The sequence below is a fragment of the Acipenser ruthenus genome, chromosome 9 (genome assembly GCF_902713425.1).
Source record: "Acipenser ruthenus chromosome 9, fAciRut3.2 maternal haplotype, whole genome shotgun sequence".
Taxonomy (NCBI): Eukaryota; Metazoa; Chordata; class Actinopteri; order Acipenseriformes; family Acipenseridae; genus Acipenser; species Acipenser ruthenus.
The window spans coordinates 11,016,544-11,304,901 of record NC_081197.1 but is presented as its reverse complement, the minus strand read 5'-3'; the positions used below and the strand labels follow the sequence as shown (position 1 = coordinate 11,304,901).

The following is a 288,358-nucleotide window of genomic DNA, read 5'->3' as shown; positions in this document are numbered from 1 at the left end:
TCTTGATATATCTATATATATTTACAAGAGCATAGCCGATTTAGAGCAGATAGACTATCTTGCTTTCAAAGTGTGCTGAATACAAGCATACATTGGCATAGCTATATTCAATGGAAGTACAAATTAAGCATTCTTAAGGGAGCAGCGAAGATACCTACTTGTCGACCGGCATATCAGTGGCATATCACGGGTCACTCCCCATTTAAGAGGTTCCAGTGTAGGTGTCAAAGAAGTACTGTGTAATATAATAATTACAACATTGAATATTGTTAATATTTATTCAATACCCCTCATTGTGTGGCTTATGAAGGATAGTCCTAGTGGAAAGGATTGCAGCTGCAAAATCCAAATTGCCTAGTGGCCAGGCAATTAATTTGCACTGCGGCCTATGTAATGCAAATTACTCAACATGCATAAATAATGAACTGCAATCATGATAATGAAGCTCGCAATGAGTACTGCCTGTGCATCATGCTATTTAGTAGCTACACTTACAGCCCAGAGGTGAGGTTAGGAGTACAGAGAGCAGTAGGTGCTGTATGAGATTTGTGGAGCATGAAAATCAAACCAAACCAAAAATATGTTAAAGGAAGTGCAGCAAAGTCCTCTTGGAGCATGGAAAGGAAAACAAAAGTTTTTTGAGGAGCTGAGAGTCCTTACGGCTGAGGTCACTCAGCATGAAATTTAGTTATTTGTAAAAGTCTCCAATATCAGTTATGCTACCAAAGAAGACATATGGTCCTCTATAGTTAAGAAAGTTAATGCCGTCAGTGTTACCAGGAGGACAGTCAACCATGTGATGAAAAGGTAAAATTCATCTATTAGGTCTAGGATGACCTGCGACGATAACGCCTTACCATTGCATCCTCTGGCATCCCAAACAAAGTGACCCTGGGTTTGAATATCTGGGTCTTCTCCGTCTTGCCCTTCGCCTTCTTCCTGCCTGTCCTCAACAAGTGTCGCCGCATCAGGAAGTGTACCACAGCAGCAACCCTGAGGCCAGTGACAGGTCTCTGAAGGTGTGTGGTTTTATACAGCTCTTAATTACTCGCTTCTACAATGGTTTTCACCTTGTCAGAGGAGGTGCAAAGTTTTTGGAGGGTCAGCAATTGCTCAAGTGCAAGGCAAAATCCTTACATCTCATTATAATGTTTGTACCCGCTTAGTATTCCAGATCCCTGCCCAATTCCATGCTCTTGTCTTCATTTGAATACATTTCAATTTCATTTAAATGTATTAATGATGGCAAAGTGCTAATTTGATAGAGGGTGCGGAACGGCAGGTGAAAAACATTCTTTACATACACCGCATTTTTAGTGGCTGCAATATGGGTGTTTTGCAGCTGCAACTCACTTTGCACATATCCTCAGCCCTTATATGCGCAATATTGCATACTGTTCTGTTAAACAATTACATGTGTTCAGCAATTGCATATACAGTAAAACACTGCATCAAACAAATTATCCACTGAACTTTTAGATGCAAAGGTATTTAAAATAAATGTAAAAAGATTGTAACTTCTGTCAGAAAACCGATATTAAAATCTCTATCTAATGATAAATATATTTGAAAAAATAAATGTTCTTACACTGTAGTCATATACACTTAGTAAGTTTTACACGTATTATAAAATAATTTTAATACTCCAGTCACTGACTTCAATAATAAGATAAATTTCAATCCAAGTACTACCTGGGATCACTGTGTAACTCACTGTGTAATTCATTAATGCATTTAGTAAACTGAAACTATATTTCAGATGCTTTTACTGACTTAAAAGGGACTTTAAAATACCTTTCCTATGGATATTTAACATGACATAAAGGTAAAAGATTGTTGATGCTTTCTGGTACCTACTGTACTCCCTGTGCTATGAAGGTCAGTTTACTTCAAAGGTCAAAACAAAATCAGACCATATGTAACCTACAGAAAAGGGAAGTCATTATGCACTTATGTAACAGGAAGCAGCAGTGTAATTTTCTTTTAGATGGAACTGGAATGACACCAGCAGATCTCATTTCAGGCCTGCTTCAGCCAACAAAGACTGGATATGAAGGAGCCTAATCCCATCATGGAGGAAACACAGTGCTCTGATGCCTCCAATAACAGTGTACATATACAGCGCACCACTATATTGTCGACTGAATATAATCTGCATACATTTTCCCTTTCTGTTTGAAGATCAATGATTACAGTAGATTTGAAACTAAGCATTGCCAAAAACCAAAAAAAAAAGCTGCTTCCAAATGCTTTGGGAGTTAGCATCCATACCTAAATATGATGTACTTCCTTTGGTCCTCATATTACAAACTAAATTATTTAAAGAACAGTGCTAGAAATTACATTCCTTTCTTTTTCTTGGATATTAATTATTGAACAGGAAATTTCATACATATTACATAGAGATTTAAACTTGGCATCGCAGATGCAAGATCAACTTGAATCCTTCAATTTGACACAGTCATAAACTAGCATTCCAGACCATTTTGGCTGTAATATGATTTAAAACAGATACTTATGGCAATGCAATAGATTGCATTTGATATAATAATGCCACCATTTACTCCTAACAGCATCTCAGACTGAATCAATTAATTCCTTGTCTGCTAAGAGCTGATTTTAGGTTTAAATGTGTATGTGCTATCCTCTTAAATATCCCATTCATTTCAGTAGCATCAATAATATTACTTCCATTCCTCTCCCAATCACTGTGTCGTTTAATAAAAATAAAAATGTCTGTAGCATCTTTTATATCAAACATGTCCCAAAGCATTTGCAGTAAAGCAAATAAATAAATAAATGCACACACACACACACACACACACAGAGTGTCCTCATACTTGTGTTATAATTGCACAGCACCTGACAGATTATAAATATTTGTATTTATTTTTTTGAATAAAGACCTGTGACAGAGAGCGAATGAATCTGAGTCAACAATCTCCCTCCCGACCTGTGAGAGCTCTGTGTAACAGGAACAGTGTGCCCCGGACTGGATGGTTTGACAGTTCATTCCAGGGTCAGTCAGAAGTCGGCCATCCAAAAAAGGGGCGAAGTCAGTGTCTTACTGAGGTAGGCGATGTGTCAGTCATCAGTTGGAGGAGACGTGATTGCACTCGCTACCAAGGGGAGTGTGACTGAAGGTATATCAGGATGTGTGGCCGAGCGATCTGTGCCTTTGTTATGGTTGCGAAACGGGGCGCTGAAAGAACCATAAAACGAAACAGCGGGTGTTTGTATTTGTTTTGTTAATCACTGCTTATTTGTATTTACTAGACGGCTAACAACCAGGAGCTGTTGCTGTTCCAGCCAGCATTTGCAGTCTATTTATTCAGTGCGTCTCAGGCGCGTTAGATCCAATTTATTTTCACACTCACAGTTTATTTGAGATGAGCTGTTTAAAGGTATTTTTCACAGTAAAACAGGTTTAAAAGGCACTGCATATCAACAAGACACTCAGTACTGCATCCCACCCCTTGTTCGCTATATTTTTCACATACCTCTTAATAATAGCACATAACGATAAATCATCTCCTGATCACTCGTTTTATCACCAAACTCCGCAATAATGCGATCCAAGTCATTATTTTATTACTATAACATCTAAAAAAGCTCTGCAAATGTCTGTGGTATTCTTTGAGCGCTGGATGCAGAAGCAGCTATCTTGTTTGTTTATGTCCGTGTTATCTATGTGGTGTCGGGGCTATCTGTATTCATGTGATACGCCCCTTTTTTTTTTGGCTTCTCTCAGGTCCTATCGGTCTCACTCGGCCATCGAATGGTTTTCTCAGCTTTTTCCGGATAAAAAAACAACTAGAGACCTGTTTTTTATTTTTGATGATGTCGGACCAGGTCCGACATAGGACCGCAAAGGGTTAAAACCCGGATTCCAAATACTGCACAAATCACAAAATGTGTGTTCACCACCAGCACTGGAGCACTGCGAGAAAGGATGCGGAGCCATGCCTGTATTCTTGTATTATTATTTCAAGACTGAAACCCTGTTTTGCTTAGTTGTGCATCTACACATTGCTATGAAGTTGCCAGCATTAGTATTTAACGGTGCCAAACTGTAAAAACAATTAAAGAACTGTTTGGACCGTGAACACTGTTTGTTGTTTGAGCACTGCATCACCTCTACACCTGCGCACTGCAAGCCACTTTGCCACAGGACCCTAATGAAAAGATGAAAATATAATATGGTAACTAAATAGATAAATACAACTCCATATCCAAATACCTTGTACAATTTGACACTTTCAACTCAGCCCTTTGTGCAAGCGTTTTTACTCTTCTGGGCATGGGAAGTTTCTTTATTTTCCATATCTGATAGGGATCCTGCTCAAGTACGGAAGTACTTTCATTTAGATAGGGAGGACATATGGACGTTTTACAACTCCCTTTTATTTCAAGTCGAATACCTCCAGGAGACACAGGCAATAAACACTACCATCCAGTTTAAACACATTCAGAACTCCTTGGCATTGTGCCAATATGTTCTTCATGGTATATTAAACATCAAAAGACAACTGCTGTTTTTTTATTCTGAAGTAGCTATTACTATTTTTTGTTTTGTTTTTTGGGAGATTTTTTTTTTTTTTTTTTTAAATCAGTTAAATGTAGTGCAGTTATACTGTCATCATTGAGAGGCAGCAGGTGTAGCTGGATAATGATGGGAAAAAGTGATGGATACACCTAGGAAGTCTAAGAGTAGCAGACTACTTGAAAGTAAGGCATTTAAACTGAGAGCTTTCCTTAACCTACTATGGTACTAAATATCTTTAAAAAAATTAAAAAGTCATGGTTTCTCAAAATAACACAAGCAAGACCTGGATAGTGAAATAATTTATAAATACGGTATATTATTCTTTAATACATTGTCTTTTTTTCAAGAGGAATCCCTAAAGAAACTGTGTCTACAAACCACACACATACACAAACCCATTTTCTATCAGTGGGAACAGTATAGACGCTTATATTAAAACTTGTGTGGTAAAGGGTGTAAGGGCTTTCTTTATCAGAATCATGAGATTGAATTGAACCCGCTATGAGGTTCATAGCTGCCCCTCATCAGTAGTGGCAAAGACAGGAAATTACTACAGATCATTCACTGTCAGCCTTGTGAGTCTACAGATTAGAAGTGATGGACACTTCAGACTGGTACCACTGCTCCAGCCATACCTGTGCCCTTAGGCTTCCCAATAGATAAGATAAAGTGAAAACCTCATTAAAGAAATTGGGAACATTTCTTATAAAATGTGCTACAATTTTTTTTCTGCAGTTTGCACTGAAGTAAATTTGGACACATCATGGCAGTTTGCATGGCTTCCAGGCTTTCAATTTAGTACAAACATACAATCTTTGTAAAATTCATACATCATAACAAATTAGCACAATGTAATAGAGTTTAAATATACATTTGAAAGCAAAAAATATTTTGCTATCTGACTTTCCCAGAATTAAGGAATTCAAGTTCATTACATGAGGCACAGTCTGGCTGCTATTGTGACATCCACCCACTGGGTGGCTCCATATAGCCTTCTCACCTTGACCTGATGAAGTCATACGAGAAAAGTGAAGCCTACAAAATAATTACATTACTTTCATTTAAAAAAAAAAAAAAAAACTGAAATGTAACTTTGTTGTTAATAACAAATATCTATTGACTATTTTTTCATAATTCAGGATTTTCAAGAAAAACATTTTTGAGGAACAAAGAGTGATATTATTTTATTTATAGTTGAAATCAATAGGAGTCCCTGCTGCAACACTAGAGTGCACCAATCTCCCTGGGAGTTCTGGCTGTGGCAGAACTCCGGCCTAGCGAATGTGTTGTATACAGTACATTGTCTAATTGGCAGTCATTTAAGATAGCAAATTAATGGACATGGTAAAATAATATTTCAAAAGACTGTTAGCAGTTAGAGGATTCTCTAGAGCATGCCACAGTCTGTAAGGGATAAGATTAAGACCTGGGGTCCAGAGTTGTTTAGTTGAAATAAACACATACCATAAGTACAAATAACCAATATTTGTTCAGACTTTATTTTATCTCTTACACTGTAAGACTTAGTCTTGGTTATGTACACATAACTGCTGAAAGCCAACACCTTAATCACTGATATCTCCGAACAGTAGACTAACCTTGGATGTCATGTCTATTCCTCCGCTTCAAAATAAATTATCTATTGCTGTCTCCTGTCTCCGCTTGCATGGGAAATCTGCACTGTAATTTTACAGTATTCCACGCTTTTATCATGCTTAGGCCTATAGTATGAATTTACTTTGCTTTTCTTTACAATGGTTAACAATATATATATTTTAAATGGTTGCCTGTACTTCATTATGTTTGAACTATGCTTTTAGTACACGCCTTTAACTATGTATATGCCAGTAATGGGATTAGTAAAAGTGTTCTGATTGGCCAAACCCATGTGCAAGTGGTTTGATTTATATCATTATGATATACTGCAACTGCATTTTATTGTTAAGCATACTGTGTATCATTTAAAACAAACTGTTTATAAAACATTGATATTCACAAAATATCAAATATTTAAAGATGTAATCAATGTAAATTTGGACGTATATGAGTATATTTTATTAGAGGAACTTCAAAAGGACTTTACAAAACACGGCGTCTGAAGAATGCACTTTTTACATCCAGCTCTCCTGTCTGAAAGGAGAAGCTCCCCGCTACCTACTTCTGACTGCCTGGTAAAAAGTAATAGTTTATCACTTTACTGTGTAAATGTCAGAAATTCAAAGTCCTTTAATGACTGGTTAAACCATATGGATTGGTAGTTTGTTATCATGAGAGTTAAATGTATTTGAAACGTTTCATGAGTTTACAGCAAATAAAAAAAAAAAAAAAAAAAAGAAAAAGATGATTCTCTACCGAGAAGGGAAACTAAAGCAAAAAGAAACCTTGAACATACAGTATGTGTCCTGAAAGAGTACAGCACTTCCACTGCAGTAATATTAACTTTTATTTAAATGAACTGAGACTCTGAAATGAATCATACATCCTAAAGTGAGACATTACCAATGCCATTTTCTCCTCAGTTAATCAAACGTACCAAGAGGGTCATATCCCTGACTTGTGTCTTCTAATTCTTTTACCATCAGCTGTTCAAATCATGATTTCAATCAAAGAAATAAAATGTTTAAACAAAAGCCTTTTACAGAACTGTCTTATCACAATATATGTTAAAAAAAGGATTCTGAGTTGGTTAATATTGATCTGCATGAACTGCTTGAATCGTCAAATGTTAAATAAACTTAGACAAATGATTACAAACACACAATATAAAGTACCTGGAGAAAAATATGATTGGCAATCATTGTCTGTGGGCCACATCAGATCAGGAATCACGAATGTTTATGCATTTTAAAAAAGCACTTACCCTACATAGCCATTCAGGCCTATTAGAATCTTTATGGCCCTTATAAAAAAAATAACTCATGATAAAAACATAACAAATTGTACTAAAGCAAAACAAATGCTTGTAAGCTTATGTCAAAGCATGGTTAAACAACAAATCTCATTACTGAATAGTATAACCGTATTAACTAGTAAACCACAACATATACTGGGCATGTTTACTGTGGTAAGGGCCTGTGAGGACATTTGAGGAGTCTTATGTTATAAAAACCCTCATGAAGTGTTTGACAACCAGGGCACATTCTCCAGGAACTAAGGCGGGACCGTTTCAAGCCATGGTCTGAATGACAAAAAGGGAATCACTTAACTGCTATGTAGCATTAGTCTCAGTGGAATGTCATTGAAAGCGTCTGCATTTAGTGTTAAAAGACTAAACTATCTTGTTTCCATCTTATTGACGAATTGCTCGATGTATTACAAGCTGAGTCATTAAACGCAGAGACAAGTTTATTTATTCCTGTTTTGCTGGTAATGCATGCAATGTTGGTTGTTTAACTGTGGCCTATTGTTACTATCATTTTTCATTGCTGCTTTTCCCTCATAAGGCACATCTGGGAGACCAAGGGGCATACTACACAGTGCTGTATTTATAATCTACTGCCTTTCTTTAAAGCAGTTATTGAATTACCACGTGTGTAGAAGGTCAAATAAATCTGACAAGAGTTAAATAAAGAAAATACTGACATCCAGTTGATAATACAATACCACAAGTAAATTACAGAAGTTGAATACATTTCTATTAGGAATGTCTGTATTAGACGACAGAACAAGCTTGATTATGTTCCCATACTCCCTATATTTTCAGATGCACAGCCATACCAATTTGATCTGGCAAGGCCTTGGAAGCTAAGTAAAGAACAGTAGGGTCTCTACTTGGATGAGAGACCTCTCTAGAGAACCAGGTGATGTGGTTTATTAAGCATTGATGGCTCTGTAGGGGGCATTCTTACCTATTGGACAAAACTCCCAAAGCATTGTGTTTGTCACTGTACTGTAAGAGGTATCTCTATTCAAGTGAGATGTTAAAATCTATATTGCTTTAGCAGAACATATTAGAATTGGTTTTTCCATTTGTTAATTATTCTACTGGTTTTCTTTATTTAGTTTGGTAAATTTCATATTATGGAAAGAAAATATATATTTTCAATAAGTAAAAGCTTTTCTTTAAACATGTTTGAAATGTAATTTATAAAACAGATGTATATCATGATGGAAAAGAAAATTGCATGCTTAATAAAATAGTGCCAGTGAATATTATTTATGTTTTAACCTACAAAACATGAAGACCATTGGGAATTATATTGACTTTTATTTGATTTAAAATATGACACCGCTATTGTCCTTTATTAAATTGTCCTCACCTCTGGTACCTCCTGTCATATTTTATTCATATGAATAATGATTTGAGGTGATGAAAGAGTTGCTAGATACCCTCCTAGCTGGATCAAGTCCCAAAGGAGACGGGACTCAGTAAAATTGTCAGTTTCTGATGAAATATTAATAAATTGTCAGGTGGCAGTTCATGGGTTGCCTTGGTGGTTCTCAGAAGATTAATTTCTTTAAAAAAAAGGAAAGAACATGGCTGAAGGGCATTACATGTGATTGTAGCAAACTGCCCAGTAAAAAGGGATTGCTGTACCACAGTATACAGTAGATTTGTCATGGTCTAGAAAAGTGTGTCCGGGTCTATGGGGAGGACCTGTGAACTTGCCTTTAACACAGAAAGTGATAACATACTCTAGCAGGAAGCGTTGGTTTACATTTTCTAAAGACAACAATAAAGGGAAGTGTTAATGTTGCAAACTCTAAGATAATTGGAAGCACTGACAACAGTATGGAACTGCTGTTTATAGACCATTCTAAACTGTTTTCCATAGCAAAGTCTGTACGTTTATGCTGAACATTGTAATTCTGAAGTATTGTAAACAATTTACTGCTATTTTGTCTGTAAAAAGGCATTCTTATTTTTTATAGTGCTACCCCATTTATTGAAAGTATCCTCTTTAGACACAATAATTACAGGTGAAACACTTCACACAGAAAAGCTTGAAAGAAGCATTTCAATGACATGCTACTAGTTCATTGTAGGAGCCTGGCGCAGAACTCTGCAGAGCTAAGGGGTTATGGGTAGTATGTTATGAAGCTTTAGACTTCTGACAGGTGAATTCCAATCCTGATCATTTATGTCAGTGCTAACACTTTATATATTGTTGTATCGGTGCAGAAGTCTCACCAGTCTCAAAGGGACTCATCATTGACAAAAGAGGGTGGCTGCCATCTGAAGACATCTATTAAACGAACTGTCCTTGCCTACAATCAAAAGCAAACATCTCTACCTGCTCTAAGATGCTCTAAAGGATCAATTATGTGTGACATTGATGGGCCAGAATCTTTGAAACTATCACAAAAACATGCCTGTATGAATGTAAATCTGTTGCTGGCTGTTGAATGGCTGTTGCATTTTCCAACAGCAGTTACTGCACATTGATCTGTTTGAGATGCTGCATTGCATGACAAGAGCTGTATAAATGTGAAGATTATTATTACTAACACATATCAAAAAGTGTTGCTACCCGCAACCTTGTTAATACAGGCAGCAGGTGTGACACTTTTGCATAGCTACACAATAGCACACCAATTCCACAGTATCATTCCAATAGAAAACATATATTCTCTTTAGCTGGAATTCTGAGCAAATGCCTACAGCACTAGAGTATCTTGGAACCTGGGTTATTTGATACATCGATGTGTGGCCTGGGACTACACTGTACTTAACATTTATGCTTAATAAAGTGACTGGGAAGTGTTTATTAATGATGTGTATTTCTAATAAGCTAATAACAGATAACAGATAGCAGCTTGGTAATGCAATCAAAGAACTTAAATTACTTGCAATGTTTCAATTAGCCCAAAACAATAATAGATCCTTAACCTTATGAGTCAATTTAATCAATGTATTTCTTGCCTGTGATAGGCCTGGCCTGCTTTAATAAGCCAGTTTATATAAAATGATACCACCAGGCAGATAATAACTACTGGATGGCAAACTCAGCTACCCTTTCTCAACCCTCTAATTAACACAGACTACTACTAAGGTACTAAACCTAGTAGCAGTAATCTGAAATGACAAAGACATTGTTTGAAATTAAATTAGGTACATTACTACCAATATGCTATCTATTCCGCATTCATATTTATTATTAACATACAATCTAATTACTGTTTCTAATGATCTTCAGTTCCAGGTAAACCATGTAGACCACAATAATGGGAGACATTCCATGGGTTCAAGGCATCAAGGCATCAAGCTGTCAGATTCCTCTGTAATCGGATCCCACGCAATCAGAACAGGAAATCCTTACATTTCTTGGGGTCGGGGATGGCCTGGCAATTTGTTTTTAACAATGAGGAAGTTTTAAGGATAGGGAGTATATCCCCATTGAAAGAATAGCACAACCATTATTTGTTTCCATCTGGTTTAGCTTGTCAGTTCAATATGTTTCATGTGCAGAACTCAGAGCAACATATGTAGAAGATAATCCCGAAAAACTGGCTATCGGACAAACTTCCCTCTGAACAAGAATGGCTGCATTAATTACCTGAAATTTGAAAGATTGATGTTTAAGGGATAAAAACAAAGAAAATCAATTTTGGGCTATTGGGTCTCATTAGAAGAATATTTATCAAATCGGGGGGTTAAGACTAAGGATGCTAAATAAACGTATTTCTCTTTTGCTGTTTTGTTTTTATTTGACAATTGTAATGGATTCTTTATTTTTATTTTTTTATTTCTCTCGAAATGTATTGGTAACATGTATAATATAAAACACAGATCACCAAATCACGTCAAATGATTCATCGCATAAAGGAGTGGTGGTGGAAAGGGTGCGTGGCTCACTGCTAAGATACATATAAAAAAATAAGCCACTTTCAGTTACTTGTGGTTATTGGAGGAGATGCAGTATGCCTGAGTGAATAAAAGTGTTCTTCAGCTATGCAGGATTACTTGTACTGTGTTATCCTTTATAATAAATACATTTTTATAGGGCATCATTAATCTATTCAGTCAGTTGTCTATTCAACTATTATTTCTCCTTTTACACATTTTATATTTATTGAATGCTACAATGTTGTTTCCAATATCTTTTATACTGATTTGTTCTTCATTGTATAATCCCCCAAAACCATGCATTTTATTTTAATAATCTAATAAAAGACTGTATAATTGTGGAAAAATTTACTTTTTTCATGTGGCCTTAAGAAGTAACAAGAATAAGATCACACGCATACACAGGACAATAAGTGACTATACTCAACTTTCAATGGATTTGTGAAATCTCCTGCAAGCAGCAGTCTGCTTATCTGAAATTAACAATTTCCCACTGTCCCTGAAGGCTTGGCACTTGTCCATTCCTGAGTAGGACATTTAATGCAGCTACAATGATACTGGAGGGGGGCTTCTGCAAAATGGACGTCATGTACGATGAGGCAATGCAAAACATAGAAAGAAACAGAGGTCTGGTAATTAAAACAGCCTAATAACCTTTCAGTAAAATGAAACACAACCCCATTGTTACGATTCCTTTACCATGCAGGCAAGGAGGTCTGGTCTACTAAAAAAAAAAAACACTGAAGGAATCCACCAGTTGTAAAAACACAGTATAGCTGCGTCTTTCTATTCACATTCAAACTTATACTGTAGTGCTGTCCCTGTACAAATACTACCCATTTGCACATGTTACAAGAAGGAGTTTTTGACATCCAGCCACCAGAGCATGGGTGGCCTTCTAATTGTTATTTTATTAGACAGGGCAGTTGTAGCTTAGGTTTTTTTTGTTTGTTTGTTTGTTTTGTTTCGTGTTGTTTTGTTTTTGTGAAACCCCCAATTCGAATACCCCAATTATACTTTCATATAATCTGGTTGTGCTTAAACAGCAATAGTGGCTATTCGTATTTTGAAAGCACTGTAGTGTAGTTGTTTGGAATGGTGAGGGATGCAGGTAAAAGCTTACTGTAATATACAACTTGCCAATATTTTAAAAGTATGGTAACCATTCTGTTCCCCTAATGTAATAACTGGGACTTACCTTATTTAATCTGTAGAGAAGTTTCCATTCTCCTTCTCCCTGTCTTTCCACCTATACATATAGCAAATTATCCAAGGGATTCCTTTAAATATGTTATGCTCTCTGTGAACAGTTGACACCATTAAAATATGCAGACATTTTTTAAGCAGTATTGCACCCAAGGAAGTTAAAAGGAGATCCTTTATGGCTTCCTAATCAAAGTGCTAATTGGGCTTTGGTTAACTTCCACAGCCTGATCATTTGCCAACAGGTCACTGACATCTGGAAGTGTCTGCATGCTTCACACAGAACCCAGTGACTCTGCTGCGCAGGTGGCCCCGTCTGGCCTTTTCCTTGCTGTTCTCCTACAATTAGGAGGCTCAGCTGCCTTCTTCTTTGTGGCTCATCATGGGTCCATCTTTATTTCCTCCTTCCCCATGAGCCTTTTCAGAGAGAAAAAAAAAGAATTAAACAGTATAGAACACATAGGCCTACATGGCATTTTGGTGGTGTCACTAGACCCAACACCTAAAAACAGACACAAAAACTCCCCTGTAATATTTCTGAATTGCTATCTCTGCAGTATGCACACACAACATACCCCAATTTGGTTATTTTTGGATAACTCAGCATTACATATAAAGCTGTTCAAACTATGTCTGTGTTACCTGGAGAACTGCTGAATGAACTGATCCTGTAAGTGGTTATGTACTTTCTTTGAACTACTTCGACTGACCTATGGAACTTCAACAAAGTAGCATATTTAGCCCAACTTTTGGGAAAGTAGACAATATGGGCCTACTTTTTAAGTCACTTACTTTGTAGAAAGAATTTGATTAAATTCACCAATGGCTTCCATAATAGGATATTCAGGATATTACCAATGCATGAAAATGTGATGCAAACAATACTATTAACATAATTAAAAAATAAAACAATTTGCATATATTTTGTTTAATGGTTTTAGTTTGCAAACAATTAGCACTATATTTCACTATTTACAGTATATTTATATATATATATATTATTTTTTATTAAAACTAGGTTTTGAGATATTAAGCGATAGTGTCTCAATCACAGGTTTAATTAAAAAGACAGAAGATTGCTGAAGGGTACTTAAAGCAGCTGCTAAATCTCAAGTGTAAAACATAATCTGTGGGATGACACCAGAGGTTAAAGGAGAACAAAAAGAACAACCGACTATGTTGAATGGTAATCACGGGGCTCTTTGATAAATGGCATTTCAAAATGGATTTGTTTGTTGTAGCTGCTTTTAATCTGCTAGGGAGCCAGAATAATTGGGTCACTGCCACTATATACAGTATATCAGCACTTAAATAAACAAAAATAAATAAATAAATAAGAATGTAGTTTGTAGCCTGCTTTCGGTCACCTTGTAATAAGGTAAGGTGACATGGTTTAGAAGGATGGGATTTGTTTCAGATCCCTGCTTTTTCTCTTGCCACGTTTAATGAAACAGCACATTAATCAACAATTAAAATACCTCTCCCAATTCATTGTGGTCTAACTAAATTATTTAGCAGAAACCTGGAAATAATCAGTTTTCCCTAGTTAAACTTATCTAAATTAGATGCAAATAGGTATTTTAATCATTTCTAATTGTCCCCAGATGGCTAGAAATATACTTCTGTTTTAACAGTGCCTGGGACAGATGAATCAGATTATTTCTTTTTCTAATGACCCTTTCTCATTTTTTTAATAAGACTAAATGGCCTGCCTTTTATAATTTATGATGGAGAGAGTGTAGGGCTCGTTAACACTAGAGGTGGAACGACTAATCAATTAAACAACTGGCCAACCTTTCTCCAACAAACACAAGTGTTTATCGAGTACCATACCCAGTAATATTCACATATGTGAACATCCCTGTACCAGTAACTCTAACATGCCAGGACAAAGGCTATCTGTTGAGTGAGTGTAAAATTTTGTGATTTAACAGCAATGGCAACAGTGCAATTTCTACAGCCATCGTTAGTAACTCATGGTGTCAGTACTGGAGGTTAATAATACTTCTCAGTATGTTTTTGTATTTTAAGACATGTTTTGTTTTATTGAGATTTGGCTTCATCCTCGTGCTGCTGTCCCAAGTCTGATGTCATCTTGCTTAGAAAACAGTTTCTTTGTCTTTGAAGGAACTGTGGCAATGGCAAATTTTTTCCGTAAGTAGTTTGTTCACACTACTTAATTTAAACCACATTCTTTAAAAATACGATTAACCTTTTGATACTAAAATCTTGATGTAATTAATTTGTTTTCCCTTAAAGTCTTTGCTGTTTTATCAGGGGTGTCAATTCTGGGGGGTAAAGCTGTGTTAACATTGAACATTTTTTTTCCAAAATAGCATCATGAATGAGAAGAAACAGTAACTGGGCCTGTTTACAACAAGATAGCATGCTGCGCTTTGTCAACGTCGTTCTTGTTCTTATAATAAATTATACTTATATTTTATTTCTAGAAGGCACAGGTGTTGTTGTTCATCCATCAACAGTCCAACGCACCTTTGACATTGTTTCATAGTCCAATTTCTGTGTTCTTGTGCATATTTAGCCTTTTAGTCTTGTTCCCCTTTCTTAACAGAGGTATTCTTACTGCAACACATGCTTTAAGTCCTGATTTCAAGAGTGACCTTCATACTGTTGATTTGATGGACAACGACAGCTGTGCCTTCTGCCAGTTCTGTTGTCAATTCAACGCTTGTCTTCTTTCTATTCCTTAAGGATATTATCTTCAAGTTTTGCTCATCCTTGTTAGACAGCTTTTTGGGTCTTCCTGTCCTGGATTTGTCAATTACAGGTGATGTTTCTCTGTACTTGTTGATTATGCTTTGGATACCACACCTTGAAAATTGAGTGATGCACGCTATTTCACTCAATGTGTTTCCTTCTTTATGCAAGTCAAGGTTGTTGTAATAGTAGAAAACAGTAGTGGAGGCTTTGAGTAAATTGTTGATGCTCATAATGCATCAGAGTAGAAAAATGCAACATGTCTAAGACTTTTACACAGCAGTATATATATATATATATATATATATATATATATATATATATATATATATATATATATATATATATATATATATATATATGGCGCCCATCAAGAATGTTATCAAAATCTGACAGAAAATTACCTGCACATGTCCTGGAGGGCAACCCATTATTTTGATGTAATAATCTGCAGCTTTATACTGTTGTTCTACCATAGCAGTTCTCTGTACACAAAGAGTTAGCTCAAGAGCTCAGCACAATATGGCTGTAAGTAATAAGTACCTGTATCTAAACCAAGACCAAATCCCTACAAAGTCATCAAGTAACATCCTTATTGTGCTTATTCTTACTTCAAATTGCCAAATATTAGAAGCATTTATCAGCATTTAGCAAGACATGGCTTTGGGGTACAGACACCCATTATCTTTCACAGTAGCATAGCAAATTGAGTTGATAACGGGCAAAGACTTTACAAGAAGAAGGGCTACAAAGGACATACACTTGTGTTTATATATATATATATATATATATATATATATATATATATATATATATATATATATATATATATAAAATAACTCAGATTACTTATATATACTGTTATAGGGTTGATTTGGCAGGTGGCCTTTTTGCTATGACACCAGCTCTGAGCTGACTGGGAGGTCCAGACTGACCTTTGTGGGTGCGTTCATTTTCTGAAGAAGAGTATTGGCACTAATATTAAGATGGAAATGGTACTAACGCCAACAGAAACATTCTGTCACTCAGGCCCTTTATCCTAGCTCAGTTTCTAATATTCTTTACACCTCTCCATTGCTAAATATTGAACCAACGAGTTAGTTAGAATACCTCATTTACATGCCTAAGAGGCATACTGACTTGTAAAAAAATATTTCCAGAAACTATTTCCTATCCCAGTGAGGTGAAGTTCACAACAAGCAACACATGCAAACATAAATCATTAAAAAAGTAAGGCATTTGTCTCAGAAAATATAACCAAGTGTAAGCACATTTAAGGCGAGATTTACCAGTAGCCATGGAGACAGTCTCATACGCTATTTACCAGAATAGGAAACTCAAGAAAGACGGAAGCTTCCAGCTCTGCTCCATTATGACAATTTCAAAACAGCCAGAAGCACCTTACTCAGGCTATACAAAAATATTAACAAAACATATTACTTATGAAAAAGGCCGACTGCCTCAGAATGAGTGCAAACATAAAACATAAGAGGATAGAAATAAAACTGGTAATGCTACTCGCTTTTTAAATAATGTGATACTGTAGGTAAAAGGTCAACTTGTATCTGACATAAAAAGAGAACAATGGGGTTGAAAGGTTTGCCAACAAAAATCTGCAAAGATAACAAAATAACCACCAACATTTTTCACAGCAGAAAATCAAACTATAATTGATCTGCTGCATTTTTTTGCCTTTATGTAGAAACAGCTTCCTCAAAGGCGCTGGTAGTCCTCACTGACACTTGAGCGCTATAGAGCCGCTTCCTGGCTGAACGCCAACAGCTTCGTTATCAGGGGAGCTTGAGAGGAAAGTGTAATTGAAGCAGATATCACAGCTCATATCAGTTTGCTTGCCCTGAAGTCACAAAAAAAGTCTGGGAAAGTATTTCAAGACAGCAATAAAAAGTTTAGCGATAACTGTATTAAAAGTTTTAAAAAAACCCACAAATTTACTCCATGTTTTTTTTTTTTTTTTATTTATTTATTGGGAAAGATGATTCATGGGGAAACATTTTGAAACACAAAAGAAGAAATATGAAAAGTCAGTATCTTCTGGTGATAAGGAAAAGAAAGATTAGTTGAAAATTATTTTAGTACAGAAATACCCATATATTTTATATTATTATTTATTTCTTAGCAGACACCCTTATCCAGGGTGACTTACAATTGTTATAAGATATCACATTATTTTTACAAACAATTACATAATTTTTTTGTTTTACACATTATTTTTACATACAATTACCCATTTATACAGATGTTTTTTTATTGGAGCAATCTAGGTAAAGTACCTTGCTCAAGGGTACAGCAGCAGTGTCCCCCACGTGGGATTGAACCCACACCCCTCTGGTCAAGTCCAGAGCCCTAACCACTACTTCACACTGCTGCCCGCATACCTATATACTTACAATATATAACTGACAGAATACAATGATGATTCAAAGTGACATTCATTTAAAGGAAATCCACCCGTTACCAAATATTAAAAGTACACTCACTTGTCAAAGAAAACGCTTGTGTGTGTTCTGATTGAGTACAAAATAATATTTAGGTAAACACACGTTTTATGTTAGATTGTTGTGTAGTTTTTAAAATTGTATGATACAATTTTAGAGATATTGATTCTTCTTTGTCTATTCATCTTTAATGAAAGCAGGATGATCTGATTTAGTGTAACTACTCCGTCAACAAAATACGAGTCAGACCTCTACAGTGACACCTGTTGGTGAAATGATGAATTTTCTTTAAATGTGCAAGGCATGCAATGACTGGTTTATGAACACCACAACACTCTAAACTCAGCTGTGACACTGTTTGTAATCCATGATTAATCGATATGAGGGAGATGAATATGGTTGCCTTTCACAAAAAACCTCGTGATAAATGCAATATAAAATTATGTTGAGCTGAAGCAATTGTACATTATTGATTATTATTATTTATTCCTTAGCAGACACCCTTATCCAGGGCGACTTACAATTGTTACAAGATATCACATTATTTTTACATACAATTACCCATTTATACAGATGTTTTTTTACTGGAGCAATCTAGGTAAAGTACCTTGCTCAAGGGTACAGCAGCAATGTCCCCACGACCCTCCGGTCAAGAGTCCAGAGCCCTAACCACTACTCAACACTCTGATTTGTATTTATAACTATCCGTAACTAACACCCAATCAAAACATACTGCATGTAGGAATAGTAAAAGAAACATAGAATTGCTTGACAAGCATTTCACTCAAAAGGCAATTGAAAATATTGATATAATAAACATCAATAATTGGACTTATTTATTTTACATTTCTACATTTTATATTTCTACCTTTGCACAGCTGTTTTCCAAAACTAGGACGATTCTGTTTGAAAGTGAGGCCTGTATTTGTAAAGAAAATATCCTGTATAATAAGTTTGAATATAACAGTAACAATCTATTTTCTCAAATTTTCCACGGAATATACATGTTAGGAATAACAAAAATGCATCAAAAACCAAAACATACAATTATATCTAATAACTGAACATAAGATCCTAAAATGGACACAGTACTGTACATAGTTCACCAAAATAGTTATTATCTGAACATATGTCATTGAAAATACTCTTTTTCACAGTTCATTGACGACTGAATTTCTTTAATAAGTGCAAAACATAAGCTAATTCTATGTCATTTTGTATTACCACTGCTCTGTCCAGGCCAAATACAAATGTGTAATATTTTGCATGTTGTGACTTAATTCTATATCTTGTCCAAGTTTTCTGCAGTAAATGTTGGCATTAAATAATGTAAGCAAACTATTCAGATTCATAACATGGGGAAATGCTTCATTGCATCGTTTATGAAATGTTCTATCCCATTTCATCAAAGGTTGGAGGTTGTACACCACTGGAAATTGCCTTTTTATGTTCAAGAGTTACTTCGGACATCATATAATTGCCCTTGACCCATAGTGTTAGATGATTGAAAATTGCCTACAACAGAACAAATCAGATTGTTATGTAAGTCATTTAAATGGAAAGGAAAGTGTGACCCAGGGGAATGTAGTTGACAAATGACACACAGGATTGACAATGAAATAAGTCACTGGGTCCCAATCAGTCCTAGTTTTGTGTCTGGTTGAACTAAACCTTTTTAGCAATGTCATATTGTATGTGCTGTATAACGTGCCATGGAAAGCAATGGAACCTTACTTAAAACATGATGACTAACACAAGAGACTGTTTAATAACAATAGTATTTCAACTAAAAACTTAAATGTAAATTTACAAAAGAAACCAGCAAGGCCAGGATATGCGACATACAGAAACACACAACTTGCAAATATTCAACATGATAATCCAAATCAGCAACCTTGGAGCAGCTTGTTTTGGCAGTTTTAAAATAAATAAAAAGAATCCACTGGAGACACTGGTATCAAACATTGCAGAACAGCAAAGCCTTCAGAAGTTCAGGCATCTGTAACACATGAAGTCCCATACACAGCCAGCTATCCAAGATGGCATACTTGACAGAAGTTACTGGTATAACAAGCAAGGGCAACTCGGGCTAGAAAAACAAAAAATAAATGCAGTCAAAGTGTCAAAGAGGTTAACAAAGGTCAGACAAAACTAAGAGTATTGTCAAGTATATTCACAAAGGTATCTCATAAAATTCCAGGTCAATCCAGTAGACAAAAGTAGAAAAAATCAGTAGACATTGTATTTATTTATGTATGTATTTATTTAAAATTAAAAACACATAAATAGGTCAGATTCTTAGAATTCATGAGCCGAATGATGTCCATTAAAATGTCTACAACTTTCCTGTCAGCAGCCAGTTTCCATCTCAGCTTTTACACTCATTCAAATAGAACTCAGCAATAAATCAGACTGTGGCAATCTCGTTCAAACGTTCTTTCAGCAGCTTCTTCTTATAACATTGCCAGACTGCCTGGGAAAGGGGCTTAGCGAGGAAAAGGGTTTTAGGAAAATAGAAAATAAATTTTGTTTGTCAATCAAATACGATTGGCTCCACATCTGCTTTGTTATTGGATGAATTAATATTCTCCTAAAATACTTTTTCTCCAGCTAAAAGATAATTTAATTGAGCCATCTGTTGCCTTGGATTCCCACAGGTTTCCTCTATATGAATTATTGAAATAATGTGTTTTTATTTTCTGTCCTCTTTGTTACTAGGTCATATTACACACAGCGGTGGCTATTATCTTCCCCTTTCAATGCACTATTTTCTTTCATTTTCTGCATCAGTTATAATTCTATGGTTTCTGATCGTATACTTATTTGAGTTGCTGGGTCTTTAACTTTCCCCATCTTCTTGCCCCCTTCCAGCCATGGTCCCTGGGCTCTAAGTGAAGACTGCCCAACTGATTCCCTTCTCCATCCTCTTTCCGTCAGAATGGGGCTCTGGGTCAATCACAACTCAATTTCTTCCAGGAATTTGGAACGATAATGTTAAGCTGTTTGCGACCAGCCATTCCTTTCTTAGTTTGTAACCTTCAGTTCTAAAAGTTATATTCTGTTACTTATTACAAAGCATATGGAAAAAATTACTCTTTGTTCCCTGCTGTCTCCAGCTGTTTGTGTTGGTGATAGTAGGCGAATTACTGAGAGGAAAGCAGGCTCTGAAGGGTGTAATGAATTGGCATCTCAGCCCATTGAATTGAATGAAAAGGCAAACTGAAAACCATGCGGTTCAAAGAAGAACGGATTTCCATTCAACTAAAGAGCAAGCTCAGCAGAGGCAAGTATGTGTCTGATGAGTGTAAACACAAGTGTGCATCCACCTACGCTCAAGAAGTTTCAACCACAGGTGTCAGCATTGTTTCCTATAGGGAGCCATTATATCGCCTCAGCATCGCAGCCTTTTGATTACAAATTTCTAAAAAAAAAAAAAAAAAAAAAAGGTAAGGGGTGGATGTGAACCACAAACCATATGGTTCAAAGGCAAATGTTTTACCATTCAACTAAAGAGCAAGCTCTGTAGTCTTTCTTTTTTACTTCTTTCAGTAATATTATTTTGGTCATTACTCCTTCAAATTTATTTTGATGTTGGGGATTACTTTTGAACATGTTATTCAGTAATGACGGTTGATTCCAAATGGGTTTTATATTTTATTTTATTTTATGGGCAGCAGTGTGGAGTAGTGGTTAGGGCTCTGGACTCTTGACCGGAGGGTTGTGGGTTCAATCCCTAGTGGGGACACTGCTGCTGTACCCTTGAGCAAGGTACTTTACCTAGATTGCTCCAGTAAAAACCCAACTGTAAAATGGGTAATTGTATGTAAAAATAATGTGATATCTTGTAAAAATAATGTGATACCTTGTAACAATTGTAAGTCGCCCTGGATAAGGGTGTCTGCTAAGAAATAAATAAATAATAATTGAACAAATTATTTTTATCTGTATGTGTTTACTAAAACTAACATTAGAATCAATTGTTATATACACCATACAAAAAAGAGGTTTTCACTGTTTTGGCAAAACACAATACATTTAAAGCTATGTCCCAGGGCTGATTTGGAAACACTGTATATTGGGTAAATAACCATATCTTACAAGCATATCTTTTTTTTTTTTAAATAGAATCTTATTCTGACTGAATTTTGGATGAGCTGTTTCTAAAATAAATTATTTCATTTGATCTTGGCCCTGTGTGTGTTGTTTCTTCCAAGCAGCAGTGCATCTGATATCACAGAGCTACACAGAATGACAGCTCTAGTGGAAGGATCTCTGGAAGAAAAGTTGAATTACAAAGTTGACAGAAAGATGTCAGGATACACAAAGGACCAGGCACAGCAGTTCTCATATGATTACTGACAGCGCTATGCTGTGTGTACTAAGGTTTAAAATAATTAAAATTGCATCTGGTACTGTGGGAAAAAAAACTGCCAGCAGATTAAATCTACTCCTTGTTCTTCTGTGTATTTTGTAGTTCATAGTTCTAAATATTACTGCAAACACAGAGCACACCCGCAAAGAATTAGCATGTCAGGAAACGTATTGAAATCCTATACAATGCTTTATTTGATGAATTTGGTCCCAGTGTCCTGAATTGCATCTTGAAAAAAGGGAGTCAGTGTCCACTTCATAGAGTGAGAGACAGAGGGATTTGGGTTGCAAATGCTGGCACAGACACCCAGGTTTTATTTATTTACAAAACATGCAGTGCAATACCATGTGCCACCACTAATCTACCCACAGTGGTATGACTTTAGGTGGTGTTGCTTCTCTAGCTTGGTCATTGTTATACAGCAAGACAGCCCAGTAAATGACAAAAAATGCACAACAAAAATGTGGCTGCGTGCACTACTGCTATATGTGAAGGTCCTGAACCCTGAACCTGCTAATCTAAAATACTGCATTTGTGTTTTCATACTGTAATTCCCGGACTGTAATTCCCGCTGTAATTGTGTGCCCCTCCTCTGTATTTTCCACCTCTGCTTTGTTTACCTCTTGTCTGTGTCAGCCTGCGTATGCGTGTTCTCTGTCTCCCCTGTGATTGGTCCTGTTCGTCTGTGTCAGCCTGTTTGTGTGTTCTGTGTCTCTCCCGTGATTGGTTGTTATCTGTCTGTCCCCATTGGCTGTTGTTTGTCTGTGCCCATTGGTCCTAGTGTGCAGCTGAGGGCCAATGGGATATGTGTAAGCTCTGCACCCTGATTTGCATACAGGGGCGGGGCCAAGGGTATAAAAAGGGGCTGTGCCTGGTATTACGTGTTGTTGGTTGCCATTCCGAGTGTATCCTGGGTTGCTGTTCAGAGCTGTGGACTCTGTGTGGGTGTTGAGAGAGCGTCAAAAATAAAGAAAAGGATTATGAACAAGAACAAGTGTCTCACCACTTTCTGCATCTTGTGCGGAATGCTACAATACGTTAACTAAACTTTATTTATTTTAATTTTACTGCAGGCATTTCTGGTCTTCCTTTGAACTTTTGTGGACGGCATTGAGTAGCACTCCTGATTGTGCATCTTCTGAAAATAGACAGGAACTGAAGTTCTGCCGAGTTACAATTTTAATGCTTCCCTCCCACAAGAAACTCCTGACAGTTACTTGAGCAGAAAAACGAAAATCTTTATTACTGCTGAATACTTTGAGAAACTGACAAGCAACTGAATCATTACACTGAGGTGCAATGAAAAGCTGCACAATAAAAATGTTATACTGTCCTGAAATGTATACATCATTTATAGAGAGAGAGACGCAGTAGATTAGGTCCATCTATGGATGACCAGGCAGGCGGTAATACCACTGGCTCGAAACAAGTTTAGTCTAGACAAAAGTGCAGTTCTAAAATAGAGTTTATTAATTGGCCACTAGGGGTCGATACAACAGGAATTAACAGAACAAGGGTCTTCAGCAATATATGTGTCCAATATTTACAGGCACAGAAAAAAAGAACAGAAAAACAAAAGGTTGCTTTAGAGGGTCTTTAAATAGAATAATAGTGATTATTCAATTGAACAAGCAGATAAACATTCCGGCAGTCCCACAGAGCTGTGCTCTTGCTGTTGGCCAAAGGCCAACTGCTTCCCAGCTCCAGACTAATCCTTTAAAATCCCATTGCCCCACCATTTGGTTAAGGCCAATGCGCTTCTGTGGTCCAGTGGTTAAAGAAAAGGGCTTGCAACCAGGAGGTTCCTGGTTCAAATCCCACCTCAGCCACTGACTCATTGTGTGACCCTGAGCAAGTTACTTCACCTCCTTGTGCTCTGTCTTTTGGGTAAGATGTAATTGTAAGTGACTCTGCAGCTGATGCATAGTTCACACACCCTAATCTCTGTAAGTCACCTTGGGTAAAGGCATCTGCTAAATAAACAAATAATAATAAGCTGCCTCAACCAACATGGCTGACCCAGGGAGACAGCTCCAGGAAAGGAGTCGGGCGTGCCTTTCCCAAGATGGCCGCTAAACAGAATTAACACCTTTTCTGCCTAATGTCGGGAAGGAGCAGGCCTGGCAGTCAATTCTAGTGCCTCCTGTGTCAGGAGTATGAACCACGGATGGGGCTTCTTCACTCTGCCATTCCATCTTTAGCCCTTAGAACGATGGCAATAGAACTGAGGGCAATACAGATAAAGGAAGCTGGGTGATGTACTGTATTGCAGTATAAAAGCAGTGCAGTGAGATAGGTCTCTAGAGGCAATGAGAGGAAACCTGTATATGTCTTAGACAGTCCCACTGCAGATTCATGACTTTTGAGGTGCTTGGGATGTTTCTGGTGATATATCATAGCTTCAGATGCCATTATTAAAGACCTGTTGGAACAATATTATTATGTTTGTGATCATTATGTATGAATCCAAAGTCTGTTGCTCCAATATTAAGATTTGTATCATTTTAGAACACAAAGCGGGAAGGGACCTTTTTGACCACACTCCAAATTACCACACTTAATAATGCATTAATTTCCATTAACCTTTTAACTATTAACACCTGTCTCCTCTAATCAAGATCTATCTATTTCTAATACAGCATGCTGGACCCTATAAAAACACTGTTAATAATTCAAATTCTGATTAACTTGTATAAACAGTGATGCAGGATGGATTTCTGAAGTTGGTTCTGAATAGAAAACTGTGAGATTCGTGACTACGTTCACTGTATTTTCACTATTTATATACAGTATATCCACCTAGTAAGGACCTGTCTACCTGACTGGATTTTGCATTGCCCTTGTGTGTGGCATGTTATCTGGTCTTCCATTGTTCCATTGATTACTCTTGAACGCCAAACAGATCAAGTTCATCCAACAATGTTACACTTGTACACTGATGGTGATGGCTACTTTCAAAGCAATAATGCACACATCTACTTTGCCAGAATTGTGTGTGAATGGTTAGAGGAGCATAACAGAGATTTCCATGGCCACCACAATCCCCATATCTCAATCCAGCCGAACATGTTATGGGTGAACTTGAGCAATCCATTCATCATCATGATCCTTTGCCTACTGAATGCATGAAATATTAATGAACGAATAGATTAACATCCCTCAAGACACCATTCAGCACCTTGCCATGTCATGTCAAGGCTGTGGCTCTAGGGTACAGGTCATAATGAATTGGCCAGACAATGATAGTCTGGCCAATTACAGACAAATGCGCAATATCATAAATGAACATCAAGTACTGACACCCTTTGGTCTCAGATACTCCATCATTTAGCTGACTGAATGCACTGTTGCTAGTTTAAATTAATGGTTGCATACTATAACACTGACAGCAGTACTGTACTGCCTTAATACAGTAGAATAGAAGAATACACATTTATAAGTTCACTCATTTTAAAAGAACTCCCTAGTATACATTTTCTAATTGAAACCCTCTTATTTTATTATACAGTAGATGTTTCAGTTGCTATAGGCCTAAACTTTGATGTTCACATCTCAACCCCTTTGCACAATGAACCCTGTGAACTATAGAATCAAAATCCGACACATGAGCTAGGCAATGTCAGTATATTGTTTAAAGTATCAGAGCCAGGGATATGTGTACATCCAGAGGGTAAGGGTATAATGCCTGGATGAGTTAGACAGGATTGACGTTTATTTATTCCAGTCTTTCATGTGGTCTTCAAAGTGACAGACCTGGCAAAGGTGCACATTGGATCTTGGTACAGTATGTCACTCAAGTCTATAAAGGTAATTCTCACTATTTACAATCTTACCTCAAGCCATGCAATATAGCATACCTGCTGCTTTGTGGCCATTACATGTTTAGATTCTGATTAAGGAGATAATCTATGTATGCCAAATTATGAGTCAACTGATAAATACAATTAGCATGTATAGTTTACAATATATAACTTATTTTCTTCCTGGATAGTTAACTAAAAAAACATGGCACTGTCTGAATATGATCCCCTGTCTTATTGACACAAACCTTAGTTCGAATAAATAAGCCATCAAAGTACATTCATACTCCTTTATAATGACTTCAAAGGGACAAAAAGAGTTCATTATTAAAAATAAGCCTGTTATGCTGTGGAACTCAAAATATAGTAGGTACTGCATTGATTAAAATAGTGTTCTTTAATACAAAATATATTTTCAACACCAGGCTGTACATGTACAACACATTATATTAATCTGAAACCTAAGAAAGTTTTAAACATAGTTTTAAACATACATATTGCAGTGTTCTGTATACTATATTTTGCTCTTGAAACATTTCAATACTATACGGCAATGTACTTACATGTAAACCTTCTAAAACTATGCTTTTATTTTCCAAAGTGATATAAAGTGGGGTGGAAATCAGAATGATTGATACATGTAAATTTGATTAAGCAGAGAGTCAGCAGTGATATCAAGCGAGAGATATATTTTAATTGCTAATTTTCCCCCTTTTTTTAAAACAAAATGGGGGTCTGGACCAATTGATCCATCTTTAGGGGTTCTGTTTCCTGGTTCAGCTTTAATCGTAAGAAAGGGGTCAGCTTCACACAGCTTAAACTCAGGAGTTGTTTAAAGACTGGTTTCAGTCACTTAGTTATTGTTTGGTATGCAGTTTCTAGTGTTTTGTTAAAGAAGCCTGCAGCACTCAAGCACTGTCTCAATAGTATCTTACTTTATTTAATTCATCCAAACTGACTTAAAATATGATTACAAGTTTTATGAATAGGCCTATTGCCTCCTTCCAGAAATAAGCAGCTTAAAATATTATTTTAAAGGACCTGTTATACTTTAGGTGCTTGCATGAGCATACTCTTCTGTTCCCTTTTAGTAGAGCACAAATGTAATAATCTCTGTAAGAGTACTCTGCCATCAGACAAGCACTGTCATATTAGCATACAACTATGAACAATTACAGTTTTCCAGGCAGCATCTGATGTTTTAAAGAGTAGCCCTCATTTGCATTCTTTCTGAGAAGCAGCTTTCAGATTAGATCTGATCACAGACGAGCCTCAGAAAACCAGCTGAATTCGAATGCATATAAAAATAATTTCTGTTATTATTTCAGATATGGGGTAGCATATTGGAAAATGGATAACCGCTCAATCATGGGGGCATTATGCCTTTAAACGATGCAAGGCTGATATTTGTAATAGAAAAAAAAATCAGTGAATGGGATCTGCAGAAACGTTGTGAAGCAGCAAAAATATTTTACAGATTCATCGCCCAAGCAGGATGCAACAAAGGCTTATGCCACCATCCATCCAAGCTGCAGGGTCATGATAAAGTTGTAATTTTACAGTGCAATTGATTTCTTGATTTCTATCCCAGCATCAGTCAGCATGGCATACATAAGCATAGCAGGGAATGAATCAAGTGATGTATATAAGAACAATTTGGTGAAGGCTATATTGCCCTTTAAATTACTGTTAGGGCCAGGCTGAAACCAGGTTCAATCTCTGCCAGAATTTGTATTGCTTTAGGATCTGATATATAGAGAGAAATGGGAATATATATATATAGATAGATAGATAGATAGATAGATAGATAGATAGATAGATAGATAGATAGATAGATGGTAGATAGATAGATAGATAACATCAAAAAGAAAAAGATAAGATAATGTAGATAATGTGAATAATTGATTTAAAAACAAGTCCTTCTTCAGCTGAAATGTCCAGATATTTATTTTTTTCAATCAATTATTCATTTTTTTGTGTACCTACATTACCTTTTTCTATTTGATTTTGCATGTTTTAGTACACAGCATTTCAAATTGTCTATCTATCTATCTATCTATCTATCTATCTATCTATCTATCTATCTATCTATCTATCTATCTATCTATCTATCTATATTGTAACGTTGCTGGGTTCCAGGATGAATGGAGTCAGGCAAGGTAGGTGTTTTAAAGGCTTGAGCCCGTATTTATTTAAACAACAAAATAAATATAAGCAAGGGGAGGGGACTGGGAGCAAACACAAAGTAAAGTATTGATTCAATATTTCTTTCTTTTCATTCTACCTTTCCTTTTCCTCGTTACTCTTATGTCTCACTTTCCTCACTCTTATTTTCTATCTTGTCACTTACCGTTCGCACCAAAAATACGGGGGTCGAGGGCAATGCACCCCCTATTATGCCCTCGCTCGACCCCTTTTCCCCTCCAATCACTCGCATCCCTTCCTCCCTACACCCCGCCTCCCACTCATAGCATACACTCAAGTCAGTCACCCCCAGCCACTCTTCCCCTACCCCTCAACCACTCACCCCCTCACACAAGTTAACCCCTGAGGGACCCCCACCCTCCCAGGGATCATCAAAATATATATATTTTGATGACAGTACATATATATAGTTATTATACAAACAGAAGGAATGGCAGAATTGTTGTTTATCAAGCCTCTGAAGTTGTTATGCTAGCACTAAAATGATGAGGAAGCTTATTTTTAATTATGGATTTAATATACAAACAGAACCATGAGACAGATGGTTTATATTGCCTGTGTTTAAAGAGAACTCACTGGAGGAAAGGGAATAAAATGGGTCTGATTTTCATATTAACATCAAACCATCTCATAAGTTAAACACTGCTTAAGCACGGATCATGAATGAATGAGAAGACATTCGTAAATACTGTATGAAAACATAAAAAAAGAGAAAAACAGGTGTTATATATCTTTAAAAAACATGGCAAATTCACAAAAATGTGGCAGAGTGGGAATCGATATACAAATGTGCATTATGTCTTTGTTCTGTGGCTACAGTCAATCAAGTGTCCCAGAGACAAGAAAATCAAAAACCTGCCACTTCTGTTGAAATGTGCTGTCCCTTACATCCCTGATTCCTGACATTTATTCTGTAATATATAGCAGCTGCATTCTCCATATCCAAGATTGCACAAGTCACCGATATCTCAGTCAGAACAGCTCTAAAAAGAGATGTTTAAAAACTAAATAAACCCAGTGGACAGCATGTATTACATCATTTAAATTTGCTTGCTTTTGGCACTGTGCCTGCTGGGGAAGGATGATATCAACTGAAACACACACTGCAAAGACAGGCAGGTTTTAAATTTTCCTGGAAAGGATATTATTGGTAGGTGACCTTGAAGGAGTTAAGGGAGTTGGGGAGTGAACTCTCTAGTCCAATCTGCCTCTCTTGAGGGGGGATGCAAAGAGTTACCTGGCAATCACGTGATCACATTGGCAGGTGTATTTTAAAGAGTTTCCTGCTTGAACTTTCACACAGCTTTACATTTACAAGCATCACTCTTTAAAGTGAAATACTTTATGTAGAACAGGCTTTGCTCTCTCAGAGTAATTGCATGTGCTTTCTGTCAGGAACCTATCAAGCATTTACAAGCGTAATTAAAACAGAAACAGCTGCCGTGTCAAGGTAAGAATCTGCATTAGAAGCACATCTCCCCTAGCTGGCAAAGTTTTAGGAACAATGTTTTTATGCACCACCATATGACAAATAATAGCCTTTATTGAACAGAAAGAGCAAGACAGAATTACTTCATCATCTTGAATAAAGACTTTTTTAAAAATGGTGATAATCAAACACAGTCTTTAAAGCTAGTCCCAGTAACTGCATAACTGTATAACCATGAGACATAAAGTCAATGCGATGGACTGCGATGTGAATTACCACAAATGAACTGTTCTTGCTTCAAGCTTGTATGTGAACTAAGGATCTTGTAGTGACACTGACAGCAATAAACAAGTTGACGGAACTGCTGAGATGAAGTATAATTGTCTTGCAGTGAAACCATTTATCATTGCACTTGAGAACTTGGGACTGTCAGACTCGATAAATGAACTGTCCAGTGGACTGAACTCCAGTCACTGAAGCATGGTCACAATGTATAAAGCCCAATTAAGGCCTACAAGATTAACTTATTTGTATGTTTAACAGTTCATACTGAGTCAGTTAAAAAAAAGGTATATAAATCACCAAATATAATACAGTTCAATATGATTTCATTTTTCTTTCTTTTTTTACAATTTAGTGATTACACACAGTAAAGTGACACCAGAAAGTATGCATCCAGTACCTGAAACACAAAGAGACAGCAACCCACAGGATGCCGCACTACTAGAGGTATCTTCACAAAACAAATTTTAATGTCTGCATTTCAGAATGAGGCAAACAACAGAGATAATTACCCAGTGAATCCAAAATCTGCAGCCACGGCTGCTTTTAATTGTACTTTTTTTTACCTCTGAGATTGCATTCTCTTACTGAATGATAAGACATGACACCGTCATAAAGGAATACATAATTGTGTTTTTAATTTGCAGTTGTGGAATAAAAAAAACATTGAAGGCTGTCAGAACATCATTGTAATCCTGAAACAAGAAAATACTTGTGCTCTGTCTGCAGCTACTTCTTTGGTTTTAACTTATCAAGTAATATAAATGAATTTCAAAATGTACATTACTAGTACCTGCAACATGACAGAAAACTTCAAATAAACATCTATTTATATTTTTAGTAGACAAATGCATGTATGCTGTCCAAAGCCAGACTTTAGGTACTTGCATGTATTATACCAGCATGTATACTGCATACTGATTATAGATTACAAATAAATAAATAAATAAATAAATAAATAAATACACAAACTATTTGCTTTTTTATTAAAAGATTATGGTGTATTCAATTTTACACACAATTAAAGTCAAATGGAATAAACCGGAATGTAGATAAAATATAGTAATGACAAATACTAAAACATTTTTATTTTCAAGTGGGAGATACATGTGTGTGTGTGTGTGTGTGTGTGTCAATAACCCCCCCCCGGTATTTTAGATCTATTTTATTAACTGCTGATTATTCATCTAAATGGTGCTAGCATTGGTGGTAACTCAGGCGTCCTGTAGGAAGTCTACAATGACAAAGCCTATTTCTTCATGTGTACATACTGTATATTAACTTGTTATACAAGCAGCATCCCTGGCATGTGTACCTTCCTTGCTAATGTTAATATTACATTCAATGTTCACCCATTGTTACTGCAACAGATAGTGAGTACAGTGTCAGGTAAAACACTGCTGTCATGGATCATGCTGACCTCTTGAATGAAACAATATAAGCACTATTAATTACCTGTGCAAACCACTCTGCTGCTAGCTTGGGGTTCATGCCCAGTCTCTGCCAGTTACACATGTACCACTTCATATTCATGGCATTTGCTGAACATACATAATAAAATAGAAGAGGATGTGGGCTCTTTTGCTGTGACAGATTATCTGTAGAACCTGAAAACTTTGTAATCATGTAAACATTTAAGGGTTTTCAAATTCCAGACATTCAAAGGCCTGAAGTGTAAATGAGCAGGGATGTTCAAATAATTTAAAAACCAAGACTTGGGACTTTCTAATTTAGGTAGTGATTTGCAGTGCTGCGTGAAACAGCACTTACAGTAAATCACATCCTGACTTTCCTCCTGTTGTTATTTCTACTAAATTACACCCTTTCCATAGAGATGACATTTATGCTAATATTGTAATTTGTCTTTGGAAAGTATATGTTGAAAAGAATAACGTACTCTACAGATGCTATGAAAAACCAGTTACTGACAAGAGACTGTCTCAAGCTTTTGTAAATGCTGTCTGGAAAACTGAGCTACGGTGCATCACACTAATAAGTACCTGAATGTCTTAGTTTTGTCAGCTCAAGCTTCATTTCATCTAAATTGCGGTGGATCTGAAACTGAAAAGCGAACATCTACCAGTGCATGTAGGGCTCTGTAGGGCATTGCTCTATGTAAAAATGATTTAAAATGCCACAGGGTGACCTGTTTAGTGATTTATATAAAAGTGGTGTCTACTGGACATGTTATGCAAACAAATTAGCAGAAAAGGCAAATTAAAATAAAAAAAAGTGAAAAATGTGAAAAAATATACATTAATATATATATATATATATATATATATATATATATATATATATATATATGGTATAATTGAAGAAATGTAATTAAAAGCCACTGTTCAGTCTTTTACTTAAATAGTATTTTCTAATGGATAGCTTGACTGTGACATCTCATTACACAATAACAGCATGGTTCCAACAATAATTTAAAGTGACACAGATTTCGAAATTGATCATTTAAATTTGCCATTCTACATGTGATAATTCAGACGTTGCCCTCTATGCTGAAATAATCTTGAATTGTTTTTAACTATAAGGGTAATCACACCACTTTATGATATGACGACAGTGAGCTGACTGACAGAATATGCTTTCTATTATGAAACAGAAAACAATAGAATTGAAAAATATCGATGAATATACTTGAATCTACAGCTATGGCCAAATGTTTTGCATCACCCTATAGAATTAACTCATTTTGCTTCATAAAGTCGAATGAAACCTGCTGAGTAACATATTTAATTACATGCCGCTTTGTAGATTTCCATATACTTCACGAAAAACTGCCATAAATAATGAAAAATGTGATATTTCAAAATCTAACATGAAATACTGTACTAATATAATGGCTTCCAGTAGACTTTTGCAATATCATTTTGTAGTTTATTTAATTACAGTATGTTAAATAAAAGATCTAAATATGTTCATATAGTTGTTTTTTTTTTAAGTCTCAATCCTAAAATTCTAGATGATGCAAAACATTTGGCCATAGCTGTATTTTGCAAATTTTTGAACTGTGATGAGCATTATGAGCACAAATACAAACAAACTGTTCTTAGTGAAAAGCTGTTGACACTGGTAAAGGAGTCTCTTTCATTCCATTGTTCTAAAGCATAAAAGCAAGACACTGTAATTGATCAATCTAAAACATAGTACGCTAGCTCTTTCTTTTATCAACACGTTAAAGTCAATTCAAAGGCTAAGGGTGAAAATTACATAGCAAGCAGCTTCTCTGACATGAAAAGAACACGACTTCTGGAATGTTTTTAGACTACCGTTTTATTCAAACTAATTGTTATTTGTTTATATTTCATGCAGATTTTGTACCTCTAATAGTCAGGTCTTATCATTACTATTGTCATTTCCTTGAAGAGATGGTGTTCATGTTTTTTTGTGGAGTGTTCCATTTTAAGATTGGTGACAGCCATTTTAATACTTACTGACATGAATAGGTCAGGTTAACACAACAGGCAGCACTAAAAGCTAATTGCAATGAACAAACCTGATTAGATGAGACATATGAGAACTAATGGAGTTTGAAGTTCTTCGTAACACTTTCATTTACTAAGTCGTTCCACTAAATCTTGAAGACATCTAAATCTAACATTTGTACTGGCATGTCAAATAATTGAGACAGAATGGTTGAACAGGTACAGGCGATGAAAATGATGAAAATTTCATAAGTACCAGTTAATTAGTTCACTTTTTTATATACTATACTTTGTGTTTTGTTTTTCGAAACAGATTAGTGCCTCTATAAGAAAATGCAATTAAATACAAATGTAGCTCACTACAAATTCTAAAAGCATGCTCAAACTAAAATTGCTTTAAAGATGTATTAAAACAGGAGCCAGAAAGCCATGTATGAACCAATATATTTCATTCTGATCACACAGATTAAACCAAATAGAATAATCAACCTGAAAGAGGGAAGTAACATAGCAGCATTTAGAACCAGATTAGATTAGGGAGAAATGCAAAAGTATAGAAAGCATCTTTGGCCTGTTTCCAAATTCCCAGGAGCATTTATGGCTGATTAGCTGACCTTTAAGTTTCAGAATGACAGGTTTGCAATGCTCTTTGGAGTTTTACATGGCTTTGAACTGTTAAGCTAATAAAGTGTGACTTGAACAGTGCTAAGGAAACTGCAGGTGCTATATAACGAAGAACTGTATTAAAAAGTTTTGAATAGCAAAATATGTTGTGTACTTTAGACTATTTATGCCCATATTTAAACTGCTGTCCTGTAAGAAAATTAAATGTAATTGTTTATTTAATGATATGGATTAAAAGGAATGTTGATATTTAGTTTTATAATTGGTATTAGTTTTGAAGGACTTTTTACTCATCCACATTTTAGTGTTTTGTAATTTATGTTTGAGTTTTGTAAGATTGTAAATATATAAACCAAGAAGCCACTGTTAATATATAAATGTTCATTCATTTAATTTAATGGTGTTTTATTACCAGTTGACAGCTGGAAAGACAACACTTGGGTGGCTACACTTCAGCAACACAGCTGTCTGTAAATGAATCTGGTATTAGAAACAAGAGAGCATTTCCCCATTTAAGGGGGACGACGGACCAAACCAGACAGATGAAGTTGTAATGAACACTGAAAATGGTACAAAGAAACAATGATGAGGAAATGCATGCGAACAGTGGAGCGGGTTGACACCAAGTTAAAAAGGCATAAGTGAGTGAGTGGTGGCAGGAAGGTTGCACATGGAAACCTGGTAACCTGGCAACCTGGCATTTGGACCAGGAAGTGCAAAACAGTAGCCAAGACCTAATTGTACAAGAAGAATTTACCCCATTGTGGAACCCAAGAGATCATCGGAACTAGAACCTGACCCAGGACACCCATCTCGATGAAGGCTGTAAGAAAGGTGGGAAACATCCTGTATTGAAATGAGCAACAAAGCACTGGAGCATGTCAAGGAAAGCCTCCATATGTATGGCTAAAGGTATGGCTACCTAAGTCATCTAATAAAGAAGCATGAAGGAAGCTGAACTTTGAGATGGTCCTGAACCTTTAGGAATAGACTCAAGAAAAAGCAGATGCAATGTAAACATTAATAGTAAGTTTGATACATAAGCATCAGTGGAAAACACAAGTACAATGCAAACATCCTACAAGCAATTTAGGAAAGAGAAGCTAGTATTGAATAGGAAGATGCTAGAGGGAAACAATACAGCTCATGAAAGATAAGAAGGGCAGAGAGACTGAAAGGAAAGGACAGATAAAGAAAATGCTTCTGCTGAACCTGTACAAGGGAAAGGACAAACACAGAGCTGTGACCTAGGAAACACCAGCAAGGTTAGGCCACCTAAAAGAAGTGATTAAGGACTTTTGCCATTTAATGGTATACAAAGACCAGGCAGATCAGTGACAAATTAACTTACAAAATACCTTTTTTGTGGCAAATTAAATATTAAATCAGAGGTAAGAGTATGGAAATATACTCAAAATGTAAAGTTCAAGGGCTATACGCATAACGGTATAGTGGAGTTTGGTGACATCTTAACACTAATATTTTGTTTTTAAGTTATTTGTAATGTATAAACCTGCCCTGGCCTTAAAAAAGGTTTTTCCACTGCTTGCCACATCAGCCCTTGGCTGGCTGCAGATGCTTTTTCGCCACCTGGTTTGCTATACCTTACCAGGTCTGGCCACTCAGGAACTACGTCATCCCGTACTGTAGCAGGGAGGCATGTGCTGGATAAGAAGCCGACAGGGGAAGAGAGCTACACATTACAAACTTTTTTTCACTACTGCAATGGCTATCGAGAACAGTTTGGCCAAAAAAGATAATTGTGGTGGCATGTGGGAGAAAGAAGAAACTTATTATTTCAACAATCTGGGCTGACTCTGGAATCCAGAAACGTTTAATGGGAGCTGTTTGAGGAAAGATCTGAATACATTGATAAATCAATACAAAAAGCAAGGGCTCCCAGTCACTGTATATAGCCTTATTGGGGAACCAATTCACTAAGCCAAAAAGGTTAAGACCAACTTGAATTTGACCTAGCGAATGTCTATGATTCCATGGCATGCTAGCTGCTGTTAGCATTTACCACTTCTGCATACCTGAGGGCATGAAACACGATTTCAAGATGAAATCCTACTGAGGTATTTGAGTTAAGTCAGTTATTTGATCCTGTTGTATAAGTAAGATCTTTTTTAACTTGTATTATTTTACAAAACAACAAATAATACTTCTTAGGATAGCATATTTCATTTTGAAGAGCAGCTCATTTAATTTCAAGCCTATATTTATGTATTTCATTTATTGCAGTATAGAACTTTTAATTCCCTTCGAAAGCTTATAAGACAACAGTGACGTGTTAATGTAACTGGCCTCTGATTCTGAACCTAATGTTCAGCTTTGCAACACTGCTCCCTTGATGTGTCATGTAATTTTTTTGATAAATTTGGAATCGCCAATTGGTTTTTTTTACCCTATTTTCTCCCCAATTTGCAATGCCCGATTTTAAGCCTGGCTCACCGCTGCAACCCCCGCGCTAACTCGGGAGGGACGAAGATGAGCACACGCATCCTCCAAAACGTGTGCTGTCAGCCATCCACTTCTTTTCACTCTGCAGGTCCACCATGCCGCTACCTACCTCGGGCAGCGCTTGGGAACTCCCGTCCACGGCCGGCAGTGGAATAGCCTGAATCCGAATCGGTGATCACCAGGCTATAGGGCGCATCCTGCACTCCACGCGGAGTGCCTTTACTGGATGCGCCACTCGGGGGCCCCGTCTTCTACATTTTTATGCACTGTTAGTTGAGCCATACCAGCTGTGTTCTGTAGTATACATCTTGGTCATTAATTGCAAAATACTGCAAAACATTCATACACTACATATTGTCCCACAGTCTGTGACATGTAAACTGTTGTATATCATTGAGTAAACTGCCTTTATAATGCCTTTGAAGAATACTGTAGAATGTTTACAAGCTCAAAAACTTTAAAGCTGCCCCCTTTATCATCATTTTGCACTCAAACAAAAAAAAATGAAAGTACAGCAAATACCATAAATAATTACTTGACAGTGTCTATGTTGGTAAATCTCATACTGATGACTGTAGCATTTTCTAATCAATAAAATCGCATGTGTCTGATTCCAGAATTTATTGACTTTACTTTCTCTTGCATTTTCCCCTTCTTATTCAAAGAATTGCTTCTCTTAAATTGTATTTCTAAACCGAGATATTTGGATAGATTTTTTTAAAAACTAATTTTAAACAAAATCAATGAACCACAAAAATGTTATATTTTGGAGGTTTTTGTATTTCAATCTCTCTAAGTCAGATAAACCCCCCTGATGTGCCAAATATATAAATGTGAGAAAACCAGTGATGGGTATGCTGCAAGCCATGCATTATATAAAAAGCATCAATAAGAAATCCAGGGTTACTCATGAGAGGTGTTTTGGAAAAGAGGGGAATTTGTATCTGTCTTTCTCTTGATATTTTCACATTTATGTCTAACTCATATATGTCTAAAAGACAGTGGCTTTTAGGATAGGCATTTCTACACACAAAAACCCCAATAAACTAAAATAGTATTAACCTATTACAGCACATCACACTAATGTATGCTCGCAAAATAATTATGCTCATGCTATTTAGCAGATACATTTTTGGGGTGTTTTGGGGGAATGGTTTGACTGAGCCTATTACATATCCCCAACCTTATAAAGCCATATACACTGGTATTCTATCTTCTTGGATAACACAAAGTGCTGTCTGAAGTGAGGTGACAGTCTGCTTTAACACCCACCCCCAGTAACTGAAAGTTAATGCAGAGAAATAGATATCAACCATAAACCAAATACATGTGGAGTGCTGCCTGCAATGTGTGTATATAAAAAAAGGATATTAACATTTACATTCTTGTTCAAACCAGATGAACAAATTCTTCCATAGCAAGACCATATTTAAAATATCCAGAAAGATGACAGCTATTGTCCTCAGAGTAGCCGACAAACCTTTCAGTAGTTAACACAACACATTTCAAAAACTCAAAACTGCTGTAAAGCAGTATTTTGCACATCACGCTTCCTTGCATTTCATCTGTTGCTATGGTGATAATTATGTGAAAGATGGTTGCAAATATGATAATGTGGCAAACTTTCAAATATCAGATTATTTTTAGACCGCTTGATACTGCACACTGAAATCTATTGTCATCCAGTGGGGCTAAAATAAATGAGATTCTTAAAATCTACACAAGCATTTAAAAACATTACAAATACTGTAGATGTGTTGTTCACTTTGAATCCCATATTAATGTTATATTTCTTTTTAAATATACTTCTTTAAAATTAATAATAGTAGAGGTTCATGAACCTGACCAAAACAGCTTTAGCAGACTCCAAATTGAATTACAATTTGAAAACCCTTAAAAAAATGAATAATAATAAACTAAATTAAAAAAAAAACTGAAAGAAGTATAAAGCTACTTTGTATTCTGCAGCTACACATGAACACTATGCAAAGCTCCATCAGTAAATGATGCAAATAATGAAAGAAAAGTGGAGGCAGTAATTACCAACCCTAATTAAACAATATTGATTACACTGTGCAGCAAACACAGACGGTGTATATGATAAATTGTGTACCTAATACATTGCAAACAGCCTGCTATAGGTCAGGTTCAAACCAGGAGAAAAAAAATGTTCATTTTATGACCTTCAGTAAATTACAGATAAATATCTAAACAAATCCATTACCAGTATTTTATTGGCAGGCAGTTAAAAAAACATCCATAGGGTTGCTGTTTTTTGAAGGTTGAAAAGACATATCTTTGTCAGAAATAGTTCAATAACCATCACAGACCAGTTTCTATGACAGTCGGAGTAAAGATTTTAATTGGGCTTCAATGAGTTAAACTAACATAACAGATTGCAAATTTAGATTTAAAAACCAAACATCTGCTCAGTGTTGGTTTAAAGCTGTGCAGAATGCTTTATTTTCGCTTTATAATAAACGTATTACTTGCATTACTGCCTTTTTGTGGCCTATGTTATCTCTGTAATTTTGTTGTAAAACAGAACAGTGTTAGGTGATATATTTCTAGGATGATTCCGTTTCTATGAGACATAGCATATTATGTACTTTAGTTGTTTTGTGTTCTCAATATAACAATAAACATACAAACATAAACATATATAATTGCATACCTATATAGGGCAGCTGTGTGGAGTAGTGGTTAGGGTTCTGGACTCTTGACCGGAGGGTTGTGGGTTCAATCCCCAGTGGGGGACACTGCTGTTGTACCCTTGAGCAAGGTACTTTACCTAGATTGCTCTAGTAAAAAACCCAACTGTATAAATGGGTAATTGTATGTAAAATAATGTGATATCTGTATAATGTGATATCTTGTAACAATTGTAAGTCGCCCTGGATAAGGGTGTCTGCTAAGAAATAAATAATAATATATATATATATATATATAAACATGATACATGGCATTTTACTAAATGTAATATAAATAACAGTGAACCTAGATTGTTTGCCACTGGTTATTTTATCATTTTAATTGGTGATGTTTCATTCTTTGGGATCTATTTAATTGATCCCAACATTGGTCATTCTGCCATCCTTTAAATCATTAAATAGGACACTCTCTGGCATTTTACACCTTTTACAGACACTAAAAAGGGCTAACATGCACTGTTAGACTTTAGATTAGTCACTGTTTAAATCAATTGACCCCTGTATATACAATAAAATAGGTCTTTGTATTTCTCTCTCACAGTTTTGTGAAGATAAAAAGTGACATTCATTTGTAAGTTAAAACTTGTAAGCAATGAATGAGAAACCGTTTGTAATCAATACCGGATATTTGTTCCAGCCGGTTGTCTGTGTAGCAGACTCTTTTAATGTTTGAATACACTATATGCAAAGAAATTATTTCACTTATTGTACTCTACTGTACTGCACAAGAACACAAGCCACCCATCCACCCGTCCCCCCCAAGGAAGAATCTAGAACTGTACAGTACTGTACCGTCTGACACCACAAGCAGTGTGTGCTTCTGTACATCTACAGGTTAAGACTCTCCCTATCAGCAGTCTCATTATAGGCTCGGGCCTACTAAAAGAGTTTCACATCGTGTCTGTTGCAGTGCATAACCTTGTTAGTGTTGCCTGCACTTGAGCATAGAGCAAACCTGGAACCCATTCATCTTGCTCTCGGCATTCAGAGCAACACGCTGGCACGTTGTAGAGAGACATGCCAGCTGTAACTGGTTTTGATTTGTGATGCTCATCTGGTGTCTTCTCTCTATCAAAAGAAGCTGGCTGATTTGAAGGAAGCAGAAATGGCTGTATTATTTCCGGCTGATTTCTCAAGGTGATAGACTGAACTAAAGGATTCCTTACTCAGATAACTCACTCTTAAAGGCAACCCTTTCAAATTGATTTGCTGCCAGAATTGAGGGCTTTCCTAAAAGCAATCAGCTGTCTCCGTGGTTAATGCTGACTTTCCATCAAGGGTACAAACTTTCACAAGAACATGTAACAGTCCAATTCCCAATAACATGCTCAACTACAGACTGAGGGGTGTTCAAGGATATTGTTTTTGTCCTACATAAATTCAAAGGGAGGTACATATGGCATGACTATAACTGGAAGGTCGTTATTTTACCTGCTATGAATGGATTCAATCAAACTGCAGTGTTATTCAACCTGTGTTAGCAAAAATGACAAGCGTGTTTGTTAACATTCAACAAACCTTTAAGGCCCCTAGTTGAAACACATACCATACAATATTCTTCCTCTTTGTTGAATGTTGCAATATTGGTGTTGCCGTGTATGTAAGGGGTAACTAATATAACTTATTACAATTAATAAAATACAACATCAGTGATAGGTAATGGTAAAAGAATTGCTTTATGTAACTTATAGTTTGATGCATCATCTTTATGTTACACTCTACTGCATTATTGTGTACAGAACCAATATTGCTCTTTTTAGTTTGTTTTATATTTATAAACACAAAGACATGAAAATTTAAATGGAAAATAGTAAATATTATAAAGAAATAAAGCATGTTTTTAAAGCTGTAATTCTAATTAAAACTTGTGCTTTGTCTCAATGGAATTGAACAGCATAATAATACACTTTCTTCCGTCTATTTGAATCTGTATAATGGCCTGTCACAAAGACGGCCGGAGTGGGTGGCGTCAGACCAGAGCCAGGAAATAAACAACAGAGACTTGAGGTTTTGGCGAGGCTGAGCGCGTGATCGCGCTCAGCATTTAATAAACAGAACAGAAAATAAAAGGTTTTAAACACAAAAACACGCGACTACACGACAAAATAAAAAGACAAACAAAACGTACTAAACACTTAACAAACGGTGCACGGAGAGACAAACAAACACGGTGAGTACAAACACTTATAGATTACTATTATTTTCTCTCTCTCTCTCTCTCTCTCTCTCTCTCTCTCTCTCTCTCTCTCTCTCTCTCTCTCTCTCTCTCTCTCTCTCTCGAACACCCAACCCCGACAATTATATTTGTCCTGTCATTGAAAGTGTTACAAACTAATCAAATTGTTAAATATTTGTTTGTATCCTGACATACACAGAATGAATATTACCTGACGTTTCTGTGAGCACTGGAGAGTAATGCAGATTTATTATAAATATTTAGACTGAGATCAGACTGAGAATTGGAGCTTATATTGACATAACAAGTGATAAAAATAATCATTTAGATTGCTGATGAAAAATTTCCATAAGTTGTTTTTTGCTGCAAAATTTGACAAGTACTAATATAACATGGCAAATAAGAACTGCTGACTGTGAGTTATGGGGCTTTGCTGCTGTAGAAAGCTATTCTCTAACCTGCCTAAAGGAGGATGATTTAATATTAATACACAATAAACGGCATTGCCCCATTTTATAACAACAGTCAGACAGACTGTCTATACAGAGTTATTGAATTACAGCAGATAATACTGGGCTCTGACGAAGGCAGTGATTTCTTGTAGTATTGTTCAAACTTAGCAGATTCATTACCGGTTGCCGCAGGATCCTGGTGTTAAGTTTCAGTGTTTGTTCAGAACAATAGTCATCTCTTGTAAACAATCTACTTCTCTGCACCCTTTTGTCGATTCAACATATCTGTTGCTTTGTTATAGAAAAATAGTCAACTGAGTGCTATTTAGCTACTTGTTAAAAAACAGACAAGAAAAAGTTGAAAGACAAGAATGGAGAGGAATGTTTTTGTTTAGTTTTTTAGGTGAGTAGCTACACATCTGTAACAGTAAGTAACTTCATATCCAAACACAGAGGGTCAATTGCAGCGTACCAGGGATTTAAAATGAAGGCTAGAAAATCCTGCAAATCTGTACTCATTTATTAATCCTGATTGCAGCTCATTAATCCTGATTGGACTGTTACATAACAGTAGTACAGTATTTAGTGTTAGGATTTCAAAATGTCACATCTTTCAATTTGTCAGTTTTTTGTTAAGTATATGGAAAACTACAAAGCGGTATATAATTTAATATATTAACGTAACATTATTTAGCAGGCTTCATTCCACTTTATGAAGTAACATTTGTTAATTCTATAGGGTGATGCAAAACTTTTGGCCAGAGCTGTAGGTTAGTCCCCATTATTGGTGTAACTTGTTCCACTTGTTCTGATCAGTTACACCAATTACCAGGATCATCTGTTTGGTACACTGCAATCAGGATTAAGTTAGTACAGATTCGCAGGATTTAGTCCACTTGATGTGGACTAAATCACTGGTATGCTGCAACTGAACCAGAGTTTTTTTTTTTGGTTTGTCTGTTTTTTTAAAATATTTGTTTGTACTTTTTCCTTAACCGGCCAGAGATTTAGTGAATCTCTTCATGCATATATTCACTTTATGAGTATGCAAAGAAATTCTTCATGTCACAGATCTGTGCCACAGAACAATTTAGTGAACAAAACGTTATTTATCATAAAAGCAAATAAACAAACCAAAAGAAAAGTCTTAGCTTAAAATTAGGTCACATGTTCAAGTGGTGTGAATGTGGGACCTTTCTTGTGTCATTTTTAAAAGCCAGCAAAAGTGCACATATATGTATAGACTGCATGTATGGTCCGGTTTATTTTTTCTTATTAATAAGCCAATTTTTATGCAATTTGCATAATCGGAAAGAAAATGTCCCTGTGCAAGCCACGACTACTGGTACTGTGTAAAATGATGATTTCAGGCGTGACGTGCACAATACTCATTAAGTGTTTTCCTCTTGCACCCCATTTTCAAATCAAACTAGTAATTGTCATCGTATATACCTATAATGCAAAAGCTTTAACCCGCTAATTTCAAAGAAGGCTCTTGAATGACAGGCGCTGTAGCTGGCACATGAAAGTGCACAGTCGGTCTTATTGACTGACAGTCATTTATGAACGAATGAGAGCATTCTAGCGCTGCTTCAAACAACAAGACCTGTCAGAACAGGATGAAATAAGTGACGGTGAAAAAACTACACTAGCCTATTAGGGGACCACTGAGTTGACTGACAGCGACCCCTAGCCATTCAGAGCGGAACAGAGATGGGACAGACAGCAAATATAAAAACTACACAGACTAGAGATGATTTCTAAATTATTATTTTTGGTAAGAAAAAAAATAGTGAGTGGTTTTACCAACATTTATCCTATATAAATTTATTTCAGTCAATATATGTTTTGGGAATTCGAGCTTTACCGATTAAAATCGAAACATAGCAAGCCTAATAACAATGAATAAATGTAGGAGGTCTATATTTGAATTTAGTCATGGTAGATAATGTAATATGCACATCCCACGTCCTTTACTGTGCACATTTTGAGAATGGCTAACCTTTATCCCTTGTGCATTAGGTAGCTTGTGCAAAGAACACTTTTGTATGCAGGTCTCTCGTTCTCTTGAGTTCAAAACAGCTAAGCTATTACACTAGGAGAATACTAATTCAGAAATGAGCCACACAATAATAAAGAATAGCATTTACTGTATTAAAGTTTACTGCCACTAACATGAAATATTCTATTTACTTTGGTTAAACGTTTCAGTTTGATCCATGGTCCACAGATAGCTGATCTGTGATCATGATACCAGTAAGTACAATAATAATAAGAGTCAAACAAATCATTTGTTATAGAAGAGTCAATTCCAAAGATGATGCCCTTTCCTGTTTTCAGTCATGTTCGCATGTTGTATTATTCTTGGTGAGACCTAATTGAGCCTTGTTACAGAAGAAGGCGAATACCATTATTGGAACAGCAATTAAAAAGTAGTCTCCAGGATTTTCAGACATCTGTTTCTTGCAATGCCAGGAGTATCTAAACACAAACTTAATATCACAAAGTGTTGTATTATTGATGTAGGCCTCCAAACGGCCTAGCAGGTAGCATCCTGGGCTTTGCACCTGGATGGGAAATATATTGTTTTGTTTTGTTTTGTTTTAAAAAAAAAAAAAGCTTGACTAGGGTTACTGCACTCTGATAAACATCAGGGCTGAAGAACTTGATTTATTATAGGTTTTAAGAAAGTGTCACAGGTACGGCTAGTTTTATTAGTAATTAATAAAGTTAAGGAAATATTTAAACACAAGATATTCCAGAAGCATCCTGTACATTTGTAACCATTATTTTCCATGAACATCAATAGAAAAGATTTCTTACTTTCATCATTTCTTAATGTATAGAAGCGCAGTACATGTGTTCATTTTGTCTGTAGATACTCCTGGAGCAGTGGATGTTCCCAGAGCTTTTTCCAGTGGAAAAATCGATAGCCTGCCCGCTACTGTAGCATACAATCATGCTGATACAGCAGTTAATGACAGTACTAAAGAGAATCTTTGTAATTCATTGAGACAGAGTACTTCTACCTTATAACTGTATATAATTAAAATATAAAGACATGTCAGAACTGTTTGGTATCGCTGAGTTTCTTTTTAGCACAATTTTATATTCCATGATTGAGTGTTTAAATGTATGAGATTCCAATACCTCGTCAGTCACACACCCACGCTGTACACACATAAGTGATAAAGCCTTACACCTACGCATGTGGTAACTACACTGCCAGAAGAGCATAGGAAATAACAAGGGAAACGTTGTTGTTCCATCTTCTTTCAGGGAAAGATAAAGATGAAACCAGATAAGTGCTGGCTACAGAACACTGTGGAATGCTGCATATATGACCCTATTGACTTCTTTAGTGTGTTACCACTGGGACAGGGAGTTAAATTTAGCCTGGGATACAGGGAAGAACTAATTGCATTCACGGGTGTTTCAAGCAAAGTGATCTCAAGAAGGTTCAGGGTGTAGTGTTACAGGGATGAAAGGGTTTGAGTCTGATTTAAAATTCAGCAGAAGTACAACAAAAAGAGACAAATCTGAAAACAAACTGAAAATGTTATAGGCCTTAAAGTTTAAAGACAAAGATAATGAAGCGATGAAAACAGCAAACATGCTCTATTCCTAGGGTGGGGCTTTTTAGTAGATGTTTGGGTTGCAAAAATGCATTGCCTATATTAAAATGTATTAAAATGTGCAACTGCTCCCTTACCTGAGGCTACTTGTATGTTATGGCAAATTAGAGGTAACAAAATTACTTTTTATTACTGTACATTTTATTTTCTGCACTCACACATGTTTTCAACAGAAGTGATTAAATATGAACATTTCTCATAAATGCTACAACATTATCATATAATTACAGTAGCTTATGTTTTGCAGCAAAGAATGCGGCACATGTGTCATTTTTTGATGGGGTCAGGGACATAACCCCCTGTTGATTAGACTAAAAGAATAAACAATTACATATATTTGAGGCTAGTTCCTCAAAGCTATTTTCTCAAAACTGTGATTAGAATGAATTATCGGAAAACATACTCACCAAAAAAGAAATAAATAACATTTAATTTAAGATTCTATGTACATACTGGATGCATTAAGTAAAACGCTTTGAGAACCCCAAGTGTTATCTGATTCTTTCAATGTTTATCCATGTGCTAATACTGTATAAGCAGGGTGAACCCAACTAATTCAAAAACAACAAGCTGATATCTTATAGATAATTTTCATACAGTATTTTAGTAAAATGTTTTGAAATTTCAGTTGATCAATCTGTTACCAAAATGTATTTAGTTTTTCATCAACAGTATTTCCTGAACGACAGACATATGAAGGCATTGGCCAGTAACCTTTTACCTAATAATTGCATGCTTGAATTTATGGATGAACAGCTTAATGATTCTGACAAATTACCTGATATATGTTAAAACTTACCCTTGATGAAGGGAAAGTTGTAAAACAGTAATTTGTTTAATAAATCAGTTATACTGCACAAGTGAATCGTGCTGTATAGAGTCTATAACAACTGACTTTGTAAGTACAGGTTGACTGCATGTTTACAAATTGAAAGAGCAATGCAGTATATTTGATTTGAAAAGTGTTACAATTTCCCCCCAGACTTTCCTACTAAGTACTATAGTTCTCTTAAGAAGATATGACGCTTTTAGGCATAAGGACAATCCAATAGGTCCTTGACCAATAATGGGAAGTACATTACAGTACTGTGTGTACATTTCTGTACGGATCATTTTTCAAAAGAAACAAAGACAATGTTTTGTTAGTGCCCCCCTTCCGCCCCTCCCTTTAAAACTTTCCCCTAAGGAAACGTTCTTTACAGAATACATTCGAAGAATACCACTGGACAGGATTCAAACATTTCACCAACCACTTTTGTTCACTTTCCTCTAATTGCACATCTGTTGGATATATTCGTTGACGATTGAAATAGGGGGGAGGCATTTGAATACAGAGGCAAGGTATCATGTTCAGCAAACTTGTCTCATGTGTTTTGTCTAAATGTGGTTGCCGAGTGGTCTCAAGAGGCTTTGTGTATACCACTTCTTTTAAAACCTAAACCATATATGAATCTTCCTTGACAATTCACATTCACAGTACAAGGCTTTCAGAGCTTGGAATCAAGTTGCATAGCTTTGTTGGAGACTGTGGAAACAGAGCAGACTGCAGACTGCTCTCACACAAATAGTGTTGAGCCATGGAGCTCTGCGGCAGCCAGGAAGCACAATCAAAGGCATGAAAGGATGAAGCAGCTGGGCCCTAGCAATGTCAAGCCTGGCATACTAGTCAGTAGGCAGGACTGAGAGCCAGGGCCCCTCTCGAAAACATTACGAGGGATCAGTGTCAACGCAGTCTCTCCGGGAGAGTAATACAGGCCAGCTGTTATTGCTCATCAGGGCCCCAGGAAAAAAAAAATCAAGACACTAGTGCTGCACAGCACACAGTTCAACCCTGAAAAAAAATAGGGGATTAAGAAGATTAGACAAGGCTTCAGGCAAAAATAAATGTAGACAAAACCTGGGAAATGTAACCCACGTCAATATCTCACTATCACCAGTCTTTTTTTTTTTTTTTACCTTTTAATTTTTAAATCCCACAGGAAAAAGATATATTGAAATATGCTGATCACACTTTAAATTACATAACAAAGGCAAGGCACGTTGGTAATGCTGAGGAAAGTATTAAAGCTATTATAAATCAACACATTGTTTTTAAACTGGAATACATTAGGTTCCCACCATTGCAGTGAGATTTTCTAGGCACAAAATAGTGGTCCTAACCTTCCTGTTACAAAAGCTGCTGCAGTTATGTAGGTTACAAATGCATCAGATCCATGGTTTGTGGGGGTTGTGAACTAGATATACAGTAACAGGAAGCATATAGTTTACCTGGAGATAGCAGTGGTCCCTTCCTAGTTTCACAGCCACATGTCTAAAGCACTGTTAGGAAGCATCTACTGTAGTGGCAGACGATGCACAATATTTATAAAGTGTTTGTAGCTGATTAAGTAATGTCTATTAAAGGTTTAATAAGACCACATTTAGAATGTGTCATGGGATATGAAGTCACTATGTATTCAATAGTAAATTGTGCACCAGTAATCTAAATGACTGAATTTTTTCCCTTGAGGTATTTTTGCTTTCTCGGGTCCCATTGACAATGTTGGTTATAGAGTGTGGTTGGCTTATTCTTCATATATAGATGTTCTGTTTCAGTACAGATAGCCCCATGCCTTCTTGATGCCAGCATGCTTAAGCAGCTCCAGCCCATACAGGCAGTCCTGTACTTTGACAAAAATCTTTACTTGGTCATCGAACAGCAAAAAAAAAAAAGCTTTCTCCTGTTTAAGGGCTGTGGACCACAATGCAAGGCATGGGGTTATGCATGTCCACCTGTCTGTGCACTGCATGTGGGTGGAAGAATAAACGCTCAGTGAGCTCAGTGCTGGGTTCATAGAGCGTGTGAATGAGGATCCATGCTTGTGACAGTCAGCTGCTTCTTCTTCGACAGGTGATGATGAGCTTCTCATGAATATTCATCTGCTCTCTTCAAAACTCCACATCATTATTATTATTAGATGGCAGCTTGAGTGCTTTAAAAATGAAAGGCAGCTATGTTATTGTAATGTTGTCTATGAAGAAGCCCACCGAAAACCATTTATTGTCAGGGCAAATCCATGTAAAATACAACAACTGGGCACAGTGAAGAATAATTTGAACAGGTGCACATGTCAGGTCTCATAATGGGGGGAAAAATACAAAAAGAGCCTATAGCGTATAATTAGAGGTGTACTTGTCAGATATTGTCTGACGTTTCCTAACAGCTACTGGAAGTTTAGTGAAATAAGATAATACTGAGTTCAACTTCCAATACAAGATGTGTCTGAATCATTGATAGGAGCTCTGTGACACACATTATTTTTACATACAATTACATTATTTTTTACACATTATTTTTACATACAATTACCCATTTATACAGTTGGGTTTTTACTGGAGCAATTGAGGTAAAGTACCTTGCTCAAGGGTACAGCAGCAATGTCCCCCACCTGGGATTGAACCCACAACTCTCCGGTCAAGAATCCAGAGCCCTAACCACTACTCCACACTGCTGCCCGTATTTGTTGTGATGGAATAGTCCCTTACACCTCATTATTCCTTGGCTGTGAAGCTCTATTGCAGGAGCATTGTTAGCATAGTCCATTTTACTGGAGATACCAACAAATCTGATATGGTCTCAAAACAACCATCTGAAATATATTTTTAAAACATATTTTTAAAACCATAGTGAGGACTGCACCTTTACTGATCAATATACTTTTGATTAACATAACTGATTTAAGTCTTATTATAATATAAGGGTGGTTAATATAGAGGCGGTGTTGAAAACTGTTACATTTCTGACAACAGCATGCTGACAAAAAAAATGTGTACAGGTTTAACATCCAAAACAGTTTGTTAATATTAGCCTTGACTTTTTATAATTTGACCCAGCGACAGAAGAGGGAGTCATTGGGAAGTACATATTTCCCCCCACTGGGCACTCCACAGTCTATTTCAGATAGGGATCTTGCTGCTTGTGAGCTAATAGTAACCTTGATCAGCTGCGGTGTCTTCTGGCTGCAGTCTGTACTGGCACAGCAGGGGGTACTCAGTGAGGAGCTGGATGATGGAAAACTACTCAGCGGATTGGAAACAGAGTTTAAATTACAAAATTCTACTGGAATATGCTTGTGTGTGTATTTGTGTAAGCTGATCTATTGCAAATTGAAAATGACAATAGTAAGGTAGATATCAACTAACCCATTATTTTAAGCCTGCTCTGAATTTTAAAAGATAACATTCTCATGATTTAGAGAAAAAGTTTTCAATTTTTAACAAGCCTTGTGTCTGCATTCCAAGTGTAGTACCTTTTTAAAATATTTGACCAAGGGAATGGATTATATGTATGTTTTCCTAATAAGAATATGAATTAATACATATATTATTGGCAGATGTGATTTAATTGCTGAATATATGGAGGATTACAAGATTTGTGTCACTGGGTTGACCACACAATGTATTACATTTATCAACCAGTTATCTCCCTAGTGTAGTAAGCAATACCGTGCTAACAGATTACACCATGACAACCTGTCTAACCAATCAGATTACACCATAACAATCTGTTTGACCAATCAGATTACATCATGGAGTCTCCACAGAAGAGACCAAGGTAAATAGTACTGATAAACAAAACGTGTGCACCAACGACTGAAGAGAGCTGGTCAGGCAGGATGGACCTGAGCCAGGGCCTAGAGGTAATGACATGTATCCTAGGCAAAGACTCTGAGTGTGCTGCTGCTTGGCAAACATTAGCATGACAGTCTTGTTCAGTTTACTTTAAGTATCAGATAATAGAGGGATTAAGAGGATACAAATGGCATGGAGTTCAAAGATTAAAGTGAGAAAGAACGAAGATGAGGAGTAACTGGGGATTGTGTTAAAGAGAAGCTGAAGGAAGATGTATTATCAAGGTCATTTATATTGAAATAGCTTTTAAAATGGATACAGAATGGCTTCAAGAAGTAGCGTGTACTGACTATGATGAAGGCAGGGTGGTTGAAATATACAAAGAAACACGGTCTAGAAAGGAACACAACAAGTACAGCATTATTTTGTCATTCTTTCTTGGAACTACTTGATAAAGTTGCAACATTAACAGAGCCATGGTTAGTCAATAGCATAGTAACTTGCATTTTGGGGTTTTCATTGTAAACTTTGAGGGGTATATTTACAATATGGCTAAAGCTCCCAGAACACATAATCAGACACTTGTGTGTGTTGTGTGTGTTAGCATGATTCACAAACAACACATTACTTACCCATAGCGATTTACCATACTATATTGGCCAAGATTGCGATTAATTTGTAAAAGGCTTGCAGCTACTAACAACCTGTTCTTCATTTGCCCCGGCAGCCTGATTTCTTATCACTCAGACAAGAAAATGACCACCACCCCCGAGGATGTTGAGAATGTACTTGTGTGTTAATACCCATCAACCCTGCCATGGTGACCTTGATAGTGATCCCTTTGTCAGAAGTGATCTTTATGGGTGCTTGATAGACTATCAGAGCTCATTTGTTCTGGTTTGCAGTGATGTCAAAGCCTTTTGGAGGGAAAAGAGATTAAAGTTCAAGCTTTTTTACATGTGTTAATTATAGTAAAATGACAGCTATGAAAAAGAAAGGGGTCATACATTGACCTTACAGAACTCATTTTACAAATAAGTACTGAGGTAGCTTACATAGATACATGTTTAAACAAGGCTGTTTTTACTGTGGGGCTAAGGGATCCAAAGACAACTCAGCAGTAAAATGCTGACCCCCTAAAACATTTCGATTAAATGTGGCCCCACAAAAAAGTACATTTTATAATTTTATACAGTTTATAACTTGCTCTATAATCTCTAATAATAGCATATACTAATAACATATATTGCAGCTATTATTATTATTATTATTATTATTATTATTATTATTATATGAATAAGAAAATAAAAAAATACATTTAAAGCTACTTTTAGAAGTATTTCAAATTTTTGAGTGTATTGTGATTGGCTTGTAGTTTGTTACCCCACATTATATAAATACAAGCAACACCACACAATTCAAAACACTCAAATGAAAAAGGAAAAGTGGGAGGGTGGGCTTAAACACTGACTTTGAACTGAGAAAACTTTTTACATGAAAGTAAAAAAGAAAACGGACCAAATCATTTGCAACGGTGGCAAAAAAAAATGAGTAGAGGAGTTTTGAGATCTATGAAACGTAAAGATGTAAATGTGCACTAAATATTTATAGTCGGCACGTATAATGAGAAGGTACTAAAGAATGCAACGACATCACAGTGGGTGTCAATTAAAGAGAAAAGAAGAGGAGCGGTGCATGAAGTCAGAGAATCTTCTAATAGGAAGCCTTGGAAAGAAATACGGACTGAAAATGACACAGAGCTTGTCAGGAGAATTAATGTGGACTGAGTACTGGTGCATGGCAAAGCATTAGAAAGGTCACAGTCAGAAACTCATTAGCAGTTTATCACTGGTAACAATCTGAAAAATGTACTGGAATCTATTTTTTTCATTTTTCTATCTTTCTTTAAATTATGTCTGTTTCTAATTCACAGCAGCTTTGCTCTGTGGCTTTGCAGAGATTGTTAAAGCTTCAAATGCCATGTTAGTTTTTTTACATTTCTCTTGCTATTTTATGGCGTTTTCCAAACATTCTGAGTGGTTCTGGGTCCTGTTGGTTATTACCACTTAGATACTGTAGGGAATTGGGGCACCTGATACTGCCCCCTCGCTAGCATTAAATAGTAAGTAGCGGGGTTCTGAAAAATACAGTGCTATACGAACCCACATGTTGCTGCAACTGTTTAAATAATGTACCTGTAATTTTTATTTTCATTTCTGACAACTTTTTACTCTTACAACTTTCAAAGCTCTTTTCACAATGGCCGCTCTAGTGCACTGGGGTTTGAGATCTGTCCTTCAAATCACTGCAGGAAGACCGATAAAAGAAAACATAATAGCAAATGCTCTGGCTTTTCTGTTCCGTACCACACCATGGATCTTTATGGCTGTGTTTCCTGTTTGACAATGTGGGCAATAATCCTAACTATCAGTGCACTAGAGCGGCCATTTTGAAAAGAGCTTTGAAATAGAGTTTACAGTTATAAATCTAAAACGTTTTTAGGATTTTAACAATGAAAAGACAAATAACAGGCACGTTATTTAAACAGTTGTAACAACACAGCCAAGTAATATTTTTTGAGATCAGGTATCGATAGTTCGTTGAGAGTCAATCTTTCTTTATCGTGGACTGAGAACCCTTCCCAAGAAAAACACAGATTTGTTTTATTCAACCTAATGCTTATTTCTGATTTGGAGATGTTGACAGGAATGATGTTAAATAGGTAAATCAATCAGTGTAGAACTATTGATTTAAGAAGTGCTATTCAAACCAGCAGCATATCCTGTAAATGCAATTGATGAATATAAAATTGTCTTGGTCCAATAGTATTTCCCAAATTGTGTTAAAATCCTTGGAACAAAGCCTAAACCTGGATTTGCCAAGGCAGGAAAGCATATTTACAAGTTGCCCTTTCCCATAGTACCAGTCAGCCTGAGATTCTTGTTGAGACATGCTGTAGTAAACCTCCAGATCTTGATTCGACAAGGCAGGGAAGCCCCTATCATTAATAATGGAAAGTCTCAAGGGCACAGTGACAAGTTTACTGGTAGCGCACAGCTCCTTCACTCCAATTGTCATTCAAAATCTATTTTCCCTGCGTTATACCATATTGAGTGCCTGGTCAAGTGTGAAATAACCAAATAAAAATCTCTCTCCCTGACATATATCAAAATATGTTCTGAAAGTACCCCCCCGGAATTAAATAAAATATGATGAACCATCTTTGTGTTTGGAATAATGTGTTTAACTTGTGTTTATTTGTATTCACCATCAGTTTTCTCATTGAATGTAACTTTTTAAAAGCCTTGTTACTTGGTTTTGTGAAGTTGCTATAGATTGTAAATTACATTTCCACTCAGAGTAAAAACAACTCCATGAAATATGAATGAATTCAACCCTTCACAGACTTTAAAAGCTTTTAAATACACCAGCAGAAGGAGAACAAGCCACAACTTCCTTAAGTTCTCTATTTTTCTCCATGTTCTTTGGCAAGCCTACATGGTAGGAAGAGTTAAAAAAAAAGTCTGAAAATTGTTTGTAATTATTATCTTCCACCACGTGTTTTGTTGAAGGTTAACATACACCTCTTGTATACTCCTCATGTAAAAAGAAACAAGAAATAAGAAACAAGGGGTCACAAATGGAGATTAGATAAAGGGGCATTCAGAACAGAAAATAGGAGGCACTTTTTTTACACAGAGAATCGTGGGACTCTGGAAACAACTCTCCAATAATGTTGTTGAAGCTGACACCCTGGGATCCTTCAAGAAGTTGCTTGACAACCAAACGAGCAAGATGGGCCAAATGGCCTCCTCTCATTTGTAAACTTTATGTTCTTATGTTCTAATATAATGTGGTAATTCTAGTGTTATGTACAGGACCTGTATGATAGACATTACGGTACATTATTGTTTTTTTTTCTTCAGAAACCTAATACTGCTCTGTATTTGCTGATATAATTCTGTCTGTAAGTCACTTTGCTGAACTATGGATTTTGTAACATTAAGCCGCTCTGTTTGTCCTTTCTTCCCTGTCAAATCCCTGGGCACAACACAGAGTTTCCTGTCGTGAAATGAATAGCATGAAATGAAGAGGGCAGAATTTGAAGGTTGAAAAAATGAAATGCACATACTTGTGTGCGGTTGTATACAGCTCTGAATTACTCGCTTCTACAATGGTTTGCACCTTGTAAGAGGAGGTGCAAAGTTTTTGGAGGATCAGCAATTGCTCAAGTGCAAGGCAAAATCCTTACATCTCATTATAATGTTTGTGCCCGCTTAGTATTCCAGATCCCTGCCCAATTCCATGCACTTAAATACATTAATGATGACAAAGTGCTAATTTGATAGCGGGAGCAGAACGCCAGGTGAAAACCATTCTTTACATACAGCACATTTTTGTTGGCCGCTAAAGTCCCACTTTACGGCTGCTAAACACAGTTTGCGTGTGCAAAGCACTGATTTTGGCTGCAATATGGGTGTTTTGCACTAATGTATATTGAAATGTTAGAAGACAATGCATCCCAAATAGAATAAGCCAATGTTTATGAAGCTTCATACATTAAATGATAAGGGACATAACTATGTGAGTTTCCCATCAAACATCCATCAGTGCACCTCAATCCTAATTTGAACAACGTGGTTTTATGATGTGAACTGTTGTCCACTAAGGGCTAAATTGAAGTCTGAAGTTCAAGACCCAGTCACAATATTCAGATATCCCTGGATAATATGTTTGGCAGCATCCTTCATGTTCAACAGCCAATCATATTAGTGCTTAAATAACTGTGTTCATGTTTGTCTCATTTTCATCCTCACCATATTATCACAAGACGCTTTTTTCCCCAATAGACAATATTAATTTTAATGCATTCTAATTCTGATAAAAAACACCACATGGAAAAGACCACTTAAGAAGAAATAAATATTATTGATGAAAGATATTTACATATGTGTGTTTCTCTATTACAACATACTCAATGGGTAAAAATAACAAGCATTAAAAATGCCTGGTTTCACAGACTGATTAACACTAAGGCTGCACTGTCTTACAAGATCAGTGTTATCAGGGTCTGAGAAACTGCAGAAATATATCTGCAAAGAAATGCATCTTCAAAGATGATTTTGGGGTTAAAAAAGATGTAACAAGTCTGACTGAGAGTGGCAAAGAAAATGGCTGGGAGCGTGATAGGACAATGAACCATACTGTAGCTTTTGGAATCGTTTTTTTTTTTTTTTTGGAACCAATTAATAGCCTGGACTTCAGCTGACAGACAGGTTGAACTTTGCTGGGGACAGGTTACCAGACAGACCCAGAACACAAATTAAAATGTTCCTATCTCAGATAAAGCATGGACTAGAAGGTGAAAGTTAAGTCAGTATATCACTTTTAATGAAGGGCTTAGGGTAATAAAATATGAACTGTTAAATTACAGTCTATAGAATTGCTTCTACAATTAAATTAAATGCATGTACTGTTACCTTTAAATCTTAGGTGTAGAGTAATTAACATTTGGCTTCAGATTTTATATAACAGTGGTTATACAGTCACCTTTAGCATTTTTTGAATTCTTCAAAAAAATTGCTGAAATAAATAATTGTAACATTTTTCCCTCATCCACAAAAGCAAAACTTTTCCTAAAATCCTTTGTTTTTGAGAAATTTCTAGAAATTATACATTTCCATTGGGGTATGTAAACTTTTGACTACAGCTGTATATTGTCACAGTATAATATAATTTAGACACATCTGTTATAAACAGTGTCCTAATCTTTTTGTGAGGTTTCTAAGCAACCAGTTTTGGTTGTGTTTACATTTTTTGTTTCCATTTGGTTTCAGAATTGATGTTAATGGTAACTACCTTTTATACCCCAGAACCTCTTGTTTGTTATAAATGTAAATTTTAACCATCTATTCTTGGTAATAACACAAAATAAACCAAGCAACAAAGATGAATGCTGTCATTTAGATTTTACCAATTAATAAAGTACAGCTTGCTCAATCTATAATTGTTAAACAACATTTAGCTGTCTATTTGCTTTATTTTCTGCCATTAAATCTTCTGCAACCATACACATAAATACACATCCATACATTTGCATTTATTATAGTCATGAGAAAACAATTTACATGCATTTGCATCTGTCAGAAACTGTGAAATTGCTAATTATAAATTAACTTCACACCTGCTGTCTTTGCCTTAAAGTATAAGTTATGGGAAATAAAGCCATCCACAGTTATGTCTGGTGCATACAAACCAGAACACAAGTTAATACCAGAGTATTGTTTGTAAAGTGCAGGCACAGATGGATTACCGTTCAGATCCAACAGTCTCAATATCATTAGAGACAGAAATGGCTGGCTCCCAGGTGGTAAAGAAACTAATACTTCAGAAATGGAAAACAATAATGCCTCTACATCTTTTGAATGGAAAAGAGCAATGCAGTATATTCTTATAAAGTGGAAAGAATAGAAAGGAGACAAGATTTATTAGAGCAAGCATCTAAAGGTTATACACAAATGTAATTTCTTACTTGTTCTCAAGATTAGCAGCTCTTTTAACCTTACAGAAAACAGGTGTTACAAAAAATAATGACATTTTTATGATAAAACATATATTGTAGAACGGTTCTGTGTTAAATGATTGATCAGATTTTATTTGCATAATTTAGTTTTTAGCAGTTTAGAATGCTTAGTTCTTAATATATAAAGCTAGCCCAATTAGTAAATATGGAATATGCTGTTTACTGAATATTTGAAATGAAACATACAACATTTCTTGCAACAATCACCAGGTGATGTAATGCACCTTAATAAAATAAATAAATAAATAAATAAATAAATAAATAAATAAATAAAACAGTAATTTTAAAGGAAATGTAATGCATTGTTGAGGTGGTTTTAAAGTACTGCCGCAATAAGGTCTTCATTTGTTAGTCTTAATATATTCTAATGTTTGCTGCAATGTTATTTACCTCCAAAGGTGTTGTTTTGTGTCTAGTAAGTTGTTCTGAAAATAAAAAATCTTATAAAATATTGACAGGTCCTCATTCTTTTAAGCATCTTATTAAGGCATTTCAAAAGAAAAAAATCTGAGTTGTCAGAAAGCACAACTGTTTTTTCTATTATACCTAAAATAGTAGCCTACTATATTTTTTTGGCATATCTGAAGACATTTTATACATATATTCTTAATAACTACTGTATATACTGTACACACTCCTCCTATTCCTGCATCATTTCAAAAGTATCATAGATACAATTGTTTTTTTAAAAAGGCTTACATTTTTGACAGATTCGACTGAAACCTCAACTAGCATGAAGTAAGTTAGTTAAGTTTTTGTTGTGTTTCCTAATTAGTGAATGGTGTAGGAATAGTGTAAAAAAATGTTCTTGTTGTACAAGAAAAACAAAACCTAAACTTACAGCCTGCTGCCAAAAGAAAAGGTTGCGATTGTATTCATGTAAAGGTCATTACTGAAGAGCAACACTACGGCCAAAACTGAGATCTTGTGATCCAATATGGTCCAATATGTCATGATAATGTTTGTTCACTTTCTCAACAAAAGAACATCTCAAAACTTGGATCTGCTGTATTTAATTACTGATTAATTCAGCTGAAGAATCACCAGTAGTGTCAGTGTGCAGCAGTCAAAAACTAACCCCAAATAATAATAATAATAATAATAATAATAATAATAATTTGTATTGTGATATTTTGTTACAGCTGTAAATTGCCCTGGATAAGGGTGTCTGCTAAGAAGAAATAAGAAAATTCTAAAGCATACTTGTGGGCTGAATGTTGACAAACTTCTCCAGGCAAACTGCGATTGTCAAAGTTTCACTATCAGGTGACTTTTCTCACTGGCTCAAAGAAGGTGGGGCAGCAGGAGCAAGCACAAAGCAGTTAAGATCTTATACTTGCATGTTTTAGATGTACATGTATGCATCATGTATTGTTGAATTCATCAATGATATAAAATCCATGGCCATTATCAAATATTTATCAGTTACGAATTAAACTGAGCATATATGGTCGTTGATGCTGCAATGATACCCTTGAATAGTCACTTATTTTTTTTAAGTGACTTTCCCTACTCCGGGCTGAAACCGATGAGTCTACCTGCCTAAAGAATATTATCTTTCCAGCTCTGAATTTATTACAAGCAGGAAATGCCATTGAGATAGGCTTCCATTGCATATCATCATTTTAATAATCAGGCTCCTGAGTTATGCGTCAAGCCTGTGCAGCCCAGTTTATTGGTGAATCCTTCACTCTGCTGCTGTTGTTTCTTCTAAATATCATCTTGTATGGGTGAAAAGCAAGACAATAAACATTTCACAAAAGAAATACTGTTTCAAACCTGCGCCATTGTGTCGGCACACATAAATTAAAGTAATTCTTCTCTGCAATCTCTTGGTATTTATTGTTGCGTTCATAGGGAGTTGTTGAGCCAAACAAGGAATCTAAATGCAAATGAAATTTAAATTATTTATTTTTCCTTTCATGATGGAGCAAGTAGGGGAATATTGCTAAGCGGTCTTCAAGAAAATTAGAGAATTATCTTCAAACTCACATTGCAGTCCTTTGAGTCCTTTAAGTAATTTAGTGTCAAACTCTATTATGGCTCATGTGAAAGCTTTCAGCTCTGTTTATATATGTGTCTATCTTTCTGCATTTTATGTTTGTTTCAAAGTTGGAGCAAGCATAAGAAAAGTTCTCCCTAGTTACAAGACGGCCCCTTGTAACTAGGGAGAACAGTGTGGAGTAGTGGGGCAGCAGTGTGGAGTAGTGGTTAGGGCTCTGGACTCTTGACCGGAGGGTTGTGGGTTCAATCCCCAGTGGGGGACACTGCTGTTGTACCCTTGAGCAAGGTACTTTACCTAGATTGCTCCAGTAAAAACCCAACTGTATAAATGGGTAATTGTATGTAAAAATAATGTGATATCTGTATAATGTGAAATAATGTATAATGTGATATCTTGTAACAATTGTAAGTCGCCCTGGATAAGGGTGTCTGCTAAGAAATAAATAATAATAATAATAATAATAATAATAATAATAATAATAATAATAATAATAATAATAATAATAATAATAATAATGCATAATAAAGCATTCCAGTACCACTTGCATTCTCGTTATAAGGTAGAATACAAACTGAACAGTCTCATAAAGGGGGAGAACTGTATATGTAAATGGTAATTGGCAACATGAACTACATTGGATGCTGTACCAAATGTCTACCAGTACTATTAAGCTTGCTGTTCAATATGGCAATCTCTTACCCTCTGGAATGAATTGAGCCCTCAAATATAATTTATTATGACATAAGTACAAAGATGAGGAACAAAACAGTTTTAATTGAATATAACTGGCAAGAAACACCTGTTCTGAGTATAGTGTTTTGATCTTGTTAAAATTATGTAAATCCTTCCTTAAAAAATACCTTTGCACTTGTTTCAAACGAGGGCCATTGGTCACAAAAGAGTGTAATTGTTGAAATAAACAAAACAATCTAAATGGTATATTTATTGATATACAGCACTATGGTATATGTTTAACAGTTGAGTGTTATAAAACATGTGGACATGGATATGTTGCAACTGGGTCTTGCACTACATTGAACATTGTAAGCTATTGTTTGACCTCCACTGAATAAAATACTTTATTGGCACCGTGCCTTGTTCTCCACTCCCATTTCCTGGATCCTCCCTGGCAGTTTGTCAGTCTCTCTATCCATTTTATGTTCAAATGGAAGCAACCGTTCTGTCACTAGTCATGTCCATCTGTTACCCATTCCTCCGGACAGATGCTCTGCCCAAATCAACACTTTTTCTTGTGGTTTTCATTAGTCTCTGTGGCAGTGTGAATTCTGATGTAATCATCTGTTTGATGGTTTGTGATAGCAATGCCAGACATGCATCTTTTAGAGGTGGCTTCTATTAAAAATCAGCACTGTTTAATGACCAGTGTTATTTCTGTTCTATTCAATCAAACTTCCAGACTGAGCACATGTCTTGAATATGTGTTGTATTTTTTTATTGGTCTGTCTACACTGGTATCAAAAAGCAGTTACACAGCTTCAATTAATACTTCAAAATATATATTTTTTCAATGTATACTTTTTCAGCAGTGGTACCATAACAGTCAACAAGTCTGGGTGTGGAAAAAAAAAATATTCAGTGGTGTGGATGTAGTTGAAAATGACATGTTAATAAAATGTCACACTTTTGAGGTCAACTGATTTTGCACGGAAACACAAAATTGTTGAAGATTTTAAGTGGTTGATTTAATTGGACATGTTCCCCTTTATTTCAAATATTTTTTTCTTCTTGCGAATAAAGTAATCATGAAAACTCCTTAGAGCACCTATCATTGCAATACAGTACTGTTCCAGCTGACTTTTCAAATATGTGAACTTCTTTTACAACTGTGAACGAACAGGAATGCTCAGAGGCTCAGAAACAATCTTGGTCTGAGCAACTTTATTTCAATGTGACTGTAATCATATATATATATATATATATATATATATATATATATATATATATATATATATATATATATATATATATCTTTACCTGCTGGAATAGGAAAAAGATGTAATGAAACAACACTTTAATACAATAAATATCAAATGTTCCATTTACAATATAAGATTTATAGACCTAATTTGATATCATCAATCCTGGTATTCTTAAAATATTATCCATTCATTTCAAAAGGACTTAATTACTTTCCAATATTTACATAGTTCAGTATCCACATTAATCATTGCAAGACCATGCTTATTTATTTTAAAGGCTAAACAAAATGTTCTGCTCTGATCTGCCTATGTGATTACTGCTGAATCCTGTCTACTTTAATAGTGACACCGGGGACAGTGTTGGGAGTGTGAGGACTCAAGGGTCACTTACATATTATAGAGAACTCATATTTGAAAAACAATCAGCAATAATTTGGATGACAAGCTCATTGGAACCTTCTCCAATGTCAACACACAGAAGTAATGACACTGTTCATGATCTGGCATCTGCACTCATAGAGGAAAAGTCTTTGAACCAGTTGTGGGCTTGTATGAAGAAAAGCTATAGAAACAGTTATACAATAATAATACTATGCATTCAATAAAAATGGTAACTGGTCGGAAAAGATCACCTTCATAGAACTAGACAGGCATTAATCCACACTGGGAGGACGGAAGTGAAATGTGTTTTATTGACACCACACTTATGACATCCCGTTCCCTGGAGTAGCTAAGAATCAAAGAAGCACTTTCTCTGTTCAGCTTGACACAACAACATTACTGGGCTGGGTTTCATATACATCTACATTGAATAATCTGATGTAAATGAAATGGCTGCTGTTATTGGCGGTTATATTTCAGTTCACTACGCTGTAAACTGTGAAGGTAATTAAAAAGTTTAAGGTTATGTGAGCATGTATTATGCATGACTGAGACTGGGAATAAAGAAAGATTCGATTCATGTTGGCGATCAAGCATTGGAAACTGTGTTGTAGGCAGTCTTGTTTGGTATACAAGGAAGACACTGAAGGCAAACCTTTGGAAGAGGGTCACTCAATTAGGATAAGAATCATTAATGCGGTCACTTGAACAGCAAAAGCGAGAATACAGCAACTAAAATCTTTTCCCCTTTCAAATCCATAGCTTTTTTTTTTTAGAATACTAATATTATATAGACTCTATAGTCTAACTGACATCCGTCACATTAGCAGATTAATAATACAAGTGCCTGTACAATAATAGTATTAGATGGGTTGAAAAAAATACAGGAGTTCTCAGAAATATGAAAAGGGTACATTGTGTTAAAACATGAAAACCAGATCTGGAGATTCTACTTAATATTTTCTCATAAGCTTATCTCACCTCGTCTACCACTTATAATAGTGAAGTTACCTTTATAAATACTTCTTTGAATTAATAATAAACAAAAATGCATTGCCAGTTTCTGAGTGTCCCTGTCACTCCACTTTGAACATTAATAATAAACACTTTTAACCTAGAATATAATGTGAAGTGTTTATATACAGTACATAGTGGTGTTCTCAGAATTATGACGGATTTACAGTACAAAAAGAACACTTTCGTAGCTTCTTGTTCAGATACATCTGCCATTGTCTTATTTTTTTAAAGTCCTGAATAAATACCATTCAAAGTCACTTTACTTGACACAGCTACTGTTAAGTATTCATGTGGATTAAATCTTAGCTCTTAATTAGACATATTAAATGTCAAAGACGACAGAAGTGGTGTTTCATGGCCAAATACAAGTGTACAGAAGGAGTGAAAATACCACATACAGTCAACAGAAATGAATGATCTCATACAATGACATAATACCTCATGCGCAGCAGTCTTGTTAAACCAATAGGATACCACTTACTCAGAGTGCACCACTAGAACACCTCAGACAGTGTTTTTACAATGGGACCAGTAGATTTAATAGAAAATGAATACTAAAGCAATACAAATCTTGGAAACACACACTGGGACATGTTAAAACAGTAAGAAGAGGGGTCTGTTTTCCAAATGTTATTTTTCTTATAATTGCAGCCTTATACAAGCAGCATCTATCCAGCCAATACAATCGCATTAAATATTTAAAATATATATTTTTTAACACTATGCAGGTGCAACACCTTTAACCTCATAGACATACGGTTCAGTTTGTGCAATATATATTATGGCACAACAGTGGTATCATCCTGCATTAACTATTTGGCAGTACATTAGTTCAGCAGGCATACCCAGGGCAGCCAACAAAATGGAGTTCTTGTCTTTAATGTGTGTGTAGTATTTGCATCTAAGACATACTGTAAGTAGATCACTGCATTTGTACTGAGGGCAATTCATTGTCTATGGTTTGAGAAATATAAAATTGTTCGAACATTTATTGGGAAAAGAGAAATCGTGTTTTAAAATGTTCTATCTGTTTAATATTCTTTTCATTTGTGAGGAAAGCTTACATTTCTGAAATGCTGTTGTCACTGTTAAAATGTATGTTTACAGGACAGCTACCATACTTTAATAGTGAATACTTTGAACTGATTTGTATAAATATAAAAAAAATAAATTAAGCCAGATTTTGCTAACATAATATGAAGTAACACTTTACATGAAGTGCCTTTAATTACTGTTTAATTACATAGTAGTTACTTAGTAAATGCACATGTACTTACACATACGTGCAATGTTATTATGCAGTTACAATGTACTTAATGTGTAAACCCTAAACTTTTTCTAATACAATTCTGTACTTACATATATAGTGCAAAAAGATTGAAAAGTTCTTTCTTATGTTCTTATATTCTTATATTCCCTTCAGTATTCCCACAATGCACCTGGTCACTCCTGAATTAACCCTTTTATTGCCAAACTGTATAGTTGTGGGTTTCTATAGCTTAAGCCAGACTGAGCAATTGAAAATAATTACTCTTACAGATTTAAACAATTTAAAATAGCAATATAAAAAGAAAATAGGTTTTGTTTCTAAAGTGAATTTTTGGGGAATTCCACATTTACAGCTCATTACATGTGCAGAAAGTTGGCAGGACCTGGGCTTCTCATATGAAGAACAACACATATTGAACAGTGACCCATGATGGGGCGGTTCACTGCCCCCTGAGCACCAACAGCACTTATTGCAGCACCACATGTTCTCTTTCCCTTCTGACCAGCTTAGCTGATAAGATTTAAGTTTCCTTTAATATGTTTTAGATAAATCCACAAGCAATCAATCAAGTGATTTATAAATATGTCTGTTTTTTATTAAGTACTTCACACAGTTTTCAGATAAATGTCTAGGGTAAAGGCAATTGTTATAGTCAAAGTTCTCATCACATTATGATATTTTTGTTCTAAAGTAAAAAAACAAAACATAGTATTGGGTGGCATTTGTGAAATAGCTTTATATCTGCTTACAGTTAATTGCACATGTGGACCTCAACAGCACCCTCTATGGACATTTTTGTTATTGCGTCATTGTGTTCCATATGGCTTATTCTGATCCAGTACCAGATGTCAGTATCCCCAAGCCAAGACACCCTGCATTTTTGTGAGGCTTGGGCACATATAGAATTTCATTTTTTCTGCTTTTCACTTTTTAGGTGTTGCTATTTTATGTGGAATAAAGTGCCAAGGAACATTAGGAACCTTTCCACAAGCTAACCCCAAATACCCTGCCATTTGATGATTTCTATAGGAAAACCTTTTTTCTTACTTGATGCCAACAACAAATTATGAATCACATGTTGCAGGATGTATATTTTTGTGCATAATATTGGCTCATAGTGTCTAGTTTATTTCCTTATGAAGTTGTCAGACTGTATTTATTATTCATTGTCTTCCGAGACAATGTGATTGACTGCTATTTGAAACGATGGCTGTGGAAATGCAAGCTCGTTCTTGTTTTTGTTATGGAAATATGAATTAGATCAGTATTGCATTCAATCATCCGAGTTGTCTTGGATGGTCTCTGTTTTTCCCTTTCCTTTTTAGAGACGTTTGATCTGTTTTGGTCAAGTAATTGAAGTTGACATCTTACACTAAACCTGGAAGCCTGCTTCACATATATAGTTGCACATTGATTAAAATGCAGAACTTTATAGGAAAAAGAAATATTATAACCAAAGTTAGAATGCCATTCTTCAATAATAATGAAAACAGTACTCCATTGGGTTTTTCATGAGTAATGTAAAAAAAACTATAGAAATTGTTACAACAAATCAGGATACTGAAGATAAACTTTCTTGACAATGTGACAAAGAAAAGATGATCTAATTCATCATGCTGCATATGCATTTTTTTCATTTTTACAGGTAACCAGTAGTCCATACTGAAATTAATAATTCCCAGGGCAGTATACAGTACAGGCTTTCTTTACAGGAATACAGTATACAAATTACATGTTCTGAATTTCCTACCCGTTTTTTTGTTATGTGTGTAGTATTGCTCTCTGTTGTTGTTTCAGCTAAGATCAGTATTGACAAGGCTTACTAACTCCTGTTTTTTTTGCTCCCAACAAAATCTCCATACAGAATCAGTCACAGAGGGGACAGAAATTACAGCTGCAATATGGGCTCGTTTATAGACCACTTGACTTCGGAAATGCAGTCTTTTTAGAAGCAGAACCAGGGGTGGAAAAGGCACGCTGGAATGATTAGTATGTGTGGTAAAAAAGTTCATTCTAGGGCTCTAGTCATTGGCACTGAAAACATTAATATACACTTCTTTGCTTCTCCAGGGCCTGAGGTGTTGGAGATGTTAATAATTAACATAGCTTTTTCCACATAGCTTTGCTCTCCAAGGGGAAAACTAGATGTTTCTGTCCCTTAGGAAAAGTTAAAATATACGATTTATAGTTAAAATCATTCTCATTATTTCTGTATGATTTCATATGTATTTTATTTGAATAAATGTCTTTCCCGCTTTTTTTCCTTTGGGAAACTACGTGAATTTTGAACTGAGGAAAACGAGGTACCCCTCAAGATACTGGAATACATATTTTGAATGTTCTTAGTGCATTTTATTTTTGCCGCATTTTACATTACAGTGCTTTGTCAAATGGATTAAGCTAAGGAACTTGTGCTTCTGAGTGTGGGTAATCACTTGTGAGAATAACTTAGTCAATGGCAAATGTAAATAACATTTAAAGATATTTTCTGTTATGGAAAATATCCTGCAAATTAGGATTGAAGCAAATGGATGTGCCTTTTGGCTGGCACGCAAAACATAACAAGCCAACACATTACCCTAGTAGACATAATTAGAAAAATACAACTTAAAGGGGCTGAATTTAAGCATTCTTATACTAAATCTAATATGTAACCTTATAAGTACTGAACTCATAACAACCTTTGTATGACCTTCACTTGAAGCTTATCACAATCTGCCCTGTTATTCTAGTCTTGTTTTATACCCTTTATAATTATACAAAATAAGCAATTACACATTTTAAATGTACACTTCAGTTACACTTTTTGTTCTTTAATTAAAGGTTGTTAGGGTTAGTGTTTAGAGGTTTGCTTAATTCTCATACCCCTTTACTCAAATAAAGTCTATTTTATCAGACACATTTTATTTTGTGTTGACTATATTCTACTGACAAACTGTTAAGCAGACATTGTTTTATGTCCCACTGTATTTTTAACATATGCTTCTGTGAAATTGTGGCTTGAATTATTTATCCTATGTTTATCAGCCTTTCACTGTCATTAATGGCAGATATCAAGGCTTTCCCTACATTTCACCTCTGTCTCTTTCTGCCTGACATAATTCCCTGGCTATATATATATATATATATATATATATATATATATATATATTTATCTCACTGGTTCAGTTCTTGATAAAGAAGACAGATTTTGATTTGAACATTTTCCAATATCAATCAGTTTAAACAGAGAAATTTATATTTTGACAACCTGCCAATCAACCCTTGCAGCTTACCAACTATATATTGAATTGAAATGATTATATAAGAATAGTCCTACCGTAATTTATAGATGATAAATGCTCACATTTTGGTGCTTATTATAAGAGGTGTTCCCAAGGAAGCTCAGTCATGCTGGTTATACATAGACGTGAGTTATACACAGGGCGCAGGTAATATTAAAAACAAATTATGGAAGTTTAATATTAAACATAACTGGTCAATTTGATTTCATAGATGACTTTGACGTAGCCTGCAATGACATTCATTTTTGAGAAACTTTAAATACTGTTATTTTAAGCAAATGGGTAATAATAATAATAATAATAATAATAATAATAATAATAATAATAATAATAATAATAATAATAATAATAATAATATTGACTCACTTTCTTCACCCATTCAAGGTCAGGTTGAACAGCAAACCCACTCATGGTGAAGGCAATTGTAGGTAGTTGCTCTCCACTCTCTTGGAGTGGATATCAGATTGTTTTGCACAGTACCCAATACTATATTGTACTGTTTAAAGGTATAAATGTCGAAGTACTATACCTTATTGCATGCCTAATTGTCCACTTGTGTCTTTAAGAATTAGGCAGAAATGTGTTAGTTGATATGCACAATAATTCATAAATATATGCCGGATAGCAGTTATGCAGATAGGAGTTTCACTGTGGGTATGGCCCCTTTTGTTAGGGCTACACAACCTGTATTGACTGTGATTTCAAGGCAAAGCTACTGTGTTAGTAGGCTGAATTGATTCCCAGTGTGTTATATGGCTGATTCACAAATAAAACAAAGTAATCCTGATTTCCCATGTGACTTGAGTTTGGGGTTTTCAACTCAACGGCAAATCAATTGCTGCTTTACTGTGACTGTCAGAGGACATGGTGCTTCTGGCTAGATTAGCATCCAATAAAAGATGCTCTGAGTGCATTTCTGGACAAGTGAATTCAATCAACTGTGCATTTATCATCAACATAGTTTTCCCCAGCCAACCAGAAAGCATCAGCATACACCTGAAGCTTTGAAAAGAACTTTGGATCAGACCAAGCATTCAATTTGCAGGGAAGGAATTAGGACCAAAAACCATTAATAGCTGGGCCATGATGTCGGTAATTAAGGGATAGAGATAAGAGAGAGTAAATGACAGAGCCAAGCAGGAGTTAGTAAGACTGTAATGGAGAAGGCTGTGAGGAGGAGCTAATGTAGTGGCATAAAAAAATGATACTATCCAGATCTGGAGCTTCGGTGCTTGTATTTCTTTCTGCTGCTGTGTCTTGCTCTCCACCGCAGAGGAATTTGTTACAAGCCTTTTATGTCTCCTCATTCGTGTGTGTGTTATAGTGTTTATTTCTCTGCACTAAAGGGGTAACACCCACCTCCGTTACATGACAATAATAATGAACAGTGTCAGTCTTCATTTAACTGATAACAAAAGTAATGTTATGAAAACCAACATGATGTATTCAATCGACATACGCATGTCAGATCTTCATACCGCCGCCACTGAAATCAATCAAAAATGAGTCTTGAATGACAACTAACAACTCTAACTGTGCATGTGGGCTTATTTAGTGAGCTAATTTCCATTAACACCTGTGAAAACTGTGTGTATTTTGTTCATTGATTTGAATGGCAGTGTTTTTAAAATCCACTCCACTGTTTAGATCAATTGATTGGACCCTAACATCTCTTACAGTGTATGTGAGTCCCTTTTTTGGCTGTGAACCCATGAAGAAACCCTTTTAGAAACAATTGGAAATCAAATATTTTAATTTATTGAGTCCCAAGGCAGCAATATTCTGAGTAGAACTAATTTGGTATCTATTTTTGTTCTTAGTCTACAAAGCTTTGTTGCATTTATGAGTCAGTTTCTTTCTTCAGTGTATGGTTTGTAATTATTTTTTTCTCTCGCACTAATAGACACATTTTTGTCCTTAATGAGAACACCAGTCAAAGTTACGAGTTCTTACCTGTAGTCTGGCCGGGCGCCTGCGGGCTTGCCTGTAAGCTGCCCAGAGCTGCGTTGTCCTCCGACGCTGTAGCTCTGGGTGGCTGCATGGTGAGTCTGCAGTTTGAAAGAAAAGTGGTCGGCTGACGGCACACACTTCGGAGGACAGTGCGTGCTCATCTTCGCCGCTCCTGAGTCAGCGCGGGGGTGGTAGCGGTGAACTACCACAAAAATAATTGGACACTATTAAATTGGGGAGAAAAACAAAAAAAAAAAACAATTGGCGACTACTAAATTAAAAAAAAAAAAAATATTTAAAAAGCTCTTCAACCTAAAAGCAATAGTGGGTGCTTTATACTTGCCAGCATTTGGAGTACCTTGCTCAAGGGTACAGCAGCAGTGTCCCCCCACCTAGGATTGAACCCACGACCCGCCAGTCAAGAGTCCAGAGCCCTAATCACTACTCCACACTGCTGCTGAAATCATCTGCTGAAGCATATAAAGCTATGAAACAGATCAATGCTTAATGCTTTTGCATATAACTGTTGCACGGGTTGAGAACTACTGCTACTCACAAAGGCAAGTTGTGCATTGATGTATTAACACTTAATGACTTTAACAGCTGTAAACCGTATGGTACTTGAGGGCATGCCCATTTGAAAAACAATACTGCACTACGAAAAGGCCTTGCTATACAGGGTGATGATGAAGTCACTTGGCCACTGCAAAGCAATTAACTTATATAGTTTTCACATTTGTCCATAATACTTGGCACGCAATGGGGGTTGAGTGTAAAAATAAAATAAAAATACTGTGTTGGGACCAAAAAGCTACAATGACATAACACATTTGTCTCAAGACGGTTAAATACATTGATCTTGATATTGTTGATTAAACTTGATTTTCTGACCTCTAAAACTTCTGTAAGTAGCTATTTCAAACGGGAACCCTGCTACATGTAAGGCGTTATGGGCCACTACGAAAAAGTCAACAGCATATGAATAAGAAACTATTTACAGACGTCTGGAACCCAATGGTAATCATTTAGGCCAGTGGTGCACAACTTGGTCCTGGAGGGCCGGTGTCCCTGCAGGTTTTTATTCCAGCTGCACCCTAAACTACTTATTAGAAGCTTAATTGGTCCAATTAACTAATTTAGGGTATGGTTAGAACAAAAACCAGGAGGGCTATAACACAAAAAAGAAGCACTGTTTATTTTATGACACCCTTTATTCATAATATCAACCATATATATATAATATATACAGTATATATGCTCGTACTGAGATGTACCTGTGCATTCAGATACACAAACCATCTGCTTGAATTAGACCATGTGACAGGGCTGAGGCCCTGCACCTGTAAATACTGTGTTGTTGTATCTTGTTTGGGTTATCGTAAATAAAGTTTATATATTTTGAATTTAAATTTGGCAGAGATGGAGTTAACATCTCATCCCTGTCAAATCCATGTGCGGAATGTGGCCAGGTGTTGATTGATTTAATTGATTGTCAAATAACCCCTGGCCACATGCTTTAAAAGAGTCTGGAAAAGCCAGTTCTTGATTCTTTGTTCTTTGTCTGCCAGCTTGAAGCATCACAGCTGTGTGTACATCCAGGGTGAGGGAACCAAATCCGCGACTACTGTGTGTTTAACTGGGGTCGTGAGTCGTGAGCGCACCCGAGGACCACCATGTGTTTTACAAGGATCCTTGGTATTTAACAAAGGGATTAGTTTAGGGGATTTGAATCCCACCTAGTGTATCTGAGTGTGCGTCAGGGATAAGATCCCTGCAGCACTGAGCTGTTTTGTCCTCTGTGTTTTTGTTTGACTTTTTGTATTTATTACATTGTGTATGTTGGTCCTAACTAGGATTACCCTAGTGGTGGCTACCTACCACTGCTATAATAATTTTGTAAAAATTGTAAATATATCCTGCCTGACTGAATGGCTTGTCAAATACAACCTCCAGTCTCTCTCCTTCTGTCAGCAGATACCCACAAACCCCCTGTTACAGAAAGGTACGGTTTTTGCTGTGTTTTGGGTAATATTCTATCAAGACATCTGTGAAGGAAATTTGAGCTGACAAGCAGCTGGATTAGGAATATACTGGATCTTTAAACGCTGTTGTGCTGACAGAAACAGCTGCCCAGTCCTGTGTGTGATTGACTTGATTTCTCCAGTCGACACAAGTTGATGGATTCAAACTCTATCAAACCCGTACTTTGAAAAAAACAGTAATTGTCAATAGAAAGTTTCCAAGAAGTTAACTGAAGGTTTCTTTAATTAATATTTTTTTGTTATATAGAATAATAGATGGGATATAGAATTACACCAAAATAATTCCGATTGCGATTATGTGACATTATAAACCACAAGAACAGTCTGGTAATGCTACAGTCCACATTTAAAATAATTGTCTGAAACTGGGTTTTTGAATTTAAACCATTAACAGAAAGTAAATTACAAATGATCTGAATACATCCTCTAATTGTAAATGTATAAGTCAAAAAGGTCCTAAAGCAGTAGAACAGTATTTATTTTACAACATATTCTCGCTAAAGTACATCTGCTGATCTGTTAATTAGCAGGTACAGTAGTTATAGAAATACCTTTCATGTCAAAGACACATATCTGATGGTCTAAATTATTGTAGACATAATTTCTCATAACTTTCAATACCTTTTTTGACAAAGCATCTTTAATGTTTTACACAACATCTTTAATGCTTCACACAGTATTCTATCAACATTTCTGATTCGCTGAGCTTGTAGGTGTGTAGTGCTATCAAGGGTGGGACTTTTAGCATTCTTTCTACTTGATTGATGAAAGTAAAACTAGCTGTTTCAGCAGTTTTGAGACTTTTGGGGGAGATTTTTTTTGTGTGATTAAGTGTAGGTTTAAATGACAGCAGTATGTGATTGAGTGAGTGGATAAGAAAACCCACTATTTATGAACAAGGCAAAATATGCTTATACTGGTTCTTTTAATGTATTATCCTGACTCTCAATGACTAAGCAGAACAAAATATGTTGTATTTGAACCAGTTTAAAGCAATAACTCAGATATATAAGTATACTATATGAATAGTCCCTGTGTGTGTGTGTGTGTGTGTGTGTGTATATATATATATATATATATATATATATATATATATATATATATATATATATATATATATATATATATATATACTGTATGTATATGTTCATAAGTTTGGGTCCAGCAACAACAACAGTAAGCCAGGCCACAAAGCAGTTTCTTTAAAGTTAAAATTAAGCCTCTAAGTTATTATTTAAAAAGCCTGGAAAGCCAATCGGTGTGTCAGTATGTACACTAATGAGGTGTCTGCAAGAAGATGGTTATCAGGGTAAAGTTCCAGTCAAGAAAACATAATTATCCAAGTTTGCCAGCAAACATAAGAACAGGAAACATGAATAGAGCACTGTGATGAAATAAGGTAAGATATTTATTAAGATGATTTTTTTTTTTTTTTTTTGACAATTTAAGTGTCTGTCAATCCTGAGGAGATTTAAGCCATAGTATGTAATTTTTATTGCACAAGAGTAGCTGTTATTTACTTCATGCTAATATTGGATAAAAATGAGATAGTAATGATGTGGACCAACCAAGATGTAGCTTTGTTATTGTCAGGGACTGTAGTATGGTGTGAACCTATTTTTCACCAACAGACTAATGACAAAGGAGCTCCACAATATCATACACCAGCATGCCCTGCACAAGCACAGACTTGGAACCAACGATCTGTTGTAGAGACCCTATTGCAGAACTTGAAGTCTCAAGTGGCACAGGCAAAACATCACAAGCCATTTGCATGCAGATTTCCCAGGCAGTCTTGCTTTACACATTTCGTTCCTGGATTCTTGACAGAACTATATAGGCTGTGCCTCTGGAGATGTATGTATTTATTAGTGGAAGATAATTGGAACAAAATTCAGATAAATTCATATTTATATTATTTTTAAATGAAAAGGGCTGTACCTATATGCTGGTGAAAGCAACTGTTTTACAAATACAGCTGACATTTGGTGATTATTTACTCAATTTAATACCAGCATAATTTCCCCTGGTATTTTAAGCTACTGTCTTTCAAAACTGCAAATTCAACTGGAAAAGGTCATTTTATTGAGCCAAATAAAAAAATTAAAAAAAGCAAATGATTGATGGTGTTCTTGAAGCGAGGCCCTACAATGTTGAGGGTGAGTTTTTCTTATGCAAACTCCCTTTTATGTTTTGACGAGAATATCTAAATGAAATAACAATTGATTGTATTGCATTTAGTTATATATTTTTTGCATGTTGGACTGCCAGATGTAACTCCCACACTATTTGAACTAACAAGCATGTTTAGAAAACTTTATTTGCATTTAGGAAAAAAAAAAAAAAAAAAAGCTGTTTGAAGGAAAGGTATTATTTTTCAAATTCCAAAATGTAGCTATTTCAAAAAGTTAACATCTATCCAAGCTAACCGTTAACAACACAGTTCTTCTCTTGTTGTACCTTCTGCGCATATATATATATATATATATATATATATATATATATATATATATTACAGCTTAGTCTTTGTTACAACCCTGTTATGATTTTTTTTTAATTGAATCAATTAAACCTCCATCCAAAACCCTAAAGTTGTTAATTGTCCCTTTTACCTTTTAAACCTGGAGTGGAATAGCCCTCCAGGACCGTGATTGGACACCCCCTGTCTAGAATATTGATTTGGTTTGAAATAATGTTCCAAAAAGGCTGACTCAAAGACAGTGTGGCAGTTATTGTACCGTACATCTCATTCTGTTGAGGAAACAAACACAACATGTCTTGAGCTACCCATAGAGCAGCCTGGTTTATGGACTGGTATTGAGACAGGAGAAATTACCATTAATCCTCAATTGATCTGGAGTTGAATCAGCAGCTTTCACTGTGGCTTGTTCACTATACCAAACCATTTCATTCCATCAGACACATATTTTTATTAGTTTCCCAAAACATGGAATTATTTTTTCCCAGTGCAATAATCTTTTATGTTGTAGCAAAAAGCTTTCATGTAGAATACACAGTCAGAAACTATTGTCAATACTGTACATGACTGAGACAAGCCATAAGATCAGAAATAATCAGTGCCTGGATACTGGTGTACAAAATAGCTGATGTTGTGTTAAGTCTAATTGGGATTTTCTATTTAAAATTCAAATATGTTAATTGTACACTGATATCAATTAGCAATTAGCTGTTTAGCAAGCAAACCAAACTAGTACATAGGGATTGATAAATTGCTATGGAAACCCAAGGGGCTGTGGTATAATGGGTCTTTCAGCCAGGTTACATAGACCATAGATCAATGCCTTGAATGAGGATTTAAAATCACTGTATGTTACTAATACAGCAGTTTTCAAATACTGGTTTTTATTTGATCTATAATCGTATCTATAATCTAGTTGGGGAAATTCTCACACAACGATGAGAATGTAAAAATAAAATAAAAGTAGCCTATACAAACATCAAGAAAAAAAGTAAATCCAATTTTACAATACTTCTCCACATTATCAGTCGTCATTCATTTCGGCCTAAACATCTTCATAAACTGGACAGATCTAACTCACTCAATATGAGATAACATCTTTCTTTATTTATAAAAACAGCAGTGTCAGAAAGCAAGGTTGTAAATGTGCCTTTTAATCAGAAAGCCCAATTCTTTTCCACTATTTTAGAGAATTAAAATAGTTCCCCCATCCATACCCACCATCACTATCCAAAAAACTAAAATAAGCACACCTTATTGTGTTGGTGACCGAAAGTGACTGACAGGATGTAATAGACTTATGTCTATATATATATATATATATATATATATATATATATATATATATATATATATATATATATATATATAGCATACACACATTCTTTTTTCTTTCATTTTTAAAATATTTTCTTTCATTTTTTTGTTGACTTTTTAAAAATGTATTTATTATTATTTAATTCTTTAATTATTATTTAATTGTTCACATTTTTTTTTTAAACTGAAACTATTCCAGGCGCACCACTTAATAAAAATAAATAAACACATACATAAATAAATAAAAACTGCTTCTATATTATCCTCCTCTCAAAACAAGCTGGCTACCGTGGCAACAAGCTCAAGCGCATCTGAAATTTCTTGGAGCCAGGAAAAATGAGGTTGAGCTGGACTGTTTATAAAGCTTCAGTTTCGAATTTGAGATGCAAGCTCCGTACAAAGCTTTTTTACAAATAGAGCCAAATGTTTGAAAACTCCAGGCTGTTCGAATTTCAGACAAATATGTTTGCTGCCGTTCTAGTTAGGATTGAGGCTAAGGTTAGGGTAAAAAAAAAAAATACAAATACAAATGCAAAGCTGCTGGTTATTATAACCTGGTATACTGCTGGTAACCAATCTTCCATAGGCACTTTCTTGCATTTGCTTAAAATGTGTTCTTTAAATAACAATTCAATTCAATTGTATGACATGCTTCAAATAGTGCCTATGTTTGAGGTTTAATAATGGCAATGCCTTGAGAATTGACATTGTATTCAATTTGAATTCAATCAGATATATGTTAGAAAATTTCAATTACATGCATGAAGTGTTATTGAAAGTTATATTGTTTGACTGTTTCCCCAGACTGCAACAAATCACAAGCAAAATACTAACCAAATTCCCAAACAAAGCCACACTACCATAATGGATTTCATCTTTTTATACTATACTCTTGGAAATATGGACCCAGGGTTTATACACGGTCCCTTCGTTGTGAAGAGCCAACACAACCAATCTCCACCCAGATTCCAGGTCCTGCAGTCTGGAGGAATTTGGTACTTAAGCCCAGGGTTTTACAGGCACTATTGCTGTGGCTGAAGAGATTGAATTTTTGACATTTTAAAGAAAATAAATCCACAGAGCTCGATCATTTTAATCTGTGTTAGTGTTTCACTATAAAAGAAATATAATGTGGCCTGAAACCCTTAACTGCCAGTATGGTGGTGAAACTTTTTTTTCAAGATGTTGACCGTGTCGCACTTTGATCTTCAGAGGTGATTCGCCCCTAGCTGTGCATAAGATAATTCTTACTGCAGGCTCATGTGACCTTGTTGTGATCACAGCATTTAATTTATTCAAAGCATTTTCTAATATCACTTAAGCAACCCCTTACAAACACTAGTGATAATGAAGTACTAATTCCAAACTGATTAACTTCAGAATACAGTTTGAAACTGTATTTCCATCCCAGTAAATGTATTGACCACAATCTTCATTGAAGAACAGAGTACAAAAACTAAATCATAATAATAATAATAATAATAATAATAATAATAATAATAATAATAATAATAATAAACTCTCTAGAAATAGCTCAGTAATCTAAACCAAAGGCAGACAGGGATCATATTATTATTAGGAATGTGCTTAGAATTCAGTTCAGATATTCAGGATGTAGTCTGGTCTTTGTTCAGGATAATTGTCTTCTGAAAAACACACACAATGAAATGGTATGTTTTAGGTTTAGGGTTTCGTATGTGTGCATACTTCTCGTTGTTATCAAGAGAATGGATTACACCAAACCCATAAACTGAATTAGGGTGTGCATTACCACAGTTATAATATTAAAAACCAGGAACACATAATCCTGTAACATAAAGCATATGAGAGTAAATGGACTTACAAAAGGAATAATATTTGTGATGTCCCAAATATGGTATTAATAAGATACATTTGATGGAATGTGTAACCCTCCCACATTAGTAGCAGTCTGCCTGTGCTTAGAAGTGTCAATTTCTGATGAAATATTTCACCTGCTCCATTGTTTTAGAGAAGCAGTAAGGCACAGTGCAGTGTTACATGAAGTTAGTCAGAAAGAACTCTCTGTCCAACATATAAACATGGGGTACTTTGCCAGACAGACCAATGTAAATGGACACACTATAGCAGTATACCTTGAGAGATGTTTTTAAAGAGAACATGGATTGCACAGTAATAGAGAGAGCAGTGAAAATAATACTGAAGCTAATAAAGGGAAGGAAATGTATATTTTAAAAAAAAACCTTAAGGAACTGCACCTTTAATTACATACTTGCATCAATTCATATCGCAGATGTTCTCTTATTAGATTCATCAGATTAATATAATGAATCCAGAAACACTGGAGATTCGTTGCTAGTTTGTCATGCTTTCTGAATTTGCCCACATTGTTAAATCCTCTGAAGAGAAAGACTTCAAACAGATATCCTGTGGTGCTGCTTCTACTTTTTAAATAGCAGCTGCAGTATTTGTTGTTTTAGCACATGAATTAAGGTCACTAACAAGTGCTTCATTTCACACATTGTAAGCATCTGTTAATAAACTGGTAAAATGCAAACCCTTACAGTGCCTACAGTATACTGTAAGAAGGATTTTACACCTCAGTGCCCCCATGAACAATTATTAAAACACCAAAAACCAAACTAGGTTCTATCTTCTCAGTATCTTAAACCTAACACTAAGCAGAACACTTTAAATTTTAATCTATACTGGTCAGTGCACCGCAATGATCTTGGCTACTGAAGCACAAAGTCAGCCTGTGCTTGTCGATAGATAGATGCTGGCACTTACATTTTATACAACACATTTTTTCTTGGCTTAAGAATCTGTACGCATACCAATTCAACCTCAAGCTCTTGTGACATCTTGTCTCATGATATCTGGGACCCAGGGTACTCTGAGATCCAGACTTTTTTCATATCTTAAAGCTACAGACTCTTGTCTGCATCATGTTGTTTGAATAGAGTCTGAATAGAGTCTTTTTTCCAGTTTGCAGCAGTTGCTTCCCATGCAGACGCAGCAGGCCTTGTTATTTTTCTTGTTAGTGTAAACTGTCAGTCTCTTTTGATGTGAAGCTAAGATTTTAAACACTTCAGTTATGCCCTGCCTGATTCTTCTATAAAGAGAGCAGACAAGGCTACAGCCTGTAAACAGAATGTCAAGATGGCACCTGCTTCAGTAAGTTGAACGCTTAAAGTATATTTTAAATCTAGTGTTAATGCTCCTAAGGCAAAGAGGTAAGAAAATAAACGTAAAACCCTGGTTAGGAGCACTCCTTTCAGGTACATTGCATTACTATGATGGTATTATAATGCATTTATGGAGCTAAAATAACTATCCGAAGCACTTCATAAAGAGGAAATGGAATAGACATTCATCTGCGGTCCACTAAAACATGACGCAGTTTTGGGGCTCCTGAGTAGAGCATCCGGTAAAGGCACTCCGCATGGAGTGCAGGAAGCGCCCTATAGCTTGGACGTCGCCGGCTCGAGTCCAGGCTATTCCACTGCTGATCGTGGACGGGAGCTCCCAGGGGGCGGCGCACAATTGGCCGAGCGCAACCGGCGGGGAGGGCTTAGGTCGTGCCCTTGGCTTACCGCGCACCAGCGACTCCTGTGGGTTTGCCTGTAAGCTGCAGAGTGAAAAGAAGCGGTCGGCTGATGGCACACGCTTCGGAGGACAGCGTGTGTTCGTCTTTGCCACTCCCGAGTCAGCACAGGGGTGGTAGCTGTGGGCTGAGCCTAAATACAATTGGGAATTTCAAATTGGGAGAAAAACAGGGTAAAAATTAATTGGCGACTACTAAATAAAAAAAAATAAAAAAACATGACACAGTATCTTGAACTGCTGGCATTTCTGAGCTGAAATAATTTAAGTTTAGAAAAAACATTATAAAACAAATATAAATAATGTAAGTAGTAACAATCATGCGGTGAAAATGCAATCCTTAGGTAACAACAACCAAATGCATGAATTGTAATGCAAATTTGAACAGAAAATGAATGCTTTGTTTTAGGGTTTTTACATAACAGAAGGCTTAACAATGGATAAAAGTCTTGTTTATTTCTCTCTTACTGTCTTATGGAAACACACTAATTGTATTAATGCATTTTGGAAAATGTTGACAGAACAAACAATAACTAGACCAATTACAGAAAATAACCCAGAAATTATAGCGAAAGAGACAACAGGGCAGACAATATACTAAATAAATTGGATTCTGTGTAGACCCATTTGAATCCATCAGCATATTAGCCTTTAGACAGCTGTGTTTTTTTACAGTAAAAGGTCATTGTGCTTAGACGCCTAAAAAATGACAATGTATATGGTTTATTTTCCTGGAATTTGGTATACCAGTATAAAAGTATACTGATAATTTACAATGTTTCCATGGGACCAGTCATTACTAGAGTAAGTCGTGTGAAAAGCAGGAACTTATAATGCATGAATACAAGTGGCCCATTGCCATAAAGATTCTATAGTCACGCATTCTTTGATTGTAAGTACTGGTCTGAGTCCATGCCAACAGAAGAAGGCCCAAGCCATTAACAACATTGTGTTTCTGGGGTCATACACTAGTACCCCATAAATGGAAAAGGTTCTACTGTTTTGCTAGTTACTTACTACTGGTATTGAGGTTTTTCACGTGATGTCACCAGATGCTGAGACACCACATTGCCAGAAAAAAGCACTGTATAATTTAAGCGCGGTACAAAACAATGCCTGATTCATGTTGTGCTGTTGGGTGCACCAACAGAAGAGGACAGAAATATGGATTATCCTCCTACAGGATTCCTGCTGACCCAGATAGGAGGGCAAAATGGATTTCAGCAATTAAAAGGGAAACAAAAAACGAAAAAGACTGGACCCATTACAGACGTTCTGATATTACGTTATTATTATTATTAGTAGTAGTAGTAGTATTAAGTTTAACACGCTTACTGGTATGGCCGTTTTTTCCTGAAATATTTAGCTATACAGTTAAACGGGATTACACTTAAGCGGGTTGGTGATTCCCACTCCTTACATAAAATATTATTTTACCATTAATAAAATCCACAATGCTACATTAATTATCTTACTAAACTTCAATATAAAATCACGAACCAGACGTTTGTATTTAAATGTTTTGTTTATAGAATTTTTAATTTTAAGTAATGCATTACTTGATAATGTAATGTATTAATTAATACCAGTATGTTTGATGTTTTTTGCACCCCCCCCCCACCCCCTAAAAAAAAAATAGAGCAAAATTTGTATTTTGTCATGTTGTGGTGCTTGCGATCGAATCGTGTCCCAAACAGTAACCTTTTCTTAGCCCTTGATTACAAATAATTGTTTCCTCTCTAAGTGCCACGCGATTGGGTCATTCACCCACCCAGATGTGAAGTATCTGTAGCTGTCAGTACTTTTGTACGCTTTCATCTTTGAAGCTGTGTAATGTTATTAATTATTAATTTCTTAGCAGACACCCTTATCCAGGGCGACTTACAATTGTTACAAGATATCACATTATTTCACATTATACAAATATCACAATATTTTACATATAATTCCCCATTTATACAGTTGGGTTTTTACTGGAGCAATCTAGGTAAAGTACCTTGCTCAAGGGTACAACAGCAGTGTCCCCCACTGGGGATTGAACCCACAACCCTCCGGTCAAGAGGCCAGAGCCCTAACCACTACTCCACACTGCTGCCCTAATGTGAGGGATTCTCTACCAGATACAGCCAGATGAAATCAAGGTCGGGGAGTAATGTACACAGTAAGGGTCACATATATTTGACATTTCTTGTTGTATGTTATTAACTCCTTTTTTTTGTAGGTGACAAGTGTGTTCGTTATTAGTGTGTTGTGTGGAAACTATGTGATGTGTGTTTGCTGCCATTGCTGTTTTGCCTGCCATTATGGCGCTGGGGTCACGTGACTGCAACCTCTCGATTGTTTTTGGTGGCAACATATGATTTAGCAGCTGCCATAATAAAAAGTAATACTCTAATCCACAAAAGTAATCTATAATTGCCATGAGAATGCATTTCTACTGTTTGCAGCACTGACTGAAAGTTAATGCAAATTTGCATCTTCGTGAAGATACTGCACTTTTTGTCACTGAGGGAACAAAAGTTCCCCATAAGTGACACATTACCTCAAAGAACTGACTCTGCATTGCATTATCTGAATATCCATTAAAGGTAAAAAAAAAAAGTATACTATTTTACATAAGACATTTGAATAAGACATTTGAAATACGGTATTGATTTAGGATAAAGGAATAGGGAAAAATTTAAATTAGTATTTTAAAATACCGGACTGCAACCCAAAGTCATTCCCTTTCACTGCTGGTACTGTTTTCCAGGCTGACACCAGAACCAGCACCAGATATTTAGTTAAATATAATGAAATAAATCACACATACTCAATGCCCCCGTTCTTGTCATATGCCTTGTCATATAGCAGTTTTCATCCGGGGGCGTTTGTGTTCCATTATATATTATCAGTATGGATATATCCTGATATTAAGGTAACAGCACTTCCCCACACACACTGAATCGAGATGCATACATCTTTGCTGCATTTTTTCAAGTGCCAGAAATGCAATGACAAGCTAAATAACTAATTATTGCAATTTCAGACACAATAGCGGAGAAGGTTAGGGAAGTTAATTAAACCAGCTAATGAAGAGGTATATAAAATGAGGATATGTACTATGATTATTATATTCATTGTTATACTGCACACAGTGGTGGTGTGAGCCATGCTGATGAAAAACCTGAAAAGCCATTACAGGGTTTGGTTCGTGCCACAGTAAGCCATCTTCAAATCCATTGTATTCTCTTCACACTGCTTTTGTGCAAAAAAAACACTCTCCAGAAGAGCAATGAAACTTACCTGGTCAGTAATAAAGAGCAAGTTGGTAAGGGTCCAAACATACAATGTGCGCCTGCCCTTTCTCATGTGGGGTTTAAGCTCTTTAAATTCCAATTTTGTCAATTGTTGCTTTAATGTTTACATCCTGGAAATATTTGACCCGTTCATGGTTATCCGTACATGGGCGTGTATGAAAGGTCTTTGAAACATGTCTCTATTTCAAGTAGTATTTTTCAAATTTAGTTTGAAGTCAAAGCTGATGCAATTACAAACCCAACCATGGGGTAGATGTAAGGATATGCACAAAATGATTTGCTGGTGTTAAAAAAACATAATGCTGCGGTAAATTATGTTTAGCCACCATAAAGTGTGATTTTACCGGCTTATAAAAATACCATGTATGTAAAGAATGGTGTTCGCCTAGCGTTCCGCACCCACTATCAAATTTGCACTTCATTACATTACAATTTTATAATTGTGCGCAAACATTATAATGTGATGGATTTTGCCTTGCACTTGCCTTGCACTTAGGCAATTGCTGACCCTCCAAAAACTTTACACCTCTTCTTACAAGGTGCAAATCACTGTAGAGTGTTGCTGATGCAGCAACACTTGGCTCTTGTTGACAAGAGGCGGAACACGTTCGGAGGAGAAGGGCAAGACGAAGAAGACCAGGAGGATGACCCCAGCGTCAGTGCAAAATAATTGCCTGGCCGCAATGCAATTAGAATTTTGCATCCGCAGTTATTTGCACTGCGCCTATACTTGCATATACTTCATATGTTTTCCAGAAGTTATAATGTGTTTGATAACTCAACAGACATCAGATATATTTCAATAACATGCCAACTACTGTCTACAGTATCTCATAGGACTACTTCTACTGTATCCCTCTAGATTAAGTGAAAAACTAGGAAAATAAATGGAGTGCCAGGTTTAAGTAGCAGTAGGAGAATGGGATATCAAGGCTTTGGTTGCAAGCATGATGAATATATTGTCTCGCAGCAATTGGAAATGTCTAGACTACCAACATGAGCCTGCGCTAACTGTACTTTAACTTCCTTCATGCCTTGAGCAAGATGTTTCCCTTCCTTTCAAATGACTATTACAGCTAATGAGGCTGTTGCTTACACTTTTTTATATTCTACAAAAACCAGACATTATTTCTATTTTTACAAATATATATATTGTATATACTGCCTGGAAACATTATTAGAACCTGCCTACCAAATTGTATTTGGCTTTGTGGAGCATGTTTTTCTGGTATACCCTGGATCCCTTGATTACTCTGGAAGGCCAAAGGAATACTGCAGTTTCCTTGATCATTGCAGATCAAATCCACCAAACAAGTGAAGCATTAACATCCATTGAGACACCTTCCGGCACCCTGTAGAGTCGATTGAACATTGTGTCAAGGCTGTAATTGGAGCAAACGGTGCCCCAACACTGTATTAAATACAGGTCCTATTAAAGTGGCCATACAGCGTATAAAACAGGTTAAACATTACATCTGGTAAATGCAGTAAGGGCTGTTAATGAGTAACACAGAAACGAAAGGCTCGCTAATAATAACCAATTCAAATTGTCCCCAAAGAGTCTTTTAATGCCTATCTCATATTGTAATACAAGTAAGAGCCTTGGTAAATCCCAGTAATTTAAACGGAACACATAATTGTTGAGCTCTGGGGTATAATTTGAACACTTGTTTCTCATTAAAAATGAGATAAAAGAGCAATGGGCATTCCATTTCTTATTCAAATGCCCTAGACACAATGAAGACGCGAGCACCAGGAACATAATAGGTACCGATCACCACTGCTGTTACAGAAAGTTCAGACAATGCTCACACAAGAACAGTTCTCCTATAGCGCAGTCAACACTGAGCAGTGAAGTCTCTTGTTAATTACCATATTTCAGAAAGTAGGCTCTGGTCTACTAAAACTTAGGAGCATGGCAGCACAAACAATGTATTATTATTCACACAGATGCACCATCCTTTTAAAGAGGCTGCTGTATCTTGTAAAAGACAAAAAAGGGTCACCATTTGTCATAGTCCTCTACTAATAATCTGTGAGCTGTCAATATCTTACCTTGGTTTTGACCCTGGAGAACATCCTTCAACAGCTCAGGCTGGACAGAGAGAGAAGGTTCTGCCAACTGCAGTAATCCTTAGTAATTGAACTTGCAGATGGTACCAATACTTTTGTGTTGCCAAATGACATAAAATCCCCAAAAGTGATAGAGAGGAGCCAGTCTGTTGTCTGCAGCCCTACCACCTTCAAGAATAATCTTGCCAGCTCTCAATGGCTATCTGTGTTGGTGTTTGGCTTCACTTTGAAGGGTGGCCTTGGATGGGTGCTAGAGCTATGCCCCTGCATGATGTTAGGGGACACTGTGCTGTAGAATGTGTTGTTTTAGGGTAAGATGTTAAAATGTTGTCCTAGCTAGTATGTGGACATACAATATCCCAAACATGTTTTTGAAGAAGCACAGGAGTGTGTCCATACTTGAGCCTAATGCAGGTCCAAACAAGACAAAAACAAAAACTGTGAGCTGGCTAAAACCTCCCTATCCTTCCTTATTCTCAAACAACTCTTCCATTTCCTGGAAAACAATGTCATCTCTGTGGATTCTTCCAAAACATCTGCAGGTTCAAACCTGTTATATTGCTGGAGGCAAGAGGATTTAGATACCTATATATTACAGCTGTAATGTTGTTTTGCGGTACGCGTTAAAACGTGGTACACTGTGCCCAGGGATGCGCAAGTGATTTTAGCTCAGAAAAAAGGAAACGCCCATCTGAACGGGGTACAATGTATTGAGTTTGGCCCTTAAAGTTATTTTTAATATGTTTTTTTCACAATCCAGCAAATTTGTCACTTTAACAGATGAGCAACAAATTGGGTTGTCTAAAATTGTAAACATATACGATTTTGTAGGTGATCTACAGTTTGTCTTGTTCGTAGTGATTTGTGCAGTCGTCAGTCACAGCACTTCTGAATCAATGTACCCTTAATTAGAGGCTTGTATGGCTGGAGATCTAATTTTAAAAGGTGTCAATATAACTTTTTTAAATTATCATAAGAGATGTGTATTTTAAGTGCAACAGGCTTTAAAGGTATGGGGCCATACTAAGATCACAGCGATAACTCTGAGCAGTATTTTTGTTTGTTTGTGCTAGTTTATAAATGTTTTTCCTGCCATTTTTCTTGACTGTTCTACCCATCGCCCCTGCCTGTCTTGGATGGTATCAACAAAGTTGTTTATTTTTATTGTTTGTTTATTTTACTTATTATACTGAAAAATAACTGCATTTTACAAATGCAATGTGCTCTGAGTGTATTGAACCGAACGTTATTTAAACACAAGTCAAATCAAGGGGAAAAAAACAAACTAAAGATCTGCTGAAAATATTACTATTATTAATATTAATATTACTATGCAGTACAGTATACTGTAGTTATGCAAACATTTTAATATAATGTTGTTTTTCTAAATATGTTTCCTTCAGAGATGAGATTTGTCTAAAATAATATTCCACTATGTTAATACTAAACTACAGTAGGAGAAACAAACTGGACAAAGTTCTCAAAGCTGTTTACTCCAAAATGTCAATAGCACAACTTTTATTTCTTTAAGGACAAAAACACCAATTAAAATTCTAAAGCTAGTAGGAAACAACTTAAGATTGCTTCCAAGTCCCTACGTTATTTCTGTCTATTTGTCTATTTCTGGATTGATATCTTTTTACCGTTTTGATTTTTTTTGTTTTGCAAGTGACGATTTGTAATAAATAGGTTTGAGATTTTAACACATGGGAACATGTTATTTGCTCTTATATTCACTCTGAAATGTTCAGGATGACTTTTACTTTTCTTCTTAGTCTGACATCCATAAAGCAATACTGTGCTTTGTATCCAGTGTAAACTATGGTTTGTAAAATATCTTCCTTCAAAATCAGTTTTCTCCTGAATTAAAGTAATCTCACTTGCATTCATAAAAAATGCTATCAAATGTTATGCAAAGAGACAGAATATTAGCCTGATGGGGTTACTGCTAGAAGGCTGGGTGGTGGCATGTAATATCTTGGATAGACCACTTTTTGAGACAAAAAAAATCCAGACACTTAATAGTAGCCCTGAGGCAAATAAGCAAGTCTAAGTGGGAGACATGGGTATAATAAATACCTCTTGACAGCAGAAAAGAAGACGATGTTGTGTAATGGTTTGCAACTAACTGCAAGCCAAATCACTCTGTTGATGTTAAAATTGTAATCTGAAATTCAGGAAGGAATCAGGACAAAATAAAGTAGTGTGGTTGGCTCCAAAATAGTTAATTTGTGAAAGTTATATAGAATGTATTTTTGCAGAAAAAAATGCGGTATTCACATTAATTATTCAGCAGCACTTTTAACATACCGTGGAATCATACAGTTCCCTTTCAATTCGAAGACAACCACCAACATGACTATGGGAAATCCCTGCACATTGGGTAGGTATTACTGAGCTCTTTATACCAGAGCTGCCGATAGGCCCCTTCCTGGGATGATGCACTCGGTCCCGCCTACTGAGGGATTAAAACTGTCATCCTGTGGAAGCCATTTCTCTTTTTCCTTCTCAAGACGGTACGGTAAGACCTCTATGTCTAGCTGAGCGTATTGATAGAAAGAGCTTCTGAGTCGAGTTGTATTTCCCTTGCATTTGTGCTGAAAGCCGGCTTGCCGCTTTCCTGGAATCACCGACTCTCTAATTTCGAGTCTCTTCTTCTGTCTTTCAGCAGCCTCCTCGCTTGTGTTGTAGGCTGCTCTGTCTTTTACTGTCTGTCGTGTGTGAGCGACTACTGTGCAGTCACCCCATGATTGATTGTCTATTTCTTTCTTAGGAGAATACAGTTCCTCCTCAGGGCTAGGCCTTGCAGCATCCCTGCCGTGCGTCCCCCATCTCTGTATTAGACCGCACGGCCCTGTTTTCAAACTTGTGCTGTGGATTAGCTGCAGCGCGGTTGTTACAACAGCCATCCAGCCCTGTATTCCTCCACATGCATAGCCCTCGGTACTTCAGTATCTCGGTGCGCACGGTGCTAATTGCACACTGCACATGGCACACAGTGCCCAGTGCTACAGCACCAGTGCAAGGACACGATGCCGCATGGTACGCAGTGCACGTAGTACTAGCGGTACTCAGTGCGCACGGTGCTCGGTACTCACGGTGCACACTTGCATCGCATTGCCTTCAGGCTTTTGATGTGGGCTCACAGGAACTTGCTGTCCCTGCAGGCAGTGCACATTCCCAGAGCGGTGAACTGGGAAGCACACCTCCTCTTGAGGGAGGGTCCCCTTTCGTCAGAGTGGCAACTCCACCCTCAGGCAGTGGAGCGCATTTGGGAACGATTCGGGAGGGTGCAGGTCGATCTCTTCGCCTCGGCGGAGATGACACACTGCCTCCTGTGGTACTCCCTCAACCGCTTAGGCAGTACACTCGGCGTCAACGCCCTAGCGCATGAATGGCCCAAAGCATTTTTGTACGCTTTCCCGCCTATACCGCTGCTCCCAGCCTTTCTCGAAAAGGACTGGTTAGAGGAGGCGTCAGTTCTCCTAGTGGCCCCCAGGGACCACTAGTTAGCCCTATGGCTATCAGATACGGTTGCAGATTCCACTTGCTCTGTCACGGGACACAGACTCTAGGACAGCCCCTCTCAAAGCAGTGTCTGTCGCATTGGATTGCGGACACAGTCTCAACTGCGTATGATGGTGCTGGCTTGCCACCACCTGGGAGGGTATCCGCACACTCCATAAGAGGGTTAGCTACATCTTGGGCCCTCTTCAGAGGGGCATCGCTGTCCGATATTTGTACTGCGGCTAGCTGGGCTACGACACATACTTTATCCAGGTTCTACCGCCTTAATGTGGTAGACCCTGCCCTGCCTTCATTAGGCACAAGGGTCCTTGAGAGTGCAAACTCACATCGCTAACCTCTGGGTTATGCGGTGCTGATGCGTCCCTCATATGCTGCCGTTCCTTCTCCCTCACGACGGCTCTGGTATACTATCCCAGTCATGTTGGTGGTCATCTTCGAATTGAAAAGAAACATTAGGTTACCTACCATAACCCTGGATCCCTGAAAGAGAAGATGTTCACCAACCATGAGGGTTCATTGGTCGCCCTCACGGGTTCGATGGAAAAAGAGAAGAGAAGGGGCCTATCGGCAGCTCTGGTATAAAGAGCTCACTAATACCTACCCAATGGGCAGAGATATCCCATAGTCATGTTGGTGGTTGTCTTCTTTTTTTTAATGGAAGGGAAGCAACATTTGTTTACCAGCATGAGAAAGTGATACCAAAAAGTGAGACCAGGTTTCAGTACCGACATGTTCAGCTAAGTTCCAAATCCATTAATAACCAACAAAACACATGCAGTCTTTATGGTGGACAGAAGACGTATCCAGTTACCCAGAAGAACTGTTAATTTTATAGCAAATGTGGATAGTCAGTTATTTCACTACCCTCACATCTCTAATTACCGGTTATTTCTTTATCAGTCACCAGCCATCACCCAGTCATTCTGTCTTTGAATCTACTCACAGTACATTCCAAAATGAGATATTCACTCCGCGTTGAACATAAAAAAAGCTATTCGATGCTAGAACCCATCTATAATATTATTGAGTGATTTATCATCTATTGTTACAAACCCTAGATTGCTGTCACATTGTAAGTGTTACTTATCTGTATTGTTCAGTACTATTGTCTCTTTAAGTGGCTGGTGACCCCAAAGGTTTACAGGAGTTCCACATGGTTGGCAGATAATGGGCATGTGCCAGTTGAGTAGACCTGACCTTAACATATCAGGATGTCTTGTGCCTTTGTGTCTTGCAAATAAACTGTTTATGTATGTTTAATGATCTAGATGAAAAAGTGAGGGTTTACCCCAGAAGCCTCTTAGACTATCGTATAGCACAAGACAGCTGGAAAACCTTGACAAAGCTGAAAAATCGTAATGAAACCAGTACCATACTTATCAGCCCTGGGGGAGGTTTCTATCAGGACTGTTGGAGCCGGACCAGCACTTTACAGACAGGGATCATGAATCACTTACTGGCAGTGGGAGAGAGAGTAATGACACTTGTTAGAGCGTTTGTTTTACAGTCATTGAAATATAATACTGTGTTGGGGATGAACCTGACTCAGAGTTTCTTGCTGCTTTAATAGAACGAGTTGGAGTTTGGCTTTCAGCAGTTGGCTCTGGTGGAAAATGACACCTTGGGTGGCTACAGAAGCAGCTATTCTTTAATGAGGATCTCCAGGTAAAGTTGGGCTGTTTGAATTTCAGCTGGTGAGTTCTTAAGCAATCCCAACAATACACGTGATTGTCTTGTGTACCTCTGCTAATCATTGGTTGAGATTTCTGTTTATTGCTATAAAGATGTTAATCCAGGTGTTTTCAATCAAGGTTATTTTTTTTATTTTTTATAATGCTGCTCTGATGATGGAAGCATTATAGCAAGTAAACCCTAATTAGCCAGTTACAATTGCATCTAACTTAAATCGCATCAAACTGAAATTGCATAAAATACTAATTATATGTGAGGCAGAAAAAAAAATTGATTGCAACTTAGAGGGAAGAAGATATCAGTCTACAACGCAATCTTGTGCACTGTTTCATTTACTTTTCTGTTTGTCACACAAGGAGCGACTGAAAATAAATGCTTGTCCCTCCAACATCTGCCCAAGTTTCTGCTTGACGGATGCTTTGAGGAAACTGTACTTTCACGCAGCAAACTGGGGTATGAAATGTTCCCAGAGAACAATTGTCATCTTGAATCTAAGATTCCATAGGATCCCTGCTCTTTAGAAAACAGGAATACAAGACCAAACCACATTAATCTGCAGTCAGCACATGGTTTCTGTTAGTGGGTGGCACAGATGGAGGTGCAGTATCACATTCATCCACCACAAATGTGGGGTTAGATGAGTTACAACCTCTTCTTGCAACCATGTCTCCCCCAAGTTCTCAACTCTTGTAGCAGCTTCAGGGCAACATCGAAAAGTAAGTAGTTTCAAATATAATGACTTTTCAACTATCCCTATCTATTCTACAGAGACAGAAAGTGTAGGTGGGGCTGACAAAGTTCAAAGGTTACATTGTTACATGATTTGAATGGAATGAGAAATGTGTTGCCATAAAATAGTCATGTAAAAAAAAGTTACTTACTCTTCAGTCTCAGTCCACTCTTAATTTAATCTCAAAGAACCTTAAGATGTTATCATCTACTGGATTGCCAACTGAACATGATTACAGTTTCTGTATAATGTTTTCTTTTTATTGACGACTGGTACTGTGTGTTTTAAATATATATGTGTACAAAACAGAATTACACTTTTATTCGATGTTCAGCGCTGTTTAGGCATGAATCCAAACTGAGCCAAAAATAAAGCTATATATCAAGTGAACTTGAAGTGAGCTGTAAAGCCAAATATGACCAGAATTCAGTTTCTACATATTGAAGCCTATGATACACGTTTTGTTGACGCTGTGGTGGAGAATAGTTCCAGACCTATTCAGAGCCAGCCTCTACCAGATTGTGTGAGGGCGTGAATATAAATTGACTTAATCCTTCAGCACTTAACATCAAGCAAAAATAAAATAAGCTAGAGGTTCAATTATATGCCGTTCTTTGGCTAGAGGCTCTCAGACTACACACAGACACACTTGACATATATTAACTTCACACTATCATATCATCCATGTAGCTATTTTATTCTGTGTGATTAAGTTAAACAAGTTTGTTGTCTTTGACTTGTAGGAGTAAAAAGTACATGTATCACTGCCTGAACAGATATAGATAGAAGACAAATACTGTATATGCCTGAAATGTTTTCCTTTTAATAATCTAGACATTTACCCATCTTGCCAAAGGTCTTTAAAGTTACTCCTGTTTTTAATTAAAATTGAATTTTTAATTAAAACACAAGATTAAATGGATAGTGACCATGTGACAGAGACAGAATGATTCTTGGTGATAAATCTCCCTCCCGACCTGTGAGAGTGCTGTGTAAAGGGAACAGAGTGCCCTGGACTGGATGGCCAAACAATTCATTCCCGGGGTTAGGCGGAAGTCTGCCATCTAGAAAGGGGGCTGAACCCATGGATTAAACAAAGCAATACACCATGCTGTTATTGCTTATTATTTACTGTTGTCATCAGACTGTGTATTACACATAAATAAACCATCATTTCACCAGTACTTTGTTGTTTGTCCTTGTCTTGAGCACTGCATCACCCCTACACCTGTGCACTGCAAACCACTTTGCAACAGACCATCACTAACAGTTGCACTCATTAGTACCTTTGCAACAAATTATGTATGTAAATAAATATATACTAATGTAATATTTTTTCAAATTAAATATTTATTTGTTTTGCCTTTTTTATACATCATATTGTATAGCTGTTTGTGGACTTTTAGTTGAACACAATTGACCTGAGAGGAGCTAATCATAGATAAATATAGGTAAAACCCCTGTTTCGAGGCGGATGCATTAGTTCCACCTCCTGTCTTGCTAATTTGCATTAACATGTCAGAAGGTCTACTTAATGCATCCTCTGAGATTAAGAGGTTTTACACATTTATGCCCCAAAGAGATTTTTAATGTCAGGCATTCCCCAGTCTAGGTGCCAAAGGTCTTTGTAAATGTAGCCTATGAGGCTGTGTTATGGTGGGCTCTGTCAATGGTAATTACCAAGGCTTTAATAACAGTTTCCTAGGTCTCATTATTTAGGACAATTATAGTAATTCATATTAGGTATCATTTGATGAGATTATTTTGTTAGCGGTATGTGGTCTCCTAATACTGATAATGTTTTAAAAGACTTTAGGTGTGTTAAATCAATCAAGCAGAATAAACGGTTTCCTTAGATGAGTCAGTAACATCTAGCCAACAAGGAGCCTCCAGAAATACTGACAGTTTCACAGGTGCAAAATCAATTAACAAAGCAGTTGACCCCTCTAGAAACAGAAAAAAAACATAAACAGATGTGTTGAGAAAAGAAATGTGGACAAGGATAAGATCAATAGCAAGGCAAGGACGAAAAACATTTTATCCAGAACGAACATGACATCAATTACTTACAGCAGTTTAGTAATAAAATAAATCAGTATACATTGTTGATATCAGAAATGCGTAGATTTATATCAAAAACACATATTTTTCTGATATGACTCGCCATACGGATGCACCCTGTGCCCTATCAATCACTAACACTACAGTAAGCATGTTTTGCTGTGGGCTGTTTGAAGCGCGTTTTAAAATCTGCAGTCATTAAATTGTGTTAAGCACACCACACCTGCATCCTAAACCTGTTAATTTATGTAAATTGGTTGCGTATTTGCTTAACTGGGATTTTTCATTTTTTTGTACGATAAAATGGGTAATAATTTAAAGCAAGATGCAGATATCTAGTTGCACCCAAGTTTTGTCCAAAACTGAACTGGCAGTATTTTAAAACTTGATTCACAAAATGTATTGACACATTTGTTAGTTACAGATTCACTGTAATTTGTTTAATTATGCATGCTATCTGCTCTATGCTATTTTGGAGAGTATACTAGTTACAGCAACTAGATGAGTCATTCTTCATACATACACCTACACTTTTCACAGTGTCGGCTCTGTGATTTTCTGACGTGTTCTCTAATTTTCTCTCCCACTAAGTAAAAAGTAACATCAAGCTAAAATTATATTTGACCCATAGGTCATACATTGTATGTTTTTTTTTTATATAGTGTAAAAGGTTTAATTTACCAGTAATTAATCTGTTTGTTACACATAGCGACATGACGTAAGAGGTGATGCTTTATGTTACCAGAGCGTTTCCTGAATAGTGTCATTCTGACTCTTTTTTCTTGTTCTATTGTCAATACAATTCACTTTTTGAACCCTTACCTTTTCTGGTGCACTTATAAATCTGTGGTGAAGTATCTTCCTATTCCTTACAGAATCACCATCAAACTCCACCATTTGGGAAACAACACTGGCTACATTTATAATGCAAATAGAGGTAGAATGCTATGATTGTTGTGCTATTGTTCCGAAAAAAAGGGTTTACAACAAACTTCTAAGTGCCACGCTTGTGGGTGTCATTGTATGGTAATTAAGGAGGTAATTGCTTGGTCTAAATGGAGAGCTCAACACGTTGCTGAGATTTCAATGATTTGTCTGGAGGTATGTATATCAAGCTGTATATTCCATTTATCATTTACAGTATATGAAATACCTGAATGTACCTGACAATCGTGGGGAAGCACTGATGTAGATCTGTGCCCTGTCCCTGGTTGTCTTTGTTTTTTCATTGGCCCTTGTGTTAATTGTTTTGATGCAGTTCAACATGCACACAAGCCTTGAGATGGGGTTACAGGGAGGTGTATTTCTGACTCAGTAAGATGACGAATTATCAGTTTGCCCTTGAATTTGATGCATTTTGACCCACAGAACAATGTTAATTGTACCAAACTGGCACTGGCCTACCCCCTCCAGATGTTCCACGTTTGCAATTTTGAACATCTAGAAAACTATAGTGCAATGAAGGGATAATTACATCAAAATTCAAGAAAAAGAATGTTCCATTCTGGGTGCCAGAAGTTGCTGTAAACATAGGCACTGGTCAATAACCAAAAGACTTGTGTCAAATCAGGAAATGAGCCTCAGAACAAGTCATTAAGCAACACAGAAACACAACTCCCAGAGATGTTCAATAAAAAATCCTTTAAATGGAACCCATTTTAGATTTCTCATTCTGTTTCCACTTCATTTGTTTTAACTTTTAAAGGGAATGAAGCTTTAAGTGGTAGGGCATGGCATTAACATGCAAAAATGATACAAAAGTGCCATTATGGCTCACTTGAATGGTAATGTCATTGTAGAGGCCTGTATCTGTGTTTAGCCAAGCTCCATACTGAAAGGTTTGCCTGAATATGAAGGGGACAATTTGGCTTAAAGTGCCTTTTGTCAGATAACATGCACAATGTGAAAATCTTCTTCAAAATGTTGATCAATTCAATCCACCACACCGCTCATGAAGCATTTGAGTAACAGAACCACTACTTATTTTTTTCACATATCAATTTTACAAACCATTCTATCACAGGTGCCATTCTCCTTTCCCAGTACAATTGGTTCTCAAACTGGGGCCCTGGGGACCACTGAGTGGCCCTGGGATAGTTTCCGGGGGGTCATAGTTGTAAGGAGAACATAATTCCACATTTCTCTGGATTCATTGGATGGGAGTCTTCATTTAGGATGCCAAATTTAACAGGCAGCCTTGAGCCAAGAAAGTTTGTGAACCCGTGCCTTACACTTTGTCCATTTTTTGTACAATCGTTATCTATTATGCAACACCATGTCAATTTAAACTTTTATGCTTTATTAAGTAATTTATTAAGCTTTAATACGGTCACAGAGCTCTAACAACAATTTACTGTACATTTCTCTTTGTAGATTTCCTTCTGAACCTTTTTTGTGCCAGTGTTTATTGTTATTGATGTTAGTCAGACAACTATTGAAGTGTGCTTTGTAGGTAATTAAAGCTACATCTAAAAAATATTAGAGAAACGCTGTTACCAATTTAGTCAATAACTGTAATCAATACAATTTACTTCACTCAAGTAATGACAAGAAAGGCTCTCATTTAGCTGACATTACTCTAGAAAAGTTTTAATTGGTAACAATAAATAATTAACTACTCTATGACCTGAATTGATGTTTAATTGGTTCAACAGTTGAAGCAAAGAGACAAATTGGCTGCTGTAGGGCAACTACTCAGCCCTTCTCTCTCTGTATAAATTCAAGTCAAGTGATAGCTGTTTGTTTGCAATGTTAAATCTAATTGCTATAAACCTGTGCTGGAGATTTAAATACTAACTGGGTTTCAGTTAGAAACCAATAAATATAGGGGCTCCCGAGTGGCGCATCCAGTAAAGGCGCTCCACGCAGGATGTGCCCTATAGCCTGGAGATTGCAGGTTCGAATCCAGGCTATGTCACAGCTGACCGTGACTGGGAGTTCCTGGGGGGCGGCGCACAATTGGCTGAGCGCTGCCCGGGTAGGGAGGGCTTAGGTCAGCAGGGAAATCCACAGCTCACCGCGCACCAGCGACCCCTGTGGCCGATAGGGCGCCTGTGGTTCTGCAGTGGAGCCGCCAGATCTGTGTTGTCCTCCGGCACTATAGGTCTGGTGGCATTGCTGTAGATCTGCAGTGCGAAAAATGACGGCTTGGCAGGAGCACGTTTCAGAGGACGCGTGTTCCAGCTGCCGTTTCCCGAGTTGGCGGGGGGGTTGCGAGCGGTGAGCCGAGGATACAGATAATAATTGGGTATACTAAATTGGGGAGAAAACCGGGGTAAAAAATTGGCGATGACTAAATTAAAAAAAAAAAGAAACCAATAAATATGTGTTCAAAATCCTATTGCTGGTTACCAGCTCACTAGCAGCTGCTCGATGTTTCAGTAGGGCCTACATTAACTGGATTGAAATTCTTGAGTTGAAAACCAGCTTCAATTTAAATGCAGTTTTGTGTCTGTTTAAGATTGCCTGGTCACTATCAGCAACCGGTTATGAAAGCATGCTGTATGTAATGGAGCTGTACTATGTGGTATGCATACTGTAGCACACTTGCCACTTTAGTAATAAAGGCTATATATATCATAATTTGTGGCACATTTATAGCTGTTCCTTTACTGGAATACAGTACATTAGTGGCAACAAAAAAAAGCTGCTGCACTCAGTTTCATACCACGGTTAATAGTATATTAATCATTTAAAAGCTATGGATAACATATGACACCCCGATCACATAAGTCAACAGATAATATCCATTAGTATAGTTCAGTGCTGAATATTGGTTTTCACAGCTTGCTTTATCTTGAAGCCTGGCATTCTTGTGCAGAGTTGTATGGCAGTATCTATTTCAATGATACGTGCTGCCTCTTAATTTCGCAACAAGTAAACTGCTGTCTTCAGCCCTAATAGCCTGTGAATTGAAAATCCATTTGTATTTGAAACTCTTTGCTAAAGATTTTTCCAACAGGGTAACATTGGGCTTGGGTACATTCATTTGAAAGAAATTCAGAAGGGATCTTATAAAAACATCAAACATATATAAAAATACATTATTAAATATTTCTCTACTTAGCAATGTATTGCCATCTATATATTTGACATTTTAATCTGTACTTGTGGCAGGGCAGAAAAGCCCTGTGTGTAAAGCGGGGGCAGGGCAAAGCATTGTATTGTATGTATTGTAAATACTGTATTGTTTTGGTTATTTAAACGGGTGAGTTAATGTATTGTATGATTTAAATGTATTTTGTGTTTATTTAAAGAATGCAATGTTTTAGTTGTTATTGTTTGGCAGCATGGAAGGGGTTATAGCCCCATCCCACTAGGCCTGTGCAGAATGTGGCGGTCTCTGAATTAATTAATTGGTTGTTAATTCGGGGTGGTGATTGGAAGGAGGAACTTGAGCGAGCGAGAGAGCGAACGGAAAAGCAAAAACGAAAGTAAAAAGAAAAGTAAGCAATTGCTACTCATGCTGGGAAGCACCAGCACCGCACTTGTTTTGGGTGGAGGTATTATATAGTGTGCGAGATTTGTTTTGTTTAAATATTTATTTTTGCTCTGTGAGCAGTGTTTTGTGTACAACCTTTTTATTTACTTTTTTGTTGAATAAAAACGCGCCTCAGCGCTCGTAATGGGCTAATCCAATTTAAAGTTTTACGTCGTCTTCAGTTTTCTAAAACTAAATTAGCCAACTTTAATAACTAGACAGAAAATGTTATACTGTTGGAAGCAAGCTGCCCCTCCTCTGTATGTCCACTGGATTAGGGATCTTATGCAGATGGTCCAGTTGGAGAAAATTAAATTTACAATCCACGGATCAGTGACAAATTTTACTCTGTTGCAGCCTTTCCGATCCCACTTTGAGGAGCTCAGATTTGAACTATCCCCAAAAGAGTATTTAGATCGGCCATTGTTTTGATCAATTGAGACCTTGTTGTTTTGTAATTCAATGGCAAATTACCAACAAATACAACTATTTCAAAACAATAACTTTTTTATGTATTTACCCTCTTTAATGTTTTTAGAGGATGCTTTTGATAGCATTTTGAGTTAATTGATAAATATAATCTATTAACATCTCTATTTTAGAAAGCATTCTTACTTTACAGCATTTTTTCACACCTACCTAAAACTTTTGCACAGTACTGTATATATATATATATATATATATATATATATATATATATATATATATATATATATATATATATATATACAGTATACCTACATGTAGCAAAAAATAAATAAAGAAATTCTCAGCTTGATTTCTGGCTGGTTTTATATATCGGTATATATGATAGCGCCATATATGCATGAGAGTCTGCAATTTTGCAAAACTCATTTACATTGGAATTATTATTTTGGTGTCATTAAGGAATATTCCTGGCTCTGTCTTCATCAATTAATCTGTAACCTGTGTGATTGCACTCAGTGTGGTGGCTTGTTTCACAGCCGCTAGGATTCCCACTGATCGCTGGAAGAAACCCAAGGCACATTAAGTATAGTGCAGCTGTTGCTCTCAGTTAAATTGATAAGGCTTGACTTCCAATCAAAATGGCTCTTCTTCCAGCTTCCAGCAAAGATGAAGAGTGGAGATTGTGTTGAAGCTGTATCTTCTGTGGAGATCTCCATTTCACTCATCAACAGTGACACTGTAAAGTATTCATACAGCCCCTGGACTTAGATGCAAATACTCTGACCCCATTTTTATGGCGGTGGAGGGGGGGGGGGGGGGGGGGGGCTTTGTGTCCTAAATATATGACCCTAGTCTTTTCTGTCCTTCAAATCCCATTTATTTTAAACCACTCCTTTTTTGTTTGAAATCCATAGCTAATTGGAAATAAAGAAGTACCTCTGTACTTCTTGTACCTCTGTAAGCGACACATAACAATCAGGTTCATTGTGTACAGTGTTTGAAGTGATGCTATTACAAAATGGGGATGGAATTGACAAACTGCCGTGAGAGGTATATAAAGAAAAAAATCATTATTCTTCTGATACAATCTACCTGGCTCACTGTGTGTGAATTTTACATGATAAAAATAACATGAAGCAATTTTTTTTTTAAATTGCCTGCACAGCACAGTACTTAAGAAAAAGATTACTGATTTATAACTGTATTCATTTTCTTTTCATAGTGACACAAATTGCGTACTGTATTAGAATCCAGTGAAGTTCATAAGAGAATCTTTTAAAGTTTTTAACACAAAGAAGTGCAAAACAAAAGGTCAGAGGCCTTAGACTGACAAAGACAGTATTGAAGTATTGAATGGAATGAAAAGGACATAAAGGTCTGTTACCCATTCTTCCATAGGAATACGAAGCTGCCAACAAGCTAATGAGTTCTGTCATAACAAGGCACCTACTGAGTGGGAGAACCAAGCAGTTAATGATGAATAAGAACAATCAGTGTATGGAGTGTGAGATTTGCTTTCAGCAGTTTTTGAATTTTTAAAGCCATATAGTATAAAGATATTGTTCACATCAAGAGGTATGTCAAATTATTATATACAAGTTCAAACATTGGTGGGGCTGGACCCCCTTTCAAGAATATTGGTGGAGCCCGGGCACCATGGGCCCATATAACCTGGCGCCTATGGATAGGGTCCTTATGGAATGCGTATCCCAGGGTGATATAACAAGCTAACAAAGCTCTAGGCTCCGAGCAATTATTATTGATTTAAAATATCAATATAAATACCCAGAACTGAAGGAGTCGTAATATTTGAATGCCTTGGAATGGAACCATTGATTTTTCATCAGGTTTGTAAATGGGGATGGGGTTGGGTTGTTAAATCTCTAAAATGAACTTTGATACTACAAATAATTTTTATGCCAACAAAACTCAGCATACAGCGATACAGTTAAAAAACAAAAGGGGAAATCAGGATAAGGAAGGCTGAAGGAAGCAACTGTACTCCGTATCTGTTATTTCAATAACTTTGATTTGCAAAAAAATGAAATTCCATATTAAGCTTATCTGACACCAAAGAGGGCCTTTTTCATTGTCCTTATTTCAGCTTGGTGGATGTGGTGAACTGTTCACACAACTACAGCACATGTACACCATGCTCTTCCTACCTTTAGACCCAATCTACTGTTTATGCCAAACTGTAACATGTCCTGTCTTGTTGTTACGGTTGCAGAGCAGGCAGCTTTTTTTTTTATAAACTATAAAAATTGTATTAATTCCTGTGCTGCTTCCCTGGGTAACAGCAGAGTTCGCATACAACATGCAAAATCTTCCAGTTTACCATTTAGTTCACAAGGTAATATAGAGGTAGGTATTTAAACAGGCAGGAAGGTATTTAAACAGGCAGGAAGCGTGTGAAGCTTAAACTACCTTTAGGGGCTGACAAAGAAACCGGACGTCTGCTTTGCCATAAAAAAGTTTACAATGGTAAGAGTTTGGAAAACGATTGTAGTAAAGCACAGTAGAGGGCATGGAAGTATGGAAAACATATTTAATAATGGTAAATGCCAGTATAAATGTGGTAAATGCATTGTAAACTGAATTTCAAATACAGTGCATTTGCATGAATCTATGACAATTTTATTTGAAATCCAATTGAGAAATTGAAGCCATCATCGTCTAAATACTGGTCAACCAAAAATGACTGAGTTCTGTGACAGCTACAGTATGACCCCCCCCCCCCCCCACCCCCCCCTGCCCCTCACCCACACACACACACACACACACCAATTTTATTTTGTGTACCAATTTACAGTACCGGTAATTAAAACAAATGATGAAGTATAATACATTACTATAATCCTAAAAAGCTTGTTTTTCAGGAAAGCACCAGGTGTTCAGATATGTTCTCATTGCTTTTAATTAAAATTATGAAGGCTTAAATTAGATGCTAATGAATCTTCTATGGATCTGGTTAAAAAAACAAAACAAAACAAACAAAAAAAAAACAGTATGAGAGCTTTCTCTGTTAGTAACTCAGACAATTATACAGAAGATAGTCTCCCAATCTCAACACAGAACAAGATATTTGCTTGATTTCTTATTAATGTATAATACATCCTTTCCGATTTACATTATTATAGAGCAGTATACTGTTCGCCCAATTAGCATTACAACCGTGTGTCTGCAATGTAAAAAATGACTTCAATGGGAACATGAACCTTATATGCCACAACATTCCTCTCAATATTTATGAGGGCCTATTATTTGTTAGTGTCAAAATCTTATAATGGTTTAAAAATGCTAAATGTAGGATGCTTCAATAGGATTTAAGGATCTTGAATTATTGAAAAGCTACTTTATCCAAAACTTCTCTCTATACCCTAACAATTACACCAAAGCGACAGTATCTTTTTAGTAACATACTTTATTTATTTTTAAACTGAAATTTAAACATTGGAAGACATGTATTGTGTGCATTTGAATGGCATGTCTATCATTTAAATGTTCTATGCAAGTACAAGACAATCAACATTTTAAATACCATGTACACACTTAATAAACTTAATAAGAAGCTATATGGCCTACTGTTCTCTGTCAGTGTATTAATCACCAGTTCTCAAAATGATATGGCCAATATGTCACCTCATAGCTGTGACCCACCTACTGACCCAGGAAGACTAAAGATAATTGACCACCTTCCATTCTCACTGTAGCCAATAGCCTTTCACTTGGAAATCCTTGAAGACAGAGACCTGACTGGCCTACTGCAAGCCTCCCTGTCCAATAGGGGTTGCTGTGCATTGGTATGGCGAGACGAAGCAACCTCCAACCCTGATTTAATTCTATATTACAATTACTATTACAATTCCTTCTGTCAAGTTAGTATTCACTAAAAGAAACATTAGTATTCACTAAAAGAAATGTCTCATATACAGTATGTGCTCTGTGTTATTCAGAGAACCAGTGAAAAAGCCCAGATGTACATTCCTTGTGCAGATTTGTTGCCTAATGTATGCCACACTTTTGCCCACAATTCCATTTTCCCAACCATTATATTTATTCTTACATTATCCTCCACTGCGACTTAAAGGAAATAATTATAAGCCTTCAGGGAGCCATCACAGTTGGCGAACACCAAAAAATATAAATCAAAACAGTCACAGTACAGTGTAGTCTAACTGAGCTTCCTGTCACGTCTAAACATATAAAACATATTTTTACTACCAATTCTTTATATTGAAAAAGGCATAAAGATAAAACAAAACAAAAAAAAAATGAAAATTGTGAAAAGCTTTTAAAATGTGCAAAATTACAAAATTAGCAAGGCAAAACCTTAGTGCACTTTCAAAGTATTACAGTATTTATTTCAGTTTTTTAAGCTAGAAATATACTGCACAGCACTGTTATTTGTTACCAATAGTACATTACTTAAAGGGACACTTTATATTATGGACTATTTAATATTTACCAGGTTTCCTCATTTCTGTTTTAAACCACAGGATCTGGTTCGGAACAGAATATTCTAAAAGATGAATTTCTGAAATGAGAAATTACCACAAGGCATTTGCAACTATAGTGCCACTAAAACTGTGAGGTAGTAAATAGAAAATATCTATACAAAATCACAGTTCAGTGTTATTTTCCTGGTTACTACATCCATTTACAATCCATTGGCATCCATTTACAATCCAGTTTAAATACAAAAATGAAGGTTCATTTTATGCTATTTGAACCTGAAGAACGACCTTGAGTATACAACAGTGGAGAGACTATCTCTAAGTTCATTAAAGCACCAGGGAGCAACTTACAGGAGGATGCACATAGAAACCATTGCTGGAGTGCTACAGACCTATTGATTCAACACCATAACAAGCATAGCTGCAGATCTAATATCTATTACTGTATATGGGGCAGAGTGGACAATATTAGCCACTGAAGCCCAGTATCAGTTATGGGGGATAACGTATAGTGGAATGCTTGAATATCAAATTATGGATTTACTTAGCATCGTCAACCAAAGCCAATAATGTTTGATAGGCCATGAAACACAAATAAACTCCCTGGCAATGCTTTCTGGCAAGCTTTCAAGCAACATAGGTTACATTTCAAGTCATTTTTCCTATTACAAAGTTCAAGCAATAAAAGTCAATCCAAAATGTTGCTTCAGAAGTTGTCACAAAGCATGCGCCTATTACTTTGTGATTCATGGTTTAAGTCAGAAAAAAAAGGGTCTGGGGTTGGTTTGCCTCACCATGCCTCAACTGTGAGAGGTGTGTTGGTAAAAACAGATAACATTGTCTGATGTGTAATACTGCAATAATAAAAGGGTGTCATTGTTTGTTGAACTGTACTACAGTGCTATTGGTTGGTATAATATTATCCCATAATAATCCATTGCCTTGGATTTCCAAATGCCACAGAACATTGTTCATTACATAAATTATTTTTCTTAAGCCATTCTTCTTTAATTCATTAATAAAATTATGTTTTTGGTTTTTTTTACTGAACACATTTACATAAATGTGGTGGCAACTGCGATTGATGTTTAGTCTGATTAACACTACTGTGACCTAAATTACATTTTTTAAATTAACCTTTAATTTTTAATTATTTTACAAGTATGTCACTTGATATTAAAATCTTGTTTTCAAGTGTGACCTAAATTAACTTTCAACAAGGAGATGCAACTTATATATATATATATATATATATATATATATATATATATATATATATATATATATATATACACAGTGCTTTGCAAAAGTATTCAGACCCCTGACCAATTCTCTCATATTACTGAATTAGAAATGGTACATTGAAATTTCATTCTGTTTGATATTTTATTTTAAAACACTGAAACCCAAAATGAATTATTGTAAGGTGGCATTGGTTTTATGTTGGGAAATATTTTTAAGAAAAATAAAAAACTGAAATATCTTGCTTGCATAAGTACCCCCACACATTAATATTTGGTAGAGCCACCTTTCGCTGCAATAACAGCTTTAAGTCTTTTGGGGTAAGTATGTACCAGCTTTGCACACAGTGTCGGAGTGATTTTGGCCCATTCTTCTTGGCAGATTTGCTCCAGGTTGTTCAGGTTGGTTGGACGACGCTTGTGGACCGCAATTTTCAAATAGTGCCACAGATTCTCAATGGGATTGAGATCAGGACTTTGACTGGTCCACTGTAGGACATTCACCTTTTTGTTCTTGAGCCACTCCAATGTTGCTTTGGCCTTGTGCTTGGGATCATTGTCTGCTGAAAGGTGAATTTCCTCCCAAGCTTTAGTTTTTTAGCGGACTGAAGCAGGTTCTCTTGCAATATTTCCCTGTATTTTGCTCCATCCATTGTTCCTTCAAATTTTAACAAGATGCCCAGTCCCTGCTGGTGAGAAGCATCCCCACAGCATGATGCAGCCACCACCATACTTCACTGTAGGGATGGTGTGTCTTGAGGCATGGGCAGTGTTAGGTTTGCGCCACACATAGCGCTTTGAGTTTTGGCCAAAAAGCTCTATCTTGGTCTCATCTGACCACAAAACCTTTTCCCACATCACAGCTGGGTCACTCTCATGCTTTCTGGCAAACTCCAGACGTGCTTTCAGATGGTACTTTTTGAGTAACGGCTTCTTTCTTGCCACCCTCCCATACAGGCCAGTGTTATGCAGAGCTCTTGATATGGTTGACTGGTGCACCATTACTCCACTCCCAGCCACTGAACTCTGTAGCTCCTTCAAAGTGATTGTTGGCCTCTCTGTGGCTTCTCTCACAAGTCTCCTTCTTGTTTGAGCGCTGAGTTTTGAGGGACGGCCTTTTCTTGGCAGTGCCTGGGTGGTGTGATGCAGCTTCCACTTCCTGATTATTGATCCAACTGTGCTCACTGGGATATCCAAACACTTGAATATTATTTTGTACCCTTTCCCTAATCTATGCATTTGTATTACTTTATCTCTAACTTCTGTAGAATGCTCTTTGGTCTTCATTTTCCTTCAGATTCACAGCCTGACCAATGATCCTTCAACAGTGGGGTTTTTATCTAGAAAATGTGACAGCAACTTTAATGTATTATGTCAAACTATTACATTTCTTAATTGGTTGTTAACTAACCTGCTTTTTTTGTTTGTTTTGTTTTTGTAAGTGCACTACATTACATTGTGGTTTGGTTTGGGGGGGGGGGGGGGGGTCGGGGGGTGGTGTGGTGGTTAAGCTTGACATGGTATTGATTTTGTATCTGACGCTTAACTTGCTTAAATAGAATGTCGTTCTTGTTTAAATCGTACCAGTATTTGCTGTCCAGTGCGTCTTTGACAAGGCTGGGTTGTTGGTATTTTTATGCTGCTTACTTTCTTCCTCTGCTCTTGAATTTAACAAGCTTGTTCGTGTTGCTCACACATGCAATCCAGTGCCTGTGTCTCTCCGCGTCACCATTATGTCAATGTTGCCCAGTAGGTTGCGCTGTGTCTGCTCCATGTAGCCAGGCAATTCTTTTCAATCCTGCGAAACGGATTGAGTCTACATTGGTGTACTGTACTTGTGAAGGAACAACAACGCGTTTTGCTGGACAGAGATACAAGCATGCTCCAAACTTCTATGTGTATTTTAAAGTAGAAATAACAAGACGGATTTACTACAACTGGAAAGGGTAGGTCAAGTTTGCATTTTAAAGGGTAGCGCCAGGTTCCAGTTGTATACGTTATTTGCGGTTACAGCAAACTATGTTGTTATTCATTATTTCAATTAAGCTGCATTTGCACTTGCGAGAACTGGGAGAGAAAGTACAAAAAGAAATTGCCAGTGTTAGTGCATGTTGCATTGAAAGGAACCAATTGGACAATTTATATTATTTTTATGTGTTAACAAAAAAAAAAAAAAAAAAAAAAAAGAGTTTGATTTACTCTCCTTGCATTATTTCACGGGACCTGTCTGGAGATAAATGGTGTCACAGCGGTGCCCAAAATAATCCAAAAAACAGTGCAGGGTTTGCAAAAATGTATATAGCACTTATTATGATTATTATATTAGTTTATATTTTGAATACAGTACTAGAGCAGTTCGGAAGTTAATCATGTATGTTGCAAAAATCAATGGGATGTGCCCTGGCATGCTTCCACGTAGGTAGTAGTACTAGCTCTATCATATGTACTACAAACTCATTCAAGTTTCAAGTTTCGGTTAAAAAAAAAAAAAAAATCCAATGCGAAAGAAAACAGTTGTGTATTATGAAAAGCCAACGCCGCTTTTATTGGTCAGGAATGTAAAGTCAGTTGGTTATTATGAATGCAATTTAGTCTACTCGTTGTTGTGGATGTGTGTGTGTGTCAGGTGCAGCATACAGCACAAGACAAGTTCAAAGGAATATGAAAATTACAGTTGTCACCATTCAACTAGAAATTAAATAAAATAACAATCTTAACCATCAATGCCAGATACCAAAGTTGCCTCACAGTACATGGAAGTAATGACCGCACGGTACGCTGAACGATCTATCTTTATAAAGAGGTTAGAATGAACCTCCTTCTAGCTGCATTAGCCTAAATGTAGGGAGAAATGCACTACCAGTATTATCATCGTGTTAGTGGTCTACTCTGTGTTACGCAACACAGCAAAGTGCACTCCTACTTAAAAAAAATAAATAAATAAGGAAACAAAAATCCTCATGCAGCACCGAATTCAGGCTGTGTGTGTCTCTTCATGGTGGTAATAATAGTTCATTAGTGACTGGGTGGTTCATTTTGTGTGAGAGGTTCTTTCAAGCTCTATTAATTAGGTTGCTTTGTATAACATACTAACTGATAACATTCACCTGAACATTACTGATCAGGAAATCTATAAGAAATCATACATCTTAATATTAAAAGCAGGGTGACCTTGTAGATTTTAAACGTGTTTTTTTTTGTTGCTACATACATTTTATTTATTAATGAAGTGGATTATTTCTTTATATTTTTGTTGGGAGATAGCCAATATTTCTAGATGTACTGTTTTTGAGGGGAGCCTTCTTTTTCTCTTGTGCTTGACCTCTTTCTATACCTGAGGGAGCAGGAAACTGTATTGATCAGCTACCATCAACCATCCAGAATCTGCAATACAGCTAAAAAGGCTTTCTTAGCATTAACTGTGAAAATAAGATTACCCGGCATTATTTATTTTGGGGGGTTTCAATGTTTGCATACACTGTATGGTTGTAAAAGGGTGTATGAAATATAGTTCTGATTGTAGGTTTTGTGTCTTGCTTTTAATGCTATAACAGTCAATTTTCATATTACTAGGAGGTGTCATTCAGGAGGTTTACAAGGTACTACATGGGTTAATATAATTCATAGAATTAAGCAATAATTCCCCTAAATGAACCCCTTTTCTAAATACTAAGGATCCTGGTAAAACGCATGGTGGTCCATGGTTGCGCTCACAACCCCGTTAAACACATGGTGGACACGTATTTGGAGAAGGTTCCTGGAGCGAGACCTCCTTTATAGTGGCACTGAGCTGCTTTTAGGCAGACCTTTATTTGTAGCTGTTTTTCTGTACTGTGTTTTGTTTTGACTTTTTGTATCTATTATTTTCATGTACACACAGTCATGAGGCTTTCAGCTGGAAAACAAAGCACAGAACAAAGTACTGGCTTTTCAGCCCCTTTTTTAAAGACATGTGGCCAAGGTTAATTGATTATCAATTAGTCACTCAATACCTGGCCACATGCTACACATACATTTTAATTAGTAAGAGAAGGGAATTCTAACCTCCCAGCCCTGCCACATTTAACACACACTTTATTTGCCAAAACCTTCAAATTAAACACATTTTCTTTACAAATAAAACAAAACATATTATTTACACTTATAGCCTCATCTCTGCCACGCATGGACTTGCGGTGAATTGGAAGTGTTCTCATTCCAATGAGATGTTAAAGTATGGCGCTGTCTACTTCAGCGCTACTCAACTCTGCCCCTCGAGATCCATTCCAGTCCTGGTCTTTATTCCAACTAGGGCTGCTATTAAATACAGTTTTGTTAAGTGCGATTAGCGGGTTGTCAAAGTTTTGATTTGGTCCCAGCCTAGGAGCAAAAACCTGGACCGGATTAGATCTCGAGGGCTAGTTGAGTACCACTGGTCTGCTTAATAATGGTCTGTGTCTTGGTCAAATTTCAATACAGCCCTAGACTGTACAGTAAAATTATACCCTGGCATAATTTTCCAAATTAAGGTTTTACATTGCTTCAAAGATTTTAGGCAAAGCATGCTCTTTAGGAACCTGCACTGTTTTGCAGAGGCAAGTAAAAACAAATAGAAAAAGCTTAACAAATAGAATAAGATGCAGATTATTATTTATTAATTTTAATGAATGAAAATTACATTCACCAGTGCTGCATAATGTAAACTGAACTGTAATAACTTTTGTAGAATTAATTTGCAGAATGATGTGTTGGTGGCATTTGTTCAGGTCAGCTTTTTGTTGTATTAAGCCTTGTGTGTGCTGTGTGTGTGCACAGACAGTGATCCATCTCTGCATTCTCCAGCAGTTACTCTGCGTGAGTGATTAAATAGTTGACAGACAGTATTTTTGTTTTTATAATTAAGTGATTTGAAATGGATCCCCAGGCATTTTGAATAAAACATTGTGCTGACAACCTTGGACCATTTTTGTTTCTCAAGTGCATCCACAAGAGTGATTTGTACAGTCAGTCACCCTCCAATACTGTCAATCCCATCACCACGTACTGCTTTGAAACTGTCATGAAGTCCATTTTACTACTGCATACATAATGAATAAAATAAAAACAAGGAAGCCACCCAGGTGCGGGTTGCTTGCCTTTCAAATCTACTGTTCATGTGCTGTTAGCATATGACTGGATTTAGGCAAAAGTTGACAACAAGAGTGAGGCACAGGTGGGGTTTTCTGTGGATGACACTTCAGTTAATGTAATTGCTCACCGATGTCTTGTTATAAACAGATATCGTGTCATTATTAGAGATTGTACAGAAGGGGTTTAAGATAAACCTTAAAAAAAAAAAATCGGAACTGAAGTTCCACAGCTGCTGAAGTGTGAAGACGGCTGCCAAATGTAACAATAATATTTGCTATTGAACTGTTAGTGGTTTGTGTCCAGATTACCACATGATTGTAGCAAAACTACCTTACAATATGAGGCAAACTGAAAAATATTCATGTTTCAAATTGAAGGAAAACAAGAGAATTTTTATATACTGAAATAAAATACTAGTTTTACAATGGGAAAAAATAGGCCAGATTATTTTTCAGAAAGATACAGTAACCTGTAATTCCTTTGCAAAAGTAGGTTAGATAATACTACGAACATTATATAGCAATAGATATTTGTGAATGGAATTAATAACTGCCAGAATTACTGCCAGAAACCAATTGATTTTGATTTCAGAGATTATATACAGTAATTTAATGATGTGTTAATGCTTCATCTGGCAGTATGTTTGCTTCTGCTGTAGGATAGGGGGTGACTCCCTGCCAGTATTATTATTATTATTATTATTTATTTCTTAGCAGACGCCCTTATCCAGGGCGATTTACAATCGTAAGCAAATACATTTCAAGTATCAGAGTACAAGTAATAATACAATTAAGAGCAAGATAAATACAATGACTTTGGTTCAAGCAAGTACAAGTGTGACAAAATACAATTAAATAATACAACAGGTAACAGTGTCAGTGATAGTTACATCAGGATATGATTAAATACAAAATACTACAGATTAAACACTTGGCAGATTACAGTACTCTGAAGTACAGGATTAAATGCAGTAAAATAGGGGGCAGATAAGAGCAAGTAAAGTGCATTTAAGGAAGGGTGATAAGTGTCCCAGGGGAAAAACAGAGGAGTTCTACAGGTGCTGTCTGAAGAGGTGAGTCATTAGGAGGCGCCGGAATGTGGTCAGGGACTGGGCAGTCCTGACATCTGTAGGAAGGTCATTCCACCACTGCGGAGCGAGGGTGGAGAAGGAGCGGGCTCTGGAGGCAGGGGAGCGTAGAGGAGGTAGAGCTAGTCTTCTAGTGCAGGCGGAGCGGAGAGGTCGAGTGGGGGTGTAGGGAGATTTGAGGGTCTGGAGGTAGCTGGGTGCAGTCTGGTCAATGCATCTGTAGGCTAGTACAAGAGTCTTGAACTGGATCTGATAACAGTCAGGGTACTGTACAGACACACCATATTAAAACTTGCATACCACCTTCCATGACCAAAGGTCTCTACTGCTGTGTTTGCAACACAAAACGCTGAGAAGTCAGACTCCCCATGGCTTCATTTTCTTGGAAATAAGGAGGAATATTTAATGAAAAGTACAGTATGGTACAGTACTAAGCAATTCAATAATTAAATAATTATACTTTTACCTTTATTTTCTTCATATCCTTTTTTTTTAAATTCTGCAGTAACAATAAGATTCTAAGCGTGGTCTTACAAGCCAGCTAGTTGTTAATATAACTGATCGACTGAAAATGCCAAACCATTGTTTTAAAAAGTGTAATTTAGGTCTCCACGCTGGTGTAAGTGGCCTTGGGCAATAACAAATGGTTCTTCTTTGAGTGAGGTTAGCTCAGACTATTGATGTATTGTTTTATAAACTCAGGGTGACTTGGATTATTTGCAGACAAAGTAAAGCTAAACCGTTTTGTTATTAATCACTGCTGTGCTTCAACACCTTGTGAGTTCATGTTAGAATTTTTAAACTACATTCTAAACACTGTAAAGTAACAATACAGTCAATCCTACTGTCATACTTAATACTGTACTTTGGAGTCTCCACTGTACGTGAAAGTGATATTCAGTCGAAGACTTAAAAATGACCACTGAACAAAATTAGAAACCATTCCAGCTGTAGCGGGCTTTTATCAGACAGTAGATGCCGGCTGCTGTGTCACAACTACTGGCTTTTTCATTTTTGACTTGCTGTATTGAAAGCTCAGTTCACATCTATCGGACAGCAAATGCTAAACAAAGAACAACTGGTCCAAATTTATTTCATTATCTACAAAAACCAGCCAATCAAAACTTTGCACTGACAAAAGCAATCAGTCCTGTACCCACAAAAGCCGAGACAGGGAGTTCAGTAACATTGCTCCTTTCAGATATCTGGCACTGTCCAAATAAACTATTAATTAATGTGACAAATAAAAAAGTTTTTTTTTTTTTTCTTGTTATGTATGTATGAACATTTTTCCAGCGAATTATTTCAAGTTCAAGGTAAATTTATGTTGTTTCAAAGAAAATAATGAGGTAATGCCTTTTCGATGAAGGCTCCTCCGACCTTGACTTTCGTTTGCACCCTCACCTGTGGCTTAGGAAGCATAACTCCACTTCTGTCAATTACCACAGGGTATAGCCTTCATCGACGGGCACTTTTGCTTCGGATGAATACTGTTCTACAGTAGTCGTAGTTTTAAGTGAAGTCCTCCTTCAAAAGTTTACCCAATTTTACTTTGCTGAGTAAAGTCAACTTAACAGCAAATTGGACTTAAAGGGGCTTTTCAAAACACATTGATATTTGCCATGTACTGCAACGGGATGCCAATGGGATAAACTGGATATTACTGGAGCATTTTAAAATACTGGGCACTGGGATTAACCCTAAAAAGGTGGCTGATGCAATCCAGAGGGATTCTCCAGCTGTAATAAAATCTAGGGGTGGTTATAAGGTTGGGTATAATTTGATTAAACCAAACCCTAAAGTATGCTTTTTTGTTACATGTAGGCCTTAATGGTAGTTAAATTAGAAATGACCATTTGTACAACTGGTTTAAATGTTTACTGCTGGTTTCATAGACTCCAATTACAGTAGCATTTATTTTCGACTATGATAAAGTAGTCTACAAATGGTCATGAATCTTTTTACAGAGCAAACTTAAACACCAAAACCGTTGTAGTTTTAGATTACTTGATGGAAGGCTTCAAATGTGGGGTGATCAACAAGAATGGGTGAAGCAAGCACCTGATAAACAAAGTTAATCCACTATCATATCGCCAGATTTTTAAACAAAATCTATGTCAGCTGACATACTGTAGTAAAACAGTCTAACCTGCTTAAGTGTACATGAATAACCGATTTTTCACAACTATTTACACTCTTAAACAGAGTATACATTTAAGAGGGTTGGTGATCTGCAATCCCAATTCTTACTTAAAATATTACTGTACCGGTAACAAAATGCATTATGCTGCTGGCCTAAGTATACTGTTTCTTTGAGGCTTCACTTAATTCAATCCATATTTTTTTCATTTAATTCTCTGTAAGAATGAAATGAAAATAATTGTTACTTACTGTAAATGCTGTAATGTATGTACGTCGCAGAAATTTTCATTTTGAAAACTATTCAGTCATAGTCTCTTCAACACTACTACATGTGATATTAGCGTACTTGAAAATGGAACAGAAATCATTATCGACGTCTCTTTAACAAATGCTGTGTTCATTTAGCAAAGTGTAGTTCTTTACAGTCTTTCGGTTTCCATTTTTTGCAGCCTTTGTAGTGCAGGAATGCATTAAAGGCTTTCACGTTCCTGACCCTGTGCCTGCGCCTGTTTACGCCAGTTCGCATGCTCAGTGAACAGCATACATAGAAGCACCGCAATACAGTAAAACGGGAATATACACTGACAATATTACACTTACAGTAAAGGGTTACAGTAAATGTAATGATGCAGCATTGGTAATGGTTTTGGATTTTGGAATTGAATACTCTTAGGCGGGATATACACTGAAACGATATACACAAGTGTGGTAGACTGTATACGTAAAAAGCTGCACTATGTACTGTATTTCATTTACATTTCTAAGCAAATTAAGAAAAAGGATCACATCTTCTTGTCACATTTAGGTTGGTAATATATTGTTATTCATCTGTTGTAGTGTTGGAGCTGAGACCTACTGTACAGGTTTAAGACTCGATGCAATCAAGCTGAAGGCTCTTGGGGTTTGACCTGAGTTTCTTGCAGTGTGAATACTAGACTAGGATGTAGCCATGGCTGTCATTTCTTATCTCTTTGTGATTTATTTTATGTAAGTCTTTTAAATTAAAACGACAAACACGGAGATCTGTCTGCCTTGTTGTAACACTGTTTTATTAAAGGAAACTGAAATGATGATAAAAGTGAGTTACTGCCAGAAAAAGTGTGTTGTGGAGGTGTTGGATTCCAATGAAATTCCCTGAAGCCATTAAGAGATTTTAAGTGTTTTTCTTCGGTGCTAAGTTTTTAGATTTATATGATCATAATCTAAAATCAGATCATGCAAAATCTCCTTTTATCATTTAGAAATGTCTTGGTATTTTTTTTTTTTTGCATGACACTTGCAGATATTTAAGATTGTATATTTTGACCAAAATTGTTTTTCATGGACCCTTGGAAGCTTTGTTTTTTTATGGTTCTGATTTCTGATATTGCAACATTGAGTCAGTTTAGGCAAATTTACTCATTGCAGAAAATAATGAGAACTGCACATTTAAAATACTGTATTTTATAATATAAATGAGCCCACAGAGTTTAAGTCACAGTCAGCGAGCGGTTTGCTGAGTCTGAGCCCCTTCTTGTTGAATCGTGAGATGGGTTGCACTGCAGTGCATATTTTGAGTCTTTTGCAGCTCCACGTGCAGACCTGTAGAAGCATATCAGGCGCTAATCTATGCCAATGTGCATTGCATGAGAGTCAAACTGACACTGGCAGGCTTACGAAGCTAAAAAGTGAAAATGAAAAAACGTACACAGATCAGTTTGAATCACAGCTGATGTGCTTACATCACAGCAGGCTTCTGCCGTCAAATAGAAAACCATTAGAGCTGAAAGTTTATTGGCTGAGGGTATGGAATCGTGTTCTGTGTACATCTGATGACAGTGTCTGGGCAGTTTGACCTTCAACAGCACAGATTAATTTTGCTGAAAGCTACTGTAATTAATGAGATGTTCAGGGAAAAGAAGGAAATATCGTAGCTGACTGAAAACTGTTGGTAAACAAAGGTTTGGACAAGCAGGTTACAATTAAGCCCATACTGTACATAAACAAACAGCAAAAAAAAAAGAATTATTTTTCCTCTTGTGTCTCTCTGAAGGAGACTTCCTTATACTTGTCTCTGGAGTGACAGTCTGCACACCGAGATCAATGTGAACAGGGTATTGTCTGCAGCCCTTGTGGTATCCTACAGCCTTTGTTGTGTCCTATTTGTGTGGAATAAGTAAGTATGTTGTTCCAAATAGTTTCTGCAAAAGTGCTTGGCCACCTCTTCACAGCCTCTTTATAAAACCACACTGTGCTGCTGCAGAGTAATACTCCATTTTAAGCAGTTTGCTATTATATTTTAATAACCTGGAGAAGAAAGAAAAAAAAATACCCAAGGCAGTTTAACTGTTTGATAAATGTACCGCTGAACACTATAGCATCGCATTTATCAAAACTGGAGAGCTGAGAAAATTGAAGTGAAAGCTTTCCATTTAGAATGGGCAGTAATAGTCATCGACCAAAGTGTAGTGTCACACCTGCCTCTCTCCTGCTCTCCCGATTGATTCACTTTTAGGGTTATTCAAACTAATAAATCACCTCCATCTTGAGACAGACCCTTATACAGTATGATGATTTGGGGTTACAGGAAGGTTCAGTAGCACTTTTTTTTTTTTTACCATCTTTGTAATGCACTTTTCCCACCGCTTGTCTTTTAATTGACTCGTAAAACATTCAGCAGGAACAGTATTTAAACTTTACTAAGGTTTGACTAACATAGCAATTTTAGATGGTTTCTCTTACATGTTTCATTTTAACTATAAAACCATTTTAGGGTGGGCCACTGGCAGCTGGCATGAGGAAAGTCGCAAATACATGTATTATAAAGCTTTTTAATGTGCTCTCTCAGAGAATGAGGGAAGTTTATTGATTGATTGATTTTTTCATCCAGACTAGCTGAAAAGGGGAACCCAGTTTGCATTGGATACACCTGCTCTTGTGGTGTTCTGGTCCAGATCCCACTTAAAACATTGAAGAGATGCAAATCCAGAGAAAGCAAGATTAATGAAGGTCTGTGTTGAAATCTGACAGGAGTGAAGGTTTACACTTCCGTTCAGTTTAGAGGAAAATACATTTCAGTGCATTCTATAACTAGTCAGCTTTAACCCAGGTGTCTTCTATAGGATGCGATGGGTAAAGGGTTCTCACTTTCTACTACTCTTCCAGATGAAATTGATTATTTTTTCGATCTCTTTTAGGAAATGAGAGTAAATAACAAGCACAAACAAAGCAAACCACTTGAATCGAGGAAAATAGGTTGATTCTCAGAAAAGGCTGAAGTGTGTTTTGGTTCTACAGTACATTGATTGTTGAAGCCATACTACATTCATAGATGTTGACAGCAGTAATCATTCCTGTACTGTACTGAAGAAATGAGGGTTGCTTATAATAGATTATGGGATGACGTGTTCTACAAGGTCAAACTATTAGATTGTGACCACTGAAACTGATAAAAAGCTTCTAGTGCCTCCGGCAGTACCCATTTGACTGATACCTTTACTCTAAGAATACACTACATTGACAGAGTTTCAGAAATTAGGCTACACACATTTTTTTTTTTTTTTACTTGCCTTATTTACTGTAACACAGGCCAGCTCTGGCTTCTCTGTTATGTATGTATTTGCTAGGCTTTTCACGCAGGATTACTGCCCATCAGAATCTACAGTGAGTCACGTGTTTTTGTTTGTTAAAAGCCTCTTCATATGATATATAAAGAGACTTGCTGACTGATTTAGTTTTTCTACAGTGTACAGTACAAGCCCACATAACCCATCTGCTGACGTTGCTGAAGAGGAAAACTGCAGAGATAATAAAAACACAAATAAAAGCCTTATTTTAATCGTATGAGGGAAACGAGTTTGCAACCTCCGTCATGCAAAAACCTGCAATATTTTGTGGCAAATGAGGTGCAACGTGTATCCGCATAAGGGGTTAAGGGTTAAGCACTGCCACCCTTCCAGTGTTGTATATAATGTCTCATTAGTTATTCTTCATCCATATCAAACTCCCTCATTTTAAATTTTCATTAGGCGCATGTTTTTGGTGCATGGTGCTGTCAAAGTCACAAACTTCCCCTGTATCGTGAACCTGTTTCCATCTGACCAGTTAATGTTTCCTGCATCACTCAGATTGTAACTTTCTAGTGAAGTGACCCAGAAGTTTTTCTGCGCTTTTAATTTCTATTGCAGTACAGTAACTATAAAGTCATGCCTGCTGACTGCACGCAATCTCAAGTCCAATTAAATACATGTTCAAAATTTAAACTAAATAAGTTTTGCGAGTAATTAGGGGTACAAGGTTTCGTTTACACCCAAAAATAATACAATGCAACAACACTCTACAATGAAAGAATATCAACTGAATTAATAAGGCACAGTGATTACAGTAGTTCATGAACAACTGTTGTAACAGCTTTTTCCATCATCGTATGATTATAATTGGTAGATGGTAAGCCATACAGCAGTTTAAATTACCATTTAAACAGCATTATTTTCAAACGGTGCAGTATTCAAAGCGTTTAAAACCTGGTTGAGGCCACAGTATTCAAAAGGGTCACATTAAAATGTCGTTGGGTGCCAATTTTGACCGCTTTAAAAAATAAACCGAAAGTAATTTGGTGAACAAAGTCAGTTTCTTATTTTGCCGCTTTTGAAAGTCACGGTGCCAAGGTCCTGTTTTGAACCAAAGGCAATTTCATTAACTAATGAAACCAATGTAACATTATAAATCTAGCAAGAAACAAACTGCTGGTAGGAGAAGTTAAAGAATCGTTTTCGAATAGTTTCTTGTTTTATATCGTCAGCATTTTATTTATAATGTCATTCTTTTTGTAGGTCCTGCTGACTAAGTTTGAACCACACGTGTATTTATTGTGTTGCTTGTAATTGTTTGTCTTACAAGACCCCCTTGTAAATGAGGCCTCAGTCTCAACTGGTACTGTAAATCTTCTGTATGAATAAATGTGGGTATAATTGATTTATTCCTCTATGAAAATGTGCCTTTGCAGTTTTTTTTAATGGGTTCTAATGTAAATGTATCTTGTAGAAGACCTTAGTAAATGTGGCCCATTTAGTGCTTTCATTTTATAGTTGTATAACCTTATACTGTTCTCAAAGAAGTGGAGCCAAATTTATCATGCAAAAATGTTAATTAAGCTATAAACAGCTTTGTGTCTTGGTTTCCAAAGACAGATTGGGCTCTATTCTTAAGACCTACTGTAAATAGCGACAGATCTAAATATTCCAGCCCTTTAACTTTATATGAATCCAGCTGGTGTCTGCCCTGGATAATATACTCTTCTTATTTTAACATCACTTAATTCAGTAGAAGGAGGGCTGTGGTTTAGGACTTTGTGTTTTTACTCTAGATTAATGATGCTGATAATAAAAATAAAAGTCTGGCAAAAGGAATATTGAGGGCTTAGATTGAAAGCATGTTGTGACTCTATTGAAGAAATGTTTAACCGTACGTACAAATTTAGTATGAAATTGACCTAGAAACCACAGTTATTGGAAACAATTACAGTGCACACAAAAGAAAACTTCACGTTGGTCAAAACAGACACGGAACACACAAGTATCGCGCTGGTATAAACTCAGCACTAATAGCAATTGTAATGATTAAGCTTTTTAGGTCCTTAGATAAAAAGGTCACCTATACAATAAGCATTTAATTCATGAGGTACTTGTGATATTCACAGCTTAATCCAAAGCAGACTTTGTAGCATGAATCTGTTTACTGCCCTCAGTAGTGAAGTACTATTAAATACTGTTTTCAGCCAGCAACTTTGCAAAGTGCTTTGAGAATAATGTAGCTAGAAGGCACAAGTTGTTAATGACAACACCAACCTTCTGTGCTCTGCGGGGCGGTGGGGGGATTGGGTTGTGCCTCCGAGCCACTGATTTTGAGTCCTGATGTTTAGGGTTACAAAAGTCATTGAAAATAATGCTTTGTTCAGTAATACTACCTAAATTCCATAGCTCATTGGAAACAAGAAGCCTAAGGAAGTACTCCTAGGGAAATACTTTAAATAAATAACCAAACAAACACACTCTACAATATTTCAGTTGTCAGGAAACGTGCTGCCTGTTTAATAATTGTCTGTCTGTTTAATAATTGATGATACAGTAGATATAGATAGCTTAGCTGATAGTCACATATGAAAAAAGTAAAGTATATAACTCAGATGTTTGAGGAACATGAAAAATTGGCAGCAAATTGATTAAAAGCACCTGGCTGATATTTATTTTCCTTTCAGTGTTCCCAAGCTGTTCAATCCATTTAGCACCATTTCTTCCCGATGGGGAATGTCAGCATTTTCTGGATGATAACGTTAGATTTGACCTTTAACCCTAATAGTCTGGGCTGGAAGGGTTTTATTGCTTGAAATGTAAATTGTGCAAAGTGAAAAGATGGTACAGTGTTGCCTAAGGAAATGGTTTAGAGTCGGTGTGCTCTGTGATTCGTTCCACACTTTGATCATCACTGTATGGCTGTGGCAGTAAGACTGATAATAGCAATAGGAGAAGAGGTACTCTTGTATGCTATGCCTATTATTATTTTAACTGGCTACTAATTAGAATAATTAAACAGAAACACCACATCTGCATTTACATATAAAGTAGTTCAATGTCCCAATGGATTAAGTGGAAATAAAGACAGGTTGAACGCAGCAACACCACAGTATAACAGTGTGAGATATTTCTTTAAAAGATTAAGGAATGCAAAGTTGCTTCTTTTTAACCAAATGCAGAGGGATTTAGTAAGCTGATGTATTGTGTGTGAAATCATCTAGTCATTTATTTAAAACCTTTGCTCTCCAGGCTAAACCCCTGAGATACAGCACTTGTTTATAAGGTTGCCCAGGGGGACAGCAGCCACACACAATCTGGATACATTTTTCGTACTAAACATTACAAATATATTCACTATCACAATACACAAAAAAATATGAATCAGAAGTGCATCTGAATTTCTGTTATGCTTTTTATTTTTCTGGTTGACCATTCCAATTACTGGGTGCTCTACATGCAAATACCTGCTTTACACATGATTTTATTATCTTATGGAGAATAATACACTTGAGTCATCAAGATGAATGGTGTTGACTAACTTATTTTAATTTAGAGATTGACTGACACAAGGGCTCCCCCACTCAAATCTACTGTTGTAATTCACTATGATATATCCTAGAGAGACACTGAAGTAGAAATGTATGCAAAATCTATGTAATGTGGCATTATTCAAGAGGGATAATAACAATTGATTTGCAGCTTTGTTTCCTACATGACAGGAGTACATGTTAGCATTTACTTTTTGAACAGTACCATCAATATGCTTTGTCATACTGGGAATCGATCCTGTCACCCTAAATATTTAAAGACATCCACATTTTGTAAGTGCGGTCTAAAGTACTTGTGACTGCCGTCCATACAGTCCACACATGCTCCATCTGATTGTGAAGGACAGCTGTATTCATGGGCAGAAACGGGAGTAGTTGCTGCTCCACTCTAAGTAGTTGTTTGAGGTGAACTATAATAGTGAACAACTATTGTAGTTAAGCATTGAATGTAAAGATTTGTAGGTCAGACTTGCTCCCTCTTCTCCATGCATACGCTCCATAAAAATGACCATTATTATCCTATCTTTTTAAACTCTGTATGGCCAATAATTAATTTTCTTAAAAAAAGTATTTGATTAAACTGTACTAGTCATAACCGTCCAGTTGTCAAATACATTGGCCCAGGTATTTAACACAAAAGGAGTTTGGCAAGATCTATACATTTTTCAGATTCCATCCTCAGCAGCATGCTTTTATATTAACCAGTGTATATATCACAGTATATAGTTAATCTCAAAAAAGGAAAAAAACGCTCTTTTTCAGGCATAGTAATTAAATGTAAGATTAGAATTTAACGTTTCAAACATTGTATTGGATGCAGTTATGCATTCTGCAATAACTACAGTAGCACATTAGTTTTTTTATTTTTTATTATGTGTTAATATGTCAGGAAAGGATATATTCCTGCAGTGTTAGTGAGCTGGGAAGTTTCCTGTACTGGTAATATGGTCCAAATGTTTTCAGTTCAAAGTTCTCAGTACCTTTTAAATTACAGGGATCAGCTTCTGTGCATTAATGGTACTATTGATGATAAACAGTAAACTGGAGTAAACTTACTGGGAATTGGTCTTGAGTACATTTTTTTCTGCCTGTGAGACTATATTTATTCTTTTTTTTTTCCAGAGATCATTGATTCTTTTTTTACTGCATGGCAAGGTTGTTGTAAGCGAACAGACAGTAAACTCTGTTTCTTTTCTGTTCAAAAGGGATTTAATATGTAAATAAGTAGACCAACTTGTACTTCATTTAGACATCTTCCATCCCTTCCTTTTTGTCCATTGCATTTCAGTGCCCATGATTTGTTGTAGTTGGCAGTGAGATACAAATGTCTCACAATATTTCTTATTTAAAACATGTTGCCAATATTGAAATTCCATGAGTACTCTAGAAGATGTAGCCAACAGCTATTTTTAGAAACAGATTTTATTGTTCACCTAGAATGTGACTGCGCTCCATATAAGAATAAAGTAGGATAACTGCTACAGTTCATGGGGAATTAATCACCCCCATGCTGCTAAATCGTGTCAAATTATTGCTTAAAACAAATTTATTAACATGAAGATGAATTGTATCATCAATTGTACTATCACCAGTACTACTTAATACCGTATTTAAAAAGTCTCCTTTACTCTCCCTGTTCCCTGAATCACAGCTTTAAATGCAAAGTGTGGACTATCAGGTTAAATGGGATTTACTTGATTGATCAATTGTACATTGCTGTGTAAGTCTACAGTGTTAAACAAAGTGTCACTGTGCCCAGGTTTTGTTGCGCTGAGAAATGCTCATTCTGGATTTCAAGAATGAAATACTGCAATAGTGTTGAGATGTAGGACCTACTGCAGGACAATTTCACACATGTCAAATCGGGTCGCTTGTTTCAGCTATTTTCATTCACACAGTTTCCGGTTCAGCTCTGAACACTTAATTACAGTCACTGTTGTTGGTGGTGTTATTTTGCCACTGCTGCGCTCAGCAATGTTTTGTGATCTGAAAGAAGAATAAAGAACAGGCGTGCTGTTTGTTTAGGTGAGGTTTGTGCTGGAGGGCCCTTGCAGTGAAGCAGACAGGTTAGGTTACACAGTCACACTAAAACTATTGTGTTCAAATTTGTAAACTAGGAACAGGTGTATTGTAGAATCTGCCTTGCTATTTCTGCATAGCCTGTAGACAGATGCAAATTTTGGATACTCTTGTCCACAGGCAGAAACAGTGGTAGTTATGTTCAATTGAATGTGTAGAGCTACTTTATACCCAGGGATAAGGAACATTTTTTTTAGCTGTGGGGTTTCACAATTATTGGTTCCTATTTTTTGTAGGTATTTATTGAATGCATCTATTCCTGCTATTCAAGATTTTTCCTATCTGTATTACAAGTTGCCCTGTCTGTTAAAATTCCCCAAAGATACTGTACCGTAGGGTTGTTTCATGAAAATGGAAAATGTGTTACAATAATTATAGTAGGCCTATATCAAACTAAAGCCCCACATTTTTGTAGTGATCTTAATACGTATTATCTAAAACATGGGTGTCAAACTCCAGTCCTCGAGGGCTGCAGGGTCTTCTGGTTTTCATTCCAACTGAAGCTCTCAATTAACATAATTGACCAAATTATTTGTTTAATTTGACATATTTAATATTTTTCAAGGTCTTTTACAGTTGATGGTTTTAAAAATGCACTTGATTCAAGGTACACTACCTGTGAAACATTTTGAGGCCTGAAGAGAAGTGTTAAATGTGTCCAGTTAATCGAATAATTAGACCAATTAAGTAACTGAGAGCTCGGGTGGAACGAAAGCCAGAAGACACTGCGGCCCTCCAGGAACTGAGTTTGACACCCCTGATCTAAAACAACTGGGCTGTGAACCAAAAAGACTGTTACTGTACAGTACTACACACAGCAGTTATGATTGACAGCAATTAAAACAAAATGGGGTGACCTTTTAAACATGAGTGAAGGATACCCTTTTATAACTATCATGTGTACCATGACTGTTTATTTTATTTAAGAAGGAACGCTTAACGAATGCCTGGCTCTAAAGGATTAGGAAGCTGTTGATAAATATACATGGCCATGACTGGATGCAGCAGGGGTGAGTCTTTGAAAATAAAGATATCATGGATCTAAACACCAGCAACTTGAAAGAATACGGGCGTCTTACAAGAGATCTCGTGAGAGGTTGGCAAGCCAAGAGCTTTAAAATATGAATGGTATGATATATAACACTTTTATTAGAATAACATGCTGTATCTACAATCATAAGTCATTTCACTTGTGACTTAATCAGGCTTCCAGAGAGGTCAGGCACACCCAATGTAGGCCTACATGATGTTCCAAACTATGTCTGTTTGTGTTTCTATCTGTTTGTCTGTCTTTACCACACTGAACAACATTAAGGGATCAATTTGATTAACCTGTACCCGGTCAGGGTAAACCAAAGAAGGATTGTATTATGTTTTACAGGTTGCAGTACATTTTTTATAGGTGTAATCCAGGAATAACCTGGATAGGTGGTTGATGGAATCCAGGATGCTTCCCCAGTGCTTTAAAATGTTCCAGTAAAATCCAGCAGTGGCTTATTGTACAGTATCTCGTGGATCATAGGCCATACCTAACAGATGGGAAGCATTCTGAAAAAATCCCAGGCAGCCTAACCGCATACAGAATGAAATGGTATATCAAACCCTGTCTAAAAGAAGAAAAAATAGCCAAATAATTCTAAGTATCAACACAATGCACAGCAATACAATGCTATTGGGCAGTCCCAAAAACTGGGTTCATCACCTTTTAACTAATGTGAAGCAGAGAACATACATATCAATAGGCTGCTTACTTCTATTCTTTCCTCATGTGCATTTTTAGGATATATCTTGGTATGGTTTTTTATGACAAGACATTTTCCTTTATCTCAGTATTTAAAACATTCCACCATGCATACTGTATTGTTCAATATCATTTGTTTGACAAGCTGAAACCAAAAGTGAAGCAGCCACTGCAGCTGATAGAATGAAATTGTGTGTGGTTTAGAAACACGACTAAATCTACTGTGTAATTGAAACAATAATACAAAATAAATCATAGAAACATGAAGATATATAAAAGCAAGCTGTGACAGGGCTGAGGTCTGCCCCTGTAAAATAATGTATAGTTGGTGGTGGTTTACATTATAAATATAATTTGGTGCTTTAAAAATAGGAACGTGCAGCAGGTGGCCAGGTGTCACTTGCATAATTGATGGAACAATTAACACTTGTCACCTGCCTTTAAAAAAGCCTCGAACGCCAAGCCCTTTGTTCTTCTTTGTTTGTTCTTGTATTTGCTGTGTTCTGTGTTCTGTGTTCTGTGTTTTGCAAGCCTGGAGGTGAAGGAGAACCCTCACGACTGCGTGCTTAACCAGGGTGAGCTACGGGTTATAGACAGGGATACCTGCAACTTTAGGGTAGGGATTCATTTATGGGATTTTAATCCCTCCCAAGTTTATTTGGTTTATGTAGGGAGAAGGTTCCCGAAGCAGGGCCTCTATTTTAGTGGGAGTAGCGCTTGGCCCTAGTTTGGCCACCTTTTGTTTTTGTACAGTGTTTTGTATGTTTGAAATTATGTACAAGTGTGTGTGTGTTCTCCCGCACTAGGGATACCATTGCTGGTACCCGAGTGGTGGCCACTAACGACTACAACTGACTGCAATGTTTGTGATTATTAATAAAACCTGGACACCTGTGCAGCGTTTCAATTGCAAACTCTCTGTTTCTCTAATATCTCAGCGGATACCCACACTGCGACAGTACACACTGCCACACAACCAATTCAGCACTACATTCTGCATGCATGCATGGACTCATAAGTTTCCCTGGGGTGTACTGTATAAATCAAGACAGATGTACTGTGCAAGTCCACACCATATGAGGTCCATATGAGGTCTTGTTCAAATTGAGCTGCATTTTGTTGTAGCTACATCTCTCTTACTGTACATCACTGATTTACAATTTTCCATTGGTTGTTTGGGGCTATCTTTTTTTTTTTAACTCAACTATTTATGTTCCATGAAAGATATTTTATAGCCATGCTGTACCTCAAATACAGAATTTGTCAATGATGTTGAGAAGTAGTACAGCAATATTATGCCATGTGATTGGTGCGCTGTGGATCCTGTTTACTGCATAGTACAGATTATCTACAGTTTATAACATGAAATGTGTTCATTCCAGTTGTAAAGACTTGTAAATGACTGAATAAGTGTCCCATACTGCACTGTATATTAGTGTCTCACATTAATTGCCTGTTGCCTTTCTGTGCGAATTCTGTATTTCAAATCATTTCGATCAGATCAAAGGAACAATGTGTGTGACTTCTCTTGTTATACTTGGGGAATCAATCAGCAGTCTTGCAGGAAAATTGAAGTACGGAGTGTTATATTTTATTGGAACTTGTTAAAATAAATACTTTGCTATGCTGAATTTATTAGCTTACTAATATCAAGTACTGTGTTTAAGAATAGGGTGCATAGAGTTTACATTTACAGTAAGTGGTTTTGTAACACTCTTAGGTACAAACTTACAAGTGAAGAAAACAGCTTGTATATCTTGTTTTTTCCTAGAACTGGAGGATGTATAACATTCCTTTGGTGCCGAATCATTGAAAGATATCTAGGGTATATGTCGATCAATATTTAATGAGGAATAAGATAAATGATATGGTATATCCTAAGAGAATCGCAGAAGGCTGCATAAACTGTTAAAACAAATGTGGCAGAAAAGAATAGACCAGAAAAGAATAGAGAGTGAAAATTATACATGTGCAATTTGAGTGGCCTTCATAAAAAAAAAAATGTATTTCACGGTCAACATATTTCACAAGCATAAAGGAATCCATCCTCCTTTATGGCAAATATCAACAACATTTTCAATTTACAAAATAGAGTATTGATGTTTTTTTTCCACAGCATAAACAGTTTTGCGATATTTTAGAGTCAATAAGTATTTCTGTCTTTATTATACAGTGATGATAAAAAATTAAATTAAGCAAGCTGCCTAACAAAGAAAAACAAACTAAAAAAGAATTCCTTTTAAAAAAAAAATTGCACAGAAGTTTTATTAAAAAAAAAAAAAAAAAAATACTAAAATAAGCTTTTTTTTTGTCGCTTGAAACTTCCCTGTGTGCTTAAGCTTCTGTACACAAAAATCAAGACACACGAGTGAGACACTTCATTAGGATGCAACGGAACAGAACTACCTGGCTATATAGAAGGTTATGTACAGAAAGTACTATTGCTGGCTAAAAAAAGGGAAAAGTTAATAGTTTGCAAGTGATTTAGGTTGTGAATCTATGTTTAATTAAACCTTTTGTGTAAACGGTCATACACCTTTTATTCATCTTCATATTTGTTCATGTTTACACACAATACTAATTCAAACGATACTGTAAATGATAAGTGTTAGTATCATTATTTTACAGTAGAAGTTGTAACCAGACTCGATTCCACACTGAAACTGCACCTAGGAAAACAACAGACCCCCCCCCCCCCCCTTCTAATCTACAAGGCTTGTCCTCATCTACTGTAGTGTATGCCTTGACATTTCAATCAAACATATTCAAACTGACCTTTTCTTTCTGTTCTTGCCTAAATTTAATCTTTGTACTTTTTATCTCTTGAAGAATTGCTATCTAGTAGAAGCGACAAGATAATTAGCTGGGATGAACCACTTCCACTTACAGTGGAGATAAAAGGCACAATAAAAAAAACAACCCACAAAAAACACCACTCATTGACCTTAAACTGCTGAAAATGATGGTCACTTGTCATGTTTGGCATGTGGTTGCTGTGTGAAGATAAATTAGCATTTGAAATCTCGGGGGGGGCATTAAAATCTGGTTGCTAAGGACAGCAGACTGATTCTCACTGTTGGTAATCAGGTTAGACCATTACATTATTAACCCGGAATGACCTTGGAAGTACTGTGTGGGACACATCAGCTTCGGTTGTTTGGAGCACAGATAGAATCAATGAGACAAAAAAGAAGAATGATACCAGAGTATTATTATACGGTTTGTCAGGGATTCCGTTCAGTACCTCTACAATTTGTTTGTGGGTGTATGTGTACAGAGTTAAACAAAATTTACAAACACTAATAACATGTCACCAGAATTTATGTGGAAGCAAGTTTGTAAGGTGTTTGAACATGACAAATCCCCAGCGTCTATAAAGCCTTATTTTCCAGAATAATCCACCATAGGACAGTTATTATGTACTCTAGTAATGGTAAAGTGCTGAGAACGTATTATGCTGCCCTGCCACCTTCTCCAAACCCATTAACCCTCATGGTTTGCCAAACAACCACCTTTGACAAAAGAATCTGGTTGATAAAACTGAATTTGCAGATCATGCTAATCTATCAGAATGGCACCTAAACTGGATGATATAATATCTGTTTTTTCCTCTCTCTCTCCCTCTTTCTCTCTCTCTCTGTCCTCTATCTCTCTTTTTTATCAGTGTGCGTCTTTCTCCGTGTATCTGCAGGCCTTGTAATTTATGAATATGCTCTGGTATTCCATGACCCCAAAGGGCAAATTAAATTCAGTGCCAGAGAAAGCAATACATCCAGGGTTCCATGTACTGTAGGAATATGGTTAATATGAGATGTATATGAAGAATTACACTGCGGTGGTGGTGAAATCAAGACTTTGCTGTAAAGAAAAAAAAAAGTTTTGGTCCAGAGATACAGTATGAGAAAGAAGGGGAAACACTTTTTGGTACTTTTGTTCCATGGACCATTTGGCTAACATGTAACTTTTGGGTCACAGGGCTTATGTTGCATTACAAATTGAATTAGACTTGGAATCTACACAAGTTGTTCTGTAGGAAAAATCCCAGATGGAGATTACCGCAAAGAACCATCACATTTTCTCTCTTATATCATCAGAAAATCAATACCTGTATTTTACAACAAAGCCTTTCCATTTAAATTTTAGCAGTTACTGTAAGCCAATACTGTAGATCATTGTTTTAATTTAATTTTACCTCTTGTTGATGCTTACAGAAACAAACAAAAAAGTGAGCAATATTAATGGAAAGAGCACTCTACTGAATTGTTAGACAGCATAGAACAATATTGAATCCATATGCTATCAGAACTCAAACTGTTTAATGTCTGTAGGTTGCCCATTTTTCATATTTCACTCGATCAAAAGCTTTTATGATGAGTTTTTGAATATTGCGTTTTTCAGATATCGCAATACTTTCTGATTTTTGGGTATCCACATTACTTGTCTGATATTGTAAAGGACTATGGCAGGATGCCCTGCCCCTGTGCGTATTTTTGTGTTATATGTAGCATGTGGTGTGTGTGTATTGGTGCACGGAGTGTGGCTTATCACTGGTGATTTAAAATATATAGTTGTACTTAGGCACAGGGATTGCACAATCACTTAACTTGCAGATAAAGTGTTCATTAGTATGTGGGCATGGGGATTGCACAAATTAGTTCACGTGCTGGGATTCAAGTGAATAATTATTTAGTAATTGAAACCCGGCACAGTTGTGGATGCACGAATCACTCACTTGGGGTTGGGTGTTCAGGGCAAAAGGACGAGAGAGAGAGAGGAGAGTAAAGTAAAATCTGTAAACTAAAATAACAATTGCTACTTGTGGTGACATAGCTCAGCATGATACTTGTTTGTTTGTTTCTTTGTTTGTCTATTTGTTTTGGCCAACGTACCATTTTGTTTGTTCAGTGTTTTATGTTCTGTTTTAAACCTTTTATTTTCAATAAACTGGTGCAACAGTGCAATTCACACACCACTCTGTGTGTTCCTGGCCTGACGTCCCCACACAAGCCACCCTGTCACAAGGACTTAACGCATTATAAAGTAAATAAATACACTATATTACCTTTTTGGATTGATCTGACTATTACAATGACTTTCATTTGCAGGGTCTTGGATAAAAAAAGAAAAAATCAGCAACATGGTGTGCTGTACTGTAATAGGAGACTTTGTGATGTTTTCTTATTCAAACTGTTCCGTGTCATGTTATTGCAGGATATCCCAATGATACTAAGTGGTAGAGAGATTCCACTTGGTCATGAAAAAGGGATTATTGTCTTGTAAACATATAATTCCCTACCATACTGGTAACATAAACGGCAACAGGAAAATATAAACAGCCACTTTAATAATATAAATACAGTATCTTTTCCTCGAGCGACAGTCTAGAACAGCTGCTGTAACCTGTATCCGAAAACAGATGCAACCAAAACGCAAGCTGCAATATTTTGCAGAAGAAAAAAAAAAATTCAATTTTATTGATTTTTAAAATGTCTTCTTTCCATACAGTATTCTTATGTAGTGGCAGGTGTTTCAGGCCTTACAAAGAATAAACGAGACAGCACTCTTAAAACAGGTAGCTGCTCTGAGAAACATACAGATATAGAATGCTATCTGTAGAGATGTGATTTTGGTATATTTTTGTGAATGTTTAAATGCTATGCAGGTGTCAGCCATATCTGCATACACACACACTCTTTATATTACATTCTCATGTATACTGACAGACCTGGTTAGTGTTTTCCAATCAAATAAACCCTAAATAAGCAAATAACGTTTTAACATCGTAACTTATTGCATAAAAGTGTACTGGTAAATTAAAGCCTACACAAAATGTACACTTGTATGTTCTCTGAATTAAAATGGAAAAAAAACAAAAAATGTCCTTTTAAAACCATGTTATATGTGTTCACAGGGATGTAATGGCTAAATAAATGTAAGTCGCCACCTAGAGCATTCGGTTCATTATGGGTGCTTGCTTTTTATCAGTAGCTCCATCCACGGTAATTTCTGAATGGTTTCATTTCAAATGGTGAAGCATTGAACTTGTATTTTTGTGGTACGGCAATTTTGTTTGGCATAATTATTTACATACCACGGTTTTCTCGTCCGGTTCCTCAAAATACTTTGCCTCGTTCCTCTGTTTAGAGATGCCATTTTATTAAAAATATACAACAAATGTCAGAAAAAATGCTTGTCATTAACTTTCTTACCCCGTGGACTGGCTACCATACCGCGCCTACTACAGTATGAACACAGAGTGCACCAATGAAGCGCTAGATCGACTGAGAATAAAACCCGCCCCAGTGTCAATCTTGCTGTTGCACCAATAGAAAAGCTAGTTGGAGGCAATTGCCAAACCCCTTCCTTTTTATAATACCCCCCCCTTACTGTGGCACCACAGCAGTCTGATACGCAACAGACTACTGTATATGACACTTTACTAAAATTAATACATAAAAAAATATTTAATGTTTAACCACTTCTTTAGTGTTTATACATTTAAACGTTTAAAATTCCCATCCCTGACATTCTGCAATACTGTCCGATTACATTTTCAAAAAACAAAGGAACCAATGAACAGAAAATGACACACTTTTTGAGAGCAAATACAAACCTAACAAACTGACAAACCACACAGCAAACCTAAATTATTAAACAAACTGGTTCAGTATTTTACAGTACCTCATACATCAGAAAGTGTGCTGCTGCAGTACATATCACAGTGGACCAATTGCACCAGAAATAGCAATCTTGCTGTAAAATAATACCCAAAAATGTTATGTAGGGTTATCGGGGTATTTTTCTTGTCTTCTTCTCTCATACAGTAACCCAAGGGCGTAGCAAAGAAAAGCCTGAGAGATGACATGATCCAGAAGTTTTGGTATGTTAGTAAGCACACCAAAATAACCTAACGTCTATATTATGCAGTTTGAAGTAAAGTGGTTTGTAGGTTATTTTGGTAACTTCTGGATCATGTCATCTCTTAGGCTTTTCTTTGCTACACCCTTGGGTTACTGTATATGAGAAGACGACAAGACAAATACCCTGATAACCCTACATTACATTTTTGGGTTTTATTTTACAGCAAGATTGTTAATTGTTTTGTCTCCGTTTTAACAGCTGCAGAAAAGAGCCTAACAGTGCTTTTTTAATATTTAAATTCTCTGCTTTTATGTCTGCACTCAAAAACAACCCAAGGTCCTGTCTGCTTTCTGGATATCACTTATTATAGTGCTCCCTTTATTCTATGGCACATGCTAAAGAAAATAAGTGGTATTGACCCCTTTTTGTATTACCTTGGCCTTATCCTCTCCATGGCTGTTACATTCCCAACCCCCATCCTGACATGAGAATAGGTTCTCTTTGGGAACTGTATGCATGGTCAGAGGAGGGACTGTCCTGAGTAAACACACATGGGCAGGTGAAAGCACACGGAGTACTTTTCTGTTTATTTCCTGCAAATGTAGTGCTGATCCCAGGACAAAACATGATGGGAAAACAAATGAGTATTTAGAGGACTGTCAGTTTAATTTGTGTCATTAATCTGGGAGTGGCACATTTTAGGAGCAACATTCAATTCAGGTTGATGACTAATTGTATCTTAGATGATTTCTATAGTAATAATTGTCATGACTTTGTACAATACAGTACTACTATTAAATCCTCGTGGTATTGACATAATAGTAAAAAAAACAAAGCATCCGTTAACTTTTTCAGCTCCAAATGTTCCTTACAAGTTGTAACGCATTTTTCTTTTTTCACTTTTTCATTAGAAAAAATTGTGCAGTTGATATAGTTTATCTATAACATGTCTGCGAATCTAGGCCTATAATACAATGTATTTTGTATTTATTATTGTATAGTTATAAAAATAAGACTTTAAAAAGCTACCTTTAATGTTTACCCAGACAGGTTTTTTACAAGCAATTCAAGCTATGAACAGCTAGGTATGTAAAGAAAAACATCGACGCACTCAAGATGAAATATAAACATAGCTGATAGACATCGCTGCACACATTTTTGCCTGTACACACATGCAACGGAAATGAGGAGGTGAAGACTTCTAGTGCGCTAACAGAATCTGTGAGTGACAGCCCAGCTGGTGAGGACCGGTAATTGGAAATTCATTGCACATAAATCTTCCAGTACTTATCACAAGAAATGGAAGCTATGGGAAAGGGGGTGGGGAATGACATGGACGAGATTAACCATTTCAGAACTCCTGAATTGTAAAAAAAAAAAAAAAAAAAAGGATTAAGTCTTAAAAATGAGTAGCTTTTTTCTATATATATATTTTTTCTTTGTTTTACAAAGTGGTATTAAATGTGTACAGTAAAGATCATGGGGGTCTTTTTTTAATGATATACTGTAAATACAGTAGCGACTGATGCTGAATACTCCTCACCCTCATCAGTTAAAGTTACCATGGCAAAAGAAGTCACCCTGAAAATGAAAATATACATTTTGAAAATTGTCTTTATCATTAAAATATGTTTTCCTTCAAAGTCAGAAGTGCTACTGTATTTGGCAACGGCAGGGGTAATCAATACAGCTTCTGTTTAGATCATTAGAAAAGACCCCTATGTCTTCGTTACAAATGAAGTATTGCTTTATTGCAGTTTACTGTAGCATGTGTACAGATTGTGAACGATGCATTTCTTAAAAGAATGTATCATTCACTGCTGTAAAACCGACTTTCTGCATTCTGAGAAGTACTGTAATGCTGTGTGTATAAATTATTGACTTTTGAGTGTTAATGGAATTCACAGGGCTCCAAATACCAGTACTGATTACTTAGCTTGTTTCCTTCTCACAACCTTTGTATTTTTTTTTTTTAACAAACCCCACTGGGCCAGGCAGCAGTGGATACTTATTGTTGCTTCTATTGGACAGCATGAGGTGGACTTCTTATGAGAGATATATATACGAGGGGGGTGGGCAGCTTGTTCTTCTGTTTTATATGAATCAGCGCTCCCCTTGACACATTGGGGACTTTTCTTTAACAGTCCAGCATTAGTATTGGTAATTATTGATCCCAGTTGAGATGTAATTAACCGACAGTAATATGGTCCCATGGCAAGAACGATCTCTGAAAGGCGCCATGAAAGATGTATTTTGGTATTCACTGTACAGTAGGCTTCTATGTTTGTAGAAAAGGTAAGGGCTCAAACCTGAAAGTAAATGAAACATTGTTTAGATGGAATGGTGATGACAGGACATTTACATGTATTTCTTATGTTCAAGGTCTGTTGTAGGCTTGCTAGTTCTTACCAGGAACCTGCTCTTATTGTTTTTGGTTACATAGTTTACACAGTCACTGTGCAGCACAGTATTCAAATTAGATCACAATTTGAATGCAATAAATTTTTAGTTTTTTGAGAATGTCCCAGTGGAAACAGAACATTTTGTGGAAAATAAAAACAAAACTAGTTTGCAAACTGTGTAGTTTTATAAAAATGTATATCATTTACATTTGAAAGACACCATTTTTTTGTATGAAAAAATACTGTAAAAAACTTTTTTTTTTATTTAGTTGCTGAACATTCTGTTCCTAATTTATTTTTACAGAACTAGTGCAAAGAAGAAGGTTAACATTTCCTAGAGGGTGAGAAGAAACAGAAAAAAATTGGAATTGATTTTTATTCTGTTAGGCAGCTAAAACACAAAGACTGTAAACCAAGATATACAGTACAGCACAAGTTACAGAGGCTGACTAGCAAGTTAAGGTGGTAATTACGGTAGGTCCAAATGGAATTGAAAACTTGGGGGACTAATTGCCTGCCAGTAAAATTTTAGACCTGTGTAAGGTACTCAACCTGCCTAATCTTTACAAGTAAAAAAACACATTCCTCTTTTTCCAGCGTGGTGCGGCTCAAGCGAGATTCATTCATTCAGAATTTAGCCGGGGCAGTCTACTTTTGTCCATTTGGTTATGTGACCTTGCTTCTTTGTTTGTTTTTTTTTCCCCCAGAGCTGGGAAACTCTCTTTCTCTCTGTTTCAATATGCAGCTGCCTGGAGTGCCGTTGGTTGGCTTGTCTTGTCAGCATTGTTCTAGTGCTCATTCCATATGTATGTCACATAGCAGCACTGCCCCCATTCCCTCTCCCAGCTAAACCACCCTCCCCCACTTTGCTTTTGCTTTCTTATCTGAGAGAGATTGGCTCTTTTCACTGTGAGCTTTGCACTCCGCGGGGCCAAATCCACAGACTTCACACACATTTCTGCAGCACTACTTATTTTTCTCCGTCTTTGCTGACCTCTATTCCTTCACTTTCTCTTTGTGGTGGGGATGGTACACTACAGTTGGAACTAATCTTGGCAGCCACTGTACTACAACAGCACAGAGCAAGCAAGATCTCTACTGTCTGCAATATGTGCTCCATCCCATAGGAGTTGTGTGCAGCCGTGTGCTTTTGGGACTAGCAGCAGTGAAGTGAAGAGGTCTGTGAAGTGAAGATTGCTTACTGTAGTCATGAGTGCTGTGTTGTGCGAGTTTTTGTGTCCCTTCTTTCCAATAAGGTAAGGCATCTGTCACACGGTTTCAATATAATATATTTCTTTTCATTTTAATTCCTTATTTAATTGGCTTCAGTGGGAGTCGAGGGTTGTAATTTACAGCGCTGCACTTGTTTAGCACGGCATTCCTGACAACTGTATTTTTTTGCTAATGATACAGTATTTCACAGCTAAAAGCACAGGGATTATTATTATTGAATTTAGTTTTTATTTAATTTACAGCTATTTTTTTTCCTTTCCTCAAACTTGTTGCCCTGGTTTGAAAGTGCATCATAAATTTGAGATGAGTTATGTGAGTGCATGATGCTACTGTGAAATACGAATATAGTCTTTGTATTACAGTACAGCAACCCAATACTCTAGTCCTAAGCAGAGTTGTTTTTTCAAGAAATGTGCAGAGGATTGCCATTCTTTGGGTGTTTACTGATCACAGATAAAACTGTTGATATTTACAATGGTCTTTTTTAAAAAGATTTCCTCTTAGGTTTTCATTTATTTACGCCTCACACTACAGTATTGCACAGTGAGATTTCGTATTCATAAATAAACATACCACTTTGATTGCTTAAGGGCTTACCAGTTTGCTGGAGGGGTAGCAGGTTAAAGCCATTAATGTTTGAATAAGTGGTGGATGAAAAAAGTTGTTTGCACAGAAAGGTACCATATCATGCCTCTAAAGGCTCACAGTAATTTTCACCTGATGTGGATTTTAGATGGAAATCTTAATACTAGTATGTTTCTACTAAACCCAGTAGATTGACAAAGCCATTCCAGACAACTCTCGATAAAGGTGCTTTTGAAAGAGGTTAAGTCCCTTTATATCATACAGTTTGAAATGAAAACCACAAAATAAGCCCCTTTTCCTGAGGCACAAAGTCATATGCTTTCTTATCTGAAGTTTTAAATTCCTTGCGTATACTGACCTGTAGATACTCTTCGAAAGCTTAAGTCATTTTTATCACTCTGAAAACATGTGTTTTCTTTTTTCTAAAACATCTACTACCTTAATTCACTGAGTTATGTTCTTGCTGCCTCTGTGATTAAATCTATACTGTATCACTGGCACATGCATCCACCAGTAATGCACTGCGTGAGTTGTTATCTCCAGTTGTATGTTGAAAAGAACATGCTGCAGGAATTGGCTGAAGGAGCAGACATGAGCTGTGCTTTTTAATGTTTTATGGTTGCCAGGAGTGGCTCTATGGATTGCAGTGCTTTATTTTAAGTTGCCCTTGCTAGCTGACTTGCAGCTTTGCTTGTGCAGCAGTGTCTTTGTCAGACACTGGTGCTGAACTTGATAGTGAAGGTGTTGTCTGGTAGTTTGTCTGTTTATACCAGCAAGGTCCAGGTCCAGTTGTGGAATTGAATTCACTGTACCACACATGAACGTTGTGAGCCTATATTGTTTTTTGCTAGTCACTGAACTTAGTACAGTACGTTTTCAGTTTTAACGTTAAGTTTCATGCATTGTGGTTCTACAGCATCACTGTGTCATACTCCAAAGAATTGTTCTACTTGTAAAATCTGATGAAGCATTAAACCCAAACAGTTATCAACCCAACCTCCCCCCCCCCCCCCCCCCCCCCAAAAAAAAAATAAAATAAAAATTAATATAATACCCAGTATTATGACAGGAAACTATTTAACCCCTTAACCTCCAACCATTTTTGACACAATAGTCTGCAGAGCTAAGCAATAGGAATCAAATGTCATTCATCTGCCACTCATTTCCTACTGAGTAATGACAGTAAGAATTAGTTCCAGTGGTTTTAGAAATACTAGCATGCAGTACTGTAGGGTGGGCACATTGAGGAAGGGATGGGCACATTGTGGTAGGGTATTTATTTTACTGAAAAAAATATTATAGATAGTCATATTATTGGTGACTGGGATGGTGGTGTTACAGTAGATGTCAAATAATTAAACCCAAAAAAGACTTCAATTTGCCCCCCCCCCCCCCCCCCCCTGTATTTTGGGAGCGAATAGTGGTATGGTAAAAGTCAACAAGTGAAAAAGAAAAGAAAAAAAGAAAAAATGTGTGGGAGAGAGGGAGAACTACAAACGAGGGAGAAGTTATTAATTTAAGATCATGATTATCGTGATAATTTCTGCTTTGGGACGTCATGATCATTTTTAGCCAATAATCAAAAATCATTTCATGAATGAAGGGACAATAACCCTGTGCAGCAAACGTCTGTGGTTCCTTCCAAATCAGTGATGTGTAAGTTTGGATTGGTCTTTATCCGCTAGGAGCTGGCATGAATGCCGACACACACTGTAGCCTTAATTAAGCAACCTGTTCGTGCTCGGCCTCCGCCCTGTTACACAGGCCCCTAAACACACAATTAAAATCTCATGTAGTTAATTAGGTAAAAAATGCTCATTTTAAAAAAGCTATTTTGAACAGTATTTTTTGTTTAGTATGGCTTGTGTACCCAATTATCTTTGATGGGTCTCTGTTCTGTATTGTAAAAAGGTAATATGCCTGCATGTTTACTGGGAATGCCTGATTCAAATAGGATTTTTCTTAGTCAGTGATTTTGGAAATATGTGTTAGCTGTGTCAAGCCTAATTAATAGTATAGAAATGTTGTCTGATAAATAGATTGAAGTGGTCCTTCCTTAATTGGAGAGATGCACTTTACTGTATGATCAAGTGTTTGCCCAGTAATGGAAACGGCATATTATTGATGTTTCTTGTTTACAGAGCTGTTTTATTATTATGTGCTTAACAGGGCCGCAATTAAAAAAACTACAAACACATTACAGTACAGAACAGAAGTTGCAAACGAGTCTCCCTGGACTTCATTGTGCCATTCCATACAGTACTCATGTGTCATTCAAAATGAAAGAGTGTATTAAAAAAAAAGAAAGCATGCTAGCTTTGAGGTTTGAGGAGTCCCTCAGTCCTTACTGTAGACTCCTCAAGCTTAAATATAATGTGTTTACACTTTACTGTTGTGGACAGTCAAACACTGGAAATATTTGTGTTTTGCCTCACACCATCCATGTGTGTTAAAACTGTGCATTGTAATGAGGTCAATATAAAAATACGTGATTTGTATTGTAGCCTGTATGTTTGTAACCCATATTTTACATCATTGCTATAGCCCTGCCTCATTGAACTGAGATTAAAAGGTAAAGCCCTCACAGCAGGTTTGTTTCTGCCCAGAAGTACTGGAGAAGCACGGAAACACAAGCAGGTTAATTTCGTATACTGACCTTGGGCTTGAACCCAGAGTTGCTACTGCTTCTACCGCTTGTACTAAGATGACAATTAACCTCACTCTTCTGATGCATCGAATTGAAAAGCATCATAAAGATGCATTGAAAGAGAGATCTGTTCAGGCTCTAGTGCTGTTGCAAGCCCATTACAGCAAAGCCAGTTGATGTGCAGTGGTGTTAATAAAATTGAAATTGATCTGAAACAGAGCTGATTTATAGCAGCTGCAGAGGACTCCAGTGGTCTTCAGAAGGAATGGGAGCCCCTTCCTGCTGTGAGCCTCAAACGGTGTTGAGGTCTATGTTGGAAACTGATTTAAATCACATTAATAATGTAACCTTAATCTGATGCCTTTTGATGGTCCCCAGTCTGCCACTTTGCTTATGAAAGTCTTGAGTATACTGTACCAAGCACATCACTAACAGCAGGTTTATTGCACTGTACTGTAATGCAGATAAAAAAAGTTGTATCTGATACAGTAAATGTTGATGTTGTTCTTTCTTTATAAATGGTTTCTGAATGTGCTGGTATAAGATCAAAAGATGTATGTTGTTGGTATACCATAAAAACAGGCAGTAAGTAAGTATACGGCACATCACATGAGCAGGAAAACCAAAACCCAAAGTTAAAGATTATCTTTCAGTGGTATTATTCACATGGTGTCACCCCAATAGTGTCTTGGTCATTCCCAGACACAGCATTATAAGATTGCTTTTAATCACAAGGAAAAAAATCAGGACAAGTCATAAAATTGCAAAGAAAAGATGCTGTTAAATGTGAAAATGAAATGAATGTTTTTCTTCCTGGTATGGCTTAAGCTTGTTATGACTGAAGAAAGGGGCTGCTAAATATTTAAACAGCAGCTAGAGGATTCGGGGTTTTGAACCTGAATTAGCATCATAATGAGATGTTACAGGGAGCAGTGGCTTGGGTGCTAGTGCAGAACAGTGGGGAAGGACGTGTGTGTGTGTGTGTTGGGGGGGCAGGGTGGTGTTCTAAGGAGTTAGTTGAGACAATCCTTGATGGATAAGACAGGTGTGATTGCACTACTGATCCATAGCATGAGGCTATATTTGCACCTACTTCCACATATCCTTTGTCTGCTGCATTAGATGTATGACTCATCCAGGAAAGGAGCTTTCGGTGACATTCTGAAGTTTTACACTGATTTGTAAGATGTTCCATGTTGTACAGTATACTCATCTCGATGTTACACTCATGGGTGCTATACTGTAGCTGTAACTATGCACAATACATTTCAGTTTTACTGGGAATTATGTATGAACTAACTATAGCCATTTGTATTTTTTTTTGTTTGTTTAATTCATGGAAGCCCAACACCTGTATTCTTGAATCATGATACAGTCAAGTACTGTATGTACAATAAAACAACTTTTTGGGAAATGTAAGCCAACTGGACAGCCAATACAGTTACCTTTTTTCAATACATTTAAACTGTAATAGTAAATCCTCAAGAAGTAATTATTGTTGAGCTTCAGACTCATTCATATGATCTAGTCACAATCAAATCACGTGGCCAGCAGCAAAGGTACTAGGATGCTGCAGTTTATCAAGTTGAGTTTGAAATGTATTCATATCATAAGGCAGTGGTACTCAACTCTGGCCCTCGAGATCCAATCCAGTCCAGGTTTTTACTCCAAGCTGGTTCTAATGTAGTAAATTGAAGCTGCTTAGAGGCTAATTTAGGACCTGATTGGAATAAAGATCTGGACTGGAATTGATCTTGAGGGCCAGAGTTGAGTACCACTGTCCCAAGGTATTAGTGGTATCAGTTAATTTGAGTATATGAGTTTATTTTACTATGAAAATAGGAACTGGGCCTTTTGGCTGACTGTCATTATGAAAAGGAGTGCCACTGTCACCAAAGACAGTAAATAGTCTTGCACTGCCTACAGTAGCAATCAAATAAGGACGAGATGGTCAATAAAAAACAGGGTGGGCAATTCGCAATAGCTTCCAGTTGACCCTTAATTGTTTGACCACATTGCTTGAAAGTAGACAGTGTAACATGTTTATAGGTGTGGCAGGGATACCTCTTATTGTTTTGAGAAGTGTTCATTCTCGGTACTGTACGAAGGTGCTAGAGACAGTACTCTTTAAACGATAAGAGCAGTTGCTATCATTTATTTCAAACTTAAAAGTAGTGTAGACAAGTAGACAAACGTTTTGGCTGAACATTTTACACTTACTTTATAACATTCACAAACAGGCTATTGTTATAAAGTGTGACTGATATTAGAATGCAGAGTATCCATTATATAACAAGAATGAAACAAAGAACACTAAGGAAGAACAGAAAACAAAAGCTCTAAATAAAAAGTATCTTTGTAATGGTCTTTTATCAAGGTCAAGCATTTTTTGTTGGTGTCCTCTGTGTTCTTATGTCAACATAATTAATAACAACAAAAATTAATACAAATATGTGTCAACATGTTTTTTTATATGTTACAAGATTTCTCCTGCATTGCAAACATCAACACATTGTAAATGTGTTAAATCCTTGAAACACACTCAGTATTACAGAGGTGGTTACATACGCTTCAGTAAAGTATGCTACAGTGTAACCTAATTGCAAGTCACCATTGGACATTTTTATTTACTATATTTTTTGCTTCCAGTTCAGTCACATTCAGGGGATCATATTGAGAATAAATACTGGCAACAGTTCTGAGCCCTCAGTATGTTTTCAATTACAGATTAGGCCTCTCTTTCATTAGGCCAATGTTAAGCAGTTCAACAAAAGCCTCAACTCTTCAATAGCAAAATTGATCTTCATAAATTGTGTTCTTTGTATCTCTTTTGCAAACCGCTGATCTAAGGGCAATCAGAACCACATGCGCTAAACTGGTAGAAAATATTGCAGCTTGGCTCCCTGCAGTTTTAGTACATCTGGTTTGGGTGTTTTTGTAATATGTGATTATAAGTTTGCTCCCCTATAGTACATACTGTACACATTGCAGATCTTTCAACTTAATGTACGTTTAATGAACGGTTGATTGTTGACTGCAGATGGAATCTATAACAAGCCAAGTTCAATATTTAAACAAGATGAGTTTTACATGGTGAATATTGAAACGTGGCATTATAAAGCAGACACAGCAATAATACCTGTAACATGTATTATACTTAAGAAATGATTGTTTGTATTACAATTAACATTACATTTAAAAATTACTTGTTAAGCCGTAAGTGTTAAGTGTTATACAGCTTCCTCTCTCTGCCAAATTTGCTACACTTGTATGGCTAACATTGCACATGTTTTCTAAATTCTATTCTAATAATCAATATTGGTTGTATTGGTTGAATTTTAAAGTGATATTGAAAGGTGAAGTTGCTGCTGTAAGTCCTCCAGTTTGTGTTTACTGTAGAATTCCATGTAGATTCCAACTCTACATTAACAGCAGCAGTGTGCACTAATATGAACATACAGTAGTCCTTTACGTCGAGAAGGATATTCAGTATACAGCACATCACAGAGCAGCACACTGCAGCATGGCACTTGGGAGCTGTGCAGTTCTCTTTACCATGTAAATGAGGGCTCAATCATAAATTCTATTAACTGGGAGTATGATTGCAATGCTGAGCTTGAAAGGGCTCTGAAAAAACATTTGTATGAAGCATATAGACATTTCAATAAGCGCCCTGGAGGATGTGCCAGGGCTACCATTTTTCACTACAGTAATTATGTGCAAAAACTTCTTTAAGCGACCTATTGTTCATTAGGGTACACACAGGAGTCTAGACCAGCATATTTCTTATTCTGTCATTGAACACCATTGCAACCTTTTTTTTTATTGTAAGTGTGCAACCATTACAATACTTTTCCTGCATGAACATTAACTAGGCAGTGTCAAGCACGCTGTTAGATGATGTTAGACGTTTAGGACAAAATGTTAACTACCACACTAATGCTTTATGAACATCTGGATTATTTAGATTAAATATCTTTGTATTTTAACATCCTCCCCACTCTTCTGTGTTACTGCCAGTGATGGCATGACATTGCGAACACCACCAAGTGATGTTGCTGTCACCACCACATCAGTGTTATCTTAGTCATTGAAAGGTGCCACACCTCCAAGAACAAATAATTGGTATTTTCCTGATCTAAAGACAATATTAAATTAAACAGGTAATTAATGCAAAAATACCAGCTTAAACTATCTTCAGTGTTTGTTAACACAGCTCATAAAAATGAAGTGTTTTTTAAACTGCGTACAGTATGCTGTAGAAAAGACAAAAGATAGCATTTTAAATTGCAACTGAGGTTATATAACAAGAGGAGTGTGAACTTACCGGAAAATTACATAAGGATGTCATTTTTCCTCAATCAATGTCCCTGCATAAAATTATTTAACAATCACTTGCAACTGTAAATAGCTGCACCCTTTTCCCCTGGTTCACTCAACAGTCATTTTTTATATGTGTACATGTGACCATAGCTTAAACTAGATTGTTTGGACATACTGTACAATGTCCATATTTCAGAATAGCTACATGGGAATTATTAAAAACACATTTTAGACTTTTTTTATCATTTATTTGGGTGATGACATTTCTAGCACTGTTCCATTTGTATTTTTAAGGTAGCTACTGTACACAGAAAACCTGACAACTTAATGAACACTGTTAGTATCTATTTAAACATGTTGCCATTTAGATAATTAAATAATTTTGCCAAGCTTTATGTTCTGCCTAAGCAAAATAGGAACAGACCTCTTAAAAGGCAATAAAAGCATTGCAATGTATTAACATCCATCTGTTTACATGTGTCATTGCCCAAGGCCGTAAGTCTAAAGCAAAATGATTCTGCGTTCTACTGTATACCTCATAGATAAAGACAACAGAAGCAATACATTATGCAAATGCCATTCTTGTTTTATATGACGGGTATTTTATGAAGACTAATAAATGTGAAAGGAAACAGTGTTTTTTTTTTTTGTTTTTTTTTTGAGGGCCAATTTAGTGTCTAGATGACTGCATAATCCATCAAAACTGTTGGGTCTGATTCCCATTTGTGTTCTGTCCTAAAGAATGATAAGCCACCGCTGCAGTAAGCACCAAAAAAAAGTACTTATGAACTGCTGCCAAGCAGAAATATTTGTGATTAACACTGTATAGTACCAAACGCTTACTAAACAGTTTGGAAAAAAATATGTGGGACAGTTGAATGCCATGAAATACTTTAAGCAAAGAAATCAGAGTTTCTTGTGGAAGCCATAGTAAATCAAGCCAAAATGAAATCAGTAATGAAAAGCAAGTAAGGGTGTTCTCCCAGTTATGAATTCTGTAGACTATTGTGTTTTGAGGTACTGTAAAACTCTACACTGTAGGTTAAAACAGCGACATTGGTCGAATTTTAGAATTTATGATTGTTTCATACTGTACTCCCTAATACAGGTGGCCGTAATTATATCCTGACGTTTTAAGAATGCAATGTACCTTTTGATTCCTGTTTTTAAATCTCCCTGTTTGCTTTGTTATCACTATTGATATACGTCTTGTTTAGGAAATGTTTGCATTTCATAGGAAAACAATTATGATTCAGTAGGCAACTTGTTAGCATTTTTTTTCTGCATTGACTCTTGTGGTTATCCATCATCATTTAAGGCTATATCAAGATCACGCTGCACCTCTTGATTGCTGCATTAAACGTGTGTGAGACTAAGCCAATCGAAGCCATACCTTTCTCCAAAACAAACTTAATTCACAGATGTTGTAGGTTAACATGGGTGATGGTATCAAATATTTTGCTGTTTTCATTTCTATTAAATCTTTGGAAACTATGCATAATTCACATGGAGGTATTTAAAAAAAATAAAAAAAAATAAAATAATAATAATCAGGGTGATCAATCTTTAAAGTTATGGATAGCCTATTGTTTTTGAAATGAGCCTAAAAATACATTCTGAGCTGCCAGGAAGATTGATACAGTACCTATACTAGTGCAGTATCTCACTACAGTAGTTACAATACCCAAGCATTAGATTGTTCTCTAATGAAAAGTACATTTGGGTATTTCTGGTTAAAAGGTTTCTATAATATTAGAAACATACCTAATAATAGAAACCTAAAAAAATAAATAAAAAAGATTGTACTGGTACTGTATGGTTAAACAAGAATTTATATCAGCGCACTTTGACTGATTAGCTGTGTACAGAGTAAGACATAAGAAGACATTTCCTACTGTCAGACCACCATCATATTTCACCCAAATCCTTTAAATAGTTAGCTGCCTCCTGGAACTGCTTGACAGAAACTCCATAGTGGCAAATGATTCTCACTTCTGCAGGACAGGTTCTCTGGAGACACAGAATTCCACACTTGAACAGTAAGGCCTCTGTTAGGATAGCAAGACCAAATTGAACTGTGGACCAGGGTGTATGTTCATGTCAGTGAACTGATACTTGACATTAAGTGGTGTTGTATGTAAATAGTATCCAGCACCTGGTTCAAGAACAATGGAAGGTATTCAGGATGTTTTACTGGGACATTTTAAAGGATTTTTCTTGGGGGTTGTCTAGGATTACAGCTCACATGCAGGGTGCCCTTTTTTGAAATCGGCAGGCTTGGCAATTGTGAAGATTGTTATAGACAGACTTACAGTAGATACGCACCTCACTGTATATTGAGCTAGAGCAGGGCTTCTCAAACCCAGTCCTGGGGACCCCAGTGTCTGCTGGTTTTCATTCCAGCTGAGCTCTCAGTTACTTAACTAAACCCTCAATTGAACTAATAATTTGCTTAATTGGCTCCTTTTTAATTTTTTTAACTTAACTTAAACAGTTGGAGTAACTTGAAATCTGCAACTTTTTAGGAACCGAGAACAATTAAAAAGGTCTAATTAAGCAAACTACTGTACTATATGTCTAAGTTAAAGCAAATTTAGGGAAAAAAAAAAAAACCAGGCATGCAATTGTAAACCAAGCCTTGAGGAAAAGACATTTTGGAATAAGCATTTACTGTAAAGACTTTAAGTTATCAGGTGAAAAATGCCTATCGAATAACATATACACATTTAGGTAGTGACATTATTTTGTGGTACCTGCTATACAGCTTTTGGAATAAAGTCAACAAATAGAATAACAAACATGTTGCTTTCTCATAATGGTTTGCACTGAGCTTTATCAAAACTGTAAACATTCTGAAAAACATGTACAACGTTTGAAGATATGATAAGTTTATAAAGCACTGCACCTCAACAGTAGTGTGTCAGATGTTTTGCTTTTGGATGTTTGAGTCTTTCCATGCCTATTACATTGGAACACTTGAAGTCAGTTTTGTTTACTTACTGGGAATATCAATTATTTACATTACTAGGTAGAACATATTCCTTGTGTTTTTTAATAGTGCTGGGACAAATCCAGATATCCAAACAAACACTTTTTATTCAAATGCAAAAGAACATGTCCGTGTCTGCCAGACATTACACGATGAACAGAAATAAAGTTCATTGATTTATTGATTTACCGCCTTGCCAGAATTTGCATGGCAGTTGCTAAATGAGCAAGGGGAAAAATGTGATTACTCATTTTTTTAATTTATTTTTTAAAATCAGTACAGCCAATATTTACTTTAGTTGAGATTAGGATAGGCACACAATACAAGCAGTCAAATAGTTATCTCTCCATACAGTTGCAAGTATTGCTTCAGATGTTGGAATTGAGTCAGAATCAGATTCCATTTCTGTCTGCCATATAATACAGATCAGCTGTATCACTCCAAAACACCTTATGTTTTCCAACACTGGCCCAACTTGCAAAGGAAATGCATTGTGATCAAAGTTGTTTTTCCTTCTTTTGTGTTGCACTGTTAGTTTTTGTTATGTGGATTGTAATACAGGAGAAATCGTATAATGCCTACGTTTCTATATTTCTTTAAAGTGTTTATTCAGGTTATGAAAATGTGTGTATGGCCATTTTGTTTATTGCGAAAATATGACAATGGCAGAGATTATATAAAAAAAAAAAACAACAGCAAAAAACCCTTTATTTACACAACAGTGTTTATTATTATAAAAAAGACATTTGACAGTTATTACTTCATGGCATCCTTTGTTGTATAGTCAGAGCGGGTAAAGTAAGGTCTTTTGATAACGTCTTCGTAACGTTTTATAAATGAACAAATATTTGAATACTAGTCTAAATCTTGAACAGACATCCAAAAATGACAATTCCATGTTCAACCCAGCACTACTTTGAATAGATTGTTTCTCACTTTCCTGTGCTGATGTATCAAAAACTACTGGAGGACAGCTGGAGGATACAACACATGTCACAACACATTCTGTGTAAAAAGTTTATTTGGTGGTGTAGACTTTCTTATTTACATTATGTTAAAGTCATTTTCCAATCACAGTGGACTTTGGTATTATGAATGGTAGCATATACAATAAATAATTCACACTTTAGAATAATGTCTTATTACAAAAGTCCAGAAAATGTTCTGTACTACAGTATACCCTGCCTTTCCCAAGTTTTGTTATTGTCTTTTCGAATACCATACATTTTTCTAGATTGGAATTTGAATAGTGTTGAAAAAATGGTGTTTTGCATTCTAAAAGAAATGACATTTCAGCATCAGATGGAAGACTAATGTTTTCTAGTGGGTCATTAGCAGAACGCACAGATACTGGGGGGAATGCCAGTCCATTATACAACTAGTCAGTGGAAATATTTGGTTTCCAGAATGTAACCACCAATTGTTCTCACTGTCTCTGGAACATGGCATTTATCATGTATTGGTTGCTGTCAATAGTCAAACATATTTGCATGAACCTATTTTCTTATTGTATTTTTGTATTTGCAGAAATGAAGATGTTTAACTTTTGTTTACAGAGTGAATGTCCCAGATTTTATATAGCACTTAAAATCTGACAATTTGGAAGTGAAATGGCTATTTGGGGGGAAATTGTATGCTCCTGTAGACTAGATGTAAAATATGTTTTATTGCCTGCAGAAGTTACTGACCCAGACCCTCTGATAAGAATCTTTTTTTTTTTTTTTTTTCTAAGCTACTTTGCTAAACAATGCAAATGAGTGCTAGCGTTTACAAACAGCCTTAATGATTTCACAGGGACTCATTGCCTGGCAACCTGAATGTATAAAATCACTATCCATCTTATTGATCAAGTGAATAATTAGTCGGCTGTCAGCCTTGGGGTTGAAAGCTCAGGCTCGTAACAGTGGTGTATCTTTACGATGTAGAACTTTTTCTTTGTTGGCTTGCCTCCTTGATGACATCACTTTCCCTCTGCTTTGTTTCAGGGTGGAAGAATGATGGGATGGCTGTAAATATGGGCCACTGGGCAGGCACACAGACCTCTCTTCTCTGCCTTGCTCTCCTGCTTCTCCAGCTCTTCGCTCGCTGTTGCCAAGGTCTACAGAACCCAGCAGTGCTACCTACCTTCTTCTTCACACATTCCCTCTACAATGCCACAGTCTATGAGAACTCGGCTGCCAGGACCTACGCCAACAGTAAAGTTAAAATGGGGGTCACATTAACGCATAAATCATGGGATATTAAATACCGGATAGTTTCCGGAGACGAAGAAGGTTTTTTTAAAGCAGAGGAGTTTGTAATGGGAGACTTCTGTTTTCTCAGGGTTAGGACTAAAGGAGGAAATGCTGCCATTTTAAACCGAGAGATCCAGGATAATTACTTGCTAACTGTAAAAGCCACTGTCCGAGGGGAAGATTTAGATGCCTGGGCAAAAGTCAACATACAGGTTTTAGATATGAATGACCTACGTCCTTTGTTTTCGCCAACAACTTATTCCGTAACGATAGCTGAGAACACCCCGCTAAGAACTAGCATTGCACAAGTGACAGCAACAGATGCAGATATTGGATCCAACGGGGAGTTTTATTATTTCTTTAAAGACAAAGTTGACCTTTTTGCAGTTCATCCTACCAGCGGGGTAATCTCTCTGAGTGGCAGGCTAAATTCTGATGAGAGAAACAGATACGACCTGGAAATCCTAGCAGTTGACCGTGGAATGAAACTGTATGGAAACAATGGCGTGAGCAGCACAGCAAAGCTTTTCATTCACATTGAACGCATCAATGAGCATGCACCAACCTTAAGCGTGGTGACTCACACTCCGTCTCTGCTTGACAAAGATCCCACCTACGCAGTTTTAACTGTCGAGGACATGGATGAAGGTGCAAATGGCGAAATAGAATCGGTTTCCATTGTAGCTGGGGATCCTTTGGACCAGTTCCGCTTGGTTAAAAGAACTGGAAGCAATGAATATAGAATAAAGGGATTGGAACCAGTGGATTGGGATCATTTCCCTTATGGTTACAATTTAACCCTTCAAGCCAAGGACAAAGGTTCTCCCCAGAAATTCTCTGCCGTCAAGGTTGTTCACGTGTATGTCAATAGACCTCAAGCTGTTGAAATTAAGTTTGAAAAGGAAATGTATGAAGTCAGTCTCAGTGAGTTTTCACCACCTGGAGTCAATGTGGTTGCTGTTAAACTTTCCCCCGAGCCTCAGGATGTGGAATATAACCTAAATCCTGGACCAGATTCAGATTATTTTAAGATAAACCCTCAAACCGGATTGATCACCACTGCCCGACATTTAAACATCCTTGAAAAGGAGCTCTTTGAACTTCAGGTGGTTGACCTAGAAAGTGACTTGAAAGTTAAAGTGAGCATCACAGTGGAAGATGAAAACAACCATGCACCCCTGTTTCTACAACCATCATATGAAGTGTTTCTGAATGAAAGCATAGCAGTCGGAACAAATGTTTTGACTGTTTCAGCCACAGATAGTGATAGAGGGGAAAATGGTTATATAACGTACAGCATTGCCAGTATACAAGCCTTACCTTTTACTATTAATCAATTCACTGGTGTCATAAGCTCTAACAATGAGCTTGATTTTGAGTCTTCATCTGAGAGCTACATTTTTGTTGTCAGAGCTTCTGATTGGGGTTTGCCTTACCGGCGTGAAAGTGAAGTTAATGTCACTGTACATCTCGAAAATGTCAATGACAACAAGCCCCTTTTTGAGAAAATAGCCTGCCAAGGTGTAATATCGTACAGTTTTCCACCCGGTGGACAGATCACAACTGTTTCTGCCATAGATATAGATGAGCTCGAATTAGTCAAGTACAAAATTATCTCTGGGAATGAAAAAGGATTTTTTGAGTTAAATCCTGATTCTGGAGTGCTGGTGCTGAGAAAAAGTTTGACTACTGCCAATCCAAAAAATGGAGTCTTTAACTTGAAAATAGCAGCTACCGACGGCGAAAACCTTTCAGACTCAATGTTTGTTAACATTTCTGTTGTTCACGGGAAAGTGTCATCAAAAAGTTTCAGTTGCAACGAAACCAGAGTTGCCCAGAAGCTAGCTGAAAAGTTGCTAAAAAAGGCTAAAGCTAACAGTAAGCCCAAAATAGAAGATGTATTTATCGATCTGTACTCGGTCAACAGGCAGACTCCGCAGTTCGATAAATCTTTTCCATCTGAGATATCTGTCCGTGAGGACCTCAAAGTAGGAGGCAGTGTCTTGAAGGTCAAGGCCTGGGATGGAGATACTGGCTTTAATGGTCGGGTTTTGTTTACCATCTCTGACGGGAACAAGGATAGCTGTTTTAATATTGATATGGAAACTGGATTAATTAGTGTCTTGATGCCAATGGATCGTGAAAAAGTAGACCGATATCTTCTGAATATTACCATTTATGACCTAGGCTCACCTCAGAAGTCTACATGGAGGCTATTGACCATAAATGTGGAAGATGCTAACGACAACACCCCCCAGTTTTTACAGGAGAGCTACTCTGCCGTCATTCTCGAAAACACAAACCTTGGCACAGCAGTTATCCAGGTTGAAGCTACTGACAAAGATTTAGGACCTAATGGTGATATATTATACTCTATATTGACAAGCACAACTCAGCTGGCAATTAACAGCTCAACTGGAATTGTTTATGTAGCTGGGCAGCTTGATAGGGAATTTAAAGCTCATTTCAATTTAAAAATAGAGGCTCGTGATAAAGCTGAAAGGGGAAAGCAGAGGTTCTCAGTTGTTACTCTAAAGGTATCCTTGGATGACGTTAATGACTGCCCTCCAGCATTCATTCCATACAGTTACAATGCCAAGGTTCTTGAAGATCTTCCGGTTGGCACCATTATAGCCTGGCTGGAGACACAAGATCCAGACCTTGGTTTAGGTGGCCAGGTAAGATACACTCTGGCAAATGACTACAATGGGAAATTTGAGATTGATAAAGCCAGCGGGGTTATTCGTCTGGCTAAGGAGCTGGATTACGAGAAGCAGCAGTTTTATAACCTGACAGTGCGGGCTAAAGATAAAGGGCGTCCAGTGTCTCTACTGTCGGTGTCCTTTGTGGAGGTGGAAGTGGTGGATGTAAACGAGAATCTTTACCCTCCCTATTTTTTGGATTTTGCTGTGAAGGGAACGGTAAAGGAAAACTCACGGATTGGCACCAGCGTTCTCCAGGTCACAGCTAGAGATGATGATGTTGGAAGGGATGGAGAGATTCAGTATTCTATTCGAGATGGTAGCGGACTTGGCAGGTTCTCTATTGACGAAGAGACAGGTACGTCTTTTTTAAATCATTAATATGAATATGAAATGCTGGATTGAGAAAGTAGCCCATTGAAAGTAGCCTGGTTGGGGAGGCATTTGTACAGGAGATTGGGGGGTAATTTGGTTTTATATTGCATATACAATGTGCTGGGGTTACTTCACAGTCCAAAACAAGATGTATTATAGGTGAACTTTTTCATATTTTAAATGTATGGTATTGTGACAGTGTAGCATCACAGCCCGAGATGCTACCCACAGGAAATAGACCTAGAGACTGAAAGCTACAGTTTAAGCACGTATGCGCACGTTTATTTAACAAAACAAACAAAAACAGGAACAAAATAAACACAGCATGAGAGCCAAAATAAAAAGTTCAAACATAAGAACAACACACTTGTAGGCTGGGCGTTAGCCTTCACTACCACATTGCAAAATAATACAAAAATCACAGCACTCCCACTCCCTCACCCTCATCCTCACCCTCACCCTCACCCTCACCCTCACCCTCACCCCCCAAACTACTCCAACAAACAAAGGATTTTGCTTCCTTTGTATACTTGTGACCACTTGCCAATTACCATCAGTTACCTAATTGGAGAATTGCCACTTCTGTGATTGATGGCAGGGACAAATGTAACCCCATTCCAAACAACCTAACATTCTCACACACACACACACTATTTATAGCAGCAGGTATGTGCTAAAGTAATCCAGCAACTGTATAATTGATGGCAATATTTTACTGTATTGACCACCTGCAATTTTAAAGGAATGATAACCTTTAAATTATAAGTACAATTTCTAGATCTACAGGAAGATGGGAATTAATGTATTTCAATGCAACATCACAGGTAAAATAAAAAGTAATATGGTGACCGTTCAATTTTATAGCTTTACAACATTTCTTTACATCTATTCTTTGAAACAAAACAAAAAAATGCATGCCTTCAGTTTTTAGGAATTCAGAAATGTTCTCTATATCTGTGTGCCTCATAGTTACTCTGTGTTTTAGAAGCAGTGTTAGCCCATTCAGCCCATCATTTCTGACCACTTTTTACACTTACAGGCAGCACATTTCGTGTTGACATCGTAGCAGGATTTCTGAGAACTGCCTGCTGTAGGGTGGTGTTTTTTTTCAGTGTGTGTTTTTTTGCATATACGGGATAAGACCACTCGTTGTGATCAATTCAACTTCCTCTGCTGGTACATGTGTGATTGAGGACGTATTTCTGAACAGAATGAGGTTTAAAAAACATTTGGAGTTCCCTTTCACTCTTGGCGCTGGCATCTTCTTCACACGCGCTGTCAGAACTGCCGTAAATTATTAAAATTAGTGAAATTAGTTCGTAAAGGAGAGGTGAAAAGTTGGAAGAAAACGCATAAAGAAAATTAGAGGTAGTCTGTTTTTATTTGTTTATTTGAAAAAAAAAACTTAACTGAATATACATTTTTTTTAAATGCAACGTAGATCTAAAGAACAGTCTATTAATTTTCTTGAAAAACGCTGTACCACTATTTTTTTTTTGTAAATTCAGATTCCAGGCTTGCACCTATCTGCGGACACCCATACTGTAATTTCAGGCTACGGTATAAAGTACATTTGGAAATACTTTATTTGCAATTAAGTAGGAACATACTGATGTTATTTAAAAATGACATTGTTCAAACAAGGACATAATTATGTATTATTTAACGCAAGCATAATTTCTTTGAGATTTTTCTGCAAGACATTTTGACATGTGGAGTACAAAGCAGATGTATTGAGTTCATAAGCAGTTTCTGTTAATACATTCCTCATATTCGCGGAACTGGGAGGTCTCTTTGGTGTTTAGAGAGAAAGTACCCTCCCTCTTTCAGACTTCAGTGTCTTTAAGAACAATAACTTTCAAGCCTGATTCTTACACTTTCTTTTACGTATCACAATGATTGCCTGTTGGTTGAGATTTATTTATTTTTTAAACCATAAAAATGTTTTGTAAGTGAACGCTTGCCCCTTGTCTGCTATGAGGAAACACTTAGACAAGATGTTTAGTCTGTGAAAATGTGAGTTTCCTAGGGAACAGCATATATAAAATAAATGAACATAAGAAGAATATGAATGCATTTAAGAATAACATGTTGGCTTTTTCTGTTAAGTAAAAAAATGCTAGTCAAATACAAGTGATTGAACCCATAAAACAAGTTATTTTTTAGTTGCTGCCATATTCTTCACATTACACACACTCATGTTAATTAAAATGGATTGACTTGCATAGAAAAAGAGGAAATATGACTATACTATATTTGCATTGTATTTAATCTGGAAAACACATTACTTTCTGAAGAAGTACCACTGTACAGTTGTATCTATTTGACTGCCTTTCTCATGACTGTCTGCCTGTCTGTCCATTTGTTCTACTGTCTATTTCTATTAGAATGCTACAATACAATAATACCATTTACCACCAGAAAATAAACTGTTTCATTCTAGCTAAATAATATAATTTCTGCATCTTTGTTGATACATTTCTGTAAGTGTTTGCACAGAAACCATACAGTATATGCAGTACAATGAAAATATATCAATGTGTGCCGCAGTATTTTAGGAATACAACAAAAGAAAGATGGAAAGGATAAGCGTTTTCTGTATTCCAAAGCAGAACAGGTTTATTTCAAGCAAGGGTTAAAATAAAAAAAATGTCATCAGCGAGGGGAATTGGAAACGACTGTACTATGGTGTTCACACTTTTGTGTGAATGGGCATGACTGATTAATTTGGTAGTCAAAATGTCATCCCTGACTTATATAAAAATATATATATATACACTGGTAATTGCCTAGAGCATCACAAGGAATGAAAACACACATTTGAGGAATTTTCAAGGTAAAAGGTTAAGAAAGCTGTGTGTGCTGACATCTTATTTTGGGTGAACCAAGAAATGTTGTCATTACTGCACTCCCCTAACCCTAACCCTAACCCTTACCCTCAATTACTGCACTCCCTTAACCCTAACCCTCACCCTCAATTACTGCACTCCCTTAACCCTAACCCTAATCCTCACCCCCAATTACTGCACTCCTGTCAGTGTCAATTGGGTGCATATTTTCTGTTTTCTACAGCGTTCCCATGGCATGTCAACTTGATTTGCTTTTGGGGAGACTCTTTTCCAAATCTTAGCCTTTCAAGGATATACAATGTTTAGAGTAAGACGTGTCGTCCAGCCAATGCAGGTGAAAATGCCCATACACTGCTGTAATTTACCAAACACTGGTACACAGTTCATTGTGAGTTACTATAGCAGGTGATAATGGAAAACATTACAAAAGCTCAAATGCTGGAAGCATTGTTAAATCCAACAATGGAAATCTCCCTAATGCCCTTCCAGGTAGTAAAGTCACATGAGAAATGGAGATATTATGCAAATAATCATGAAGATGAGTGCCTGGTATTATATTAGCAAGGCAGGAGTGAAGAAACGAACACATACATTATTACATTCAGTATTTTTATTTTATTCCCCAGTACTGTGCTGCAACATTAAAACATTTGTGCTCCAACTGTATTTCAGAGTACTGAACTCCTGATTAGCTCTGCACTTGCAGTACAGTACTGTACCCTATACTGTAGCAGCAGACACTCACTTATTGATTTGTTGTGTTCCTTACTTTTTCTGTGCTAATATCTTAACGCAGACCAAATCACTGTCACTACATCACCCTGTAGAGCAAAGAAGGTACACTATACAGTACGCTTATGACTATGAGTGCTCGGCAAATAATTTGATGTTCAGTTAAGATGTAATCAGGTTTTAACATTTCACAATAAGAGTAACTGTTACGCATTTGGTTCCATTATATAGATAGTTGTTGTATTCAAATAGACTTGTACTTAATTGAACAAGTAAATGGTTACATTGAGTTACTTTTCCCATATACGCCATGCTAAATCCAGATCATGTAGGATTTTTTTTTTAAATTGATACCTGCTGGACAGTAAAATAACACTCATAATGATAGCATGTGGTGAGTGTTGCACAGTAGCAGATTTGTGCATGTGGGCACATCATGAAGAGATATATCCTGTAATGCTTCAAACAGCACTGCTGTAAAAAAAAACTTTGTCGACATTTTGTTTTAACCATCTGCATCACAAACAGCAGTAAATGCAAAATCGAATATATAAACTGTTTGAAAAGCAGGTGTTGTAGCCCGATGTGTTTTGTCAGAAGTTTTTTTTTTTGTTTGTTTTGGTTAATGTGTAAAATAAAATAATGTCCATGCAGTATACATAGTGTTCTATATTTCCAGTTTATTTTCCGAATTTTTCATTACATGATTTTTTTTCTTAACTGAACGTTGGTTTTTACTCATTTATACCCAATTTTTGTCTCTACTGTTCAATATTTTCCCGGTACTATTTTCTAGGAAATACAGAATATTCTGATTAAAATGCTGTTTTATTATGACAGCCCTCCACTGTATTCTAGGATACAGCAGGTATGTTTAGACATTGGAGGATCAAATAACATTCAAATGTGGTTCTCTGTTCACAAGCACATTATCACCTGATTATGTTGACCAATCAAAGTCTGATTATTGTGGCAATTGCTGGGCGTAGTAACTACTAGCTTGATTAAAAAACAAAATTGAAATACGTACACGTAAATCAGTTTATGAATATACAAAAGAAATGAATGTTTCGAAGTACACAAAAAGCTCAGTGGGTCAGATGAGGCAGAGGATGCATAGCGCTGCACATACTGCAGCATTGAGGTACATGTTGGCGCTGACAATAAAAGAACATACTGAAAAACAAGCGACACATTAAACTACAACAATAAAGTGAAGTGAGAGACAAGCAATCCATTTATGCAGCTTTTACACACGCTTTAATAAAAGAGAGCGCAGAATGACTGTGTTAATGAGTTTGTGAGAGCGCTGTGCTTTGCTGGACAGTCACTGTTTATTGCAGAGAGGTATGTTGGTGACTTTGTGCAACATTACTGTCCATCAGCTAAAACACTGTCTAACGCCGACAATCTTAATCGTAAATATTTGACAGAAAATTGTGATGCGCACTGATAAAATATCCAGTGGGATTTTTGATGGCTCCCGATGGCTTGCGTTGTCCAGTTCTGTCAATTTTCTTTTGTCTCTATGATTTCAAGGCAAATTAACCAGGCTTGTTTTGCGCTGATGTCATGTTCATACCTTCTGCAGATACTATGTCCGTCAGCACGGTGATTGCTGAAACGGTCGCAAAGTACCAGCTAACTTGGGAAAATGTGTCCTCGACTTGCATAGATTCTGCTTCATCATACATGGCAGGGGCATTAAAGTTAATCAGAAACCAGAACTGCTACGCATCATATTCCACATGTAAAGTGTGTATACTGAGATTTTTTTCCCGATGTTGCAATTAAAAAAAAAAAAAAAAAATGTGTATATGTAAAATAAACTGAAAAATTCACGGGAAATAGTATACAGTAGGTCTATGGTATCTTTGAAAAATGTTGAGGCTTATGCACTGATACAGTATCAGCTTTTTTTAAATTTTAATTTTCATTGCTTTCCTGATTGTACTTGAACATATGCAGGGTCAAAGCGCTGTAGTCTTTCAATTATTTTTGAGTAGGCAATTAACACCGACCTCAGCTTTCTTCTCACACATCTGAAGAGGAGACTGTGTAGTCTGGTGGTTAAAGAAAATGGCTTGTAATCACAAGATCCCCGGTTCAAATCCTGGCTCACTTGCTGTGTGACCTTGAACTTAACCTCCTTGTGCTCCATCTTTTTGGTGAGATGTTGTTGTAAGTGACTCTGCAGGTTATGCATAGTTCACACACCCTAGTCTCTGTAAGTCGCCTCGGATAAAGGCGTCTGCTAAATAAACAAATAGTGAGCCACTAGAATGTTCAGAAAGAGTCAGGCTTCATTTCACTGGAGAGGATATCACATGAGCTCATTTTAGACTATGGCTGCTGTTTCCTGAAGCATGGATTTCTATTATGTAGGTGCCTTTCTTTTTAATAATCAGCTGGTAGCTTTACTACTATAGACGTGCATTATTAAACTTGAGATTTGCTGAGTGTAGTACTGCTTGTCGCTGCTTTCGTTCCCCATTGATTCTCCAAGCTCTACTTGGAATGCACTAAGCTTTTAAGATGTTTATTAAAAACAGCCAAGCACATTTAATTTCTCTTCAGTTGCTTACTGTTTGAAAACATGTGAGTGATAAGCTCAGCAGAATACAACTGTTGTAATACAGTTGATATATTGTCATATATTGAACAACTATCCATAAACCTTCACAGAACCCGATATATCGCGTTATAAACCAATTTCGCCCTCAATCCGTTGTGTTGCTGACGTGTATTTTGATTATATGCAACATACTGTAGCATTGCCAGTAGTTTCCCTGGGCTTCCGGCTACATGGGATTGAACTGCTGACATCAACACTTTCAAGTTTGCTTGCTGCCCTAGATACAGGAGAGCTGTAGGCACCCTGATGAATTAGCATCCCCCAAACTGAGACAGACATCCGGAAAAGTCCTCAGTAAAAGTGCCAGTGCTTGGTAATGCTGCAACATAGTTCCATTGAACACTTATTATAAATAAGCGAAAGTAATAAATGAAATATTTCCTCTGCTGTTATACCTACTACAGGACATACATCCCACAGTACCTGAATGGTTGCCGGGAGAGGATGAGTGTATCTTCAAAGTTTGGTCAAAATTGGTGCAAAATCCATCAGCAGTTCTCATTTTAACCATGTAAAGTGTGGCAGACAGACAGATATCAGCACATCAGGATCCCCATTTTTTAAATTATAATCCTAAAAATCAAACTGATAGCCATATACCAATCTCTTTAATTTCTCCCTTTTAAAAATACGAAAAACAAACTCAAGAAGATTAATGTTTTAATGATTTACTTCAACATGACAGTGGTATTTAAATCTGTTTAGAACAACTGAATACACCCGTAATACTACAAGGCCCATATTTTCAAGCCGTTAACTCCGGTCTAATTAACTCCTATTTTTTGAAAGGAGAACATTTTCTAAAAAAAACATTTTCTAAAAAAAAAAAAAAAAACAGAACCAAACAAGCTCAATAATTCAACATTTCTTCAGCACCCTCAAGTTGTTTGTTTCACAGTTTTGTACCTTAGCGTGGAATTTATTAAAGACTGAAGCAAGAGTTTTGAAAATGTGGCCCCAAGCATCTAAAGTTCTGGAAATATTGGAAAAAAAGATATCCTGCTAAAACCAGTATACTAAAAAAAATACTTTTTATATTTAAAGACTGCTGTAATGAATGAGACCGCACATGCCAGTATTAAGTGATTCATCATATTTAATCAAATAAAACAAATTAAAATAAACAAACCAAGTGCTCTGTAATGCCGCAAATCAAATACAAATGCAAAAGAGGGTACTTATTCCATTTAAACTGGACGAGCTACAGTATCGCTCCAAAACAATGTTGACTTCTGCTGTAACTAATTGCTGCAACAAAGCGAACATCAATTATAATAGCTGAATTGAAAAAAAAAAACACAACACAATTATATATTATTTTTATAAATATTTTTTTAAACATGACTGGATACTGCAGAATGTGGCCACACTGTAGCAGGTTTACAGAAAGCACAAAGAAACACTGAACACAGAGTTGTGTAATTTCACTGGTACTGGATCGAAAGCACCTCTCAAAATAAATGACAAGTGACCCATCATATATCACTGAAAAGAGGAACATGTGACAGGCATAAAAACATTAAGGCTGGGGCGATGCCTAATTTTTCACTATCGATATATCGTGCTCCAAAAAAGCCAATGCATCGATTCATTGACGTTATGAAAGGGTAAAGAAAATGCAGCAGAGGGCTCAGTATCCCATACAGTACTGTGCACGTCCCTGGTAGCGACTCACTTATCTGTATCAGAGCATATCAGACCATGGATGAGGCCTGCAGGGTTTTTATTGAGAACTATTCTGACATCTTTCCTGCTTTTGCAAAACTTGCAGCAACTGCAATTCCGATACCTGTACCTTGTGTTCCAGCAGAACAGGGTTTTAGCTGCAAGAACAGAGTGCAGACCAGCAAACACTCTCGTTTACGTGAGGATCATCTAAAACATGACAATTTCAATGGAAGCTCCTGAGAATTATTAAGACTTTGATTTGGAAAGAGTCATTTTTGACTTGGGTGCTAAAAAGAAAATTTAAAGAACTTTTAAACAGCAAAACTGCAGATAGTTCTAATGTTGACAGCTACCCGCAGAGACACTGGTATATGTTCTACAACGCTGATTTTTACATTGTGAATAGAGGATTTTCAAAAGAAAACGTTTCACGGTAAGCTTGTCTATGTCTATTTCTACTACCATTATTTATACTGTGTACTGTTTTGTATGTTAAGTTTGTTAATCTGAAATAGTTACACTGGAAAATAATGTAACTGTTGATACAATATGTAAAAACGCAGATGTTATGGTTGAAAACGCAGATTTTGAGATGGTATGCTTTTTACAAATGCACATTTTTAAAGGCTAGCGCGACCTCTGCATCTCTAAATGGTCACACAAATTAGTTGTGTTACCGGAGTGTCCCAAACTTTTTACTTTTCTTTCTTGCTTTACTTTAGAAAACAATTGTCAAACATCGAAAGGCATTGTGGCTCGGTCGATATCATATTTGTAATTCTAGCACAACGCTCTTAACTCCTGCACAGCTCCTATCTGTAAACACTCACAGGGGGCAGGGCAGGGGGGAGAAGGTGAGCTCAATCTCATGCAGATTCAGTGAGTCAGACCAGAGAAGCAATGCGCTTCGTGCAAAAAATAATGTCCGATTTCAAATTTAATTAAAAATAAAAGCTTTTCTTTGCTTAAACCCTGTACATAAAAACGAAGCACAGCCTTGACTATCGATAGTTGTCAAACGATATGATGCATCGCCTCAGCCTTAACAAACATTTAGGGGTAGATGTACTAAAGTGTTGCGCCTCTCACATGCACTCTCAGTATGACATACTGCAGGTTTATAAATACTATGTGAAAACTTGCTCCTGGCGATTGTGAGGTGTGTGATAACGCCCAGCTATCAACAATATTATTTTCAACACCAATGTCAATGTGTACAGAAAGTGTGTTGGATGCCAATTAGGAACATCCACATGTGTCGTACTGCATGACAAACAGCCCAAAATCTCACGTTGTTGCTTTTAAGTGTTAATTGCTTGATTCTCATTAAAACCTGTTTTGAACTCTGATCTAAATTGTTTTCGGTGCGATATCTACAGATGTACTAATTCCCTTGCCACTTCAAACAGCATAGGGGCCCGCACTGTTTGTCTTCTTTAATATTGTGCTGTTATTAAACGGCAACAGAATAGAGACCGGGGTTCATTTCAATTATCCAAACAATGGCGATCTAAATACTGGCCCTCGGCATTAATCCAGGAGGTGTTTCATGAATTTTAGGCTGGCAATATTACAATATGGTCCCCTAAAGTTCAGATCATAACATTAGTTATAAACATGGCTTGTTTAGGCATCTTTCCAGAAAGCTATCGACATACCACATAGGAAGCTTTTTCTACTTTTATTAGAGAGTCTGAATACATTGCATTACAGCAGCTACTGTACAGTAACTACTTAAGACTCTCCTCTTTGAAATGTTGGAGAATGAAACCTCGGAGGCAAAGAACTAATTTATGTAAAAGAGTCAGACTACCAGGAATGTACTGTACCAATTAACACAAGGATAGTCATACTGTACACTGGTTATCCACGGTAGTTTAAAATGGCTACATTGTCGATTTAATGTTACAGGAATGTTATGAGAAATTCAGTGAATTACTGGGAATTGTAATTTTCATTTTAAAAATCAACCAGAAAAAAAGCTAGTTGCTATTTCCAGTTATTGGCCAGTTTATTTTGCCTTGTGGATGTGTTTTATTTATGATAAATTACATGACAAGCTGCTGACTCCCATGTTTCTCCTCACCAAACCAACACAGTCGTTGCCAAAGCCTCAGCGTCCTGTGTTAGTCAGCAGTAATGCCCACATCCCCCAGTCTTTCTGTGGTTGCGCACTAGCCTGTATAATTATTTAAGAACCTCCAGGGTTATAGTTAAGAGTGCCAGTTGTGCTTTAGAAATTTTGGGCACAGTGCATCCACATTTTTAAACGTGCATGAAGAGTAGCAGAATCTTGTTTGAACCTGATTAAGACAAACATAGGAGCATTTAATTGTATCGTGTAACTGGGGGTGTAGGTTATTCGCTGAGAGAATGGAGGGACACAAACATTGCGTTCAAAATGCCCCCCAGGCACTCACGATATGTTAGGCCTTCTGCTTTTTAGTTTTTGTGAAAAATGAAAGTGCATATTGGTATTTTACCATACTGCATACTGTTTCTGTGAAGATCATTAAGAGTTCATCAGAAATAGTCATTGTTAATGGCTTCTTTGGTGGCATTCAATCCAACACTAGCAGGCAAAATCCTTTAAAACTAGGCCTTAAAAGCAGAACAAGATTTAATATCACAGAAACCCCATATCCCATTGAAAGTTTATATTATCCTCAAAGAAGACACAAAGTCAGAAGTTTAAGAAAGAGTATTGTGACAACCTGTTTTGACAACTGTGGGATGCAGTTCCGACTTAAATAGACAGATTACGTTTTACTAACTGCAGATCAACTACAATACAAGGGGAGGGGAGTTTAAGTTATTTGCTGTGGCAGTTTTAAAGTAGCAGGGCAAATCATGTGTACAGTGTGTTGCCTGATTTTATGCTTTAGTCAGAGTTTATGCAATTGGTCTGGCCATCAATGATTTCTAAATTATAGCCTGCAACCTAAAGTTTTCTTAAGTATGTGTTTTTCTTTTGAAGTTAGAAATTATGTCAGCATTTTTATTCCAAGTAAGCTTGGTGCCCTTTTTTTGTGTGTTGAAAGTTTTAAAAGGAAGCGGGCAAGGCTGTATAGCATACAATTAAGAAGTAACTGGAAATAATTATACATTGTCTTTGTTGAAGTTGCTAGGATACTACTGGAAATGTAAGAATGTTCCTCTCTGTAAACCACTGCATCCACTCATTTCATCTCCTTGCAAATGTGATGTGTGCTAAATAAACGTGAATCCCTCACAGACTTTCTCGACCTGGCTTTTAACTGTTTACTGTAAAGCCAAAGTGCCTTTGTGCTTTAAGAAAGGCTGTGCTAGTCAAGTGCTGTGCAGTGATGGTAAATGTGCAGACTTAATTTCTCTTTAAGGTTTATTGTTTGCAGTAAATATTTTCATCCTGTGGTGGTTAGTTTTAATTCCGCTGCAGGATTACATGGTTTCTCATGCCAGCCCTAGATATTTGGTTACAGTCAGTACTCATATGTCCGACCCTATAAAATTTTGACTTCAGTGATGGTTAAACGTGTGTGACACATATCTGATTATTTCATTTTGGCCCGTTCCAACCCTTGTATCTTTTTTGTGTTCCCTGAAAAACGGACAATATCAAAAATACATATCTGAAAGGACTGTGTTTTAAAATAACTAGGCTTCCATTGTACTGTATTGGTTTTGTTGGTACAGTACTATATTTTTAACAGTAGTATTTTAATTCAGAACGATATGATTCTGAAATTATCACTTGCCAAAACTAAAGAGACAACATGTTAACTGTAATACAGTACATACTTAACATACTTTTAAATCCGGTACGTATTGTAGCGGTATGTAAAATTTCCCATTAACAACCTAACAGTAAAATGAAATCAAAATGGTACCCATGCACTGAACTGCGTAAAACATAAAAGGCAATGCAATTTATCAAAACCAAAAGATTAAAAAAAAAAAAAAAACACAGTTTCCAGAATTAAAACAGAATCCAATGTCAGTATTCACAATTGCAGAATATAGTGCTTGATAAGGCCCTAATGTCACAGTTCACTTGCAAGTGAAAATGCACAAAAGCAACAAAAATACATCACAGTATCTAGAACTGTTTAATGATTAACTGTTACATTACCCTAGCTTGTCTTGTTCGCTTTGTTTTGGCTGCATTTTCGTCAGGTGAAACTGGAGGAAGTGCTGTTGAACTGCAGACAGTTGGCATTAGAGAGAATTTCTTTTTTTTTTAATGCGGGCTGTGACGGATATTCAGATCAATTGTAACACTGAAATCGCATGTGACGGGTAAGCGCATTAATTTGTTACATATATATAATAGGGATTGATTTTATTCTAAACACAAGGGCGGTAAAACGCGACTGATGCGTATCTGGGTAACGGATATCCGAGTGCTGACTGTATAGTAGAACCACAAAGTGCAGACCTTCCGTTAATTAAGATTAGCTTGCATTATTGTTGTTTGTGTGTGCTCATACATATTTTCAAAATTGTGGGAGTCTGCTACACTATCCACACTGAAGACCGATGCATATCAGTTTGTCCCATATTTTGTGTATTAATATGTCTACCTCGTCAGGTGGGATGCATGCTGTGTTTGGCAGCCTTCTCCTTTCTTGTTCATTTTTGCTTTTTCTTTGTCTTATTTTATTTTTCTGGCACACGATGAAAGAGGTAAAGGAATGTTACTGTATGTGATTTTTGCTTGAGCCTCGGAGGCAAAATACTTTGTAAAAACAAAATAACCACAGGGAATAGACAGTACCGTCATGCAGCTTGTAAAATAAGCTGGTACTGTAGAATCCATGTTTTCCGTGGTTGTATTCAGATTTGAACTCCACGCTCTTTAAGTGGTTACAATTTCGGTTTTAAGACTGAATGAATTACTAATATCACACATCAAGAACAGAATTGAGAAGCGGGCCTCTTATTGTAACAGTTTTCTTTCCAAGTAGGAATAGCTTTCTCCACTAAATTATCCCCAAAGTCATCTAACTTCAATTAAAATTGGTTTCAGCTTTTTTTTCTTACACTCAGAGATGTACACAGACTAATCTATAAATAGACACTGATGGTAGAGCACATTAACATTCCCATCTGTCTCAAGATTAAACATACATTTTATTTGTACTTTCTGTACATGCTGCACTTAAAGGTTTTTTCTTTACTTTATTAATGTATTTATGTGAATCTATTGAGTGTCGATTTAGAAGCTTTTATTATGCCATTACAGATGGAGAATATTTTAAGTGCTCCGGTCTTAGAAAAAAAAAAAGAAAGAAATAAGGAAAATCATTAATAAACTGCTTCCTTATTCAATTTTTTTAGCATGGGTAAGTGATACTGTACAGCAGCAAGGTAGTTTAAGCTGTTAAACTCAAGCCGCAGTGGACAACATTGCTCTTCTCTGTCATGTTGACTTACTGGCGACCATGTGTAGAGCATGTGCTAAGCCATCTCCAGAAATCATGAAGAGCATCAATTCCTGTAGCAAAACATAAGAAGGGCTTAAATAAAGATTAGATAACGATACAGCCTCCAGTGCTATTGAAAGGAAGGTCCTTAAAATGCACACGCACGTCATTTTAGGAGAGGATGTGGGTTGCGCCATTGTGTTCGTTTTGCACTGCTTGAAAGTCCGTTCATATGTGACTAGTTATCATAAATTGATCAAAAGTTTGTAGCCGGCCATTTTTATGATTTACTGCTTATGAATAATCCGTTTCTGTTACTGTAGCAGCTGCTGCTAACATTAAAGCCATCCGTCATTTGTTTTTTGGGGCTTAATAGTCCCTTTGCATAAACTGTACATTAAAACTTTATTTTTTTCTTCTATAAAAGTTTGAGGGGGCTGTTTCTTGCTACACACAAGAACTTTTTTTTAAATCTGCAGTACAATAAGCCCGATAGATGCAGGTACAAACAGGGAAAACATTATTTTGTTGTTGTAAAAGGGAAAAAGGCCAAAGGAGTATAAAGAAAAGGAAGAACATCTCTTACTTGTTTCTGCAGGTTTCGCATAATTACCCAGACTATTGTAAACCCTGCCGGGGAGAGATTAACAGATGATTTGCGTGTTTTAAATAATTGCATATTAGAAGGGGATTGTAACTACAGTAGGATGGTCTGTAAATTCAGATTCAGCTTAACTGAGTTACTGTAAGCAAATTAGCTATGTTTTATTATTACTATATTTCAGGAATTGCACACTATTGACAATGCCCGGTAAAACACTGTATTAAAAGGCAGATATATGCAGTATTATCTGTAATCCTTGAACACAATTGAATGCTCGTTTTTATGTACTGTGCAATGTTGTAATCAGACACTATTGAATGTTGGTTTGTTGTAATTATGTACAATAAGATTGATTGTAACAATGCAAAAGCATTTGAGTCACACACGCTGCGGTACACTTGACAACCATCTAGTCGCAGCGTGAGCCCAGACTAAGTGGAGCCAAGCTCTGTAGGATTTTAACCAATCAGAGAGTTTTGATAAGGACGCCTTACTTTCTATAGGTTGCCTGTTACAGGGACTAGGGGCGGAGCTAAGGCTATTTAACCCCGGAAATTGTGAATGAAAAGTTGTACTGAGCTCGGTGCCTGCCTCGGTTTTAAAATAAGGCATTTTAAAACCAAACAACACGAAGAGCTTTCCATTAAACACAAGCTTGCAAAGCACAGTTCCAGAATCCAGCGTTTCCTGAGACGGAACAGGTGGCGACATCACGCATCAGCAGCAGATCCAGCGTGTGAGCAGTGAGGCAGTAATTCCAGAGTCAGAGACGGAGCGGCGCCAGTGCGGTTCTCATCAGCAATACAACACACAATAAAATAATATAACTAAAAACACCACATCCATCAATAAATCACTACAGTTACAGACATACTTTCTTTCCTATACATTATATGTTAATGCAATTCTGTGTTTATTTTGCTTGCGAGTAGGCCGTAAACAACCTTTGGGGGCCTGTTGTTTATTTTGTCCATCCTCATTTTTGGAATAACTACTCCATGAGCATTCATGGAGTATCATCTATTTCTCTAACCATTGCCTTATGGAATAATGATTGTGGTTTATTTTTCTAGCAGGATTCACATTCCACTCTGTAGTCCAAGTCCCCCAAGCTTTAGCTACCGACATCCAGTCCTAACATGTAATCCAAACAGAATTCCAGGCTCAAAAAAAAAAGTCAAGACAGTTTTTACCATTTCACAGTGTCCAAAAAGATTACTCGTTTTAGAGTCAACCAAATAAGATTCTATCTGTAACACAATGACGTTTTATTTTATTGTTTTAAATAAAACAAAATTGTCAACAGCAATACACTAGAGGCCTAATACTCTTATTTTAATATTAAATTAATAATATGTGCCTTCTGAATTGCATTTTATATCTGTTTATTGCCCCAGGCTTTGTGTTCTAATCATAATGTATTACTTTAAAATATTGTACTAGTGTATTGCCCTGATGACACCGCACTGTAGCAAAAACCATTAGCAAATCACTTTAGTAATGCAATTTCATACATTTTAGGACCATTTTCTACCATTCTTTACTAAACAGTATTTAATTATGGAAGCATCTCGGGAATTGTATGCTTTAAATGATTGTTTTGGAAACATTTATATTACCTCTTACTACTTGTTTCACTTACTACTACTGTATGCATTAAAATACATGTTTTTGGAGTGTGCTGGTCTTTCATATTAATATATATCCTGTATGTGTTGTTGTGTTAGATTGACGTGTTGGCAGGGCAGTGATGCCTCTCAGTAGGTCTGTCGTGGTTACATATTTTTTAAAATAAAATAATGAGGAAGGGATTTGCGGTGGCACTCTTGGGGAGTGAGCAAAGCTCCAAATTAGTAGTCAGTCTTTCATTGGCAGCCTCAGAGTTGGCAGCCTGTGGGGGGGGGGGGGGAGGGATTGACTGGTGGTGGTTATGAAACAATAGAGGCTGAGATAGCAACAACAACTACACAAAATCTGATGTATTTGGTTACTAGAATAGCACAATAAATAAATGAAAGAGTAAGTAGCTTCAAATGATTCGTACTGCTCCTACATGTGTGATGTTTGCAATTGAGTGCTGTTGGTTCTCTTTACCTGTCATAGACATGTAATGCAGGCAAGATCAGCCAAAGTGTCTTTATATAAGTAGGCACCAGCACTATCTAGCCGGCAAAAATAAAAGGAAACTTACACCCTGTTCACACTTGTATCGGAACTGGTAAAATTAGTTTTGGTTTAGAATATACTGATACGATACCACTTTCTGTCCTAACTCACTTTTCAACACCAGTACAAGACAGATACTGTTGCCATATAGGTCCATGTTTAATCTGGTTTACATCAAAGATACTCCACTCCACTGAATCTCTATGGGGATGGTCCATGCAAAGGTTTGTGGGATATAGAGAGATCGGGACAAGATTTTCCATTGACCGTAAATGGAGTGGTGGCGGATTGAGCTGCTTTGAGCTTATTTTATCGCTGTTTAAAAAAAATACCAGTGAAGTCTGTTTTACTCTGGATGAAAATTGTAACTAGCTTGTAATGATGCCATACCGTAATCTAATACGAAAAATGCACTTTTCTGAACGCAGTACCAGAGATGGCACATGCGCAGAAAACAGAGATGAGCGTTTCACACAGTACTAGAGTAGGCGGGTGCAATTATAAAAAAATGGATTTACTGGTATCAGCCATCAGTTTTTATATGTTTTTACTACTGTAACGTATCTGTAAATATTAAAAAAATAATACACTAAACAAGCATGACGAAAGTAAAGGCGGAGTGGAGGTAATAGACTCAGACTCATCCATCCCATGGTTGTAGCGATCCACCTATCCACACTGATCTGTTCCGATCTATAAAGACACCCTGGCTGATCTAGCCAATGTTAAATGTATCTGTGGCAGGCAACGTGAACTGAAGAGCAGCTCCCAATCCTGGGTGAAAGCACTTTAACACCAATTTATTAAGAAATGAAGGGAACTGAAAAATTAAGAATAATGATTGCAAACACACATCATAAAAAAAAGATACTGTAAGGGGATAATAAACCGGGTTCCTTCTTTGGGGAAAAAAAAAAAATGGCCATTCAGGGGAGATCCTGTTTGGACAGCTTTATTGATATGTATAAAGATAGACCATGTCTATATAACATCAATGCAATATTAATGATTACTGTAAGGCAGATGATCATGAACAAATTTGAAGAAACAGGTTTCCATGTGTATTCATGTTTTAGAATGCAGAGAATAGAGTAGACATGGGAATTATTAGTACTGATTTGCTGATTATTGATGTAAAGCAGGTGGAGCTGAGGATCTGTCTGGATGTAGAAACTAATGAGCTTTCTTTGCGTTAATGAACACGTTCTGAACCCGTCAGTATTTATTTAATGCTAACTAATCATTGCCTAGTTTACTGCACTTGGATAGCTCTACAATGATTAGCTTGCTGCAACTCTCTGTCACACAACTGATTCTCTTCAGTATTATGTGGCGATAGCCAAGTTTAAATCAGTATTTCAGGACTTTGCAGTGGTTTAATGCAGGTCTTTGAACTTCTGATCCATATATAATAGATGTGGGTACTTAAAAAATGTATCAAATGAGGACCATTTGATAGTATAAGTAAATGACGGATTGTGTACTACTCCTGTGTTACACAACCATCCAATGATAATTGGCCAGATACAGAAGTAGAGAACAACAGGAATAGGACATCAGACTTCTTAATAAATATCGTGGTATCCTTGAAAAGGCCATGTTGAGATTTATACAAAACATTTTAATGAGCAAACAGTCTTACAAACTGTATCCCAATATGATATACATTTACAAGACAAAAATAGGTTCACCAGTGGTGACTGTCAAAAAAATGGAAGTAACTTGGAGTAGAAGGAAATTATAATTACAGAACGTGGGATTATAGCATAATTAGTTTGACCTTGTTCAGTAATTATTACAGCACTGCGGAAAATAGGGCCCCTCTGTAATTATGGAAACCACTAAATATATACAGTATTTGAAAATGAGACTGTTTCTGTATCTATTTTTGGGGAGTAAAATTAGCTACAAATGCCCTTGCCCCATAACATAATTCTTATTCAATTATGAAAGCTGGACAGTTGTGATGTCTAGTAGATTCATTTTTTTTGTTGAGGGACATAAAAAGTATAATTATTGCAAGGATTGTTCTTTGTATAATCAAGTCAAATATACATTTGCTTTGTTGTCCTGTATAAAGGTAGTTTAAGACAACATACTATAATGAACAAACTGCTGCTTGGAAGTGCGGTATGAACCAGTAATTGAATGTTGTTCAAAGTACAGTATTATTGGCCACCATTCAGAATGGCCAGTTGGTCAATCAAATGCATATGCATACTATTCCATCCCTTTCTCTGGCTGTTCACTGATTCTGAGATGTAGTGTGCTTCTTTAAAAAATTATGAAAAAATAATGAGCTGTTTTCCTTATTTTGAAGCACTGTGGAGCAGATTGCTTGACAGAGTAAAGCCTCGTCATTCAGGCAGATGCAACTGTTACAATGGAAGAAGGAGTAATTGCACCCATAAATATATAATATATGCACTGAAATTCAGAGAGTTTTATCATTCTAATTTCTAAAATAGGAATTTGAATATTATTTGCCAATTTAAATGCTATACCTTTTATTTCAGTGCCTTTAATGTATTACCACTGTAGTGCAAACTAATAATACACATATTAATTATAGCAGGCCTACAGCTTTTTGTCATTTTGAAATAGCTTGAGTAATTTCCATTTTGTGCAGTGTAAATATAAAATAGGTGTACTCTATGACTGCTTGATTTATATTGGATGCAGTTGGAGACTATTACAATTTAACCTTCCCAAGCAGGAGGAAGTGACATGTTTGGATTTCCAGCTGGGCCAGCCTTGAGGTACCAGCTGTTTCCATCTTCAGTGTCTTTCAGAGCCTTGAGATGTCTCTTTCTCCATCAGTCAAGCCTTTAAACTGAGAAAGAGCATTCAATGAGAACAAGCATAAAGATACATATATATATATATATATATGAATAGTTAGTTCTACAGTAGTTAGCCAAAACAATTGTGCAGAGCTTTTAAATACAATCTGCTGGATAACAAATCGCAGATGGCAGAGGATATTCACAAAAAAAAATACTTTAAATTCCATAAACATTCAAATAAATGTTTACTTAATGAAATCTGTCTGCTAAAACAGTATCTCAGTAAAGGTTGGTTCATACTTCAGAGTCATTTCTGGTCTCTGACCCTGTGCGAATTACATCATCCACACTCTTGTGACGTGCGTCTTTTTTTGGAAAGGCGTACAGCCTTTTCTCATGCATCTGTGACCTGAAATCGCATTGGGTCGGATGATGTCGAAAAATGTCAACATTTGCTGCATGGTCGGAGTGAAGCTGCACAGCTTTTATAGCTGACTGTGCCTGACGTATCACATTCATCTGTTCCCAAAATTCCATTCCTGAGGCCTAATTCTGCGATTCCGCTAGCGTGGAAAACCAGTAGCCCGAAATGAAGCATTAAAAGCCTGGCACATGGAATGTGCTAACTTGCTGAATTTAATATATCTTTAGGATATAATTCAGTCAGTGCACTACATGATCCATTCAGAAGGCAAATACGTACATTTAATTCAGTAGATTATGGAAAGTGTTTGATTTTTATGAAGAATGCCTTGGCCAAATTTGTATTGATTTTCCCACTACCCACCCAATTAGCGAAAGATTAGTAATATGTTTGTTTATCAGTTTTGATGTGCTTCTCTACATTGCACAACCTCTGCTGTGGATTAGGTAATCAGTCATACAACAGAAAAGAATGCATATTCCCAAGTCTAGACCTCACTTGGAGGGCCATCTATCTTGCGATAGCCACTTGTCTTTAAATGAACTCTTCCATGTTACTCAGGGTCTGCTGTCTAATAACAGCTGATAAAACACGACTCAGATGCAAATGTACACTTCTGTCCCCACCCCCTTTTCATATCTTATAATGATTGTGAATCTTGGTTCCAAATAAGCAATGCCATTGGACAATGCCATAGATATTGAGACAATTGGTGCCAAAAGATTTTTTGTAGGCAAGGGACATGCAAAACAACTTCTGTCTAAACCGCAGAGGAGAAAGATGGTAATAAATTAATTTAATTAAAATTCACAAGACATTGATTAGCTGCGCGCTCAAAGTTGAGGCTAATTAACCTCTACATTTATCACCTGAATGACATAATTGCATTTTAGTTTAATGTACTGAGCGTTCTGCAACAATTAATTTTATCTAACTCCAAGTTAATGGAACTGTTCATTAGCTCTAGCAGTATTACAGTATACTCCACTTTGGAACAACAGATCCCTGAATCAGTGATGTTCTATCCATCCTCTGTTTAATGTAAAGTACATTTTTTAATGTGTATGCTGTATGGTGGTGAGTACGGCTGGTGTTTTACTGTAGCGGAAGTCATGGTTTCGTATTGTTGAGCCCATTGTTGCAGTTGCCTTGTTCTGTGAAACACACGTTATAATTCATAAAATCCCATTCGGACAGTCAAATCGTCCGATTCATGAACATTGCTGTATGTACAGTACACCTTATTCCAACCGTGCATATTGTTATTAACCTACTGTGTATAAGACAAACAATGGGCTGATTTACACAACCTTCTGGAATCATCATACAACCAAAAACAACAAAAAATGAAAACTAAAATAAAATCATCTTTCTCCACACTTCATCCTGAAGTACTTGTTTGTTAAATCTGTAAGTGACACGGATACCTGTACATCTATTTTAGTGATTTTGAACATGCCTTCTCAAACAAGTCTAGAATTGTGTAATTGTATTACCCGTCAACATGCCTATAGGCTGTCAGGATACCCCCCCCCCCCTCCCCGGATCCTTTCTGTATAAATTGATTTTGACCATTTGCCTGTGTCGCTGCACTGCCTCTGTGCTCTTAGAAACCTGCTGTGTTGGCTAGAAAACTATGCTTTTCTATATATTATAATTTGAAATGTTTTATCTGTTAAAATACAGATTTATTTGAATAAAAAAATAAATAAAAAAGAATACAATTACGGATTATCCTGAACTCCGCTGTTCCCTAGTGTACAAAAACGTGTTTGTTTGAAATGAGTGAGAGTGCCAGGTGGTCTGCTGTATTAATTCTGTCAAAGCTGTAGCACATGATAAATTACTTGTAATTCTTCTAAAGATTGGCTTAGGTTTCCTAGACTAGTGGGGGATGATATGGGGGGGGGGGATGTGGGGGTATATCATTATTTGTTTTTCATTTCCTTCATTTTAATGCAGTGTAAATGGGGACTTTGTCACTGATGTAGCTGTAGATGTTTTCCGCAACTTGTTTTGGGTGGAGTAGGAAATGAGTGGAGCCATTGTAGCGTGTTCTTCATCTTGAGTAGCTGTGATGTGTCCTGCCGATGACTGGGTGATGTTTCTCAAAGGGTGCTGTCAGGTTGTGAGAGAGGCCTGTTGGAGCGTGGCTGTGATTTCTGCATTGTCATGTTTGACTCTGAGCCGGAACTAATGCAGCAGCATCACTGGCAAAGGCTAATTATGCAACTGTCAAAACTGTCTTAATGCATGAATTGCACACCTTTCATGAAACTTGGGACAAATATATGTTTTGTGCTTGATAGCAGTTAGTCATGAGCTGTAGCATTTGTTGCATGTAACCTTTCAGAGTACAGCACTTACTGAATTACAGCAATGGCAATAGAATGTTCTATTTCCACTTCTACAGTTTTTATCCATCATACAACCAAAAATGGATATGATAGCTCACTCTTTAATATCCTGTCCACTGCTTAAAACATTTCTAAACAATAGGTAGAAAAAGCAATAGGCCTTGATAGTACTGGACTTCAGGTTCCTAGAAAAGTCAAATGATTGCCAGAAAGTACTGTAAGAAGGGGCCTTTTAAGTAGGGACAAATTGTCACTCTACATGTTCCTTAAGAAACCTTTTGTCAGTTATATTGCAGTCAGACACAGCGATGGGACATCAACCACACCTTAATCCTGAATTAAACACCTGCCATTCAACCGTGGGTCTTTGAGAATTGTGAATAAACTGATCCGCATTTAAACCCAAGCTATTGATTAAACCTGCTGTATCCATTAAAGCCTGTATTCTCCATTTTTGTTTAACAAAATCAGGTAATCAAACGCTGTTGTGTATTTGCACAGTGTCTGAAACGCCCTGTCTTGACCAAAGTTTTTCTGAACCATGTTGTTCTGCTGGTCTTTGGATACGATTTAAAGCATATGTTGTAACTGTAAAAGCACTGTTTAATTGGGCAGCAGTGCGGAGTCGTGGTTAGGGCTCTGGACTCTTGACCGGAGGGTCGTGGGTTCAATCCCAGGTGGGGGACACTGCTGCTGTACCCTTGAGCAAGGTACTTTACCTAGATTGCTCCAGTAAAAACACAACTGTATAAATGGGTAATTGTATGTAAAAATAATGTGATATCTTGTAACAGTTGTAAGTCGCCCTGGATAAGGGTATCTGCTAAGAAATAAAATAATAATAATAATAAAGCTATAAAGATTTACAAGCCTCTTATTACATGTTTTTTCACATGTGAAAAAAACGCCAACATCTTTGTTTCAACATATTGTTGACTTTAGCAAGGATCCACAGCCTGAATTCAAGTAATTGAGCTTTCATTTAATTTATCATTCTACAAAGTGTATTGTATTCTATTTTTTATGGCAATGCCTTTATGTGGAACAGATTGTTGTATTTATTTAATTTTAGCTAAACCTTTTAGGGATGCCATGTGTTAGTTCTATATGATTAGAAATACAAAGCATTTTAGCTGGTCAGTATTACAGTTTACCTTTTTGTTTCCACATAATGGTTACCGCATGTCAATTTGTGCTATATAATGCTTTCTTAATGAGTTTCTAGAGATTTAGAGGATTTAAAACAAGCATTGGAGATCTCGCGCTTCATTTTGAGCTCCACTTTGTTCTGACCTTCTGTGACAATCAATGTGAAAAGCTAATCATCTGGGAAGGTTTCTATTGAATTTAAGTTACAGAGTTCAGACTTCCTGTCTCAGAGTAAAATAGTTTAATACTGCTTTTTGCAGATATATTGCTAAGAATTATATGATTTTTATTAAAGCCCCAAGGTCTGGCTGTTTTTAATTTCTTGAATAAGTCCAGTACAGTAAGTAAATACTATACATCAGGTTAGTAGAAGGGGTAATGGATTACGTGTTATACTGTATTAATAGACTTAGTTAATGCTTTGACATTGGTTCATAATTGTCTACTTATAGCATGAGATAGCTTAACGCTAGGTCCTGTGCAACTCTCAAAATCTGCACACTTAGAAATCAAGTAGCAGTGACTTCACATTAGTGGCTTCGTCAAGTTTTGAATTCAGTGTTTTCTGTATTTTTTGAATAGGTGTTTTAACGGAAACAGGTGCAGTGTTCAGTGGATGTGTATGTTAAACACAGAGCACAAAGCTTAAGAGTTAGGTTCTTACTCCATAGTAATGTAACAGATGTAAAACGGTACTCTTTATAATTTAATGAAGCAGGGAAGAAGTAAATAAAAGTCCAAATCCTTGTGTTTTCCGGGTGTGCTTTAACTATACGTGTACATAAATGAACCACAGACTGCTGTTCTTTTTTTTTTTTATTGGCACTGCTTTCCTATAGAAGCTTAAAGATTTTTAAAAAAATGTGAGGCTAAATACTAATATCCCCCAAAATCCAAGTCTAAATTATCCTTACTACTTTTGTTTTGAAGACAATTTCAATGTTTCTCTAGAATGGATAATCTAGTACTTTTGCACACTATATTACAAATATCAACATAAAATATTGAGCAATTCTGAATTTGTATTCATTGTGTGCAATTTCCCGAATAATGATGAGAAAAGTTAGATTCATTTACATAATATTTAATCTAATTCCAAGGACATTTCTCATGGTAAAGTTAAGTATCTAATCTGGCACATCATTACATTTGTACTTTAGTAAAACATCTCATTAGCAAGCATTTCTAGTAGAGACTGCAGCGGGTGAGAATATCTTCAGCTTGCCATAAACAAAAGATGACCATTCCCTGTAGGATATTAATACAATTAATGTTACTTACTGACAGATACTCTCTGTGTTTTCTGTAGTGAGATGGTTTTGTTTTAAAAATGTTGTGATGTATTTGTTTTTGATTTCGAAATAGTCCAATCACATCCTTAAAATAAAAAGAGCTGAATCTGGTAAAATATATTTTAAGGTACTCGATTTAAAAGGTTTTAAAGCTCTACTGTGCAGTTTAAAAAAAAAAAAATGTCAAGATGACATTTGCACCCGTTTTAAAAAGTACACTTTCTTCTTCAAGAGGTACCTTTTGAAGTTTAATCTCTTGAGTGTATATGTATTCTAAATGGAGTGGAAGTGGAGACATCAGTTCTGTTTGTAGCATTCCTGTTATTGGACAGAAGGCAATTACATGTAAATCCCACAGCAAGACTCCATTCCTTCATTTGCCTGGCTGTTAATATAGTGTTTGGATTGTTGATTAAAAAGCATTTGTGGAACTACAGTAAGTAGCTGTGAAATTACTGCTTTTGCTATGTATTTCCCTCCTAACCCGTCGTCATATTGAATTGACAAGAGGGCTTTTTACTTTTAATCTGTATACTTTCATCCTTGTTTTGACCTTCACGTATTCATGGACTGCTCCAATATAGATAGTAGCTTACTGCTGATCAAGTTCAGAAAAAAAAAAAAACATCTCTTCTATAGTTTGGATGTCAGCTTGACTAACTGATTGGAAATTCAAGCTTCATTTTACCAGGAAAAATGTCTATTTGGTATCACTGATACTGTATGGGTCAGTTACTCAATTGTCCAAAGAGATTCCTTCTTTCCTTCCAGTATAATGGGATTAATGTATTTCAAATGAGTGGTACTTTGTTATCTCAGAACATGGTGCTTACTCAGAAATATTGTTAGGAATATCAATGGAAAGGCCTGCAATACGGTCAACTAGACCAGCTTTTTAACATGAAGCTCTACTAAAGGTACTCCACAATGTAAATAATACAAAGATTCCAGTTTAGTAACACACTGTATTTGCATACGTTTGTTTCACAAGTCATTGATGCTTTGTACCAAATGCTGGGGCTTCAGAGTTATACCATAGTTTAAATTCTGTGTAGCAAAGTGTGATACATTGAAAGCAGCAGTGTGTTGTGTACAGTTCCATGATAAACAAAGGGGCAACCACCGGATTAGAAAACCTAGGAATGAAACAAAGAAAGGTAGTGAAAAAACAAGAAGACCGGGACATGTAAGATGCTTACTGTTACCTTGTCAGATATAGAGAGCGAACTAGAGATCATCGCAAATGAATGCTTGGGAAACACACTGATATAAGTCAGCGGGAACTGTTCTAAAGTTAGTAGCAGTTGGAGTTCATTTTATTGCCTTTTAGATCTAGTATATTACTTTCCTCCTGTGGGACTAAAGTCATTAAAGTAACCTCCTTGCAGTGAACTTATCAGCTGGAGAGATTGCAGACGTAACATCCATGCAGAGGAGGCATCAGCTGGAGCCGATTGGAAAATCTCTTAGATAGGGAGCTCAAGCAATAAGTAATGGGTCAACTTTTGCTACATGTGTATAGTACAGTACTTATTTGAAACAGGTTCACATGTGAATCAGGTAAATACATTTCTCCATTCTGATAAATCTACTGTATGAAAGGTGAGCTGTCCTACAAAAGTAGTACCAGTTACAGGCAGTACCCTGTCAACAGCGAGAACAGATTATAGCACAACCTCTCAACTAACGTGTACAATAAATGGTCCAGTTTAAAGAGTCTAATGTATGTGAAATGTCTTAAGGGGGAGGGTACCTACAGTAGTTCATAAAACTACAGACATAAGTAATCATAGAAAGTTTCAGAATTACTTCTTGGACAGAATACAATAACAATAGGAACAAGCACGTCTGCTGAATTATTTTAATAGTTTGGGGGTTTGTTTTTTTGTTTGTTTTAATAATTGTGATTTTATTTAAGCAAAGTACTTGCCATAGTCTTACTGCAATTATTGTGTAAATACTGAACTAGTACAGTTAATACCAGGTTATCCACTGAATTGTATTTCAGTTTTATTTGTTCCCAAAGTCACCTGTTAAGGCACAATTACTGAATACATTTTTATATATAACTATAATTGTACATTAAGTATGATTGTTTTTATTGGTCTTTTCTACAGTTGGACGCATGGTCTTTCCTTCAATTAGAGACCTTTGTAGCTTGAGTAAAAATAATTGTTACTTACTGTAGCTGTGGGCAGAATGGCAAAATCAAGGTTATCATGAAGGTATTTTCAGAAACGCAGCGCAAAAGTGCCTGTAGGCATGGACGTTTTATATTGCTTTGTGGTTTTTATTTTACGGTTTGCAGTGCTTATGAGTCTTGGGAAGAGGTGGTGCAGGTTTAATCTCCAAACTGTTTTGTAGCTGCAATAAAAATAAATGCTTTGAGTGATCCAATATACTGTACTGTACTGCACAGTACAGCACTAAAACCGAATTGCATCATGCTGCAAATAAATATATTTTAAAGTTCTCTTCGAATAAATCATGTTTTTATAATGGTAATAACATATGTTGAGCAAAATATATGAAAAAGGAATTGTTTCACATTCATTAAAGGAGACAAAATATTGAGCTATATTAGTACATAGTATAAACAATCACTTCTAATCCTATTGTATTGCAACTTAATAGACACACCGTAGAGGTCTATTAAGTACCTTTGCTGCAGTAGAATGAACATAAATCTTTAAAGAAAATAGAGTTGGACATTTCAAACCCTGAGTACATTTTCTTTACACAAAGAATTTAGAGCTGTTTGGTATTCCATAGCATTCATTTGGTTCCCTGGAAATGACAGAAAGGCTTACATTGAGCTAGACAGCCACTCGCTTAGTTAATATCTCCTTGATTTCTTTGCATTTAATATTCTCCTAGAAAGCCTTTTCATGCCTTTGAGGTATGCAGGCAGGGTAAGAAATATTGGACACCAGCATCCAATATTACACAGAGATGATCTACAGTACATTACCAGCCCATTTCAATGTAAAATATTACATGTTTTCTGTGCTTTTCTTGCCAAAGGCACTAATTGATCAGCTACTGTAGAAAAAAAAGCTGAGTAAATGGGACATTTTAACACTTTACATTTTGCAATGAGTTGTATTAAAAGCACCAGCTATTTTTTTTGAATGTGTGAGACCACTTCACGATGCCCGAGGACCTGTGTGAAAGAGCTTTGCTGAGTAACTTATTAATGAAGTCATGCTGAGACCTCAAACCTTTTTGTTTAAAAGAGACATACCAATGACCAGGGAGTACTTAGAGTCATACAACATAAACTAACAGTAGCAAATACATTAAAAAGAGAGAGCTAACAAGAGAAGGTGTCATGTTTAAACACTTTTTTTTTTTTTTGTCACATTCACTGTACTTGTTTCTGCCAAAGACTACCGATTGCCCTTGTAAAAACCTCAAAATGCTCAATTTATAAAATCAAAGGAGTCATACTGGAGCTCTGAAGTAAAGTTTGTTCTCTTACTTGCTTGGAGCACTGGTAATAGTTTATTTAATCTCAATTGAAGATGAATATTGAAAATAAAATAATAATACCAATTTAATTAGGTGGTACAGTAAAGGCTGAAAGGATTCAAGGGAAACAATAAGAAAATATATTTGGAAAGCAATCCTGCTATGTACTGTGTACATTTAGGAACCTGTTTAAGGTGTAGTAAGCATATGCTCACCAACAAGCATTTGGGACAGTGTTGGAGTGCATTACTACTTTCTGCATACAGTATTCATATGAACTGTTTACCAAAAATACAAAGTTAAAGTTATTTCTGCTTCCACGTGTCGAGTAATATTCTCTGTATCTGTGTGGTTTGCTGTCTGTTCTGTCTGCAGGGCCAGCCTCAGGCTGTGTGGGGCCCTAGGTGGTGATGATTAAGTGCAGAGTCCAGAACATCAAGTTAATGTGACAGTAGCAACCGTATCTTAAAGTTAGTATATAGACGCATCATGTAATCATATGCACCTACATATACTAATGTTAAAATACAGTAAATAGTATTATAATATTAAAATGTTAATGAATACTTGTTTCAGTTCGTTTGTTATATATAATTCACAACGTCAAAGCACTCAGAATTCCAGTCTACTTCAAACATCTCACAGTTTTTTTTTTTTTTTTTTTCTAAAATGACCAAGGCCAAGTAGACTGTAATACTGTAATGCCCGACTATAAGTGGATTCTGACAGGTCGGCGACGAGAATAACCAGGCAGAAATAAAGACATAAATAAATAACGAATCAATTGCTCGTGACTTAAGCTACATTGAATTGTATTAATGGATTAGATTTACATTAGCTGCAACAACTGATTTGGTTTTAACCAAAGCATGATTATTTTTTTTTAATCAACAAAATGTGTTTATAAACGAGCAAAACTTAACTTTTGCAGTAAATGAAGAGGCTTGTGAACACTAAACATTATTTTACAACGTATTGTTACCTGTTAAGTCACTTTTGCCCACATACCTTTTTGAATTGCTGAATAAAGATTTAATTGATAACGGTATAAAAGTGAGCTGCAACATGTTTGCTATTGTGAGTATTCCAGAACCAATGAGAAACTATCATCATTTATGGTTTTAGGAAAGGGAGATCGTGTCTAACTAACCTACTTGACTTTTTTGAGGATGCAACATTGAAAATGGATAACTGCAAAGCATACGACATGGTTTATTTAGATTTCCAGAAAGCTTTTGACAAAGTCCTGCATAAAAGATTAATTCTCAAACTGAACGCAGTAGGGATTCAATTAAATGGATTAGGGAGTGGTTAACAGGTAGAAAACAGAAAGTACTGATTAGAGGAGAAACCTCAAAATGGAGTGAGGTAACCAGTGGTGTACCACAGGGATCAGTATTAGGTCCTCTGCTATTCCTAATCTACATTAATGATTTAGATTCTGGTATAGTAAGCAAACTCGTTAAATTTGCAGATGACACAAAAATAGGAGGAGTGGCAAACACTGTTGAAGCAGCAAAGGTCATTCAAAATGATCTAGACAGCATTCAGAATTGGGCAGACACATGGCAAATGAAATTTAATAGAGAAAAGTGTAAAGTATTGCATGCGGGCAATAAAAATGTGCATTATAAATATCATATGGGAGATAGTGAAATTGAGGAAGGGAACTATGAAAAAGACCTAGGAGTTTATGTTGACTCAGAAATGTCTTCATCTAGACAATGTGGGGAAGCTATAAAAAAGGCTAACAAGATGCTCGGATATATTGTGAGAAGTGTTGAATTTAAATCAAGGGAAGTAATGTTAAAACTCTACAATGCATTAGTAAGACCTCACCTAGAATATTGTGTTCAGTTCTGGTCACCTCGTTACAAAAAGGATATTGCTGCTTTAGAAAGAGTGCAAAGAAGAGCAACCAGAATTATCCCGGGTTTAAAAGGCATGTCGTATGCAGACAGGCTAAAATAACTGAATCTATTCAGTCTTGAACAAAGAAGACTACGCGGCGATCTGATTCAAACATTCAAAATCCTAAAAGGTATAGACAATGTCAACCCAGGGGACTTCTTTGACCTGAAAAAAGAAACAAGTACCAGGGGTCACAAATGGAGGTTAGATAAAGGGGCATTCAGAACAGAAAAAGGAGGCACTTTTTTACACAGATAATTGTGAGGGTCTGGAACCAACTCCCCAGTAATGTTGTTGAAGCTGACACCCTGGGATCCTTCAAGAAGCTGCTTGATGAGATTCTGGGATCAATAAGCTACTAACAACCAAACGAGCAAGATGGGCTGAATGGCCTCCTCTCATTTGTAAACTTTCTTATGGTTTCTAAGGAATAAAAAACAATAAAAAAGGAGAAGTATTTGTTTTAAGTCACTTTGTGTACTCACAGGGCCTGGTTTTGGAGCAAATACGTTAAGTTTGACCTAATTTTATTCTGAACGGAAACAATGTAAATGGTTTAAAGCTGGTCAAATTAATACCTTTAGATTTCTGTGGGGAGGTTTTTCTTGTTGCAGGGGGTAAAATGAACAGAATGCAGATGTGAGTCAATCATAAGACTTCTATTATCAGTGTTCAATTCCCTGTAGCTTCAGCCAACATCAAATGCATACCTGGAGGAACGATAAGGGAGGCAGGTGTTTTTTACTACAGCAGCAGCGTTATAAATAAATCTCTTTAGACGTTTAAATCTGCTTGCAGAATATGCAAAATGTATAACCCTGACATCAAAAGTGTTTGTACGTTTTAGAGATAAGCCTTCTACAAAAAAACATTAATCATTAACAAGTGACAGACAGTCAGCTTTATGGCCACTGTAAACCAAGAACAAATATTCTTGAACTTTTTTTTCAGATTCTATAATTGTTGTATATGTTATAGTAAAAGTCTAAATCTGGTAAATCATACATTTTACCTGTAATTGTCAACATTTACCAAGAAAGGTGGTAAATGTCTTGAAGAAATATGTTGCTTTTCAAACATTTACCGGTTAATCTTATGATTTACCGAAGCTTACTGATAAATGTCTGGAATTATGAAGAAATATTTTGCTTTTTGGACATTTACCGTAAGCTTATTGGTAAAAGCACTACGTTATTTACTGGTTAATGTCAAATGTAAAGCGTTATCGTGTTTATTTCGGACATTTACAGCTTTACTTATTAAAGTAAATTGAGATTTGCTAATATTCTGACTTTTACTGTTATACACTATATATTTTAGCAGCAGTTATTATGTAAGAGCATCTGATGCTTATTTAATGCTTACGTGGTGTGGTGCAAGAACGTTGAATAAGCTGTGGAATACCACATTGTTGATATGAAGCTTTTGATTGCGTTGGAGTCATATGCATTTAATAGCTTCATAATGCTACAGTTTTAAATCAGCCCTATGTCTACAGACAGTCCTGTATGCTTAATTGTTTTTTCTTTCTTCTTATAGGAGTAATCTATACTGCAGACATACTCGACCGAGAGACAAAGGATTCTTACTGGCTCACTGTCTACGCCACGGACCACGGTGTTGTGCCATTATACACCACCATTGAAATATACATCGAGGTGGAGGATGTGAATGACAATGCTCCGCTAACGTCTGAACCCGTTTACTATCCCTCGGTTCTGGAGAACTCTCCAAAAGACGTGTCTGTAATCCAGATCCAGGCCCAGGACCCAGACGCCAGCCCTCGTGATAAGCTCACTTACAGGATCTCAAGTGGAAACCCTCAGAACTTCTTTGTTATCAACTCAAAGACAGGTATGCAGAGACCCCAATATGCAAATTACTGATGTTATTCCTAGGCTGAAGGAAGCTTAATTGATATCTGGATCTAATAGGGGTCAGCAATTCTAATAGGGGTAAGAGTGGCAGCCAGTGGTGTAGCGAGGTAGAGAGATAGAACTCTCAGAACTGATGGTTTGTGAGGAACCACGCCCTCAATAACTGCTCCTAAAGTATTTTGTGGTGGTAACCAGCATGTTCTGCCAATTTCTGTACAAATTAAAATGAATTACTGTATTGCTTCGGATTTAAGACGCAGCCCAAATTTCCCACCCTTAGTTTATGCATATAAGAAAATTACTTATGGATGCAGTTTGCAGCCATCTGCTGTCGCACAGAGCATTACAGTTATGTGATGCTTCTCATTTCCAGTCTGCTGTCACACAGCATTACAGTTATGTGATGCTTCTCATTTCCAGTCTGCTGTCACACAGAGCATTACAGTTATGTGATGCTTCTCATTTCCAGTCTGCTGTCACACAGCATTACTGTTATGTGATGCTTCTCATTTCCAGTCTGCTGTCACACAGCATTACAGTTATGTGATGCTTCTCATTTCCAGTCTGCTGTCACACAGCATTACTGTTATGTGATGCTTCTCATTTCCAGTCTGCTGTCACACAGCATTACAGTTATGTGATGCTTCTCATTTCCAGTCTGCTGTCACACAGCATTACTGTTATGTGATGCTTCTCATTTCCAGTCTGCTGTCACACAGAGCATTACAGTTAAGCACTGCTTCTCATTTCCAGTTGTGATTACTCACACCTGTTTTCTCCCTTTTTGTGAACTATGGTATTGCTTAGCAAGTAGAAAAATACGGGAGACTGATCAACATTTCCAATCTGTCCAAGTTGGTACTGTTTGTTTGAACGGAGCTCAATAATGAAAAGCTGAAATTGTAAAAGCTTCTCTACGAATTCCTCAGGAAGCTAATGATGGTTCTTTGAAACTGGCTGCCTGTATGTCATGGACGATTCAAGATTGCGCAGTGATGTTTTTGTTCGTCTTTTCTCTAGCAGGGAGTCACGTTCCTGTTTGTGTACTCGGGCAGTCTTTTGATGCACACACGCATCACAATACTCAAATTTAAGACCGGGGCCATTTTTTAAGAAGACAAATTGGTATAAAAAGTGCATCTTAAATTCAAAAGAATACAGTTATTGTTGAGATATTATTCCAGTAATTAAGTATTTGAGTATTGATTTTATTTCAGTATTTTCATTTGATTCCATTTTATACTGCTCGAGTCAAATGTAAATATCAACATAATGTAGTGCCCTGTAAATAGATGAAAGGGCATTTCTGATAGATCTCAGTGCATGTCCAGCAGTGGATTGAAAAAGGCTGAAGAAGATGACGAGAGAGAGAGAGAGAGAGAGAGAGAGAGAGAGAGAGAGAGAGAGAGAGAGAGAGAGAGAGAGAGAGAGATAGAGAGAGAGAGAGAGAGAGAGAGAGAGAGAGAGATCATCATCTCCCACTTAATACAAGCTTTTTATTATTGCATGAAAGAAAGGATATACAGTATGCATGATTAGTTATTTGCATTGCACAATGTGGTGGTCTATCTTTAGTTTGTCTTCTCTGTCTGATTTTGATCCTCTTGCTGTATTTTATAAAACAATGCATTCTGTGATTTAATGACCTAAACTTAGTAATCTAATCAGAGGGCATTTATCTAGCCAGGTTCTCACAATAATGAGGCAAATCCTATAGAATTCAGGTACCGTACTGTATCAACAGTTGTGTATTTAGAACACTCCACCCATCATCCAAACCATAGATAGTCTGAAGCCAGTTAGCAGTTTGATATTTAATAGATAGCTCACAAAGCTTTAAGTGCTGTAATTAAGGATAAATAATTACTTGGCAGTAGCATTCTCATAAATTGACAGTAATAAGGTTAAATGTGTTCATTATTGGGTGATTACTTCTCTTTGGGTTAGACTCATACTTGTATGTACAGAGACAGCTTGGAGCTATAAAAGAAGTGCAGTAGAACTATTTTGTATAACAGTTTTCTAAAAGACCTGTGCAGTTACAGAAACACTTGGATTGTTTGAAATCAAAGGCATTATGAGTTGTTTTTTATGTGGCTAGTCAAAGCTACACTACACTGGAGTGCCTAAGAAGCTAAGAAAGGATGTGCTCATCCTCAGTACTTGGATAGAAGTCCTTCAAAGAACACCAGGTGCTGCAATGCCCGGTGTTTGTTGCTCAGTTGTTTTTTCCCAGCATGGTCTTAGGGGTTAATGTGCTGTAGTACTTCATAGTTAAACTGTGGCCCTGTATAAATGATAGGTAATACAGATTGTTCTTTGTATTGAGGAAGAATAGCAAAATTAATCTTATGTTCTGGACAAATCACAGGACTAATAACACATTTTAACTACCTGGCTACATTTGCTTCAAAATACTTTTGTTTCTCAACTTCTGCAGTGTAAAGGGTTTATCATAGTGAAGATATCTATAGCATATATGTGTGAATATGTTTAGGTTAATCTGATTTTAGGGAAATACTGTAGTATTATCTTTTTATAAATGCGTTGTTTATTTACAGACATTTCGCTTGATATACATTTATATGGGTCATGGAAGTCTGGCCAGACAGCTACTCGGCCATTACAGTTACCCTTGCACCGTCACCTCCTTATAAATATTGTGTTAATAACACTGTTTCTGCACTTGCGGGATCTGCCTACAGCAATCAAACCCTTTAGGTAAAATTGGATTGCAACAGGGTAGGTTCTTGACAGTTACATCCTTAACAATTTAGGTCAACTTGGGTGGGATCCATTGACTTTAGACTTGAAGGAGAATTAATTAGATGTGCAATTTCATCATCAAATTAATAGGGAACATAGATAGAGCTGGGAGAACACTAGTCTCATGACATCATTGTCATATGATCTGCAAGCCCAGTAATTAGCCTATATTTGTAAACCTACTGTGGAGTGTTGCAAGCTAAGACCCACATAAAGGCTATGCGTGTCACGTATTATTTAGATCTCCTCTTTATCTTCCATAGATGCAATGATGGGGGTTTTGAAATTATTATAAATTTAGCAAATGTTTGTAGTTGTTATTAATACTGTATGTTGGTGGTTTTAATCTTGGTTTATTTATTTTTTTAATTGAAATTGAGGATTTTCCATCTTTACTACTATGATTGGCTTTTGAAATACAACATAAATTATTCATGTAAGCTACCAGATGTAAGGGAAACATGTTCAATCATGTTATTTGTTTTTATTCATATATATATATATATATATATATATATATATATATATATATATATATATATATATATATGAATGTTACCCCAGAGTGAAACCTCTGGGGTAACATTGTCCTGTTTTCAGCGGCATCTGTCACAGTGAAGACCAAACAAGTCCCAGCAGCACCACAGCATCATTAAAATCAAATTATATCCCCCCAAAAATAAATTATGCTGCAAAAAAATATATGGGACACTCATATTTGTTCACAGGCTGCTGTTTGCCCTAATAGAGAAATGCCTTTAGGGTTGAAACATCAACATATTACCCTGAATTTTTAAATAAAAAACACTTACCAGTACCAATAGCAAAGCTAACCTCAATGTGTATTTGTTCTTATAATATCATTGTCAAAAGATGAAAATACCACTCTTGTGCCATTCTACCAATGGCTCATCTCATACCATTGCTTGTAGTGTCATTGTGCAACCGTACATTTCCCATCATCTTCCTGCTCACATATGTAACTGAGATGGATTCACCAGTGAGCAGGCGGATGATGGGAAATGTAGTTCTAAGCGGTCACAATATATAAAAAAAAAATATTAAAACAATACACACAGCTTACGTAAACAGTTGTAGCAACACATGGGAACATGTAACACAATAAAATAAAAAGGTCCTTATGTACCCTTTAACACATGTATAATTCAGTGGCAGCTTCAATGTAAACTGCTGTTTTAAATGTTAAAATTACATTAGTGCATGCATAGTGAATTTGTAACCATTTACAAGCTTTTTCGGGATTAATTTCAAGTGTCACCCCCCTGTCATGTTTGCTTTTGGATCAGTGCATATACTATAAAGTAGTAATGTCGTCATCAGGGGGTACTTACATTTTTTGGGGGAATATCATGGATCTTTTAATCATATTTGGGACACCAAACACTATTGTGTTTGTGGAACTTATAGGGTTATGATATTCTGGTCACAGCAGTGAGCAGAAAATGAATACATTTGTAATCGACAAACTGTGGATCATTAGAATGAGTTAAAGGCCTGCTGTGATGACATACTGTACTGTACATGGAATCATACCTTACTTAGCTATGTAATTTTACAATGCTTGATGCTTAAATGTTTTGTTCTGAATATGTTGGCAAAAGCCTTGCAGATGGATTTTGGTTATTGCAGATCTAACAAGAATACTAGAAAACCAAAAACACATTCAAAAACATTGTTTTGGAGGCATTATTATTTCACACTCGTAACAAAATAATAATAACAGTGCACTTTTGAATCTGCTCTACTATATGTGATAATCGCTGGAATGATTTTGAGTGACTGCTGTAATATTGCAGTCCTCAACAGTTACAGTATATCCCTGTTGCAGTTTTCTAATGCATTACATTTTAGTACAGTACCTTTTCTTATCCTTCAGTCGTCCCTTGTCGCTTTCAACAAAGCTGCATGACTATACTTTCAGTACACACGCGTTGACCACAGATGAAGGTATGTGAACCCCAAGAGAAGATTACAAGAGTAACGAAGCGTGCACTTCATACCACTTGAGAACAGTTTTGATAGAGGTCTCTGTGACACCATTGTCACCATCACTCTCACCTACAAAGTTCAAGCATGGCTTGAGGCACAAGTTACAAAAGGCTCGGTCGCCAGTTGACTGCTGTTAGTACAGCACTGTAACATTTGCTTGAGCTGTTTTCAAATCTCCTGTCCAGCTTGTTTAATGGACCATGTACCTGCCTGGAAAAAAATGATATATTTTTGAAGATGTTAAGCTGCAAACATTCGCAATAAAACTCACTTTTCAGCTTTCAGTCTACACTTTTCAGATCCAGTCGAAGTAAGTTTACTGAAATGTTTATTCTGTGTGTTCTCCCTCTTTAATGGTAATGTATCCTGTTCTACTGAACACTGGCATGATAGGATCAGATATGATTATAATTTGAAGGCTTGGACAACTTGAAAACCTATATAGTAATCAAAATCTTCAGTTTCACAAGAGCTATATATAGGCCTAGGAGTACTGTAGGTATTTTAAGCCATGCTGTTAAGAAGTTCACCAAACTCTCCAGCAGATGTTGATTTAAGATTTTTTTTTATTTTTATAATTTATTTATTTATTTTTATTTACTTTTAAGTTTGAAATTAAAATCAGTGTAGGAAAGATAAACGCACACGTAAACACTTGGATTATTGTGTTCCAGGGATTAAACAGTTTCCCATTCCCCCAATACATATGGCTATCATCACAGAAGAAAATTATTTTTACTGTTTATCGTGTTATTTAATTTTCACTGATTATTCAAGGGTCTTCAACCACAAAACAGCCTTGCAGAATACATATGGAATTATAATTGTGCATGAAATTAGTTAACCCTTTCCAATTTTTAACACCTAACAAAAATGATCACAAACGCTCATGTTGCTTCTTGTTGAACTGGTTAAATCATTGAGTGTTAGCACACGTTTGTGCCAGAGGAGGACTAATCTCATTTTCTATGCCTTTGATTCTGCTTATTCTGTGTATGCTAAAAGGATTGTTAGCACCCTGTTAAAAGGACAGAGCAGGAGAGATTTATGCTCATCCTCATATGTTGACCTTCTATTCATTACCAGTGGTTCTGCCTGCTTTGGCATCGCCAGCTGATAGAGTGGTAGGGATCTGCGCAACAATAAAACCAATTCTAATGGTTTTGACCTTTCACATGCAATTAATAATATTGGTCTGTTCTAAAAGAAAAGGTAGTACTGTAGATCACGAGTGTGCCAGTCCAGTCCTTGAGATCTGCAGTCCTCCATGTCTTATAGGTATCATTAACTAATTAACTAATTAAGACTAGAAGGAGGTTGAGGACCGACATTGTGCACCCCTGCTGTAGATGCTGGATTAAAAGGCACTGACTCCATGGACAAGAATTAAAGATGGACAACAACAAACTGAATATTCCCTTTTGAGGTGATTTGGATTATCAACAGGGTATTCATGTACTGTAGGTACTTGCTGCATAGCCCTGTCTGGTGCCGAATACTCAAATCTCCAAATTGCATTTTCTGAACACCCAATATTGGTACTGATTGCAATCTAGACAGCACTACAGTACTTCAAATACACCAGTACTGATACAATAGAGGGGACATACAATAATGTGATATCTTGTAACAATTGTAAGTCGCCCTGGATAAGGGCGTCTGCTAAGAAATAAATAATAATAATAATAATAATACTTTAGTGTTGATATGAGGTCATGGTTATTGTTTTAAGAGACTCGGCTCCTGCTGTTCTTCCATAGGTGCTCTTTCATGAACAAAATAAAAGCTCAGATATTGAGTGCATACATCTATATTTAAATGAATATGCATTGCATTTTTTTGTTCCTTTTAATGTTTGGATTTCTTTAAATCAGTAAGCACAGAATGCTAATGATGCTATTGGCAGCAGCTGTGCGTAGTAATACCATTGTGAGATTGATTATCATAGCCGAGCAATTAAACACCTTTAACCTTGGCAGATGGGTGGTGAATTAATGAGAATGCTGATAATAGTGTGTTTCTTCCACTAAAGGTTATGTACGAAGCCCACGCGTCTTGTGTGCCTTACTGGCTTCAAAGTACGTCCTGTGCTAGGTAATGCAAAATGACAGCTGCATGTCTCTTAAAACATCTGTTAACAATAGTTAATAAGCAGGGATGCACTGAGGCCACTCTCAGTCATCATCTTTTTGAATTATGCTGCGTATTGGCACATACAGAATGTACCCCTCGCTACCTACGAGGCATGCGTCTGAGCGTGCCTTCACATTCAGAGACCCACTTTCTGCAAAAATAAACTACCTAGTGTATATTGCATTTGGAACTGATAGTTAATCTGCCAGTTCTGTAGTTCTCAACAGCTGCTTGTCTGCACACCTTGTAATTTGTGGTTGTACAATGGGTGGGTGTCAGCGACTGGCAGCATTGGTTCCATGTCACTGAGTTTTGTTTTCTGGTGACTTCTCCTCTGCTTATTTAAACTACAACAAGCAAAGTTGCCTTTAGTGTTATTTTTTTATGGTGACTAGGCAGCGAAAGCAGCCTGAAATAAAATTAAGACTGTACTTTAAAGTGCAGTTATTGAATTTGCAGATCTTACCTAATATATATATATATATATGTGCAAAGCTTTATTTGGCAGACACTTTTATCTAAAGTGACTTCCAGAGATTTGGGGGTGAACTATGCATCGCAACTGCTGCTAAGTCACTTACAAAAGGACCTTGGTTTTACGTCTCATCCGAAGGACAGAGCACAAGGAGAAGTGATCAGGGTCACACATAGTGAGCCAGTGGCTGAGCTGGGCTTGAATCTGGAACCTCCTGGTAACAAGCCCCTTTCTTTAGACACTGGACCACCAAGCTGACTTATAGTTCCAATGGTATTCCTTACATAAATAGAAATATAATTAGTTAAGCCATTATCTGTGTATTTTAGGTATAAATAAATAAAATATCAGCAGATCGTTCTTTTAAAACAAATAAAGAACTTGGTAATGGACCGTTTTTTTTTTTTTCCTTCCTGCTTCCTACCGAGGAGATTGATATTGATTCAATAATGCGCATTTGGCTTGAGGCAGCAAAGAATTGTGGACACATAACTTATTTTAAGCATGTCTGACAGTAACATAAGTGCTAACAGATACCGAAATAAATACGAAGAGACTATTATCAAAAGATAGGAAAGTGTGACCTCTGTGATTATCCCATCAGCGCTCTTCAAGGTAAAGCAAATTTCTGGTAGAAAATACCAAAAGCATTGCCTGTGGGTGTAATTGGTGAGGATTTCTCAACCACAATTGGGTTTATTGAAAGGGCAAACTTCTCATTTTCACACCATTGTCATTGCTCAAACTCTATCAGGGTCCTTAGGAGAGAGTGCTGCCTGATTTATAATGCAGTGACAGGATGAAAAGAGATTTAGTTAAGGATGCGGCCGTCTGTCGTTTGATCATTGTGACACCTTACAGAGTCATTTACACCATTAGAAATGTGATGGTTTCGGTTCTTGCCACGCCGGAAAAGGTAGAGGCTGTAAATCTCCCTGCAGCTAGCTGTCAGCAATCAAATCTTTTCATTGACCTTCTTTAAATTACGTTGAACAGCCAGGGTTGTATTGTGTTCTTTGCGCCTGGGTACAAAGACTTCATCCAACTGCATCTCTGTCTTTCTTGAACAAGGTGTGCAGTGAAACAGAAGAGCAAATACTGGATGTTGTGGCTGAACAAAGGCTTCTAGAAACCATTCTTGATCGCGGTGCTGTCAAATAGATAGGTACTTGTTTCTACAAGGTTCCGAGGAAAGCCAAAAATACATATATTCTCTTAATATTTTCTATATTGTAACGCTATATTGTCTTTAGTGTTGCACAAGAAAATGATACAATGATGTTTAATACATTACAGTTGGTTGTTACAATACTCTGAACTATGCTGCTGGTTGGCTTGATGAATTCATGCTATAAACCTGCAGATTTATATGTTAGACAGCATCTGTCGTGTGCTCCTGCCTCCAGCCAATCATATCACTACTGCTACTGTACATCACATGTGTAAATAACAGGCTGGCAGGATGCAGAGATGATGGGGGCTATTGAACTTGGCTCTGCTCATCAACGTTACTTGTTTTTAAGAAAAAAGTAATCAAAGTGCTGGAGGGTTTGAGATGTTATTGCATCGCTGCCAAAAATAAGCAATTCCCTTTTCCCTTTGTTGTTGCACATTAAGCCCCAACTACAACATTAACATCACTCAGGGCAGCTATTTTAGTCACAGAGTTGGATTGGACTTAGTCTTTGAATTACTATAAAAGTTAATGAAATCTATACTTAAAATGAAGTGTCTTTTTGTACATGGGTCTACAGTAGCAAGCAAGTGGTAATGAGTGAACAGTTAAGGTTTATCAACCAACTGGCACCAACAATCTAAGACATTTTTCAACTTGAAAAATGCAGACGTGTTAGATAAGTCCAATGGCAAAAGACTTAAAAGAAATAAAAAAAAAAGTGCCTATTGGCTGAAATGATGGTTTTGCTTGCTGCACAGGGATGATAAGCAAAAAGCCATGAAGAACAAACTGAAAGCACATATTAAACAGCATATCTGTTGCGGTATATTTCATTTCTTAAGATTCAGCTCCAGCAGTCTAGTGGCGAAAGCTGACTGTCAGAGTAGGATATAACGTTCCTGAAATGTAAGTATAATAAAGGGATTTGTCTCTCTGATTCCAGCTTATCTCAGTAGTTTGCCATCTCCCATCTTGTGATGAAGCACCGTGTGTCTGCCTGTGATAGTAGATTTTGAGCCAGCTTGTCCTTGCTCTTGGTAATTGTAGCAACAACATGAAGCACCTACTGTAGAACCTCTGCAGGAGATGAACCACTTCTCTATTTATTGTGGTTAGTGTATGGCTACTTTTAATAGGACTGGTCCTAGCCACATATTGGCCGATACAAATTTGCACTGCATGTACATTCTTATAATTAAATTATCCATTATTTTGTAACTGTTGTTTATTTTTTTTTTTTATTTATGTAGCTTAACTTTAAGCACACAATGACACTAGGTATCAGTGTGTCCATAAAAGCGAAGTTGAATATGAATTTTGTGCACACCCCTGTTAAAGTACAGTGAATTTATCTAAAAAGTGTTGCTCTTATTTTAATAACCTTGAGCATTTAGTGTTTGCCGTGACAACATATTTAATTGTTTATAACTAGGGCTTCTGTTTTTCGGTTTTTATTAATTTAATTTTTCGGTACTTATTTTTAGCTATTTTCGAGATATCCCAAAATCTTTTTTTTTTTTTTTTCACTGCTTTCGCTTTTTATATGCTGTATGAAATTAATGTTTTTGGTTACTTTCCAAAATGTTTGGGCGTTTTTTTGTTTTTTTTTCCATCACATGTATAGTATAGTAACTTTACAGTACTTGCACACTTAAGTTGTACCTTCTTTTCTTTGCTGTCTTCCTCAACTAAATCCTTATGGTCACGGGCACATTCTTCTGGGGTTTTATGTGTAGGCATTTTTATTACATTTCACCACAATTTGCAATTCTGTTTTAAATCCTTTACACTTCATTTGGAAATGTGGAATATATAACTTTCAGATCTTTTCAGATCTCAGATTTGCAAACACACACTCTGTGCAGACATGCGAATCTCGTTGTGTTGCTTGAACCTCTACTAACCCCCAGTGCATTGTAAAATGAGAGTTCTGTTCAGCCCTCTGATTGGTTGAGACAATACACCCAGTCGCTTGGTAAACAATAAGTGATGTCACAAGGTGAAGGATTCATTGGAGCTACCATATTTCAGGAGCATTCACTTACTCATCCACTTTCTGTGGTACACCGTGTTTTTTATTTTTTTTGGGCTTCTACTCTGGCAAGCTTAATTCAATTCCTCACCTCCATGACTGAACAGCAAATCCCTCGATACTGTAATATACATTATACAAAATGTTAAAGTAAAGTACATGTATATATAATATATTTATTGTATGTATTGATATTTACTGTACTGTCTTTGAAATGAATAAAAAAAAAATAATACAAAAAGTAAAGTAAATGTAGGTGATTTGTAGCTACAGTCTTCTCCTGTCTGGCACTGAACAGTACATAACATTTTGACCATATACAGTAATTACCAGCTTTGATTAAATAGTTCAGTAGTCTGGAGTATTACAGTAGTTTAACACTAGGTAGCTGACATTTTGGGTCCGTTGCGGCATTTGAAAATAGTAACCACTCATATATTTAGGAAACAATTTAAAACGATGGTGCTGCATTTGAAACCATACTGTACCGCTGTACATACATATACAACAGAAAACACGATCGAGAAGATGTTTATGTGCAGCCTGAAGCTAAAAGCAAATTGTTTTTTTAGGAAATGATTGAGTGCTTTATGGGGATGAGGTATTGTATATTTTTGCAAACGTGTAGGACATCACTCTCTGTTGTGGCTGCTTTGAGCAGGGGCATAACAGTTTAACAAAAAAAAAAAAAAAACAGCAAACAAACTGTTACCTTTCGACTAAAGATTTATGTTTAGATTTTTTTTTCCTTCTGTATCAGAGAAAACTTGTCAAGCCCCTCCCCGTAACACCACCATGTTCATGAATCCAGTTACGGTGGATAACCATTTACCTTAAGCTAATTAAGGTGTGGTGTTAACAAGAGTGTGGAATGTGTTCCTTAGCTGCAGTGTACCACAGTAAAGTTCACTTTCATTCTAAAGTAGAAAAATGTGTGAGCAAAAATGATGGCTATCCCTTCAATTGAGCTCCCTGTTTTGTGTGAAGCACTGCCTGTTGATACAGCAGTCACAACAGATCTCACTCCTAGTATCTGCATATGCTTTGTATTTTCTAGCGTGCAGAGCGACAGTGACTGCAATTTTCTGTGCCACCCTTTATCAATAATGAATTGCATATGTGTATGACCCTTCCATGACCTTCCCCTGTGGCTAGCACTCTGAACACGCTTCCTCATGCTTTTTTGAATTACATTCCATCTAGTTAATAAATCACCCCTTGTGGTATAAGCATTTGGGCAAACAGAATGCCGCGCCCAGTTGATTTGGTGTCTATTTATTTCTATAGTTTAGCTTTCTGATTGCAGTGGGATGCACAGCATGTTGACTATCCAGTCTTTTTAAAGCTATATAGACCTGTCACTATTGAGTCCTGCTTGCCCTGTTTGCACTGATTTTTTGGTGGGTCTGAATATGTGAAAAGATGTAGAAAACCATAGTGGACACTTCCTCTTTAAGTGCTCCCCTTTAAGTCTTATGCTTTAATTAAGTATTAATGAAGCAGGCCGATTTATGAGTGGTTATATATGTGCACATCTTATTATTGGTTTTGAACAGCGTTTAATTCTGATTGCACAGTGGCTGAGCAGACTGCTGCTGCACAGCATTGCATGTTGTGTCTGTATCACCACATTGAGAGTCTACAGTACCGGCAAGTCTCTCAAAGAGACCTGGCATGCTTCCAGAGCCTGATCATCCATGGCCGAAGGTGGGAAGCTCAATTGCCATGGCACCCATTCTCTATGGCTCTCCCTGGATCATGATACACACACATTAGAAGGAACTGGCTGGGGGAGGAACCTTTGCTCACTCCACTCTTCTGCCCTGTAGTTTAGCTTTGATCACAGTCTAGCGAGCTGAGACTGATACAGTAGAAAGGAGACGCTGAACGCTAAATAATACTATACTGCATACCTAGTATGCTGTGGTCTGATTTTCAGTGTTCAGCATAACACCTTGTAGATTACACACAAACACATGTGGGGGAGGGGGTGTAAGTAACATGTACAGTAGTCTAGTAGGCTGTTAGGAAGCTGAAGTGTCACACAGCAATATGCAAAACATAGTTGTTTGGTGTGTGTTTACACTCTGCTTTATCAGAAGGACGACCTTGTAGACAAATCAAATTTGTTTATTTTTCTTTAAAAAAAGAAAGAAAATATAATTTCCTCATTTTTTTTTATTTGAGTCTCTATAACATGTTGATAGGTGTTTCTAATGTTTTGTACAAACCCTATACAGAATCTAATGTTTCCGCCATTGAAAATGCAGCAGCTCTTATTCATAAGCACATTCTTGTATATCCACTTGGCTCATCGTCATACATGCCCCATTAGCTTCATTATTCTCTGAGACTGATTTAGCCTTCCTTAGAATCACTCAACTTGGCAGAAGGGTTTATCCTTTAGTTTCAGTTTATTTGCTGACTTCTAGCATGCCCTCCAAACGATGGTGGTTTTGTGGGGTACAGTACAGTAAGTGTTTGAAAATGAAATTCACCCAGTAAGATGGATCTAAGTGAATTCAATAGAATGCCTTAATGCATTTTGTAATGGAAGGGAAGGAAGTTTTTTAGATCATAGTAATTGTTTTAAGATATTCTTCTGTTGACAAAAAAAGTACTGTAGAAGTCCATTCAGTTGAACAATGAGCTGTTGTTTATTAGTATCTTGTAGACTTAAACATTAAACATTAAAAAGGACTATTTTGAATGTTCAAGAATGTAGAATTCTCTTTGGAATTCTCTTTTTAATTTACAGTTCATCTCTTTTAATGTGTCACCTGCCAAGACCGGTCAGTGTTTAGGCTTTGTTAACAGTGATTGACAGGTACCAAGCAGTGTGCTGGCAAGAGACATGTGATTAGAAAGATGGCTTTTGTTCATATTAGGGCTCCCACTGTCAAGCCTTAAGGAGCAGACTGTACTTTAAGGTTTTATATTATATTGAGAAGTGGGCTACCATGCTAACCTTTTGAGATAAAAATAAGGTTCTCAGAAATTTTTGTTATCCAGTTTTAGTTATTGACAGTGGTGCAGTAAGGATACAATGTCCACAACAAAGGGTGTATTTACAAGAGGTCCTGGTTTATTTAAATTAAACTCTCCCCTCTACCAGCAATGATATCAGGGATTAAACAGTGGGCTTGAGGTCCCACAGACAATAACACAATAAATGCAGTTCCAGGGTGCAAGTGCCCGTGCTCCGTGGTGCTGTAACAGGTTGTGATGGGGTGGTAGTGCTGGCTCTGTATCTTCAGCTCCTGTGGTACTCGTCTGCCAAAATACAAAACAACAACAAACACAGCAGCGCTCTGGTCTCCTAACGTGTCAACGTAAGGGGCCGTGCTGATGTAGCTGCATCTGCTTTGTACTGCTAAACTCCTCCCCATGATCAGTACGGAGCCACGCTCTATCCAATCACCATGTGCCCCACAGCTGATCACAATAGAGTTGTTCAGCAGTCTTACAGCTATGCCCTTTCACCAAGATGTCCGACTTCAGGTTATTAATGTAATGTAAGTTATTAATGTAAAAATGAAACCACTCTGTTTGATGTTAAAGTCAGCTTCAATATCTTTTGGATAGTACAGTACTACTGTATTCCATGCAAGGTTGTAGGGTAATTTAGTAAAGTACTGTATGATATATATATAACACTTGTACCACAATGAACTGTCACAATAACCTAGGCCATTTCTGTAATTTCACATGCATAATAGAAGGCGACATCTTCTAATGACTTTACAGCTTGAACTTGTTTTCTGTCTGTGTGCCAGTTTTTTTTTTTTTTTTTTAACAGAAGAAACATATGGAGGTGATTTGTTTCTGCTTGGTAGCCAGTATGAGGCACGCAGTTAATTTCCATTAACCCACAGCAGTTGTTTGTGTTTTGTTCAGTCAAGTATTGTGTTTAACCTTGGGAATGCTATTAAGAGAGCTCGGATCTTAATTATTTTTGGCTGTTGACTCGCTATAGCTGCTTTCATCAGGTACCCAGACGCACGTTAAAAACTACATACAAGCCGCTGGGTTGTTCAAAGTCTTTAACGGACACAACTCTAGAGAGGAAATTCTTAACAAACAACACAAGAAAATGTGTAGTGTAAAGAGAGTTGATACCCATCTATTAAATATCATCCCTGGGGTGATGTCAGAGCCATATTAGATGAGAGGCAGAACAACTTTTTATAAAGTACACACTGGTTACAGTTTTAGTTTCTGCTTTCTGGTTTGTCTAATGTGAAGTTTATTTGAGTAGCTTCTGTGTATCAAACGTTTCCTCTGTTGTGCAGAGTTTAAATTAGATTGGACATGCTGTACAGTAAGGACACAATGAGTGGCTGTTGCTTGGGGCTCTAGCACTTGCTGGTCTCTGAACTGACCTTTATACCTTTCTTTAGCCAGTAAGTACCCTTTCAACTCTTCCTTACCGTACAGTTAAAACAATGGTTTGTATTTTAAATTATGAAAATGTTTCTTCTTGACTCAGTGAGAGCAACAATTAAATGGAGACTATTGACACACTTACAGCAAATAATTATGAATGTCACAATACGGTATTGGCAGAGGTTGACAGAATAGAAAAGTTAAAGGTACTGTAGTAGAAAAAAATACTTTTTATCCACTTCTTTTTGTTTTTGTTTGTCCAAACATTTGTCCAACAAAATTTAAAAGAATGATGAAATTTAAGAAATAAGAAATTTCAAATCAAAATGATGTTCTGAACATCCTGTGTGGCAGATGTTACTGCTGTATAAGAACATAAGAACATAAGAAAGTTTACAAATGAGAGGAGGCCATTCGGCCCATCTTGCTCGTTTGGTTGTTAGTAGCTTATCGATCCCAGAATCTCATCAAGCAGCTTCTTGAAGGATCCCAGGGTGTTGGCTTCAACAACATTACTGGGGAGTTGGTTCCAGACCCTCACAATTCTCTGTGTAAAAAAGTGCCTCTTATTTTCTGTTCTGAATGCCCCTTTATCTAATCTCCATTTGTGACCCCTGGTCCTTGTTTCTTTTTTCACGTCAAAAAAGTCCTCTGGGTCAACATTGTCAATACCTTTTAGAATTTTGAATGCTTGAATCGGATCACCGTGTAGTCTTCTTTGTTCAAGACTGAACAGATTCAATTCTTTTAGCCTGTCTGCATACGACATGCCTTTTAAACCCAGGATAATTCTGGTTGCTCTTCTTTGCACTCTTTCTAGAGCAGCAATATCCTTTTTGTAACAAGGGGACCAGAACTATACACAATATTCTAGGTGAGGTCTTACTTATGCATTGTACAGTTTTAACATTTCTTCCCTTGATTTAAATTCAACACTATTCACAATATATCCGAGCATCGTGTTGGCCTTTTTTTACAGCTTCCCCACATTGTCTAGATGAAGACATTTCTGAGTCAACATAAACTCCTAGGTCTCTTTCATAGATTCCTTCTTCAATTTCAGTATCTCCCATATGATATTGCAGTAGTTTTTGCCTTAGGAAAAGGTAAATGACATGATGCATCGAGAGGCGCTGTACCTACTTTCAATAGAAAAGAGCCTGTTTTATTCTCAAAGCAGTGCAATAGATTTCTACTCTTGAAATGTGCTCTTTTAACTGTGGAATGGATTCTCAATGCCTGACTGACCACTTCAACCAGCTCCTGCTACAGTGAGCAACTGATAAATTATATCTATATGCAGCAATCATGGAGAAACATTCAGGTTAGAAATTATGTATGATTCTATTATTCTACATAAATATCTTGAACTTGTAAAAATAATGCATATGTTTTAACATCAGGGTGCACTCATGCAGTAGGTGGTCTTTTATAGTAGAAATCTCTGATCACAATCCCAAAGGTAAATATTTTACAATTTTTTGCTTTCATTGTGGGGGTAACACTTTATATAATGACTGCAGAGGTAGTATATTCTAAACGATTTTCAGTTATGCTTATACAGTATTCTCTGGCTAAGAGAACACCCCTTGGGAAGCAAGCAAAGTGTTCTTATAGTTCTCTAAAATTAATTTAGCCACCAGACACAATATGAATCATTCAATCAATAAATACATATGTATTACTTGTCATGATGCACATGCATCAACATATGAAATGAATTGAATAAGTAAAAGAAAAGCAATAGGCAAGTGTATGTTAATAAACTATAATAATAAAGTAACAGACAAGCTAACGTTAATAAACTAACTGTCAAACTAAATGAACACAGCACCCCTACACATGTTAAATGCAGTAGAAATATACAAGACATGCACATTATTTAACAGAATGATGAAGCAACTCACCAGAACAGAAAACACCAAATTGCTTGACGACTTGTGTCTAATTCATACCCTCGTATTAAGAATAAAATCAATCCCCAATATATATATATATATATATATATATATATATATATATATATATATATATATATATATATATATATACACAGTACTATGTAACAAATGAATGCACTTAATTAATGCACTTACCCGTCACACGCGATTTCCGACTCCGTCACCAGTTTTCTGATACAAAGCCCATCTCTTCAATGTTACAATTTATTTGAATATCTGTCACAGCCCGCTTTTTTTTTTTTTTTTTAATTCTCTCTGCTGCCACATCAGTCTGTCTCATATTGTGCAGTTACACAGCGCTTTGTGATGTATTTTATTTTTTATCTGTGATCTTTTGTTGCTTTTGTGCATTTTCATTTGCAAGTGAACTGTGACATTAGGGCCTTATCGAGCACTATATTATGCAATTTTGAATATTGACTTGGGATACTGTTAATTCTGGAAACTGTGTTTCTTTTGGTTTTGTTAAATTGCATTGCCTTTTACATTTTACGCAGTTCTGTGCATGGATAACATTTAGATTTCATTTTGTTGTTAGGTCGTTAATGGAAAATTTTACATACCACTACATATGGATTTAAAAGTATGTACTGTATTACAGTTGTCGTCTCTTTCGTTTTGGCAAGTGATATTTTCAGAATCATATCGTTCTGAATTAAAATACTACTTCTGTTGAAAATATAGTACTGTACCAACAAAGCCAATACAGTACATCTAAATGGAAGCCTACTTATTTTAAAACAAAGTCCTTTCAGATATGTGTTTTTGATATTATATCTTTTTTTCTGTTCCCTGAAAAATGGACAAGGGTTGGAACAGCCCAAAATGAAATAATCAGATATGCGTCACATGCGTTTAACCGTCACTGAAGCTGACTGGTAAGATTCATGAAATTATTTTGTTAGCAACAATTACTCTAGGTGTCACCTGTTCTTATTTACTGTAGAAGAAGATTTTGAAAAGCAGTTTACCTTTAAAGTATCAAATCCTGTTCCATATAAGGTTAAGTTATAGTTTTAAACTAGTGCACAATATCTATGAGTTACCTGTAACTTTACTGTTCGGTAGTTGAAGCCAAGCCATGAAAGATGAAGCAGATCTCAGATGAGCTACAGTATTGAATAATCCTGTAGAGGTTAGAGATTTTAGATTCACTGCATATTTGCTCTTTTTTTATATCAAATCAAACATTTCCCAGATTTTTATTATAAACAGAACTTCAAAGCTGAAGGGATATGAAGATTTAAAAATGTTATGCCAAAGTTAACACTAGAATACTGCATATTATACAGAAAATGTTAGACGATTAGATACAAAAAAATTAGAATATTAAAGTTACTTGCTTGTCAAAAATTAATAAAGCAATGCTAACAATTGCAATCCCATGTTGACTGCTAACCTTCTAGTGTTGAATAAACCATGCTTGCATTTGCTCTTTAAACTAATTATCTGTAGGAGATTTTGTAGATTTTTTTTTTAATGTATTTATTTTTTGTTCAGGATACAAAGACAAGTACAATCCCTACAGTCCTTCCAACTTCACAGGACATGCTGTGTAGATTAGATCCCCTGCTAGCACAATACTGTGCAAGTATGCACTACTGGAACAGTTACCACCTGCTCATGATTTACAAAGACAGAAAAAAAAAACGCTGCAGATTTTTAATTATTTAGTACAGTATAATAATGTTGAAGTCTCAGCATCAGTATTTGGTGAAATAAGTAGAAGGTTATTATCACCAGCAGGAGATGCATATCCCTGGCAATGACTGTGTGTGGAGGTATGGGGGTAAATAGGGTATGTTGTTCTGCTTTTCCGACTGACTGAATGTTACAATGACATTTTTTCACAACTATCTTGAGAACATCTTATCCAACCATGATGAAATAGCATGTACTCCATAAACATTCATGAAGTACTGTAGTTATTCCTCGAATGATGGTGAACGAATACCTGCAGAGTGGGCTGTCTGTGACTGAAGTATTCTGTTTGCATAGCAAGTACTGTACAATGGATCCAACTGAATACATTTAAACAGCTAGATTTAGGGTACTACTTTCCTTATTTGAAAATTTGGAACAGTGTGATTTGCCCGGTCATTCTGCTGTTGGACTTGAATAAATGCAAGATGGATTTCAAAAATGAGATTCTTCCAAAGTAGAAACCAGCCTTTTTCAGAGTTTTTGATTTTTTGTAATAATGTTCTATGGTTTGGGACCATCAATGTGCCTTAACTAAACCTTTTTACTCCATTGAATCACTCCCTACTGTTGTAATGGACTGTGCTTCCCAGTGGGGGTATTGTGTGACATGTAATAAACCATGCTGTAAGATTGTATCTTCTCTATAAATAACCTCCCACACACCTACTGCATGGTTTCTCTTGCACAGGTGCAGTAATTTTACTGCAGAGAAGGAATGAAATATTCACACATGAATTTAGGAATATAAAGAGTATGTATGTGCAGTACATAACCACCCACAGTTTTCGTATACTGGCGAGTCATGTTTATAAGCGTGTAGCACTGCAGTGTCTGCATTGGTTTTATTATAAAACATTTTCTGTGAAAATAAAGTACCTAACCTCATAAAACTTATACCAATCATAATTCATCTTTGATGCAACTGGAGTTAGGTAATTGTACCAATGCATTGACTAATTACAGTGTATGATGTTTTGCAGTATAAAATCCATTGACTAATTACAGTGTATGATGTTTTGTAGTATAAAATTCTGGTGTGAATAAATCTTTCATTACAAAGTAGATGTATGATTTCCACAGGCGATCAGTGGGACATTAGGCAACCAGGCAGAAAGCAACTTAGAATGATGCTTCACCATAGCTATATTCCCCTTTACACCATTCCCCAGGTTGATAATAACAGTACATTGATATTCTTAGTTTTTTTGCACCATACAGATATAATTTGAAGTATTTTTCAACTCAGTTTCAAGCAGTGTTTGAACAACAGCATGATACTTTGTGGACCTGTAGCCCATTTGTATTTTATAAACAAAGAAACACAAACCATAAAATACTGCAGTAGTGTACATATGCAGTTTTCAAGATTTTGGGCTGGTGAAAGTTCACATATAAACTGATATCTAAAGGGTTTTTCACACTTGGTTGTTCGTCCCAGGGTGACCCGGGGGTGAACAGGCAAGCGCATTCACATTGCCAGTTTCAACCCGAGGCGAAACTGTCAACCTGGGACAAACTCACCCCTGCCAGAGACTAGGATTGAGAATTTTCCACCTAGGTCAAAACGTTTGCCTCGGGTTGAAAAATGAAATGTGAATGCAACAGGGTTACGCTTGCCTCGGGTTGAAAATGAACGTTGAGGGCCAATGAACGTTGAGGGCCAACATGCATCAGCGCACCCTTGGATGAAAATATGTAGTGTGAAACATGCAGGGCTGAACTCAGGGAGTCACCCCAAGGCCACCCCTTGGCGACTTGACCCGGGGTTGAATGGCGTAGTGTGAAAACGGCTTAAGTTGTTTTTGTTGTTGTAATAAGATTATTGCATATATTTTTCTTAATTAGTTCACTTCTCATGTAAAACTGATATAAAACGATGCATAAAAAAGAAAGTCGGGTAGCAAATATGTTCATTTTTAATCTCGTACTACATAAAAAATAATTGTGTGAATATAGTTATTGTTACAGCTGTGTATAATGGTTTTTAAAACAAGATTCATTTATCCTCCTTTTTACATATCCGCCCTTACTCTGGTCCCACCGCAGTCGGATACGCAACAGATTACTGTACTGTTTTAAAAACTTCAGAACCATAACAATATGAGTACTGCATTACTGTGCTGTATCCCTTGTATTATTAAAACCATTGAAAACTCATTTTCAGAGTTACAGACATTTCAGACCAACGACCAACCTCCATTCCCAAGGGGTTTGTTACTCCAAAGTTCTACTGTACTGTATTAAATACATTGATGTGCCCAAATAAAACATTATATTTTAATCAACATTAATGGACAGTAACTAGCTCTGCTTGAAATTAAGACTGGTAACCATACATTTCAGATTTTTGTAAATCAAAAACACTGCCGTCATTTGTATTCAAAAAGAAAACTGTTAATACAACAGACCATCTGGGTGTTATCAGGCTATGCAGCTCCCAATGTCGGTCTAATTATGACACTGTGTTGTTTTTAATGTTCACGTTGTCTGGTACAGCACATTTAGTACTTACTAGGAAGTAAATTATGTAAACAGGGCCCAACTCATGGCCCCATGATAGTTCAGTGATTTGTCTAATCACGATTCCACATCTCCATGCATTGAATCAAGGCTGTGAACCACTTAACTGGGACCAACTACAGTACAGTCAGAACTACTGTAGGTTAATGAGGTTTTCTTCTGTACAAAGTAAGTCCCATAAGAAATGTATCTTTATACATTAGTTTGGTATGTGGTTTAGTGTAAACAAATTAAATACATAGTAAAATCAATTTCCCGAAACTTAACTGACTTCAGTTCCTGCCTCCCTTGTCAGCGAGTTCAGCATTTAAAGGGGTACTGTATAACATCTACCTAATAATTTGTATCTTACCTGTGTAATATCACATTACAGAATGTGTGCTGTGAATGATTTCTGTTTAGATTATTATTTCCCCAGCTTACTAACCATTCCAGCAACACAAATATTTCTGAGAGAACTTCTTAAGGCTGATGTTGGGGATCATATTAGCGCTGCTCTGTTCAATTAGATCAGTCTCTCTGAAATGTCATGCACTGACTGCAAAGCAGTGTCTGAATGTGGATTAAATCATTTGCAATTAAATGATTTAAGTCTTAATCTGTATGAAAATCGGAACTTTTTTTATTATTTATGCTTGATTAATACCACTTGGCTTTTTTTTTGTTGTTAATTATTTACCAGTGTGGAGAATCAACTGGATTAGTTTTCTTTGATTCTTGTTACTGTGCAGCATATTGTTTCCAGGGGCAAACAGGGGTAATATATATATATATATATATATATATATATATATATATATATATATATATAGATATAGATATAGATTGGAATACATAGGTACACTAAACTGTTAAATTGTTGTTTTAGTTTTTGTTTTGTTTTTGTTAAAAATTGTATTTTACAATTCGGTCAGTCATATTGTGTTTGTTTATTTTGTGAACACATATGTGCCATTTTCTTTCATCAGCTTTTCTGTCTACAATCAGGTGTTTGAATGGCAGTCGGTATCTTTATTGTCATTTTATGTTGTGTGCTGTAGATTAAGGACAGTACTACTTTTGTAATGCGTCTTGTTAGCCTGTGTAATTGTTATGGTCCTTGTTTATGAATGTTAACATAAGGAGGTTGCTTTTGTGCTGAATGTCTACAGTAGACATGCAGTGTAGGAAAGCATGTGGTTTTTAGACAGCAAATTTAATGGCATTATTATTATTATTATTAGTTTATTTAGCAGACGGCCTTTATCCAAGGCGACTTACTGACACTAGGGTGTGTGAACTATGCATCAGCTACAGAGTCACTTACAATTACGTCTCACACGAAAGACGGAGCACAAGGAGGTTAAGTGACTTGCTCAGGGTCACACAACGAGTCAGTGGCTGAGGTGGGATTGGAACCGGGGACCTCCTGGTTGCAAGCCCTTTTCTTTAACCACTGGACCACACAGCAGGGTTACTTTGACTGTTTTTTGTCATTCTAATAAATGTTTACATGACACTTTACCTTTGCAGTCAACGCACAATGTTGAACATCTAAATTAGCAATTTAGGGCAACCTGTGACCCTTACAGTACGTGTTGTAATCATTTCAGCGGTCCGTTTATGGAGGTGTTGCTTCTAAGATAAAACTGTCAAAAAAAAAGTCCCTTCCAACTGTCATCGTTGGCATTTCTGCCGCCAGTTTTCCGTGTCTGACAGCTTCTTAATAATACAGTCCTGCGATATGAAAGTGTTCGGTGCTAGAAGCCATTAGAGATCAAGTGTGTCAGTGATGACAGCTTTGAAAGGTGGTGAAATGTGAGAGGTGGTCTTACAGAGATTCCCCTGATCCCTCTGCTGCAGTTCATTTCACAAGCTCAGAAATTGGAATAAAGATTTCTGCATATTAGTCTAACATATCGGCTAAGCAAAGCATTGTGTAAATGAATTTAACAGGCTCTACAGTACAGTACATATCACTGCTCCTCATATGAGCACAGTATCTGTGTGCTTCTGTTCAGGTAATGCAGGACTAAGGTTACGTGCGCATCTACTAATGCGTTCAACCGAATAGTTGGATGTCAAAGGAAACTAGTAGATGTCATTGCAATGGCACAATACAAGAAGAAACTGCTGTGTTGTACAGAACCTTGTGTGTTCTTAGCCCAGATGAAATGCCTTTTGTTTTCTATCTCCTAGGATCTAGAGAGTATACAGCAGTGTAGGAACTCGGGAGGTAATGCTGGCTAAAGTCCAAGTTCCGTTTAGCAGGAGGTTGTGTGGCGGTTGCTCTCTGTGTGACTGAAGAGCCTGGTGGCAGACAGAGGAATGCTGAATGGGGCCCAAGCCTGTGAAAGAAGACTGCCCTGATTGATGATTCCAATGGGGCTCTTTATTGAATGGCTGAGCTGAAGCAATGATGTCATCCCTAGCAACAGGTGCCAGGACCTTTGAGTTTTTGGAGTGCTTGACGTTTCCATCTTTTTCAACGGCGACTAAAAAGAAAATGGGGCTACCCCAGGGTTGAATGACACTTCTTTTACCACCACTGTGCAGAGTGGACTGAAAGCTGAGAGAATAGTGAATCCAAACAGTTGGAAGAGTTTGCGCAGCAAAACTTTGCTTTGTTAATGCCAAAAGTTTTCCTGTTACTGCACTTTTAAGTATCCTTTCCAACCTCTTAATTGATAAGACACTTTAGTGCTTGTCTATTGGATTGTCTGAACTAGGAATGGAACATCAAGGGTCCCAGTGGAATTTAAGAAATGTTAGGAGGTAAAAGTTTAATATGATTTGTACTGGATTCAATAAAAAAAATGCTGCAGTTTGAACTTGCATAATTTCCCTAATAATGCAGCATCCACAAATCTTCATATCATACCTCTAAATTGAAAACACACATATCTGTTAAGATTACTGTTTGCATGTGAAAACAGGTATTCACAATGTGTTTAAGAAAAGAGCATCAAATATGAAGCAAAACAGCTCAAGAGAATGACCCATATTTGTCCTGGTGTACTAAAGATATACTGTTTGCTTTGTGAAATGTTTATTTGTCAGCATTGCTTGCCAGGAGTAAAATACTGTAATAATGACTCAAACTCCTTTTCTTATAGACATTCTAATTCTCGCTGACTGATTAACAGCAGTTTAATATTCCTTGGTTGAGGCTTCTAATTAACACTTATTAGGCAGCATGACAATTATTTTAGTGTAAGTGTGATAATGCAGAAGCATGGGCACTGAATAATTTGACACATTTTACAAAGTTAAAACAGAATGTGCAATCTGCAATAATGCTATGGAATAATTATCATATTGGAAAACACATGCTGACATGGCACAAGTATTCAGAATATTAAGTATTTGGAATACTAGAATATTCCGAATGCTCTGTATATATGCAGGCGGAATTCTCTTATTCCTTGGATGTTCTGCGTTTCCATGGTAAACTGAATATTCATGCATGCGTACCTTGCTTCCCACGGCAAACCAAGAGTGCTGATTGTAGTAGAATGGTTTGTTGCTTATTGTAAAGAGCTGGTGGTGTGGACGTATATTTCTGTTATTTGTTTTTGTTTTTTCAAATCAGGAATCTGATATTTTGAGATGATGTACATGCTTATGGGTCTTAATTCAGTGCAATGTGTTCACACAGACATGCACGCTTATGCCTTTATTAATATAACAAGGAGACAGATTGAAGATGAGTTGCCCCTGTTTAGCCACGCACATAATATATATATATATATCGACAGCTGTAATTGTACATCAATTACATGCATGCTGTTTTTAAATTTTGACGTATATTTACAGATCTAGCATGTATTGATATTTGTTTTCTGTATATTCTTTTGTACTCAAATTGTAAGAGCATATTATACTGTCCTATACAGTGCCCCGATACCTACTGGTGAGTGGCACTTTAGAAATTTTGAAAAATAAATAAATAGATAATATGCCATAGTCTCTTCACAGGTTCGCAGCAATGCAACTTCTCTGAAACGCAGGTCTTTAAATAATAGAAATAATGTCTGTAACTGGTCATAAAAACTAAACTTCCACCTGAAGTTTTCCAAAGAGAAGACGCAGACATTTCTAGCTCACTAATGAGATTGAATACAAATCATATTCAAATGTATTAATGTCCTTAATTAGTCTATTGTAAATCAGTTTAATCAAACTTTAGAGTTAAAGTTTTGCCCCTAAAATCAACATTAATTTTATTGTGAACACAGTACTGTGTCACTGAATCACTGCTATAGCTTGGTGTGGAGAGTATTGAGGTTTACTTCATATAGTCTCAGCTATTTAATTGGAAAATTAAAAAGAGTAAATTAGAAATTATGGCACTGAAAATTAAGCATTAGCAACATTTTAGTAGACAAGGCTTTGGGCTACAAAAGTTCATGACACATTGCTTAAACATGGCTGTTTTAATAGGCTCCTGAAAACCACTTACACATTATTAACTATCAGTCATTCCTGGCATCTGTGTACAAATGTAGGTCACTTTGTAGCTTACTCGTTAATGAATGCAAAGCTTTAAGCCAGTGGTGTGCACTAATGTGTTGTTAGGGACACGCTGTTAACTAAAGATGTTCCTTTTGGCAATATTCATTTGTTTTTCTTCTGTTATGTGTGTTGGCGGTACAGGAATGGTTATTTAGCAGACTGCCTTAAACACTTCCAGAAGATATCTGATGGCAAAGCCATTCACTTAAAATCTTGGTTTAAGTCCCTGACATGCATTGGATCAACCAAAAACTTACAGTACACAAGACAAGATCATCACATTCTATATATTCTCGAGTTAATTTTTTTGTAGAGCAGTAAAATGACTAATACGTGTTGAAAACACAAATGTTACCTCTGGAGATGATTTTTGCACAAACAGCAATGGTAGCATTTGCATTTGTGGAATTCAAATACTTTAGTTACTCGTACAGTACTTCTCATATACTGTGAACCACAGGCTTCCATTTGAAACCCTTGTATTCCACTGCACTGTGTAATTTATGTATGTCTAAATGAAAAAGGCAAGTATATTTGTTACAGAAATACTAATAGTAATAGTAATAGTACAAATAACCTGTTAGCCAGGTAGCCTACGGTACCTTATAAATGTCACGTGGATCAACACATGAGCTACTTGATAATTAATGTATTTCTGAATTCCTCTCAGTAAAATGAAGGATTTGTTTTCCACCTGTTTCACACAATTACTTCCTGTTAGGCTGGGAATATGTAATTAATCAAAGGTGGATTGTTCAATATGGATTTTCACTATTTCGTCTAAATATCATTCTTGTTTGTGCAAGGTCATATATAATTTATTTGATGGATTTTTTTTGGGGGGGGGTGGGGGTGTTATTAAATATATCCAATTTCAAGACTGAAATGTCTGAATAAAGAATGCAGAACAATGGGATGCAGTTCTATACTTTACAACTGTAACAAAACAAACGGATGCATTCACAGCAAGCTGTCTTCAGAAAGAGACACGTATGAAGCTTCGTGGCAGTGAGTGCTTCCTCTTGGGGGGGTGCTGGGAAAGCTGCTGTTGGTTGAAATGAAAGCTCTGTGAAGGCTCATGACCTTCAACGGGTTGGGAGGTTACCAGTGCGCCCTGCTTAAATGTGCTAATCTTGCAGTTTACTGAGCTCATGGCAGCCCTGTATCCCACCGCTTCTCCGTCAGTGATCAAACAGCTCCATTGTCAATATTAGACAAATGTATTTCATTAAAACGTATTTTCAAATGCAAAGTCTGGATGCTGTGAAGGCTCCTTTCCAGTTGCAAGTACTATAGCAGACAATTGAATAATTGTTTTTTTTGTACTAGAATAATATAGTGTGCTGGGGTGAGCTTCTGGTTTTCATGTTCAAATATGCATTCAAAATGTAAGCAAACTTTCTAATATTCTTTAATTTTGAAATAGCTAGAAAACGTTTTAAACAGACTAAACCGAAATGCTGATAATAAACAAATACCTCTCATTGTGGTGTGTTCCATGGAGAAAGTATAGAAAGTTATTTTGTTTTATTCAGTTTTTGAAAACACTAGCAACCCCTACAGTACTATGAGAGCACATCTATACCTCTCGGGGGGGACCAAGGAATCTGGTGTGTTCTGGTTCAATGTGTCCTCGCAATAGATGGAGAGCATTTTGTTTGTTTGTTTGTTTTTTATACTAGACAGCATTGTCAGCATGTATCTCAGAGGACATGTTATTGTGACTTTTTGTGCAAGAGTGATTTCATAAGAACCAGAAAAAAAGTCAAGACCTTGGTGACATGAGTTGGAAATATGGTATTACTGTGTGTAAGCTCTACAGTCTGCCAAATAAACTAACATATTTGTTTACGACTGTAAGTCGCCCTGGATAAGGGCATCTGCTAAGAAATAAATAATAATAATAATAATAATAATAATAATAATAATAATAATAATAATAGATTAAACCCCCAAGTTGCCAGAGACAGGAAAATAAAGCGGTGGTAATTGAAACATGTATTGTACAACTATGGCCAAACGTTTGGCATCACATAGAATTTTAGGATTAAGACGTAAAAAAAAAAAAAACTATACGAACATAATTTAAATCTTCTATTTAACGTGGTCCGTGTACATTCCGGCCAATCATTTTTGCATTCTAAATCGGAAATCAGAAAACCAGAAAACGACTTGTTTTTTCTATTTCGGTTTTTCATAAAAACAAAAATCGACCAGTTTTTCATTTTCCAATTTCTGAGTTTAAAGTACAAAAACTGATTTAGGCTTGTTTCCCATTTTTCATATTGCTTTTGTAACAAAGTATTCAAAATGGAATAATCTAATACAAAAATAAATAACAGACCATTAAAAAAAAAAAAAAGTACTGATGTGTGCTCTACTCGTATCGAATGTGTCTCGTTGTCATGACAGCAGTGTGGCGTAGTGGTTAGGGCTCTGGACTCTTGACCGGAGGGTCGTGGGTTCAATCCCAGGTGGGGGACACTGCTGCTGTACCCTTGAGCAAGGTACTTTACCTCAATTGCTCCAGTAAAAACCCACCTGTATAAATGAGTAATTGTATGTAAAAATAATGTGATATCTTGTAACAATTGTAAGTCGCCCTGGATAAGAGCGTCAGCTAAGAAATAAATAATAATTATGTTTTCTGCATCAATACATTGATATCTATATCTATGGAGATGCACCCCCCAAGTGAAACAAATTGGGTACCCATGAAAGGGGAGCTCTAAACATAGGTGAGCATCCTGGACAAATGTGCTATGATAATATAATCCAGTTAAGTTTATAAAGTTAATTTATAAAGCCGGATATAAATATTATATGAACCGTAGGTCTTGAAGGAGTTACATAATTTTTAAGATATTAAATGTTGTGGAGTGTTTTCATGCTGCAGTGGGGGGTTCTTTTGTAACAGAATATGGTGAAGGATGGGGGTGAATTCTGTTTACAGTTTCGCACTCTATCGCAGTTCTGTCTTTTGTAAGAGCTGAAAACCGCAGGGAGAGGACATGTTAGCATCTTACAGAGCTTGCCATAGGATCACTAAAGGGGCTGGCACGCTTGGTTGAATAGGTCTGTCCCTCTTCCGATACGTTAGTATATCTAAAATTGTTTAAGTGTGTACCTGTTAGAGAAGCATTAACATATTTCCTGCGAAGTATTGTCTCTCCAGATATCTGCTTGAATAAAGACTACCTTCTTTGTCACCGACTCTTGTAGATTGATTTCATTTTCCGTCCCTGCAGTCTGTTATTTATTTTTGTATTAGATTATTCCATTTCAAATACTTCGTTACAAAAAGCAATATGAAAAATGGGAAAACAAGTCTGAATCAGTTTTTGTATTTTAAACTCAGAAATTGGAAAATGAAAAACAGGTCGATTTTTGTTTTTATGAAAAACCGAAATAGAAAAACGAGTCGCTTTCTGGTTTTCCGATTTCCGATTTAGAATGCAAAAACGATTGTCCAGAATGTACACGGACCTAACGTCATGTAATACGGAAGCCATAATATTAGTACAGTGTTTCATGTTTTCAAAATGTCACATTTTTCAATTTTGTTTTTGTTTTTCTTTAAGTATATGGAAAACTACAAAGCGGTATGTAATTCAGTATGTTAACATTACGTTATTCAGCAGGTTTCAGTCGACATTATGAAGCAAAATGAATGAATTATTTTGGGTGATGCAAAAGTTTTGTAGTTGTAGAGTTGCCCGCACTGAAAGATTGCCTTTTGAGCTAAATAGGTTGCCCTTTGAGCTTTTTAAAGATGTTTTCAGGAATTCTAATCATTAATTGAATCATTAAGGCCAACGGGAATGCACTCATGTGCTGTGTTTGTGTGACTACCTTCCACAATCCTCATCAAGCTCTACGTGGATCCCCCACGTACAGTAAAGGCCAGGTTTATGTTTCAGACTTGGATAATGTCTCGCCTTGACCATGCCATTAATATTTTTTCTAGGTTAACAATGTGGATACATTTATAGAAGGTGTGCTTTTTACTCAGTGATTCGGTTTGCCAGTGCTTAATCATGGAAAAAGAAAAAAAAATCACATTTGGCCATTTGTCACATAAACATTTATTATACTGCCTCCCTGCTGTGCCAGTGGTCTGTGAGAAATGACAGCCTGTGGCTATCAGGCCACCCATTTATTATGATCTCGGTAAAAACTGTACTATTGCAGCATAATAAATAGGGTTTTCTATCGTAGCCTTTTCAGACAATACAGTGGCTGTCTATTTAATGCTATAAAAAGTGAACAATAGGGAATTGCATTTTCACCTTTATCAATTCTCACATTATTTACTACATAATTACTGACAAGAAATCAAGAATGTGGAGCAGTACCTTAGGTGGCATACTGTGGCATTCACCCCAGTGCTATGTAATCTTTAATGTTCATGTCATGACCTAGACGCCCCAAGGACAGCTATTAAACAAGTTCTACATGTCAAGAATGCTGAAGTGCTTTTCGAGCTGTACACTTGAATGATCCCAGCATCACACACCTCACAGAACATGTCAGCGAGTAAGGTTCCTATCAGAGGGGACATTATCCAACTGGTAGCTGGGCTCTAAAGCTCCTGAATCTTGAAACATGCTTTGTATTTCAACATTAATTTCAAGCAGCCTAAGATATTCAGGCCAGAGTATAACCTATAAACACATCTGAAAAATGTCACACAAAAACAATAGCATTAATATCCTCTGCAACAGTCATCTACACTGTAGGTAATTGGCCTGGTTGCTGGTAAGTGCTCTTCACTTCCGCTAGGTTCACCTAACTGCTAGTTCATTAGCAGGTAATTTACAGTTGAGTTAGACATTAAAACCTGTTTGAGAACTTCAGCATGATTCTCGCTTTCCATTAGTTGTAATTTGCAAAGATTTGGAGGGCGGATTAAAAACAAAGCAATCGTGATTGATTGGCATGTTCTGCACCAAGTGCTAATTTGATTGATTGCTTTTTGTTTTTCAGGTCTTATCACTACAACATCAAGGAAGTTAGATAGAGAGCAGCAGGCGGAACATGTTTTGGAGGTAAGAAGCAAGTTAAATATGCATCTTTTACATCTCTCAGTGGGGCTTCATCTATGCAGTACTTTGTTTTGATTACAGTAAATGCAGTTGCTTTCAGAGACTGCATCAATAAAATGACAGAACCACAGCTGGTATATAACAAGTCCTAAAAACCAAAAGACTGCTTTGAAGAGTTTGGGCACGTTTAGTTTTTTTTTTTTAATAATGTATTATGAAATTATGTTGGAAGCAGCATCAGCAGCCATGTCTGTGAAAATACCACCTCATCAACTGTGTTAGATTCCTTAATGAAGATAAATTATAAGATGCCTGAGCTTGAAGTACTAGAGCGAGGTTCAGTGACATTTAAGGGATCTTTTTTGAAGTGGTTTCCTTTCATAAAGAAAGATTACTGTTAAGTTTCCCTGATACATCTGTTCCGACCTCTTATTGAATGGGTTCAGAGCTATTTCAAGTCATTATAAAGTAAGTACTGTTCATATGGTACAGTAAAATTACATTCAGGTTATGGTTGGAATACAAATGGCAATAGCACTGTATACAGTACTTAAGTTAAGTTAGTAGACAAATTCAGTTTTTAATGAGATACCGAATGTATACAAGTCCACAACAATTATTTCTGGACAATGTATTGTACGGAGAAATAGGAAAAGTGACATATAGTTTAATACACATTCATTATTATTATTATTTATTTCTTAGCAGACGCCCTTATCCAGGGCGACTTACAATTGTTACAAGATATCACATTATTTTTTTACATACAATTACCCATTTATACAGTTGGGTTTTTACTGGAGCAATCTAGGTAAAGTACCTTGCTCAAGGGTACAGCAGCAGTGTCCCCACCTGGAACTGAACCCACGACCTTCTGGTTAAGAGTCCAGAGCCCTAACCAGTACTCCACACTGCTGCCCTACATTCATACATTAGCTATTAGTTTATGACATTGCTAGGTTTATGTGCTTAACATCTATGGGTGTCCTTTATACTATAGCACCTTACTGTATGTACTGCAAGGCCCTGTTGTTCAACCATAGCAGTTAATTGGAAAACAATCCCACAATAAAGCTCATTGCCATTAATGCTGTTGCTGTGTTCAGTCACTAACTCTTTCTACTCCTTATTGAAGACCTTCTTAATGCAACTAGAAATCCAGTGTACAGATCTGTATGAAATGTATTTTTGTCTACAGCTTGTCCAAAGCTTTAGTATAGTCAGTATGGTAAGTAATGTATGACACAGCTTTTAATTCAGTCTACATTTCTTGTCTTTGGCACCTCCCGTTCTAAATTGTGGAAATAACCCTCTGATTCTGTTAACAGTAGGGTATCTCCATGGAGATCTATACCACTTAAAGCAGTACCCAGATTGAGGTTTATAGGTAACGTTTGGCCCAAATATTATGTTTAGGGTTAAATAATGATAATTTTTTGACAGTTTCCCCTGAAAAATGTAATGTTCTTGGCACGCATTTAATAAGCTGGAAGTAAACAACCATAGAAAACAGCTATAGCTCATTTGGGAATGCTTATTTTCAAGAAACTATTCTGCATGTACTTTAGTACATTAAAGCAACTTTTACCTAGGGTAGGTGGGTATTTTAGCCAAAAAAGAATGCACCGCCTAAGATTGAATAGGGGTGAGAATGCAGGTGGAACAGGTGTTAGATCACAGTATAAGGGTGCTACTGCTATGCAGACCAGGATCAAACTTGTCTGGAGGCATTGCAGAGTTCTTTAGACTTGAAACTCCTTGCGCTTGTTATCAACCTATTGTTGTAGTAATATCTGTATAAGGCAGCTCTCTTCAGGATCAAGTGCATTCGGCCTGACAATGCGTACAGTAATGCAGCAGAGAGTAGGGCTTTATTAACAGTTACCATCAATGAGGTCTAAGAGGCAAGACGTGCAATCAATATTCATTCTATTACCCGCCTGGTGCTTTTACATGATTGTACCTGCAAAGCTTGGTCTATATGGAGTGTGTGTGATTGGTATGCCTCTGCAGTTGATCATGCTGTAAGATACTGTATTAAAAAGTAAGTAGCGGGGTTCAAAATGTCTGCTCTAGTGCACTGATAGTGTAAGGATTATTTCCCACATTGTCAAACGGAACAGAAAAGCCAGAGCACTTGTTATGTTTTTTTAATTCCTGCAGTGATTTAGAGGACAAACCCCAGTGCACTACAGCGGACATTTTGAAAATAACTTTGAAACAGACTTTAAAGTTTAAAGTGTAAAAAATTGTCAGGATGTTAACAATGAAAAGAAAAGGTACAGGTACGGTATTTAAACAGTTGTAGCAACACGTGGGGACGTGTAACGCTATATTTTTAGGAACCTCGCTACTTACTCTTTAAATCCATTGTTATGTGCTTTTCATACAGTGTTACAACCTTGAGATATTTGAACGAAAGGGATATAAATAACACTTCTATGTTCATGACACTTCAACATATTGCTCCTGTGCCATTTACACAAGAGAGTGTTTTTTGTTATTTCATTCTTAGGTCGAGATATAACAGAGTTATTAAAAAATTCCTCAATTCTTATAGCGTTTTTTGACAGTGACTGAGTAATGACACACTTTGATTTAGAAAGCAACTCCATTATTTATTTTGGCCCCGGGTTAACATCTGCCAGAAACCTGCCATACAGTTTGAACCTAAAAACACAGCAGATTTGGTTCATAATCCTGAGTTAACCTGCTGTGCTTAGCCATACAGCCTGCTGCCAATTTCTCTGCCCTGATCCACAGAATTAATAAATAAATAAATAAATAAATAGCATGCCACAGTGGACAAACTAAATTCATGAGTTTGGGGATTCAGATAAGCTTCTTGTTGACAGTGGGACACTGTTTACATTTATATTGCTGTGAATATATACATATATCTTTTGTTAATACTACACTTTCTATAAAGCATATCATTTAAAATAAAGTCAAGCACTGCATACCGGTTGAATTTTTGGCACAAGTGAGAGGTGATTTACAGCAGATTGTCTATCTTCGTGTCTGAACACAGTATAAACTGTACACATTCTTTCCTGCTCACGCGACCATTGGAAAGTATGTGACCGTTAGCTTTTGTAAGAGGACCAGCAGCCATTACACAGACTTTCATGGTTCAATTCCAATTGAGAAAGTGACAGTTATTAAGCTATAGATTACAATTTTAAATAAGAACAGTGCTTAGCTATTACAGCTCAAAGGAGGAGGCAAGAATGCCTCTTTAGGCATTAGTAAATACAGGGCAGCATCAATTCTTTAGAAAGAAACACGAATTTTAACAGTATAAAATTAGCAAGCTTCACGGAACAACCAAGTTGTTTCTTCTCAGTTGTATACTGTGAACATTTTTTTTATTCCTCTCAGAGAATGTGCCTGTGCTTCAAAGTTTAGCAGATAGAGTTTGAAATAAATTGCAGCCTGGAGTCTGGAAAGTTTGACTGATCTGTGATCATGCATGTGCTTGACACTGTATAACATGTACAAATGATTTAAACTGATTGACACACACAGTATATTTAATCCGTTTTCTGTACTAAGGACTTTTTGTAGATGTGTTTATGATAAATATGTAACAAGTCAGTGTCTTTGAGGAGTGAAATTAGCCCTTTTTTGTAGTACAGTACCTACAGTAGGCAAGTTTGTTCACTTTGTTACAGAAGGAAAGAATGCTTTAATAGTGTCTATTTATGTTACCATTTATATTTCAGTAAAGCACAACATATTGTACCTTGGTTCTGATCTTTTTTTTCAGTTGCGACCTGCTCAGTACTTGAGCTGGAGCACTCTTAATAACACCAGGTTTATGCAGTGGATTAAATTATACATTTTTGAATGCAACCATGCCTTTTCCTGAGCAAGAGACTGTATGCTAAACTGAAGTATACTGTATATTGTGGCACGTTTCTGTTGAAGAGAAGGGATGTTATCTCCCATTTTGTTGCAGAATTGCAGTGTAGGTTGTGTATGGACTGGCACAAAAATCTAGAATCTTCCATTTGCCTGCCCTTATTTTATACATTGACATCCCTGAGGATATTGCACCACGATTGATATATTAATGTCTTCAGTTTGCTAGTGTTACTTGGTATCTTCCAGTAAACCATACAACAGAGTTACAGTATATTTGTGTCGGCCGTGTGGATAGTCAAGTAATTGAATTTAAGATGATTTTAACGTTGTAGCAGAAAACCAACACCAGAGCTGACAAGATAAAATATTGATTTCTAAATAAATACAGCCGTCCCAGAAAGCTGGTCTGGTAGATGGATATAAATCTGCCCCTGGCATCACACTTGTCTTATAACTCACACATTAAAATCGTGGAGGGCTGACCTAATTAAAATAGTCTCCAGATAAACTGCTTGCTTGGATCTGATAGACTAAATTAGAGGAAGCATAATCTATGCATGCAGAGGTAAAAAGTAGCATCCCGCGATATGCTAGCCTGTGGCTTTTTACTGTGGTACAAGTAGCTCTTCAAAGTTAAATATGAATTTATTTGTATATTATTTATTAGAGTGTATCCTGTTTCTGTGCATAGTGTTCTATTCCTTTGTAATAGTCAACACCCATGTTGGACTATCATGCCTAATAGCAGATGACATCTTCTGTATTAACCAATCGTGGCTGGATAAGTACCATGGAATAAATGCCATAATGGCTCCAATGCCTAATGCCTCTGCCCTAATACTTTAAATACCCAGTTTGCACACATAATTGTGCCATATTATGTCAAGATGGCAAGTGGGGAAGTGGTGTGTTGCAAGTTAGATATTTTGAGACCCTACTTCTAATTTATAAAAGTCATTCCATAACCACTACATGTGCTGTACATCAGTTGCGCTGGGGTCGGCCATTTTTCTTTGAATTTAGTTAGCGCTTTCCAAGCAGAGCATCATCAGGCTATCGTATGTATCTTTCCTTACTTAGTCAACAGTGGTCTCTATACAGCTACAAACAAAAAAAAACTGTTTAGAACACAAGTAAGAAGGCCCTGTGTTATTCGTTCTAGTTTTAATTTGAGAACGAAAAGACTTTTTCATAATACAGTACAACATGTAATCATAGAAGGAAGGGTATTATACTTTTGGCAACACAACATACTATACAGAAAGGGTAATGCTTTAGAAGAAGCTGCTGTGTGAAACATATGGTTTAAAAACATCTGGTTTCACTGATAGGAGTAGTACTGCAGGATTTTATAACAAGTATAGGAATATCTGAAGCGTTAAAGAATGCAGTTGGATTACCAGAAACCAAAGCTTTACCGTAACAGAAGTCAGGCCTTTTTAGTGTACAGTTTATTCAATGATAGCATCTAAGGGCCTGATTTTCAGAACTAAAAGACGTTTAATAACTTTGTATACTCATTCACTTACAAGTAACATTTATGCAAATCTTAAATACTGTAAATAAATAAATTGGGTAATTTGTTAACTCAAGTACATGAGTATCAGTACGTACATAAACAGTTAATGAAACTTTGTGTTGTCAAAGTTATGTTGCATTTTTTAATGCTGTGTACACTAATACATATTATGGAGTCAAAACAGAAGTCAAAATGCATTGCAAAGTTGAGGGGGACAAAGATTTACTGAGCTGCTCTGTTTAACAGTACTCAAATCTGATCGATCAGCGCGGGAGGCATTTCAGAGTTCACTGCCCCATCTCTTTGTTGTTTTTTTGTTTCTTTGTAAATCAGTGGCCTAATAGACCTGTTGCTGTATCCCCTCAACTGATTTCAGCCCACCCAGAAATTTCAGTCAGTGTCATCTTTTTACCCATAGGGACTGAGACCAAGACAGTGAGCCGCGCTTGACTAGACAGATTGGAAACAATATGAATAATGCCACAGGAAGTTGTTTTTTTTTTTGTTTGTTTTGTTGTATTTAGTTTTCTTATTGCCAGTGTTTTGTGTGATGCACTGCAGGGCCACAGGAAATCCATTGTGGCCCTGCAGTGCCTAAATACTCAAAGCAAAGAAAGAAGAGAGGGCTTTTAAAGGACACTTCCAAAGGCACATAATTACAGTACCAGTGATAAAGAAGCTGACAGAATTGCTGGACTGTTTGTGCCAATGCAGTTTGGATTGTATATGATACTGCTTCTGTAGTGTACAGTATCTTTTATCCTGTGATTTTAGAACTACTGTAAAATGTAATGTTCAATGTTAAACCACCCAACATTCCCTGTCATTATGTCAAGTCCCTGTATGTCATATTTTGTAGAAGTACAAAAAAAATGTTTTGAATGAATGTTTTGAATGAATGTTGTGTTACGTCTGTTTGGATATTAATACAAGCCATCTTATTGTACCAAGCTACAGCTATAGGGCCATAGGCTCTGACTGTCAAAGTAGGGCAGCAGTGTGGAGTAGTGGTTAGGGCTCTGGACTCTTGACCGGAGGGTCGTGGGTTCAATCCCCAGTGGGGGACACTGCTACTGTACCCTTGAGCAAGGTACTTTACCTAGGTTTCTCCAGTAAAAACCCAACTGTACAAATGGGTAATTGTATGTAAAAATCTTGTAACAATTGTAAGTCGCCCTGGATAAGGGCGTCTGCTAAGAAATGAATAATAATGCTCCAGTCAACGCCAGCCAACCCCTGTCAAGAAACTTAAAATCCAGTCCACTTCTGCATTCATGTATTATACACATCATAATCTTCTTCCGGGAACCAACCTTGTGTCACCAGAGTACATGAGGTTGCCAGTCTTCTGCTGATGGATGGTGGTTTAGAGCCCTGAGCCTCTGTGTCAGCTCACAAGCCTGTGACACTGCTGAATCCCTACCTGTAGCAGAGACCTGGGCAGTTTCAGCCTTGGCAGGGGGTCTCTCTCCTCCGTATTGGGGTCAGTACCCCCCTCCAGGGGTAAAGCAGAGATGGCCACAGCAGCTACGATTTTGGAGGTTCTGCCACGCCGCTACATCAAAGGAGTATAATACTGCGATTTTTATTAAATAAATAAATGATGGATACTCCTTGAACGTTTATGAAATACTATTTCAATACCATGTGTGTGTGGTTTCCTGTTTAATTTTTGTAATGAATTAATTGTTCTTAATACTGTACTTCACTGACAGTTTATTTTGGCATTTAACTGACATACCAAAAACTCTGAGCCGGGTTGCTTAGTAACCAGTTTGGGGGTCCTTCAGAAACTGTTGTGTAAATGTTGCCTTGCTATCATTATCAATTTTGTCAACCTGCAGCTGCATTTTTCAATGCCTATAAGTCAGACAAAGTATCTCAGCATAGCTGAAAAAGAAGTGTTTGAGGCCATTCTGCTGTTTGAAGACAATTGTGTAGCACAGCGTGAATACTGTGCTTACTACAAAATTGTCAGTGAAATAAAATGAAATGCGACAATGGAAACGAGATTCCCAACTCTTTCTGTAATAATTTTGTGCATACAGAAATGTACTTCAGAGTGACCAGCGCTCCAGAACATGCACAACATGTTGTATCAAAATAATAGTAATTTTTTGTGTTTTATGTGGTGTGTTATTGTTGGTATGTATTGTGTAGCATGGGTGATTTAAAATGTATATTTGTATTTAGGCACAGGGATTGAACAATCACTTCACATGCAGATAAAATGTGTATTAGTATTTGGGCACAGGTGTGTCACAAAGTAGTTTACGTGCAGACTGTGCCGAGATTCAATTGAATTATTGATTAGCAATTGAGTCTCGGTTTAGCTGCATAAAAGAGTGAGTGTTTCATGCACACAGTGTTGGTGTGTTCGCAGTGGGGAACAGGAGAGAGAGAGAAGGAGAAAGAATCACTAATAATTGCTACTTGTGCTGAAACAGTTCAGCACAATAGTGGTTTGAAGTTCGTCCACTGTTTTGTCTGTCTATTTATTGTGGCCAACGTGCCGTTTATTTTGTGCTAGTGTTTCGTGTTTTGTTTAAACCTTTTATTTGTTCATTTATCAAACGTGCGCACCAGCGCTTCATTTACCCCAGTGCTGTCTGTGTGTTTCTTCCGGGTCTGATGTCACCACACAAGCTGTCGTGTCACAGATTTTCATTTTTTGATAGTTATTTTTATAAAGTTTTGAGGTTGAATATTTCAGTCCAGGTTTGATAGCACGAGATCCTAAAACACTCTTCATTACTAATATTTAAATCCAGAATAAATATAATTCCAAATTTAAAAAAATTAAAAATCAGTGTTGAAGTATTTTTTTTTGTTTGTTTGTTTGTTTGTTTGTTTGTTTGTTTTGTTTTTAATTTCTAAATGCTGTGTGTTTACAATTACCAAAATTATAGATTGAACAGCAAAAAATGGGGCCATTGGCTAGCCAGAGCCTAAGAACCATTTAATTCTATGGGCTAGCAGCCACTGGCCTTAAAAAAAAAAAATGTCCGCCTCGCTCCGCTTGGCACATGCTATTATTTTCTCCTTTGAGAATTTGGCATCTCTGGTAAAGGCAAAAACATGTTATTTGCCATCGACTCTGTTCAGCTGTCTGCCAAGGACTGGTGTAGGTTAGTGTCTTGAGTTACAGTGTGCTGTTCAGTACTTACAGCAGGGAAATGAGGGTATTTATTAAAGAAATGATCCCTGACAAAGCGGTCCTTTCCCAGTAGACAACGCCATTCCTTCAGTTATTGTGATGGAAAGGTTTGAGTAATAGGACATAAACGTTGTTAACCAGCGGCGGTACAAAAAGACACAGGCTGTATTTCTGATTTTTGTTGTTGTTGTATTGTACATTATGGAACATGGGTAGATTTTCAAACCATTTACTTCTCATTACCACATTTTGTTTTGTTTTTTAATAAAGGAAAAATGCACCTGAGAAATAGACACTTGATTTAGAGGTTCTAATAGTCTTAAATGGTTTGGTTTTATATTTGTAATTAGTGTTTTGTTTTCTCCTTTCAGAAAAAAAGCTAATAACATTTTGTATTAGATTTTTTGAAAATCTGAACCATACAATACAGTGTACCCTGAGCATTGAAGGAGTTTTCACTGGAACAAGATCACATTTTAAAGATGTCTACAATAAATCACCTGTCTATCATAATGGTGTGTTCTAGGAGTCGAAACTGTGTATTTGTGATACCAAATATTTTAAAACCCCAACAATAAGTAGTAATGCTGGAAGTAAAACATTTGTCTTTTCCTGTCCCTCAGACTGGAACAAACTACTTATAAAACACACCTATAAGTCCATAACGTCACTTCAACATTTGCATATGTTTGTATTATATTTTTTGCTTTGTTATTTAATCATTTGAATCAGTCTTGTGATTGTATTTACTGTAAGATCAATAGTAATGCCTGTCTTCAGTCTGGGACACCTTTGATTTTTTAGACTGGGAATGGGATTGAGGGTTCATTTTACAGTCTTTCTAACAAGATTTATTTTTTTATTTAGATAGTGTGATCCTTCATTTTTATGGTTGCTGGCTGTTTTAGATAGTTTAGAAAATAAATGTTTCATTATGATAATGCACAACAAAATTACCCTACAGTGTACCTTAGCTATTACGTTTTGAGGTACAAAGCTTTGTTTAAAATCTTCAATATTAAACAGCTCTGTTTACCAGCTATGCAAACAGAATATAAATCAGACATCTACATATATTAAAATATGACCGCTCTCCTCTGAAGTGTAGACAAGCGAAGCATCGCCTGATGTAATGCCATGTCAAAGTATGTTTATTAATATATTAATTCATATGTGCAGACCTTAAACCACAAGGCAATGAAATACGTTTGTCTATAGCTGATGCTGGCCTTCCATTGGACAACACTCTACATGTTTTGAATATCTAGTGTCTTTTGTCACATATTTACTGTGTACCTATTTAGCATCACAGAAGTTGAATAATTGCATTGGATTAATATAGTCAAGATAAACATCAATCTTGGCCTTTGCCAGCTAAGTGTCTTGTAAGTCATACAGAACACATCTAAGCCAAACTCCTGAAACTAAAAACCTGAAACTAAAAACTAGTGAGATCACTGTTTCATATAAACAGCATGCCCTTTCTTTACCAATGCATTACCAATTGATTACTCGGTGTGCATCCCCTTGTTCTAACCAGTGCTGTAGTATATGTGTACTTTATAGTGCTAAGCTTGTGCATTTACGTTTACACTACACTCTTTTCAATTTCTTGCCATAACCAAATTCATTTCAGACCTATTTATCACATAAGTAATACCTTGTCATACCCCAAGTCCAATTATAACCATTTTCTAATGTATGTCCCCTAGAGCTTTGAGCAGATCCAGCACATTTGTTCTGGTTCCAGATATTAATTTAGGTGTTTACTGTTTCCAAATCACATTACAGATCATTTTTTTTGCCAGAAACTGGTCAATCTAAAGGCTAGCACTCTAAAGGAGAAGAGTGTTTTAACAGCTCAGGGAAATAGATTCTGAAGAGCAGACATCTGGGAAATAGGTCTGTTTACTTATACAGTACAGTTAAACATTTGTCTTGGTTGCTTTTATACTGTTAACATTTTCTGTGGTGTACAGGAGGCCCATTGTTAGCGCTTCACTGGTCTGTTGCTATCATCATTGCTATATATGTACTGCTTTGCTTATTGCACCTCTGAGAAACTTGCCTTTTTGACTGAGAGAGGGTAAATTATCAGTGAGAAACCTTCAGCCACGCATTAACCCTTTTAATATATTATTTTTGTTGCATTATACAATTTTGAAACAATATTCCAACACAAGTATCTCAACAGTTTTACAATTTGCTTTAAAATTGAAACAAGACATTTATTGTGGCTCTGATTCTGAATCATCCTCTGATTTAGGCTTTTATATTACAACAGTTCAGAAATCAAATGTCCAGCACTGTTGTGAGAGTATTATTTACAGTCTTCCACTAACACTGTAGTTCTGTCTGCAAATGAAGGTGTTTTGAAAATACCTGTTTATCTTATTGCTGGCATTACAATAACAATACAAAATATGAAACAGTTTAGTAACAGTCCAGCAATATCATGTGAGAGTAATCCTATGTACAGTACTCTACAAATTGAGTTTAGCGTTTCACTGGCATTGCATTAACAAGTATAAAATATGAAAGGCGTACTGTTGAGTCGTTGGTCTACACAGGTTCAGTGCTGTGTACCCGATTGTGATTTAAATAGCGCTCCTTTTAATGTAAATGCATAATTAATCCTCCACATTCTTTGCTAATTCTGCCTTATTTGCTAAAGAGGTGTGTCTCCAGACAGAAAAAACTTTATGAAACAAACGGTGTGTAGGGTAGTGACTAGATCCTTTACACAGTAAAGCACTCAATTTCCTTTAAGGAATGTATAGCTAGAAAAATAGCTTTGACCTTGTTACTTCATCGTCAGATAATATAATAGAATTAAGAAACGGCCATGGTTTAATATTGCTAATTACAGGTAGCATGGTAACTTACTTACTTTGGGATTGCCCCACTTGAGCGCAGTACAGTACCTTAGGTTTTCAGTATAGAAGAATGCAGTGCTGTTTAGCTCTGTCTTTTACTAAAACATTGCATTTTTTTTGCATTTCATTGAATATATATATATATATATATATATATATATATATATATATATATATATATATTAATGGCATTTGCAGCTACTTTAACATTTGATATAACAATATTCAGCGCAGTTCTGCAGGATTATTTTTTCTTCATATAAGCAAACATAAATCTGGAGCTTGGAATTCATTTTAGGTATATATTTTATTCATCACAAATATCTGTAAATGTCTAATTAAAATGAATAGATATGCATATGCTGTACTTTACCCACAGCAGGACAATATAAGGCTGTGAATTTATAAAATAAAAAACAACAACATTGATATGAAAGAAAAAGCTCATTTCTTTCTGTTTTTTCCTCTGATTTATTAATGCCACCTTGATTTATCCGTGAAGTATCTCCTGTATGAATCTTAGTCATTACCGAGATATGTGGCATGTTCAAATTAATTAGCTGTCAAGATTCAAGAAATGAAAGAAAAATGAGCCTAAGGTGTTACAGTTGTCTGGAGATGTATCGACATGCCGTTTTTTTGTGTAATTAGGAAATGAAAAAAGTGCATTGAATTCTAACTGCCGTGTTTATTTATTTTTTGTTTTGTGTCGGAAATAGGTGACAGTCATGGATGGAGGGCCCTCTTCCCGGCAGTCGACAGTCTGGCTGATGGTCCGTGTCCTGGATGAAAATGACAACAAGCCCCAGTTCCCTGAAAAGGTTTACCAGATTAAGCTTCCCGAGCGGGACCGAAAGAAAAGAGGAGAACCCATCTATCGACCGTTCGCCTACGACAAGGACGAGGGGCCCAATGCAGAGATTTCTTACAGCATCGTTGAGGGGAATGACGATGGGAAGTTCTTTATTGACCCTAAAACCGCAATGGTGTCTTCTCGGAAGCAGTTCACGGCTGGCAGCTACGACATCCTAACAGTGAGTGTCTGTGTTTCATCGTGGCTCACTTCTAATGCTTGTAAACTTGAAGATGGGGCAGCTGAAGTAGCACTTGGCGCAGTGGTGTTAAACTTAGGTCTTAGTGGACCTTTCCAATATTTTGTTCTAACATGCCACACACATTATTTTAATAATTTATATCGCTTGTTTTTCGTGTGTTTTTTTTTTTTTTTACATTAGTGTGATCTTTATTTGTGTAGTTTAAGAACATGTTATATATGTTTACGTTTTTAGTGTGTGCTTGTTGGGTCCAACCAATTAATATGGTAAAATAAAACCACTTAAATAGATTTATAAGTCATTCATAACAATATCATACTCTATAGTGCTGAATTAAGAAATACTAAAAGAAACTAAATAAATACATTCAATGACAAATGTTTTGACTCTAAATGTATTGAATTGGAGAATTTGAATACATTTTACTTATTAAGCATCTGTAAGTGTAAGTATATTATTATGAAGGAAGTGAAGGTTATGGGGTTTGTGGCCCCACATTACAGAACCCCACTGGGTATTCTTACTCCTTTACTCAGATTAAAGCTGTAGACAATGGACGGCCACAGAAATCCTCGACGGCACGTCTGCATATTGAGTGGATTAAAAAGCCCCAGCCATCCACTCAACCTCTCAGCTTTGATGAGCCCTTCTACAACTTCACAGTGATGGAGAGTGACAAAGTGACCGAGATTGTAGGTGTGGTCTCCCTGCAACACACAGCAACCCCCCTTTGGTTTGACATTGCTGGTAAGTCTCAAATGCTTGGTTGTAAAACAAAAATCTTCATTATTGTTTAATCTATGTCACCTTTCCTTACTGTAAAGGATGACATACAGTACAACAACAAAGATTAAACTATGAGTTAAATTGTGTACATTATTCGAGCCGTTTAGTTACCGCTCCATCCATGCTTTTGCCTGACCAGCCACATTGCCTGTGTCATCACATGACCATTCAACATCATGTGATCCAGCTGCATTCTCCAGCTGCTAGCTGCTAGGTTATATTTTCATTTGTTTGATGGAATACAATACATTTTGGTTCACCAAAGTTAGATTGTGTGTTCCAACTTAAGGCAATGTCTGTGAATTACAACACATGGTGCAATGACTTCAGTAAGCAAAACAATACAATAGACTTAGAAACAACCTTCAAAAACAGGTTTACTAGGCCACGATCCCCAAAACTCTTGGGGCAAAAGTTCCTCAAGGCACAATTAAGTCACATTAGCTTACTGTTATGCAAGTTCTCTGATAATGCACTTTTGTGTGTTTGAAGCAAAAGGGTTTCTCTGGCATCTTTGTGCAATTCTTTAGCTGACACAGAAAGTTGCTGTCATCATTATATGTGCACACTAGTCTAAGAATAGTTAGGGATTAAAAGGAACTATATTGGGTGACTTTTGCACACAAGTTCCACCTATCTGTCTGTCCTGGAATGCTCTATAATTAAAATGTCACACATTTTGTAATCTGTAGCTCCAATGTGAAGTTAATTGTTTTTTTTAACATGACCTATAGGAGACACATGAATTTGAAGGGAGTTCCAAAGGCTGCAGATGATCTCCTTCCTAGTCGCTGTGTCTCCTATAAAAGCTATGATTTTAAGTCAATTATAATATGCATTTAAAATGTTTCTTTTTTTAGATTTAAATGCACAGCAATTAAAAACATATTTTCTTTATTTTAAGATAAATAAGTATGGTACCACTTTACATGAAGTGTTTCTAACTACACAATCATTAATCCGTAGTAACAAGGCAATTACAATGCAACAACATGATTAATTACAAAATTATAATTGTTTGAAGTTGCTAGCATATCTTTTGTAAAACAACTGTATTCCTGCATGCAGTTGTGTATTTGCTATGTAATTACTATGTAAAGGCATGTTCAATTACAGTGTGATAAGAGTATAGTTAGAAATACTTAATAAAATGTTACCATATATACTTGTAAAACCAAGTACACCTTTACCATGTGGTGTAGTTCATTCCTATCCATGGATTTGAGACCATCAAAGCAAATATGTTGTTAAACAAGAAAGAAACCATTTAGGAGCATGCAGTAACACTTACGTTATCTGGCTTGTGTATTCTGAGTTTTGGAACATTAACATTTTGGTGCATGCGTTGCACTGGAGCAGAATCTTAATTAATCTCCCTTAATATCCCTCACATTTTGACTAGTACATTTCTCTTCACAAAGCATTGGAGCAGTAAGTGCATCTTCTGCATTAACATCTAGCTTTCCATGCTTTTTAAACAGTTTGTGACCTTCTTTGCCTTTGCTCGTTTCTCAGTCTTTACTTTTTCTTTCTCTGAAATCATGTTCTTCCTTCTTCTTCCCCTTTCTGTTAACGCTTCTCACCTTGAAGGTGGCAAACATGCACGGGAGATGTTCTATATTCTTCAGACAGCTTGTGGCCAGAATTGTTCCACAGAAGGTATCTCCAGTTTGACCAGTATATATGTGTATATATATATATATATATATATATATATATATATATATATATATATATATATATATGTATTGTGTCTGACAAACTTATTTTAACCTGTTTACCCTTAATTTCTCTTTTCATTTACACTCTCCACATCATTGTGTAGTTGACGATATCTTTTTAAATGTTTGTTTTAGTTTATTCATTGATGTGTGTGTGTGTGTGTAACAGCAATGCTCAATACGCATGACGACTAATCTGTATGTTCCCACCAATACGTAAAATACAATAGGTTCATGCATGGTAATTGTGTTCATTTTAACAGATTGCTTTCTGTCCTAGATGTGTCTGTTAACAAAAAAGTTCAGTAAGTAAGTTCAGGTTATTGATAAAAGTGTTGAAATCTTAATTACAGAACAGGCAGGGGAAGAGCTCTGCTGAAAACAGGTAATCTAGTTGATTGATTTACCAGGTTAGGTGGGCTTGCATGATACTACACCCATGGAGGGTGTAGCGTACTACAATGTATTCTACCATTGTATATGTGTACATAGACATTACTATGGGTTCCTACCATATAGGATCCTACTTCCTTGGATTTTGGTTACCTTTTTTTGAGCATATTTGGTCTGACTTTTTTGATACTACAACTATGATTATAGGCAGACTTGTACAGTTATTATGAATTGAGGTTATCACATTTACTCCCAGAGGTGTTTCACACTCTAAACATACATTTCTAATCCTATGCAAAGACTAACTTTTTATTTGTTTGTTTTTCAACCATTTTTCAAACTTGGAAAAAAATCACAAAATAAGGTAAGGATGTCATTTATAATTGTAGCTTGCTATAAGCAAATATGGTACCGTACACGTTAACTGACACTGTCTTGTTTTCGATGTAATAATCTGCAAAGCATTAGCACGGTATAGTAATTTCTTACAGTTCTTTACTTCCAAACTTGAAGAGCAGGTACATACAGTATAACTAGTCAAATTTCACATCACCCTATATAATTAACACATTTTGCTTCATAAAGTCCAAAGAAACCAGCTGAATAATGTTACGTTAACATATTGAATTGCATATCGTTTTGTAGTTTTCCATACACAGTACGTAACGTAAAAAATTGACATATATGACATAAATTGATATATAGCCAAAACAAGTTCAACTTATATAAATGTTGGTGGGCAGACTATGGAGTTTCAGAAACTTGGTGTGCATCACAACCGGTCCTTGCTACACTGTTCATCTTGATCATAGTCAGCAAGGTACCATGGTTTTGAAATAAAAAATATTTGTTGTTATTGTACATTTTTTCTTTGACTGATTGAACAATGATTTTAGAGAGATTATAACAATGCTCAAAATTTCTATGCAGTGTATATCTTCAGTGGACTGTTTAATAGCCCCTTTGTTTGAAGGAGTTTCATTTTTCTCTGGGAGAACATTTTCTGTCAGCCAGGGACCAAATCCCTTCCCTGGCTTTATTTTAATGCAGATTTTTCTCATTAAGAGATGGAATTCCATGCTTCAAAAAGCCGCTCCAGAATTGCTTGTTTCTCTTAGAACATTTCTAAAGTAAATCAATTAAAAAAAATCTTAAGTTTGCAACAGCCTTCTTCTGATGGGGCTCTGGAGAAGTCTTCAGCGTATTCCTGAGTGCTTTGATATACAACATTAATTAGGTTTTCTCAGCAATTATAGACTTAAGCAAGCAATTAATGAGGGTTTAGTATATATGATAACAGTTACAACGATGACAGTATACCGCAAGAAGCAACGAGTGTGTCATGGGATAATAGCAGATCTGTAATCCTCTTATAAACTCTTCTTTTGTCAGCAGCCTATAGTGGATACCAGTTTTAATCGGTGCTGAGGTATCAGTGATACCCAACAATGTATTTTTAAAAGTTAATGTCACATTTAAAAGTAAGCCAATTTGGGTCTTGGACAAATAGAAGAAAGGAATCAAACACAAAGTATGTCCGTAACAGACATATCACAAATGATATAAATACTACATTTTAGATGCCTCTACGCAGGGGTTAATTTGTAAACAAAAAAGACACAAGGATCAGGTTTTGGGGAACCGTTGTCATTTCCATGCCTTTCGTTTTCACAAATCTGTTCAATAAAATTGTTGTTATACTAAATATAGGGGTGTTTGTTGTTTTGATCTCCTGAATTGTAACACATGTAAACAAATATGTGACTCCACTTTACATCCCCTACATGGGATAATAAATCCTATATTTGACTTTGTGGATCTCCAGCTATCTTACTGTGATGGGGTGCAGCCTATTTTGTGGTGGTTTTGTATTGTTTAGAGTGGATATGAGTGAGTTTGTGTGAGGAATGTGTGGAATGTGCCTGGGCTAATGAGGTGCGAATTGCCCAATTAGCCCAGGCACCTGTATAAAGGGGAGTGGTTGGGTATGTTATGGGTGAGTGTTTGTGAGAGTGAGAAGACCTGTGTGGGAGAGTGAGTGGTTTTCTTGGTATAGTTTGTTTAAAGCCTGTTTTTGTGTTTGTCTTTTTGGTTGGCCATTGTGCCTTTTGTTTTGTGTATTTTGTTTAATTAAAAGTCTTATTTTCCATGCACATCCTGACTCTGAGTCTCCTTACCTTGGTCAGTCTGTCACATTTGGTGTCAGAGAAGTGGGATAACGCCTCAGGAGACTCAGAGTCAGGATGTGCAGGGAAAACAAAAGACTTTTAATTAAACAATTAAATTGGGTTTAAAGTATTCAGAACGAATCAGTGTGAGATACAAGTCAGGAAGGAGGGACATTGCCCAACTGCACTGGGGAATTAATATATATATATATATATATATATATATATATATATATATATATATATATATATATTCTTTTATATAATGGTTATGTGAATTGAGTAACCATTCCCACTGTTTTTCCGGTGTTTATTGGATATACACCGATTTCTTTTTTTTGGTATCAAAGGTGTTTTGTCGTTTTTTATCAGTTAAAACCAAAAACCAGACGTCCTAAACGTAACCCAGATGCAGTTCAGACCTGTTGTATGCTTCTGGTTTTATTGTGATGGAAGCACTAATATGATGTGGCTGCAGATTCTGCCTGACATATGTTTCTGGACGATCCTTGTAATGTGATCGAAAATTCAGACTACTGTAAATTAAACTGAATTAAAAATTAGCTTAGATTTTATGTAGGAAGCTATCTTAATCTACCATGCTTTAAAACAAAACCAAAAAAAAAAAAAAAAAACAGACCAAATATTTAATTAACTGTGCCTTTAACCGAAACTGTATGTGTTGCTGAAATGACAAAGCCTAGCATGTACTTGCCAAAAAGTGTTGCATTAATTTAGCTTTTAATCACCATATAAAAAAAGTCCCACAAGACGGTTAACCGATTTCTTTGTTGAGTGATTTGGATCTTTACATTAGGACATTAATTACCCCTTGATATATGAATGTTTTACTTCGTTTGACAATAGACAAATGGTGATGACATTGGCATTGTTTTGAAAATGTTGATGACGTTGAATAATGTTTACCCTTAGAAAAACATATTTACATAAAAAACAACATTGAAACCTTTTGAAAAAAATATATACATACTGTTGTAATCTTCACTTAACTGATGTTTTGAGTTTTCAAAAAAATGAATCGTCAGGACCTTTAAAAAAATGAATAACAATTTTTGAATAACAATTGCGGCAGCAGACGTCAATAAACATACTCAGCTGAGTGCTTATAGTCAGAAAAGGCTGGGTAATTTAGTTATTTAAAATCAATTTATGTTGTGAAAATGGCACTGGCATTTAATTAAGGCTGGTTGTCATGGTATGATTTCAGAAACAAACGGTCTCACAGTTGGAACTAAAATTACTCTCCGCATTTGAATTCTTTAGCCAAGGATTTCTCCATTCCAGGAAAACAATCTGCATAATGAGGATGTCTTTAGGTGATGAGATGGACTATGTTTGAAAACAGCTTATTAAAATAAGCCTTTTAGTGCCTAATAGTAAACCCCTCCCCCGTTTATTCAAAGAAACGCAAATGTTAAATCTTCTTCCAAGGATATTGAGCTTTCTCTGTAGAGAGAGATGATACGTTGTTGTATATGTTTTATTTTATTTTTTACATTCAGGCTGGCATTACCAAAGCTATACTTATAGCAGCTTTATAAATGTACTACATTACAAAACGAACAATTTGAGTAGTTTTTGCGTCAGATAATTACTATTTAGTCTGTTCTTATTGTCCTTCATTAAGGATGCTATCAGTATTTATAATAGTGATTTCATTGATCTCATTCTCAGCAAAGAACACAGAACAAATTGATAATAAAGGCGTTCTGCTATTAAACTTACCCATCCTCTGGTTTAAGGTACCAATTTTAAGACTATGCCATCTGCAGTAATATGCAATGCTGTCAGGATATAACCAAGACACATTGAGATGGCTTCCATAGTAGCAACACCATAGGAAGGACAGGAGAAAAAATACTTTACCATCAAAACTCAGTAACCTAAATCATGCCACATTTAAAGCACAGAAGAAATTGCAATTAAGGCATTTGAAATGCCAAATGACCCTAAGGAAAACCAAACACGTGCTGTACACTATTTTGATAATACACCGACAATCCCTTATAAAACTTTACCATAGTAAAAGCATAGCAAATTGTAATAAAGCATAGTGAAACACGGTAAAACATAGGTAAGCATTGTAAAGAATAACGATGTTTGAAAAGCATGTTAATAAACATGGCAAACCAGGGTAAACTATGGTAAATGCATAGTATAACCATGAGAAGTGTGGGAAAACTGCAAAAATACCATGCAGAAATACAGTTGTAAAATTTTATGAAGTATCCTACCAATAAAAGTCACTTCTTTTTTTTTTAATGAGATGCAGCGCTAATTAAGCCCAAAGGGTATATCTCCTTACTACTTCCCTCTGTAAAATCTCAGAGCCAAGATCAATAATTTGACTACAAAAAGAAGCTTTAACCCTGCCATTTCCTGGTCTACTTTAATAAACCCATTCATTGCTTGTACACTGACTCTTCATGTTCTAAAGCGTATCATGACTCCATTCCGTACTCCCAATCATTAAGACTGAGACGCATTTGCAATGATGACAGTGATTTTTAAAACAAAACAAATTAAATGTGTGCATTTTTCAGAAACTGTGGTTTTCCAGACACAACCATGAGAGAAGCTCAGTTACGTACAGCTACAATAAACAGAAAGGATGCTTTTGTACAAAAGCAACACTCGGAATACTAATAATCGTATCCCCTTAGTTCTTACCTGCCATCCGGTGACCAAGAAGATACAACATATCATACAAAGAAATGTTAGTATTCTCCAACAAGATCCCTCTACAGCTACAATTTTAGAATATTTAGTCCATAGTAACATGCGTCCTAGTTGTGACCAATTTAAAGGCTCATTTCCATGCAACAGGTTGTGCTGTGCCACGTAAATACTTCCACAACAACACAGTAATCAAAGGGGCAAAATCTTCATTCACTATTCATGAGAATTTTACTTGCACCAGTAAAGGAATAGTATACTGCATTGGTTGTGTGAAGTGTAACAAACTGTACATTGGAGAAACAAAACAGCGTTTAGCTCACACGGTGTAACAATTTTTTATTTTTTTTTGGTTCCTGGGTAGTAAGTGTTATTTCCTAATTGCTTATGCCTCAAAAGTATAGAAAATGGCTGTTATTCCCCACAAACTTTGCTTTTGTGACCAGGACAGTGATATTTAGAAATTTACCTATTTTCCAGAACATTCCAGATAGATTCAGTGCTGAGTAAACTTGGAGTAACTTCTAGAACTTTCCAGTAATATAAATAGTAGTATAAATACAGGGGCCTTAAGCCCACCAGTTCAGTTTAGTTCCAACTGCCTAAGTGGATACATATCTGCATTTTTCTGAGATGGCATCAAGGTCATAGGAGACTTCAAAATGGTGGCATTCCTGATGGGTCTCCAAGGCGGTTTTACCAAGTTTCCCTGCTATCTTTGCCTTTGGGACAGCAGGGACACCAAGGCGCACTACCACAGGCGGGACTGGCCACAGCGGACCGATTTCTCTGTGGGGAGGAACAACGTCAAGTGGGAGCCACTGGTGGACCCCCGGAAGGTGCTGATGCCACCACTGCACATCAAATTGGGCCTTATGAAACAATTTGTCAGCGCTCTAGATAAGGAGTCGGCAGCCTTCAAGTACCTTCAAGACTTCTTCCCTAAGCTGTCTGAGGCAAAGGTCAAAGCCGGTGTCTTCGTCGGACCACAGATAAAGAAGATCCTGGAGTGCAATGAATTCCCCAAGAAGCTCACTAGTAAGGAGAAAGCGGCTTGGAACAGCTTTGTCGCAGTGGTTCGGGGCTTCCTGGGCAATCACAAGGCCGAAAACTATGTAGAGCTGGTTGAGACTCTGGTGAAGAACTACGACACAATGGGCTATAGGATGTCCCTCAAAGTCCATATCCTTGATGCTCATCTTGATAAATTCAAGGAGAACATGGGAGCGTACTCGGAAGAGCAAGGCGAGCGCTTCCACCAGGATATACTGGACTTTGAACGCCGCTACCAAGGACAGTATAACGAGAACATGATGGAAGACTACATTTGGGGGCTGATTCATGAAAGTGATTTACAGTATAATCGTAAATCTCGAAAAACTACTCACTTCTAAATCTTTTGTAGTCATTTTTGTATTACTTTAGTATAAATACACGTTAATTTGGATTCATATGTTGTTTTTTTCTGACTTTATGTGAACGAAAAGACACAAATTCGCCCGTTTTCTCACTGGAAATTTCTCACGGTAAATTTCAAAATATCACTGTCTGGTCACAAAAGCAAAGTTTGTGGGGAATAATAGCCATTTTCTATACTTTTGAGGCATAAGCAATTAGGAAATAACACTTACTACCCAGGAACAAAAATTGTGTTACATAGTGTCATCGATTCATGGAACATTTACAAAGTATAAGAACACCTCTACATCTCGTGTTGCCAGACATTTTAACAGAAATTACCACACTGTAGAAGACATTACAATTTGTGGTATAAATCACTGCTATAGGACCAATGCAGCCAGGAAGGAAAAATAATGTGAATTAGGCACTTTTGAACCTCTTTTGATGTCATCATGTCATCATCCCCCGGAAACCTTTCTTTTGAAAGACAACTTGTTTTTAATGAATTGTTAAATTAATACACTGGCTCTGAGAGACTGTGCCTGGAAATAAAATAACTCTTCTTCTTTTGATGTGGTATTGGACACTGCTAAAGTTAAGAACTTTCAAGGTTTTAGAAAAGATTGATAAAAAAAAAAATCAAAACTCTTAAACTGGTGTATTCGAATCCTATATTCTGCTTGTGCAGCATGAGTGAGCCCAAAATGGAATTACATTTAAAGGTGGAGGGGAACTTTTGGGGGAAATTATAAGTGCATGCAAGTTAATGCAAACAGCATTAATACCATTGTGTACACATTAAATAAGGAGTAATTAGTTTTGTTAATCTTGAGGGTCTTACGGATAGCATTAATACTTAAAACAAAATAAAACTGTGTGAGGCTAAACTATTGCCAAAGTTAGTTAGCTAGTAGTTAATGCCCACAGCATTGAATCTTTGTTTCATTATTATATTACACAGAGGTAAGAAATAAAATGACCTTCTTGCCTGTATTTTAGCATTGGGTGTACATTTCTCCAGATTGGTTTAGGAATCTGTACAGGAATACAATTTACAATAGATCAGATTGAATTCCAGTACAGTGGCTTTTGTTCTTTTTCGTTACAACTACGTTAATAAAACAAAAATAAATAAAGACATGTTAGGTTGACAGATTGAATTTTAAACTGGCTGACTTTACTATTAAAACCCTATAAGTGACCCGAACCAGATTGCATTTCACTTGTTTTTTTGGGGGTTTGTTTATATGAAGTAGACATTCATGCATTATACATTTCACTCTTTCAAGAGTATAGAAATTGGGAAAAGGCATGTTTTAAGGCATGACTGTTCAAGAGTCACATCACATAGAGTTCCTGAATCAGTGATGATATTTATATAATATTTCAGTGATATTAATTTATACATAATAGTGTTTTTTAATAACTTTTTTTCTACAATCTCAGTAACATCAGCCCAAGAATATTGAACAGACTGGTGTACAGTTTGTCGAAATCCCATGAGTGAATGAATTTGAGTGCCCAGGTGCTTTTCAATTATGATCTTCCCTTTGAAAGTGAATGCACATGGCATGAGTTTTTATCAATTTGTTTTTTAATGAAAAATGAATTCACTGGAAATAACAAACCCTGTGTGTTATTTTCTTAAAAAAAAAAAAATTGAATCACATTTCTCAGTCAATATGGATTTAGTTTGTAGGTTATTACAAACAATAAGTTATATGCACATTGTTGTAGGATTATTGCAATGACATTGTTGTGGGTTTTTTAAATATTATTTTTCAAAAAGCAATACTGTCTCCAGTCATGATTTTTTTTTTTAAAACATTATCAGGTGGAAACTACGACAGCATGTTTGACATTGAAAAAGGAGTGGGAACGATTGTTATTGCAAAGCCATTGGATGCAGAACTCAGGTCCATGTACAACATGACTGTGGAGGTCACAGATGGATCCAATATTGCTACCACACAGGTACAGTATGGCATATTATATGGTACCTCTGAGCAAAAAGCATGTGTGTAGGTGATGTGGCGGTGGACGATTTCGACACTTGCCTCATGAGGCACTAAAAATGTATATTTTTTTTATCTCATGAGCAATATCCCTATAAAACTGATAAAGTAAACGGTTTCCTTTTAGAACTACATGATATTCAGAACGAAAGACTGACCCCATGCTAGGACCCAATGCTTCCTATGTTAATGCATAAGCATGATACATTACAAGACAGTGGGCTGGATTCTCAAAGCTGATTACTCCAACCCATTGTTAGCATGATATTTTCAGATAGTAAAAGCACATCCAATGAATAATATCATTTAGCAGCTTGTGAGTTGTCCTTTTTGTTTCTTATTTGTTTTAGAATTGTAAATGGTGTTTGTTTTTTTGTTTGTTTGTTTTTTTACATAAGTAATGCGAATGACAATTTGGAGTAAATATCTTTGATGATCAAGCCCAATTACTTTATTGACCTCAGCCTCTTTAGAGGAAGTTATACTTTAACTGGGTCTGCCAGTTCTAAAGATTTAGAATGACCAAAGCAACAAGAGAATGGAGAAAATGGGATTGGTGTATGCTCAACAGAACTGTTTTATTGCTGGTTTGTAGCTGGTCTTGCTGGTTCAGGAGAATTGGTGCTGGTTGAGGAGCTAGTTAAGCTGCTCCAATGATAAAATAAGTCTGTTCAAAATCTCTTCACTGTAAAGATATAAAGTCAACTGTTTGTTTGGCTACAGACTTAAATGTATGTGTCTGTAGGCCTGTATGGGATTTTATATACCAGCTGGGTGCCCAGTTATAGGCCAGTAAATAGTTGTTCCAGTTCCCAACGTTGCTGCAGAGTTTTTATGTGCTGTATATTTAACAAAATATTTTCTCACCCATCCTTAACCGAAATTCTTTTGGAAATGTCCGGAGTTGCATTAAGTTGTATTAAGTACTTCAGCAATGTCTTTGGTGTAATTAACCTATAAGGATTTTTTTTTTTTACTATGTTAATTTAAGAACTCCATGAACACCCTGTATCAGTTTATAAATGCTGCACTAAAGTAAATGCTAAGTTAATATGAACACATGTATGTAAACACTATTTGAAATAAAATGCCTTTTACTCCTTTGCTATATTATTCATCTTACCTACCTGCCCTAAAAAAAGCATACTATGGAAAACACTGCAGTAAAGCATTGTGGAAGCATGGCAAAAGTACAAGTGAGCATTTTAAATTGCTTTGATCTATTACAGCAGCATTTGTTATTAAAGAACCTGTCACAGGTATATTAACTTCATGTGGAGATCATTACCAGGATCAAGGTCATGACTTGACTGTTATTCTTTCCAGTAAGTTGAATTTATCGCTAGGCAAGGTTGTAGTGAGGGAAGAGATTACTGTTACAAGTCAGGGTCCTACATCATTTCTCAAACAGCAGAGTTTAAAGAAAATGCTGCATTCCATGCATCCAGGGTTGACCTTGAGAAAATGTGTAGAGTTAAGGTTAGCCCTGATCCTGCAAACTCAACTGCAGTGTGCCCCGAAGACTGTAAAGATAATTCAAATAGACACCTGTGTGCTAAATAAAGTCTCTTTAGCATTTAACATAGTATTTAGATTTCCCTTTGTAAAGTTTTTTTCCTGGGGGTAAATCCTTTCCACTAAGTCACTGCCACTAGTGAAGTGTACATTACAAACAAGGAAATCTGTACACATATTTTGGTGCCGCTACACTTTCATCAAAAGGCTGCGGTACAGAGACAGTGATTTGTAGTAGAGGACTGCTAGACAACTTCACAGTTTGAGTCCCCAAAGTTAAAAGAATAAATGTTAGGAAACTACTGGAGAGATGTTGGAATTTCATGCCTCACTTGCCCTACCACTGAATTAATACTTTTTGGGATTCAGTCCTTTGACACAAAGTTCAAGATACAAAACCATACAGTATTTATCATTGTACAGAGTTGTGATTTGCATGTTATACTGCTTCCAAATACATTCTGAGTGCATATGAGGTTTTCTCACTTTTTTCTTTTGCACTCCTTTTTTTCTTTAACTCGGATAGTTAATAAAATGCAGTGGGACAACAGGTCCTGACCAAGCAATTAGAACTTAAATGAAGAAAACTAAATCTCTATGGCATTCTTCCAGCCCTACTTAAGCACTGTGAATAGGAATGGGCACAAACCATTGAAAACAGCTTTGGAAAGATCTTGCACAAAGCTTGGTTTTCCTCACAGATCCAAGTCAGTGGCTGTAAGGGGAAGGGCCTTCATGATTTAACTGTTGTAGGATCTTGATTGCATTATTAGTAGTGAGCCTCATCTTTTATCCTAATGTTTCTTCAGCTTTGGGGAAAAGCAAGTGAACAAACGGAATTGGAAACGAAATACTTTTTTTTTTAGGATAACAAGAACCGAATGTAAATTAGGGCTTAGTGCGGGATTGAAAGCAAAACCAATCCTCGACTTGGAATAAAGAGCCCAAGAAGTACAGGACCAAATCAAGCCTAAACCAGCTTATTCCGATCTAAGAATAAAAACTCTTTTTAACACCAAAATGCTAATTAAAGTACAGAAGTTAACTTTTTAAGCATCGCACAAGAACTTGCTTTCATTATCCACCCTCTAGATTTGTATAGAGGCTTTCTTAAAACCCCCCAAAAATAGATTTCATTGCATAATACAGTAAACCCAACCAAACTCCTATATTCACTTGAGGTTAAAAAAACAGTATTGAAATGGATAATGAGGGTAATTCTATATATACATGGTACTCATTTAATGAGTTATTCAAGTTATTAGGTTAGTATCAACATCGTCTGCAGTGTGACACTCCTGTCCCATCCCATTACCAATAAGTCAATATGGGAAAAAGTAAAGACCTATCTGAAGACCTTAGGCAGAAAATTATTTATTGTCATAAAGCTGGAGAAGGATACAAGAAGATTTCCAAGCATTTGAGTATCCCAATTTCAACTATTGTTTCTATTATCAAGAAGTACAGGACTCATGGTACTGTCACAACACTCCCTCTGTCTGAAAGAAAAAAGGTTATTTCACCAAGAACAAGCAGAAGAATTGTGAGGAAGGTGGCAGCAGTGTGGAGTAGTGGTTAGGGCTCTGGACTCTTGACCGGAGGGTCGTGGGTTCAATCCCAGGTGGGGGACACTGCTGCTGTACCCTTGAGCAAGGTACTTTACCTAGATTGCTCCAGTAAAAACCCAACTGTATAAATGGGTAATTGTATGTAAAAAAAATAATGTGATATCTGTATAATGTGAAATAATGTATAATATGATATCTTGTAACAATTGTAAGTCACCCTGGATAAGGGCATCTGCTAATTAATAAATAAATAAATAAATAAATAAATAATAATAATAATAATAATCTGAGATTGACTGCCAAAGATATTCAAAGTGAATTGGCTGCAAGTGGGACTGGGGTTTCCATTTCAACCATAGGTCGAGCCACTCTTAGGAAAACGTCACAAGGACAATCAGTTAAAGTTTGCAAAACGGCATTTCAATGATGGATATGAGTTCTGGTCAAAGGTTTTGTGGAGTGATGAAACAAAAAACGAGCTATTTCGTCACACTGATAATCGTTACGTTTGGAGAAAGTCTGGTGAGCCATACAAAGAAAAAAACACCATACATATATATAGTATATTGGGGAAACCAAAAGGCATTTAGCAGACCAGTTTATAGAGCACTTAAGAAGCATTCACATTAACACCACTGCATTTCCAGTAGCCCATCACTTCAACAGTGATGATCACACTGCTAAAGACATCACAGTCTGTGTGATCAATCAGTGCTATGGAACAAATGTTAGTTGGAAACAAAAGGAACGAGATGGGCTTCAGTGAGTTACAGGAAAATAATTCCATCTAGGGTTTCTGTGATGTCATAAATGACGAGACCGACGGTCGAGTAATTTATAAACTGTCACAGAAATCCGAGATGGAATAGTTTTCCTGTAGCTCACTGAAGAGGCCCATATGTTTTATTTTATAACACATGGATATCCTTGTGATGCTAATATTAAATAAGACGAGGTTCAGCAGTACAGTTGGGTTTTTTTAAATGTAGTGTTTCAGTGTTGTACAGACGTTCTATGTCGTTATCCGTTAGTGCTTCAGCTTTATTTCGATGATTGCCTTTACCTTGTTTCTCTGTGATACGAATGTACCAGCTTTACATCATTTTTTTTTAATGTAATCATTTTGTTGCTCATTAATGAACATTTCTGTACTGTGGGTGTTCTCGAGTTATTGGAAATGAGACATTTTGTGTTTGAATTGAAAGTGATGATCCAGAGGAGTCGAATGGGTCAAAGTATATTTTCCTCTAGAGGAATTATCAATGTGTAAAGAAATAAAAGGGAATTAAAAGGAGAAAGCACAGTACCTATATATTGTTTACCAAAATGTTTCCTGTTTTCAATTGCAGGTGTTTATTACGGTCTTGGATAACAACGATAATGGCCCAGTCTTCTCCCAGCCCAGTTATGATATCACCATTTCAGAGGACACTGCACCAGAGACGGAGGTCCTGCAGATTATCGCTACGGATAGAGACGAGAAACACAAGCTGAGCTATTCCATCCACAGCAGCATTGACCCTGCCAGTATGAGAATGTTCCGCATTGACCCCAGTGCAGGGACCATGTACACCACAGAGAGGCTAGACCACGAGGCTCGTGCACAGCATGTCTTAACTATTATGGTAAGGGAATCAATAAATATACAGAGGACCAGTTAAACATCCAGACATTCTGGATCAGTAGTATTTTGTGAGACTGCGTACCTCATAGCAAGATATTTAGTGAACAAGATGTTTGAGATGGGTAACGAGTTACTGAACACTGGCTTTTGGAATAAATGTTTAAAAATAATAACAACACTAGCTTTATGTTTCTTTGGTTTATTTTAAATATTATAGTTCTTTAAAAGTATCTTATTCATTTTATACAATTGATGTTCCTTTTTTAAAAAAAAAAAACATTACTCAAACTGAAATAAATAATGCTTATGCTTCATGACAATTACAATTATTGCTTAGTACACTGATTTGGTTTCAGTATTTGATTTAATCTGTGCACCATGAACAAAAAATACACTTATAACGTATTCATAAACACATATGCAACTAATAAAACAATGGACCTGTTAGAGAGTGTAATAAATGCCCAGGCATGAAATAGCTTCCAGCTACAAATCTAGACATTAAAGTGCACAACGCAGAGCATAAATTACAGTTGCGACAGACTACAGTAAATTGGTCAAACAGCCTTTACAGTTGTTAAACAGAGGATCATATTACCATAATTCAGGGGTTCTGCTTTTAGAATTAGGGTTAAACCCAATATCAAAAAATGTAGTTATTAACCCTGACTAATGATTATAAATCAAGGATACTTTATTAGACAATGATCAGGATCTTTTCTGTAAAAATAAGTACAAGTATTTCCTTTTTAAATATATGCAATGAATAAAAGTATATCTAAAAGTAAAGATATGGTGTTGTAGTCATTAAGAGTATGATATAATATGAATTAATAGGACCAGAATGCACCGTTTCACCCTGCTCTGTCTATGTGCGGAATGAAAGCCCCATGAAACATTATCATGTTTCCCAATTTATTAAATTAGAAATCCCTAACCATGATACAGTTTGCATGTGCTTCATTAGGCGCTTCATCACTAAGACACCACTCCTTACAGAGTAAGTAGTGGGGTTCCGAAAAGTATAGCGTTATACATCCCCACATGTTGCTACAACTGTTTAAATAACATACCTGTAATTTGCTCTTTTCAAAATGGCCGTTCTAGTGCACTGGGGTTGGAGATCTATCCTCTAAATCACTGCAGGGAAAAAAAAAAAGTGTGGGGCAGCCATTTTGAAAAGAGCTTTGAAACAGAGTTTAAAGTTCTAAGTGTAAAAATTACAGATGCGTTATTTAAACAGTTGTAGCAGCATGTGGAGACGTGTAACGCTACATTTTTTGGAACCCCGCAACTTACTCTTTAACCTGGCACACCCGCAATCCACCATATTTTAATTTCACATTTAATTCCTGCCATATACTGTATTTTACTGTACCTACTGTAACTAGGTGAGGGACCAGGAATTTCCATATCGTAGAAACTTGGCACGAGTCCTAGTGAACGTCGATGATGCAAATGACCACGCCCCCTCCTTCACCAGTGCCCTTTACGAGGGTTCTGTGTTCGAATCTGCTGCTGTCGGTTCTGCTGTGCTGCAGGTGACCGCTTTAGACAAAGACAAAGGAGAAAACGCAGAGCTTCTTTATTCTATAGAATCAGGTGAGAGAATCAGTTTTCTTCTCTGGGTTCAATAATAAATTCTTCATGCTTCCTGCAGTCAATGCATACTACACAATAACCCATGAAGTAAATGTAAATAAAAACAGCGCTAAAAGGACTTGTATTTATCCTAACCCTTAATATTCAGATTTCTCGTAAATTCCGAGTAGACTTACCTTGTTTTTCATTCTTCTCAGCTATCCAAAGTTATCAGATAAAATCTGCTCAATGTTTTTCAAATATCATTGTTGTTGCTATTAATATGTTCCCTGATAACATTTGCATAATTAAAACAAGAGGTTGCACATATTGATTTTTTTTTTTTTAATGTTTTGGATGTACTTGTTTTATTTACTTGACCTTCCCCTAATATACTTAAATATACAGGTAGTGGACAAAAAAATGGAAACACCAATGTCAAGTCACTTAATAGGGCGTTGGGCCACTTTGGTATCCCGCTCTGTGGAGTTCTCAGCGGACCGTTTTTGATGAAACTGGCTGCTCGCACCCCAGGTTGAAATTTGCAGTCAATTGATCTGCAGTTGCTCGCCTGTTTTGCCTTGCACTTCGAATTAATGCACGGATATCACGATCCTGGAGTATGCGCTTCCGCCCACTGTTGCCCTTTGCTGATGATGTCTTTCCCTTGAAGTTCCATGCCGACATCACCTTAGACCCTCGTGAAACATCAGCAAGTTGAGCTGTCTTGGTCACTGAAGCTCCTGCCAAACGCGCCCCAACAATCACCCCTTTTTCAAAGTCACTGAGGTCTCCTCTTGCAGCCATGCTAGCCATAATTATAGGCAACCAGGCCTGTCCAGCTACATGACCCTAAGCATGCTGGGATGTTATTTGCTTAATTAACGCATGAGCCACACCTGTGTGGAAGCCCTTGCTTTCAATATACCTGGTGTCCCTCATTTACCCAAGTGTTTCCATTTTTTTGTCCACTACCTGTAGGACTGAAATATATAACCAGCTATGGTACTGTTTGGATTTTTCTTTAGGGTCTATGTATCAAGCTGTGCAACCTCTTGTTTTAAGGGGGAAAATAAGGTTTGTTGCCAGTGCATTGCCTCATTCCAATGTGTTTGGAGCATTAGTTCTTCCCTGACTTTGCTGATTATTGTTGTTGCTTTCTTTTCCTATTCAGGAAACACTGGGAACACCTTCAGAATTGAACCAGTTTTGGGAATCATATCAGTCGGCAGAAAACTTGACCTCGCATCCATCGGCCATTATGTAATAACAGTGAGAGTTACTGATCATGGATCACCTGCAATGGGTGCTACCACAATGGTGCGAATCTCTGTGACAATTTCGGACAACTCCCACCCAAAATTCCCTCAGAAGGAGTACCAGGCAGAGGTGAATGAAAATGTTGCCGTTGGCACTTCTGTCACAATAATTGCAGCTGTGAGCTTGTCAACTTTGGTTTATGAAATCAAGGAGGGGAACTTTGAAAAGGCTTTCAAAATGAATCAATATTCAGGAGTTATTACAACTCGGAAACCCCTTGATTATGAATATATTTCTTCTTATCTACTGATAGTCCAAGCATCCAACATGGCCGGGATGGCTTCTAATGTGACTGTCAACATCCAGGTTGCTGATGACAATGATAACCCCCCCGTCTTCCAGCAGTCACAGTATGCAGGCAGCATAAGTGAAGCCGCCCCCATCAATAGTGTTGTCTTGAGCACAAATGACAGTCCCTTGGTAATAAGAGCTGCTGACGCAGACAAAAATCAAAATGCTCTGCTTGTCTATGAGATCGTAGAAGATACAGCCAAGATGTTCTTTACGGTCGATTCTAGCACAGGATCAGTAAGGACGATAGCTAATTTGGACCATGAAACATTTTCAAGCTTTCATTTTCATGTGCACGTAAAGGACAGCGGAAAGCCGCAGCTAACAGCGGAGAGTCCTACTGAGGTTACCATCCAGGTGCTTGACATCAATGACTCTCCTCCCAAGTTTTCCCAGGATGTTTACGAAACTATGCTCTTGCTTCCCACTTACAAAGGAGTCGAGGTTCTTAAAGTTTCAGCCACCGACCCCGATTTAGAAGTCCCATCTGAGCTAACCTACACACTAACCGAAGGAAATACAGACCACTTTTTTATTGAGCCCACGAGCGGTGTCCTTACAGTTAAGAACAACAGCTTTTCTAAAGATCGCTATCTGCTTAATGTGAGGGTTTCTGATGGGAAGTTCTACAGCACAGCCTTGGTTACTGTAGTAGTCAAGGAAGCTATAGAAAGCGGCCTCTTTTTTACACACAGTATGTATTCTACTTCAATCGTGGAGAACAGCACTAACATAACAAAGGTGGCAGTGGTGAACGCTGTGGGCAACCGTCTGAACGAGCCGCTTAAATACAGCATTTTAAACGCCGGTAGCAGGTTCCAAATAAAACCAACTTCAGGAGTAATTCAGACAACCGGGATTCCATTTGACCGGGAGGAACAGGAGGTTTACGACCTGGTGGTGGAAGTAAGTCGTGAGCACGATCACCTGAGGGTTGCAAGGGTGGTGGTCAAAGTCCAGGTGGAAGACATCAATGATAACCCGCCTGTGTTTGTGGGCCTTCCTTATTACGCTGCAGTACAGGTTGACGCTGATCCAGGAGCTCCTATTTACAGAGTGAGAGCAGTAGACCGCGACAAGGGGATTAATGGTGAGGTAGCTTATTTTTTAAAGGATGACCATGAGCACTTTGAAATCAACAGACACACTGGTGATGTCACGTTGAAAGAAGCTTTTGAGTCTGATTTGTCCAACACTGAGTACGTGGTCATCGTTTTCGCAAAAGACGGTGGAAATCCTTCACTTTCCTCTACCATTGAACTCCCAATCACTATAGTAAATAAAGCCATGCCTGTTTTTGATAAAACTTTCTATGCAACATCAGTTAATGAAGACATAGCGGCACACACACCCATTCTTAGTATTAATGCCACCAGCCCTGAAGGCCAAAATATTATATACACAATTGTGGATGGTGACCCTTACAACCAGTTTAACATTGATTTTGACACTGGCATAATAAGCGTGATTAGTTTGCTGGACTATGAAGTCAGCTCCAGTTTTAGGCTTATTATCAGGGCAACAGACTCTCTTACTGGAGCAAGGGCTGAGGTGGCTGTGGATATAACAGTACTTGACGTGAATGACAACCCTCCAGTTTTTGAGAAGGTGGTCTATAAGACATCCTTGTCGGAAACCTCCATGATTGGGACTCCTGTTGTGCAAGTTGTGGCTACTGACAAAGATTCAGAAAACAATCGCATTGTACGTTATCAAATTGTTTCAGATATCTATAATAGCACTGATTATTTTCACATAGACAGCAGTAGTGGGCTTATACTGACAGCACGTATGTTGGACCATGAATTGATACAGCAGTACAACTTCATCATCAGAGCAACAGATAATGGATTCCCACCTCTAAGCAGTGAAGTATCAGTTACTGTTAATGTGAACGATATGAACGACAACCCTCCAGTCTTTAACCAGTTACTATATGAGTCGCAAGTGAGTGAACTTGCCCCAAAAGGGCATTTTGTGGCTTCCGTTCAGGCATCCGATGCTGATAGCTCTGACGTTGACAAACTAGAATATAGCATCTTGTCAGGGAATGATCGCATGAACTTTATAATGGACAGCAAAACAGGAATCATAACCTTGTCCAATCACCGTAAGCAAAGGATGGAGCCTATGTACAGCTTGAATGTATCTGTGTCTGATGGCGTGTTCACCAGTACAGCCCAGCTGCATATCAAAGTATTAGGGGCAAATCTGTACAGCCCTGTGTTTTCTCAAAATGTTTATGTGGCAGAGGTTCGTGAAAATGCTGCTCTAGGTTCAAAGGTTGTCCAGGTGAAGGCCACTGATCCGGATTTAGGATCATTTGGTCAAATCACCTACTCTTTTGTGAATGACTTTGGGAAGGATCAGTTTTCTATTGGTGCAACAGGGCAGATCACTACAATGGAAAAGCTGGACAGAGAGAATCCAACAGATGGAGATATCATTTTAACCGTGATGGCCCTGGATGGCGGCGGCAGGGCGTCCTTTTGCACTGTTAGGGTGATTCTGGTCGATGAAAATGATAATGCCCCTCAGTTCAGAGCTGCAGAGTACAGAGCGAGTGTGAAGGCGGATGTTGGGAATGGGTTCCTGGTTACGCAGGTGCAAGCCGTTGACCCAGACGATGGGGCTAACTCCAGGATAACGTATTCCCTGTACAGCGAGGCACACGTTCCCGTGGCAGACATTTTGGAAATAGATCCTGACAACGGATGGATGGTCACCAAAGGGAGCTTCAGCCACTTGAAAAACTCTATACTTTCATTTTTTGTGAAAGCGGTTGATGGCGGCCTGCCCATGAAACACTCTCTAATTCCTGTTTACATCCACGTGTTGTCTCCCGAGGCCATTGTACCTTCTTTCACCCAGCCTCAGTATTCCTTTACATTCCCGGAAGACACCCCCATAGGAGCAATACTTGGTTCTGTCCATCTTGGGATGGGCCAGTCTGGAGTATTTAACACAGTGAATGGTGCGCTAGCTGAAAACAATGAGGAAGGGGTGTTTGTTGTTGAACGAGACACAGGTGCCATAAAACTAGACAAAGCCCTTGATCACGAAACAAATGATGCCTTTCATTTTAAAGTGTCTGCCACAATGAAGCAAGGACGGATAGATGCTGTTAATGTTGTGGATGTGGAAGTAAAGGTCCTAGATTTAAATGACAACAAACCGATCTTTGAAACAAATCCTTATGAGGCGATTGTAATGGAGGGAATGCCAATAGGAACCAAAATAATTCAAGTGAAAGCCTTGGACCCAGACTGGGAAGCAAACGGGCAAGTCACCTACAGCCTAGTGTCGTCTTCCGATTCAGAGCTGGATGAAATCGGGGCAAGTTTTACTATGGATAGCAACACCGGTTGGATCAGCACCTTGAAAGACCTTGATCATGAAAGAAACCCTTCTTTTGCCTTTTCTGTGTTGGCATCAGATCTTGGGGAGACAATTTCTCTTTCCTCCACAACGACTGTCTTGGTGGCAGTAAAAGATATTAACGACAACGCTCCCAATTTCGTGCAGGAGATTTACAAAGGCTCAGCAAGGGAGAGTGACCCACCCGGTGAAGTGGTGGCCGTCTTAAGCATACAAGATGATGATACCTCTGATGTCAACCGACAGGTCAGCTTTCACATAACAGGTAAGAAGTTATGCAGTGACTTTTTTTTTCGAAAATGCTTGCTACTCCTGCAACAGTATTCATTTACAAAAAAAAAAAAAAACAGGTTCTCAGTTGTCAAATGTTTAATATTATTGTGACTGGTCAAGTATAAAAAGTGAAAAGGAATTGTAAATGAATTAATAGATCAATAGTAACAGTGCCATATGGAATGGGTTGCCTGTGGGGAAAATTGGACATACAGAATATTGGATATTAACATGAAAGTGTCACTAGCAAACCTTCTGTTTAAATTTGATAACAGCAAACATCTTGTTGTCAAGTATCCCGCAGCTATGATAAAAAAAAAATAAAAAAATTCAAATTATATCAGTATGCCACAATGTGGATAATAGGTTTGATTTATTTGCCTCTCAATTTATTTGATATTCATGCAAGTGCTAGCAGCTTACCTGTTAGTGATGTGTGTTCCATATCTGATTAGCTGTGTATTTAGGGAACAGTGATATATAAAGCTGTATTGCTTGCTTGTGTGAAGTTTTCAATGGTGTTTTGACAGCGACAAAGACACACTGGTTGGTTTCCAGCCAAAGTGTCAAAACATTTTAAGAATGCCATTAATGTGTGCAGTCAGAAGGCTTTGGTTTATTTAATTTTCCTGATTCAAAAAGTGAAAAATGTATTAATTAGGACACCCTCAGGGCAGGGGATCTGCACAACTGTGTCAGTGGAAAAAGTTAATTAAACACTTTAGAACAGGAAAAGCTTGTGGTATGGCATGATAATGAACACTTGAAAACTGACAAGTATTGGCAACGGTGACTTCTAGAGTTGTTGAGTTGTTTCTAATGGCACCAAATAAATAATGATTAGATGCACAGTGAGTTCTGTTATTACCTGTTGTTTCAAACCGAATTGATATCAATATATAATCTCCCTATAACTTAATATCTGACATCACAGTGGACTTTGTATCTTTTATAAAATACTTTACATTTTACAAAACAGGAAAAAGCTGAAGAAAAACATTCTTCCTGGCTTTGACTAAAATACAATTAAAATTGTGGCTATTATCTGCACAGTGGCAATCGTTGAAAAGAGTTGTGCTTACTTATTACAGATAGCGGTTGTAATATAAACCCAATTTCTGTATTAACCACCAACTGATTTCAATTAGACAACATTATGTGGGAAAAAGAGGTGAAGCTAAGCAAGCTGAATTCAGTGAAAGGAGGAAAGTGCTGTGTTGAACTAAGACTCTACCAAAGGTACAGAAACAAAAATCTACTTTCTTTATGGTGTAAAATAAAATGGAAGTGTTCCCTGCCGTGTGAAACCCTTGAGTTGAGTTGTATTTAAATTAGTTAAATACTGTTTTGTAAATGACGTAAACACATGACACTTGGAATTTATAAATTAATTGTTTAAGGGTCATTGTGAGGAGGGAACTTTTGAAGAAAACACCATTAAAACACACAGAGACAATCTTGTTGAAATCCTTTCTTTATTCTTTGGAAACACATTGTTTATGAACTGCGAGCTAACAACCAGGAACAGAGAGGGGAGCAGCCAGTCAGTACACACCAAGAGGAGGAGCAGGACCTGTAAACAAAAACCCATAGAGGATTACAAAGGGAGGTTGTACAGAGGGTGGCCCAACCCATGGAGACTGTTCTAGATTATACTTACCGTGTGCTACATTGCTTCAGGTGTCCACCAGAGGGCAACCAATTTGACTTACCTGTCTTCATACACTGATCGTGAGAACAGTGCCGTCTGCTGGTCCTATTGGGGAATACAATTAGGAATCAATTATGTTTTGTACTGGTTTTTGGATTATGAAAAAGAAAGACTGATTGGAAAACCTGTTGCATACCTTGGAAGCCCATTCTTGGGGATATTGGTCCGAACTGTGCAACTACCTTAAAGTGGACTGGACAAGAGAATTAGTGTGGTTGTTTTCCTTATTAAGTACCGTCTGTTGAAAACATTAAAAACCTGTTGCACTAATCATACACGATACGATGGCATCAGAAGTGCATGGGCTATAAGGTACATTGTTAAAGGAAGAACACGCTGTTCCCCATCTCAAACAAAGAGCAGCGAAATGCAATCAAAATGATTTTACAATCTGTGGTACACTTTATTGTTCTCACCAGCATTGTTTTTATTCTCAGTGTCCTTTGTTTGTTCTCATTCAAATGCAGATAATCCCTGTGGCTATAATTTATGAATTATATTATATCCAATTTTCTTTCTCTAAAGCCTGCCAGGAGGCTTCATAGGCACAGGACAGTGCAGCCGTAAATTGCTTCCCCACTGCTACACCACCCTACCTGGCATGCTTGCACACTACAGGAACAAATCCAGGAAGCACATTAGTGCAGCAGTGGGGAATCAGTTTATAGCTGCTTAGTACCTGTCTAGCTTCCTGACTCAGTGAGATTAATGAAAGTGAAACATAACACACATGGAATCAAACAGAATTATTACGAATAGTGTTGGTGGCAGGAGAATTTCAAATCCAGTTTAGTAACCCAGACCTCAGCATGCATTTAAACTAAACAGGTGCAGTTTTTAATACAGCATCCCTAGAAAATATAGCTGCTCTAAGGCAGATCTTTCTATGCCATGTTTTTATTGGTTTTGTCAATAAAGGAGTCAATAAATAATCCCTATGGGAAAATACTGTCAGGATTCAAAAAACAGTGACAGAATTTGGATCATTCAGATAGACCCACATGTCCAAACGATGGGTGAAAAGGGGGAATTATACTTCATGTAATTTAATCAAAGTAATAACGTCCACCTCTGGTGGATATGCATATATTAATTAGTAGTACATAACCTTTTAAAGATACCTTAAATTTCAATATTACACAATGCAGAACCACAAACAAATGAAGGGAGTTGGTCAATTATCTAAGTAGTGTAGGTAAAGGTCAAAGGCAGCGATTTGTGGTTTCTAATTTCAGCAGCTAACTTTATGTGAGCAGGCATGTTACCAACCTCAATGGGAATAAAATGATGTGGCTTCTTAGTCTGAATGTCGTGGGTAAACAGTATCTAAGTATGCACAGCACACACCTAAAACACTCATTGTAAGCTGTAGTTAAGCAAAATGAGGTGGGTGCTTTCTAACTCCTACTTATTCCTCAAATATGAAATGAATAATCACAGACTTAGACCGTAAAGTGTTTAATGCAATAGAGATTGAGGTAAAATAATATATTCTGGCTGGAGTCACTGCATTGGTGTCACATAAATAATTGTGCACTACAGAGCTATAGAAGGACATTGAGTTTTGTTTCATAAAGAAAACTGTATATCAGGAGAATTCTGTGAGAAACGTTTTACTCCAAATAGGTAGTTTTTATTTGTATTTATTTAATGAGGGGAAAACTAATTAGTAACACAACACTAATTACGAGTCCTTTAATTAAATGTCCATCTCAGGAGAGTGGGGCTTCAATAGGAGGCTGTGTGGTCCAGTGGTTAAAGAATAGGGTTTGTAACCAGGAGGTCCACGGTTCAAATCCCACCTCAGCCACTGATTCATTGTGTGACCCTGAGCAAGTCACTTAACCTCCTTGTGCTCCGTCTTTCAGGTGAGACATAATTGTAAGTGACTCTGCAGCTGGTGCATAGTTCACACACCCTAGTCTCTGTAAGTCGCCTTGGATAAAGGCGTCTGCTAAATAAACAAATAATAAAAAGTAGGTGACCCGGAAGTGTTGATTTTTGTGGACAGACTGACTGTAATGCATGACTGTTTAAAGTCAATTTTAAGGTTATAGAGGCCTGTTAGCATCCAAGAGCCTCTAGTGGTGGGACAGTGACTGCTCTGCAGATCTAGTGATAGATAATAGTTCTTTATTGGGTGGATTTTGCTTTTTTTTCAATAAAGATTTGGAGAAATGGATACAATATAATTTAAAGGGGAGTGAAATACAGTATAAACACGATGTAGGAAAGGAAATATATTTTTAAATGATTTATTTTTACTGACAGAATTCTTACTACATGCAGTAATCTTGAAAACTATTTACCGAAAGAAAAAAAAAACATGTTATTATAACTCTAAATACACGTTTATGAGACGAAGACAGTTAAAAATAAATAACCACGTATATAGTTATGTGTTTAAACAAATAAGGAAGGATTGCTTAACTTGCATGGGAGTTTACTTTCTCTTTAGTTCAGTAATTACACAGTGTGCCCTTGGCAGTGCTATTAATTATACAGCAACACAACGTCGATTTTATGTTTTGGGCATTCTGCTGTAAAAGGTCACCCACTTTGTTGTTCTCATTACACTCTCAAGGCAAATACAATTAGCCTGTTTCTGTAAAGCAAAGTTACATTTACAAAGCAATTGCTCTAGTGCTACATGTATGCCACTTTCATCGAGAAGAAAAACAAAATGCAAGTGTTACTTCTACTGTAAGAGCTCCTACAAACCCTACAGCTTATCGGTTCCTTTCTAGCTCTAAAAAGTTCTTACTTTTACAAACATTATTTGTGTATCTTATGCCAATATGGATAAAGCTCAGTATATTGTTATAAAGTCCGTTTTTGCAAGTATTAAATCACATACTGTAACAGTTAATACAGTCTATACAGTAGATAGTAGTCCACATGACAAAACCAATGTACAAACCAGCACAGTGTGCAGAGGCATAATATCAGGGCTGAGGTGAACTGGCAGTCATTGTGTGGAAGCTCACATCCTGTAGTGCCTGCCAGCACTGTGTCTGGCTGTAGCATGTGCTGTTGACCCTCAACATTACAGTTAAAACACACAATTAAACATATTTCTAAATTGATGTAAACAAGAACATTAAAGGATAGCCAATCATTTACTGAAAACTTTTCAGTGAAACCACCGGGTTAAAGGAAAACATAATGACTTAAGTTATTGCCTGAGATGGAAAAAACACTTTGAGTGTACTGGTCGGCCTGTATGCATGCAATGTTAAAGTACAGCAAAGACCTTCTCTAACTAGAGTGGGAGCCTACAGATTGGATGCCTGCAGCGCTGGCATGCTTGTGAATTTCTCGCTTTCATGACTTCAACCTTGTTAGCAGCACTGGTGTAGCGTGTTGATTTATTTCTCAACAGCAGTAGCAGCAGCAGCAGTGATAACTCTACTGCAGTCTACCAGGCGTAGCTTTGGTATTTGCCCCCCTCCCATGTTGTGTGGAAGGTGACATGTCCTTTTGTCTTGCTCCTCTGAGCTCGTTTGTTGTCAAGCAGTTTAGTGATGTGGAAAAGTAATATTGCAGGGTACAATGTCAGCAGTACCAAGGGCTTTCCCGCTTTGTCTCTGTTATTCCTTTTTTCACTGCAATACATTTTGTCTTAATTGCAGTGCTTATCTCTGAACCGCTCTGTGAATGGCCACTCTTTGAACGCACTTAATAGTGTTGCGTCTTCCTGTGTCATGTCCAATCTCCTTCAAAGACCCCCCCCCCCCCCCCAAAAAAAAAAAAACAGACAGCAAATTAGAATAGGTCTAGATGTTTGCAGCCCTTCAATTACTGCTTGCCTAATGGAAACCACTGTCATTTCTTGATATAATAATCAACCTCTAATGAAATTGTCTTGGTAATCAGATCCATGGTGAATTGCATTCCCTAAAGAGATAAAGCAAGGAAGCGTACGTTCAGAAGGTCCCAGCAGGCTCCTAAGCACATTTAATTATTGTTAAATTACTTCAGCGTGTGTTCAGTGTCCTGCGAGAGCTCTGTAAATGTTTCTACAGTACTCTTTTTACTTAAATCACCCGCTAATTGGACCTATCATTTTTTTTTTTTTTTAATTACCAGTCTTCTTTAACACCATGTTTTAAGGACTTGTTATCGCCTTTGAAGGTATTGCAGTACTGTATATTCTTGGGAGAAGCTCTGAAAGAATAACAGGTTGTGGATCAGTTCAGGATTATTGAGGTGCGTTGGAAGAGCATTGCAGGGAAGCTCCCATAGCATCTTGCCTGGTTATAGCGAGGGCTACAACTAAGGACATTTCCACAAATGTTTTGCATCTAGAAAAATAGCTTAAACTGTGGTCCCAAAATATTGACACATTAGAAATTAACATTTCTTTCTTAAACAGTGTTATGTTCTATATGTTAGTGAGAATGATTGTATATCAGTTGTATATGGGGACATTTATCTTTCAATGCTGTCTGTTGATCTAAAAAAAAAAAAAAAAACTGATGACCTAAATACCACCATTAACCTTCCAAAGTGGACCGCTTTCTGCTGTAGTTTTATTCTCATCTATGATAGAAATATATCCGTTCTGTGAAAGGGTAGCAGTATTTAATCTTCAGCTGTGTAGATCCATGAGGTATAGAGATGACAGAGGCCTTAATTGAAACAAAGAATATTTTAAAGCATGGACGCTTTCATTGTGTTATTTCACAAAGCCAAGTCATTACATTTTCCCTCACAGCCATTTTAATACATTCTGTTAACATGACAATAGCAAAAATAAGTTTAGTAAATTACATATGGGAGTGAAATAGCTGTCAATGCTTTTTATAGGTACACATCTTTTTTTATGAGTATAAATGTTTTTTTACAAGTACAGATTTATTTTACAGATTCATATATTTTTTTACGAGTCTACAAATATATTTTACAGGTACAAATCTTTTTTACACACACAAGTATTTTTGTCAGTTCTCCATAATTACACTCTATATTACAAGGATTTCAGAAGATGAGGAAACAAACCTATAAATGCTGTGCTTAATGTTTCTACCTACTTGAGTGCCTTTTTAGTGCTCCGGCCTCCTGAGAATCTTCGTGCAGGAACAGTGACTGCAGAGGCACTAATCACAGTCAGACTGGAGGTTATGCCTTGTGTTTCCCATCCGCGCTTTAGCTGTCTTCACACACAGGGAAAGCTCAGCTGGTGATTGCAATGTTATTAGCATACGCAATAATAATGGCCCTGGCTAATTATTCAGAAATAATACTACAGTCAAAACCGTTTTACTGTGTGCAATAAATCTGTACAGAAGCACTGCGCATATCTGCTTGACCTTAATTGATGGTTTGACTGTGTTGAAATCAGCAGCTAATTACAATTATTTATTATAGGAGCCCAAACAAGCCTCCATTGATACAATAGTTGAGCATTAAATGATGTGTGCATTTATATAGAGAAACTAAAAGTGTTGGCTTTCTGGTGCAGACATGGTCAAACTGGCTATGTTTCTGGACAGGGCTTATTTTTAAGATTTTCATTATCATTGACTGTACTGGATGTTCTGTTTCAGACGGGAATCCAAAGGGAAAGTTTGCCCTTGGGCTGGTCCAGAATGAGTGGAAAGTGTATGTGAAGAGACCCCTAGACCGTGAAGAGCAGGACATGTACTTTCTGAACATCACAGCAACAGACGGGCTCTTTGTAACGAGGGCTGTGGTGGAAGTCACTGTCATAGACACTAATGACAATAGCCCTGTCTGTGACCAGGTTAGAACAGTATTATTTGATTTACATCCCATTGTTGTCCCTCCCTATTCATCGTCTTTGTTTCTTTTTTCCACTGAATATTAAAAAGAAGTCTACTTTGAATTCTACCTGGATTGTTGATAGGCCCTAGTTTCTAGTGATTCCGAGTCAAAATCTGAAGCCTTGTTAGATCAAAAGCTTTTCAGTGGGGAACTGTGAAATCAAGATGCTGATTTTCTGTGCTTCTGTCCTAACTATCTCATTTACTGTATTCCTGTGCTGTCCATTGCTTTTTGTTAATGATCTATGTTATTATCTTATTTTCTGCCTCTGTATCAATAGGTCTCATATAGTGCCTCGTTCCTTGAGGACATATCTCCAAATAAAGTCATTTTGAGGATCAGTGCTGAAGATGCAGATATCGGTTCCAATGCCGAAATCCGGTACTCACTTCATGGAACCGGTGCTGATGACTTTTTCTTGGATGCAGAAACTGGTAAGCATGATGCATCATCATCATCATCATCATCATCATCATCATCATCATCATCATAATAATAACAATAATAATAAATACACATTTCTTACCATATAATTAGTGGTTGGAAGGTAGAGATAATATGTTAAACACATTTCCATAGCTTTGTCAAGAAATGTTTTTAGAAGGCAATGTCCAGCCACAATATACTACCATTGCTATAATGTAAATGCATGTTCTTTCACCTAGCACAGGTCTAGGTATCTAGGAGTTGAACTTTCTACAGAAGGAACTGCCTCACCCATGCAGTACGTATTTACTGTCGCGCCCCCTCTGACGTGTGCCCAATTGTCAATTTGTTCAATGTCTTTGATTGTAATTGCTTTCCAGGTGAACTGAAGACCTTGTCCCCCATGGATCGAGAAGAGACCCCCGTGTATAACCTGATTGCCAGGGCCACAGACGGAGGGGGACGATACTGCCAGTCTGAGATAGTCCTGGTGGTGGGGGATGTGAACGACAACCCTCCTGTGTTTTCAGCCAGTCATTACACAGCGTGCGTTTATGAGAATACTGCCACCAAAGTCCTGTTAACTAGATTGCAAGCCACTGATCCAGATGTAGGTATGTAATTTCAAACACAACACATCTTTATATATATATATATATAACCTGGGGGAGTGACTATCCAAAACCTTTAGCAACCCGGGTACTGGTAAGGATTGATCATTGATATTTCTGTTTTAAGTTTTCAGATATGCACGGATATTTTTTTTTAGAAAAGTGTTTGCTCATAATGCTACTGCAGTTATAATGTATGTGGATATGTTGTCCAGTTATGTTAAGGGGGTCAGTGTTTCAAGTACTCCTACCTCCTCCATGTTGCAGTGTACTCCTTTTTCTTGCCCATTGCTATTACAGACACTTCTGCCCGATAGAGTTTTCAGTTGACACTAATTAGGTTAATTATCTCAATCTGTCCAGTTTAGGTATGTCATATAGAACGCCTGGTGATTTTAATTGTGCATCCAGTTAGAGTTTACTGTCTGATACTAAAACCTTTGATGGTTGCCTCGTGCAGAAAAAAAAAACAACAATGTAGTATTCGATCAAAAGTTTGCAGTGAACTGAAATTGAAGTATCAGTAAAAAAAATGCACTGATCCATTGGTGGTCAGAAATGATCTACCAGGAGGGAGTTTTCTTTAAGAAGCATCAGTATTCACACTGGAAGTTGTCACTAGAGGTAAAATGTAATTACCCAGTACATTGGGAACCAGCCAAACTAAAACCATGCCAAATGATGTCCTGTATTGCTGTCAAAGTGCTCTACTAGATACTGGGACACCTATTATATTGAAACTTTGTGCAATCTTTATATGTATCGCTGCATCTATAAATTTAGAGTTGCCCTATTTGCAACTTTCCTGCAGCCACACAAGAAGCTATAATATTTGAGAGTGAAAGAATATCATAATTTTGAGAGCTTATAGTGTGCACTCTCCATATGCCAAGTTCTACTGTAGCTTCTAGTGCCCACCTTAGGTGTCAGGACCCAAGCACTTGTTGACTTTAAAAAATAAGTTAATTTGACTGTAATTTGTCAATCTTTTGTGCTAGGTCTAAACAGGAAAGTGGTGTATTCTCTGGTGGACTCTGCAAGCGAACACTTCTCCATCGACAAGTCTTCTGGGATCATCGTCCTTGAGAAGCCCCTCGACCGTGAGCTCAAGGCTTTGTACAACATCACAGTGAAGGCCTCAGACCAGGGGCTGGCTGTAAGGCTCTCTTCTGTGGTCACGGTTACCATCAAGGTTCTGGACATTAATGATAATCCTCCAGTTTTTGAGAGGCGGGATTATTTGGTGACCGTTCCTGAAGACGTCGCTCTGGGTACCAAAGTTCTGACGGTATACGCTACAAGCAAAGATATTGGCAGCAACGCAGAAATGTACTATAGCATTAGATCTGGCAACGAACATGGGAAATTCTTTATTGATCCTCAGTCAGGTACGTTTAGAGAACATTTTTTAATTGTTATCCTTAGAAGTGATTGGTTCTGATACAAATTTTTTAAGAATGTCAGTTGCATTTTATCTGTAAAGCACCTGTTCTAACCACCATTTAAGGATATTTTCAGAACTGGTTAGAAATAGAACCGAGTTCTCCATGCGCTCACAACCTAGTCAACTGTGACAGCCACATATTTGGGCTAATAATTAATAAATGTGTTTTTATTTGTAAGTATGTGAAGTACTTCCCTGCTCCTGGATTCCAGCATTTTCTTTAAAGGGTTTTTGTTTTTGGTATGCAGGAGTCATCTCAGTTTCGAAAGAACTGGACTACGAGATGTGTAAAGATTATTTCCTCACTGTGGAGGCCAGGGATGGGGGCACTCCTCCGTTAAGTGCTGTGGTAACAGTGAATGTTGACCTGACGGATGTGAATGATAACGCACCAACGTTCAGCCAGAATATCTACAACGCAGTGATCAGTGAAGACTCCTCCATTGGGGATTCTGTTGCCATGGTATACTGACTATTGTTGTTTGACAATTATATGCTATTAACAATTCAGACAAACTATCCATGCACATGATGCTGTGCTTTCAAATGGACATATGTATAGCTCCCTGTCTTTAGAGGAGGTACAGAACAGGCAATGGCAGTTAGAGTTGACCTAATCTACTCTGCATCTCTCTTTTCATACTTAAGCACTTTTATAATAGTCTTGACATCCAAAATAATTTTACAGTGGTTTCTAAAATAAACTTAATGGAATTGACCTGGACTAAAATTACACTGGCATGAAGTGATGCTATTTTGTCTTACATTTTTTATGTATTTATTTATTGACAACAAATGAGGAAATGTATTAAGTAAAGTGTGATCCAAGAAAAAAAAAAGAATGATTTATCCTGTTAAAGGCCTGGTATAGCTGGATGAGTACAGTTCTGCTACCTTAAACGATTAACAAATTGCTTCATATTTGCTGACAGGATTGCATTTACGTGGTTTTTCTAAGATTGTCTCCAGTAATGTAAGCACAGCACATGCAGATATATCCTTTGTCTATTGAAGCTGGATCATTTTTCAATAACCTACTTGAAGTCTTTGTCCTTATTTCATGTCTTTTTAATGTATTTTCCTTTACAGCTAATGGCTGAGGACTTGGACAGTCTAGTAAATGGGGAGATTGTATTCTCTATTGTGAGTGGAGATCGGGAAAATCAGTTTTTCATTGATCCCATCACAGGACTAATGAAGGTCAATAAGCGTCTCGACAGGGAGATGGTAAGAACAGACCCTTTCTGTTGCTTTATATTTCCTGTCTGTGCTCACAATGGGGATATATTTTGAGTAATAACAAAATAAGAGATTTTCAATATTTTTGCCAAGATAAGCAATTTTTTTTTTCCTGAAATATTTATTTTGGGAATGTGCTGTGCTGCCTCCTGTGTTAACTTGAATTTAATCAACACAGTATAGTATGTATCATAGGGGTGTAATAATACACTAATGTAACAGTACTTATATGCAGGTCACTGTATCATGAATCTGATGAGCTTTTTGAATTATGCATTATAAAATCAAATGTTCATTTAATAATGGACTACTTTGTTAAAAGACAAAAGAGTGTGAGGGGGGGGGGTCCCCACTGTCACACTAGAATGTTTTTTGTGTTTTTTTAAGTTAAAACTGTGCATTCTGAACCACTTCTGAGTGGTTTATAAGAGAAGAAATGGAGCACATTTGCATAAAAAGATTGTTAAATATCTACTGTAACTGTTTATTATACAAGAACGTTCCTAACAGTTTCTTTTGCATTTGTGTACTTCCATAAAAGTATTACAGTTGTTTCCTGCACAAGCAACTGTTGACTATGCTCAGGTGTCTCATGCTATTTTACTGCATTTAATCCTGTACTTTAGAGTACTGTAATCTGTCAAGTGTTATTTAATCTGTAGTATTTTGTATTTAATTATATCCTGATGCAATTTAATTATATCCTGATGCAATTTAATCCTGTACTTTATAGAGTGCTGTAATCTGTCAAGTGTTATTTAATCTGTAGTATTTTGTATTTAATTATATCCTGATGCAACTATCACTGACACTGTTATCTGCTCCATTATTGAACCGTATTTTGTCATACTTGTACTTGCTAGAACAAAAGTCATTGTATTTATCTTGCTCTTAATTGTATTATTACTTGTACTGCGATTCTTGGAATGTATTTGTTTACGACTGTAAGTCGCCCTGGATAAGGGCATCTGCTAAGAAATAAATAATAATAATAATAATAATAATAATAATAATAATAATAATAATAATAATAATAATAATAATAATAACTTCACAGAAGTGTCTAGGTTAACCATTTTTGTTTATAACTAATTTCTAACATCGTTGTAAAGACTGTCTCCTCAGATATAAAATATATATATATATGTAGATTACCGGTGCATATAATTTAATATTAATAATTAAGCAGATAAAATGACATAAAAGTATGACACGCTCTCCTCCTCGCACTTGGTTTGCTTGTCTGTCGCTTCGAACTGAACTCCCCACCTCCGTTTAGCCAGGCTATTTATAGTTTAAAAATCGCTAATTGAAATGAGTGGGAATGTTACCTTTTTTTTTTTTTTGAAAACATATAGCGTAGATTACATGGTGCTTTATGCATGGTTAATTCACTGAAAGTTTTTGCTTCACTGTACGTGCATTATAGAGAGGGAGTTATTTTATTTTGTATTTTAGTCAGATGTGTGTTGTTATGTGTCCCGCGGCACCCCCCACCCCCTCCCCCATGTATAACGCTTATGTTGTGTGTCCCCCGAGACCCGTGTTATAGGGAGGGAGCACTGTACTTAACAAAAGGCCTGCATGCACATACTATGTATTTATAAAGAAATTATAATATTGTATTCCTGATTGATTCTCTCTCACTTAACACAGAATATTGTATTTATTATATAGAATTACCTTCCAAAAATGTGGTTGACAGATTGGTAGGTTAGGTTCAGGGGCATTAAGACGGCGCAGAGAAATCCAGAATGCAACGTCAAGAACCCAGTTCCTTATACACAGTAGTTTAGTGGTTAAAAAGAGGCTATGGCATGACAGCGGGAACGTGGGTCACCCCCGGATCTCCAGTATTCGTGATTGGTCAGTGGGTTGCAGTGGTGAGGCAACATTCGAATTTGGTAGAAAAAATGGTGGTTAATTGTTAAAAAAAAAAAATATATATATATATATATATATATATATATATATATATATATATATATATATATATATACATATATGCATATGAATGCACCTCACAATAAATGAATGTACACTGTGTTACAGAAATGTCTGATAAGTGTTTCCTAAAGTATTGCACAGAATACACTTGAAAAAGTACACTCCCACCAGACTGAGAAGTGCAGGGGTTTAATAACGGATGGCTGAAGGTTATCTCTTCCTGCAGTGAAATGAAAAGGGGTGTTTAGGAGAGGACAGAAAGATAATGTGTGAATTCAGCATTCGGAATTAATGTGGAAAAGGGTGTTGCTGATTGATGTGTCTCAACTCCTTTGCAAAAACCTAGTATCAGCAAGTATGGGCAGGCCTCACAGGGAATTGTACACAGTACCAAACCCCTAATAACAAATGGCTGACTGTACTAAAGTCGATACTGATGAATTTTACATGGGGATTCATTTTTTAATTTGTTTTTATTCGATTTATTCGATGTTTTTTCTTTTGCTTTGTTTTTTTCTTAAGGTGTCTGGATATTCACTGGCAGTACGAGCTATGGATAGTGGTTCGCCTTCAATGTCATCTACAGCAATCGTGAACATCGACATATCTGATGTGAATGATAATCCTCCCGTCTTTACCCCAGTCAACTATACAGCAGTGATTCAGGTACTTTACTAACTTTTATCATGGCTTGAACCAAAAATTAACAACAACAAAAAAATTAGCACAAACATTTGTGGGGTCTAAAAAATAGTCCAAACAACTCTATTTAAAGTCCATGTCCAGATCATTCCCATTTATCTGCCAGGGCACCGCCCCCAATAATTCAACGACCAATCAAAATACACGTGGAATTGCCCTCATCAAAGATGGCCGACTAGGGAACAGTGTCTGGGGAAATAATCTGGATTGCCCTTCACAAAGATGGCATCTTAATTGAACTCATTCTGCCAACCTTAATGAAGGGAGGATTTACAGCTGTTTCAGCACTTTCTAAAGTCAGGAGGTCAAAACTTTACCATGGCAGAGTCTGTTTACCCCACCACGCTTTGATAGAGGGCAGAAAGTAGGTTTTAAAGTTGCTTTTGTTATTTAAGACTGAACAAGTTACAAGTAAGCTGGCTTCAGGAACATACTTATAGGTTAAAAAGATAAGTTGCTGATATATTCATAGTTCATAAAAAGAAAGAGAAAATGCAGGTTCAGTTCTATTTATTGTGTCTGTGCTTAAACTGTCCCTAGAACATAAAATTAGCTAAGCACATAATAAGTTCACTATATTTATTTTGGTTCAATGCTTATTATGAGGTGTATTTTATTAGTTTCTTTATAAACAGCCATAACAGATACAATTCTACAGCAAACACAGTTGGTACATAAATGGAAAATAGTATTAATCTAAAGGATATTTTAGGCTAGAGCTTGGTGACCACCTACAATGTAATTTGTTTTCCTCTGATAGTACGCTTTTTATAAAATAATAATAATAATAATATGGTTATGTTTAAATAAATACTGTTCTAATTTGTTTTGATTTTTTAATCAGAGTCATCTGGTTTTCACTTTATTGAAGGAAAATGGTTCTACTACAGATGCTTGTGGCCTGGATATAGTTACAGTTTAACAAGTACTGTTAATGTTAATAAGCTTTTAAGAACGCAATTAGAAGTTATTGTAAAGGCTTGTTTTCCTGGAGGAGTAATTTGAAAACTTGTTCAAAATGGCTTACAGCTTTTTTTATTTTTATATATATTTACTTGGACTAGAGTGATGCAATGCTTACTGTCAAACCAGATTGTATGGCAGTTTTCCCCATATAGATTTTTAAACTGTGTACCACAGGTCTTTAAAGAGAGAGAGGGTGTAATTAAGCAGTACCACAAGTCTAGTGCCTTTGGTGTGTTCATCCAAACCCACATATAGAATATCATATGGGTTTTAGGGACTATCACATATGTCACATACGTACGTCACAAAAACAAGCTTGCATTTTCTCAATATTATTATGTGCATGAGCTTGCAATACTCATTCTGTGTTTATATGTTTTCTCGTATGGATATTTGGGGTGTTTGTTTCTAAGAAAGCATGTGACTTGTAAACAACTTACTGGATTGATTTGAAAATATGTCTTCATAATGGGGGAGTAATAAAACACGCAAATTTGCAAATGATTGCAGTCACAAACACCTACCCATAACTATTAATAGATCATTGGGCAATATATTTTGGGAGCCCACATTTATGTGATTTACCATGTTAAGCTAACCTCCTTGCAGCTCACATTAAAATTGTGCTGGTATTATGGTGTGCTTCACACTCTCTGCGTTATGTCTATTTGCAGGAAAATAAACCTGTAGGTACCAGCATGTTACAGCTTACAGTCAGAGACATTGACTCCTCCCACAATGGACCCCCCTTCACGTTCACTATCCTGTCTGGCAATGCTGGCAAGGAATTTATATTGGAGCAGACTGGAGTTCTGAGGTCTAATATAGTCTTCAGACAGGAAGAGGCATCAGAGTATGCTCTCCATGTGCAGGTAAGCTTGTATTGATACTGTGAAGAAATTGATAAGATATTGCTCCCACAGCCAGGTGTCCTCTCCTCACATAGATATATGCACTGATGCGTACTCCTTTAATATATTTTTCTTTATTTATGAAAATCCATAAAAATATATATAGTGCACAATGGAGGCTATTTCCAAAGCATTTTTGTGTGTTTAACCTGTTCATGTTATTGTACAAGAATCAAACAACTAAGCAATGTAATGCACAGACCTTTGGGCCCTTCCATCTTGTTTTGAACCATTTTTGTAAGTTATGTAATTAAAAACTACAGTAATAATGCTTTTAAAATAGGCCGCATTGTGCTTTCTTTTAAGTCTCTAGTAATCAGAATCAATGGTTCACTGTTATTTTTTTTATACTACCAAATGCAGTTGGTTGTCAATGTGCATATGGGTCTGATTTTTAAGGGATAAACAATGATAATGGTTGAATCGGTAAAAAATAAGCAAGTGTTTCGAGTGCCGTAGGTGCAGATTCAACACTTTGAGTTGTTTATGCCACTTAAAACATTTCTTCCTAATTGATACTTGTTCATTCAATTGGTTGTTAATTTGGTAAATGGATTTGGTTTTTTGCTCTTTTGTTATGCTTAGTTCAAACAGTTTAAAATACATGTCTTTCATATTGTGGGAATGTTGTCGTGAGTTCCTCAGAGTTTGAGTTTGAAATCCCACTTACACAGATAAAAGTGTCTGTTGTACGTGAAGATAGTAGTGAGGACTGTGTTTTAGATGTAGAACATGAAAGTGGCATTAGTAAAATCAAAATGCAGAAAACAATGGAATGTGGACCAGCAGCTATTGAACGTTTTGCCGAAGCTAAAACAGATGAAGACCTAAATATCATTGCCAGCGATCGGTTTTGTACTCGGGCAAAATGTAAAGGGGCTGTAAGCTTGTTTGAACAATGGTTAAATGAAAGAAAAACAAAAACTGAGTTTACATCTAATGTCTGTGTAATTGAAGGAGATTTACTAAGTGATGATGAGATTGCTGTTGTTCCTGAAACTGTCCAGAAGATATGTGAAATAAAATTTAGAATGAGCGAAGTTTATATGGAAGTGAATTTGTAATTATAAAAAATATGTTTTAATTATGTTGTTGCTTAATTGTATTACTTTTTTTAACAATATAAAGTGCTAAACTGAAATCGCAAACCCTTTTCTAACTGTTACGTTTGAAATGTGTAATACTATAGTTAACTTATTATTGTAGTGATTGTTGAGTAATAAAATGCTATTCGCTTTTCTGTTGAATTTTGTGGTTTCATTGACGAATCAACGCTTTTCTGTGGATTCGTAGCATAAAATGTGCATTCGTTAATCAACAATACATCTGCCCCATAATCCCCTTCTCGTCAATGCCACACAGCCACTTTTAGTTAGAAGATTTGTAGAATTAATTAGTCAAAAGATCAAAGTGTGACTTCACAATAATGTTGTAAAAGTTAGTTACCAAATTTACTGATGAGTAAGGACATTAAAATGTTTCCATATTTCTACTTTTAACTTGAAACATAAAACTTATATAAAACTTTTTTTTGCAGATTAGGTCATATCATATTTTTAAGTAAACTTAAATAGAATGCTATTTACTTTACTTACTAATTGTCTGCAGAATTTCTTCTGGAATAAACAGTCAACCTAATTTACCACACAATACAAACAGGCCCTGTTGGAAAAGGGTGGTCTGACTGTTTGATCACAAAAAAGCTATACTAAGAAAAGAAAAACAAAACTACCAGTATCATTTAGTAGAAGAACTTTGAAACTCGGGAAAACATTTAGTAAGATACAAAAGAACGACTGTGAAACAAATTATAATAGCTTGTCTTAAAAAGCAGTCTTGAAATCTTTAAGCTATTTTCTTCCGATGCCTCAACACACAGTGCTGTTCTGTGGCCAAAGTTATGTCTGACAGCATTACATTTACTTGCTTTCATAGTGGGTGTCAGTTCACTGTCAGAATGATGGGGAAGTTGGCATCCAGTGTGTGCCTGGGCTGTGAACCCTTTATCTTCCATGCTGTGGGGCAAGGACCCCAACCACTGAGCTATTCATAGCTAGTATAATAAAAAACGCAAATTATGGGTGTACTTGCTAACAATTTCTTACTTTTCATAGCTTTGGTTCTGTTTTTTGCTTCCCTCATACAATTGTGAAGTTTAATTTATAACTGCAGTTTCAGATGGATATTTTGAGTCAGACACACTTTTCTCCCTGGCTCAAGGAGGTATGTTGCCACACCATTTGTGTACACTGTACAGTATATATAAAAACTTAAGGCTTTTATGGTTTATTAAATATGATTGCACAATGATTAGAAAAGCTAAGACAAAACATTTTCTTTCTGTTTTAAAGGCCAAAGACTCTGGCAGGCCCCAGCTTTCCTCCACCACCTCCATCCTTATCCGCATAATCGAGGAGAGCATCCACAAGCCGATCGCCATTCCTCTGGAGATATACATTGTGACGATGGAGGATGAGTTTCCAGGGGGAGTCATCGGGAAGATCCATGCCACGGACCAGGACGTGTATGATGTGCTCTCCTTCACCCACAAGTACCAGCAGAAGAGTCTGTTTAAAATAAACAGCCAGGATGGGAAGATCATTGCGCTGGGGGGGTTGGATACGGGGAAATACGTGCTGAACGTCACAGTGAGCGATGGCCGCTATGCTGTGCCTGTGGATGTCGTGGTACACGTGGAGCAGGCGACCCCGGAGATGCTGCAGAGCTCGGTCACCATTCGCTTCGAGAGCATCTCCCCAGAGGACTTCGTCGGGCTCCACCTGCGCGCATTTAAGCGAACCCTTCGAAACTCTGTGGCCACACAGAAACAGGACACTCTTCACATCCTCGGCATCCAGCCGGTAGCAGGGACGAACCAACTGGACATGCTGCTTGCTGTGCAGACGCCAGGTGGGGGGTTCTACAAGGCTGCCTACCTCATCCAGAAGCTGAGCACTTCCAGGAAACACCTGGAAAACATGCTCCGCATCTCAGCCATCCTGGATAAGAACTGCTCAGGCCTGGAGTGCCAAGAGAAGCTTTGTGAGCAGATGGTCTCCCTGGACTCCCACTCACTAGTGGCCTATAGTACAGCCAGGATCAGCTTTGTGTCACCCCGTTTCTACAGGAACACCAAGTGCACCTGCAGTGGTGAGTAGTGGGACTAAAAGTCCTTTGAAAGTAAACTTATGTCCATCTTTGAATAAGACAGTCAACAGCTTAGTAAGTTCACAACATCTCAGATTTTTTTAAAAGATGTTGTATGAAAACGATATAGGATGTAATCATTTAGAACATTTGAAAGTAAAGGTTTTACCAGCAGGTCTGACATGTTATGCTTCATTTGGCATTGCTAATTTAGAGGACAGATTGGTGATTTAATTTACTGATTGTACTTTAATGCCTGATCAACTAATGAGAATCTTAGGCTCCGCCTATCTAATCTACCCTATTTAAGTTCTTTTAATGTCGGAGAAATACAGACATAACAAAAAATAGAAGTGCTCCATCCCCTACTGTTTATTTTGTGTCAAGCCAAAGTAAAATGTAATAAACTGAGACAATTAAGAGAATTCATGTATTTGGTGGGATCAAAAAACAAAAACAAAAAAAAAGCTTTACAGCAAATACAGCTTCCTAATTTCCTGAAATGCCTTTTCTCCAAGATGTGTTTCTTTTTGTTTAATTTTTTTTACTTGGATTATGATAGATCTCAGTTGTAAATCACTGGGTTAGATCAGCTAAAGACAGACAGTGATTGATAACAAAGCCGGGTATTGATTTATTGCTGAGATGCACCGTGGTGAGGGGCGGTGAAGGGTTGTAAACGTGTGAAGAGATGTGTTGTGAAATCAACGGCAGATCATCCAGATCTTTATCCATATTAAAAAGCTCAGGGAGGTGTGGATTTTCTGCAGTGCTTTTTACTGTTGTGTAATTGAATCTTTACAACCAATTCAGGTCAATAACTAGATTGATGACCTTTCTGATTTGCATTAATGATCTCAAATGGAAAACCTTCCTCCCTAAAACATCTGATTCTCAACAAATTAAAGATTTACCATACTGTCCATACTAAAAAGAAACAGCCCCCCCCCCCCCCCCCCCCCACAACAGTGTTTATCAAATGTCTTGGAAAAATCACAAGAAGAAGCCTTACAAAAACGGGCTGCTTATTTATTAGGGCGGTTGTCAACATTTGTTTCTGGGAGTCAGGAGGACTCTCAGTCCTTGCTGGTTGTTTTGATGATGGCAGGTAGTGAGCAGAATAACAGTTTTTGACAGCCGATAAGTCAAGCTACAATTATGAGTTCTTACGGCTGTATAAAGCCATGCTGCCAAGACAGCCTCTGGAAACACGTTGCTCTCATGCAGCTGTGAATAGTTGTGATTTCTTCTGGGGGACAATCATTGTTGCAGCGCATTTCAGTAGATCTGTGTGAACCGTGAATCGTTTTCATCTTTCACAATCCCAAAGTTAAGCGGGCAACCGGAGCAAAATAATTTGCATATCGAGCCCCATTGTGCTGAAGTGCCCTTTCTGAACACCTTTTAAGGAGGCCCAGACCTTAAATTGCTTCAAGTTGTGTGCTTATTCCAAAACCATCATACTGTACCTGTACTATATGTGTTTGAAATGTTATTGGCATGTTAAAAGAATTTGAAATGTCTGTTTCACTGTAGCCTAGTGCCCTGGGGACAACCCTTGAAAAACTAGATGTCGTTGTACATTGCAGTAGGCTGTCCTGATCTGTAAAAATAAACAAAACCCTTTCTCTTGAGAAAAAAAAAAACAAAGGAAACTACGTTTAGGTATCGCCTTCTGGGGGGTTACATGTTACAGTATGTCATAATAGGATCACTAGAGAGTCTGTTTGAAATCATTTTTGTGCAGTACCTTTTTATTGGTCAGGTTCCCATAGGATATGTCCCAGGAGAATTGGCGAGATAGAAGCTATTGTTTCACGAGTACCTGTCTGGGATGAATGAGTAGCCAATCGTGTTCTCTTCCCAGGTGGCGTCTGCCCTGGCACTTCGGAGCCTTGTGAAAACAAGCCTTGCCCAGAAGACATGCAGTGTGTGGGACGCAGGGCAAGTCGAGGGCCGTATCTCTGTCAGTGCCCACCTGGCAAACTTGGAGAGTGTGCAGGTAAGTTGTAGAGGGGCACAGTCTTCATACTGTTCCTGGACAGAGCTTTGCATGTGTTTTTTATAGTAGACATTCTTACTTACAGGTAATTAAGATTCAGGGTCATTGTACACAGGGTGCACAAAATACATATAAAAGCTACCGTACTGGATTTTCCTGCAGCACAATAAAAGCCTTGTTCAAATAGTGTCTGTGCATGTTCCTGTGCTTGCAAAAAGTCTCTCGAATGTAGTGTTTGCTAGAAAAGATTAACTCTGCCATGCTTTCTGTGTTTGGTTCATGTTCTTCAAATAGTGCGAACCGTTAAGCTCCATTTCATGCCTCAAAGTGTCTCAGAACTGACAGTGTGCAACTACAATGTCATGTTTAATTTAACATGCTGAGCAGGGGTTATTTCACACCTGAGTTAAAGCATGTCTGTTCATGCAGGCCACACATCCTTGAGCTTCGCTGGAAACAGTTATATTAAATACCGGGTTTCAGAAAGCAGCAAGGTAGACGAGCTGAAGCTTGGATTGCGACTCCGGACGCTCCAGAGCAAGGGGATCATCATGTACACGAGAGCAGACCCCTGTACCATCCTAAAGGTCAGAGTTATTTGTTTTCTTGTGGTTTGCCGCTTGTGAATTTCAGTGGGGGTGGTAGAGGCTTTGAGAAATCCCCATTGCTCAAAAGTAGACAGGACCTCTGTTCTTAGTCACATTAAAAATATGGCACCTTTAAGAATAAAGATCTCCCACACATCACTTTGAGGTGCTGACAGATGAACCAGGTCCAAGTGGGAAGTTTGCCTCCCACTTACCACTAATCCTCACTAAAGTCTATATTAATAAGTCATAAGTCATGTAAAGATGTGCCGTCCCCTTATTTTGTGGGATTTGCACACATAATTTCAAATCCTTTCCTAAAACAAACCCTTGAGAATGCCCCAGTGTATACAAAACAAAATTGACCAGTACAATACAGACCAGCAAGACACAGCATACATCATTTCAGCCAAAAAGACTGCGACTGTAGCAAGTGAAAGACTGCAAGTACTCCTGTCTTAAGCATCCACACATGTTCGGTTTCTCTGGCAACCGGGTAATTCAGGTTTGGTTTGTACTGTGTCGTGTTTCTTACATTAGATATTATATTTACTTTCATATTTATTTTTAAGCCTAGCACACACTGTGAATCATACATTGTAGTCTTCTAGTCTTTGTTTTTCTGGGGGGGGGGGGGGTTATAATTATTTTGAGGAAAAGCTTTAGAGTATGTGACTTCAATTGTATTTGTCTTATATTTGTATGTGTATAACCATTTTGAGTGGCTCTAATTGCAATTACACAAATCCTGTTTTTTGTTGTTTTTGTTTTTGTTTTTAATACATCTGTGCTTCCATCAGAGTTTAGGACCTGCTCTTCAATTCTAGTTGCCTGCCATAGATATACATAAGTAGGCTAGAACAGCAAGAGATAGAACTGAAGAGCAGCTCCTGAACTTGTTATCAAAGCACCTGAACAAAGCTGTATATTTGAGTATTTGCAGTAGAAGTATTTGGAATGATTGCAAGCATTCCAAAAAAAATACAAGCCAATGTAGTTTGAAGATAATGACTCTTTCAAATCTTTTTATTTTGTATGTACTGGTAGTAAATGATTGGTGTCATCTTGAGGGTGTCTATTTAACAAAGTGGGTAATGAAAGAGTTCAGAATGGTATGGCAGGTGGCAGTTCCACTTGTGATCAAAACCAAAGTGCCTGCAAGCAAAGCTGAAAATCTGTTGGGCAAACGTTTGAGGAGCGCCCCTGTGACTTTGGAATAGAGGCTTTCTGAGCAGCACTATTGTTTGGTTTCCACACTCAACTGTTTGCAGGAAAATAAACTGCAAAAAGGTACTTCAAACCAGAAAGCCAATTTAAAGGGTACGTTGGTTTTGTCAAAATATAACCCACTTGTACTGCACACAGCACATTTCTTCTGCATATGAATTTACAATAACTGCATGGTTTCACTACAGCGTTTCAACTTCTTCTTGGCAGTTGTATAATGTCGATGTTCAACAATGATTAACAAAACATGAAAACTGAATTTTTCTTTGTCTTCCATCCATAAACCAAATCGCCTGATTTACAGGTGTTTTATATTGAACTGATATAATCGATCAGAAACTGTTGTAGTGTGTGTGTTGACTACAAACCTCAGATCTATGTAGCGGATATCTTTTTTGAGACCTAGTACCTGATATCATGTTTCAAAATAAAACGTTTACTAGATCACACGAATATGAGGCTGATATAACAAATGGAAGAGCACGACACAAACAGCCTGCAAAGTCACCTACGTACCCGATGTTATAATATATAACAAATTATACAATTTGTAAAAAAGTGTGTTATGCGTTTTAGGGGTTGTTTTCTGAAGCTTGGATTGTTGTCTGAAAATTGTAAAACCTGGTTTTGTATAACCGGTTTGCCTCTAACACGATTACAATTATTCAACAAGATCAAAAGGGGATCCCAACAGGACCATAGTAAGGCAGTGTTTTGTTATTGGTAAGAGGGGAGATGTCAAACAGTTTGGATCTGCATCTTAGTTAACTTTTTAAAAGTATAATAAGTCTGGCACAAAGCAGAGTAATGTGAAGATCATCCATTTAAATCTTCCTTACCACCAGTTGAATACATTTCAGTCTTGGCTAAACTACTTTCTGATTTCTCAGCAGAAATCTACTTTTGCAACTTAAAAGTAAACCATTGCATACTGTCTTGATTGATAAATATCAATAAGCAGTCCAACCAACTGCACCAATATGCTTGTTTTCTATAGAGCGATAATGAGTTTTAAATTACCTTTATGTTGCTTTAATTGTCTTTGACAGATTGAGGATGGCAAGCTGTGGTTCCAGTTGGACTGTGGCAACAGCCCAGGAATTTTGGGAATCTCTGGAAGGGCCGTTAACGATGGGAACTGGCACTCAGTGTTTTTGGAACTCAACCGCAATTTTACAAGCCTGTCGTTGGATGACAGCTATGTGGAGCGCCGCAGGGCACCCTTCCATTTCCAACCCCTGGGGGTCGACGGCTCCATCTACTTTGGTGCCCAGGTGCAGCCTCCCAACGCCCGAAGCCTGATAGACAAGAAGAGCCCTCAGGTTCTGGGTGGTTTCCAGGGCTGCCTGGACTCAGTTGTGCTGAACAACAATGAACTGCCTCTTCAGAACAAGCGGACTCATTATGCGGAAGTGGTGGGCCTGACTGAGTTAAAACTTGGCTGTGTTCTCTACCCTGATGCTTGCGAAAGGAATCCCTGTAAGAACGGTGGAAGTTGTACAAGCCTGCCATCTGGTGGTAAGCAGGCTACATTGCATTACATGTTTATAATGCTGTTCAAGTTGATTTAATTATTTAGCACCAGGTGATGAAAGAAAGCTTTAGGCTTTGTTGACTGTATATCTCCTAATAAGAATAGCCAGGTGTTCTCAATTTCCCTCTTGGTCTTCTTGTAATTATTCTGGACACACACTGACAATTTGGGTAATGCACTTGTGTAAAGTGATAACATAAAGGTTTGATGTGATTAAAAGCAGAACCTTTTAAAGAGTTTATTTCCTTTTAAAATGTTATAAATGGTTTATAATGCTAGCTTTTAGCGACAGTAACGCAGTGTAGGGTAGTTGTCTTGGTTTCAGCCAGTCTGAAAGCTGTTTTGAACACCAGTTTACCCCCTGGCTAATGTTCTTTAATTATTCTAAAGAACTAAACATAGCTTAGTAATGGGCCAATATAGACTTATGTTAACTTACATTGCCTGATAGTCAACTGGTTATGCAAAGCAAGACTATGTCAATAATTCACGAGTCACAGAATAGTCAGCCTATTAGTTTTTATTTTTATATTGTTGTCATAAAGCAAATGCCCTTTTGACTTATTGAAATTAGAAGCACCAACATGGCTAAGCTTTTGTTGACTGTGAAAAAGCAAAATAGGTTCATAAAGGAGCCCATACATTTAGAAAAAAGTGTTGCAATCTTTAAATTGGAAAAAATCCAAGTAAAACTGGGTTATTTACAGGAGGAGTAGAGCTTTATACATGTGACGTCTTGAAGGTTTGTGTACATTGTGAGACCTAAATTGTAAGACTAAAATACTGAAGTAATTTTTGCATTCAGCTAATCCTCTAGAGTGGCTTTCTATAATACACACCCTCTAAATAGTAAATGATAAGGTGTATTGCTGGAATAATGCTGTGTCAGCTGCCCTGAACTGGGCATAAGTGACTGGGAGTGCAATAAAATACAGCTTTGATTGCTACCTAGAGCACAGCATTACTCCCACTGACAGTGCCTCCTGACATCATTACTTCAGGTATCACACTAACAGATCTCTAGTCAATAAGGATTATGGATAGAGCCTGCTGAAGGAAATGAAAACACACACACACAGGATGTTGTAATCCAGCAGCAAACTGTGATAGCTATCTCAGACATGAAAGGAGCTTTAGAAAAATACTGGAAAGAGACGTTCTAGTTTTGATTAAATTATATAAGCTAAAATAATGTTCTGAAACAGCATTGTCTGTGAAATTCTATGTGTTTATCTCAAGAAATGATAACTCAGTCTCTATTCTTGTGTGTTGTGGTAGTAATGAGAATTTACTTTTTTGAGACGTGGTAATCATAGCTATTCAAGTTGTAGTAAAGCAAGAAGAATCCTAGATAAGGATGGCTAAGTAATTCAGAATGGAATACTTTTTGTCTCTGTTGAGAGAGCAGTTTTAACACCATAAGTCAGTGCTGCTTTTGGCCTGTAAAACAATGAAAGTAAAGGTTGTTATCTTAAGGTATACAGACATATACATCTTTATTTTCTCACTGTCTCTCTTTGTAATAGTGTTGGGACTACTAGGTCATGCCCTTGTGATGGATGCTGCTTGTGTTGAAGTTCAGGGGCAAAGATGGTTTTCTTTTGTTTTATAATTGCAGTAGAAACTGGCCATTGCCATATATTGACCAATTTGTTAAAACCTTTTGTTTAAGCATTATTATTATTTATTTCTTATTATGTATTTCTTAGCAGACGCCCTTATCCAGGGTCACTTACAATTATTACAAGATATCACATTATTTTTACATACAATTACCCATTTATACAGTTGGGTTTTTACTGGATCAATCTAGGTAAAGTACTTTTCTCAGGGGTACAGCAGCAGTGTCCCCACCTGGGATTGAACCCACAACCCTCTGGTCAAGAGTCCAGAGCCCTAACCACTACGCCACACTGCATACTGGGTGAAGTATTAATGCACCCAGCAGAATGGGATTAGTTAAAGGAACATTAAAAACATTTCGGCAAAAAAAATTACACTGAAGTGTTAGACTTTTTTTTTTTTTTTTAACAAACATATACAGAAAGTGGTAAGAACAGAATATATATATATATATATATATATATATATATATATATATATATATATATATATATATATATATATATATATTCATATCCAGCTCCCTAACACAGTTTTCAGTGTTCAACTGTTTCTCTGTTTTTTTTTATTATTTATTTATTTTAAGGTTTCGAGTGCAGTTGCACCTCACAGTTCACAGGGGGGCACTGTGAGACTGAAATCACCTCTTGCTTCCCAAACCCATGTCTTAATGGAGGATCCTGCAAACCAATAGGGAATGCCTTCTTGTGCAGCTGCAGACAGGGTTATGCAGGAGACACGTAAGTTAAACATTTAACTTTTTTATTATTATTTATTTATGTATATATTCAATGAAGATGCAACTCAAAGGAGTGTGTAAAGTGCTCAGCAAATTTAATTTTGCTTCTGGAACTGTGAAATGCTTTTTAATTACACTAGGTGGCAGTATTGTACCAATGCTTCAGACTTTGTAAAACAAGTATATGCTAATTACTTGAATATGTATTAAGAACAAATGTGTATACTGCAGATACAATTAGATGTTGATAGATGTTGTTTTATTAAAGTAAATGTAGTCATGCCATTGCCACATGCTGAAACCATTTCAAACATATGCTACATAATTCTTGCCATACATTGCAATTTTGCAGTACTAATGTAGAGTTAACGTACATTTAAAACATTATCAGACACCAGCAGTTTCTTATTCTGTGTGATGTCTTCTCCCGTAGGTGTAAAGAAGACATCAATGAATGTGAAAAAGAGGAGTGTGAAAATGGCGGGAAATGTGTAAACACATTTGGCGCTTTCTATTGTAACTGCACTTCAGGCTACGTGGGGCAGCACTGTGGTCTAAGACCAGTGGTCGTCCCTAATATTCAGGCAGGACAATCCTATGTGGGTAAGGAGGAGCTGATTGGAATAGCCGTGGTCCTCTTTGTCATCTTGGTCCTGATTATCCTCTTCATAGCTTTCCGCAAGAAAGTTTTCCGAAAAGATTACTCCCGGAATAACATCACCCTAGTCCAGGACCCTGCCACTGCTGCTCTGCTGAACAAAGCCAACGGGATCCAGTTCAAAAACCTGCGGAACAGCACAGACCCCCGGAACCTCTACCAGGAGCCCGGTGGCCCTCCCCAGGTGCCGGTCCGACCCATGGCCTACACCCCCTGCTTCCAGAGCAACTCCCGGAACAACCTGGACAAGATTGTGGACAGCCTAGGAGTGGAGCACACCGAGATGACCACCTTCCACCCAGAGTCCCCACGCATTCTCACCACCAGGAGAGGGGTGGTGGTGTGCAGTGTGGCCCCCAACCTGCCCCCAGTATCCCCCTGCCGCTCGAACTGTGACTCCATCAGGAAAACCGCATGGGAGACTAACACTGAAGGTATATATATATATATACATATATATGTGTGTATGTGTGTGTATGTGTGTGTATATATATATATATATATATATATATATATATATATATATATATATAGATTATAAATGGAAAGATGTTGAAGTTAATTAAATGGATTAAAACCTCAGGAGTAAGAACTGGTACAGTAAATATCTAATTAAATAATTTCATAAATTTTACCGGTTTTGTGCTTACGTTTTCTTACCAGTTTTGTGCTTACATTCGCATATGTAGGCTTTGAAAGAAACATGTATTATAGCAAATATATTTAATTTTAAAAATGTAGAGAACAAAAACTTACTTATTTGAATGCTAAAGAAGTAAAAAGAACAATAATGCCAGTTGAGTCAGTTGCAATTGATATTTCATTCTCTCTTGGTAATGATGTGCCCAGCCTCTGAAGTGTGTAATAGAATATGAGGGGAAGGTTTTACACCACTGGGTAATTCCCATTTTACTGTGAATAATCCGGGGGTGCATCCAAAATCTGATGAGCAAATTCTTCAGGAAAATCTGCTACCTGTTGTGAGTACAGCTGATCCCCAAACGGTCCTTTGTACCAAAGAGAATCCCTCTCACCACATCGGATCTGGCCAGGTTACATTAATCCTGTCTCGATCAATAAAGGATCATAGACCAAACAAGGGTGGGTGTAATTAAGTGGGAAGTGTCGTTAAACTGGATTATGGCACTACTTGTGCAAGAAACGATAGCAGTTTTAGTGCTGTCATTTGCAGATAAAGCAATGAAACCTTTGTATGCTGAGTATAAACTACATCACTCAAAGACATGAAAGACATTGATTGTTTAAAACGGCTTAATAAACGTGACAATTCATTTTCTGAAAACCCACTGGCGTCTATTCGATTGATCTAAACAGCGGCAGATCTAAAAACTGTCACCATTAAATATTAAATGAGAACCAAAGCAGTGATTTTACTAGATATTGTGGTTTTTACCTAACCTTCTTTTAATGATTGTAACAATGACAGTATTTAGATCTGCCAGATATGCCACTGCTTGGATCACTTCAATAGACCCTAATATATTATACAAATGACATGTGGTTTTCCTATGCATTTGGATAGTGGGCATTCTTAGGTAAACTAGTGTTTCTTCAGACCGATCAAAGCCGTCATCAGTGCAAGCAGTGTAAGAATTTGAACTTTCTTGCTTACTAGACTTATCAGGTTCTTGCATTGACTGTGTTCATAAGTAGTGCCATGAATGGCTTGATACATGAAACTTTCATAGGGCTGTTATTTAAGCTGCTTACTTTGAAGGCTTTGATAACTCTTCCTGACAGGTACTTGCATAGATGCCTTCAATTTAAAATACAGTAAAGATTAATGAAAGCATCAATGCATGGTTAATTGGATTGTGTAATTCTTTTTCTTCTGAGGTATTTCAAATGTAAACCTTGTTTTTAAGCCAACAACTAATTGTTGACTTATATCGTTCTTGTAGGTAAAGTGGTGGACATGGTTGAAGAAGTCACTTGCTTTTCAGGCAGTAATAAAGGCAGTAATTCTGAGGTCCAGTCACTTAGCTCCTTCCAGTCTGACTCATGTGATGACAATGGTAAGAGAATATCTTATTCTTCCTAATTCACCCTTTCCTCTTGTGGACTGCATTTAAGTATTTATTTTTTGATAGAATATGTGTGTTTTTTGTATAACAATACTGTTTTAAAGAGAAAGACTAGCCTTTAGCCCAAGATTGTCATTGAAAACTACTTTGTATTGACGCCTGCATTTGCAAAGTACTGTTAGTGTTGTTCATTTCACTGAACAGGTGGCTGAGCTATAAATAGTATAGCTTGTCCTCTGTTGATGACATTTAATTGGAAGCAAATTTTCAGAGAAGGATAAAACAATTCTACCAGTGTGTGGCAGGGTGAAAACTCTGCTGAAGCACGGGTGTGTGTGGGGGGGTGATCATGGGGGTTAGAGTTAATGTTGGTATTGGAGAGAGGGTATGTGTTTTCGTGTTCTGTGCTGTGCTGTGCCGTTTGTCCGTGTTTGTTTACATCCGTGAGTTTTGTGTAAACCTTTTGTTTTGGCCCCTTGTGTCTATTTTGTTTTGTTAAATGTGTTTTGTTTAAGGTTTCTGTCTGTGTTATTTTTGTTTATTGAGTAATTAAAATGTGCGCATTAGCGCTTCACTGTACCTTCTGTGTCTGAGCCCAACCCTTGTCACTGAAAGAGTCATACTGATGCCCAGGGAGCATGGAAAACCAAAAGTATCATACAGAAAAAAAGACTATAGAATACAAACTGCTTCAGTATGTTTGTGCTCATTAATAAGGCTTCCAAAAACTGCAATCCAGCTTTCACCTCAAATCAAAAGAGCCATATGTGGAGCTTAATGCGCCATATGGATCAAAAGCCATTCGTTATGTAGCCCTATTCAGAGTATTTCTTGATAGTTTTATAGCACTAAAATTGTTTTATTTTTTGCTGAGAATTTGCTGTTACCGTGTACTTCAAATATCTTTCTATCTATTCCTCCTGGCATCATTATGTTAAACATAAACTCAGAGAAATAAATGGGAGAACACTGAAGGCTCTCGCACTTCTGAATGGAGAAAATCGGTCATGGTCACTCATATTTGTAATGTATCCAATATCCACTTTACCCTTCAGACAATAACTCTACTAATACAGCTTGTGAAGTGTCAGCTAAACTGGGAGGCTTTAGCTCATGAGGGGCTATTATTTTCATTAATCATTAATTAGGTGTTAAGAGAAAGTGTGGCGAATCACACCCTTAAAACCTATTGTGCCCCAGAAATGTTAGAACATAAGAACATAAGAAAGTTTACAAACGAGAGGAGGCCATTCAGCCCATCTTGCTCGTTTGGTTGTTAGTAGCTTATTGATCCCAGAATCTCATCAAGCAGCTTCTTGAAGGATCCCAGGGTGTCAGCTTCAACAACATTACTGGGGAGTTGGTTCCAGACCCTCACAATTCTCTGTGTAAAAAAGTGCCTCCTATTTTCTGTTCTGAATGCCCCTTTATCTAATCTCCATTTATGACCCCTGGTCCTTTTTTCTTTTTTCAAGTCAAAGAAGTCCCCCGGGTTGACATTGTCTATACCTTTTAGGATTTTGTATGTTTGAATCAGATCGCCGCGTAGTCTTCTTTGTTCAAGACTGAATAGATTCAATTCTTTTAGCCTGTCTGCATACGACATGCCTTTTAAACCCGGGATAATTCTGGTTGCTCTTCTTTGCACTCTTTCTAGAGCAGCAATATCCTTTTTGTAACGAGGTGACCAGAACTGAACACAATATTCTAGGTGAGGTCTTACTAATGCATTGTAGAGTTTTAACATTACTTCCCTTGATTTAAATTCAACACTTCTCACAATATATCCGAGCATCTTGTTAGCCTTTTTTATAGCTTCCCCACATTGTCTAGATGAAGACATTTCTGAGTCAACATAAACTCCTAGGTCTTTTTCATAGTTCCCTTCTTCAATTTCACTATCTCCCATATGATATTTATAATACACATTTTTATTGCCCGCATGCAATACTTTACACTTTTCTCTATTAAATTTCATTTGCCATGTGTCTGCCCAATTTTGAATGCTGTCTAGATCATTTTGAATGACCTTTGCTGCTTCAACAGTGTCTGCCACTCCTCCTATTTTTGTGTCGTCTGCAAATTTAACGAGTTTGCTTACTATATCAGAGTCTAAATCATTAATGTAGATTAGGAATAGCAGAGGACCTAATACTGATCCCTGTGGTACACCACTGGTTACCTCACTCCATTTCGAGGTTTCTCCTCTAATCAGTACTTTCTGTTTTCTACCTGTTAACCACTCCCTAATCCATGTGCATGCATTTCCTTGAATCCCTACTACGTTCAGTTTGAGAATTAATCTTTTATGCGGGACTTTGTCAAAAGCTTTCTGTTGGCGACCTGTTGCAATATACAAAGTGTGTATTGTTGGTGGAATTCGATATTCGTGCCAAAAATCTTTGTGTTTTTATTTTCATACATGAAAAACGCACCATAAAAGGCTAGCATATATATATATATATATATATATATATATATATATATATATATATATATATATATATATATATATATATATATGACTTTACAGTAAATTTCAATAACAATGCGCTCAAATCTGGTACTTATTGAAGTACTTGAAATTAATGTAATACCAAAACTTAGTCAAAACAGGCTGCAGGTAAGATAAAAATCACATTTTTAAAAGGTGTATATCCAAGGTGTCTCATTCTCAGGGGTAAATGTACTAAGATGGGCCAGTCGCAGCACAAACATACCTCAATTTGCATTTTCGTTGTGACAATTTGCAACAAGAGAAAATATGTTAATAAAGAGCCGCAATATACTAATTTAAATATTTGTTGCTTCATTGTTGCTTCGCGAGAGCCGTGCAACATTTTTTCGAATAAATATTGAAAGGCAGTTTAAACTCATCATTGATGCAATTGTAAGTGTCACAATTGCCCGCAGCTTTAGTACCTCTCATTATAATATTTGAGAACTCTCATCTCCACCCCATTTTTGCAAACTTATGCAGGAACGGCCATAATTACATATTCATCTAAGGCTGAACCGCAAAGAAAAACTGCTGCTGTAAAGCATTCCCTAAAAAGTCGCTAACAGCATTGCGCTTGCTTAGTACATTTCACCCTGGACTAACGACTCGTTTGCAACCACTGTGACAGCAGCAACACTTTAGTACATCTACCCCTCAGTGTTTTACAAAATTCTGAAATAGAACCACTTTGAAATGAAAATGATAAATTACACATCACAAAAACTTTAAAGTTAACATTAAATGTGAATAACTAACTGTGTAGAGTAAAGCCTTAAAAATGTGCAATCTCCTGTACCATCTTGTAGAGAAACATATTAACTGACTTAGAAAATATGTTCAAACATATCACAGTTCTCTTTTTTTGTTCTTATTACCTCAACTATCCAGTAATAGGTGAACTGTGTAAACAAGGTTGCTCCAGTGATAGGCATGTATTAAACAACAATTTAAGTACTGGCAATACTGGGAATTATTGTTTGGTGTTTTATAACGTATAACTTTTGTGGGTTTATGTATATGTTCCTGGTTTTCTTACATTTGTGTAGATCACATACTTATATAGTGTATTTATTGAATGAAAGAATCAATGTAAAAAAGGTGGTGTTCTTAAGGAACGAAACACTTTCACAAAAAAAGTTCGTGGTTACAGTACTCAAGTAACTGAAAAGTACTAGGATACTCAAAAGTCCTGACTTGAGTAGTTTACTAACATTGGATAATGCTTATTTTCAAACTGTTTAAAAAAAAAGTTTGCTAAACCTCATGCCCTCCTTTCCCCACAAGCTTCCATAGTGACTGTCATACGACTCGTCAACGATGCAGTTGACACAATTGAAAACGAAGGTATTCCACTTAACTCTCTTCACTTTTTTTTTCCTAGTTCAGCCGCTGCTGTTCGGCATTGCGAGTCAGGCGGGGGGGTGGGGGGGTTAGTGTCAATTAAACCATACAACTCTGCTTTGTGACTCTTGTTATTTTTCTTTATTCTGTGACTATACTTCACACACCATACTTCACAGGTATAATGCATGCATTTAGGAGTTATTGAATGTCACCTCCAGGCTTTTTTGTTATTGTACAGGTGTATTTGGAGCAGACCCGGGGTCAATTCTGATTGCTTGGTGAAATTCCAATTCCAATGCTATTTTGTTCAATTGCAATTCCAGTTACAATTAAAAAGTCATTACAATTATAAATACAAGTACACTTAAATGTAACATAAATAGCTACACACATTAACATGTTTACTGTGTTTATGCTACCAAGTATTAATCACAGGCACGCATACAGAAACACTCTAGACAACGTTTTTCCAAACAAATGGGATCACTAAAAGTGGTTGAAAATACAAGAATGTTCACCCGATGTAAAACACAACATGGAACTGTGAATGATTAAGTTTGGAAAGGTGTGTAATTGAACTGTAATTGATCATTTATATGGCAATTACAAATATAATTGCTCAGGTGTGCCAAGGTTCCAACTACAAGTACAGTTACATTATAATTGCAATTATTTACAAATTACACAAATTACAATTGCAAATTTCACCCCAGGTCTGATTTGGAGTGTGTCCCCCAATATGTGGACGTCTGGTAGAATAGCACTAGGAGAACCGGGAGTCACAAAGCGGCATTGTGTTTATTTATTTTATTTTTGGATCCATCTAATAGTTGGGGTTCTGCTTCAGTGTGCAGCTGAAAAGAACAAGGCTAGGTCCATTTCACACAGATCAAAAAAAGAATGTTAACAATTCTAAAGCTTTTTTAAATATCATGTTCACTAATTAAAGCTTATTCGTGCCAGCATGTTACATTTCCTCATTATTTAAACCAGAACCTGCTTTTTATATATAGTTAACAGTAAAGCAAGAAAAATAATAAGCAGCACATCATGCTAGTAATGATAAAGCAAGAGATTCCCCTCGTGAAACAGTAAAGTAATTCACTAGTGCCTTCTTTAAAACCTCTGGGTGAACAGTAATATATTTCTCAGTGTTGCTTTTATATTGAAGCCTGACATAAAGGTCACCACTGAATCAAGAGCTCTGCTATATATACTTATATATACTTCATATAAATATATATATATATATATATATATATATATATATATGAAGTAACTTGCCAACGTGTACCACAAAGCAATGGAACCTGGAAGGTGGAGGCTGCAGGTGGTTGAAGATTTTACCATCATGATCATGCCCAGATGCCCATAACTTGAACTGCATGTAAAATGGCGCAAAAGTAACAGTGTCAGATGGTTTCTAAATAACATTATGGGGGGGGGGGGGGGGGGGGGGTGCTTTGAAAGACAGTGAAGCAAAGAAATCCTATACCATCCCTGTCACGTGAAACCGGACCTTGAGAGATTTCTTTTTCAACTCTGTAGCACTATTGTCCTATATATTAACAGACCTCAGAATAATGGCAGCTATGAAAATGGCAAATAGTCCTGAATGTAAAGGTTAATTGTGAATTACAAAGGTCACATGTGCCTTGTTCCATTGGTGGCCTTTCTGTTCAGGCATCATGTAACTGGGGTGGGATTTTTACAGCAAATGTTAGGGGTGTTGTTGGTTGTCTTTCACTTTACTGGGAACATTAAACACTGGTTTATTTGTTCTCCACCTGGCAGTGTCTGAAATGGATCAAGGGCAGAGCTACAACAGAGGTGACTCGTCCAGTATCATTGTGTCTTGTTTTTTATATTTATTTATTTTTTTACTGTTTGAGTTTTTTTAACCCAACATTGCACGGTTGTTGTGCTAGCCATGTACATGAAAATGCCAGTTTCAAATATCCACATTAACTTTGTCCTTTTTTCCTTTTGTCTTTGCCTGCTAACTTTGTTATTGCACTATGCTGTAAGTTTGACAACATTGATGTGGAAGAGCCTTGTTGACAGGCCTGGCTGTTTTTGAAGTGCCTCTCCTGTAACCTATCTAACTGCTGTGCAACAAGTTCTTTAATTGTGTTTTATTGTGCTTCTGTCTTCAGCATGTCTTTTTGGTTTTGAGTCTCTGTTGCCTCTGTTGTGTTATGTGAACTGAGCCTAAACTGCTCTTGTCTGTAAGTGCGTTCAAAACGTGGATCAGAAATGATTACAGGATATTATATTGTTTTAGGTTTATTATATCTTGTGTGGTATGCTGTGAAATGTGTTCTGAATTGAGCATGCTGGTTGACCATTGCATGATCTGTAGCAACACAATTGTGAAGTGTGTGTATGTATATATATATATATATATATATATATATATATATATATATATATATATATATATATGTGTGTGTGTGTGTGTGGGTGTTGCATTCGGCATTTCTGAGAAAAAAATAATTGGAATAATACTAATAATCAAACACTGAACCGTTTTTCATACCTGTCTGTCTCCTTGCTGCAGCTTATCACTGGGACACTTCAGATTGGATGCCAAGCACTCGACTGCCTAATATTGAGGAGGTGCCCAATTATGAAGCTGGAGATGGTTCCTCAGCAAATCTCGGTAGCACCAGGGAACTGGAGACTGACTACTACCTTGGCGGCTATGATATTGACAGCGACTTCCCTCCTCCACAAGATGAGGAATTTCTGAGCCAAGACCAGCTCCCACCGCCCCTCCCAGAGGAATACCAGGACCACTATGACACCCTCCCACCACCACAACCAGTTTCTGTGGACAGCACCCTGAGCACCAACAGCTGCCAGCGGCCTCACTTCCATCCCAGCCAGTACCTCCCGCCCCATCAGTTCCCAGGAGAGATGGAGGCCTTAGGGGCTCAAGGAGGGGAAGAGTTTAGCAGTTTCCCAATAGGCTCCAGTCAGGACCTGGAGACCGAGAACCTGGACAACGTTTCCATGCGCCTGTCCACCAATGCTTCTTCCTCAGACGTTTCCGCCAGCTGTGGCTTAGACGACTCAGAAGCAGCCATAAGCGACTTTGAAAGTGCGGACGAGCTCAATTTTGACAGTATCCACATCCCATTCATGGAAACCCAACAGCAGACAGAAGTGTAATATCAGTAGTGATGATAAACCTAACATGAAATACTTTATTTGGAGGCATTGAAAATATATAATAGCAAAAGGAGCCAGGAGCACCTGTAAACATTTCCATGGTACTGAGTCACTGCCTGGTGATGTCAGCCATATGATGATCGCTTTATAAAGCAGTGCACACAATGAAAAAAAAACCCTTTGTTAAAAAATGTTACTGTTTCTTAAAAAACTAAAAGATTGTTTGCCATTTTACATACATTTGCATTAATATAATGGATCTGTTACAGAAACTGTAGACTAAGGGATATTATGACAATCAGGTTATACTAATAAAATAAGTACAGTCTTAACACATACGTGAACGTGCATTGTCAGCTCATGTTTAGTGACTAGTATAGTATGTTTTAACATTTGTTTAGTCAGTTGCTGAAAATGGAAAAGCAGATCTATGAAAAATAAGAAATATGAATATTTAAAATGAACCTGTAAGGCCCGGTACACACTGTCCGATGCGATCGTCGAATCTCATGGGTATCGATCAGCTGATCCTGTAAAATTGCATACCGGGCTTAAAAATTATTCATTCTGTGTCTTACAGAATGTGTGTTGGATAATTAAACTGCAAGTATAGCTCGGCATACAATTGAAACCCTTTGAAGATTAGCTGTAACATGTACATTATTTACAGTATTTAACCTTGTAATTTGAGGTTACTGCGATCCTCCTACCTCTGTACAATTTATGACACAAGAGCTTCATGAACTGGTTACTCGGGCTGGCTGTGGAAAGCTTAACCCAAATAACTGAATTGGAAAGCAAATGGTTTGTGCAGCTCTACAGCTCACTAGTGTACAGTCTTTTCTCACCAACACCTTTATAAAGTATGTGTGATTTAAAGAAGTTTTAAACTGATACAGTGTTTTGAAAGAGCATAGAACCTTTTTTTTTTTTTTGGTGTTTAACCGTGTCCTACCGACGCATTGAAAAGAAGAATACTGAAGAAAAAAAGAAACTGCCAAATATTATAAATAGTATCCAACCATGCACTTAATGATAGTTCTGTAGCTAAAAGGCACCACTACACATGCAGTGGATCTGCCACCTAGACATCAGATCAACCCTTTCATCTATAGTGTGGCTATATGTTAACAGCCTTTTATCCAAAAGGTCTTAGCCCATGTTTATAAATAATGTTAAAGGGTTAAATGCAATTCCCATAAAGAACACAGGACCATTTTCCGCGTTAGTGGTCTTTGGTGTAACTGAAAACAATGCTATAAAAAACAACTCAAACTAGAGATTCAGTGTAATATGCCTAATAAAGTAGGTCAGCATTTGGAATTTTATTTTTGAAGTTCTGATGCATATTTCTTTTGTGGGATTATGTGATTTTGATTTATGTGAACTATTTGCACTAACTGAAAAATTCCATTTGCATCTCATTTCTGTAAGCTTGGCACATAGCTAACCCATATTTTATGAACAAGCATTTCTCTGGTAACAGGCCCTTCATTAAAATGGTACGTTTGTTTCACTGCTAAGTTATTGATATTAGACTAATGGCAAGCACATGCTATTTGTGGTGATAGGTCTTTTCTAATACATACCTGCCAATACTATAGTGTAATGTTGTCTCCACTTAGGTCTCTCTTTGTATTAGTGCTGCACTATTGAGATGTACCTGTGCTGGCCCTGTGGGCACAAAGTGAAGAAACTAAACTAAATGTTACAAACATTACATTTTTAGATTTTTTTTTTGTCGGTCCTGAAATGTGTCATCATAATACATATGCTGCCAGTGAGTTAAATAAAAACACTCTCAACAGCTGATTATAAAGATTAATAATTGATCAGGTTTCCTTTATTAATGACCTTGCAGTTACTTTCAAAACTAGTCATAAAGATTCAAAATGTGTCCTTAGCCAATGTTATCAAAGCCATTGAAACTGTAATTTAATTAAAAACATTGCAGTCAGGTCATGTAGCCTCTTTATCAACAGCATTTTATTTCATGAACTGAATCCAAGTAAATTATTATTTAAAAAAAGCCTGTTTTTGTTGCATTTTAATAAATGTTTCTCCAACTGTAACAACAATAAATAATTAGTTGCATTTTCTTAGAATCATGGTCTTGTAATATAATATGCCTGATGTTAGCAGGCCGTTTTGTAAAGGATGTAAGATTGTGTTCAAAATGTTTGTATAAAGTGTATATAGCTAGGTTGTCGAAGATGCAGGTTTTTGTAGATATTTGATGCCAATTATGCTGCCTTTTTAATTATATTGATGTTAAATGTGAATGTCGGCAGAAAAGAGGCAGTTTGAAATTAAAGACAATTTAACCATTTTTAAAATGTTCTTTTGATAAAAACTAGAAAAATCACCTTTTATGATTTTTCTTAAATTTTCTTCTTAATTAACCATTGTTTTTCAAATTGTCAAAAACATTTTGACTTCTTTAACAAACCTGTTGTGGATTTTGCACAATGTTGTATGCACACTGTTCTAAATCATTTGGCAAGTATGGCTGTTCTCAACTTGTACTTTTCACTTCCAAGAATTCCAAGAGTCTCTTTCCCCGAAGTTTTGGCAGTATTAAAATGTGTAGTTAATTACAGCAATTGAGTGTACAAATTGATTTCTTTTTTAACTGCTGTTTTGTTTTCTAAGTCAGTGTACAAAAAATAAAGATAACTGATCAACAAGCTCATTGCATGCCTTGTTTGTTTGTTTATATTAAAAGCAGCAAATAATTTGGAGATACAGGCTTTATATGTGTAATATAAACCCCTTGCAGTCATGTGACTTTTTCACTTTAACTGAACCCACTTTTCAACACATATTGCCGAAGTAAACTGCTGCATTCTGTGATCCTCTTGTTCAAGTGTGATTGTGGATATTGTTCAATAAAACAAACCATTTTGTATACCCATTTATTTTACCTTCAGTGGCCCTTGGATATCTGAGACTCTTTGAAATGCAAAATTCATATTTGCTTCGCGATGTGAAAGAAGGGATGGTCTATTTTTGTTCACAAAATGCAAATATCTAATGGTATATCTATGATATGTCTGAAAACAACCATGTCTGTCTTAAAAGCTTAGGCTTAAGTTCACCTATATAATGAATCTATGCACATAGCAGGAAATAAATAAACATATTTCACATATTAATATATCAATGCATTTGAAAGGTATTTTATTTGTTTCTGGTAAACTAAAGTGGAATAGGAATTGAGGACCATATCAAATAAGGAGTCTAAAAAAAAAAAAGTGAAGCACTGGCCATTGTTGTTTCATAGTTCTATGAATGTTGGTCTGTAAAGAGATATTTACTTGTCCTAGTAAAGTTTTTAGAAAATTGCCCTAAACTTAGCTGTAAACTTGTCAATTCAATTTTCTATCTTGCATGAGATTTAATACCACGGTCACAGCTTCCAGTGTTGTCATTAGCCCCCCCCCCCCCCCATGTGGAATCAGCAACATGCCATTCAAATTCATGTTAAATGAGCCAGTGTCGATCTCCTGTGTAACTTTAAATATCCCTAGTAATTCCAACTGTCTTGTCACTGACTCAAAATCAATACTAACATATTACAAGAGTAATGAGGCAGCTATAACTACTTTATTAACAAGCGAATCCTGCATGCATATACTTGACAATGTCCCAGCTATGCTTTGCTGTGCTTCTAAAAATATTATACCACAGGACACTGTTATAAAGCAGCTAAAACATGTTGGTTTTTTTTTTTTTTAATAATTATATTAACAAGAACACATGTCATTAATGGGCATACACAAGAATGTTGTGCATATGACAGGTATCCTAAAACCCTTATCATAAATACATTCTTCACCTTAAAACTTGGTCGCTCTTCAGCTACAGCCGCAGCACTGCATAGTGATGATAGATCGAACAGACACAATGGGGCATTTTACAAAAGTGGAAAGCACAGCTTTTCTGATTACAGGAAGGCATTATGGAGAAAGCATTTCGCATCAACAAAAAGAGCTCCAGTAGGCAGTAATGCGGTGGATTCAACATCAACAACAATAATGATTGACTTGAAAGCTTTGAACAATGGTACACCAGTGGGAAGAGTCTATCAGTGGGGACGGGGGATAAAATGTGAAAAATCTTCATGTGAAGAACACCTGTGACATATAATTGAGTTCACATCTACAGCAACTGTTCCATTCTCCCTTGTTTACCAAACTCCAGTGCTCATCAAAGTTTTCTTGCCACAAGCAATATGTATATTTCTCAAGTATGTAAGTATGTGTATTTCTCATAAAGTTAAAGATATGATGATTTTGCTCTTTTTTATTCCACAATGTACAATACATTTATACATTTTAAATTGAGATGTATCAAAAAGCAGACAATAAGAGCGCAGAGTGCTAGATGGGTAATGACTTTAGTTCGTCCACTGCTGCATTAGTATTGCATATTACATCACCCTGGAGTTCTGGGGACTCTTGCCATAATCTTTCCTGGGGTGGTATTGTGAAAGTTAAGACATTTATGAGTTTGACAAAGAAAAATGTGACCCCAGCCACTGCTTTGGTTATTAATAGTAAATCTCATTGAAAAAGACATTGACAGAGCCAATGTGCCTGTGGTCACTAAATGAGCGTGTTATCTGTCAGATTAAAAGAACAGCACTGTTAATCTAAGAGTTATACCAGTTAAAATATGACAGAAGGTCATGAGAGTGTGCTAAAGACAGCCATTGAAGTAGTACTGAAATAGATTTCAGGGTGAATGGATGAATTAAGAAATTATCTACTGCTAATCAATGGCATTTACTCTCAGAAACCAGTGTTCTTATCCAGTCTTTATGAAATTCAAGATGAATAATTTTACAGCATACAAAAGGTCACACAAAAAAGGTCAAATCAGTTTTTAATGCCTTCAGTTGACAACTTATTGAGAAAAAAAGTATCCATGCAAAATACATTCGTTTCTGTGATTATTATTATTATTATTATTATTATTATTATTATTATTATTATTATTATTATTATTGTAATACATACAGTATAATGTTGTTTTATGTTTTCAGTGACTTGGCCTGTTCTGTGGCCTGTTAACTGACTGATAATCTTGAAAAAGAAGCTAACAGCTCGTAACAGTTTGTAGCAGGGTCGCAGCAAGAAAGAGACTCAGAGACTTACGAAGCTGCAATGTAAAGCGCAAACACAGACTTTAATAAGCAAAATAACTTAAAAACAGGAACAAAGGAACAGGCGCAAGGGCCAAAATAAATGGTTAAACAAAGCACTAATATATGGCTGGCTGGGCATTCGCCTTCACAGACCCAAGCGCAACCAAAAGGGCGCGAGTGCCAAAACTAAATGTTCACGGCTGGGCATTCACCTTCACTACTCACAGATATCAACAACACAGTGTAACTCACCAACTCACCAACTCCCAACTTCCCATATTTGGGAAGAAAAAGCCCAATTTTTCTTCCCAAATGTGTTCCCTCACAGCAGAAACCCCACCACTGTTCAAGAGAACTAAAATCCCATGCTCCGATCCCACTGGAAACCCATTGCTTCTTTACACCCAGGAGCTCAACATCTGATGTCGGTGAGCTACTGGCCCCTAGAGTGCAAAGGTGCAGGCCCTGAAGGTATCTGCTTGAGCTCACCTGGCCTATAGGGCTGCTGTAACACCCCTGTGTGGTGACTGATGATTTTGCCTTCCTAACACAATCTACTTGGGTGTCACTTGTTTTGAGTTTAAAATGCATGTAGGCTACAGTTGTGGCAGACAAATGCATTCGAGTTTAATCAAAGCAAAGAGGTTTTTTGTTTACAGTTATGGGCATTTACTGCCCTGAAATGCTGTATCTTGATTCACTGAGACAGTTTTCCAGGCTTATAAAATGAAATCTGATATTGAGCTGTAACTTACACTAGGGGGCCTCCATACGCTAACATTCAATTCTACTTCACACTGACACTGTACGGAGAGATTGTGTTTTATATTGATAAGAAACATTTGTTTCTTTGTAGATGAAGGTAACGGTATGCATTGTTCAAATTTGAATACATTTGAATACATTTAGAAAAGTATATCATCCAATGCTTGGAAGGTGCCAGAATATAACATTAGCAATTATTTATGTGTAAAATGTACAACTTTAGCTATGCTACTATGAATAAGTAGATACTGTAATTTACTAGTGAGGCAATTAATACAATTAAATAGTTTTTCCTTTGCTGACAACTTTTTTGTTCTCTTTCAGATTTGTGTACCTGCACAGGCCTCCAGATTATGCTAAAGATAAATGAGCCCATTCTCAAAAAAACTACACAGTACCAATATTAGGTACTATACTATCTTGATATGTCTTGTCAGTTTGCTTTATAAAACTATACATTTCTTAACCAATTTGTTGTAACCTGACCCATTCTTCATTATATAAAACATACATTTTAAAAAAATCCATACAGTATTATGTATGGGTAAAGCCCAGTCAATTCCAGTTATCCTGAAATTAATGTATCTTATCGTAGCTGTCCACCTGTAATGTCCCTTAAATAATACCAGGTAGGACTCTCTAAATACCCCTGCAAATATGATAATTTGATTAACAGGAAAACATTTGCAACTGTCACATAAAAGTCAAGCAGACTTGGATAACGGAGGTAATTCCCATATTTATTTCAACCTTCAGTCTTCAGTTAGAAGGGATTTCCTTCCACAAACAACAGTTGGGTGTTTTCAGAGTTACAGCCCATGCTAGACATCTTTGAGAATGTGGAACAGGTCAGCTGTGTATTTGTATTTGTATACTGGAAGAGTTACTTGTACTAGCAAGTGCTGAGTGTCTTCCAGTGAACCTAAGATACTGTACAGTATGTAACCATCAAATTGGAAAAGGCTGGGAACACCTGCTCTCTTGAATTGAGATCTATGGACTGTATGGGCCATGACCGGTGTGTGAGTTCTGCTTCACACACCACTCACCATCAAAATTAGCACATTGAATGGCTTTCTTGAAAGCAACTCATCCATCAGGGTGGCAAATTACGGGACGAAACGAAATACAGTGGTCAGTTATACATGGGCATTGACTCTAGCAAGTGGTTAATAAATGGTATATAGTAAAGATATGTATCTATACTGCCTTGTTCTCTGAGTACTGTTCTGCAGTAGTCATTAATGTACCGGATGTGATGCATCAGAAAGCTGGACACTCTTGCCTCTCACTAATACAATTCCAGCTACCTCTTCCAGTGGTGGTTATCTGCTACATTAGCTAACAGCTCATGACTACTGTATACTCATAATGTGGTGAAGATGCTTTGGAATAATCCAGATTAGATTGAACCAGCACATGGGGCTTTTCCTACTCTAATAGATAAGAGTTGTCCTATCTGAGCGTTTTCTGGTATAATCGCTCCAAACCTTGCTTTGAGTGCTGGCATTACATTATCACTGATTACTAA

General features: G+C 36.8%; 1 protein-coding gene across 8 annotated transcripts; it reads left to right on the top strand.

Annotated features, from left to right (window-relative positions):
* Positions 1 to 103,461: 103,461 nt before the first annotated feature.
* On the top strand, positions 103,462 to 283,600 carry fat3a (FAT atypical cadherin 3a). 8 transcript variants are annotated; one of them, XM_059031131.1, is made up of 30 exons: positions 103,462 to 103,693; positions 144,030 to 146,956; positions 147,194 to 147,338; positions 178,344 to 178,658; positions 209,326 to 209,387; positions 221,523 to 221,837; positions 222,395 to 222,605; positions 224,235 to 224,303; positions 232,859 to 232,998; positions 237,472 to 237,747; positions 239,138 to 239,348; positions 240,502 to 244,581; positions 251,850 to 252,046; positions 252,368 to 252,521; positions 252,894 to 253,127; positions 254,123 to 254,512; positions 254,817 to 255,031; positions 255,658 to 255,795; positions 258,277 to 258,420; positions 260,097 to 260,294; positions 262,685 to 263,483; positions 265,348 to 265,482; positions 265,912 to 266,069; positions 268,346 to 268,814; positions 271,040 to 271,193; positions 271,626 to 272,284; positions 273,773 to 273,886; positions 277,680 to 277,739; positions 279,534 to 279,569; positions 280,300 to 283,600. In XM_059031131.1, the coding sequence occupies exons 2-30, from the start codon at positions 144,047 to 144,049 to the stop codon at positions 280,911 to 280,913; spliced, it is 13,602 nt and encodes a 4,533-aa protein (XP_058887114.1). In that variant the 5' UTR covers positions 103,462 to 103,693; positions 144,030 to 144,046; the 3' UTR covers positions 280,914 to 283,600. The 8 variants fall into 8 exon arrangements, with proteins under 8 accessions (XP_058887114.1, XP_034779531.2, XP_034779529.2 ...); XM_034923640.2 differs by having other exon boundaries at positions 144,030 to 147,338; positions 280,321 to 283,600; XM_034923638.2 differs by having other exon boundaries at positions 144,030 to 147,338.
* The last annotated feature ends 4,758 nt before the right edge of the window (positions 283,601 to 288,358 follow it).

Excerpts from the sequence above, each read along its gene's own strand:
- fat3a (XM_034923638.2), top strand. The coding sequence starts at position 144,047 with ATGGCTGTAAATATGGGCCACTGGGCAGGCACACAGACCTCTCTTCTC. Across the intron at positions 232,999-237,471 it reads CCAATATTGCTACCACACAG|GTGTTTATTACGGTCTTGGA; the intron begins GTACAGTATGGC and ends TTTCAATTGCAG. Across the intron at positions 255,032-255,657 it reads TTGGGGATTCTGTTGCCATG|CTAATGGCTGAGGACTTGGA; the intron begins GTATACTGACTA and ends TTTCCTTTACAG.